The following is a 288,358-nucleotide window of genomic DNA, read 5'->3' as shown; positions in this document are numbered from 1 at the left end:
GTCCTTCAATGGACTTTCAGTAGCTACAGCCACATCATTCTCATGCTACTATATTAAGTCATCAGCAACCGTTCCAGGTCTTTAGAGGCATTTCGTTTGAATCAGGGCTAAATCGTGATTCTGATTATTCAATACTATGAAGATGTGGCAATTATTATAACTGCCTGCACTTTCAGAAATTTCATTTTAACCCATTTGGGGGGTGGTAATCAAAACTTTAAACAAATTTGATTTGCTATGATGTTAAGAATAACAACGACTTTAAGAGCAAGCAAGTTTCTGTCACCTGATTGCATCAACCAAAGGCTGCAACAAATGTGTAAGCGGTAAAATCTAATCCTAATATAGTTTACGTCAACTTACCTGTCTCTCAGCAAAACAGATGGACAAATATTGGCAGCTAATTAATATTCATAAGCCAAACAGATAAGGTTATGATATATCTGCCCACTTTCAGATCATTCCTACTATCCTCGCTATCATGAACCATGTCTGAATATTGGTGGATTAGATCACATTTCAATTTATCTGTTCAGTTAATTAAAAAAGTATTTACAAAGTGTGTTTGAGTGGAAAATTATTAATAACTGTAATTCCACTACTACTTTCTTGAGACCGCTATTGGTGTCACTTTATTTGTAACAAAACTTTTTTTCATTTCGTCTGTCATGTCCTTGACAGAAACAGAGGCCTCTTTTCTCACATCCAGTGATTACTTTTCTGTTTAGCTTTTTCTCTGAATGGTAAGAGTCACGTGGCTGTCCTTTCATCCTGTGCTGGTGATAAACTCTTATATTTTTACAGACATCATGTCTTTTGTAGCGAGGTATGCCTGGGAAGAAGAACTCAGATGGCTGAATCTGGAGGAACATGGAGAGGGTGCTTCAAAGACTATAGTGTCTAGGCTTTTATTCTTGTTTAAGTTTTTTTTTTTTTTATCAGTGACTTTTGGAGACTGTAATTGATCTCTGAGATGAAATTGGCAAACTGAAGAGGAATAAGCGTAGAGAATACTCACTTCTATTATGGATATCACTCACTCACCGCATACATTTTAAAGCTAATTTGTTTTTCAAGATTGGACTGCGATTTTCATGTTTCCTTTTCCCTCCCGTCCCCTCACCTCATCCTCTTACATTTAGCCTGTAAGCTGAGAACATTTCACCAGCTGTCATGCAAACACTTTTTGAATTACTTTTGATTTATTTTATTTCCTGCAGTATGGCATCTTAATTGTGGGGCCAAATGTCCTTCCAAGACATGTATGTCCGTGTATGTCTTTGCAATATCACTTAGATGTTCCATCTTTTTGCTTCTGAGAAATTCTTCAAAAGAAAATCAGGTTTGAGCATTAAACCATACAGGCAGAAGGCATTTTGAAGCACGTTCTATTCAGGCAGTTAACTGAAGTGCATTATAATGTGTAAAGACTTTGTACAGTGCATTCTTTCTCTCGCAAGGATCATGAATTTCTATATGCATTTGAAGTACCTTCCACTTTTCCTGTTTTCTCATTATTCTCTTTGGCTCAGGCAGACCATGGTATTTTTTTAGTCTGGCAATCACATTTTAATGCCATGCCATTAATCCACTCCCAATTCTCACCTATTTCAGTGCTATGTGTCTTCAGTACGAAATAAAATGGCCCAAAAATTATCCTAGTCTGCAATTACCATAATGGCATCAACGGTCTACTACAGCCAGTGGTGCGGGCTTTGAAAGAGCTGTGTTTGTCCTGATTGCAGACTCTTTGGAGAGCGACGGCCTTTGTTTCTGCAGCAGCACAGCAGGTCAAGGGGCTGACAGGTCTCTGAAGCTCAGGTGATTGCTGAATCTTACAGCGCTTTGCTTTGCTGCTGACTCAGAATACTGGTGAGTCTGATTGATACGTAGTTGATGGAAAGATTATAAACGTAGCTTTTACTCTTAGACTCACAAATATAGTCCTATGCATTCAAAACACACTCCTCTGCTTTTTAAGTGGACTGGCTGGCTGGGATTTCATCCGTCAGTCTGTCAGTGTAATTGTGGCAACAGCCTTCAGTCCTCGTCTCAGAAATGACACAGTTTGTGCGGTCATAATTAAGGTGGTACTGATTTCCATGAATAATGTCTAATTCCGATTGCAGTTATGGGGCTCATCTTAACCGTGTGGTTGCAAATAGCTTCATGTTAATTAGAGCATGTGAGCCTAGCATAGGCAGAGGAGGAATGTGTTTCTGCACTTTGATTGTCGGTTGGCTTGATTGTTGATGCTTTTGCTAAATTTAGTGGCGCTTTTTTTCTTTAAACAGCGACATGCAAAATTAGCCTCACCACCTACACTTCACAGTGAAGATTGTTCCAAGTGCAGAAGTTTCTCTCAGTAATGTTGGCAGGTATTAGTGTCTGTGTCATAGGCACTCCGAGACTAATTCTTGGGCTGAACTTAACTGATAACATTAAACTTAAGTGTAGACTCAGAGAGACCTTGTGTAGTGGACACAGAACTGAGCCAAATCAAAGTAAAATCACACCTCGTGCATGCTGGATGTTTATTTGGACAAAATGACATTAAGAAACAGCCCTGTGAAGTGTATAGTGTTAAGTGCAGAGAGTAAGAATAAGTTACAGTCAACATTTCAGTTGCTGCTAAGTTAAGCGTCTCTTAGTTACTGTTGCTAACTCTGACAAGATTTACAGAACATCCTATTGATGGGTCTTTGGTGAACATTTGTTCATTGCATCTGTTATGTGAAAAAGGAATGAAAGTAAACTTCTCATAATTGATCTTTTGCTACGTTACATTGATTTCCCAATTCAGAATATTATTAAAGATTGCATCAGTATAGATGTGTTCAGGGAACTGGGCTATTTTGTTAACACTTTACAATGGGGTCTCATTTGTCAAAATTAGTTTGTGCATTAACTAACATGAACTAACGCAAAACAATACATCAACCTTTGTTAATGTTAGTTAATCAAAATGTCCATGTTCATTTCAATTTATGGTGAATCAACTCATATTAACAGCTACAATTTTTGAAGTGCCAAGATTAACATTAAATGAGATCAATACCTGCTGTATAAATATAAGACATTCATTTAAATGCTTTTCAAACTGGTTTGATAATTTTGCTGAAAACAAAACCGAACGAGTCCGATAGAAATAAGTTAGAAATTTTCTTTCTGAAATTTGCTCATAAAGTGTTAAAAATTCGTAAGAGAGCTGGAATGACACTTGGTAGAGCAAAGCAGTTTAATTTGCTGTATTTCTGTAATGTAATGGTTAAAATATGCAGTAATGTGATTTAGAAACTGTGAAGACACTGTGAAGAATCAAGACAAAAACTGTGAAACAAATTTAAGACAAACACATAGTCAGTTAACGACTTAGAAAAGCTTAATTTGAAACAGATTCCAAATGGAAATGTTTCTACAACAATTGCACAATGGTACTTTAATGGTAATTACTTATTTAATTAACTTTGTAAGATATTGTTTACTATTGACTCAACAATGACCTGAATCATTAGGTAAATGAAGTGAAATTACCCTTCATGCAGTTCCAAAGCAAACTCATAAAGTATTTCATTTTATTATTTAAAGAGTATTGCATGTGACAAAAATCACAAACTGTGTTGCATTACCTCATTTTAATTAAATAAATTGAGCAGGGATCAAGTTTTGAAAGCATGCTCATAGAGTATTTTCATCTATTTGCAGTAGTTCCAGGTTGGATTGTCCCGCGGTCCTCTGTGCAGCAAGCGATTTGTCTATTACCGTAAGGGTCATCCGGTCAGACACCCAGAGGTCACTGGTGACAACCAGGTTCCCTGGCAGTGATTGAGTCAGTACTGGGGCACTCCAGCTCCCTAACCGCTCTCAGACACGTCTGGCCATGGGCTCCACTCGTTTATGATGGATGAATGTTTATGGGCTAGTTTGGCTCTGATATCTTAATGGATGTGCTCCTCTTGGGGTAGCTGGAGTGCTTTCTGTTGGACAAGTGGATGGATTCATCATCCGTCACGCTGGAGAGGCTGCAGCCTGCTGCGTACCGTGCTCACGCTGCCCTGCTGTAACACACTATGATAGAAGATAGAAAGCCAAATACTATTAGATCTGTCAGAGACATTTATGTAAGAGCAGCAGTGTAATGCCATTACAAATGTCAAGAAATTCAAAGGAGACAGCCAGAACAGCTGCTCTGATTTCTTAAATGAAAGTTTAATGGGTGGTCGGACAGGGAGGGGCATGTTTGACTCATGTCCCGATGGCAGACCACCTTCAGGAGTACATTCTGCCACACGTCAAGTTTTTGTGTCCTCAGATGCTTGCGTGCAGGGACATCTGTTCCACCGATGCTTCAAGGTGCCTCCGACATTCCCCAAAGGCCTGAAATGGAGAACCCAGCACTCTGGAAACAAATGAGTTCTTGGATCCATGTTGTCCCCGCTGACCTTCCTGTCGCTGTAACTGACGTTTGCCTGGGAAAAGATAGGACCGCTAGCACAAGACGCAGTCAAATCACAACAGGATGAAAATAGGACAAACTGTTTGAAATGTGGTTACTGTGTAACACAAGCTCTGATGGTTTTGACATGTTTTGTTGTTTACAATGGTTTTGTCATCTATTAAATGGTCTTGGGTGAAATGCCATACATTATGGCGAGAAATATGAAAATCTGATATTGTTTACTCACCCTCATGCCATTCCAAACCTTTATGACTTACACTGCTTTCTTCCGTGGAACATAAAATATTTTGAAAATTGCTGGTCTTTAAAACTTTCTACTTTCAAAGAAAATTTAAAAGAATAGAAAAAGAAAGTGTCACTGTTTCCACAGAAATATTAAGCAGCACAACTGTTTAAACAATGATAATATTACGAAAAGTTTCTTAGGCACCAAATCATAAGCATATTAGAATAATTTCTGAAGAATCATGTGACACTGAAGACCGGAGAAATGATGCTGAAAATTCAGCTCTTGCATCACGGGAATACATTACATTTTGAATATAATAAAATAGAAAGCAGATATTTTAAATTGTTTTTAATTGTAATATTTCACAATATTACTGTTTTGACTATATTTTTTAATCAAATAAATGCAGCCTTGTTGAGTATAACAGACTTTTTTTCAAAATCATAAAGTACCCAAATATTTGAACCATAGTGATCAATGACTTTCATCATATAACAAAAATAGGTTTATCGTAGTTTACTAAAACTGAAACTAAAACCATAAAAAAAGTTTTTTTACTTGAAGAAAAACCTGCAACTAAAATAAAATACAATAACTTAAAATGTAATTTTTTAAAATATTCCAGCTATTTCCCAAGTCAACATATCTCATTTTGATTTAGCTTAACCTGATGCAGTAAAATAACCAAAACAAAAACTGAAATGAAGTTAATAAAAAAAAAAATATATATATAAATAATATCCCCCCACCCCACAAAAAAACTATGACTATATCTTTAACCAAATTTAAAATGAAAACAAAGTATAAAAATAACAATTTTCAAATTAGTTTAAAATATGATCACACCTCAATGATGCCAATAATACTGAAACAAATTTCAAACATTTTCCACAATATTTTCTAAAAAAAGTCATTTGTAACAATATGAGGATGTGTAAACAATGACGGAATTTTAATTTTTGGCTGAACTATCTCTTTTAAGTGTCCACCGATGCTTATCTAGCCACAGTGAGGCTGTTGATGTGCTGAGTTATGGATTTCTCTTTTATTTTACACTCTCTCAGGCAGTATATGAGTGCTGTGTCGACACGGTCCCACTGCATCAATTAAAAATGTGTTGCTTGAGGTTAGGCTAGATATGAGCAAGCAAGCACTTATTAATACTAGCCGCATAAAGCTTGCACTCTTTGTAATTAAAGATGACCCTGGCTGCCTTATATATACCGTTCTCAAGAAGTGGCTGTTTTTTTGCAAAGACTCTGTGGTAAAGTTTCACCTTATGCTTATATGTTCAGAGATAAACTGATTTAAACGTAATGAAGTGGGGGAAAACACAGGGAGGAAACGGGAGCTGTTGCTGCTCTGCGTGAAGGTCATGAATGACAGTGGCATCATTGAGCTATACATATGCATTTTAACATGTGAATGATCATTTCAGGAGAGAAGAGCGCCGGTGCAGTGCTTTGTGAAGAATGACATTAAGGGCTTGATTTATTGTACGTGAAGGAGCCTCTCAGCAGCTGTTAGTCAATGGAGAATTCATAATGATGCCCTGCACTTCATCACTACTTTAACTGAGTGAGAGGAAGGCTGGAACTAAAAAGATATGCTCTTGTTTCATCTAGAGAGCTGTACAATGGCCTGTTGTGCATGCTTTACATGATGGAGAACTTCTTTAGACATTCATTTAATTATTAATGATGTGTGATTTATTTTTAATCAACATGAAATAAAAAATGTACCCTGTTTATCTGTACTCATTAATGCATGTGGCTTTTTACATGATTTATTGTTCCAAGTGAAAAAAGAAATGTGGGGATATTTTCTGGCATGTAGTGTATGTTATTTTAAGGGGAGACACTACAGGCAAAACCACTGTTTTTTCATTCACCTGTCAATTTTTAGATCTTATGGCTTTTCATAGTGGCAGGTATTTTTTCAGACTGATGGAAAAGTGTTTCTTTTATAGCACTTTATCTATTTGTGTCAATAGATTTCAATTTCAAATATTTTTAAAGGCCGTTTTCTCAAAATGAGCTTTTTCTCCGACACTGAGCCATTAATCTCCACTTCAGTACCACTTACGCACACCAAACTTTACATTTTTATTCCGGCCTATATTCTGAAGGTTTTTAAAGAGGGATTTTTTCATACATGTGTCCCTGTACCTCAAGTGGTAGAGCATTGTTTTCTGGTTGTTCAATGCATTTTCTGAACTATAGAGTGACAAAAGAGATACCTAGAATTTCCTCTGTAAAAAACAAACAAAAAATGTTTTCATCCAGTGTTCAGATTTTTACAGGGAATTTATACAAATTAGCACATATTTAATAAAATAATGCCTTATTCGTATATTTAAACATAACATTTTAGAAAACTTGCAATGCAAATTTTTTTTTGCAATTATCAATGTAATCAATCCCTATTCACCTGCACTGTCTTGCCTTAAAACTGTTCACAGTAGTACTGTTTTTACTGTATTTCTGCTCAAATAAATGCAGCCTTGAAACGCATGAGAAATTTATTTGAAAAACATTAAAAGATCTTGAACAATAGTAGTTGATTCGTTGTCAATGATGTAATTTTTTTAATTGCTTTATAAATAATGCTGACTTAAATTTTATTTTTACTTGTGCATTTAAAATGCATTTTTCTAAATATTGTTTTATAAATTAGAATTATTTAGATTGAGTGTGTTTAGATATAGGCGCAGTGGATAAGACACATGCCTTTGGTGTGAGAGACCCGGGTTTGAATCCACTGTGAGACACAAATGTGTCCCTGAGCAAGACACTTAACCCCCTAGTTTCTCCAGAGGTGTGTGACATATGTAGCAATTGTAAGTCGCTTTGGATCAGCGTCAGCTAAATTAATAAATGTAAATGTGTATCTGGACATTTAAAGTGAATGGAGGGAAAGAAGAATGAGGTAAGCAAAATCTTTCCTCATTTTGTGTGTTCCTTGAGAACATCATCCTCACAGCTGCTCTTTCACCTCAGACTCATGCTGTCCCTCTGCACTCGCTCTTCTTCAGGACCAGACAGATGATCATGGAGGCTTCAGTGTTCTGTCCTGGGATCAGCCCAGTGGTGTGTGTTATTGATACCAGGGGCAGAGTCCCTACACCTACACACTCCTTCACACTGAGATATCTACTTGCACATACACAAAGAACTGTGTGAAAATGCATTGATAAAACATCTTGACGTCTGTGTACATATGTACATACGCCCATAAGCTCTTATAGGGACATAACTGCACAGCGAGCAATATTTACTCATACATTCTTGTTACTTTAAGTGTCAGATTGCAGAAGACAGGAAGATCAGGAGAGGTAAATAAGCATGCAGACTGGATATTAATTCAGTTTGTGGGAGATGTTTGAGTGAACAAGTGGAGAGAAAGACGGTGCTTAACAAGATTTACCCAAGTAAGATATTCGTGTTGGTCCTGGAACAACGTTTGCATCAACCAATCCAATTTTCAAGATAAGATTAGAGTTATGGGTATGATTAAACTCACATCTTGTCTACTACATTCTTATCAACCACATACAGTTTATCTGATTTTGGGGGTGGTTTAGGCTTAAAGACATAGTTTACACACAAATTAAAATGTTATCATTTACTCACCCTCAAGTTGTTCCAATCCTGTATGAGTTTTTTTTCTTTTTTTCTTCTGTTGAACATAAATAAGATATTTTGAAGAATGTTTATAGCCAAACACTTGAGCCGTTGACTTCCATGGTATTTCATAAATGATGACAGATTTTTCATTTTTGGGTGAAGTATCCATTTAAAGTGCAATCACAGCTTTCTGTTCAAAGTGAATAATGTGATGTGTAGCCAACTATGGTGTCCCATTAAATTACCATCCAAGTGCAAACACACACAGCAGTGAGTAGTGAAAACACACACACACGGAGCAATTTGGGGGTTCAAGTGCCTTGCTCAACATTCTGTGCTGTACATTCACTCCCCCCACCTACAATCCCTGTCGATACCGAGACTCGAACCTGTAACCATTGGGTTACAAGTACGACTTAAGACTGCCCCATCTTACTATTGCATGACCAACTTGAATTTTTTTCGTCCACATGCAAAACACCAGATCACACAGATTGAAAATTTTGTAATTTTGTAGTGTTATGTGATCACACCTTTAGGGATAGTTAACCTCAAAATAACAATTTTTCTGAAAAATACAAAAGATATTATGAAGAATTTTTTTCATATATATATTTTATCATATTTCATATTTAGTTTTTTTTTTTTATCATATTACATTTTTAAGCTCTTAAAAGAATATAAACTAAAGTAGCGTGACCCTGATCTAATATGGTTTGACTGCTGTAGCTACTGTAAGCCAGACAGTCACTTTGTGTGATAAACAAGTAGAAATGTAAGCATTCAGACACTCCTAAATCATTTTTATTCACAACAACCAAGTTTGGTGTTGGTATTAGAAGAGATATAACCTCTTCTAATGCCTCTTCTAAAACCAAGTCTGCAATTTGTTGATCAAAAATACAGTAAAAACAGTTTTCAATTTGAATATATTTTAAGATGTAATTAATTACTGTGATGCCAAAGCTGAATTTTCAGCATCAATACTGATCCTTCAGAAATCATTCTAATATGACACCAAATTGTTCAATGGTAGTGTATATACAGTCCATCTTTGGGCTTATGGGTAGAATTAGGTATATGATTATTTCAGGACAAACAAAGGATATCGATACAGGATCATTTTCTAATTTAAAACACATAATGAGGGAAAGAGTTTGGGAGAAGGAAAAGCAATATGTGACAGTGAGGATGTAGAGAATAGGATACTGCAGCAGCAGAGACTTGGGTCAGCATTGTTTCACCTGTACTCTTTGTTTGGCTCTGTGTGATACTCCCTCACATTTCTGTACCTCGAGGGCTCCAGTGGCCCACTAATTAAACTGACATTGGCTTCAGTCTCTTGCCCAAGGGCCGTCATGTTGAAAAGGCCATTATGGAGGAGGGTGTTTGTGATATGTGGTGGCCATGGTCCTCCTCCCAGCATCAGATGTTCAGAGATCAGAGTGTGAGCGTCTGCAGCGCCTGTTCCCAGAACAGAAGGGTTCACCAAGCTCTACTGCCCCAGTAGTACTGAGATAACAGCAGACAGATGCACCCCAATGCGCCTGACACTGTTGATAATGAACACGCACACGCTGGCCTAACACTGTGCAAGCAACAAGCAATTTGTCTGTAGACAGGGAACTTGAAACTGCTGTGCAATGTGACAGTTAAAACTGGGGTTTTGTGTTCCCCCTTGGTGGTTATGGTGTAGGAATCACAGTCTAGAGAAGGGATACCCCCTTTTTTAATAAAAAAATATATCCGATGAGGTGGGGGATGGCGGGGGATTATAAATCACATCAAGGGGAGGGGGTCCACCTCAGTAGAAATCGCAGTCCCCTCTACACAGTCCCCTTTCTATTTATTTCGAGTTTTAAAAAAAAATAGCTAATGCTAATGGCACTGTTACATTTAGTTGACTACATCTTTGAATTTTTTACTTGATTTTTTTCCTGAGACAGTTCAGCTATGTAAAAATACAAGAAGTGTCTATGCCTTAATTTTAGGACACTTAGACATGTCATACATGCAGGCAGCATACTTTAAATATTACATATCTGATTGCATCAAATAAATCACAGAATTATTGATAACTTGGGCTGTTTTTTATACCCTAATTATGACAATTTATCCTGAGAGTTACAACTCATAAAATCCAAAATATAACAAATATTCATTTGAATATGTTTTATGTAAATCGAGATTAAATAAAAAATGCCAATCTTTTTTCCCTCTTGCCTTTTTAGGGTTAAATTATTCTATTCCAGCTAGTTGCGGCACCATTTCTCATTTTATTTTAGTTTAACTTGAAGAACAAAAATGACTAAAACTGATAAAAGTGATGTCCTAAGTGATGTCAGCAGAAAAGGAAAGTCATTTCAGAGGAAGAGCAAGTTCAAACAGTATTGAATGAATCAATCACTATAAGACTATAGGAACAAGTATTAAGGAAAGTAAATATGGTTAGTTGTGATTTTATGTTGATTTATATACTGCAGATTATAGACCAGTGAAGTTTTACTGTGGGCAGGGGTCCCAAGCAATACTAAAAATGTCATGGCTGGTTAGGACACTGTTAGAACTCGGATTTAACTGGAAGCAAATCACTTGTTTTATCATGCCATGTCTGGTGTGAGAAGAACAGCTCCTGTAACAGTTATGCTTACAATTCACTCATAGTGAGATCAAAACAACGTTAAGGTTTTCAAAAGAGCATTTTTCGGGTAGGTGCGCACACACATACACTCCCACACATGTTCAGACAGCATCAAACCAGCCAGACGAGGCCAGAAGGGAGCGAGTGATGAGAGGACACCCGCTGTCTTCAGCTCTCGTGTGAGAAAGCTGTCAGGTTGTGTTTGTAAGATGTCAATTAAAACAGGCTCCATGAATATCAGCCACCACTGCTGTTGTTCTAGCACTTTGGCCTCCATGGAAAAACACTACAGAGGACCAGCCAAATGTTTTGCCACTGCCAATCAATAGATCCCCCTCCTGAGCAGTAAAGGTCACTTCAGGATGAAGAAGATAAATCCCTGCTCCCCTATTCTGTACAAAAGTGGTGTGTGTTTAGCTTCTGAAATGAGGAGGCAAAGTGTGTAAGTACATTGCCATTAGGGATACACTGATAATTCAGGGACAATTTACCCCAAAAATGAAAATTCTGTCATTATTTGCTCACCATCATGTTGTTACAAACCTGCTTCTTCTGTTGAGCACAAAATAAGATATTTTAAATAATGTTGGTAACCAAATATTTGACACTAGGTAGACATTGACTTCCAAATTAATTTTATCCCCCATATTTTGGAAGCCAATGGCTACCATCAAACAGTCAATTTTCATACTATCCCTTTAAAGTTGAGATATAAGTGAAGTAACAACAGGTCTTTACTTCCATGTTGTCATATATATCTGAGTGAAATGGATTAGCAAAAGGAAAGAAAAAAGTAGGACAGGGGCTTCCCTACAGGCTCTGGCTGTCGGTTGTTGATTGGATGGAGGCTGATCAGAATGTGAACTTGCTGCTAATTGTAAGAAAGGAGAGAGAAAATAGAAAAAAATGGTAACCTATGCATGAATTAATTTTTCACAAGAAGATCAAAAACATGCATTTAGAAAATAGATATAGTGGATTCCACATCAATCAGTCTTTTATTATTTATAAGTTATAATATTTACTATTTTTCATTTAATATTCAGTATTTAAAACAACATGATTGATACCAATAATACATTTTATGGCTGATAACCCAAAAATAGCAGATATAATGTCAGAGTAATTTTATAATTTATTTAGTAGAAACATAATAATTTCAATATTTCATAATTAATACATTATTAACTTACAATCAATTATAAAAATAAGAATAAAACTATAAAAATGTATGCAATAACTATCAACATTTTGAATTTACCAGCTTCAATTCCATAACATTTAAAATTAAATGGTGAAAATTACTATGGTGAATTTTCTTTTTCTTTTTTTGGAATAGAATTGCACATCTTTGTTTGGAATTTTTTACATTTATTACTGAAGATTAGTGAATCAAAACATTATGATTGAGATTTAGAAATTAAATTATATTTTTAATAACTTTTCATTTTGAATGAGCGTGTAATGCCATCATAAGTTGTCATCTAAATGTAAAAATAGGTGAAAATAAATAGAAAAACAAAAATAGGTGGATATTGGATCATTAAATATCAAATATTGGTTAATTTATTCTGTATATAATATGATAATTTAAAAAAAGGCTAATATTGGCCGATGACAAATATCAATCAAAAATGTTGTGCATCTCTAGTTTCTGTTGGCTGTCAGTTCGATGTGAATTTATAACAAAGCATCAATAATTCCCTCTCTGTGCACCTCTGCTCGAACTAGGACGGAAAACTGCAAACACAGGATCCAACATTCCTTCACCTTCTCTCCACTAATACATGATAGATGAGCTGTGGGTTGATCTGCTTATTAGCTTCTACGTGTCTCTGCTAGCCAGTTGGTGGAGGACGTTGGTACACTGGCTTTTGTTGTTTCTTGCCAGGTTCCCAGATGGGAGGCGGTAATTTTACGCCCCATATCCATTAGTGATATGCCACGAGAAAGACAGAATTCAAACTCGGTTAGATGATACCACGTTGTCAACATGAGAGTTTGACTGCAGCCTGAGGCAATCCGATCCCTGACTGACCTCCCCCTGTTTACTCTACAAGGCCAGGAAGAGTGTGTGTGTGTGTGTGTGTGTGTGTGTGTGTGTGTCATGCTTAATGTGAGGTTGAGCATTGAATTCACACAGATACTACAACCCCAACGGCCTCAGATGTGGTCAGACTTGAATGTATAATTCTAAAACCCTCAGGTGTGAATGTTACTAAGGAAGAGATGAGTAGAATTGGTAGTGTGGTAGGATATTGCATCCCATACAAACAAGAAAGCTAAAACATACATATATCTCTGGCTATCTTCGACCAAGATTACTTTAAGTGCATCAAAAGCAGGTGCTAAAGTCCCTAAATTCATTATATTGATAGCCTGAAGCCATCATGAGCTATGTTTTATAATCCACAAAACTCTCACGCCTCAGAAGGTTCCCCTGTGTGAAAGCTCTAGTTCAATAGAGCTAATTCATACATTTAAAATCACTGATAAAATGAAAAGTAATTTCTAGGGAGTTTTTTCATTCCTCATTCGCTCAATTCCAAACTCATTGAGATGCTCTTGAGCTCTCACTGTTTTTCTCGCTGGGTTTGGAAGTATTGAATAGAAGCTGTTAGAGGCAGGAGACGCCATCTCCCACTGCGGGACAATTTGAGTATATATGCTACTGTAATATCTGAAGATAGTGGGGCTCCATGGAAACTGACATGATAGTCTTTGCTTCTGAAGTTGTGGATTTTAATGGCACTTCATGCCAGTCTTTGATGGAAATGCCAGTGGTGGAATTTACATTTTAACGTTTAGGAAAAAAATTATTCTATACTAAGGATAATTTTGCTTGCATTTTATACAGTATATCCTATAAATACGCTATATTAAATAAAAACACCTTCACAGTTTTCAAATTTTAAATATTTCAAATTACTTTATGCAACTGTTTTCTGTTTTGTGATGGTTGTTGGTGAGTCCGATGTTTATTCTGGACAGTTAAACCGAGTACTGTTCTTCAGAAAAAAATCCTCCAGGTACTATAGATTCTTCAGTTTTCCAGCTTCTTCTTCATATTTGAGCCCTTTCCAGCAGTGACTGTATGATTTTGAGATCCGTCTTTTCACATTGAGGACAATTGAGAGACTCAAACACAACTATTTAAAAAGGTTCAAACGTTCACTGGTCCTCCTGAAGGAAATATGATGCATTAAGAGCCGGGGTGAAAACTTTCTGAATATGAAGATAAAGGTAAATTGTACTTAATTTGTGTTCCGGGAAACATGCAGGTATCTTCTGTTTCTTCCAAAGGCTAGTACTAAATAATAGTTTAAAAAACAACAACTTCAAAATAACAAAAATGTGGACATATCTTCTGTTCAAAAGTTTTACGCTCTTAGTCCATCACATTTCCTTCAAGAGGATCAGAATGTTTGAGAATGTTTGAATGTATTTAATAGTTGTTTTTGAGTCTCTCAATTGTCCTCAGTGTGAAAAGATGGATCTCATAATCATAAAGTCACTGCTGGAAAGGATTCAAATATGCAAAAGAGGCTGGAAAACTGAATAATCTGTAGTACCTGGAGGATTTTCTGAAAACAGTGCTCAGTTTAACTGTTCAGAACAAACAAGGGACTCATCAACAACAATCACAAAACAGAAAACCCAAAGTTGAAGAAATATATACTAAGAATTTTTGCAATGGATTAAGTCACTTTTTCAATATCTTCAAATCATATTGCAACATCACATTCACATTTTGCCTTTATTTTTTCTATAGAAAATTATTCTTAATTATGACCAGATTTGTTGATGGCAAAGTTTTCAACTGGTCATTTCATGGAGTATTTTACCAATTCAGCACTTTCGCCTTGTCACACTATTCCAGGATGTAACCAAGGGCTCTTGCTAAATTGGTTTTAATCAGATATTTGAAACAACAGCTGATTGAATTACATCGTAAATTAATTTAAGTTACTGATGGGCTCATAAAATCCATCTTCTTTAATCAAACTGATTTAAAGCAGAGAAAGGACTGGAACGAGGATAGTGCCTTAATTTACGGCTGTATTTCATGCTCTGATAAGTTAACCCAACCATCTCTGGCTGCAATTCTGCATACTAAAATATCCTTTAGGTATACTTTAATGTGGTATATTTGGACTTAATCACAACATTAGCATGACACTTTAATATGATGTAGGTGTCATCAAAGCATTATATCCACACTTTCTCCATGAGGTACAGCTAATAAAGTGATATTTCTCATTTTAATCCCACTTTTAAAGGCCACCAGGCGGGAATTTGTTGTGAGATGGGCTCACACAGCGCGCAAGAAAGGTGTCTGGGCTGAGAATCATTTTTTTGCATTCTTTACAAGCTTCTCCTTCTTTCTGTGTTTGAATGGGGAAAATGAGATTGCTTGCTAGGTTGATGCGACCCCAAATGGCTGTCGTTTCTCCTGGAATCAGATGAAAGCGGCCAGGTTGGCTGCAGAGTAGCCCAGGGTAGCGATCAGAACTCACAATTTTCCTCTTGTCCTCTCTGCTGTTATTGTATGACTCTCTGGAGGGCCTCTCATCTTATCTGCAGCTCCGACCGCAGGGCTGTGCAGGGAGGCAACGCCATCTCCTATAGCTCCTCATCTGGGCTGAGTGATGGAGGTTAGCACAGATGCTGCAGTAGATCATCCACTAGACTTTACAGTTCAGCACTCAGGCCTATACATCAGCATGAGTGTGTGTTTGTGAGTATGTGGGTGGATGATGTATCTGCTTTCATGTGCATGTGCTGTTATTGAAGTCACGCATGTTTATAGTCACATTTTAGAATAACTCTATAATTCTGTTTGTCTCAGTCTCATGCCTTTTATCTCATCCAGAAATTCTCCTCCACACGTTCCTTAATCTTTGCCTGCAGTCTCCTACGAAAATGCAAGATGGTAACCATGGCAATGCTGCACCTGAGCAGGAAATAGCCACACAAACCCACTGAAAGCAAATCTAGCCTTGTATCCATGTGCTGATGTCTGTTAACCTTTCTTAATATAGGGTTGCTGTTTCTCATCTCATTTCAGAAGTCAGAAAACGCTTTATTGACAATTATGTTTACACACACACAAGAAATTTGTCTTGGGGACAGTAGCTTTCAGTGCAGAAGAAAGTACAGACATAATGCAAACATACATGATAGTGCAGACATACATAGGAATTACACCGTAGAGAAGAAATATAGCACTAATATAAGAAAAACTGAAAATTAAATAGTGTAATATAATACAGAAGTAGAAACATATTGAAAAAAAAAACCATATAATTATTTAAATTAATGTACAGATATGTTTATGTAGTTTACAAATGCACAGTTTTGAGATGCTACGAATAAATGTGTCCATTTTGATGGACATTGTATAGTTAAGAAAGCTGTAATTGTTCAGGCTGAATATAGCCTGCAGGGGGAAAACTGTTCTTGTACCTGGCTGTTCTGTGGTTGGTGCTCTCTAGTGCTGACCAGAAAGAAACAGTTGAAAGAGAGAGTGGTCTAGATGTCAGGGGCCCAAAGTGATTTTCTTAGCCCTTTTACTCACACTGGAGGTGTAATGATTGAGGTGTAATGAGGAGCTTGGGCAAGGGACCAAACCAGAGAGTTATGGATGAACACAGGACAGACTCGATGATGGCTGAGCAGGACTGTTTCAGCAGCTCCTGTGGCAGGTTGAATGTCCTCAGTTGGTGAAGCAGGTACAACCTCTGCTGGGCCTTTTTAGCAATGGAGTCTATGTGAGTGTCCCTCAGGTCCAGAGAGATTCTACTGCAGCCACAGTGCTAAGTGTTTAGGTTTAGGTTTGGGGGGATAATAGTGTGTATATTAGAAATTGTGGTTCAGTGTTGTACTGAAAATATTATTAACTTTTCACTAATAAAACCAAAAGATTATGTTTTGCTCATATTTTTTAAGGAAAATTAAGCAGTTTTGAGGCTTGAATTGAGGAACTGCTTGAAATGGAAATTTTTTTTTTAAGATAATTATTTATTTTAAGAGAATTAGCACAATTTTATAGTTTGTATTAGCAATATTAGCGGCGTGTGCCAGCCCAGGCTGGAGCTCCAGCAGTGGCTAAATGGCTTCACAGGGGCCTGCTGGCCTCCCGACGGGCTCGCAGATGGCCTGAAGTTTGTTTTTTCTCTCTGTCTTCCTGATGGGGCTGAGTCAGAGCACCGATGGCAGCTCACACACTGGTGGCGTGCTGCCAGCTGAAGAATCTGTGACGGTGGTGCTCACTGACGCTGCACGAGCAGACACGAGTGCATGCACACCCACACATTCACAAAATGCTTCGCTCATATTCATACATCACGTATCCTCATTTTCCAAACCAGACTGTCTAAGTAGGACTGTAAAAGTCATCCATCTAACTCTGGCACTATTGGAGTATGAAATGTGCAAGCTTTTGTTTTGCTTGTGTTTGCCGTTGTGCAGTTTGCGGGAAGAAAAAAGGGCCATTAGGCCTAGATAAGTCACAAAGACAAACACAGGACAAAATTCCTGGTAGCCCTTCAAGTAGGCATTTCTTCAGATTTTGGTAGCCCAAAATGAATTTAACTAGCCTGAATAAAAAAGACATCGGCTGAACTTAACATGGACAAATCAGCACAATAAAAAGCTGTAGTGATTGTATTTTCTTTCTTCAAATAACAAGAGAGTAGCCTAGGTGTGCAACAAATCACAAAACTCAAGCCTCGGATCACATTACAGATTTTGAGTGACAGATTGTTATTATTTAAATAACATTATTTAAAGAACACCTTACTTCGATACCACAGCAAAAATGTCTCAGTTACATATGGTAACCCTCGTCCAGGAACCAGACATGAAGTTTCCAAAGGTCTGGATGCGGGTGCCAAATGGTACCCCATCTCTGAGTCAGTAAATCCTTCCTCAGAGGAATTGGCCAAGGAGGGGCTGTTGCGAGGAGCACTAGTTCGGGGAACCAGGTCTGAGTGGGCTAATACGGCACCACTAGCAAGACTTGCTCCTCGTCCTCCCGGACTTTTCACAGTGTCTGTGCGAGAAGGCTCACTGGGGGAAATGCATACTTGCGTAGGCCCCACGGCCAGCTGTTTGCCAGTGCATCCGTGCCAATAATTCCTTCAGTAAGGGATTAGGACAAATGGCAGTGAGAGGTCTCTGGAGAAGAAATCAGGTCTACCTGAGCGGCTCTGAATCGTCTCCAAATCAGCTGGACCGCCAGGGGATGGAGTCGCCATTCTCCCGGGAGTATTGCTCGAGACAGCCGACGCTGTATAGTTGAACAGGCCTGGAATATGAAGGCACGAAGTGACCTCAGAACCTTCTGATTCCAAAGGAGGAGGTGGCGGGCGAGTTGACATGCGACGGGAGTGCAGACCACCTTGTCAGCTGATGTACGCAACAGTCGCCGTGTTGTCCGTTCGGACCAGCACATGCTTACCTCGTAAGAGACCTTTGAGACGGTTCAAGGCAAGGTGCTAACAACTCTAGGCAATTGATGTGCCACTGCAGCTGCGGACCCATCCAAACCCCCTGAGACAGCATACCTGTCGTACGTGGCCCCCCAGCCGGTGGTGGAAGCATCCGTGTAAACCACAGCATGCCTTGAGATCTGATCTGGGGCACCCCTGCCCGGAGAAATGCAAAATCTGACCACAGGATGAGGGTTTGGTGACAGGCCGATGTAACTTGGACCTGGTGAGTGCTGCGCTTCCACACCCACCTCGGGACTCATATAACTGAATAAAAAACTCAGCCAGTGCTGGAGCGGTCTCATATGTAACAGACCGAGTAGTGTAAGTGCTGCCATATGGCCCAAAAGCCTCTGAAAAAGTTTCATTGGGACCGCTGTCCTGCCCTTGAACGTATTCAAGCAGGCTAGCACCGACAGTGCATGTTCCTCTGTGAGGCGTGCTGTCTGTTCGACCGAATCCAACTCCATACCGAGAAAAGAGATCCTCTGCCTCGGCAAGAGGACCCGAAGGCCCAAATGGCTCAGGTGCCGGAGCACCAAATCGCTGTGCTCGCATGACTGATCTCTCAGGGGAACAAGAGCTGCCTCTGTCACCTTCGTTACGACAAGGGGAGACAGGGACAGCGCGAAGAGCAGAACCTTGTACTGACATGCCATTCCTTCGAACGCAGACCACAGAAGAGGTGTGTGGCACAGAAGGATGGATACATGAAAGTACGTGTCCTTCAGGTCGATCGCTGCACACCAATCTTGTGGACGGACGCACCCAAAAATGCGTTTCTGTGTCAACATCTTGAACAGTAGCCAGTGAAGGGCCTGATTCAAAACTCACAGATCCAAGATTCGGTCGTAACCCATCGCCTTTCTTGGGTACAATGAAGTAAGGGCTGTTAAACCCCATCCTCATATAGGCTGGAGGGACCGGCTCTGGTGTCCTTTGCCAGTAGGACTGCGATCTTTTCCCGCAAAACAGGGGCGTCGGATGCTTTCACTGTAGTGAAGTGGATACCGCTGAACTTGGGGGACACCGGGCGAACTGAATTGGAGTTCGCTTAAAAACCGTACAAGCGGGACCAGTGGAACCACAGCTGTACCCGCAGTGGGGCAGCGAGGTGGAACACAGGAACCCAAGTCGGGCGGCTTGTGAGCAGGCCGGAGTGTGGTGCGAGTGTGGGGTGCAGGGTTGGCAGAGGGTGCGGGAGCAGGCCCTTTGTTAACGCTCTCGAACCACCTGCTGTTGCCATCTGGCAAAGGAGGAGGATGATTGAGGACCGGTGCTTGGCCGTCCGCAGCTCTCCGTGCCCTCCTGGGACCCAGAAAGGAAGCAAACTGCTCCCTCGTCGAGATTTCCAGATTCTCCATCTGGCCCTCCTCCAAGGGAGGGAGAGGTGCCTTCACCATCACCCAGAAAGCAACTACCTCTCTCTGGGTCACCCGTCCCGGGGGCCTCATTCGCTCACCGCCAGGTGTGATGGGGGCCAGGACGGGAGAGGCAGCCTGCCTGCCCCAGCTCTACGGCACCACTTGGAGGCTGTTGCAGATGCGGCGCGGGGAGCGGGGGCGGATGCAGGAGGCAGCCCTCTGCAACGAGCAGGCTGGGGCACTGTGGTCGGCAGACGTGTGGAGGCAGCAGTTGCCCGCCGGGGCAGGATGTGTCAGATCGCCTCAGTCTGCTTCTGGGCAGCCAAGAACTGCTGGGCAAAGCTCTCAACTGCATCACCGAAGAGGCCGGTCTGGGACACAGGGGCATTGAGGAACTGCACCTTGTCGGTGTCCCTCATGTCTGCCAGACACAGCCAGATTTGGCGCTCCTGGACCACAAGCAAGGACATCGCAAGACCCAGGGAACGTGCATCACCCATCATGCACTTCCGGAAAGAAAGGCAAAAAAATCTCTTTCCTGATTTGACTGATTCATCAAAAAGAACTGATTCAAAAGTCAATAGTTCCAAATTAACATTATGTTTTTTTTTTTCACTCGTATTTGACTGATTCATTGAAAAAGAAAAAAAACTGGTTCAGAAGAGTCTTTTAATACAAATTTTTTCATTTGTTATGTTATAAACAGCAATGGAGAACAATGTAATAATCTTTTATTGCTGAAATACTAAATTAAATAAAATTTCATCAACAACATTTCTAATTTTAAAGAGGCTAATGCCCCTCACTGCATTTAGACTTTAGATGAGCTCATGCTAGCAGAGATAGTGGTGCCTTTTCCAGCAGGGCTCCCTGTGTTCTACCTGTTCTTCTGACATTCCTGGCATGACTAACTGTACAAACAGGCTAATACCAAAGGGAATGTATTGTCAGAGAGCATTAATGTGACCTCTAAACCGAGAGTCCATAGCTGCTGTGACTACAGCTCTGGTCTGGAGCATCCACACCCATCTCACTCTCTATTCTGCTGCGCTCTGGGCGATGACTCCATCCCGTTTATTTGACTTTCCCCTGCAGTTATTTGTGCTGCGTCAGTGCCCTGGCAACTGGTGTGCAACGTGCCACCTTCACCTCTTATTAGGCACATATTTCACATCTCTTCTTCTCTCACTTGTTCAGGCCAGCTCTCTGTGCAGGATTTTGGGTTTCAGCCCCATTATTTTAGAAAGGCATTGGAGGCAATTCCCATAAAGGCATATAAATCTTTCATTTGTTTTTTTTACTGGCAAAGATTTTTGATGATCAGTTTTGATAAGGAAATTTTGATTAATATTTCTTTGGACACAAGGCTTTTCTTTTTAGAAGTGTTAAATATGTTTTAACAGCCTTTAGTCTGTTGGGATATGCCTCTGACTCTACAAACTTGCACATCCAGCCTTAGCCAACTCTTCTTTGCAGAACTGCTCAAGCTCAGGTAAATTTGATGGTGAGAGTTTGTGGACTACAGTCTTTAATTAATTCCACAGATTTTCAGTGGAGTTTAAGGCTGAACTCTGACCAGGCCATGCAAGGACATTCACCTTTTTTCCTTTAACCACTTTTCTCAGTTTTGCTGTGCGCTTTGGGTCTTTGTCTTGTTGGAAGGGAAACCTTTTCCCATTGACAATTTTTTGGCAGAGGGCAACAGATTTTCCTCAAGAATTTGACTGTATTTTGCCCCGTTCATTTTTCCTTCTATCCTGACAAATGCTCCAGTCCCTGCTGCTCATTTGGATGGTGAGCTGTATTGGATTTCTGCCAGACATATTGTTTGATGTTGAGGCCAAATAATTAAATTTTAGTCTCATCTGCCTCAGACTCTTCAAGGTGCTTTTTGGGAAAGCTCAGTCTGACTGCATGTGGCCTTTCTTGAGGAGTGGCTTTTTTTTCTTGCAACCCTCCCATACAAGCCACATGTGCAGAATTTGTGATATTGTTGTCCCTAGTGATGTTCGATTCTTGAACAAATTTTTATTTTGAGCTGGTTCTCAGGAAATAACTGGTCGAGCCAGTTCACAAAGTTGAACTAACCTGATGTGTAAAATTTCTTTATAACAAACAAAACAGGCGACTGGAGATATGCTTATGAATAATTTCATTAGAAATCCTACAATTTTAGGCAGATCATATTTTAAAGTTGCTTAAGCGAAATCAAGGAGTTTATAAAACTGGTTTATTCTTTCTTTATGACATGTAGAACATATCCGCTTTGTGTATCAGTGTCTGTAATGTGTGCTGTAGGTGTGAAACTTGTTAATGATCTAAAGTCTTGTTAATGAATAAAGGATCCACGAATGATGTGTGACCACAAACACCACTAACTTAAGTGAATGAAAGACAATAATCAGCTATATGCATTCATACAAATAACCTTTTATTTAAATGTTTCAATATGTGTTGACATGCACAAATACCTTTATTTAAATGTTTCTTTGATACAACATGGCACTGAGTTGATAGAAAAGAAATGCTTAGTGACATCATTGCTTGATGATGTAAGGAAATGATGAATCAGCTTTTTGAACTGGCTCAAAGAGCCAAACTGTCCAAAAAGTACCAATTCGAAGAAATGAATAGGACTTTGCATCACTAGTAGTCACTTGCACACAATGACCACACTGTCATAAATTCCTGCAACTGAGTTGCTGTAGGCCTCTTGGTCACCTCTCTGACCAGTTTCCTCTTGGTTCTTTAATCCAGTTTAGAGTAACACCATGATCCTGTGTTTTACCAAAAACTTTCCACTTCTTAATAATGGACTTCACTGTGATTCTAAGCATTGATAAATCCTTGGAATTTTTTTTTTTTAATCCATCTCCTGACTTGTGCCTGTCCATGACTTTATCCTGGAGATCTTTTGACAGCGCCTTGTCATCGTTAGTTGATTGTTTGCTTCAGTTGCGGTGACGAGGACTGAAATACTCCAGGAAAGCTCTTTTCCACAGCTGATCACAGTTGAAGTCAAATGGCTTTGTGTGCCATTTAGAAGGTGATTAGCTACAAATGACTGAGTTTACAAGTCTTTTTTTCTAACATGTTGGTGTTATATCTTTCACTTCGATGATATACGAGTAAATGGACAAAACAAAAACTGTGTCCATCTTAATTACAGGCTGCAAAGCAACAAAATGTAATTGGTATTATTTATTTTTTTCTTAACAGATTTTTTGAACAATATATTTATTTATTTTTTCAGTTTGCATATTACAGAAGATTACACAGTGCGTAACAATCATGTAAATACAGCAAACATTCCCAAACAAAGGAATTAAATATAAACTAAATAAAATTTGAAAGATACCTAAATAAAGTAAAGAGTGTTTCCCAAGTCTGTAGAATAAGATCATGATATACTCATTGTAGCTGGCTACCAACATTAACATGTGCCTTAGGAAATTAGTAAAAGGTCTCCAGACAATCTACAAAAACGTTTTGTTTCTTTTTGACAATATACTTGATATTTTCCATTGACATGTCTGACGCCATTTCTTTGATCCACTTTCCAATTCTTGGCTCATTAATATTTTTCCAAATAAGGGCAATTATTAGTTTAGCTTTTAAAATACATATTTCAATGTATCTGACCTCTTTGCTTTGTAAAAGAGGACTGATAGGATATACCCAGAATAAAAAGCTCCAGTGGTAATTTCTTTGCTAGAATGATTTGATTGGTCAATCATATCAATTATACCTTGCCAAAAAGGCTTCACTTTCTCACATTCCCATACCTCTTGCCTGATTACACTTAAGTATCAGGAATATTATCATTAAACTTGTGCAACATGACAGGAGTTATATATGATCACATCAGCCATTTATATTGTATGCGTTTCAAGCTACTGTTGACTGTCTGTATCTTAGCCTTGTTGTATGCCTCATTCCAATCCTATAGAGATATTTAATAATTTACATCTTCTTTCCATAATCTTGTTAAGATTCTGAGGATTCATTAGACCCAGATACAAACAATTCATACAAAGAGGAAATTGAATCTTTATCATAACAGTGACCTATAATTGCTGCCTCTATTGGGGAGATGACAGGGATATCTAATTTATGATTTTGTGAGGAGGATATAAAGCTTCTAAGCTGTAGATATTTGGGAAAAAATGGGCCTTTGGAATGCCATATTTGGTTGATATTTCTGCCAAGGAAAAGTACAAGACTTGCACTTTCCTTAACCCTTTTTCAGTCCATATCTGAAATCCTGCAGCACATTTCCCTAGTTTAATATTAACATCACCCTAAGTAGGACTGAAACATGACCAGGAGAGGTTTATGTTCAAATATTTACGAGAATCAAGCCAAATATTAATCATGTTCAATACAATGGGGTTGTCTGTATTTTTTCTTAGGTATTTGTGATCTGCCAAATACAGGTAATACAATGGAAATCTTGGTGTAATAGAACATGATTCCAAACCCATCCAAGCAGGAGGGCTTTCAGATGAAAAATAAAACATGGCTGCCCAGTAATACCACTGGATGTTTGGACATTTAAGTCCTCCTTTATCAAATGGTAGGTATAATAAAATTCGTGTCATATCCTTGGACGTTTATTTTGTTATTTTAGTAAACAATTTCTAAATTCTAGTAAACAAACATGAGGGAGGGGGTAGGGGAATATTTTGCAACAAATAGTGAAATTGTAGGAGTATATTCATTTTTAGAATATTTATCTTAACAATCATTGAGTTAGGTAAAGATGTCCATCGTTCTACTGATGAGGTAGCATAATTTACCTAAACTATTTTTATACCCAGATATATAAAATTATCTGTTGAATCAAAGATAGAAGCATAATATTGGTTATTTTTCCTCTCTGATTCATTTTGAAATGTAGATGATTTGAAGTGATTACCTGTATATCCAGATTTTTTTCCAAAAGTTTCAATGAGATCCAGGAGTGCGGGGACGGAGCTACTTAGATTTTTCAGGAACAAAATAATGTTGTCTGCAAATAATTCCAATTTATGTTCCAGATGACTCTCTCAGATTCTGTAAATATCATTATGCACCCTCACCCTTATGGTGAATGGTCCTATTGCAAGGATAAATAATAAAAGTGAAAGAGAACTCCTAGAGATACTAAAATATTTAGAAACCATAATATTGGTCAAAACTTCTGCGGTGAGCCCAGTACAAATTAATCTAACCCATTTACAAAATGTATCGCCAAAGCCAAAGTGTGTGAGCACCTCAAATAGTTAGTGCCATTCGATGCGACCAAAGGCCTTCTCTGCATCATGAGAGGGTAAAGCAGTGTCTTTCGCCTCTCTCTGGCTATGTAAAATATTGAGCACTCGTCTGACATTACGAAAGGCTAACTGGGCGAATGTTTTCACATTTCGTATTTGGATTTCCCGGTTTTGGAAGTAAAGCTATTAGGGCACTCCTCATGGATGTAGGGAGAAGACCATTCCTGAAAGACTCCAAAAGGGATAAAATTAATATGGACTATTAATAAATATCTTTAGGTAAGCCATCTGGCCCAGCCATTTTCCAGCTTGAATACAGTTAATTGCTTCTGTGATTTGTATTTTAATTATTTTAAATTCTCAATCTATCACTTTACTTTCATTTTCTGAAATTTTGGGAATATTAAGGTTATTTAGAAATTGTGTCTGCTTTTCAAGTCAGGGAGTACCCTGGATGTGATTATTTGCATGTATGTGTGTATATGTTTTATGTTGCAGAAAAAAAGAATAATAAAATACAAAAGACCTTAGGTGGGTTTTATGGCAGTATAAGCCACTGTGATGGATTGTGGGTAACAGAGGATAAACCTCATTCTAGGCCAGTTCCACTACTACTTAAAATATGTGTAGCTCCGGGTAAAACAGGGCTATGTTCAGTTTTTTCTTCATAAATTTGGGTCTAGAGTTAAATATTTAGCTTTACACCACTTAATGTGACTTATTTAAATATACATGGTTCTCTGTTCACATTACTAATGCATTTCTTCCACTCAGGAAAAATATCAAGAAAAAATGTACGAAGACAACCAAGTTAAATTCAAGAACCCTGGCCCAGCATCAAAGAACAAGGTAACATTACTTCTGATTGGGCAGACTGATGATTATAATAATGTTCTGATGTTTATCCACAAAATTGAAGTAACCTGGGACTAAATGCTTTGCTAAAGTTAATGGATCACCCCTACTGTGATTCAGACCTGCTGTGGGACAATGGATCGTTTCTATCATGGAGGTCAAAAATAGCCATTTGTTAGCATTCCCATTAATCTTAATTGGAGTTGTTTGACTGACACAGAACCTTTGAGATGATGTAGTTACAGCATCTACCAGGGGCTAACGGGGTCATACTAACCTGCCAAACTCACTGGCTTCTGGTGCTAGACATCAGGCATGTTTGGGTGTGATATTGTCATGTTGGCAGGAAAGAAGAACCCAACCCTCGTCTCAGCGATGGCCTCTTATTGGTCCCAGACAGTCTTTTCATAGCCCAATGAGATCACAATGTTTATTTTGGCTTTTATCTGTTATGAAATGCCCTCTTCTCATTCCAGCGCCGTTAAAGGAGGAGGACATTGGCCTTGTTTTCTGTGAACTCAGTGAGGACACTTATCCACGGTTTCTTTCTCTTTCTCTCTCCCTCGCTTTCTGTATGTATGATTTTATAATGCTCTATAAATTCAGCCGCAGAGGCCGTATTGAAAGACAAGGTCGACAATAAACCAGCTGAGGGTGTGTGTAAATTGGAGCCTGTAGAGCCAATACTGCACCAATATGAGATATATACTTTCAAAGCTATACTCACCTTTTCAACTCATCTCTGAGGGCCTGTTTTGAAAAAATATAATGGAAGACCAAAATAATCCTTCCCAGCACATAATCATTTTAAAACATTCTGATTTTGAGATAGTATAGACTTTAATCGACCACTTCAGAGACAACACTCCTTGAAAACTAAGGGATCCATAATATAAACTAGAGTTTCAATTCTTTGGTGAGCCATGTCGAAGCTGAATTAAATACTAATGGAATTTACTTCAAAGAGGTTATTATTTGTACTTGAATATGGGAAAGTGAAGTGATGGTGATGTAAGCATGGGTCCTGAAGTACAATCCAATCAGTGGCTGTATTGCTTTAGACTTGAGAAAGCCATTTTAAATTTCAATTTAATTCTTGGTGTTTAAATTGAGGTAACAAACAGGATGCAGAATTGCAATTCAAATGGTAATAAAAGGAATTTTAAAGAAATTCATAGGCAGACATAGACAGAAAGAAGAATGGATAGATAGATATCTGTAAATGTCACTGATTTCAGCTTTTTTACATTTTCAGATTATTTTAAGGTTCCTCTCTGGTGCCTGTCAAAGCCCAAATTGGTACCATCCTTGTTGATTGATGGTAGGTTTTTTTTTAGAAAACCCTCAAGGGTTTCTACTTTGATCCACCAAGCCGAGGTTCTCATTATGCCTCCCTTATGAACTGAATCTTTCTGGTCAGTATAGTGGATAAAGAGGGAGCAATCGAGAATAAATGATTTTTCACAGTTTATTTTTAGACGTTTTGGCTTCTTATTATATAGAAGCGGTCAGAGATATACGCCCTCATGGCCTTTCAGCAAAGTATATGATGGCAGACTGTCACCTGTGTGAGGCAAAACCAAGGCTGGTGTCACATTAAATGAGTGAATTTGAATGTAATGATTAGAGAGAACGAATAGATGGGGAGTGTCAAAAAAGAGAAGAGATCAAAAGAGACAAAGAGGGTGAGAGAAAAAGTAAGTTCATTTTTACAGAAAGAGCTGTTCAATTTCTCCCCCAACTCACTCTGACCTTCAAGTCTGATAAGACTTTGGAGAAGCAACTAATCTAATCTTTTTTCTCAGCCCATAACTCTTCAAACCCCTTAGTGTATGGATATATATATGTGTGTGTGTGTGTGTGTGTATGCTATTCCCAAACTTAGGTTCTCGCTGCTTCTCATTTAAAGTTGGTAAAGACAAACAGGAAAAAGCAGTGGTCCATAGACTGCACAAATAGACCCCTGGAAAACAGAAGCAACAAGAAAGTTGGAGGTGTGAGGATGGTAAACATTAGTTTGTTTTTCTGCTCTAATGCTCTACCCCGCTGATATGCCTTGGTTATTTTGATCCTCTGGGACATAAACACCCCATTTCATAAATACCCCGTGCCTCTCGCTCACCTTCAGGACCGCAGTCCTAGTAGTGATGTGGAAGCTATACTCAAGCTTATCAAGTTTAAAGCTATTCATATTTTACATTTGTAAGACTAAAACTGATCTATTTTAAGGTTGTTAACTACTCTACAAGCTATTAGCATAACTACACTGATTTTTTAGCAGTTTTTACAATCTGGTCAGTATTTATCACATACCCAGAGAGGATCTAGATCTTTGCATTTTACTGGTCAAAAGTTTGGGATGATTAAGATTTTTTGAATGTTTTTGAAGGAAGTCTCTTATGCTAACCAAAGCTGCATTTATTGGATCAAAATACAGCCAAAACACTAATAATGTGAAATGATATTACAGTTTAAAATAAGTTTTTTACTTTTGTATTATAAACTGTAATTTATTCTTATGATTTTAAAACGTATTTTTTATTAATCCACCCTTTAGTGTCACATGATCCTTCAGAAATTATTCTAATAATAAAATAATGCTAAATAATGCTGATTTTACAGTGAACATTTCCTATTATTATCCATATTGAAAATCATTTTTGCTTCTTATTTCTGTAATGTATACAACCATTCAAAAGAAAAAGTAATCTATGCTTATATTTAGCAAAGATGTATAAAATGACAGTAAATTTACAAAATTGACAATTAATGCATTTATAATGTTATAAAAGATTTTGATTTCAAATAAATGTTTATTAACTTTTTGCAAAACTCTAAACCCAGTCCCCTACATTAGACACATGATTCAAAACTAACAGCTCTTGTGTTTCTTTGGGAAAACAGCTTACTCATTTACTGATTATACCAAGTGCTTACATGTGGAAACACTTATAGCTAATTTGTTCACTTAGAAATCAAAGCCTGAGTACTATAAATAGGCTTCAGGGTGGCTTTCTTGGCCATCGATGGAAACCATTTTTGAGAAAGTAAACCTGCTCTCTATAACAGCGGTTGTCGATTCCAGTCCTCACGCCCCCTGTTATGGTCCCATATTCAGATTTATGGAACTAGTTGCTGCTGCAGAGTGTCATGATTTCTGTTGATGAGGTCAGCTTTAACTTATGCAAAAGATGTAGAAGAAGAAAACTTATAGGGCATTAGGCCATTGTCAATATGCCTGGACACTGACAGCATGGTGGAAACATCACAATGCTTGCATCCAGTAGTCACAATGACTTCCTTCATCATGCCAGTCTTGGTCCTTACAATATTTCCTATATAATTGCTTTTCTTGATACCCTGCAAAATATCCTTGTCCCTAATGACCAGATGAATGGCCCAGAGCAGTCAAAGTTTGTTGTCATCTGGGACAACGTAAGTTTACACCAGAAAGCTCTGGTTTACTTAATCTTCAAATGTATTTGTTTTGTCTGTTGATCCCTTAGACAAATGCAAGGAAAATACAATTTTTTGAGAATAAAATATTTACCCACCCCCTGCATTTCTGTTTAAAGTGAACATATACGTATACTGAATATGCGTACATATTGTGTACACAAATGTACGTGTGAGTGCTATGACAAACTCCTGTGCACTCTACCGCATTTGGAACAAGCAAAAGACCCAGAATTGTTTCACATTTTTTCACATCTGTGTGTAGTTTGGTGTGCATGTGGCTAATTATGTTATGTTTGTGTGTAGATTTACTATGCAAAAACACCAGAGAGTTAAATTTTAAAAGAAGGGTTTGCTATTGCAAGATATGTGTGATGTTTTGCATTCTGTGTGTAGAGATTTGAGAAATGAAGCCACAGTTTCAAAAACAGTATAAGCGTCAAAAACAGTATATGCTACCTATTGTGAAGTGGGGTTACAGGATATTCTGTTTCATTTATACCCAAATACATTTTCCGATCCGAAAGCGAAAGCCAGCAGTGTGGTTAAAATGTGATTCTGTTCTATATTCTCAGTTCTCAGTGAGACACTTGTAGTCTTTGAGGCATCGCTGAGTAACTCACCATCTTTGTGAGCTCAAGGGAGGCTTACATTGATGTGTGTAAATGTCTGCCTCCAGCTGTCTTAATATCACACAAGAACACACAAATGCACACAAGACACAGACACTGTTAGGCCGGGCTTGATTAAACATTCTTGAGGTGTTAGCTGGTAATCTGTCACTGAACTTCTAAGGAGCCATTTAAGTTTGGCCTCCATGTGTCACCCGGCGCAGCAGTGATAGGCCGTTCCTCACAAACACAATTTGTTCTAGTCTTAATGTGACTGCAGAATCTACAGCTCTGTGAAGACCTTTTAGGCAACTTTACTGCCGCGTTCATTAAATCTAAGTGAAAGCTCTATCTTCTGCACACAAAATAAAGGTTAGATATACTGTATAATACAGTGTTGCTTAATACAGTAATCGTGCATTTATTGTATGTATTTTTGTATCCCCCAAAGGAATGTTCAAAGATTGTCTTTCATAGATCAGGAGACATAATGGGGCTCTCAGATATCTTTTCAAATCTTTGATGGAAATGTTTCTTAATAAATATCATCATTATCATCAGTATCATTAAGTTTTTGACAAGATACTCTACAGCAGGTTTTCTTTTTAAATAAATAATTAATAATAGTGAAATAATCAAAAGTGACAAAAACTCTCAATACAATTTAATCGAAAACAAAGTATACAAATAAAAATACATTAGCGTATCACAATGATACAAAAAAAAATCACTGGTCTGTTTTTTAAATATGAAAATAATATAATAATTATAATTTATATATGTCAGAATGTTGTGTATTTAAATTTGAATTGTCTTTGATAAACAACTGATCTCACTGGAGATTTTTCTGTCCTGTGGGCTCACATCTGGACATGTCTGAATTGTATCAAATCATGCATCTCAGTGTGGATCATGTTAGGTGAAAGTGGCAGTGTTGATTGAATACCATCTCAGGGCCATTCTGAATTCAATTAAACATCTGAAAGGCTGGAGACCTCATGTGTGTCAAATGAATTTGAGGTTACTGGTGTGTCTGCCTCTGTATGCTACTGTCAGGAGTCAGTTGCCATGACAGCCAATCGCAAGCCTGCTGCTCCTCAGTGGTAGGGTAGTGAAACCATGCTCGACTTGAGCTAGACCTTTGTTTCTGCACTTAGCCACACTGTTTGCGATCGTGTTAAAAGCCACAGTTTTTGCCTTTGTAATCAGAAGATTTTGTGTGGGCAGAAAGGAGAATGACCACCTGCTTTTCACACCTCTGCATAAATGTGGCAAATGATGTCAATACAAAGGTATAATAAAGAGATTTCAGTGTTCCTTTTGCAATTTATTGTGACCCTGGTACCATAACTTGCTACACTAGAATAGTTTCTTTTTCATGAGAAGTATAAAAGGTTTTTGTGTCAAAATGGGTTTTGATGAGCCTCATTGGTGGTTTCTGTTTCGCTTTCATTCTGTACAGTACCTCCACTGCCTGTGGTCATTTAGACTATTGATCCCAATCTAAGGGGCTCCTAAACCGTTTTAACACCTCCTATAATTGGATTGATTTCAGTTTTATTTCTTAATAAAAACCTATCAAACAAATTAATCCCAAAAAAATTCTGCTCCTTAAGAAAATGTCTGTTTTTTTTAAAGTGTTATAAAAAGTTGTATGAGTTTGGATTTTGATGAGACTGGACAAACTAGAACTAAAAAGCTATCAGCTATGAGCTATGGTAATTTTGCTTTATGAAACCAAATCAAGTGAAAATAAGTCAGACTAACTGAAATAAGCCTGGCTTATTTGGTAAACTTGTTTTATGAAACAGCCCCCTGGTCCAGGGCAGGTTAACTGTGAGGCTAAGCTTAGTTCCTCCAACATTGACCAATAGGAACACATTGATATTACGGCTAGTAATTAGGGCTGTATTAGCCATTTCAAACATTTGATTTACACTTTCTGCTATCATAAAAATACACTTATATGTAGGATTAAAATTCTACATGTGTCACATTTAATGTTCAAAAACAAATAATTCAGCAGAATAAAATACAAACCCGATTCCAAAAAAGTTGGAACACTGTACAAATTGTGAATAAAAACAGAATGCAATGATGTGGAAGTTTCAAATTTCAATATTTTATTCAGAATACAACATAGATGACATATCAAATGCTTAAACTGAGAAAATGTATCATTTTAAGGGAACAAATAAGTTGATTTTAAATTTCATGGCATCAACACGTCTAAAAAAAGTTGGGACAAGGCCATGTTTACCTCTGTGTGGCATCCCCTCTTCTTTTTATAACAGTCTGCAAACGTCTGGGGACTGAGGAGACAAGTTGCTCAAGTTTAGGAATAGGAATGTTGTCCCATTCTTGTCTAATACAGGCTTCTATAGTTGCTCAACTGTCTTAGGTCTTCTTTGTCGCATCTTCCTCTTTATATAGCGCCAAATGTTTTATATGCGTGAAAGATCTGGACTGCAAGCTGTCCATTTCAGTACCCGGATCCTTCTTCTACGCAGCCATGATGTTGTAATTGATGCAGTATGTGGTTAGGCATTGTCATGTTGAAAAATGCAAGGTCTTCCCTGAAAGAGACTACGTCTGTATGGGAGCATATGTTGTTCTAGAACTTGGATATACCTTTCAGCATTGATGGTGCCTTTCCAGATGTGTAAGCTGCCCAAGCCACACGCACTCATGCAACCCCATACCATCAGAGATCCAGGCTTCTGAACTGAGTGCTGATAACAGCTTGGGTTGTCCTTGTCCTTTTTAGTCCGGAAGACATGGCATCACAGTTTTCCAAAAAGAACTTCAAGTTTTGATTCGTCTGACCACAAAACAGTTTTCCACTTTGCCACAGTCCATTTTCAATGAGTCTTGGCCCAGAGAAAACGAAACAGCTTCTGGATCATGTTTAGATATGGTTTCTTTTTTAACCTATAGAGTTTTAGCCGGCAATGGCTAATGGCACGATGGATTGTGTTCACCGACAATGTTTTCTGGAAGTATTCCTGAGCCCATGTTGTGATTTTCATTACAATAGCATTCCTGTATGTGATGCAGTACCGTCTAATAGCCTGAAGATCACAGGCATCCAGTATGGTTTTCTGGCCTTGACCCTTAAATCTTTGGATGATATTATGCACTGCAGATGATAAATTCAAACTCTTTGTATTTTTTCTCTGAGAAACTCCTTTCTGATATTGCTCCACTATTTTTCACTGCAGCTTTGGGGGAATTGGTGATCCTCTGCCCATCTTGACTTCTGAGAGACACTGCCACTCTGAAAGGCTCTTTTTATACCCAATTATGTTGCCAATTGACCTAATAAGTTGCCAATTGTTCCTCCAGCTGTTCCTTATATGTACATTTAACTTTTCTGGCCGTTTCCTGCGTCAATCACCGGTCTCGAGTCCCACGGAGGAGCTCCGGAAGGAGAAAAGGAGGAGAACGACATTCGTCTTCTGTTTATTTATTTGATTATTACAGTTTTGTTTAAATGTTCACCGGTTCCTGCCAGCTCCTTCCCAATCTATTATTTTGGATGAAATAAATTCAGTCTGCTTTCTTCTTACAAAAACCAAAAAAATCTTACCAACCCCAAACTTTTAATTGTAGAGTATCATGTAAATAACATATATTTATTTTTATATTGGTGAAATGTTTGGATGGCATAATTAAATATATAAAAACAAACTTAAGAATCACCACACTGGGAAACGCTGATTTTGAGGACAAACAAAAATTAGCAGTCTTCAAAAAACTTCTTAAAATTGCCCAGCTGGTCCACAACATAAACCCAAATTATTGTATGAGACTTGCCATTATTTATGCATGGGTTGTTTGTGACTGATTTCTTATGCCATTTGTATAATAAAAACCCCTTTGTTTATATGGATTAACAAACAATGGACATATTACATGTCTATTTATGTAAATTGTCCCCAGCTTTCCTGGGTATCCAGTGTGTCCACTCACTAGCGGATTCAAAGTGGTCCAGACAGACCTTCCACTGATCTCCTTCAGTGAAGACAGCACTTGGACAAAAATCATGGCCAGAGGAGGTGATGGAGCTGGAATCATAACTTTCTCTATTAAATGGTAATTTCAAAACAATAGGGAGACATCGCTCTTTAACATGGCCCATGCTAGGCTGCTCTCTCCTTTGCTGGATATAATTCAATGATCTGATCAGTACAATAACAATGATGTGCTCTACTATTGCTGCTGCCTTTGCCAGTCTGTGGGGGCCAGTTTGTGGGACCCCCTCTACTCTCACTTTAATTAACACTCATTCTGTGTCTTTCCTCCATAACAAAAGCTTTAACATCTGTTAAACAGATTGAGTGGATGGGATGGGATGTGAGAACGATCCACGATGCCTGTATATTTATAAACTCCTGCAATGAAACTATTCTGCTTTTCTGTCATACCAGCACCTGAAAACACTTTACTGTATCCTGTTATTATGGTTCCTGTAAAAAAGAAAGTCAGATATGGAACTTTACTGTAAAAAATATGGTAGCAACATTTTATGTTTCACAGATTTAGCCTGTAATACACTGACAACCACCAAAAACAGGTGATGAGAAAGACAAGTGATGAATCAAAGTTCATTAGAAACAGCTTTTCCACAACCTGAGGAGGTAAATACTAATAGATTAAATGTCATTCACACAAATACTGAACACCATGGTGGTAACACACATGACGCTAAAGTAATGCAATAAACATTTAACAACATAAGATGCATAATAAAACCTTTATGTGCATAACTGATAATAAATGAATGTGCAGGTCCTGTTGTGATGTTGGAAGTGCTGGCCTGTCACAGGTCAAAGTTCAATCCATGGAACTGCAGAATTACTGGATTACCTAATTACCATTGGGCCCATGACCTCCAGTTGCTCTAGGAAATTGATCCTGTTTGTAAATTAACTAAGCATTGCTTAGAAATTGGATAAGAAATAATCTGCCAACTGACTAATAACCAAGTTAAGCACAAAGTTAGCCTGTTTGTATTTTTTATTTAGTCTATTTGTGTCTTTTCCCTTGCTACTTCTCCTTTTGTCTTCCTTGTGTCTCTGAGGACACTTGTTTTGCCCAGGTGCCACGGTCTATAATGGAATGCTGCTTTTGTCTTTAACTCAACACACCTCTTAAACTGAAAATATCCAGCCAAGACACATTCTCACTAAAACTGCATCAGGTCTTACTAGGACAATGACGTGATACCTCGGCCCTGAACGGAGGATTAGATTGTAGGAGCGTCTGTGGCAGGAGCTGCCTAGCTGCTTTGAACTCTTCTGCTGAACACGGTGTGTAGTCATGGACTAGCTGGAGGAAATCTGTACAGATAACAATATTAATCTGTTCAGACAGCTGGGCTGGGGGATATCTAGTGGCATTAGACTAAGGACACGGGGACCTTGGTAGACCCAAATATATATCAGGACTGCAATGAATTTTATCTTAGTTGAGCTCACAGGATCTCTGCCACATACCTTGTACTCTAATGGTTGTAGTGACAGTCAAATGAGTTCATAAGCTGTACTGAGTGCATGAACACCTGACCCTGTCACAAAATACAATAAGCAGAGGTATAAATCTGTGTCATTGGGTATCACATGCAAGCATTTACATGGAACACTGTTCCAACAACATTCACTTTTTATAATGGCTATAATTAGGGGCTTATGAGTGACCTTAAAAAGGTTGCTTAGTTGACATCTGTTTGGTTTAAAAACTGAACTTTCCAGATACATCAGTCATGTTAGCATTTTGCAAAGTTAGGAAATGAGGCCTGAAATATTGTTGCAACCACCATCAATATTTCTCAGCAATTTTCCTAAAATATATAACGGTTGCTGCACCCGTAAGAACAAGGCAAAGGGACTCAAATATAATGCCAGTGCCTCCAGGGACGTGTAGAGGAAAGGTTTTATGGAGCATGGAAATAATGCTTCATAAACAGAAACCATATTTAGGTACAGTTTATTTGTGAAATAAAAGAACATTAATAGTTCCTTTCACTAGAAATTCTTCAATCCTACAAATTACATTTAAAGCTCTGACCAGAGCGTAGCTGTTTTGTGCATGTGAAACATAAAAAATCCAGAGAGCTTGTGGTTCGATGATGAGTTGAGAGGATTTGATGGATGTTCTACCTACAGTACATAATCAATTAGGCCTGCATGACGGTCTCCACCACAGCACACTTATGAACCCTTTTCCTTATTTTACACCAATTTTGCCATCTGATAAGCCATAATATATGGCACACCACACACTGACACAACTCAAAAACTGTATCTATGTGATCACAAATTATAAATTGACTTTAAGCCGTTTTTGATAATGCATTTTCCAGTGGAGAAATCAAACTCACATTACTTGTAAATGTTCTGATAGTGTGGGCTCTCTCTCCTTTATTATATTAGGTTGGAGGACATGCCATGTCTTATTGTTTTCTTATGCATGCTGTTGGGCCTGCTGAAGTTGTTGGGATTCTAGGAGCAGTCTGTCATTGTACAGTTTTCTGAGTGCTGAAGCGGATTGGACAGAACAGCTTCCCCGGCTGGAATGAGTGTTGCCCTGAGCGACCTCTCTAGGCTTCCTCTAATTTAAGATTGCTCTTTGAGGAGGTTTATTCACCTCTCTTTCTGCGACATTGCTTTGGACACACTGCATAATAAGCATATTAAACAGTTCTACATGGGGCAAAAAATATAAGTCCTTTGCAAATAAGCACAGACAGTGTCAATGAAAATACTACTTTACAACTTTACATCATTGCAGAGGCAGGAATTGCTATCACTGGTCAAAAACCTTGCTGCTTACATATAGGCTGTTACCCTCTAAACTAATCAGCTTACAAAAATATGTTCTAAGAACTTTTAGCTAAAGCCATTCTTTTTATAGTTTTGTAAACATTAAAGGAAGGTTAGTTTTGAATGCTCTCTGAACTTTCTGAAACAAGTAGTAACATTTAAAGGGGTCTTATGATGTTGCTAAAAAAAAACATTATTTTGTAGTTTAAATAAAAAAAACATTATTTTCCACATACTGTACATTATTGTTTCTCCTCTATGCTCATATGCAAAGCTTCTCGCTCTGAAAAGCGAGTTGTGCTCTGATTGGCCAGCTATCCAGTGTGTTGTGATTGGCTGAATACCTCAAGCGTGTGATGGAAATGTTACGCCCCTTACTACACTGTGATGCCTGTGTCCAGGAGTGCAAAGACAAAAACATTAAACCCATTATAAACAAGACATTTATTGCATACAGTGGGAACATTATTACGGATTATAATGACGTTACCAGCGGTTTTGAGTTCCTCAACTGGAATCATGGCGGAATATCCAGTGATGTCCACTTTGCAGGGCACTTATGTTTGAAATTAGAACAAACATCTGAAGCCATAAGAGAAAATTTGTTTTTGTGCTGATATTTTGAGGACATTAAAGAGCAGGTAAAGATCCTAACCATCATGACACTTCATAAGTGATCAGTTGGGGATGCTCTACTAAATAGCAAATATGAGCACCGCACAAATCGCAAGCTTTATGAGAGATGCAAGCATGGCCAATACTCTAGTAAGCATCCAAACCATATACAATAAGTGTGAAATAACCACTTTTTAATGACTCTAAACTCCAAAATTGCACAATTCACTGCAGTTTTCAAAAGAAATGAACACAACTGGCAGTTAAACACCAACAACTATTTATTTTCACTAGAGTTGGGGTATACACTCAGGTGGACTTGTGGACAGGTGGACACTCGAACTTGACAATGACTTTTTTTTTCACTGAATACACTTCATGTGTAATATGAAAGATATAAAAAAAAATTAACAACATAAAATTAAGATGATTTATAAATGTCTCTCACTCAAACCGGTTAAGAACTGTCTGAAGACTTTTCATGCCGTTCCTTGCACAATACTGTTATCATCACCTCAAATCACTTTTACCTTGTTGCATGATTTGTAAACTAATACACTTTAATGTTCACATAACATAACCAGCTCTACTTTTCTAACATAGTAAAGTTGCCCATGGTACAGTGTTGCACTTGAAAAACAGAGCAATCAGTATGAGTCCAGTGAAACACAAGTCATAATAAAAGAGCTCAAAGAATTGCAGACGTAAGCTAAAATGTAATAGTTGCTTCAGCAATGCATTTTTACCATATGTTTGCTTTTGTTACACCATCAGGTTTAATATATGGATTAGTGTATGTAACGTTATTTTCAAACACGTTAGAGCATTAACCTACTAGAGGCACTTACCAGATGTTTCTCTTCTGAAAGTAATGAAACATCGCCATATTCAAATTTCGAATAAAACTGAAGGCAGCTTTAGAGCCACTCACCAGCATTTCACTTGTGTTGCAAAACCTGCAAAAAGCTACGTGATATCATTCTGCAGATATTGTTTCTAATGAGCCTGGGTTGTCTAAAGAATTTTGTCAGTAAAAATATTGAATGAAATCCAAGTTTGTTGGATCTGTCGTAATTAATTGCCTTCGAGTTAAAATAGTCATGAGAATGCCTTACTTTGCTGACTCTCTAGGCATCTCTCTTGATTTTTGTAACATAACTCATACAGGTTTTGAAGAGGACAGAGAGAGAGAAGAAAAAGAGAAGGAGTCCAAGAGAGCCTCATGGGGGGTCAGACACAGAGAAGGCGAAGGTCATGCACATACAGGACCTGTCACACAACAATTACACAAAGGTGAAGGAGGAATCTTATAGGCTGCAGTTTGCTTCTTCCAATCCAGTTCTCAAACTGCCTGGGGCTTCCGCTGCTGTTTCTCTTTTCAGCTGAAAGACATCCACTTTTACATTATTCAGACTAACCACTTAATGGAACAGGCAATTCCACAAACTCTCTTCTGATGTGTCAGATTTAAAGGGGGGGTGAAAAGCTCGTTTTCACTCAATATCCTGTTAATCTTGAGTACATATAGAGTAGTACTGCATCCTTCATAACTCCAAAAAGTCTTTAGTTTTATTATATTCATAAGAGAAAGATAGTCTGTACCAATTTTTCCTGGAAAAACACGACCGGCTGGAGGCGTGACGTGTGGGCGGAGCTAAAGAATCACGAGCGTGAGTAGGCTTTTGCGTTGAGAGCATGTGGAAGCTGTGACATTACCGTGAGGGAAAACCCATCATCCAAAACAAACCATGGCTTACAGTCAGATTCAGCCGTTTATTTATGATCCAGAATCAGATCCAGAGGCTGAAACTGAACGAAAGCAGCAGCAGCAACGACTCGCTCCGAGCGGGGCTCGAACCCGGGTCTCTGGCATGGGAGCCGGACGCACTAACAAGGAGGCAGAGATATTTGAAGCAGTTTTACTCACCGCCTGCGGTTCCAACACACGATCGTGACCCTTTTTCGTTGGGATTGCATCATCCTTAAGAAATAAACGATACGCAAATCCGTCGTCAAACTGGGCCTTGTTTGTAAAACAAAAATCTTCGAAATGCAGGGAACAAACACAAACACTTGCACAGCTCCGTTGATGCTCTGTAAAAATAAACTCCATCCACTGGTCCCTAAATGCTGTTTTTTTTTGGTAATCTGTGCAGGGTTGTCTTACCCTGGCAACCAAAAACACACTTCTTTTGTGACTTTTCGCGACGCTCTCGCTGTGATCAGTGAATCGCTCTGATCAGTGAATGTCTCTGCTCTCTCTGCGCTGCTATACGGGAGCGCGCTCTTCCGGCAGACGTGCCCTCAGGACCCATATAAGGAAATTCCACTCCATCTAATGTCACACAGAGCCATACTCGAAAAAAACTTTCCGAAACTTGTGACAAACCGGAAGGAGTATTTTGGGAACAAAAATACTCTTTCAAACGTACAACTTAATTTTTTAAACTTTGTCCATGTTTAGCATGGGAATCCAACTCTTTAACAGTGTAAAAAACTCAGTATGCATGAAATAGCATTTCACCCCCCCTTTAATGTGAAATAAAAGATTTAGCATTCTTTTCTTCTCGTATGTTGAACTTCAGGAGATCTGTAATTCCGTTCTGAGTCGTCTGATTGGCACTGAATCATCCCAGTTGAATAAATCTTCCTTTTTAACCTACTTAGTCACTGATAGAGTTTCCGGTACAAAATTTAAATGTTACTGTATTTAATACTAGACTTCATAGGTTACACTCATTTCACCCCCCAAAAATAAAGAAATTAGGAAACACAGTTAGGCTGTTAGGGTTTGCACTTTATTTTACAGTACGTGTACTAACATGTACTTATAGTGTACTTACAGTGTATATATCTAAGAAAGTTCTGGTAATACAAGGTAACTACATGGGGTAGGGTTAGGTTTAGGGGTAGGTTCAGGGTTAGTACCTAGTTATTACATAGTTATTGTAATTACTATAATAAGTACATAGTATGTACATGAGGAACAGGACTGTAAATTAAAGTGCTCCCCTGCTAGGATTGTTTATTTGTATTGTGATCAAATATTGCCTATTATAGTTATTGTTAAAATTATTGTTACATTATTTTCAAAGATTATTCCCAGTATTATTTTATACTTTATTTTTTTAATCAACATACATTAAAGACAAGTACTGCCTGATGTATACATTCTTTAACATTGAAATAATGTGCTTTATTTACAATATGACAAAATTGAGCTAAATCCAATTATCTGTCAACAAATTTTTTTCACGATTTTTTCCCCTTTCATATTTATTTATTTTAATTCCCACAATTCTCACTGGTGATTCTTATCATGACAATGCCGTCTTCTCTCATACTTTATTGATATTAATATATAGTTTTCAATACATTGTTCATGTTTTTTTTTTTTGTTTTTTTTTTTTATCACAATGCGTTACATGTTTTAAAATTATTTAAATATGTCTTAATAAATTAAATCTGCCTTTACCATCATGAGAATTTGGGGCAACTTTACTTATTTCCTGATGAAAATAATGTCAATACAAAACATCTTACCATTGTCTTGTCTTGTTATATATATATATATATAGAGAGAGAGAGAGAGAGAGAGAGAGAGAGAGAGAGAGAGAGAGAGAGAGAGAGAGAGAGAGAGAGAAAGAGAGAGAGAGAGAGAGAGAGTTTGATTCTATAACGCAATAAATCCATTTTGATGCTTTTGAGTGAGATTTCTTTACCAAGAAAGTGGCTAGATGAAAACCACTATTTTGTGTTTCAAACTTTCACATAATCTACGACCATGATGCCATCTTTCTGCCAGGTTGTGTGAGATTCTGTCCTTTACAGAAGACATTGAGAGCAACCCATACAAACACCATCCTTTTTTCCTCCTGTGAACTGCAAATGCTCCCTGAGTGACAAAGGCAAGCCATTGGAGACATTGATCTCCTTCCACAATCACCTCTGTCGAGCATGTCCTGTAAATCTGGCCGCCTAAATCCTGCACATGCCGCAATTGACTAGTCTCGAAATGGACCCAACACACAGTCTCAACTGGCATTTACCAAACCCATCGATCTGTGTAGCCCAAATACTCTCGCTTAGATAGGAAATGTAATGACCTCCGCCTGGGGAGAATTAGACGGCCAAGTGCTGTGAAGAGCAACAGAGCTGTGATGACGACGGTGGAAAAACAAAAGCAAACTCTTATCAGTATGTGAAGCATCGTCTTCCTGTCAGAGGTGTAATCCCACAGATGAATGTGTGCAGGGACGTCCAACCCTGATTAAACTTTGTCCAACAAGCCATAACATCGCCACATAATACTCATTCTCTTACCCACCATCTATCCCTGGCTGCTTTGCTTAACTGGCTCAATAAATTAGCTTATGTTTGAGCCTAAGAAGCAGCTCCATATGAAACATGTTCCATTTAAAAATCATCTTTTTCTCTTTCTCTCTCTCTCTTCCGCACAGTGTGAGGTGTGACTGCTAATCAGCAAAAGCAGCTGACGCTTGTTAAATTGGTCTAACCTGTTTGCTGAACTGTGGCTGGCCTATGAGAGTATCTTGGCTGGCATGCTAGGTTTTTGTCCTTATCCTATTCAACATCCATTCTGTTCCATGCTACTATTTTTATTGCTCTATCAGGGTTCCGGGCAGGGTGTGCAGGAGAGCTGCAGGTGCCTCGTGGGAAATGGATGGCCTCGTCATGGCTAGAGTGCCCTTTGGAGCGTGAGGGGTGTCGCCCCAAGGACTAGTGGCAGCTGTGGAAGGTCACAGAAGTGTGAGGAGACACCGGTGGCTCACAGTGGAAAGAGACTGAGTGACACATCTGACAGACCTGACCTCCACTGCCGCAAACTCAGTATGCTGTTTCTAGTTTTTGGAAACTGCATCTCTCTGCATCTTTGCATTCCTTTGGCTCAATCCTCGTTTGAGAATTAAAAAATCTTCTCAACACAAATAATTCTCTGAACATCTAGTTTCTTGTTCACAATAGATTTCAAATTCTGACTCGTTTACAGTTTTTGTTTAGTCTCCAAGACCCATTTCTCTATACCTAGGTCATATTTTCAAAACTCTTCACACATTAAGCATAGTTTATGTTGGCTAAAAATATATATATCTAACGACTACATCTGTCAAATTATAAGAATTGTTTTCTTGCACCTATACAGGCCAATTTGCATGTTACGTTTTCAAAACTGTTGAAACTGTTATAAACAATTGTTAGGACCCATTTTCAATCCTTAGGACACCAACAGAATACAACAACAGTCTATGTGGTCTATCCTCAACTTTCAAATGCTGAATAAAACAAGCAATTTATCATAAGGTGGCAATAACATGAAAAGTGCTAGCAATATGGATTTTCAAACATTGTTCAGAATAGTACAAAGAGGGAGGAGCTATATGAGAATAATAAAAGTGTAGAAAAAAACGAAGTGCTTTTATAACACCAAACCCAACTATGGGTATCTACATAAAAGCCAATAACTTAATAATTTTGTACTGTAATGCAAACATGGACCATGTTGCATATACAGTCAAATGAATTCTATGAGTTCTAACAGTACAGAAGGATGACTAATTAAAAAATAAAATAAATAAATAAACTGTAAAATGCAACCCGTTTTTAGGTCAATGGTTTTATAAGTGGAATAGAGTGTTTGTTGGGACATAGCCTTTGCTAGTATTATGGAAAAATGTTTGATTTAAGACAAAAATGCATAATGTGTTTTGGTAGTTTTAATGCAGTTTGGATGTGAAAGTTACAACAGTGCCAAGCTAAAAATTGAGAACTGTGGGAAGAGTTTTGAAAAACTGACCCAGGTATTGAAGAATATGTTCTAGAAATTCATAAAAAAACACACATAAGTGTAAGTACAATCGTCTGAAATGTGCACAGAAAATAAATGCTCGTGGCTTACTGATCAAAACTAATGAGTAGATTCTCAGTGTGAACCGTCAAACATTTCAAAATATATAAACTTTCAGTCATCATGAGAGCCATCGTGTAAACTAATCCATCCAATTATACAAATCTGACAGTCTGCTATATTAGCAAATGAAGTGCCATAATAATGAAATAGGAATTATAATTTTTACAATCAACTTTCTTTTCCCAGTAATTCTAAAGAAAAACACAATAGCATTAAGCTAGAAAAAAACTGACATTGTTAGTAGAGTATAGTAAGCAGCCAGTCTGAATTAAAATGTGGAACAAAATGAAATTTGTATATAACAAACATTTTGACCCAGGCATGCAATATATTGGACATGCAATAGAGTTTTGATGACCAGTAAAACAGCTTTGATAGTTGCACTTTAAAATTGAAGGAATGTTAAGACAAAAATTTGCCAAAGCAATTGAGAAAAACTGTAATACAAAAGCATCTCTTCCAGGTGCTGGAAATATTCCCGCCTCATAACCCACAATGTCATAGCAAATGCAAACAAAATCAGAATGAACTCAGGCCTAGCCGTCACAGGAAACATGAGCAAGAGAAGAAACAATTTGTCAATTAACAATGATAAATTATTCAGTGAATCAATGATTCGGGATAAAAAAGATCCCTGTCTATAAGCACAGCAGCCTGGATACTGACAGATGTGAGCGCTGTGACAGATGAGAGCCCGGCGGTGTCTGAGGTCAAAGTCAGTGGTGGGGCTGTGATGGGAAGTGCTCTGTGACTTCAATCTCACACTTTCATTGAGCAATACCATAAATCAAAGCCTGCATTAGAGGAAAGTGCAAAAACAAAAGGCAGACCGCACTGCAACAGAGCTTTTCCAATGAGAAATTAATTTACTCTTAATTTTTGCGTAATACAGTCATTTAAATCCGAGCGAATGTCATTCTTAGAAATGCTTGAGTATTTCATGATTGACTCTGACGAGTGTCACTGTTTCTTTCCCTTGGGGCTGTGCAAGGGGTTCAACCTGATGATGCGTCACTCGCCCCGGCTCGTCCTGATGTGGCTCAGCGGTGGATCTGATGTATGGAATTAAAACTGTGAATGAATCAGCCAAGGATAAACCATAGCAGGAGGATTCAAAGTTACTTGAAATGACGGAGAGGTATAACAAGAAAAGAGTGCGGAACAAAACCCAGTAGTGCATGCTTGGAGATTTCTGTTATCTAAAGGCTGGTTCACACGGCAGGATAATTGGGCCGATTTTAGCCCCGATTCAGCCCTTCCGACAATCTTAGGATGCTCCGATTATCGTAAAATAATCTGATCAAATATTCCTGCCGTGTGTGGTGTGTTAAGACTAATCTCCTCTGCTTGGAAGAATGTCGGGACCGCTCCGATCTCAAATCGGGGATATCCAACATGTTGGATTTATTTTGCCCGATTTCTTCTCATGTGTGGTGTCCCCCGAGGACAAACAATCACGCAGCCTGTGGACTGTGGCGTGTAGCCAATCAGAAAGCGAGGTGACGAGGCAGTGATAGTACCGGGAAACAAAATCAAAACAGCCGGCGTATATAATATAACAAATACAAATAAAGTCGATGGGCATAACTACATCCACAACTGCAGTCCACCAGAGTACATGGAAACTAATATATGAACGTTTATTTCAACGGTTATTAATCTGTGTAGTACGTAACAACATTTCTATGAGATAAAACGACAACTTATCTCCATATCATGATATAGCAAGTATAGTCCATGCTCGCGTCGTCTCCACCTCTTTGACCATCGCCTTTTCTTATTTTTCTTATGTTTTTTTCCCCGTTAAAAATAAAGCACAAACTATGGCCACTTCATCCTCTTTGTCCGCCATGATTGTTTACTCTAAAGTCACGTTTGATCTCGAGGGATTTTGCGAGATTTCCCGTCTGACCTGGGAATGCTCGGGAGTCAAATCGGTTCGTGTGTGATGTGTTGATATTGCCGTGTGGCTGCACACCACACACGGAGCGACCAAAACTGTTAGACCCGTGATTTTTTATCGCCGTGTGTGGGGTCTCTCAGGTTTGGAAAATCTGCCGACAATTTTCAAATCGTCCCGTGTGAACCAGGCCTAACTCTACTTGAATCTTAGATCTTTTGCTCTTTATGTTTTTTTTTTGTTTTTTTTTTTTTGTTTAGTTTTTTTCTGATGATGGTGGTGAAAATTAAATGTGATTGATTTAGCATGCATGACGACCTTTTCAGCGAGGGATTCACTGATCCATGGATTTATTGCAGCGGAGTTCTTATCACCGTGACCAATTCAAATGCCCTCCGCGGTCTTAAGAGAGTGAATGAAGTGGCAGTGTGAGGCTAACTATGAGCTCAGACAATTTAGGAGATGCTTCAGTAACTGCTGGTGAAGCTGAAACAGATGTGTTTTACAACCCAGCAGGCCCAGATGATCCGCCTGTCAATACAAGGAGGACTTGTTTGTCACCATTGACAGAAAGGTGGACAAATTTTTTTTATCGTATTTCTTTAAAAAGTATTTTTAGATCAAGCAAATAAAGCAAAAATAGCGGACCCCCACCCATTTACTCCCATTCATTCATCCCATTTGTCACTTTGACAGCGAATAACTTTACATCTGAGGCATTTAAAGAGTCCATTTGACCATTCATTATTTCTAAAGAAACACGAAAATGTATAAAAGGCCCCATTACTTTGTATCTTGCGTTGTGGCCCCATAGAAGCAGTTTTTGTAAAAAAAAATAGGCTAACGATTGTGTCATAACCTGTGACTCTCAGTCGCACAGTAGAGAAATTACTGTACTATCTATGAGGCAATCGGGTGGACGTGGAGGCATGAAGCCAAGGGAGAAGCCCATAGAGAGTCTGTAAAAGCAACTAGAGCTGTAATCGGGCCTTAAAAGTTTGGCCCGACAGGACCCGAGCCCGACAGGTTTCGGCCCGTGCCTGACAATAACATTTGGATAGACAGCTTTTTAAAAGACCGAACCCGTTTACAGCCCGACATTATTCAAATGAGCGTGCACACACAGCTCTTTTTCCTTGTGTCAAGAATGAGTCATTTATACATATTTTAACATAATTTATTCATAACTAATGTAGACTAGGCCACTTGGAAGTTGGAATAAAGAAATAAAATAAATCCTGTAACATTGTAACATCTCAGCACTCTAAATAGACATAGGCTCATTTAGCCTATAAATAGACCAACGCACCAATAAAAATGAGTTTTTTAAACAAATTAAATTAATATAAACTTTAAATTAAGATTTGTATTTGGCAATATCAGAATTAAGATAAAGGCTCTGCCGGATTTGCTTCGCCACTAGCAACTGACATTTAATAAAAGAATAATGCCAACATTAGCGTATATACTCTGTCCACATTATGCATTTAAGACTCAATGAATATTTAGTTATCATTTGAAAAACCTTTACTCACAGAGACCCATCGGGTCCCATCGGGTTCGGGCAAAGATCTTCAGCTCTAAAAAAAAGCAACGGGACATTATTCAACAACGTCTGCAAGACTCGGTGGGTGATTCAAATTTCTCTTGGCACAGCGATTAGAAGACTTACAATTGTCAGACAGGTTGCTCACGTGACATCTATGTCATCAAACTCAGTTTGAGTCTGCGCAGTACACTCGACCCCCAGGAAGTGCGTGCTTCTAATTGACTTCATTTGTCTCTGTTGAATCCAATGGGGTCGCTGTGTCCATTTCTTTTAGTGTCTATGGATAGACCCGAACTAAGAACTAATCAATTCTCTTTACGGCTCAAGACGGCATTGACTGACACAGGTGAATTACTACTAGCAGAAAATAACCTATAGAATATTGCGCATGCGCGACTGAACGAATCACTCCCCAAGACGACTCGTTCTTCTCGAGTCAAATTAAAGATTCGTTCAAAATGAATGAATCTTTCAAGAACGACACATCACTAAAGTTTCATATCACTTCGCATAGTTAACTGTAATAACGGTCACTCAATTTGCTCAAAAAAGGTATTGTCAGTGCTGCCCTGACGATTTTATCAGTTAGCCTATATAGTGTAGCAATTTAAAGGCTATCTATGACATTTTTCACTAGCGAGGTAATAACAGCGCTGTTAAGAGAAGCTGTTGCAAAACACTGTTGAGGGACACAGAGGTGTTACAAGCTCTCTCTTTCCCTCTCTCTCTCTCGTTCTCTTTCAAATAACTTAATTAATAACTGCATTAGAATGCTATCAACGGCTCAAGCCTCCATTACCAGCTTTAAAATTACATTTTGTAACTAGCAAAATAGGCGTTGTATGAGATGCAGAAGAAATAATCCTACTCACAATAGCAATTTAAGTGCAAAAACTGGACGAATCCCTTTAAATATATCATCTGATCGATTTATTGAGGTGTGGCAACAGTATACGAGGAATAATTGACTCTGGGCTTTGTATTATTAGAAAAATAATGCACACCGCTTCACGATCACCACCTCAGGTGTGCATTATTTTCTAATAATTCAACGGCCTGGAGTCAGTTATTCCAGTTATTCACAGCAGTTCAGTCAGTGTACTGTTTGAGTAAATGAATTACTCTGGGATATTGGTTTGTTTGAACTCAGAGGGAGGGTCAGCCACATTAAAAAAGTTAACAGCTTATGTCATTTGTGAATTAATGCATATTGGAGACTCAAACCGTTTTAAACGATTCAGTTCGATTTGGTGAACTGGTTCAGAAAGATCCGGTTACATCAAATGATTCGTTCGCGAACCGGATATCACAAACTGCTTTGTTTTGAATTCTCTCACAACAGACACGGAAGAGAAGACAATGCTGAATAAAGTCATAGTTTTTGCTATTTTCGGACCAAAATCTATTTTCGATGCTTCAAATCTAAAATATCTTAAATTGTGTTCCGAAGATGAATGGAGGTCTCACTGGTTTGGAACGACAAGAGGGCTAATAATGACATAATGACATAATTTTGATTTTTCAATGAACTAACCCTTTAATATTCAAAAATCATATAATTTCATATAATTTAATCCTTCAAAACGTATCATGGTTTCCACAAAAATATTAAACATCATGACTGTTTTCATTATTGATAATAAATGTTTCTTAGGCATCAAATCAATATATCAGAATGATTTCTGAAGGATCATGTGACACTGATGTTGTAAAATAAATAGTTTTTGCATAAATGTTGCTGATAATTCAGCTTTGACATCACAGGAATAAATTAAAATATATTTTCAAGTAGAAAACAGTTATTTTAAATTGTAATTATGTTTCAAAATAGTTATTATTACTGTTTTTTTAATGAAATAAATGCAACCTTGGTGAGCATAAGAGACTTCTTTCAAAAACAAAAAAAATAATTGTAATCTAAATAGGTAAATGTTACAATGATGACAAATTTTAGCTATTGATATTTTATGTTCATTCAAGATATTTAATGTAAACAGTTTCCATCAAGCAAAGAAGATTGGTGTAGAGACCAGGGGCATCGGACTGGGGGTAAAACCAGTACTGATTACCAAGGCCCCAAAGGAAGAGAGGGCCATTGAAAAGCCTGGAATATATATTATATTACGGGCACACAGACTGCCGAACATCTTAACCCTGAATATATAGCCCATTAGGACTGCCTATAGGCCCGGGATCTTGTGCAGCGCCCCTGGTAGAGACTACTGTATGAGAAGTTCTGTCAGAGAAGGCATATGGAGAGAATATCTGCCCAAGGGCACCTTTCTGACTTCTTACTCCAGCTCCCCTTCTGCTAGATCTAACGACCCATACGTGCTTATACTGACAGCGAATGTCGACATGCGTAGCCCCTTCATAACTGCACACCTCAGTGTCTTCTGCCCGAGGGAGTTTCTGCCATTTCTGCGAGAGGAATGAAGTGTGACTTTGCCCCGTGCTTTCTTTCAAATTCATCGAAGCCTTGTGATCTCCATCTCAATGAGAGAGTGGTGAATTATAGAGCAGCAGCGTCGGGGGAGCAGATTCAACTTTAATGATGTCAAGAATGCTGTGAACAAACAGCAGTGCTCGGTTAGCTCTGAGATGTCTAAGCAGAATCGCACTCTCACATATCTCTCTCTTTATTTCTCCTTCTCCTGAAGAGGGACACAGAGGGTATTCCCATGGAAACCGTGTCTCCTTGCCGTGCGAATCTGTGCAGTGCTATGAGGGATGAAAGATGGTCTCAGTCTTGATTAAAAAACTGTAGGCAATGCTTTACCTGGGTCCATTGTATCGGGAAGTTATCTTGATGGCTCCCCGGGGTTATCTCTCTTTTTCTAAATCTGACAGGTTAACACTATCAATTAGCAGCCATTGATCGGGTGAACAATAATAAAGGCTGGTTGAAAGATGATGTAGCCATTCACCTTCACCCTGAGGCTATACTCACTCATACAGCTGCACACACATCAATGTGAAACCACTCAGCAGAAAGGGGAACCTCACAGTCTTGAAACTTGCTAAAGTTTCACACAGACATTACAGTATTTTGTGGGGGGTTATATATATATATATTTTTGCCAAGATTTATTCTTAAGCAATCATGTTTTTTCTGGTCCCTTCTGAAAACTTCACATGGGTATTTCCACTAAAAGGTTGGGTTTTGTGCCCCTCCCTATGAGTAAAAACAGACTTTTAATGAATATGTGAAAAAAAAAAAAATAATAATAATATATATATATATATATATATATATATATATATATATATATATATATATATATATATATATATATATATATATATATATATATATATATATGATGCCATTCTTTTATTGTATTAAGCATTTTTCTAAACACTTATACAAAAATCCAGTAACTTTATTTTTATTTGTATATGATTTAATATCTTCATTTTTTGTGAAAAGCTTTCTTTCTCCATGCTGTATTACAAATTGAAATTTTATTTTAAACAAAAAATGGAAATAAGAATGTAGTATTTTTATTTTCTCCATATGTTTCAATATACATTGGTAAACACATTTTAATAAAAACACAAAATGTACATGTATTTAATGTCAACACTGTTATCATCATAACTTTCTCTCTTTTAAAAATAATGAACAACACCACTCAAAAAAGAAAAACATATTTTCTTAGGGTTGTCTACAGACAAAGATATATCAGTGTTGAAAACAGCAAACCAAAACAGCATATGTGTATATATATATATATATATATATATATATATATATATATATATATATATATATATATATATATATATATATATATATATATATATATAGTAGGCTATATATAAAGGAATAAATACATAAATTATCTGTATAATAAGTACCTTGTAGTATGGTGACCTTGCCTTGAGCATGCCTGGTAATTAACTATATTTGTCACCCTGTTGCTTTTTTAAAGGCACAGCTATATCTCAACATATCAAACCACCTTAATGTGAGACAATGCAGGTGAATAGGGTAAAAATAAAAATAAAAAAATACTATTATTTATCGCCTTATCCAGCTGATTGATTACATTGATAATTGCAAACATTTTTTTGTATTACAAGTTTTCTAAAATGTTAGGTGTACATGACCAAATGAGTCATTATTTAATGAAATATGCGCTAATTTGCATAGATTTCTAGTACACAACTCTAAACACTGGATAATGTCAGTTTCAAAATTCTTGTTTTAATCATTTTAATTTCAGCATTTTGGGGAAAATACAATGTTGTATATAATCAAGCAAATTAGGTATATATGAACAGCTATAGACAGGAATAAAAATGTAAAGTTTGGTGTGTGTAAGTGGTACTGAGGAGATTTATGGAGAAAAATATGTATTGTAATTGAAATATGTTGACACAAATAGATAAAGTGCTATAAAAGAAACACTTAAACGTGTCTTTTGGATGTTTTCCTTCCAGTAGTCTGAAAATAAAATAAACACTTTATAAAAATATATGTTTTTGCCTACAGTGTCTCCCTTAACTAATTAACATAACAGTTCAGGCATTATTTATCTGATAAAATTTGATTTAAAAAAATCCCCTTTCCAAAATGGAAAAGGCACCCATTTCGTGGAATGACCCTCGTGTAGTTTACATGTGTCACCACGAGGGGGCATATTTCCTCCACTCACTCTCTCTCTCTCGCTCTCCTCCAGCGGAGCTCTACCTAACCGCCCCCTCTCTCCCTCTCCACGCTTCTTTCGCGACGCCGAACCACAAAGCGGACTGTCGGCGCAAGGCAGTGGCCCCTCGCCGCTTCAGGGTGAAGATGTTCGGCAGTCTGTGTGCCCGTAAGCTGGCTCGCCGATCGCGGTCAGCGTTAATCGCCGCGCTGACAGTGCTTCTGGTCCAGACGCTCATCGTGTGGAACTTCAGCAGTCTGGACACAGGAGAAGAGCGAAAAGACAACGGCAGAGAGAAGAGGGACCGAATCAGCATCAACAAAGCCTGGAGCGAGTACCCGAAGAGCGGCTTCCAGAGGAGGCATCAGCATCAGCAGCCGCCGCTGGGGAAAGCGTCTGTTCGACACAAACAGCAACCGGTAAGGCGGAATATCCCCGTTAATCGCGCTCCATTCATTCCTCACGGTGCGCCGTCATAGCGGGCCCGTTCTCGCTCGGAAATGATGCCTGATCCCCAGACCCCGCGTCTCGGGGTGTTTTTGCACCCTCGAACGCAGGCTGGATGTTTTGTTTATGATGTGCTGAAATGTATTCGCTCTTGTTGTCATGACGAAATTCCGCGGCTGAGAAGAATGTGACAGTCGCGCGCGGCGCGCAAGATGCAGTTTTGTTGGATACTTTAGCATCTCGCGTGACGGATCGCTGTCCGTTAAAACTCACATTAAGTTGTAATCGTGTATACCTGCGGAATAGGCAACTCAGGTCTTCCGCGGTGCTTTAAGATCATGTTGATGTCATATTATAAATGATATGCGCTGAGAATGAGCTCTTCATGACCTTTATAAAGAGTGAAAGAATGCATGATCAGTAATCTATGGATATCTTGTAAATGCGTCTGATTTCTTATTGAATGCGCTGCATTTCTTTTCCTCTTATTATTGCATAATAAAAACTATACACGTGTTTCGTCAAGTAAATTAAAATGCGTTTTATGTAGTAACATTAACTTATTTAAGTCAAAATATAGACTGAAGTAACCTGACTGGGCAATTCTGCAGAATCGTCCTCTTGCTATTCAACATGTCTTTAAATGTATTTCATTTTTTAAACTTAGGTTGCAGTATGAATTTACATTTGTAACAGATAATTGTCTCAATATTTAATCTGTCCTTAAAAAATGTAGTTCATAAAATGTTATAAATTAATAGAGTAAATGAAATTAAAAACCTATCTTTATCATATAAGACTCTTGATTTAAAAAGATTTGAGCAGATTTTCCAAACATGGGCACGAAAAGCACCACAGAATTTTGTCCTCACTGACACCTTGGATCAAAAAAAAAAAAAAAAACTTTAGTGGCAGTTTCAACTTAACATATTGTATTATTGATTTTGTGGATTCATATCAACCTCGAGGATGGATGGATGGATCCATTCAGACTGAAATACTGGGCTGTCTGTCTGGACACGATGCTCATGCTCTCAGTCTTTGCCTGTGGCTTCGCTTCGTTGTGGACAATGACCCGACTACATTAGGTAACACAAGTTACAGTAGGGTCAGATCAGTTAAAAATAGCTCTTTATAGTTATTTTGAACAAGTGTCTGCTTCTAAAAATCAGATCTTTTTGCAACAACAGTTTTTCACACCACTTGAGAGCATGTATCCATCATGATTGTGTCTTAAAATCTAGTTGGCTCCAGACGGCATTTTTGGGGTATTGATGTTTATGTTTTATAATATTTATGATGCACATGCCTAGGAATGCCTCCGAGGCATCTCTCTCAGTTTTGATACACAGCCAGAGTGTATAAAACATTAAAGTGTTTCTAATTAATTCACACAGAATTCCTCAAACGCCCCACCTCAGTGAAAGCGCTACACTCCCTCATCAGTCTGCCTCGTTTTTTTTCTTTTTTTTACAGTTAATTGATCCTAATTATCATGTATCATCTCATTAACATAATTCTCTCAAACATAGGTTTGCCTAATCTAATTAGAAATCATTCTGTCATCAGTAGCTGTGTTTGAACAGCTTTTTCCTCATTGAAGAAAAAACCATCCTAATTGTGTTCATGTATCTGGATAATGTAAAAATACAGAGGGCTGGAACAGATTTCCACTGCAGGCTAATACTGACTTCCCCATTTGGCTTCCATGTGCTACGGTTCTTTTTAATTGCAGAGGTGTTCATTTAGCTTTCTAAGCCAGGTGTAATGTAAAGTACAGCGAGCCTGGAGCAACGTTCCGTCTCATTTAGTCTCTCGCTAATAATAATATCCCCACAGACTTGTTGCTCTGTCTGTGTCTAATGTGATCATTCTATTCTTCTGTGGTCGTATTTAAGCCCGCAGTCTAAAGTGCACGGTATAATCCCTCCAGCACTAATCGACGGCTGAATTCTCAGCAGGTTTTTGCTTCTCAAACAGTTTTGCCTTCAAGTTGTCGCAGTTTGGCAGGAGTGTTAATGTCCAGTAAATGTTTGCATGTCAGCAGAATGGCTCGATGCCATCCTGCCTAGGCAGTGTGAAGTGTGTCCGTCTTTCAGTGTCATCTGCTCCAAAATGCGCCCTGTAGAGCCATCATCCTGCTTGAAGCCGGCTCTGCTGCTTGAAGCGCCCTATACCAATCGATTCGTTTGAACATAGCTGGTAGCAATAATAATAGCGTGTGCTTTGACCCAAGCGCCGGTCACCTTTCTGTCCGTGCTGGGTTGATGAGGTGCTCTTGTGTACACTGTCTGCTCTTCCGTATCTGTTCTGCTCTCGGATTTGTTAGTGGCCTCGATGGGCTGTTTATTCTAGCGAACAGGATTGGCAGAGGATTAAAGCGGGCACCAGTTACCGTGTGATTGTATTAGCTGTTTATCTCGAGAAGATGCATCTGAACCCCCTGAAGGCTCTTAAACCTGCCGAGTCCCACAGACAGGAAACAGATGCCTATTGGTTCGATTTTGTCTGAAATGAATCTTCATCCTTAAGTACTGTGTCTTGTTCTGACTTTCGTCAGTGCAGATAATCAGAGTCTAGGGTGTTCATGCCTGTTTAAAAAGCAGCGTGAGTCTTTGTTGTCTGGTTATTTGGCTGTAGTGCTGCACTCTACCTGGGCTGTGTTGACTCAAAGAGAGCAAAATAGATAGGAGAGTGATTATTCCCTTTTTGTACTGCACTTTGCGTAACTGTCGACTGCTCTTTAATACCACAGTTACAACTCTGTCGGCTCAAGTTGTCTGCTTTTCAGCCTTTTTGATTAAAGAGATGTGAGACACAAATAACCTCTCACCTATCGTCTGCTTAAACATGGCATTAACCCAAGCCCACACACAATCTGTGCCCAGCGGAAACTCAGCAGAGTTGAAGAAAAATACAATCTTCTGTTTAGCGTATATTTAGACTCATTTGGCATGATTAACATATATGACAAAATCGGCGCGGAAAAGTCTGAAGACTTCGGCTGGTCCCCAACATTTGCATGTTATTTTGTTATCCAGTTCTGGATTTCTTGTTTGGTTTCTTTTGCATGTTCCTTCCTAAAACTGAAACTGGAAGTTCCATTGCTTGTGGAAATGTTAATGTTGGCTATGCATAATGGGAAGGGGATTAAAAAGTAAAATGTATGATTTTCTGTAAAAGGCGATATTGGCTCAGATTTTATTTATTTAGTTGCAACTTTGTGGGGATTTTTTTACTTTTGTGAATAAATACTTTTGTACCACCTTGAGCAAAGAATTTCCCAACCCAAATGTAAAATCAGCTATTAAAGCCTGGGTTGAAATTAAACTACAAATGGGCAAAAAAAAAAAATTATTTTCAAAATCATCTAGTCGGTGGATTGGTTTAATGACTACTTGACTAACTGGTCTTAAGGAAAGCCTGTATAATTAGATTGCATTTATATAAAAAAAATGTTTATAAAACATCAAACACACACACACATGTATATATTTATTTATCTATTTATAATACAGTGCAGTCTTGTATATCATTTATAAGAAGAAAATATATATAAATTATATATATTTTTAATATTTGTATTATTATTTTATTATGAATAATTGTTATAATATATATAACAAAATATAAAATGTATATATAATAGGTAACTGTAAGAAAATTTATTTGTAAGAATTTATAAGAAAAAAAAAAAAATATATATATATATATATATATATACACACACACACACACACACACACATATTTTTACGTTTTAATTTGTTTTTACTTTTTTTCTCTCTTCCTCTTTCTCTACTAAAAGAAAAAATCTAGATAAATTAGTCAACCTCACTAATTGAAAGATTTGTGTGGACAGATGTACGGTTGATAAACATGGCAGTGAAGGGCTGTGATGTTGGTGATTAAGTTAGTTCCACATATCCTTGGCGTGTTTTGAGTCCTGTGTTAATGCAGCAGTAAACGGCACTTCCTTCATTTGCTTCAACACGCTCTCATTAGCCAGATGCCGCTGCGCACCAGGTGAGCAGAACACCACATTTGTCCTGTTACTGCATGTTGTGATTCTCTTCAGGTCAGCCGGTCCCACATGCTCAAACACCGCTCAGGTCCTGATGAGGGGAGTCAGGTTTGATGGTGATCAATCTCATAGGTTGTGCTCAGCGTGTGTGCTGAATGTGAATGTGTTCGTTATCTACCGACCGGTCGCCACCTGAATGAGCAGTGGGCTCCCAGAGGGAGGGGCTCTGGTGACCAACAGTGACATAAGTGTCCACATAACACATGCACACACACACAAGTTGACTTAAGAATAAAAAAAAGCATATTCTTCACTAGCACCCTTATCACACAGCCAAGCTTTTAGGTATATAAGAGGGTTTATGTGAGTGTGTGAGTGTGTGTGTGTGTGTGTGTGTGTGTGTGTTTAAAAAAGGTTTAAAAATTCCCAATGACACAATCTCCGGGTTAACACAAAATAGTCAAATAATTTTTTTGTTTTATTCAAGTTAATTTCCTAGTGTGGATGTCAGAGTAGTTACATTAATAGTAAAAATAGTACAAATTACATGATATACACAGTAATGAGTATACTAATGGCCATTACTTTTATCAGTAACACAATAATAAAGCAATTTTCGTAATAATCATTAATAATAAAAAATAATAACTAGAACTGACCAGTTGCACCAGACTAATGCTTAATCAGTAATAATAATGTCATAATATGACATATTTTAATTAGATAAATGAATGCAGAGGCCCCCTTTATTCAAGACGATATTTAGAGGCCCCCTCATTTACAGTAGGTGCCCCCTGCATGTTTCCTCTGGTTGTTCTCCTGTAATGATGACAAAATGTTGTTTTCAAACATTTATTATTCACAGAAACTAGGATTATAAAGCATTACTCGAGTGCCATAGAAACAATGAACAGAGAATTTTTTTTTTTTTGAATTACAGTACATTCATTTCAAGAACTGTTTTCCACTTCAAAAAAAAAAAAAAAATACATTATTATAAATATACATTCAATACTGGCCATAACAAGACGCACAAATGTGTACATGCACAAATCAAGATAACAAGCCAAAATAGTCCATGACAGAAATGTTACAACTCAGTAAGTATGTTACAAGTCAGTCAGTAAAGTAGATAATAATTATTTGTTTGTACAACCTCTACTGTACACAGTCCATCATGCTACCGTGTTAAAATAAACACAAACATTTTTCCCTTTTTTGTCCGGCCATCTGTGTCATTCCTAGTCACACATCAGAAACTCTGTAGTGGATACATTGTCTTTCTCTCAGTCTGTTCCTGTTATTGAGTTGTTCCATCCTCTCCTCCCCGTGCAGTGCTGACTCACACTCCATCAGTATGTCTGAGTGCTTACAGGCCTCTCTCTCTCTCTCTCTCTCTCTCTCTCTCTCTCAACACTTAATCCAGGCTGGTCATTGTTTTGCTTGATCATCAGAAGTTGCCCCAGGGTGCTCATTTGCCCCAGCTTCACTTGGACAGCTGCCCTGTTAGGATTTCCTCCTCTCCATTAGCTCTTAAACAAAGAGGGGAGCATATCTCAGACCTTGTAAAGATTGATGACGGTGAATCGGGAAAGTTGAGCCAGGTTGTTTTTGCATGGCGAAGTCAAATGGTTTTTCATAAGGGTACCTTCGTTCCAGAAGAGCAGAGAAGACCAAACAGAGCACTTTCATCTCTCTCTGACTGTTACGTAATGAACCGAGCCAACACCTATTGATTTGTTTCTCTGTGTTAAGCTGATGGTTATCAGAAACAATTCCATGATGTGCTCTCTTAATGAGCGGGCTTGGTCCTGTTGCCTCGCCAATGACTTCATCAAGTAAATAGAAAGTAAGCGCTCAGGATGATTTTATAGTTTACACAGAGCGCGGTGATAATGACTTTCTTTTCCTGGCGCAGCCACCGCCGAGAAAATGCTTTCAAGCGGCTGAATGTCTATTGTGTTAGAGTAGAATATTTTGCTAACAGTGCTTTATGTCCTTTGTAAACATGTCCATAAAAAGTGAGCTAATTGTTATGTAAGGTTGACAGCACAATAGTGGCCTGTCACAGATACTTGAGAAACAGCAAATTGGTGCACCGTAATGCTACCATTAACATAACTATGGTCGGTCGCTATTTATACTTGGCTAAGTATGTTTCTTCAGGCCCTTAATTCCGTCTCACCCCTGTCATTGTTGACATCTATTTGTTTTCACTCATTGTGTGGAAATGGAAGAGGGCGGGGCTTAAGGATGCTCTGTGAGTAGTGGGCGGGGTGATGGAGTGACATTTATGTATTGACTCTTTTCTTATTTTTATTTGTTTATGTGTGCGGTCATGCGTCGATGAATTCTATGCAGAATATTAGGGATGAACTGATAATAAAATTATGAATGAAGCTAATACAGGGTTTCCGCGGGTCCATAAAAAGTCATAAAAAGTCATAAATTTAACAATAAGAATTTAAGGCCATAAAAGGTCATAAAAACGTCCGGATTTTCCATACAAGGTCATAAAAAACATTTAGCCATATCTTAAATTGATATGCTAGTCCATTAATTTGTTCTTCCATCAAAATGCTCTCGCAGCGGCAATGGGGTTCTGGGGTTCAGGGCTCACGCAGAGAAAGGCGTCTCAAAACGCTTGTACGCCGAATTTGCTTCTTTTTGCTCTTGTGCCGACAAATACATACAAAATATGTCAAAAACACGCCTTGGATAGTATGCTCGAAAAAACTTTTATTTTTTAAAACCGTTATTTCTTAAGTGAAAGTAAACAGTTGAGGGAAAAGATGCGTTCATCGTCTCTTAAAGTGACCGCGCCTATTTTAGCTAGCTGCTGTAATGTTAATCCAAGAAAATGAAAGAAAAATCACTCACTGCTCTTGACTGCATTACTTTGTAGTTTTAACAAGAATTTATGCACAGTCAAACCAAAAATTATCCAGACTCCAGATATAATTTTTGATATACATATTTTTTCCTAGTAGGTACAGAACACTAATACATTTATGTAAGTGAGTATAAGCAAACTGTGACATATTATACCCAAAGAATCTTCATACAGTGAACTACTAGTGAAATAGATAGATATAAATGTTTTATCTATCTATATAAAATTCGGACCAAAAATTATTCAGCACCTTATAAAGCACCATGCATTGCTTATGTGTTTTTTTTTTTCTGAATTGCTAATGCAACCTTTTCACACCACAGTCTGAACAAAATGAAGCATTGCTTGGTAATTGGTCAACAAAGTATTGATAGTTGTGTAAATATTATCATAATAACAGTTGTCTGTAGTTTTGGTTGATTGTAATCCATTACATACATTTCTATTAAAGTTATGACATTATCCAGATTAATTTGTTCTGACAGAGTTTAACTCTAAATTCTTGTCATATTTTATAACCATTTTAGAAGCAATAGCAAATACACTGTAATAATGTGAAAAATTTTCAATGTGTCTGAATATATTTTGGTTTGATTGTATATTTTATTTTTACATTGAAGACTATCCAGTGCTATTTTACATTTAATTATTCGGTTTCTGTACCTGGACACCTACAAACTTGAAAAAAACTTAAACATTGTGCAAATAAATAAATAAAAATAAACAAACATACAAATTAAACAATTTCAAACAGGGCTCACTGGTACAACCTTCACCGGGTCCCCGCTGACCCCAGCTACGCCCTGTGGGTGTTGAATACTGTGACCAAACACCAATAACACTTGTTATTTTGGAAAGTAATGCCATAAGATAATTGTTAATATTCTATGTTACTTTCCAATGTTACAATTGTTAAGTGTTCCTGTTTTCTTGATACTCAAGAAAAATAAGGTGAAGGCTATAGGGAATAATAAAATAACTCTTATAATAAAACTTGTTACTTTCAATGAAAGTCAATAATAAAAAAGACTTTTGAAAGGAATTATTTAGATTATATTAGAAAGTTATTTATCGTAATCCGTGAAGGTCATAAATTCAAATCCTAATAGTCATAAAAAGGTCTTAAAAAGTCTTAAATTTGACTGATTAAACCCTGCAGAAACCCTGTAATAATTAGTTTCATGCTATGGCTGAGATTCAATTTTATGTATAAATTAATAAAAATAAAAACTGTAATCACTCATTCTTCAAATAAATTTAGGCATCACAACATATATAATATTTATATATTATATTAATTGCGACTACAATTACAGATGCACAATAGCACAATAGTGTAATCGTTCAAAGTGGAAAGTACACTTACGTTATTCCATGTGCTTTAAATGTTTGTTGTTGTTCTTTCTACAGCTTATCTTATGGGTTTTTCCATTGTTTAGTTTTAGTTATAATACCATGAAAATGTTTACTTTATTTATTTAAAGAAGAAACCAATCCAATGTATAGTTGACATTTGAGGCTTAATACTATAGAAAAACAATAAAAGTTTTTCAGTTAGAGGGTTTTCAGCTTCTTTATTTTCATACTAAAAATATGTCATGAAGTTGCTTTAACTGGTATAAACATCATTCACATTCAGTGTAAATTGTGATAATCACAATTACAGTTGCAAGGGAATAATTATGATTTTTCTCTTAATCGTGCAGCCCTAGTATAAAATATGGATATTCATGTGGAGATGTACTAAATTATTATAAATAATTATTGTGTACTTCTAAAAATACAAAGGATGAACAGCATGCATATACAAAATCAAATGACACTAATAGATTTTTCTTTTTCAAAATCAATATGTAATATAGGCCAAAAACCAAAATGGTACTGATACAGTATATTACATATTTCTGTAATACATACACACAGAAATACTGCTTAACTGGTTAAATATACTGCAATACAAAGACATCAGTAAAGGCACTAATGCTGTACGTGTTACAGTTCAATATTTTAGTGTTAAATTGATGATTGAAGAAGACGGCGGTTGCGCAGGAGTCATCAGGGCGCTGCAGATGAAGAGAGGGGTTCTGTATTCATGTGAATGTCTTCAGTGTGAGCGGTGGAAAGCGCTGGTCAAGGTGTGTGACTGTCAGTGTGACTGTGTGTCTGTGTGCTGCTCATATGAATGAGGCTAGTGTAAAATGTGTTACAGCTCTGTCAGTTACGGCCGAAAGAAAATAAACTCTGGCATTCACCGACTACTTTACAACCACCATCCAGACATGTACACCCCCCAACACTGCCCCCCCCCCCCCCTCGCCCTGTCTATGTGCTTTATTAGCAGGACATATAATTGTACATCAGTATGGCCAAAACATTTGCAGCTTTGCAGCATATTGGAAAAAATATCACAGAAATAAATATACAAATATCTTCATTGTGGATCATTCTTAATTCATATTACTTTACTGATTTATTATAATCTATTTTTTGTTATTTTTATTGTTCACATTTTGTTTACTTTGAAGTACTATGAATTGCACTGAATAGTTTGAAAGGTTCTCTATTAGGGGTGCTCCGATCACGATCGGCCGATCATTAATGTGCATCTCGTCAGTAAAGCCGGTTCTCTAATCAAGATGCGCCAAAAAACGCTGAAAATGAAGTGGATTTGCGCATCTTCTCTATTAACAACGGCTCTGTGTAGTAACAGCTGCTCTATGTGAAATCACGCACCTGATGGAATTAACTGCTGATTAGAAAACCGGCTTTACTGACGAGATGCGCATTAACGATCGGCCGATCGTGATCGGAGCATCCCTATTCTCTATGAATAAAGATTGATTTATTAATTATAAACAATATTTTCCCACAATTTATAATGAAAAACTGTTATTAAATAACCCACTGTAATATATAAAATCTCAGTGCTCTTTATTATGTAAATTATAATGCCATGATGCCTAAATTCACTTTTTGATAGATTTTTTTAGTTTTTCGTTTTTTATGGTTTATTTATTTACACAAAATATTATAGAAATATTGTCCGTTTATCAGTATCACCTATAACATTAATATAATTATTGCCTGTTCTGTGTTCTCTTTTCTTTTTTTACAATTCTATTCAGCTTTATTTTCAGCAGTGTATACTGTAGGTTTGTTGTGGATCGTGATCATGTTTTAGACTTTTGTCAATTTCTTTGAGAGTGGTTTTAGCAGTTTAACCAGAGTAAATATCTGAATTTCATCAATGTATTTAAATCAGACAATATTCAGTGAAGTTTCTCAGTCTGAATATCTCTCTCTCTGTCTCTCTGTATTCAGCCTCTTTTAGTCTGTCTCTATTTCCCCCACACCACCGCACCCCCCCCAGTAGCACTCACACACATCCAACTTTTCACACATGGCATTCAAAGATATGCCACACACACACACACACACACACACACACACTCAACTAGAGTAGATCAGCTGTAGTCTAACAGGTTGAAGGGTCTCAGTACACAGGGTCTCAGAGTTTGTTATGTCTGTCCGTCTCTCTCTCTCTCTTCCTGTCTCCTCTCTGAATAGGTCTCACAGTCTGTTTCTATCTGCTGTGTATATTGGGTCCTGGGTATATTGCATTCCTGCGCTAAACATGGGCCAAACCACCATAATCCCCCCAGCATCAGATAATCACGCTACTCCACAACAACCTCATTACACATGGCCTAATATCAGCCACGGATTTTAGCAGATGCAGTAACAAATACTTCAAATCCATAATCCCAAGAGTAGACTAAAATCCCATTGGTAAGCATCTTAAACTAGTTTTTGTGTTTGTTTGTTTTTGTCTTATGCAGATAGCGAGAGGCATCCTGGGAATAAGGCCTGGTGTTGTTTTGTGCTTGAGTGTGAAATTCAGAGAATTTAAATCACTCCGTGAATTTCCAAGGCCTCGTTTGCGGCCGTCTTCTGTTTTGAGAGACCTCTCATATTTCATTTTTGTTTTGTAAACTCCTTCGACACCAAAGCTGATGATCTTCTTGTCATTTCTGCATGTGATGGAGAATCATTTGCGGATGTCTGTGAATGTCGGCGATGAATTTAAGGTGGTAAATCTGGAGAATATTGTCTTATTATATCATAATCACAAAAAGCTTTGTCTACAACCCAAAGGGTGCTCCCAAAACGCCTTTTTCCGAGACACAAATGCAATTTCACCCATTCCATTGTACAATATGCATCCCACAACGGAGACCTAATTAAAGTGTGCTGGAAGGGCATAATTCTAGGCAATGCCTGCTGGGGCTTGTGAATCATGTCGGCTGCATGTGACCAAGACGCAGACTCTTTCACAGCCCTGATCACGTGACTCTTCCACTCTCTTTTTTAGCGGCAAGCGAGCGAATGCGAGTGTATCACACGCTGGTGTGAATTCCCACAGAGCCTCTGAATGTCCTTTAGTCTGCAGGCTAGGTTATGCTAATAAACTCCCTCTGCCACCCATGGTTAAATTCCCCCGACTCATCCCGGCATGACAGAGGGTCCCGTTCGCACTCTTTTAGACAAACCCCCAATGAATCCCTCTAAACAGTTGGTCTGTGAGTTTCTAATCGCTGTTTGCACAAGCAGTGGGTGCAAATGCAAAGGTTGCAATTGATTTCTGACAGGGATCTGGAGACCCCCAAGCCCACTGTTGAAGATACAGTCACAGACCAACCAGAGAAGAGTCTCAAGCTTCCAAGCCCAGTCTCTAGCAGTGATTAAGTGCATGCTCCATGTTCAAGGAGAAAACCACAATTTATCTGTATTTTCTCCTTTAAAAAAAAAGATCTCTTAATCCAGTGTCTACTCAAATCCCTGTAATCCTCAGCAATCCCACAGGGTTTGAGAATACTTTGTGTGTTGCTAGAGTGTCTTTATTAACTCTTTGTCAGCCCAGAGCACTATACTAGAGCTTCTAATATGAGTGGTATATTATTTGTTTGTTTGCAGATCGTCCGATGCATATTTCATACAAACCTAGAAAGCAACTTTCTCAGTCTGGCAAACTATAAACTGACTGAAGTTAGTGATGCACAGTATATACATAATATAATGTATCAAGTTTGTTTTTATCTGAATTTAAGAGTTTTGGCCAATATTAGATATTTAATTCAGCTCATTTCCTCTTTTTTTTTTATTTCAATTTCCTTTAATGTCATCTAGCTCTCAATACCGAGTTAATTTCAACACTGATAAATAATAATAATAATACTAATAATAATAATAATGTCTGGGGTAAGTAATATTTTTACTATACTTTTAATCAGCAAGGATGCATTAAATTAATCAAAAGTGACAGTAAATACATTTGGGTATCACTTTAGAATAGGTATAACCTATTAGTTGCTTATTAGTATGCATATCACTAGATTATTAGCCATGTATTAGTGCTAATTAAGAACATATTAATTCCTTATTCTACTTGACCTTATTCTACATCCTTACCCAATACCTGAACCTAACAACTACCTTACTAACTATTAATAAGCAGCAAATTAAGAATTTGTTGAGAAAAATGTTGTAGTTCATAGTTAACAAATGTTACCTGTTCTTAAGTGTTACCGACATTTGTAATGCTATGTTACAAAAGATTTCTAATCCAAGTCAATGTTGTTATTGTTATACTTTCTATTCATTTATGGATTTGAAAATACAGCTTCGCCATCACAGGAACACATTACATTTTAGAATATATTCATATAGTAAACAGTTACTTTAAACTGTAATAATATTTTACAATATTACAGTTTTTACTGTATTTTTGTTATAATAAATGATGCCTTGTTGAGCATAAGACTTCTTTCAAAAAAACAAACATTTATAATGACCCAAAACTTTTAAGTTAATTGATGACAAATTGCAGAATGAATATCTATCTTTTTATGCTGTACATTACAATGTGGTGATGCCTGAATTCACTTGTGCTATTTAAAGTGACTGATTTTAGAGTTTAATTTTATTTAATTTAAGCACCTTATCCTTTAGGCAAGGCAAGTTTATTTATATAGCACATTTCGTACACAATGGTAATTCAAAGTGCTTTACATAAAAGAAAGTAAAATAATCATGAAGAAAAATAATACAAAAATAAAAACGAGCCATTTTAAAACTTTGGAAATTATTAAAAAATTTACTTATTTCAAATAAATTTTAAACAGTTAAAAGTAGAAAATTATTTTACATGAAATACAGTGAATACGTAAAATACAGTGCAATCGGTTCGGACATCGCACAGTGCTCATTCAATAAATGCACAGCTAAACAGATGAGTTTTAAGTCTAGATTTAAATGTGACTAGTGTTTTAGCATCTGATCTCTTCAGGAAGCTGATTCCAACTGCGGGCAGCATAGTAACTAAAGGAGGACTCCCCTTGTTTTGTGTGAACCCTTGGTATTTCTAACTGACTCGATCCTAGTGATCTGAGTGCTCTGTTAGGTTTATATTCAGTGAGCATATCTGCAATATATTTCAGTCCTAGGTCACTGAGTGATTTATAAACGAGTAAAAGTACTTTAAAATCAATCCTAAATGTAACTGGAAGCCAGTGTAAGGACCTGAGGACTGGTGTGCTCAGATGTCCTGGTTTTAGTCAGAATCCTGGCAGCAGGTTTTGGATGAGCTGCAGCTGTCTAATGGTCTTTTTGGGAAGGCCGGTGAGGAGCCCATTACAATAGTCCATCCTGCTGGTGATAAAGGCATGAACAAGTTTCTCCAAGTCTTGACTGGAAACAAAACATCTAATTCTTGCAATGTTTTTTAAATGATAGTATGCTTTACACACCTAATCCTTTCTAAGTGTGCTTGTCTTACAGAAAATGTGGACCAGACCTTTAGCCATTTCGTTGAACATGACTATAACATGGTTGGTAGCTTTAGTCTTTTGATTTGAGTATTATTCGGTGGACAGGTGAATCATCTGATTACGATCTGTGCTTCTTTGCTTTAAGCTGTGGAAAAAGAATTGCTTAATGTCAAGTGTCTGGTGTTCAGGGATGGACCAGTCACTGGAGCACAGCTCTCAGTTCGACTTTTTCACTTTGGGGTGCCCTTTTAGAAACTCCAGAGAAGAGAAATGGGGTATCCATTTAAGGCCAGAATGAAAAGAATACTAATGAAGAGGGAATTGGCTTATTCTGACTTTGCTTGTGCCCTCTATTTCTCCATAGATGATAATGGATGAATGAGGCCACTGAACTGAGAGGTGTCAGTTTATGGTCAATTACAATTTTAAGCTATCTTTAGTTTTGTTCGCCCATTAGTCTATTAGACTACTAGGTAAAAAGTCTAAATTGAGATCTGTCTCTGGTCCCTTTATCAGAGACAAGTATATAGGACTTTGATTTTGTTAGCATTATGTTTAAGCACCTGAATCAAGGTAATAAAATGTGTTAGCTTGGAGAATATGCTATAGTTTTGTCCATGGTGTTTTGGAAATTTCATGCAGTATAAGTGCTTCATACCATCCAGGCCTTGTAATATCACAAGCACCACCAAGAACACCATGCACATGCTGATCCGCCTGAACACTGATGCCTTTGAGTGAGTGGAAGAGCCTCCCAGATGATCTTGAGCTCGCTGAAAAGATCCAATTGAGACACACCACTGAGTAATGGTGACTGAAAGCCTGCCAAAGCACTGGCTCTAAGAGTCGATCTTTGCTTCTGTAATCCACTCTTGAGCCAATAGGAGGGGGCAAATAAAGGACCGTAATTATCCTGAGAGCTGTTATTTGCATATCTTTGCATCCTTTTTCTCTGACATCAGTTTTCAATCATTTTGCCATTTAAGTTTCTGTTTAAGTTGATTTAGTGTAAGTGTTAGTTACAGCCTCCATGACTTTAAGGTAGCACTGTTCATAAAAGATGTCACCAAGTGTGTAAGTATTGCTGCTAATCTACCTCAGCCCGCTGTTATTACTCTTCAACACCGAGGCGACCTGGAAGCATTGTGCCAGCCTGCCACTGTGCCCGCAGTCTGCTGCCTGACTGTGTCAGAACGGCATGTGAAACATTTTAGGGCAGTTTATGGAGCACTTCCATGAACTTCCATAGTACTTCCCTTCCATAGTTAGTGTAATTAAAGTCTATGGCTGCCTCAAAGTTCCCTAATCATAATTTTCCCCCTGGAGTGCTCTCTCTCTCTCTTTCTCTCTCTATCTGTCTCTGCCTATATCGCTCATCCTTTTTCTCTCTCTTTCTCTGTAATGGGAAGGATTTAGTCATCTGATGAATAGCACTGCACTGGCTAACTGATCCCATAGGGTCTGAAGGGATGCTGATTCTGGCCAAGAGAAAAGGCCACTGCCCTAGAGATCGTCTGATGACGGCAGTCACACACTCCTCCAGCTGCATCACTTCAGGGCTCTTCTGCTCAAGAGAGAGAGGCTACTTCTCTTTTACAGGTCCTCTGTTTTGCCCTTTGGGCTCCACTGTGATCAAGTAATGCTGAAAGCCTCATTGCACACTTTTTGCCACTTGGCTTAAAGCCATTAGGTTGAATTCTGTGGAATTTAAGCAATTTTGTCTCAAGGTACAGGGTTGTTCATTTATTGCAAGTTCATACGATGATCCCGTGTAAGTGGGGTTGTAACAAAACAGCATTTTTTTTTTGTTGAAAATATTACAGTTATTTGCAGATCTACATGTAATTATGAATAACTTTATATATTTTAGGAATTATGTTATTAACATTTAAACATCATTTAAACTCCCGATAGAGTGGATAAGTATGTGATTACAAAGTCCTATTTCTGCCACATTTCTGTATTATCATTTCCCCAGTAGATTGACCTGATGGTACTAAAACATTAACATATCTTTTTTTATATATGTCATCCAAACATGCCATGGCACATGCCCACCTTACTGCTTTTTAATACTTTGCTCGCAGGGACAAATCCCTCACACCAGCAGGAAAGTGCATTGTGGGATTGCATCTGTAGTCACAGTGTCAGTCTCATCCATAAACCCCAGTGTTCTTTTTTCCTTTCTCTCACAAGCACAGTGATGTACAATGCAACCACATTCAGCACATAGCCCTGACCACAGCCACATACAGTAAAGGAAATCAATATTTCATAACAGCTCCCAGGCAGGCAGGGAATCCTGTATCTGTGTCTACAACTTGTAGGGAGAGACAGAAAGACAGAGAAGTTCAGGTGTAACAGGATCAATGGTAGGAACTACTGTATCACACACACACACTCTCACATACAGATAAGTCTCCAGATATGATGCTGGACTGTGTAGAATGGCAGCATGTAGAATGGCAGCATGTGGAGGAGCTGTCAGAAAAGCTCAGGAAAAGCCTGGTATGAGGGCCAAAGGTTTAGGCTCAGCCCCGATCTGAGTATCCATTTTCTGCTTGAATTCTTCACAGTCATTCCTCACCTTTGCATTCAGAGCTCTCTCTCTCTCTCACACTTAATGTGAGAAATAAATGTGGCTTTTTTTCTCTCATACCCTGGCAGTCCTTCTGATTGTGTCATGTGAAGAGTTGTTCTAATCTATTCTTCCAAATTTTGTGAGGCCTTTTCCTCTTTTTATGAGATTCTTTTCAAGTTTTAATAGCCACATGGGCGGTTTGAGTCTTTGAAGTGGGGTTCTCCACTCCATGTCCCATCATTGTTTCAAATTAAGGGCTTAAAGATAGCACAGTTCCCTACATCTCAGCATTTTTGCACAGCCTCTCCTCTCCTCTCATTTTTTTTTTTACTGCACAGTCAAATTGAAGACCTCTGTGTAAACAGTTCTTAAGATAAGTGTGTCTGAAGAGTGTAATGGTGGGACTACGGATGCCCGTGATAATTCTTTTTATTTTATAGCTAATAACTGATTAATGGAGATAATTCGATTTTTAAATAAATGCACTTATATAAAATTAATGAAAATTATGCATTACAAATTTATTTAATAGATTAAACACTTTAAGTAAACAGTAAATAAATCACTTTTTTATATGATGTAAGTGAATTTGCAATAATATTCACTTTTAAGCATTCGACAAAGGCGTTTCTTGATTAAGCTGGTTGACCAATAAAGTCCTGCTAGTTAAGATGCCAGGTGGGGATACTAGCATGCATCAGGATTAGTTGTGGTTGAATATTGGAAAGATGGGTGTGCGTGTGCAAGTGGTGGGCAGGTTCATATAGGAGCTTCCAGCTACCTTCTACATGTACACAGCTCTGGCTGGGCAGAACAGACATGTGGGGAACAATGAACAGAACTTGGGTTGGGCTTTTTTGGTGAAAGTGAATGTGTAAATTACAGGGTATTGGTCTGGTACTGGTAGTCCTGGTCAATTACATCATAAACTTTGAATTGTGTTAACTTCCTATGCATGACACCCATTCACAAAGTATGCATGCTTTGATATAACCAAAATTACACTACTGAAGTTTTTTTTTATAAATCAAGGATGCATTCAGTTGATCAAAAGTAACAGTAACAACATAAATTTATTAGTGATTTATATATATAGAGAGAGAGATAATTTTTTATTTTTATTTTTTATAATTATATTATTTTTAACCTTACATTTATCCTGGAAAAAAAGTGTATCATGGTTTCTGCAAAAATATTAAGCACCATTAAGTCAACATAATAATTCAAATGTTTATTGAGCAGCAAGTCAGCATATTAGAATGATTTCTGAAGACTAGAGGAAGGATGCTTTCACAGGAATACATTTTTTAACCAGGTATATCACTTATTCTTCATTACAAGGACGCCCTGCCAAGAGGTATTTGGCTTCTTGAGGGAATACTGAGAATTAAACTGCTGAGACCTGAAAAAGATAAATTAAGCAAATGCCAGACAGAGCTTGGATTCACTGCAGAACTGGGATGTCAGATGTGGATAATATTGTTATTTGGTTTCCAATCTGAGGGCACATTAATGCATGGACAACAGCCATGGGTTAATATCAGAAATGAATATCAGCTGATGGAATTGCGAATTTGCGGGTGTGATGGATGGATATAATTGAGATCTGTTAAGGGAGATGGAGAAGAGAGGTTATTGGTACTTATTCAGGACGTATATGCAGATTTATTGAGCTCTGAAGTAAAAAAGACTAACCAAAAAAGAAAAAATGGTTTTGTTTCAGACAAACAACAGACCTCAGAACTCTTAATCGGATTTAAAGGTGTGTAAATATTCATACAGCTTGTTTTCTTTTGCAGTTGCAGCAGAGCAGAGCGAACAACAAAAGTACTGAGTCATGAACAGAAGGGAAGTGTCTTGAGCATCTGCTGGCGTTGAGTGCAGATGCATTGGTCGGCTGCCCGTAAAAGGGTACCCCGATACCGAGTCAGGACTGTTGCATCACTATTCTTGCCATTGATTTTCTCATATCGACATCCACTCTGCGTCACACTCAGATAAATGATGTAGAGTGCATGCTGCCAATGTTTGTCTAAATTGGTTCCCTCCTCGCACATCTAGTCTATAATTGTAATTAAATATTTTTAGATATAGGCCTACAGTGACTTGTCGCGGAGGAGCAAAGAAATTTGGATGTACCTTCTGCTCTCTTTTTCATCTAATTATAATTTGGCATTCAGTTTGCTTCTTTTTACTGTTTGTTTACTTGTTTTGTATCAATGCACAGTTTTATAAAGTAGCTCTTAATGGGGAATAATTAGGAAATGTTTTTATTTATATGATTGTATGTAATCAACACAATGACTGCCATTGTTGTATAATTAGATTACTATAGTTTCCCAGATGCTGGTTTTCTCCTGATTAGTTGCTATTAAAGCAAAGCTGCCATATATTTTATTCCATTGCTAGCTATGTAAATGAATGCAGTTTGATCATTGTATTCAGACAAAAGTGTGTTTCCCCCAGCAGAGGGTTGGCAGAGTTTACCTCACCCTGTGCCCCAGGGGTGCAGGGGTCACCTTCCTATTGTGGGTCAGCATACTAATATGTTAACAGAAAATCTAATTGAGACCTGCTGAGTTGTGCCATTGGTCAAAGAGGCCATCCGTCAACTCCCATGTGTCAAGCCAAACTCCACATCTGCGAAGTAGGGGTGTTAGCATGGTACCAGGATGTGTTATAAAAGCAAAGCTGGGGGAGACTGACCATAGACGGGCTCTGTCACTCAGCTTCTGGGAGTTTGTTTGATGTTTTTATTCCTCCACATGGTTCCACAGACAACCGCCTGGATGTTTGAGTTCACTTTTGGTTGATACCTTCCAAATAACAGGCCTCCAAAACCACCTTTTGGCTGACCTTGCTGCTGTCATTATGTCCAAATCTGGGTTGTTCCATGCATGTGCCTTACTATTAGCAATCAGCGAAGAGATTAGCTCAAAATAGACCCCGTTCCAGTGTGCCGCTGGTGGTGATGTGGCTGAGAGAACCCAAGGAACCGAGCCAGGGTGGGGCTGTTTTTGGTCCTGGTTCATGGAAGAGTATTTCTGAGCATGGTGGGTTTCAGCATATTTACACCAGCGGAATGAACAAGCGATCGTTCTTCCTACACAGACCTGCTTTTTAAACTTACGCCCGCGGTCCCGTCGCCCACACAAAGCTGTATCCTAATTCTCCCACACTTCCTGACTAAAAGGGGCGGTTATGTAAAGGTATTGGGTCCTGAGTCCCAGACCACTTCGTATGCGAGGAGGCTACATGTCGAGCAATCTGTCTCACAAGCAGCACCTCAAGCATTCATTAAGAAATCCTTAGCTGAAAGTGGCTGCATCCATTGTGGATTCTCTAATTACTGCGCTGCCTCTTTTGTATGCCTCTTTAAACATTCTGCCTACAAGGCTTTACCCCCCTTATTAACAACGGTTTCCTGTCGACAGAAAGGTGGTAGTTTCTTTTTTTTAACTAAAGAGTGTGCATGGAACATGACGTTGTTCTCTGATAACAATAAGGGACTGGGTTCATAAAAATCCTCTTAAGAAAGGTCAGTTCATTTCTTAAGAGAAAGTCTTGAAAAGTTTACAAAGATTTTCTTAAAAGCATACAGGTTTTCAATGACAAGAATTTTGAGTGAACTATCCCTTTAATAAATTTACTTTTTTCGACCAAGGTTGAAGTACATTTTATTCCTCATAATGCATTGCTTATGTTGAATTTCTTTGAATTACAGTTCAGTAAACCTCTTCCTGTTATTCCAGTTCAACTTCCTGTGAAATTTGTCCAATTTTATTCAAATTTCAGCTCATTAACGTAAAGGGAGCCATTTCTTCAGTACAGAATTTTGCCCAAGCCTGCTGCGGAAGAACAGAATGTGTAAGACTGATGAGATGTGGGTTTGGCTACTGGAAACCTCTTAAAACGGGTCAGCTTTCACTAGTTGAGCTGCGTGACTCCGTATCCCTCAGACTTAGGAAAGCATTTTCTGAGACAGTGCCAGAAATCCCTACCATAATGGATTACTGTTGACCACTTGATACAAAAGCTGAGGCCTTAAACCTTAAAGCAGAGGGCTAAGCCTGGTTTAATGTTTGCTCATTTGCACTGGTGAGAGCTGTGGGCCTTGTGCTTCAGAGAGAAGAGGATGATGCCAATCAGGCCGTGCGCCAACAGGTGCTCAGCGAGCTAGGGGCTGCGTTCAATAGGAAAAATGCCACAAAGCGCCTCAAGCGGAGGCTTAAAGGGAATCTCAGGGCTCTTCACAGAGAACTCAAAACTGATGATTCTGAGCTTAGTCCACCAGCTGTGAGAGGCAGCTTAGTGCAATAAATCACAGACCAGATAGAAGTTCAAATGTAAATCTTCATGCTTGAGGCACTGTTGTTAATAACCAAACAATTAGAGCTCATGCATTTGTATTAGTTATGTTAATTTATTAATGGTGAAGTCTGTACGGATGTATCATAGCTAAATACAAACATTTAAATAGAATTACTGTATTTTTTCTTAAACTAAACATATTATTGTCAGTAATGAAGCACAAAACAGCATTTCTCTATCTCAAAATAAGCCTGTTCTGTAGCTATCATAATAAATCCTAAAACAAGGTTAATTTTTTTTTTCAGTTTGTGGAGTTAATAAAGCAAGCATAGCAAGGAAGTAGGTCAGGGTGCTTTGCAGTGACTATTCGGTACTTTGTGCTACATCTGTGTACAAATGATCAGTCATGTTGTGGCAGGCCATGATCAAGCCAAGGACTGAAGATCGCCTCTATCTTTACGTGCTTGAAAAAAAAGCTCTATGTGCTTTCAAGTTCAGAAGCTCGATAAACATTGAAGATGTCGTTCGAAATCCCGTGATCATGTTCCGTAGCTAGTTATCAAAAGGCTGTTTGAACTAGTTACATTCCCCATCCATCATGACTGTTTGTCAGGAGTATAAATGGGTTTATCTGAGTGGTTTTGTGTGCATAGTGGAAAATAGCTAAGTGACTTAAAATTACAGACCATACGGAAAGTGGAAATACGATGGAAGCTGAGCTAAGTGCTTGTTCTTGGTTATTGTGAATGTTTGATTGTGCATGTTTTTCAAAAATAGCAACATTTTGTCTTGAATCTTTAATCCATCTGTAATAACTTGCTCTCCCTTTTAAAATTTGGGTAATTGGATAATGTTAACAGATATAGAGATGGGAATTAATTTACCAAACTCTCATTTGGTCTGGCTTCATTCTGTTATGTAACTTTCCATAATTCAGACAATCGCAATAAATTGTTCTATATCAAAATTTTTCACACCGTTTCACTCTGAAATGTCAGATTATTGAAGTAAATGTGTTTCAAAAACATGTGCAGGCTTGTTTCCATTTGTCATCTTTGCTTTTTTAATTTTTCTTCTCCTCTTGCCTTTTCTCTCTCTTTTTCTCCTCTTGTAAAGCCTCATCTGCTTTTTCTCTCCTCTTATGCAATATCCTTGTTCTTGCTTTTTCAGCATGGTCTCTCTGACTCATGTTGGTCGTGTAAAACTTTTCCATTCCACGACCCACCTAGAAAAGTGTAATCAATTTCACGACCCACCAAAATATTTGAAAAAAAAAAACGGTTGACTACTTTAAGCCTAATCTTACTTAAAAGTTTGATGACAGAAATTAAGTAGTACAACAGAAAATTTTCACTACTAATATTTAACTTTAAATTTTTGTTTACAGACGTTAAAATATGTAGTGTCCATAAAAACGTGAAACAGGCTCACTCCAGTGAACTGTAATCTGCGCTGCTGTGTTTTGTTGCTGAAAATGCATTCATGATCCTTCCGTGTGTGTCTGCGAGAACGCAGCACAATCCAACACTTCTTTAGAAAAGCATAAGAAGCGAGGCAGAACTATCTAAAACAGTTTGGAGATTAATATCATTGTGAAATAGGTAAAAATAATAATAATAATAAACAGATGTGTCTCATTTTAAATAAACAAGCCAAAAAAACTGGATGACATTTAGTTCAGGCAGAAATTTATTTTTACAGTCGTTAAATAAATGTTCAGCGATATCTTCAAAAGATAAAATTTACCACGGCTGTCGGCCCGCCCCACTCGTCACATTCGTAAACTAAATTGTGTGAGTGTGTGTCATTGAAACGCAAATTTAGCTGCCGCCAAGTGACTTTGTGCGACCCACCTTGTTCCATTCAGTGACCCACAAGTGGGTCGCGAGCCACAGTTTGAAAACCCCTGGTGTAGAAGAAAGTGTTGTAGCTCTGACAGTCAGCTTGGCTGAGCTGGGCTTATTTGTCATCCCTAGTGCAAGGTGCTTTTCTCTGTTATTCCCAGTAGCCCACTCAGAGCTGTGAGCTCTAATGGCTATGGTACCAGACAAGAACATTGTTCAGATTAAAACCATGTAACAGATGGAAAGAGGAGGACAATTTCTCAAGGTATGCAAATACTGTACTGCTAGATCATGTATTCTTAAGTGTGGTTGCATGCAGGCTTGTTGGACTGCACGTCTGGCTTGACAAACAATGAACGACTTCTCTTGAAAGAAAGGCTAGGTTAACCATCAAGTTCTTTCTTTCTGTCTGTCCTTGGTGTCTGCCTCCTTTTTAGGAACAACTGTTCTGTTTGGAAAGGTGATGAAAACCCAGAGGCAATTTTCACTCAATCTACCTATTATCTGAATCAGTTTTAATTCAGTTCGGTTTAGCTTGGCTACCACCACCAACAAGAAAGCACAAGATGATAGCAGATAAGATGAAGATGTGAACACTTTGAGAGTATTGTAGAAATTTTGGGTTACACCACTGACGAACATCTAGTGCTTGGCTTTGCTTAGCCAATATCGTACTACTTTTTATAATTTTGGTAGTAAATAGTTTGAATACTGTGCACAATTTGCAGATTTGCTGAATGTGTAATGACTGATATTGGCCAAATTCAGAACAGAGTAATTGGCTTCCTTTCATGAGTATGAATTTGAATAATATAGGCCACACCCCACAGGAAGCGGAGTTGGGAGTTTGAAGTGAAATTAAGGAATTTATCAAATTACATAAAAAAAAGTGTTGTTCCAATATGATCCATACATTTCTTAAATTTAAAAATACAAATATATATACATTATTTTTACATTTATAAAAAATTAGGTTTGTATCATGCACATTCAAGTCTATCTTCAAAAACGTGAGTGACAGTTAACAGGTTAATACGGAAAATACATGTATTTACATGAATGTTCCTTCCTTTTCAAATGAATTTCTGTTCATCTGAATTTTTAGAATTGTTTCATTCATTTTTATTCTGTCTCCATAAATTGCAATTGCTGTTCTGCATCCAATATGCTGCCTAATAAAAAAAAAAAAAATTACATTCCTTCCTATTCAGTAATAAATGGCACATTACCTTTGATAACCTTATGTATCTCACATCGCAGTCTACCTTAACTGACCCCCTACTGTATTTCCATGTGAGTAATATCAGCCCTAATTCACTTTCATGGCTCATTATTTCAAAAGTCTTGAGTGTTAATGTTTGAAATGTTTATTGTGGCATGTACCGTGCTACTGTTCAGAACAAAGCCCTAGTGTTCCTTTGTATTTGTCCAGAGTTTGACCTTTACAAGCAGGTCAGCTGTGGCTGTTTTTATTAAGATTCAGACACACACTCTGTGAATGAGGATTTGACGTGGATCGCTGGCATCGGTTCAGTTTGATTGAGTAACTTGTAGTCAGTCACAGTGATTGATGGTGTAGGAAAGGTCAGAGTTGGGTTTCAGTGCCTGTCCCGCATACAATAACTAGCTCACAAGCTCACCTTCTGTGTCTAGTCTGCACATGTGCCCCTCACCCCCCCCAGCTCTCTCTGGCTCATCCAGAGCCACTTAGGCTGAGAGGTCAGCGAGAGGGCACCCTTTAGGAAGGTGACCCCTGGGGCACAGGGTGAGGTAAACTCTGCCGACCTTCTACTGGGGGAAACAAACTGTGACGTGTTGCATATGGTCATAAATAGCATGAATGGTGATTGGAAGTGACTTGGATTTGCAGCAAGCATTTCCTAGTGCATACTTATTGCATTATTAATTTTTGGTAAAGCAAACTGTGGGGTATTCGATTTAGTCAGAGGCTGTGAGATCATTCATGGGAAGTGACATTTTAGTCCTAGCCAATTATCTTGGGTCATAGTCACATAGTTTCTTTGCATGAACTCTTTTCATGTCTATATCCATATGTGCACCAACTCACACATCCATTCCCCATCCATATTTTTTTGCACAGTTGCACAGTCAGAGCTCATATCTTGTAGCCTTATGCTGAGTCATGTAATGTTTCCTGATGTCTTTTTGCGTCAGCTTCACAGAGGACTGAAGAATTTATGACTGTCCTAATAGTGTTTCCATTCAGTCCCAGTGCTGTTAGTACAACAAGCTTCTGCTGAGATGCGATTCACCCTTTTGTATCCAGACGACTCATAAATATATTAAATAAATAAATGTATGCGTTTAGCAGACGCTTTTATCCAAAGCGACTTACAGTGCATTCAGGCTTTCAATTTTTACCTATCATGTGTTCCCGGGGAATCGAACCTCCAACCTTGCGCTTGATATCGCAATGCTCTACCAATTGAGCTACAGAACTCATGGCCTGCGTTTTGAAGTTTGGTACATGACTTGTGGGAATTGTGGATGGCGTTTTTTTTTTTTTTTTGCATATTGAATTTTAGTGGATATTTAATTATTATCATTAGTAATGGTGCATTCTAAAGGAAAAGCATCCATATTATAGTTCATACTGAATAGATGTTAGAGTAGTGGTTTTCAGCCTTTTTGACTCCAGGGCTCCTCTTTGTTCAGAATTTACTGGATAAGAATCAAGGATTTGAAAAAATATTTTTCACTCACAATTTCTAGCTTATAAAATATTCTAGAGCTTAACTAAAAAATATTTAATTATGATTAATTAAAAAAAATATATAAAATACAATTTATAAATGTGACATTACCTGGACTTCCTGGTATGTTTTGCAGGACTTTACATGTAAAGGTAATAAATTCTCATGAAAATATTGTTTTTCTTTAATAGTTTTTTTTTTTGCCCAATATCAGTCATTTTCTTTATTTCATTATTGGTTTCTTTAAGTTTTGAAGTGAAATTATGCTCTTAGGTTTCTTGACCCTCCACAGGGCTCAGATCGAGAGTTGCAGTTGGCCTGGATCAGAACAGATCAAATACATAAGTAGTATTTTATTATTCCAACAATATCCACGTATCACTTGCTAGACTGTGAAGTCGGAAGAAAATCAGGACAAATTAAGGGAGTGTTGTTTGGTGTTATGTTTCATGTGTGCACTCTCCTTCAAACCTTATTCATTCATTTAAACCGTTAAGGTGTACAGTTACATATGACTATAGTTGTCAAACAGTCTCTGACGTGAGGCTTTGAGAGAACAGGCAAGGCGGCATTCCAGTGTCGGACCGTTCCTCGCCGCCGTGCCAATGACTGCAGAGAAATCTTCTCTCAAATATTTTGTCATTCATATCAGCGGTCATAACTACCCAGAAACACTGCACTGGAAATCTCTACTAAATGGACTAAATAGTTCCTATTGTAAGCAGTGAAGCTGTGACACTAGAAGCGGCTGTCTGCGGCACAGTAGACTGTACTTTTCTGTTTCCTTTCAGATTGTTGAAATCAGAATCTCTGCCAGCTGACCGCCCAGCTTTAGTGTTCGTGTGTGTGTGGCCTGTGATGTTCTTCGCCATCAGAGAGGGAAAAAAAAAATTCCGATAAAAGTGTGCTTGATAAACGAGTGTGCAACTCCCACCATTCCTGTGATGGATGATGCAAGAGAGAGGGGAGCCTCCTCCCCTTGAGAGAGAATACAGAAGGCCTGCGACTGCCAGGGTGCTCAGCGGTGCAGAGCAGGGCTCCCAGAGAACCTTGGGAAATGACAGATTTTTGCAAGCCATCGATAGTCTTCTCTCCAGCAGCCTAACTTACCTCCTGTGGCTGCTCAGGCTATTAATCCCAGGCACTGTAATTTCCTCCTGAAAGCTCCTGAAGAAGGAGAAGGAGGAGGAGCAGACGGGAGTGGAGTCTGCTCTAAACGGTAGCCTTTAGAGGGCCAAAGTGCAGGTGACGCGACAGGGATTTGTCTTCGAAAGTTTTCCCTCACAAATAATGCACTCTGCTGGTTCACAAACAAGCTTTAATAAATGCTTTGTAGACAAATTGCACTGTAACGGTAAGGAAATGAGAGTTGCAGCAGAGCCTCGTCTTAACTTCCTGTCCTCATTTCCTTTGCTTTGATTTTCTCTGTTAATCTGTCTCCATTTCCTCCTATTAATGTCTCTTTTGCTGTCTTCTGCTATGCACAGCGTCCTTTAAGCCCAGCCCAGTAAACGGTGGACAGAATGAGTTTTATAAGGCAGCGATCATCATGTCTGGCTCGCAAGATCCTGCAGAGTTTAGCTCCTCTAACCCTAATCAAACACACCTGAGTTTTGCTAATCAGCGTCTTCAGGATCGTTAGAAAATCACAGGTAGGTCTGTTTGATTAGGTTTGGGGAAAAACTCTGCAGGAAAGTGGATCTCGCGAGCCAGATTTGAGGATCACTGCTCCAGAGTGTGCATGGTCATGTCAGAATATATTTGGGGTGGTTTAAGCTGGGTTTTTATGAAATGTAATGTATGCAAACAGTTATGTTCGGCCTTTATTTATTCAAGTAAATAGGAGTTGTATTTGCATGGCTGAAAATCACTGTTAGCATAAGTGGCAACAAACTGAACTGACTTGCAACTTGTAATGGGAATGGATGCAACAGCTGTGAATTTTCAACAGAATTTTCAGCATAATTTGTCCAGTCTGCAGTGTCACATGATCCTTCTGAAATCATTCTAATATGCTGATTTTATGCATAAGAAACATTTATTATCATTGTTGAAAACAGTCATGCTACTGCAGTTGTAACATTTGATATTTAATGAATGCTTGCAGAATTTTTTTTTTTTTTTACTTTCAAATAAAAAATAGTTTACACTTAAAAAAAAATGTCTGTACTTTAAAAAAAAGTTTTAAATCATTTGACAGTAACCAACATCTTGAGTTTCAGAATGAGACTGAGTTGGTGTTTGACTTCGAGCTGAAATGGGCGAATAACTTGCTAATGGAATCAACAAAAGATATAAAGAGATTTAAAAAAAATAATAATAATAGCACAGTTATTTGCAAAACACCATATAGATAGCCGTCCTGTCATGTCAGAGATCATACCCTCTCCTAATGCTTTCACAGGTACAGAGACATCTCCTGTAATCGTAGCAGCGCTCAGGGCATGGCTGCGGTCTCCTTCCTGTTGCACACACTGTTACCAGTTGGATATTTCATCAACAGTGACACTTGCAGGAAACTGCAAAATATCAGAAATGACCTGAGGTCATGCTCCCTGTGAATTACTGTGTGGTTAAAGGCTGATAAGGTTATAAACTCTTCTGAATTGTTTCACTGTCGTTTTACTCAAATACCAGCAGACACCTGTCTGAATATGCCATCCTTTCAGAGCACATAAGGAACTAGATGTTTTCTGAATTGTAAAACTGTGAGAAGTGCTGTGGGTGGTTGCCAAGTCATTGGTGTGTGTTTGCTAAGGTGTTTTGTGAGACTGTTGATATGCAGTTCCTAGGGTGTTCTATGTGGTTGATAGGAGGTTGCTTATTGACCCAGGTCAGAAGAGCCCATCTCTTATTCTCTGTTCATCCTTCAGTGTAAAAATATTAGATTTGTATTTACCGTTATATTGTTCAACCAAAAAAAATCTGATTGCTTGTAAAAGAAATTGAGGTATCTTACTTGATGGTGTTGTGTTTTATGTGGTAGCAGCTACTGATTTTGCCCGTTTTGTCTTTATGTTTCAGGACGGCTACTACTCACACCGGCCCAAGGAGAAAGTCCGTGTGGACAGCAACAACGAGAACTCCGTTCCCAAAGACTTCGAGAATATAGACAACAGTAATTTTGGGCCGCGTACGCAGACTCAGAGACACGCACCCAGCAAGCACAAACAAGGCCTTCTGGAGAAGGCGCATGCGCAGCAGAGCCTGAGCAAGAACTCCAATGAGGTCATTCAGTATGCACAGAATAAAGGTGGCTTCAATCAGACACACACCAAGCTTCAGCGAAGGGCCGATCCAACCCTCCGTCCACAGCAGTCCCAGCAGCACCGGCACCACCTTCAACAGGCCAAGCGATCGGCTACGCCCACCGCCGGCATCAAGTACGATCAGCCGCCCAAATGCGAGATCAGTGGCAAAGAGGCGATCTCCGCCCTTTCTCGTGCCAAGACCAAGGAGTGCCGGCAGCAGATAGCAGAGGTTTACTGCCGCCACAAAGAACGGCAGCTCATGCCCGAGAAGGTCACCCGTTACTGCCCCGCAGAGGGTGAGTAGACTCTTGATGGGAATTTTGTGACTTATTGTCCATTTATAAGCTTTGAAACCTTTCATGAAGAGTTCACATGAAATAAAACTTACAGCTGTCTGTTTTAGAAATGCATGTTATTGATCTTAATGTGAATTATTGTTTCATGTGTTTAATTTCAAATTAGGTCTTGATATATAATGTTAATAAAAATGATAAAACTTGTTATTCCAGTCAAAAAGACAGACTTATCTCTGGTGATGGATGCCAGACATCATTATTTCAGTCCGCAGAAACCTCACCCCTTCACAATAGACTGCAACATTTATTAATTTTTGAGTGCAATGTCTACATTTTTCCAAATCCAAATGGCAACCAATTTATGAAACCGCCTTTTCTTTTTTTTTCTTTTTTTCTATAATCCATTACACTCGAATGTACATCAAGTGGAAAATGGGCCAAAAATTACTGATAACTCATACTGCATGACTCTATAGAATTAAAATGACCCGCCCCCTCCAGCTAACTAGCAATAGCAAATGGGTTACGGCTTTGACGTAACTAAAGCTTTTGGAAAAAAAAAATGGGCGAGCCATTTGATATTCACTGGCCAAACTTCCTTTTTAAATAGTAAGTACATCACCACAGGAGAGAAAAACTGTACTTGTCAGGTCTTTAACTCAATGTCCTGATGTTTTCTTTTGGGATAAGCACTGATTATAATCATCAACCTGCACTGGCATGAAAGGAGACATTAGCTGGAGTTTATGGGAATTTAAGATAAATAATGCTCAAAATAATGATGGTTTTCCTAAAATTAATTGCCATCCTGTCTTTGGAGGTTTATCGAAGTAGCACATTAAGAGTCACAGGGCTGGTAACAGACATTCACAACACTTGTAATTACAATCAGAGACAGGCTGGAAATGAGATTGTGGATTTCCGCACAAGGTTAGACGGATGTAATTGCACCCCCCACCCCGTCTCCATCTCCCATAGATGACTGCAGAAACCGTATTCATGCAATTATGCACTGCTCAGTCATCTGCACACAAATCAGGGCTGTGGATGCGTTCAAATAGAACAGTGACAGATCTTCTCAGGCCTCAGAGCCTCTGCCCGGAGAAACTTCTGGAAGCCAGAATGTGTTTTGACAGATATGACAGGGACATCACCACAGAGACATAAGTCTGGGACATGCAGAGGTTGTAAGGGGTTGGGGTGGGGCATGAACGCATCTATTTCCAGCAAGTACAGTAGACCGAACAAGCCACAAGGATGGTGTTTGTATTTATTTATAAACTGTAATTGCATTATGCAGTAACAGACGAAGTCTTTGATGGCAAACACGTGAGTGGTTTGCCACAGTTATGACAATTAGTACAGATTTTTCACGAACCGCTGTGACTTCCATAAAAAGTTGACATCAGAATTACAGTCACCTCCTTCAGTCACCACCCGCACTGTCCCATTTTCCATCTGTCAAACCCCCAGACAACTTTAACTTTAATCACGAAACCATATCGGCCGACCTGTAACGTTACATTCTCACTCAAAGGATAGACAATCCGACAGGATTGTTACTATGAGGTGGATCACATCTAACATGTTCAGTAAAGACAAACTCATCGTGTCTATCTAGTCATGATGAATATGTATACACATTTCAATTTCAGCAGGCAACTCATTTTACAGCTACATTATTGTTCCAGCCACAATTAATCACAACAATGTATATAAAATTACAAATGATAATATTTAAATCGTCAGTTTGTTGTTTTACAGACTAGAGCCTGACCGATATGGATTTTTGGGGGCGATGCCGATATTAACTGGAAAAGAGCCGATTTATAAGCCGATATTTTGATTTTGAAAATAAACTGGATATTAGACTCATTTTCTATAAACTGCACTTACACAGCATTCAATAGCAAAATATCTGCCTGTTCTATGTATGTGGGCTGTATAAACCATTTTCCAGAAGGGATTATGTTAAAAAAAAAAAAAAAGCCTTAGATTACAATCTCAATGACTAAACAATTGCACATCAAAAGTATATATATTTTTAATGATCAAAAAACAGTCTGGTTTTAAACATTTAACACTTTTACTTTCTTCCAGTTGAAGCTGGTTTTAACAGTCTGTGTGTGTACTGTAAATAAATTATAATACTAAAGTTAAAGTATTTGCAGAAGTAGTCCCACACTTTGCTGCTACAGCATTCACTTTTTTCAGCCATCTGTAGGGCAGAAAGAGACAGAGAAATAATAAGCATGTGTATTAATAATATCACCATGTATCATTACTCATGTCATCATTAGAATTATAATAATAATAAACAGGGATCTCCTACATAGGCAAAAATGAGAAATATATATATATATATTTTTTTTTTTTATTTGTCAAGCAATAGGTATTACCTACTTATATTTAACAATATTATTACAATCTCTGAAAAAAAAAAAAAAAAAAAGCACTTGTTCAGCTCACATTTATTTACATGTCCCCTCTGGTTAATTATTTCTGACGCACCTACTCGAAGTTGAATGGTTAACGTTAGTGTCATGAACACAGCGCTGTCAATTTTGAGAAGAACCACCCTCAAACAAGTTAATAGCAAGCATTTAAGGGACCTGCTAAAAAGGAAGCTATATTAGCGTTAGAATAACATAGGGCTGTAGCTATCGAATATTTTAGTAATCGAGTATTCTACCAAAAATTCCATCGTTTAATCGAGTAATCGCATAAAATGTGTTTTTACTTTAAATTAAAGTGCAATATTAATTATTCAAGAGAAAATAAGACTCCTGGGTCTCTTAAAATGAACAACTAAGTTTCCTTTTTTAGAATTTATTATTATTTTTTTTTAAATGCATAGAATGCAATGCATACATGAAAAATAAACATTTAATTATTACCCATTGTTTCTTTGTCTGTACTTGTAGTGTGAACAATGACAATAAAGTTGACAGATGAATTAAGTGCATTTAAGTGCCATTTAATTTATCTTTTAATTATTGAAAATTGACTTAACTTTTTGGTAAACAGGGGATTTACTATTAAAAAAATAAAACATGGAAGAAATGTTGTGTGATTAAAACTTAAAAAAAAAAGTTTTAGTGATAGCTATGTACATTCTGCTGAAAAACAGGTCTTTAACTGGACTTTTATTTTGACGGGTTGATATACCTTTACAGTTCTGTGTGTGTGATGTGACGCTAGTTTTACTCAAATCAAACAGTCAAATGCTCATGAAGTGACTGTCAGAGCAGTTCTGGTGATGTTGTTCATGTGTTCACGTCTTATTTGGTGAGACAGCAGACGCTGAATTCACCGCGAGCTTAATGCGCGCTTACTCTGCGCCATTCATTAACAGAGACACATAGAACATGCAGGATTCATATTTAAACAGACTATTCCGGCTTAATATTTACAGATATTCGTCCATATCGTGATTTGATGTAAGTGCAATGACATATTTTTAATGAAATCATTCAAAATTTGGCAAATTCCTTACCATTCCACGTTAAACTGTAAATTCCGTTTTCATGACTGGATTCCACGATTCCCTCCGCGTTTTCTGCATCGCGGAAATCATAGGGCCCTAGTTGTGGTATGCCAGCTCTATCTTGCAATGGACACACGCCACGACGTTCTCTTTACGTTTACCCCCAAATCAAAACATTGCTGACTCCTTGCAGTATGCCATTTCGGACGCAGTGCTTGTGTCTCCTTCCGCTTTGTGGTTGACGTAAACGCGTTGTCACATAAAAAAAAATCATTGCCAAAGAACCTGATGTGAGATTTAAAATAAATTAGAAGAGGCTTCGAGGCAGAGGAATTTGCCTCGATCATTTTTTTTGTAATCGAGTTACTCGAGGAATCGTTTCAGCCCTAGAATAAAATAACAGTTGTTGTTTTTTCGAGGCACGCTGTACATAACTTCTAGTCATTGACTACACGCGCCCCCCTGCCACAGTTACGCGGTCATTGTGTGGGAAACACTGCAGATATATTTAGAATAAGTTAAACGCTAATGTTATAGTTTGACCTCTTATTAACGTTTGCGCTCTTCCACTGATAAACATGGTATTAGATTTGTGGCTAACCTAATATAGCAATGCATTAGCGGCTGTAAGTGATGTTACAGAATATTTAGAAGTGATAATGAAAGGACCGTTAGCTAGAACTACCACACCGTTTTTATATAGAGTGTATAAACTAAATCATTTCACATGACGAACAACAGACTCACCGTCAAAACAGTACATCTCCGTGGCTTGGCTGATTGCTTTCTCCTGTAGTGGATTTCTGGCGCTGTTGTCAACTGGGGAGTTGCAGAGCTCCCTCTAGTGGGCAAACTATGCAACACTCATAACATGAGTGAAGCATGAGACTCTGTTTCTCATGTTTCGTCAGCCGTTATAAACGCCGATGCCGATTTAAATGCAATAAGATATATCGGTCGGGTTCTATTACAGACATGCACAGACATTTTTTCATGCACAACATCGTGAGATGCAATAAACATATGGCAAGAAATCTCGTCCATAACAACAAAAGACAATACTTCATTTAACCTTTTTAATAAGTGTGCGCTGCAAACACAAGCATTTTTGCCAAACGTTTTTGTCCAGTCCACTCATTTTATTGCATTTAACCATGGCTGTCATCAGTTTGTTTGTCTGGCAGTGGAAACAGATACGCGATCAAATTTCTAATTTGAGGCTGTATTACATCGATTCCGGCACCCAACATCACAACAATATGATATTTTAAGTTCCTTAAGTAGCCAAATCTGCACTGGTTTGAGTGGGCCGCCTCCAGTTTCCCCTTTGTTTTGCTGCCCACCAGCTAGCGCTGTGACATTGGCTGACCCTAGTTACCTGTGGTTGGCCTGGCCATGCGTCACTCAGAAAACAACTGGCCAATCAGAAGAGAGCCTCATGAATATTAATTAGACAGGCTAAAATTGACCTGTTCTTAGCAGACCTCCTGAGAAAGGAGCTGTAAAAATATATATTCTTAAGGACATCAAAACCTTAAATTAAACTCCAGAAAAGTGTACAATATGGAATCTTTAAAACAAGCGATGTTTTTAAACAGAAGTTGAGCTTTTTTTAACTGAACGTTAGGATGTTCATTCCTACAGCTACTATATTGAAAGTTCATTCATTTTTCTTTTTTCTACTCTTCAAACTGTTTGTATATTTGCTCTGCTCCACTCTTCTCTGTAAGATTTCTATCATTACCTCGTTATGTAATTACGCTTAATGTAATTACACTCATTATGTAATTTTCCTCTAAATACACTACTGTTCAAAAGTTCAGGGTTTAAAATATCAAATCTTCCATGAAAATATTAAGCAGCAAAGTTGTTTCCATCCCAGTTGTTACATATAACAGTGTTGACTGAATTTTGATCAAATAAATGAAGCCTTGGTAAGCATAAGGGACTTTTATATATTTAAATACCAATCAACCCTAAACTTTTAAACAGTAGTAGATTTTAGATCAAAGTCTTTTAAGGCTGTTTAACTGGCAGCGAATTCTTGCATTGTGGGTTATTGCCTTGTCATGCTTGTGATAGAGTGGTATTGGAAAGATCTTGGCGCAAGAGGCAATACAGATGCTCCAACCTTGAAAATGCTCAATGCTTCGGGCGAAATCTCCATTTCTGTTCCTAAACGTTAGTATAGTTTTATAGCAGGAGCAGTGTTTCACTGAGAACACACAGGAAATGCAGTGAAACACAGGGACAGGTGATGGTCAGGCCTTGAAGACAAAGGACACAGAGGGGTTAAGATGGTGTAATTGCTTTTAATAAAACACCTTCATGCCTTTCCCAGCCTCCACCCATCCAGTAATGGCCATATTCTCCCTGAGGGCCAGGAGTGGTGCCTTCTCCTGCCCCCGTTCAGGCTCACAAGGTCTGGGAGGCCGGTGCACTTTGAGACAGTAACGACAGTCTCAGATCGTCAGATTATAGTCATTACCCCTCATGGCCCATGTCTTCAGTCAGCATGGCCTTGCGCCAAAACATAGTGCCTTCTGTGTAATTTTATATGAGCATTTAAAATTAACCTCATGGCCTGTAATGAGTAATTCAGCTTGCCCTTCTTTAGAAGTGGCAGGCTATACCATTACATGGAGAGAGAGGCAGTCCGCCACGTATTTATTCTGTGGGCATTTTTAGAAAGCCACAAATGACCAAGGCTCAGCCCTTGTGGTCTGCGCCAAGCTATTTGTGAGTGCTGAATGCATGTCCGAAGGAAGGCGGGGATGGTGTCTTATATCAGCCGTTGTGGAGATGGTATCAGTGAATCACTTATAGGCCAATAAGTGATCATGTGGTGGATCCCTGCGGTTCTTGATTCTGGCGTTACAGCAGTGTCTCGGATGGACTGAGGTACCCTCAACTCGGTTTAAGTGTTACAAAGGTTTTTCTGTTTCATCTGGACCATTGAGGGACACTCTCCATCTCTCTGACTGTGTCACAGTCAGTTTTTGAGATTGATGACTGTATTTATTGATAGGAGTCTGTCCTGAAATCTCCTGTTCTTACACTAAACAAAGACCCTTTTATATTCCTGTAGTTAGAGATGTGAATAATGACTATAACCATATTTGCAAAAGTTGGTGACCTAAAAAATACACTCTAAATACATGTAAAGTATTTAAATATTTTAACAATATAGACCAAAACCTGTAAAAATGAATATTCAGGACTACTCTAACTCTTCAAATCAAAAATGGAGACTACCGTTTAAAAGTTTGGGTTAGGTAAGATTTTTTGAAAGCTGTCTCTAGTGTTCACTAAGACTAAACTTTATTACAGTTATTTATTTATTTGTTTATTTATGCTATTTTATTATATTTTAAAATATCATGTATTCCTGTGACGCAAAGCTGAATCTTCAGCATCATTACTCCAGTCTTCAGTGTCACATGATCCTTCAGAAATCATTCTATCATGCTGATTTGTGTATTATTAGAAAACAACATGCCCCTAATAAACTTAAAACCAGAAACAGGGTGCAAATATTAATATAATTTCTGGCAACTGACAATATGTTTTAAGTTCAGATGTGGCTTAAAATTCTAATAAAAAATGTAGTCTTGAGTCCATTGTGGCTCATGTATGTGTGTATGTGTGTTTGTGCAGGCAAAGTGAATATGAATGTGCAGTGGGAGGACGACTCTATGGAGACGGTTCCTGCTGTACCGGTGCGGATAGCCTTCATGTTGGTGGTCCACGGACGGGCCTCACGCCAGGTGCTGCGTCTCTTCAAGGCCATATACCACACGTCTCATTTCTACTACATTCATGTGGACCAGGTATTTCTTCAGCACCCATCCAGTTTTATAAATATTTACTATCTATAATGATAAGAAATGACCGAACAGCAGGAGAGGAGTTGTGGGGTTGTTAGTATGTTAACACTATAAAATACAAAATGTAAAACATGTTAAAAAATGTTTATATAAAATGAATGTATAAAAACTATTTGCACTATTTGTATATGTATAAAAACTATTTGAACTCACTCATTAACTAATCAGTTGTTGGGTGAATAGTTAACCATCTCTAAAAGCAATAGTGGGGGATGGGAAGAGAGGGTAAACAGTGGCCTCCAGCCCCTCTATTCATTCAGTTCAAAAACCTATTGGAGGTTTATTAAAGTGCCATACTTCAGTCTCTTTCACACCATTTACTCTCTCAGCTTGGCAAGTGATAGAGTGTGAACATGAAAGGCTGTTTGTTCACACACACACACACACAAATATGATGCTGCAATCCCCCTCCCTTAATTACACACATACAAAAATACACTTAATGAGCTACTAGGATTTATGGCAGGAATGCGTAGGGTAAGTGCGCTGTCTTGTAATTTCAAAAGAGCAGGATAAAGAGCTGCGTTTCAATCAGTCCATCATTGTGGAGACAAGCTTTATTACTCAATAAAACGAGAAGAGGAAAAGAGAGGAGTTAAAGGTTGGGTGGTATAACACACAAAACACAGGAAATCAAATCTGTGATGTGTATATCTCAATAAGGACATAGTGCTTCACACAATTCTTTACTTTTTTTACCCATTTTTTTATTTTATTTTATTTGTTTGTGCATTTTTTTTTTTGTCTTATCCTGTTTAAAAATATTTAAACATCCCAAAAACAATACATGAAAACTTGAGAAAAATAAGATTGCGTTAGATCAGTAGCTCTCAACCTTTTTCTATTCACAAAAACCTTTGTATTCTAGTGTTGTTACTTTTCAAATTCCATGTTATAATTTTTAAACAAAACAAATTCAAGATAGATTTAAACATTCAGTGTTCAAAATATTTTTGCAAAAATGTCACTGAAGATATTCTGTACAACCTGCCATGTCAAACAAGACCACAGGGAGATGTCGAATGACTGCAGATAAACTACTATACAGATCCATTCAGAATCACTAAACACACCAAAATACAAGTGAAAACATTCTGAGTGTGGAAGCTCAGCGATCTGAAGGCGGCTCGACATCATCAGTGAATAGTTCCTCTGTCAGAACAACGTGATCGTGTCTGTGTTTGGAGCGTTTAATGTCCATATGTACATAAACACCACTGATCCTCACAAACTTTTCCAAAACACGCATATTGGATATGTATCAGTCGATTTTGGTTATTTAATTGTGCATTAATTGTGTTTAGATGGCAAAGGTAATAAAAAAAAAATCATTTAATAGTTTTGTGTAATCTCTAGCAAAATTTTCAAATTAATATTTTCTTATTGTACATTACAGTCTTGTTTTGCTTAAATTCACTTGTAGCATTTCAAATTATTGATTTAAATTGTTAGTGTTTTATTTTTTATTTAGACAAAATAATATTGGATAATAATATTACATATTTAATGACCAAACTTCAAAGTAATTGTTGGCTATTGGATTGAATTTTAATACATGTGCATGCATACAAAATTATCTTATGTTTGTTTAAAATGTTTTACCAATGGGCTAAGAGAAGTCCATTTAATTTGATTTAATTTCTTTGAAAACAAGTCCTATAATATATTGGGCAATTTAGCTTTTCAAGTAAATGCCTGGAAAACCAGACAAATTCACTGACTAAGAAAATGTTGCAGTGTACACCCATTACAGGAAACTCTGTGCCACTTTGAAAAAGCCTTATCCATTTCATTCAATCAGTTTTTCACCCCACAAGGTGCCCTTAGTGGATGTCAGACTTTGTTTATCTCATAATAACACTGGTCACATTTGACCGACTGATCCCAGATAAAGTTCGCAGGCTCTAAATTATCTTATTTCACTCCACAGCGATCCAACTACCTGCACAGGCAGATGGTGGCTCTAGCTCACCAGTATCCTAACGTCCGGGTCACACCGTGGCGCATGTCTACGATATGGGGTGGTGCCAGTCTGCTTACCATGTATCTGCAGAGCATGAAGGACCTGCTGGCCATGCGTGATTGGTCCTGGGATTTCTTCATCAACCTGAGTGCTGCTGATTACCCAATCAGGTGAGTCAGCGTTATCTCGCATTACTCCACTTTTGACTGATTATTCTGTTGATATGATTTGCATTGCTTGGATTGTCATTGTTTTCTCTCAGGAATGATTCAAGATTATTGGTTGCCACAGAGAACAACTGAGTTAACACCTGACTATAGCATTTAGCTGTGGGCTGCTGGGAGATTAGTTCCAAGCAATGTCACAATTTAGTTTAGCAGGGGGATTATGGGTAATTGCGATCACCATTGGCTGTTTGATCTGGTGTAAACAAGCTTGATGGTTCATAGAACTGTTAAGGAATTACATTTACACATCTCATGAAGATTGTACTTGTTTATTCTGAATTAGCTCAATTTAAAATTGACAAAGCCCCACAACACAATAAAAAAAAATACAAGGAACTTGAAGATAGTGAACTTAAAGGGGCTCTAACATTAAATGAGAGCTTGTGGACTTTTAGTGATTTAAAATAGAGAGATTAAATAAAGAAATACTTAATATTAGAAAGGAGCTGCGCCAGAAACTGATGCGTAGTTAAAATATATGTAAGTAATGTATATATGTATGTATATATATTTATATATATTAGGGTTTGGCGAGTTAACTTGTTATTATTTCATTAAACGCATTAATTGATTAACGCAACAATTATTTTATTGGGCATTAACACTGTTTTTTATTTTTATGAAAGTCCGTTGCTCACTGGCTCTGAATACACACAGAGAAACCATGGGTCACACTGGAGGGGTTGGATGTTGATCAGTACTGGCTTGGGATGGGCGTCATCATGTGTCTCAACCAAAGAGAGCATTGTGGGTGGGCCTAAGACTTCAGCAGCGCTCACTTGAATGCTCCCTATCAAATTATTTAGGCTAACAATCAACACTCACAAACCAATGCCCACTGTTATTTTTAACAGAAAAGAATGCAAAGTGCTCGTAATCATGACTTCATAAATGGGAAATAGGATGTTTCCGAAATGCACGTGAAGACCGCAGAGAAGCGCTCACGCTCAGCAAAGTGGAGTGCATTGTTTTGTTAATTTTGTGGTTTATTATTTTGAGTTGTTTGGGATGCGGTAACACACAGACGCACATAAACGTTAATGTCCTGGCAGTGGCAAATAGCTTGTTTTATATTTAATTTGATTACATTAATGTTATAAGTTGAGATTTACAAGAAATATTTTAACTGCCACTGACTATGTAAAAGGAATACTGCTGTAAAAAGCACCTTATTTGTTTAAAGTGTTTGCGAGCCAAATGTTATTGCTTTTTTGTTCATATAGCATTACTTTCAAAGAAAAAAATGCACAATACACTACTTTTGAATGCATTATTGAATTTTGTGCATAATCCGATTAATCGCAATTTAACATTTTAATCGTTGCCCAGCACTAATATATATATTATTTGGAATAATATTGTTATTAATGTTTGTGTTATATTAACAGATTCCTTATTTGCAGCCATCTTAAAATTCTAAATAAGCAACTAACTAATAAATACTTACAACTAGTAATACAAATAATTACTACTGGTATTATTATTATTGTTATTATGTGGTTTAAATTGCATATTGAACATAAAATAAAAACATGTGATCATAATTAGGATTTTTTTTTAAAGTCCACTATTTTTCTTTCCCAAATTTTCTTCACATAAAAAAATAAAAATGAAAAAATTATAATAAAATGCCCCAGTATTCCAGTATCTCATCACATCACCTGTAAGTCAACGTGGCGGTTCTGTAAGCCGAACTGTGTCTTGAGATTTAAATTATCACCGTGATAAATGCCATTAGCGTGCATAACTCTTCAGTCCGTAATGAGAGCTGGATGAGAGGTAGAGACTCCCCCGGCTATAATCAATATTACAGCCATGTCATTTTCTGCAGCCCTCAGAAATCAGGGTGTTAGAGATCGATACAGCCGTGTGATAAATTCTGGCCCATCCTGCGCAGCCGTTCAAGGTTAATCCTGCCTCTCTATCCCTCTGTCGCATGCCACACCTCCAGACCGGAGAGGAAAGTTAGCTATGAGCCAAAGCCCCTTTAAAGCGGAACATCAGGATAAAAATAAAATGATTCTTTTCATCTCAAGCTCGGAGCAGGTTCAGGTGCAAGCTCTAAGTAGCCTGTCAGGGTGTGTGTGTGTGTAGTGCAGTGATATAGTTGCTATCATTTGTATTATACTGTGCAGAAACACCATTTCTCTAAAACATGAGTACAAATCGGTCATTAAGGAGGCCAATCCAGCTCTTCTGGTTGTGGTAATGGAGAGTTATTTCTCAGTCCACTATCACAACAGAAACATGGGTCAGCAGAGATTAAGCTGTGAGGAAAATAAATTCATCAAACGATTTGTTGAAGTCCACAACATGCAAAAGTATGTTTATATAAGCATGCTTATGCACTCTCTTAATTAAGGGTTGCTACCACAAAGCATCATTTTGTTTCTGTGTATCTGAAGTGTATTGAAGACTATAGAGTGCAGCAGTGCCTGCCCACTTGGTTAGCAGCCGTGGTTTTGTAACAATTTTTCCCATTCAAGTCTTTATATGAACCAAACCAACTAGATATAAGGTGAACTTTGAGTTGAAGCAAAGAAACATCTGAATTTTAATATCTGGGCATCCTCTAAATTCTTAAATCTATGCTTGACACTTTTTACCAATGGGGCAAGAGAAGTACAGGTTAATATCTTCTGATATCTTTGGCAGTTTTGCTTTTCATGCAAAGTGATTTTATTTTCCAGGGGGGGTTTCCTGAAAAAAAGTTATTTGACATACCTGGGTGTGTTTAAGGGTAAGTAGATAAACTCAGCATTAGGCTCAAATAACGCAAGGTTTGGGTAAATCAATTGAGAGTTCAGGGTATATGTGACTGTAAGTTAACCTTGCTTTCTGGAGTTACACCCCTGATGTTTGGATATTTATATACAGCAATATTTAATATTTATTGTAAAATATGCATATTAAGCATGCAAATATTTAAGTAGTTTGAGAGCATAGGGAAACTGACTTTACATAATTTAGTGCATGTGGGAGTGGGCTGGCACTAAAATGCTCCTTTGGCGTAATTTCTAAAGAGTAATTTAGGCATAGTTATATATTCTTTGATTGGTGGAGATTTCTCTGCATAATCCTGGGTCATGTCGATTTTACCTGGGTTTTCTGCTGTTGAACTATATTTATTCAAAAAAGAAGTTGAAATAATGCAGGCTGATGGCTTCAACGAAAGCATGTACCATCAATTACCAACCTTGTAGCTCACCCTACATCTGTCTTTAAAGGTTTGTAAGTTATCCTTGTTTCCCCTTTGGAGAACCCAACTTTTTTACTTCCAGAACCAGACTGTTGCTCTCCAGTGCTGTAGGTGTAAGATCTCCTCTGATTGGACAAAAGTGAGCACAGACTGATAGATCAAGAGCGGGAGAGGCCTGTTGGGACTCCAAGAGACCAAATCACAATTTGGCTAGAAACATTTGAAGGGTTATCGTCCTGATATTGAATGTTTTCTCACTCTTGCAACCAACAGCCTTTGACAGAGTAAGCTCGTGTGAGAAAGTAAGTGAGGTGCGAGACAGTCAGACGGCGATAGAAACAAAGCCATAGACATTGTTCAACTGCATGCCTGACTTCAATGTGTTTGCAGAAGGTTGACACTTGCGGAAGGCTTTGTCCGCATGTCATGACTGTGGTGTTGAGGAGTGTGCAGTACCTGTCTCTGCTGACTTAGCTGCTTATTTCCCCCTCTAATTCCCTCCTGATGTCCGTCCTTCTGCATGGATGTCTGTGAAAGGGGCTGACAAAAAGCTCTCTGCTCTATGTGCGAGCCTGGACGCCAGGGGTGGAGGGCTCTGTTACACAGTGGCTTTGTTGCGAGCGCCTGGCTCTTTTCTTCCATTTATCCGCACCATCTTGCTCTTTTTCTCTGGCCCTGTTTTTAAGTCAACGCAGCTGTATTTATGGCCTTTTCATGAAGAGAGAAAAAAGAGAAAACAAAGAGTCTGGACTCTGTTGTTCTCCTCTTCCCATGTGGTGACATGGGCTCAATGACGCCCTCTTCTGGAACGGAGCAGCTCTACAGACCGTTTCAGAATGAAATACTGTGAAGTACTGTGCCGTATATACTGTATTTAATATATAGCAGTGCTTCCCACACATGGACTTTACTTGCCCAGGTGTATTTACACACGTTAGGTTTAATTTAATTTTTTTTTTTTTTTGTCTTAATTTCTGAGCATTATTGATAGTTTGGTTACACAATTAATTGTATTTAATTTAATTCCCATTTAAATCATTGTAAACTATTGTATTTTCTGTCTGGGATGCTTCCTCACAGGAAGAAAAGATTAAGAATATTATTTGCATATATTATTCAATATATATAGATTTTACTAGTAAAATCTGTGTCCCATTCACTGAGAGAGAGACTTATGACAAAGTAAGGAGAGCTCTACCATTTAAATGCTGTAATTTTTTTACAAACCATATAATGTACATGTAGTAGACCATTTTTGTGCCATGGGTAAAAGGAGGATTTTACCATCTGGCTACCACTGCAAGTATATTTCAGACCTATGGGAAGCAATCCTCCGGGTGTGTGTTCACGGTATGTGTGTGTGTGTGTGTGTTCACTGCTGTGTGTGTGCACTTAGGATGGGTTAAATGCAGAGCACGAATTCTGAGTATGGGTCACCATACTTGGCTGTATGTCACTTCACTTCACTTTATATACTATAAATAGTGTATTCAGATTCCTAAATGAAAATAAATAGTGTGCATACTTGAGAATGTTCTATCCTAACTGTAATTTGCATATTGTGTTATGATTGGTCTTCTTGCATTTATTTGCATACTTTTGTTTGATTATTCATTTTATTTATTTTATTCAACATAAATTTTTCGCTTTTTTCAGAGTCTGATTTAAAAGTGTTCAAAAAAGATATAATTTGCTTCCAGTAGGGCACATTGCATTATGGTATAAAGCATTCCTCTTGATGTGCTCTGTTTGCAGTCTGTGCAATTGTAGCAGGTCATTCAAGTATTTGGTGCCTAGAGAAAATTTGAATACCATGAAGAGACATCAAAAATTAAGCGTAAACATCCACTCTGTCTCTCTCTTTCTCCTGCTCCCTCCCACTTGGACTGATGCTCATTATTTTTGAACTGCAGTAAGATTTCAAATCTCACTGGTAGCTCGGTTACAGAATACAGCACTCTAATAGCCTGAGGTGTGAGTTTAGCCAGTGCGTGGGGTGAATGGCAGCTGTACATGCACTGAGCGCTGGAGCAGGGTTTCATTTCAAATGCCACCCTGGGTTCTGACACTGGAGGTCAGAGTGCATTTGTGTGTTGTGATCTTTTTATCACAGCAGTTAAACATTTAATGTGGCTGTATAACATTGGAATCTTAACAGGGTCAAATGATGCGATTTAATTTTTTTCTTTCTCTTTGTAGTGCTACAAGCTCTTGATGTATAAAGAAGATCAGTAAAGTTTAAAATACTAAAGTCTCAAATCCAAAGATATTTTCTTTATAAAAGTTAAGACTCGTCCACACTAGTGTTGTCACGATACCAAAATTATTGTTTCTATACCGATACCTTGTCAAGAATTGCGATTTCGATACTTTTTCGATACTTTTCCTGAAAAGGGAAAATACACTCTCAAATATAATTGCTGTGCTTTATTTTAAAACCGGGACAACATTCTAATCATATAACACACTAATAAATGAACATATGAAAAGCAGATAAATTAAACATTAGAACAAAATATGAAATATCAAAATATATCATCAAAATAAATTAGAGCAATGACATTCAAGGTAAAGAAAGAATAAATTTAGCAGCATTATCTCAGTTATCATAAGAAACATAAGAGTAATAAATGTATCTTGTCTCTGAACTTTGAATAAAAATATGAACAGCGATTACATTAAACAATGTTTCTGAACTCAGAAGATTAAAATGTCAAAGTATCACTTGTGCTCGCTCATGCAGCCTAGTGATGCGCGGGTCGGGTTTTTTTCCAACCCGTGGGTCCCGACTCCAACTTTAATGAAATTATTTGGCCCGCCCCAGCCCGCAAATAAAGTAAAATTTATTTTCTCATTTCTCGTTCACTGACATTCCTCCCTCCTATACTTGCTGGAGCTCGGCGCTATTAGCAGCGCATGCGCAGCTCGTGAACAGCTCTGTGAATTGTTTCATCCTGTACTCAAGCATGTGATTTGTTGAATGTAGTGAACGAATCCGCCCTTCAATGAACGAGATTCGAGAAATCTTGTCATTCATGAAGAGTTGAATGAACTGATACATCTCGTTTATGAACGAAATTAATGAGTATACAGGGTCAGAGAGCCAAGCATGTAAATCTCGATCAGCAATCAGCAGATACAAAGCGCAGTTATAGGAGCTGTGCAGTTATGCTCGTTTTCATATTTAGCATACAGAACATAACTCCACGTTTAATCCCTGATTTATGTGAATATTATATATGAACTGTCTGACCAAACAATTTAAATGTTAATTATGCAAGAAAACCTCGTGCTTTGTTCATCTGAACAATTTATTTAAACTATTTAATGCGTTTATACACACATTTTAGTAAAGCCAAATCAGTTTAGTAAAGCCACTAATGCAGCATCTCGCTGTAGTGCTTTTTTTTTGTAGGAGATTGTTGTAGACTTCAGGAGAGCACACACTCAGCATGTTCCTCTGACCATCAACGGTGCGACTGTGGAGAGAGTGAGCAGCACCAAGTTCCTGGGTGTGCACATCACAGAGGACCTCTCCTGGACTGAAAACACCGCAGCACTGGCCAAGAAATCACAACAGAGTCTCTACTTCCTCCGCAAACTGAGGAGAGCCAGAGCCCCGCCCCCCATCATGTACACCTTCTACAGAGGCACCATCGAGAGCATCCTGTCAAGCTGCATCACTGTGTGGTATGGCGCCTGCAACGCGTCCTGCCGAAAGACTCTGCAACGCATCGTGAGAGCAGCTGAGAAGATCATTGGTGTCTCTCTCCCCTCCCTCCAGGACATTTATGGAACACGTCTCACCCCCAAAGCCCTCTGCATTACAGATTATCCCACCCACCCATAACACAGCTTCTTCAGCCTGCTACCATCAGGGAGTAGACTGCGGAGTCACCAGGCCAGGACCAGCAGACTGAAGGACAGCTTCATCCACCAGGCTGCCTCCCAAACCTGCCCCCCCCCCCCCCTCTTCTTACCCAGGCACCACTGAACTTTGAACCCCCCCCCCCACTAATTATATGATGGCATGCACTAGTCACTTGTGCAGCATTGGTCTGCTCACTCACCGCTCACTACCTCATTCGGCATGGAACTGACGTCATTCCACTACCTCATCAGTCAGTTAAATAGCTGCTTTTGGTCACTTGTCACTTGTCACTTTAATCAGATTTAATAAGATATTCTAAATAAGTGATTTTTTGCAATAAAAAATCTTTTAACTGCACTGTTGTTCACTTCATTGATTTGCACTATATCTGTCATTTACCTTGCGCTGCTTTATTTAACTTTATTTTTAACTTTATTTTTGATTTTATTATATGTCTTTTTTTATCATTCCCTTATTGTATAGTTGTATCTACATTTTATATTTGATCTAGTTATTTTTTTAGGCTTTAATGTTAATGTTATCTGTATGCACCGGGGTCTGAGAGTAACACAATTTCGATTCTCTGTATGTATGTACTGTACATGTGGAAATTGACAATAAAGCAGACTTGAACTTGAACTTGAACTTTTTTCTGCTTGCGTGAGGAGAACAAACAGACGTCCATAGGGAGGCACTGGAAGCATGCGTTCCACACACCAACATGAAATATGTCTATTACAAATCTGGAACGCAGTCATTCTTTGAAGTATCGATACTAATAAATTTAGGAATCGTGACGTTTTTAATTTCCGAGAATCGCGATTCTTTTGAAGTATCGGTGCACGGTGAAGTAGGACACGACTGGACATCATGTTTATATTATGTTTCTAATGGGGTTTAATGTTAATGTCTTGTCGCTCTGGCCAGACAGGGCATCACAGTATGTTGAGGTATTCGGCCAATCACAACGAACGGATAGCTGGCCAATCACAGCACACATCACTTTTCAGACCAATGAGTTTTGTAGAAAGAAAATAGAGGAGAAACAATAATGTACAGAATGTGGAAAATAATGAGTTTTTTTTTTTTTTTACCTTAAACCACATAAACATAGTGTTCCTGTAGCTCAACTGGTAGAGCGTTGCGTTAGCAAGCAAGCTAGCACAAGGTTGGGGGTTCGATTCCCCGGGAACACATGATAGGTAAAAATTGATGGCCTGAATGCACTGTAAGGCGCTTTGGATAAAAGCGTCTGCTAAATGCATAAATTTAATTTAATTTTAATTTTAATTTAAACACATTTCATTACACCAGATAGACCAAATAATGTTCTTTTTAGCAACTTCATATGAGTCCTTTAAGCTGAGACGTGTGAGATAAAGTAGGTGTGTGATTGACGTGTGCGGCTGTAGGCATGTAGATGGCATTTTGCAAGTGATGACAGGATGACAGAGCGTTTACTATGGAGCTAAAAATCACATCAACAAATTCACCTCAGCTATTTATAACTGTTTGGTTGCAAACAAACATTTGTTGCCTTCTTTTGGACACAAACTAGGAGACAGTTTTTTTCACTTTTTTTATTTTTTTTTATTTATTTTTTTTTAATTCAGAACCAACCAAACCTAGTTAATTTTAGTGAATAAGACTAAAACTTACTGTCTTTGCGCATACAATGTATAACAATTTTCATTTATTTTTATTTTTTCTTGTTGGGGTTTTTATTCCTGAGCTTGTTATACATGTAGTGTTCCTGGTCAAAAATGACTGGCCTACAAAAAATTGCTTATAAATTTCTTATTTTGCTATATTATAGTTTTGTATTTGTTTTTTGCTTCTTTTTTTTTTTAACTGATGGCCTTATGATCCGAGCTTATGCACCACATTTTTCGCAGTTCAGTTCCAAAAATAAAAAAAAACCTGTGCTAATTGAAAGAAAAGTTGACAAAAAGATTAAATCCCAGATTTTGTGATCATAAAGCATAATGAGAGACTTGCAAGACATTTTTAAAGGCTGGTCATTTTTAACTGGGAACACCAAATTAGATAAAGGATTTTCACCACAGTACAAGGGTTAAAATTTGTAAGCTTTATAGAAGCGAATTATTAAGGTTATAATAAAAATATAAGTAAAATATAATGGTACGGCACCTTTAATATTGAAGTCTCTCATTGACCTTCATTTTAAGAATGATCGCAATTACTATCTACAGTACTTTGAAAACTTTATTGCGATTCTTGTTCATAGCCGAGGCTAGCAACCAAAACGTTACTGGTTTAACCCCCGAAAATGTGAGCTATGACTGCTGTTCCTTTGAGCAAGCCATTTTTCAAATTCCACTTTCCCTGGTATAGCGATAAATAAAGATTTCTTCAGTGTGATGTTCTTTCCTCTGTACCAGAAGCCTGCAGTGAAAAAAACTAATGTGAGAGAGGAGTGTGTATGGGGAAAAATGACTACAGATGTTCAGGCAATGCATTGCGACAGGCGTTGAAACAGGGCAGCTGGCATCAGGGGCTGAATCTGGCTCTGTTTGTGAGCTTGGACTCACCCAGAATCCCTCATGCTCCGCGTTCATTTACACTGTGGCTCATTAGCCTGATTAGCAAACTCTCTGTTGCTCTTTCTCTCCAGCACTTGTTTTCTGGTTTCTCTTTCAACATTTTTTCAATGTCTCCTCAGGACCAATGATCAGCTGGTGGCCTTCCTGTCCAAATACAGAGATATGAATTTCATCAAGTCCCACGGGAGAGATAACGCTCGGTGAGTGTTGACGTGTGATCACGCTGATGGCTTATGGTGCCCAAGACACTTAACACGTGCCAGTCGCACAGAAGGGTGCCTTTTTATAAGGGATAAAAATACATTTGTAATTTGCATTGTTGATAATCGCCAACAGATTCATCAGAAAACAAGGTTTGGACCGGCTTTTCTTCGAGTGTGACACCCATATGTGGCGGCTTGGAGACAGGAAAATTCCAGAAGGCATATCAGTTGATGGAGGCTCTGACTGGTTTCTGTTGAACCGAATCTTTGTGGAGTATGTCATCAACTCTCAAGATGACCTTGTGACCAACATGAAACGTTTCTATGCATACACACTTTTACCTGCGGAGGTGAGACACCAGAATAATGCACAATTCATGTCAAAGATGAAAAATGTGTTGTTTTCCAGCAAAAATATCTAAATATTCTTAAAAGGATGAAAATGTACTTGCCTGAATACGATTATTTAGAGAATGTATATCACATTACATTTATTATTGGATTTTCTTATTTTTAACAAATCTAAATAAATTCATGACTGGGGTTTAAGTTTAAAATAAGTGAAGAAAATATTTTCTCATATCTGCGATGATATTTTATATTCAAGATATATTTTAATATTTTTTTTTATCTGAGAAAATTTTCATTGAAAATCAGATTTATCTTGTTTTAAGTATGTTTAGATATTTTTTCCTATTAAAACATGATAATAATAATGATCAAGAAAATGACTTTGCACAATATTCCAAGGATTCTGCTACATTAATTCACTAGATTAATGTTTCATTAATATTTCTCACTTATTCACGAGTTTGAAGTTTACAATGATAAATTGAGTACATTTCCAAAAAAGCGAGATGAATTTGCATAGTTCTGTTTGCTCATTTGCATTGTGTGTTTGCTCATTTGAAATTACTGTGTCAATGTGTTAGTTTTAATGAAGGGCTTTTTGACGTGCTGCGGCAAAATTGGATTCTTCGCTCCATCTAGGTCTAGTTATTCACTGCTGAGATATTGGATATTGTGGCTTGAGAAGGCAATTGGCTCTTTTTTACTGATGTAGACATTTAACACACTAGACCTCCTGACAGGGCCATTCTGTTAGACATCCATCTTCGTTTTATCAGATGTCATTATTCTGCTTCAACCTCTTAGTCATCTGTTTTCTTCTCTTTCTCTTCACCTCTCACCGTCCCTTCCCATTTATCATCCTCCTCCCCGATCCTCTCTCTGTCTTCACAGTCGTTCTTCCACACGGTTCTGGAGAACAGCCCACACTGCCAGAGCATGGTGGACAACAACCTTCGTATCACTAACTGGAATCGAAAGCTGGGCTGCAAGTGTCAATACAAGCACATCGTGGACTGGTGCGGCTGCTCGCCGAACGACTTCAAGCCCTCGGACCTGCCCCGTTTCCAGGTGAGCGTCTCGTACCCTTCCCGCGATACTCTCTCGCTCTCAGGCGCCCTCTTGGTGTCTGACTGTATCAGTGCAGCCGGCGCTAACAGGAACGGTTCAATGAACCTGATCAGTAAACACTTTTAAAGCCGTTTGCGTGACAGCGCTGACCTCATGCTCGAAGGAGACCTAGGCTACGTCCTGTTTAGTCTGAATAAGCACAATAGGCCTTTAATTTACCTAAAACAAACACCTAATAGTGTGAGACCAGCTCTTCAGTCAGTAGCGATTTCAATCATGATTAGAAATCCAATGAGACTCAACTAAAGGAAAGCCTTGTTAACTCGTGCCTACACAGGGGATCTGTAATTAACTCTGGCCGGCAGAAAAGGACGATGAAGGATCAATGGCAAGGCGGTCTCTCATCAAAAGGATTCTGGCAGTGAGTCTAGTGTAGTGGAATGAGGCTGTGGAGCTTGACCACAGAAGCCAGTTCCCTACCTTTGGTCTGGAAGTCTCTCATTAGTCTTAAAATGGGCATGCCCGACTCCAGTGACTCACTCTCTCTACTGTAAATGGAGCTACAGACCCAGTCTGAATGAGTTTTAAAGTTGTCGTTCCCAGTCTGGTGATTTTCACATTGTGAATCACACGTTTTCCATTCTGCTGCAACTGAACTGCAACTTTGCATTTTCTCTCTAGGCCTGTTTTTCTCCATGTCGTGTTGCTTGTGGTATGGTTTCACATTCGGCAGGCCGTTTCCTCATAAACTCCTTACTGTGCGCTTGTGTGCCAAACCTTGACATCATCACCGTCTGCCACATCAGGCAGCTTTTGCCACTTGCTCGCTTTTTTCAAAACCAACCAGCTGATGAAGCCACTTTTTTTTTTTACCCATTTAACCACAGTGGTGGATCCTGATGTTCATATGTTCGAATTAACGTACAATTTCTGTCATTTATAAGTTATTTTGGCCCTGTTTTATTTATAGCTAGTGTTTCCTGTTCTGAAATAAGGGCTGAAAACCCAGCACAATCATCTGCGTATTTCGAGCATCGCTAAATGTTTACAGCCACAACTGCTCTACATAATGGAGTCCTTTCACAGAGCCTGCTGTTAACTCATTCAGGCCTGTGCTGGGGGAAGGGTCTGGGAGTGTTTAGCAGGTCATTATCACTGAAGGCATGCCCATAGTGAGTATTGAGTAATTACTGCGTGACAATACCTCCTTTCTCACAGACAGCTCTGAAGAAAAAGGACAATGGGAGAGGAAGGGAGGCTTGAAATGTGTCATGGCAGTTCAGTTTTTATCCAGGCATTTCTCACCCCTCACCCTGTAGAGGTCCATATTGTACAAAGAGCTTCCTCGACATGCCTCTCCAAATCACTTTATTATATTTCTTATGCTTTCTCTCTTTCTCACATGTTCTTTACCTTCTATTAACGGTTATAGCTGAATTCTGTTTAAAGGGATAGTTCACCCAACAACAAAACTTTTATCATTTACTCACCCTTGTGTCACTCCATATGACTTTTTTTGTGGAGCACTAAAGGGAAATGTTTTAGAGATTTGTACTGTTCGCTCTTTTCTATGCAATAATAAAAATTAAAAGAATCATGAGTTGCGACGTCCTATTCATAAACAGTTTCCAAATAAACACATCAGTCCAGTTTAATATTCTGAATGATTTATGAATCAGTCTTTTGAATCAGATCTTTCCAATATATCACTTGATTTAGTTCATAGTAGACCTTAGTCAGGTTCACTGCTGAACGGAATTTAAGAACAGTTTTTACAGTGGCACACCCTGTATAAATGTTCTAGATCATATCATTTTCACAAATCGCAACTTTTAGCATTATTTTATGGAGATTCTGATTACTTTAAGTACACCGTGTCTATACTGGATAACAAATCCCCAACAGTAAACTGATGCCTTGTTCTCTTTATGACGTTCTGCCACAGACTTGCTGTTTCAGCGCGTTGCGACACGACAACTGTCGCATCCCGTGTAGACATAGTGTAAGATTTTTATTTTCTCAGAAAGACGTTTTGTCAGCTGAACAATCAATACGTTGTTAAATAACAGTGCAATCTCTTGAATGCACTGCATTTCTGTCCCTCACAGCCACTGTTGGGAACGTTACTTTAAAAAAGTAATTAGTTATAGTTACTCACTTCTTGTTCCAAAAAGTAACTGAGTTAGTAACTGAATTACTCTATAATAAAAGTAACTCGTTACCAGGGAAAGTAACTATTTGCGTTACTGTAAAAAAAAGTTGCTATATGTCAAATATATTTTCACAAGTCAGCTAAAATGAGTAGAACAGACAGGTGTTCATATATAACTTACGATATTTATTGCATGTCAACAGACAGCAAGAATTTAATCCTGCACTTCAAGTATTATCTTTGTAAGAAAAGTGTTTTGGCCACTAGCTTTGTAGATGTGTGTCACACATTATATGTACACATTACATGCACGTTCTTGAATTGACGACAATGAATTTGAAGTAGTGCTTATATCTCCACCTTGAAAATGCCAACTTTTCATCGCTCGCCTGACTCGACATCTCGGCTGCTGCGAATCTCTGTTTAGCTGTTACGTTCGTGCATGTGTGTGTGTGTGTGTGTTTGGCGCCGCTAGCGCACTGGCTCTGATTGGCTACCATGAAACACATGACTCTGCCTTAGCCAATCATAATCGCTTATCTCGTTATTAACCCACCTGCTCACTCGCTGTGTGAGCCAGGGGTACGTTCGGATTACATAGTTTATTAAATCAATGCATAGTAACGCACCGCATTTAACGTTCAGTAACGACGGGAAAAGTAATTAGTTAGATTACCCCGTTACTGAAAAAATAACGTCGTTACCTAACGCCGTTCTTTTAAACGGCGTTATTCCAAACACTGCTCACAGCCTTGTTTTCATTCCTGTCAGAAATGATGGCACTACCTTGGCTGCGGTCTATTACTGGTTTAAATTGTTTGTTTATAAGTCGCACTGATTATGTTCTTCTGAACTTTCTCTTTAGTGTTGCATGGAAGAAAGAAAGTCATGCGAGGTTGGAAAGCTATGAAGATGAGCAAATGATGACAGAATCTTAATTTTGGGAATTTCCATTCCTTTCATGATTGTGTTTTGATTTTTCCATCTTCTAGGGAGGTCTCCTGAAATCTGTCTGTCAGGGGTCTGATGTTGCCTGAAAACTATTTCAAGCATGAATATTTTTGGTTCTTCACAGATGTTGTCCCTCTTCTTATCTGTTTTACTTTACATATGTTAGTCTGCGGGGAGGCGAGGTGGATGTGAATAAAAAGCAACACCACGATTTCATACCAGAGATATGCCACTTTGATTTGTATTTCTTGCTGTCAATTATCTCTGGAGAATTTCCGTTTTTGATTCTTTTAGCTCCCCCCCCCCCCCCCTTTCTAGCACATTATACTGGATGTTGTGCCACGCTTTTCAGTTTTCAGTAGCTTTGCCCTGTCACTATCTCTCTTTCTCTTCCTGCTTCTCCCAGTCTCAGCAGGTTGTCTTGTCTGTCAGTGTCTCTCTGTCTACACACTCACACTCTCTATTTCTTTCTCTCTCTGTCTTTGTCTCCATCAGCAAACCACCAGGCCCACGTTCTTCGCCAGGAAGTTTGAAGCCAGTGTAAATCAAGAGATAGTGAATCAGCTGGACGCCTTCCTGTTCGGGAGTATGCCCCAGGGCACGCCGGGTCTCAAGGCCTACTGGGAGAATGTTTTTGATGAAGCGGATGGTATTCACAGCCTGTCCGACGCGCATCTCACTCACTATCATGCCTTCGCCCGATTGGGTCTGGCACGGACTGCCACCTCTTTACAGGGTGACACCAGTGACAACAGCTGCAGGTCAGTACACAGTTTATTTTAATTTTCCTTGAAGTGCAAAATGAGGTGTCAGGATTTGCTCTTTTGGTTTAGATGATCTAAATCTGTTGTTTTGACTTGTTTGGGATTTGCCATTGGCTTTTGTTGAATGGAAAAGAGCTGCTTGTGCCTTTCTGAAAATCAGTGGGTTTACATCAGGACCCAGATTTTACACTGGAAATCATGAGACGACTTAAATTTATTGATGGTAGTTTAATGATGATGGATTCATACTCAATTGATTCATAATCAATAAGTCATAATTGCACATAATAGTTGACACAAACCGTTTTTAATTCTCATTGCAAGAGAACTTGTTTTTAATGTAGTTTACATTATTTTACCTTCAGTTGGGGCTGTTTATAGTTTCTAACAAGTCACAGATAGATTTGCAAAAAAATTTACAAAGAATCTGATTGGATGCACAGATCGAAATATTGAAATATTGTAATAAAGTCCATTTTCAGTCATTTATAAAAGTGATTTTAAAATTATAGATCATTAATAAATAATATTAATACTACACCCTCATTTTGAGTATATATATTTAAGTAAATATAGTAATTAATGTTATGTAATGTAATGTAATTAATGTTAATGTTAATGTATTTAGTTGATTTTATTACTGTTGTACTCCATTAAAACCCATTCATATTTCTCCATTAAAACCTCCATAAATATGTTTGGACTGTGATACGTTTTAGATAGCTTTTGACTTTGAATTTCAGTTGAGGAATGATCCTGCAACTCTAGACCATCCTTTCTGATTGGCATCCCACCAATCGCTGCTCGTAATAAATCATTGTTTATTAAACAGCACATTAAAACATAATTTCATTTCCAGTGAGTTGTTCCTCTGGGTTTTTCTTGTTTTTTTGTTTGTGTGGGTTTTTCATAGTAATTATTATGGTTTGTTTAGAACCGTATGTATATTGGCATTCGGGCTATTCTGAAAGCTGAAGAAGTACACACTCATTTGTGCTGTCTGCCGAGGGAAGCGCAGCTTTGTTTGATCTCACTTGCAGCAGATCTGAAGTTCCTCAGCTGTCCAAACATCTGTCATTACTGAGATAGAGAAGAGAGAGAGACGGACGGACAGAGTCTGGCTGCTGTGTTTATGTGTTTATCAGTGCAGTAATGCCTGGCGTCGCTGCTGTTTCTGTGCGAGGAGAGCCCGGCGCATTCAGACAAGTGAGCCACAGTATTTGGACCCTGCAGTATTTGGACTCATCAACACAAGGAGGTGGTTGTTGGTGGCCGGTGGGGGTTGGGTGGTTTTGCTCAGGGTCCACGAGTGAAGCAGCGCTCTGTTTTCGCAGCCCTCTGTGACATCAGCGGTGAGAGGCAGAGGTGGGCCGCTTGAATAGCTGCTCTGTTAGTCCCAGCTTGCTGCCCACCTCCTGCAGTGACAGAGGACGGGGGAGGAGGGGGTGCCGCACCGGTGTAAATATTTGCTGTTCTGCTTGTCAGGCGAGCGGTGCTGGAATGGAGCACCTCCAGCCTGTGCTGGAATACTGATGAGAGGTGGAGACCGCTCCGCTTGGCCGCCTGTGTCTCTATCAGCTCCTGCTGCTCCTCCTTCTGTCTGTCTGTCTCAGCGTCTCACAGCACAGCGCTTCACTCACCGCTCTACAAGCCCACATCTAGAGAAAATAAACTTCACTCAGAATACACAATTATTGGTTTGGTTTCTAAGAAGTTTTGTCAGGGGTTTTTTTTTGCGGTGAAAAGCTTGTTAACAAGGCCAGAGGAAATTATGAAATACTGAAGACAATTACTAGTCGAATAACTGGTGTTGGTTTTTACAGTGCAAACTCTCTTAACCGTTTATTAAAAAAAAAAAAGATAGAGATATATATATATATATATATATATATATATATATATATATACACACACACACACACACACACACACACACACACACACACACTACCGGTCAAATCTTTGGGGTCAGTAATAATTTTTTTTTATAAGCTGAACTGAACTGCCTCTTATGCTCACCAAGGTATTTATTTGATAAAAAAAATACAGTTAAAAAAAGTAATATTGTAATGTATTATTAGCGTCTTTAAAAAAACATTACTTCAGTCTTAAGTGTAAGACTGTATTTCCAGTAAGAAATATTATTAACATAATTCCCCAATGAAGATGGCATTGATAAATGTGGCAGAAGTTAATTTTACATCCTAAATGCAAGGCTTGTGAATGATTAAATGAGGGTTATATGACTTCTTTTGTGCCTTTAGGTATTTTGCCATGGGACATCCTGTGTCTGTCCACATCTACTTCCTGTCTGATGAGTTCCAGGGATACCTGGTCAGGCATCATGCCACCAACCTGGCAACCAGCAAACTGGAAACCCTGGAGACCTGGGTTGTGCCCAAACAGTTCTTCAAGTTCACCAATCCACCCAATACCTTCAACAGATTGCAGTTTGCAGAGGTTAGTAAACTCACTGTATTACAGTACACACACACACACACACACACACACTGGAGAGGAAAGGTTTTTGTATATTCGAATAGTTAAGGGATGATGGGTAGCACATTTATGTATTTTCTGTTTGTCGTTTTTATTCCTCAACAAACTGTCATCGTGCAGTTTTCATAAATAAATATTTTAAGACATTGCTTATTTTCTTCTGGCTCAGAGCAGTAGAAATGTCTTGGCAGTCTATAGGTGCAGAATCGCCCCCACAGTACCCTCAGAAACTATGCATTGCGAAGAAAATTGACCTCCGAATATTATTGGCAATCTTACACTGCTGCACATTGTGCTTGACATACTCTGTTAAACAACCAATAATTCAGCCGTTCTTCATTGATTTAGCTGTCAGGCAGCGCCATACCTGTCATCTTGCCCTTTGGCGTAATCAGTGATTTGTCTGCCACGAGTATGGGGATAAAATAATGACTTCACGCTGAACTGCCCTCAGTTTATCTGTTGGAAGCTGAGGGTACATGTTCAGTTTCAGACACAAGAGTTAGATGCAGATGGATGACTTGAAGCTGGATGTGCACATCTCGAACTAGCGAATGTGTTTTAGAAATATCCGGTACAAATGAACAATTGCTCTACTCTATTTTTAATTAAAATATTTCATTTTTATATCTGTTAAATAATAATAATAATGTGAGTAATAAAAATAAATAATCTTTGTTTTGTGGTGCATGCAATTTTCCGGATGTATGTTTTTCAATTGAAGGATGAAGTAATGGCTGCTGATAAAGTATTTTTGCCATCACAGTAATTAAATAATAAAATAGCAAATAGTAATTATACAATGTATACATTTATACATTGTCAAGTAAATTTGAGTTTTATGAGAATAAGAGACTTTATATAGAGTAAAAAATCTTACAGACACCAAACATTTGAGTTTTAATGTTAATTATATATTGTATATAGATGTATAGCTAGTAAGTGTACTTAATTCATCTGTGTGGCAAATATTTTGGAGCCTGTCTGGACTTATTTCCCAGCATCCATCATCGGTGGGACACCTTTAGACAAGACAGCAGAGCTGTAAAGTGCTTAAAACAGATCCAGCTGGGTCTCAGGCATCTTCCCAACAGAATGATCAAACTGATTTGCCATGTTTTACTGAGGTGTGAGCACGGCCAAGGAGGAATACGGGACAGGACAGGTCAACCATCAGAGACTCCAGCTGTCGGTCACGTCCTTATGTAGAAAGCTCTGTTGTTTTGTGGCCAGGGTTAGGTAAAGTTAGACGCTCCTAGCCACCGGCACCCAGCATCCCTCAAGTCAAATTACCTCACAGTGGGAGAAACATTACACTGGGCACTGCTGATCGTTGGATTCAATTATGCTCATCTCAGCTGGTACTGGCTGTCCCAATTGATGCCATCTGTTTACTTACGATGGGATCTTGTGCAATTTATTTGGCTGTATGTGCTTCTCGTAGAGAGCTCAGAAATCCCGGTACTCTGGTTTCTTATGGCACTGAATTTCAAGGATACAGAAAGCTTGCACTGCTTCCATAGCAATGAGGGCCTGGAGAAAGAAAATAGAAAGAAAACATGTTTTTGAAAGAGATTTATTTTGCAAGGATTCATTAAATTGCTCAATTATGTGAGAGTAAATTATAATGTACAAGGTTGCAAAAGATTTCTATTTTAAGTAAATTCTGTTCTTTTAAACTTTGTCAAAGAATCCTGAAAAAATGCAAATCAGTATATCAGGATGATTTCTGAAGGATCATGTGACACTGAAGAATGGAGCAATGATGCTGAAAATTCAGCTTTACCATCACAGGAATACGTTACATTTTAAAATATATTCAAATAAAAACTATTATTTTACATTATAATAATATTTCATAATATTAAGATTTGTACTGTATTTTCATCAAATTAATGCAGCCTTGGTAAGCTTAAGAGTAAAAATAAAAGATTTAGTGAAAATTAACATGTGTATGTGATCTGTCTGTACTTGATCTGTTATTCACCCACAGCATTGATTGTTTAATCATTTATTTAAAAGTGACTTTAATATCATTCATTTTCATGTTAAATGATCTCCAGAGTGAATGAGAACATTGGTCTGTGTCAGTACTTGAGCTGTACTCACAGAGCTGTGAATGTACATTAGGCTAAAAGATTGGGGGGGAACTGCTCTTGACTTTCTTATTAATTATCTGTTCTTTGTTGTTTTTTTCTGAATCATCAGATTGGAACAGACTGGGATGCTAAGGAAAGGATATTCCGGAACTTTGGGAATCTGATGGGACCCATGGACGAGCCTGTGGGAATGCAGAAATGGGGGAAAGGGTCAAATGTGACCATGACTGTGGTGTGGATTGACCCCACCAATGTCATCGCTGCCACCTACGACATCCTGATCGACGCCAGTGCTGAGTTCACTCACTACAGGCCTCCGCTGAACCTGCCCCTGCGGCCCGGCATGTGGACCGTACGTGTGCTGCACCACTGGAGCCCTGTGGCAGAGACACGCTTTCTCATCACTCCCCTGACCCACCACAAACACCTGCCCATACGCCAAGGTGAGCGCTCCACTGTAGACTGAAGATGACATGATTCACCAAACGGTTCTTTTTGATGATTCAGTGGAACTGATTCCAAAGTGGGAGAATCTTCAGTGTAAGAAATTAGTTTGGGAGTAAAAATGTGAGTTGGCGACACGATAGAATTTACGTTGCCTTATTAAAAAGTTAGTGATAAACCATGTATTTAACAACATTTTTCATACAAAAAAAGAAGACAAAAATACACTGCATGATGATTCAAATAATTCAGTCAATCATTAATTAAATAAGTTTTTTTTTTTTTACAAACCATTTGAACAAAACAGTTCCCTAAAATGAACTAAACTTTTTAACGCTACTCTTTACAACAGTGTTCTTATTGTTATAAAATTTTCTAAAATTAACGATTTAATACACTACCGTTAATTATATTAATATAAATTAAATTACATTTATGCATTTAGCAGACGCTTTTATCCAAATGCTCTACCACTTGAGCTACAGGAACACATATAACTATATAATATCTGTTTTATTTCATTTAATATCAACTAATAAACTATTTAAGATATAATAAAAATATTTTTTGTCTAATTAGATAAAGCTAAAATATAATAACATAAATCTTAGATGAAAATATGGAAATTAGAAAGTTTTCCTTGGCAAGAGCTGAAATACATTTACATTTACATTTACATTTAATCATTTAGCAGACGCTTTTATCCGTCTGTATATATATTATTATATATAGCGACTTACAAATGAGAACAATAGAAGCAGTCAGGTCAACAAGAGAACAACAACAGAATACAAGTGCCATGACAAGTCTCAGTTAGTCTAGTATAGAACGCATAGCCAGGTATATATAATTTTTTTTTTTTTTTTTTTTTTTTTTTATTAAATGAAAAAAGAGAGAAGAAAAGGAAAAGTACTGGTGTTAGTAGGTTAAGTGCAGGCGAAAAAGATGAGTTTTTAGATGTTTCTTGAAAATGAGTAAAGACTCAGCTGTACGAATTGAGATTGGGAGGTCATTCCACCAGCTGGGCACAGTCCAGGAAAAGGTCCGTGAGAGTGATTTTTCAATTTCTTTGGGATGGCACCACAAGGCGTTGTTCACTTGCAGAACGCAAACTTCTTGAGGGCACATAGGATTTAACCAGTGAGTTTAGGTAAGTTGGTGCCGTGCCAGTGGTCATCTTGTAGGCAAGCATCAGTACCTTGAATTTGATGCGAGCAGCTACTGGTAGCCAGTGTAACCTGATGAGGAGAGGAGTAACATGAGCTTTTTTTGGCTCATTGAAGACAACCCTCGCTGCTGCATTCTGGATCATTTGCAGGGGCTTGACAGTACATGCAGGAAGGCCCGCCAAGAGAGCATTACAATAGTCCAGTCTAGAGAGAACAAGAGCTTGGACAAGAAGTTGGGTTGCTTGCTCTGACAGGAAGGGTCTAATCTTCCTAATGTTGTATAAGGCAAACCTGCAGGACCGGGTCGTTGTAGCAATGTGGTCAGTAAGGCTTAATTGATGATCCATCACAACTCCTAGGTTTCTGGCTGTCCTCGAAGGAGTTATGGTTGACGAGCCTAGCTGTATAGAGAAGTTGTGATGAATCAATTGGTTAGCTGGAATCACCAGTAGTTCAGTCTTTGTAAGGTTAAGCTGAAGTTGATGGTCATTCATCCAGCTAGATATGTCACTCAGACAGGCTGAAATGCGAGCAGCTACCGTCGGGTCATCAGGCTGGAATGAGAAGTAGAGTTGGGTGTCATCAGCATAGCAGTGATAAGAAAAGCCATGCTTCTGAATGACAGATCCTAAAGATGTCATGTAGATGGAGAAGAGAAGTGGTCCAAGTACTGAGCCTTGAGGAACCCCAGTAGCAAGGTGGTGTGACTTTGAAACATCACCCCTCCAAGACACACTGAATGATCTGTCAGAGAGGTAGGACTTAACCCACAGGAGAGCAGTTCCAGAGATTCCCATCTTTCTGAGGGTGGACAGGAGAATCTTGTGATTAACAGTGTCAAAAGCAGCAGACAGGTCCAGTAAGATGAGTACCGAGGATTTTGAAGCTGCTCTTGCTAGTCGCAGGGCTTCAGTAACCGAGAGCAGAGCAGTCTCAGTTGAGTGGCCACTTTTGAAGCCAGATTGGTTGCTGTCCAGGAGGTTGTTCTGTCCAAGGAACATAGAAAGCTGGTTGAACACAGCCCACTCAAGTGTCTTTGCAATGAATGGAAGCAGGGATACCGGTCTGTAGTTTTCAAGAAGCGCTGGATTTAGAGATGGTTTCTTGAGCAGTGGGCTTACCCGAGCCTGCTTGAATGCTAAGGGAAATGTTCCAGATTGAAGAGAAGAGTTGATAATGTGAGTAAGTGAAGGTATGACTGAAGAAGAGATCGCTTGAAGGAGGTGAGTGGGGATAGGATCAAGTGGACAAGTAGTAGGATGATTGGACATGAGAATTTTGGAGATGTCCATCTCTGAGAGTGGGGAGAAGGAGGATAAAGAGTGTGCATCAGTCATTGTGAAGTTTTCCTCAGTCTGCGGTGTGGAGAATTGGTCACTGATGGATCTTGTCTTATTTGTGAAGAAAGCTGCAAAGTCGTCCGCTGTAAGAGTCGATGGAGGAGGTGGAGGCGGCGGATTAAGAAGAGAAGAGAAAGTCTTGAAGAGTGTCCGAGCATCACAGCAGCTGTTAATTTTGTTGTGGTAGTAGGATGTTTTAGCTGTGAAGACATTTGCAGAGAAGGAAGAGAGGAGAGATTGATACACACTGAGGTCCATAGAGTTTTTTGATTTCTGCCATTTCCTCTCTGCAGCCCTGAGTTTAGAGCGATGTTCTCGGAGAACCTCGGACAGCCAGGGGGCAGATGGGGCAGTGCGTGCTGGTCTAGACAACAGTGGGCAAAAGTTGTCCAAGCAAGATGTTAAAGTGGAGCAAAGAGTGTCCGTAGCACTGTTAATGTCCAGAGCAGAAAACTGAGAGAATGGTGGAAGAGAGGATGAAACCACAGCAGATAGGTGAGATGGAGAGAGTGAGCGTAGGTTCCGTCGAAAGGTGACCTGCGTTGGAGTGTGTGCCACTTCAGGAGTAAGTGCTAGGTTAGCAGTAATGAGGAAGTGATCAGATGTGTGCAGTGGAGTAACTGAAGTGGTGTCCACAGAGCAACAGCGCGTGTAGATGAGGTCAAGTTGGTTGCCCGATTTGTGAGTCGCTGTAGTGGACACTAGCTTGAGATCAAATGAGGTGAGCAGAGTTTTGAAGTCAGCAGCCTGGGGTTTATCTAAGTGGATGTTGAAGTCACCAAGCAGTACCAGAGGAGTACCATCTTCAGGAAAGTTTGATAGCAGCACATCCAACTCCTCCAAGAAGTTTCCCAGTGGACCTGGAGGACGATAAATGACCACAAAGTGAATTTTAACAGGGTGGGTTACAGTAATGGCATGTGATTCAAATGAACCAGTACCTGTAGATGATGGCTGAAGTTCAAATTTCCATTCTTTGGATATAAGGAGACCCGTACCTCCACCCCTCCCAGTGGTACGAGGAGTGTGGGAACAAGTGAAATTAGTAGAGAGTGCTGCAGGGGTGGCAGTATCTTCAGGTTTGATCCAAGTCTCTGTCAGTGCCATGAGGTTGAAACCGGAATGGGTAGCAATAGAGGAAATGAAGTCTGCTTTGTTAACTGCAGACTGGCAGTTCCAGAGACCAACTGGAATAGAGAGCATAGTAGTAGAGGTCAGAGGGACATGGCGTAGGTTTGTCAGACAGGCCTTCCTGCGACGTACATAGCGTGCTCTCCGAGTGTTAGTAGTGATAGTAGAGATCTGAAAGCACATAAAATAAGTATTACTAAGAACTAATATTATTTGGGAAGTCGTGGCCTAATGGTTAGAGGGTTGGACTCCCAATCGAAGGGTTGTAGGTTCTAGTCTCGGGCCGGACGGAATTGTGGGTGGGGGGAGTGCATGAACAGCTCTCTCTCCACCTTCAATACCACGACTTAGGTGCCCTTGAGCAAGGCACCCCGGGCGCCGCAGCATAAATGGCTGCCCACTGCTCCGGGTGTGTGCTCACAGTGTGTGTGTGTGTGTGTTCACTGCTCTGTGTGTGTGCATTTCGGATGGGTTAAATGCAGAGCACAAATTCTGAGTATGGGTCACCATACTTGGCTGAATGTCACTTCACTTTCACTTTCACTATTTACTAATACTAAAATAAAATTGTAATTAAATCTAAACAGAACGAAAACTCATATAAATTACATACTGTAACAAAATAAGATATAAAATTCAACACAATATATAATAAATACTATAATAGTATATAATTAAAATACACTGGATTAAACACAGAATTTTACCCAAACAAAAACAGTAGATAACCTCCCGTCCTCCAGCGTAAGCACGACACATACTCAGTACCAACTAAACTTAAAGCTAATGTGGATGTTAAAGTGCGTTCTCCAATCCAAGTTAACAAACATCAGCTTTAAAGTTAATGGGGGAAATATGAATGGCGACACAACAAACAAAATGTTTTTTTTCCAGTCAACTCTCATTGTGAAGGACATATGAAATCAATGTGGTCTAAACTTACCATCGTAGTATAGAATATCACTGGAGAAAATGCTCTGTGTTATAAGCTTTGATTTATGCCATATTGCAAGCTCATATATTTAAAGCGGAATGAGACATGCTCCTTCCTCCTAATATAATGACTCATCCTCCTGTACTTTGGAAGTTTTTGTATTTATTTATAATTTTTTTTTTTTGAAGCCCATAGTCTGACGCTTTATATGAAACTGCCCCCCCCTACCCTACACCTCCACCACTTTCAAAGGCACTATCTGCCTTCACGTGTAGCTCTGTGCCTGGGCAGCTTGGTTGCCTATATATATCCCCAGCTCACAGTCACGAATGAGTAATACACCACACCGGGTCACCTTTCATTGGAATAAACTCAAAAACATTACTGTGCAGGGGCCGCGAAAGGTATCTTTAGCCCATTAGGAGCATTTCAAAATAAGTGTGGTGTGCGGTCATCAGCAGATCTGTCCTCAAAATGCTCCTAATGAGGGAGAGCTTGTGATTGTGTTTCGGTGTGCCCCTGTCGAGGGAATGGGCGGGTGAGAAACACATGTGATTTACCAGACTGTCGTATGATTAATGTCTACAGCAGGCACAGAGTCCTTTTGTGCGCCGTGCCTTTGCACCCACAGCTAATAAAAGTTTATGGAGTGTGTTTATGCGGACGGCCCAGGCCTATCCATGCACTTCCTATGAGCGTGAAATGGCATGTTCTGGAAAGAAGGTGGACGAACCTGGAGAGAGGGGTCAGGAAGAGACACAGAGGGTGATCTGTGAAGTGTGAGGAGCCCCAGGAATTCACAGCTTTACCTCCAGGGCCGACGTGTCTATCCTTACAGCTAAATGAGCTGTTTTTAGCCGTCTGATGTAAGATCATGTGATGGAGGCTGGTGGTCTAGTTTATATGTGAAGATGTGTTTAATATTGAAATATTAATAGATGTTTTATGACATTTTGATAGAGAGATTTTGTAAAATCCCAGCTGTACATTTCTTTTCATGTCCTCGAAAAGAGACTGAATGAATTCAAACTAAAACCGCTCAGTAAATGTTACGTTAAAGCTTCTCGTCATCTTTTTTCATCATATTTCTTAGAAATCTTCTGTAACGTTATAAAATGTCTTTACTATCACTTTTGATCAATTAAACGTGCAAATAAAAGAATTAAAAGCAAATAAAAGAATTACTAATATATAGACTAAATTTTAAAAATGAAAAAAAGTAATTTAAAATAATTATAAAGAATTCTAAAATAAAATTGATAGATAGATAGATAGATAGATAGATAGATAGATAGATAGATAGATAGATAGATAGATAGATAGATAGATAGATAGATAGATAGATAGATAGATAGACTTTTTTCTTCAAAGTTCACTGCGCAAATATAAATCAGCAAGCAACAGCTCCCATAGATGAAGAAAATGTCCTTGAGTAGTTTTTTTTTTTCTCCCAAAAAAAAATAAAATCAGGAACTGTTCTTTATTTTTCATGTTTAATCATTTCAAATTTTCCAGCAAATTCAGTCATAATCCTGGTTTTGCTTTGCTTCATTAAGTCCTTGTGTGTTTTTTTTTCTTCTCCCTCACAGAGGATGCTTTAAGAACGCACAACGGTCCGGCCAAGAACAGCTACATGGAGCAGAGTTTCCATGGCTTGAACCCCATCCTCAACATTCCGGTGCACCTGGGTCAGGTCGAAGCAGCCGAACACAACGCAGAGCTCACGGGGCCCGAGCTGGAGCGCTGGGTGGACGGTCTAGTGGGCGAGGTGTGGTCAGCTGTGGACGTGTGTTCAACAGGCCCCAGTGGCTGTCCGGTCATGCAGACTTGCAGGGAAACGATTTGGAGCTCTCTCAGCCCGGACCCAAAGTCCCAGCTGGGCTCACCCAAAACCAACGGACGAATCAGGTAGCAGCATTCACTGCCCTGAAGAACCCGCCTTTTTTCATTCCTTAGGCCATTTTGTTTTTATTATTTATTTTCCAGCATCGCTCATGTGAATATGAGCAAAACGGCCCTCTTTCAAACGCAAGACACAGGGCCTCAAAAGTGTACGCTGGGACGTTTTTGATGATTCTTTTTTATTTTTAAATGTGTGCCCTCTCTAGTGATGTGAGTGCTGTCAGGCTTCTTTATATTTAATTTATTTTGATTACTGTGATTGAATCTTTGTCAACCAGAGGCAGCAGGTGATGCCTAAACGTAGGTGTTACAGTTGAATGCTGGGATTGGGATATTAAGCACAGAATGGACCTTAACTCTGGTTGGAAGACCAAAAGGGATGTTTGTATACGAAACCTCTTTATTTAAAAACAAACACACTTGCACCTAACATTAATGATTGTTTTTCGACCTATAACTCATTAAAACTAGTTTTTCAAATTGTATGTAACTGTCCATAGTTTCTTTCACTGGATCAAATGCAGTCAAACAGACATTTACATTCCCAAATAAAGTCTCCTATTTAGTTTTAATCAGTTATTGGTTGAAAAACATCTGTTTTTAATAAAACCTGAGCTTCTGACAAGTAAAAGAGATCCAGTGTCGTGCAAGATGCCAACCTCCACAGAATCATATGACCTTCGGACGCAAAGAGGTAACAGTTTGACAGTTAGTTAAAAATGGTTCACTCTTCTATATAATCAAAATGGCCTTTTTGGTTATACTTTTGTAGCTACAATTAATAAAAAGTACAAATAATTAATGGTTACGTGTGTGTCAAAATAGCAGGCTGATCAAGTATCAGTATGCTAAGCTGGCAGTATAAATATTTAGTGGTAGGCTAAATGCTAACAGGCTTATAGGCTAGAGATATGCAGAGCTAGCGGGTCGGATAGCTTATAAGCTAACAGAAAACAGAACAGGAAATGTTTTAATTGAGCATTTTTTACTTTCGTTATATAATGTTGTAGGGGAATTTACAGTTAAAACCCAAGGACCAGATATGTCGCAATGAAGACCAGGACTCAGAGATGAGTTCAATTAATAATAATAATTTTACTTGAAGAAAATAGTTTGCAATTTCATCAGCAGAAGTCAGCTTCAACACTCTCGAAGGAGTTCGCAGGCCGCCCCCAGTACAATACAAAATCAACCACAGTTATACCCTGACAGAGGATACTAATTGCGTCAATACATGAGTCAACAAAATTCTGATTGGTTCCAAAACCTAGATAAAACTCTCCAAAGACGTATATCTGATATGCTGGACACTGGCAGTTGATTGTTTGTCCTGGGACTGTCTGAGCTTCTCCCTGTACAGACAGATACTAACACACGTACACAGAGAACTTATCTAAAATTCAAGGCTTTCTAGCACTGGCGAGTGTCTTATCATTACGGTTTGATACACACACATAGTATGTGGACATTAATCTTGAGGAAAAGAAATACAGCACACATAAGGTTACACATTTCACTCTTGCTATAACTTGATTAATAGTCAAACAAGAAATCATGTAATAAAATAATTAATATCAGTATGAAGGATATGGCAAATCGGCATCCACTCCTTCAGTCCCCCGTTTTAGATCAATGTGGGGTCTAATACCCCACATCTGGTCTAATAAATGAGGTCAGGTGTAGTTGTGATGCATGCTAAGAATGCAGGCTGTTGGTCAACTTAAACATGTGCATATACTTAAGATCTCTGGTACTGGCTGACATTTCTAGTAATAAACACATTATTTTGTACAAAATACTTCCCATAATCATTCTTACTTCCCTAATACATTCATCTACTTACTTAATCCCACAATATCGCCACTTGCACTAGTCTTTCTTCACATAATGTCTTTTCCAGTGAATTATTCTGTGTGTCCCTCTACCTGGAAAAGTGTCCTCCATCCATATATACTTTCATCAACATATCTTTGTAAATACCTCTCTTCCTACTACAGCTACTTCACACTTACCCTCTAAAACAAAACATTTATCCAACAGCCTTAAGACTAAATTTGCATATTCATTAACCAGATTTAACAAATCATTAAAGTAAACCGCATACACTATAACCAATTAATTTTTTTTAACCCTTAAGAAGGATATTTGCCTTATTTGTTTTCTTTTAGCATGTTTTATACAACTATGATGAATTTTAGTTAATTTGGTCATATCTTAAAATAAACTCATTACAATAAACGTATATATATTATTCTCTGGAAGCTGGGCTAAATGAATAACCACTGTTATTGCATTCCTGACATATGTCAGACCCTCAGTCACCTCACAGATACCAAATATAGACATTGCTTATAACCTAAATCCCAGTAAAGATACCCTTATTTTATGAAAATCTATAATTTTCCCCATCAATGGTACAATTATAGAGTTTGATTATCTATTTTACCCTTTCATTCCAAACTTGGTGTTAAAAACACAAAAATAAACAAACCAAAAATAAGTAAGATCAATATTTAGCCATCTTAAAAAAATAAAAATAATCATAATCATTATTTCCTCGAAAACCTAGAGCAGTTCCTAGTTTATTACTTAATAGCCCTTTTATTAAGTTTTACTTTCACCACGAATCCATTTGCAGTCATCATAGTTCACATGCTGCTTACACATGCATTAACCATTAACCCAAACTTGTCATTGTTAACAACATTTGATCAAAATTACATTTTAAGTATCGAAGTGTCTAACTTCAAAAATACAACTAACCTGTCCACTTATTGTCATGCATGTATTTTATACCAGGACATTACTGTTAACCATACTCATTGCCTTATTATTACCCTTTTTTTATGTAAATCTTGTCAATTATCATACCATATTACTGTACTCAGACTATATTAATGACACATTCAGAAGCAAATCCTCAATACTTAGTATAAAGTCAATTTAGTTCTCACTGTTTTGTCAGTTAGAAATGCTTACAGATCAGCTACGTGATCAATGTCTTTAAAACCCTCGTTCATGTTTGTCATTTGGCAGTGATATTTATTTACTCAAAATTATTATAAACTAAAAAAGAGCAGACAGATTTCCCAATACTATTACTAAATGAACAATACTATTACTTAGTTCTAAACAGCCAAATATTTATTAAAGAGACATCCTCAGTTTCTGGAAATTTGTATTGAAACAGTATACATTATCAAAAAGCCCTGTCAGTGTTCACAATATTAATTTGATTTGACCTGACAGGTGTTCATAAGCAGCTCAATAGAGCCTATTACAATTGTTTTGTTCAAACAAAATTTATTATTATTATTTTTTTGCTGTGCTATTTCAATTAATTCAAACCTCTTGTTATGGATTTGCTCCATTAAGGGGCTATCCACACGTTTTTGTTCAACTTATCTCTGTTCTACATAAACCACTACATAAAGCTTTTGCACTATATTACACAAGCAGGATTCACTCCTTTGTTTTACCACCAGGCTTCATGTGAGGGTGCTCTCTGGATAATTTGGTTAGTGACGTAGCCAATCTGTCACTGTTTTTCTGCCGTCAAGTCTAAAATATTTACCTTCACCATTCAAACAACAAAGTGTTAACTTGTTCAAATTTAGACCCTCATTTAAATTTAGGCATGGATTTTAAACCCATTTTGGACGGCAAACTTAAATTTCACAAATCCAATCATATAAACACTCTTTAACATATTAATCCAGAGAGTGATTTAAATCAGTATTATAAAAGACAAAACAAGTCATTATTACCAGTAGCAGACAGAGCTGGATAACCAATCCACTTAAAGCTCGTCCCATGTTTGGCATTGTCTTTTCATTAGTTTCACTCAGAATCATCGACTTCTGTAAAGTAATTTCACTTAACACATCTGTAATGATAAAACACTCATTCCAGAGGTTAGTGACTCAATTGAAACAAAACAGGAACAGAATTGTCCCCCAATAATATATATATAGCCATCCTCATGCATGCACATACTTAACACATTTATATTTTAACAGCTCATATTTAAGGTTTTCCTTTTGGTATTAAATCGGAAGGATTTAAACTCAAACATTGTCTGTGCATTTTACCAAGTTTGTACCTAATCTCTTATCTAATCTCAAAGTTTGCCTGTTCATTAATGATTTTTATTTTGAGAAAAATCAGCTGGGTTGTTTTGGTCTTAAAATCATTGCTCTGTTTTGGTTACTCTTTCTTAGCAGGCCAATAATAGAAGAAGAGCACTATCCCTGCCTCCACTCAAGCACTCTCTCTCTCTCTCTCTTACTGTGCAAAATATTATTTATTTATTTATTTTGACAATTTTTGCCAAACTTTAACTTAGACTATAATATAAAATTCATTACAACATATAACCCTAAATTATTCAAATAAGTTAAAAATGTCAAAGTTTCTAGATCTAAAATCTCAGTTTAAACTGTTTAAAATACATAATGCTAGGAACATTTCTTTAAAATTATTTTTACCTTACATGCTTAATTCCCTTAACCTTTGTTATCTAAACCATCTCTTGATTAAGCAGAAGCAGTCTTCATTTTTAGCCACCACCATATCTTGTTATCATCTTGTGTCATGCCTAATGACCTGCATGAGTAAAGACTATGATATAGACATATTAGTTCAATATCATTTTAGCCTCATAAGAAATTTTTGTCTCAAAATAATGGCTGTCATCACATGGTCTCAGATGGTTCTTGAAAGCCCATTGCCATTAACTTTTTATAAATAAGCTCCTTGTCCTCAGGGTGTGATCCCCTGGCATAGTTGCATCAAGTTGTGGACGCTTGTCACAACAATCAGTCAAGGAATGCGGTTGCTGGTGATCAGGTCTGGAGGAGCTCACATTTTGAGGCAGATTGCTGTACTTCCTACAGTTCCCCTCTTAATGATGCTCTAGGCCTATCAAGCATCCGCTCAACTCCACTACCATCTCACATATAACACCTCCCTTCAGGGCAGGTGCCCAGTGGCGGTGACCCCCTGCCTTAGGTTGTCCCCTATTGGCCAGAAGAGGATCTTACCCGTCATTGAGAAATCACCTCATGCACACTGGTAACCACTCTTTCCCGTTGCAACATCCTCGACAGTCTTCTTCCAGAATCCAGTATTTCCTGCAGCTTAGGAAAGGTGCACTCAAGAACCATGAGAGCCATTGACAGCACCTACTAGTGTTAAAACATTGAAAAAGGTTAATCAAACTAATATTTAATCGCTAAACTCAATTGGATACCTCCAAACTATCATGCTGAGATTACTCAGTGAATTTATTTTTCACACCCGTCCATTCATTGTAATTTTCTGTTGCTTCTGTAGCTGCAGCCATCAGGCCCTGTATGATGGTGGAGACTAAAAATAAGACAGATAAGTTACTGGTCATAGAAGAAATAGCAATACAACTGTTTAACTATTCAAAATTATTACATCTATAGCTCAGGGTCTGTATTATGATTTTAAAGACCTCATGTCTCTTCAACAATTGCTCCTAAATTGTTATTCATTATTTTTATAATCTCTTATTTCTTACATGCATTGGGCAGTTGAACATTTAACTACCAATTGCCCTCTTAATGCATTAAATCTGAACTCTTTTTAGCATGTCCTTTAGCATCTCTGCCTATGATTTGACTGAAACACTGTGCTGTACTATAAATATCTTATCACTTAAACACAAGCTCAGATAACGGCATTTTAGCTTACTTTGAATGAGAGAGAGAGAACTCTGAGGGATTCAGGACTCGTAACAATGCATTTTCATTCATTTTTAACATAATTTCATCGTACTATCATTTTACTCTAGCCCAGTTTAAAACTTGTCAGAAATTATATGCATTTTAAAAATAAACATCTTTATATTAAAATAAACATCTTTTGTATTTTTACTTTATTTTCGCAACTCAAATGTTTCTCAAAGTTCTTTGCAGTCATTGTCATTACTTTTACATCAACTTGTATTTATCCATTCACTTAATTCTGGCCATGGCTTCTGAATTTCAACATTGGTTTTAAATCTGTCAGAGGTTATCTGACCCAGGTATATTACTTTGGGTCTTGCTAGCATGCTGTCTTCAAAGTTACTTTGAAACCCCCGTTTATGTTACTTGTTTACAACTTTATCATCTCATAAACAAAAAATAATTTTCTTTTCTCTTCTTTTTTATTTTTTTATGATGCTGCGTGACTACAATTTTGCAATCCAACAATAAAATTACTCTTTTGGCCAAACATTAGTAAATATAGGAATTACATTTTTTTTTTTTTACTCAGAACATGTCTCTGGTACTTTCAAAGCTTAAGCCAGAGTTAACATTACAATCAGAATTAAAGCTCAGACTGATCATTCTTTAAATGAATTCAGAGAATATATATATTTTTTTAAAGTCAGAGCTTCAGAGCCAAACTGTTTACAGCATTTGCTCTCTTCTGTTTCATTATTTCTATCAGGGCTGACCAGGTTACCTAATTTGTCAGTCATATTTCTATCATAAACCAAAAACATATTGAGGCGGCGATCTTACCAACAGCACTTGACTTCTGCGTGATGAAATTGCAAAGTATATTCCAGAATTTCCATATACTGGTCCGATCCAATCAGGGTCATGAAAACTACATTTTAGCTCTTTTGGGGTTGTTCCTGAGGCATCCCAGATCAATCAATACTTTCCCTTTGCATACATCCCTATATTTTTATAGGTGCACATATGAATTATAACACTAATTTTGGATACTCTTTTCCCTAACCACTGACCTGGCCTATTTCTAAGCTCGGGGCGCCCCTGTCTGTAATGGTGGGTGATCGAGAGTTGGAAGAGCGAGATACGACTAGAACCCCCGTCTAGCGTCTTACATTCTTCTCGGGATTTCCCATACCCCTACTTTGGCCTACCTGGCAGTAAATGCACTGCCCTTTATGGCCTCTCGTGCTTTTCGGCTCTCTGTGCTTTGACCCAGCACTGCCTATTTACGGCCCTACGTGTCCCTTGTCCCTTAGTGCTTGACCCAGCACTGCCCTTTACGGGTTCACATGCCTGTTAAGAATGCGTTTTTGTCCCCCCCTGGACTGTGCACACCTAGAAACAAATTTTTACGTCTCTCTCTAAGACCTATAGGTGTGCACCTGTTCCCTCTGTAACTGTACACATCTCTAAATATCTTATATCAAGACCTACCGATGTGTACTTGTACCCCTTATACTCACAAAGTTACTTATTTACAGGTATATTGTGACACCAATTTACCTTACTCCACCCTGGAGCTGGTGTCTACCCCCTCACGTCTGAGTGAGTCTATCGTTCCTCCTTCTCTCGACCCCCTCCACTTACAGACAGTCCCTAACCAATAATAGTAAATCTAAAATCTTTCCTACCTTGGTTTGATGATTGATCAGGGATGTCACCAAAGAACTATTGCCCGCCGATCCTCCACCATTAACTGTAGGGGAATTTACAGTTAAAACCCAAGGACCAGATATGTCGCAATGAAGACCAGGACTCAGAGATGAGTTCAATTAATAATAATAATTTTACTTGAAGAAAATAGTTTGCAATTTCATCAGCAGAAGTCAGCTTCAACACTCTCGAAGGAGTTCGCAGGCCGCCCCCAGTACAATACAAAATCAACCACAGTTATACCCTGACAGAGGATACTAATTGCGTCAATACATGAGTCAACAAAATTCTGATTGGTTCCAAAACCTAGATAAAACTCTCCAAAGACGTATATCTGATATGCTGGACACTGGCAGTTGATTGTTTGTCCTGGGACTGTCTGAGCTTCTCCCTGTACAGACAGATACTAACACACGTACACAGAGAACTTATCTAAAATTCAAGGCTTTCTAGCACTGGCGAGTGTCTTATCATTACGGTTTGATACACACACATAGTATGTGGACATTAATCTTGAGGAAAAGAAATACAGCACACATAAGGTTACACATTTCACTCTTGCTATAACTTGATTAATAGTCAAACAAGAAATCATGTAATAAAATAATTAATATCAGTATGAAGGATATGGCAAATCGGCATCCACTCCTTCAATGTGATATGTACTACCATTGAAAAGTTTGAGGTCAATAATATTTTTTAAAGAAGTCTCTTATTCTCACCAAGGCTACATTTATTTGATCAAAAATACAGTAAAACATTAATATTGTGAAATACAGCAAGAAAATAAATAAAAATACTATCATATTTAAAATGTAATGTATTCCTGTGATGGCCAAGCTGAATATTCAGCATCATTAATTCAGTCTTCAGTGTCACATGATCCTTTAGAAATTATTTTCAAATAGAGTACTCAATGTTATTTTAGTCAGTTAGTTAGCTTTAGGGTCCAAGGGGGATAGGATTCTGTGGAGAGGTCAAAACTTGCATGACTTTGAGCCACAATTGTTTAAGCGAGAGAGTCTGGAGTATCTTGTGCTCTGGAGTAAGAGACTGACTGAAGTGTTGTTCTGTCTGAATGCTGTTCTCCTTCAGGCTGTCGAAACTTGAAATGGAAGGTGCCAGCTGTGCTGGCACAGCACAAAAAAATATGTAATTTCTTTGCCTTTTTAAAGTTTTCTCTTTTTTCCTTTCCCCTGAACAGAGGTACTGGGTAGCTAAGTTGGGTTGTAAGTTGGCTATTTATTCACGTGTTTATATAAATGAAATAGATATTTTTTAGTCAATGACTAATGTCTATATGCTGTTTTTACAGCTCATTCAATACCTTTTGTAAACAAGCTGCCTTTATTTACAAAGGCTATCATCCTAACCATATTAAAACTATAAACACAAGATGCGGTTCTAGTACGGGCGTTAATAAAGACCTTTCCGCCCCTCCACCTGAGGTCCATCTGTTCATTTCTTAGACATCGAGCTCACCTGAAAACTAGCTGGACGAATGATCTTAAATGACCTCAAGAACTGAGATTCCAGTCATGCTGCTTGTCATTTTCTTTAGTCTACTGTTTTTATACGAGCCAGTGTTCGGTACTTTCGCCATATATTGCTCAAACGAACAAAAACAGACATCACTGGACTGGTTGGTAGCATCCATGCAATTTTAACATGGTTCCTGAAGTTCCTGGGCTCAGTCTCCTCAGCCGTTTTTTTCTGCACGTACGACGTTTGGACGTCACATTTTCCAGATTGGGCCATCCGGATTACTCACATCCATAATAATGATAGGGTGGCCTCTCAGATCTGACTGAGATGTATTTTTAGTGAGGAAGATTGCAAGCTTGCTGGACTCTACAGTTTGTGTTTTGGACCAACATTTTCTCCATTTATAAAAACCTTTTATGTTTCTACATTGCATATGTACAGCTCCATATTTAAACTGGGCTAGTGTGGCTTGTTGCACTCTCTCATTTGAGGAGCACCTCTCCACTGGGACTCTGTGACTGTGGCCTAGACATCACTTTGTATGCAATCTGATTTTTATCTGGTCCTCAGAGATGTGGCGTCCTGCCCGGGGTGTGCAAACAATGAAATGTCATTGCTGTCATGTGATCCAAAGGAGGATGCAACCTTAAATTTTCAATAAAGCCCTCTTGTCATTCATATGTTCCCAGCTGGGTGCGAAATGGGAATGCATTGTTATTTAAATTTTTTAATAAAGCGTCTAATGCTTGTCTAAGTGGTGTTAAATCTGTACTGTACGTGTGAAAGTGCAAATTATTTGATATTCTTAAAAGAGAAAATATATGAAATGATCTATTCACACACATCTCATTGAGTTACTTCTGAGTTACAGTCTTGGCTGTAAGTGAGGATTTACCACTGGATAGTTAAATATTAATGTCAAGAACCATTTCAAGGTGAAGTGTGTCATGTTCAAATAATCTCCTATCTCAGATTTGTGTGCAAATTCCTCCCAATGAATGCAAACATTTTTCTGAGCATTCCGGCTCAACCAGTGGCGTGAGTTTAGGGGCGGAGCTACTTGTTTATGAATGGTGAGAAATGGGTGTGGTTTAAGACCGTATGTGTTTGCCGCTTATAGTCACTGAATGAGTTAAAGCAAAGACATCAAGTCAGTCACTTTTTTTTGATGAACATGACACAATATAGCATTAAGATAACAGGAAAGTTTTTACTGTTACAAAAACAGATTTATGAGCATTTGCCCAACTGAAAGTGTCAGAATAAACACAGCCCATTATGAAACCACTGTGTCATCAACAGAGCTCGAGTAGCCACTCTGAAAAAGCTGCACAGACTAAGACTGCTCTCAAATCTTCTAACTGGCCCGCTCTACTTCAAGACAGAAGACAATCATTGTGTGCATGAGGTCAAACACAGCTTATAATATTTGCAGTTCCATTTGTTGAAACACAAATTTGTCATGATTCTGCCCTCGTGTCCTTGATTTTTCCTAGTCTTGAGGCAGGATCATGACAGACCCATGTTTTGTGTACAAGCGCATGGCCTTGTCTTTGGGCCATGTGCTTGTGTTGTCTTGTTCCCTTGCCCCGCCCCCTTGTTAACCTAGTCGTGTCGTGATTGTCCTATCTGTAACACCTGTCGTGTCTTGATTAGTACCCCTATTTAGATCTCCTAGTGTGCTCTGTCTTGCGTCGGTTCATTGTGTACTACTTATGTGTTCTACACTTGTGATTGTACCTCTGAAGTCCCTGTATAACCGTGAGTGTTATTTGTAGTTAGTGTTCTCCTGTCTTGAGTCTTTGTTTGCCTTGTTTATTGAGTTTTGTAGAATTATTTAGTGTCTACCCTAGCCCTTGTTTTCCCCCTCGTGGGTTTTTGTTTTCCCTTTTTTGTATTTAATAAACTCTTTGTTTTGTACTTCCTGTCTGCACTTGAGTTCCTCCCTTGCCTAACCCTGACAAAATTACACACTTCACCTTTAAATGGATAGTTGTCAATGCAAATGAAGTCAGTGGGCTTCAAAACAACCCACTCACTTTTATTGTATGGGCAAAAAAAATAAAATCAATTGAATTACTTCAAATGATGACAGAAGTTTCATATTTTTAAGATGTCCACAGTGGGTGAATCTAACCTCACAAATACAGCAACATACCTCTTTCTTTCACATTACCTTCACAGAAATATCTAATCTAACATTTACATTAAAATCGTATTTAATACCACATCCCTCAGACATCTCTTCTGTACTATAGCTATTTTGGTAGGAATGACAATGTAAAGTATTTTATATTGGACTGACGTTCAAAAAGTGTTGTAAATAACCTTGTTTTTAAAAAAGAAGTGGGTCAGGTTTTAATGTGTTGAGTGGCAATGTGGACTGTCAAAGCTTCTCATGTGAAGGGCTGTTCAAGTCTGAGTTTGTGGTTCAGGCTCTTGATGAACATTTTTGCCTTTCAGAGAATCATATGCCAGATTGCCGTTCTCTGTGCTGGAATGTTTTGTTGAGCAACTGTTGCACAATTTCTTTAAACTCTTCAGTCGGAGGTGACCTCTGTGCCTTAGCTGTTCCCAACCTTTGTGTCTGTAAGCATCAAACATGTCGTCTCTGTATCTTTCGTTTCTTCACGAAACCAAAAACCTGCTGTTGTAAATGCCTTCTGTATCAATGTTCTTTTGGTTTTGCTGTTCTTTTCTTCATACTGAAGTTCGGAATAAATAAAAAAAAAACACCTTTGTCATCTAATTTCTCCTTATCAGACACAATTCTTCTATTTCACACCAGTAACAAGACAGGAGAACCACTTCTGCAAGGTTTTTACTTCTAATGACTGTCGCCTTTGCAGTAGATAAAGCAGCTGACATGTGGAGCGCTGCTCTTTAACGCTGTTACAAGACACGAGGGTGGAGATGAGAATCTGCTGCTGATGGGAACCCTAAAGCTGTGTGTGGTCCCCTGCCTCCCCGCATCCCTGTATCCAGGATCAAAGAGCCACTTATAGACCATCGATCTTGTGCTGCTTCCACCGACTTACTGAATAGGAAAAGGTGGTGTAATTAGCAGCTACACGGCACACACCTGTCTCACCTGCAGCATGGAAACACAGCTGTCCCCTTTTTAGTATGTCTGTCACCGCTTTGACAGTGTGTACTGATGTAATCCTGCAGGGCTAAACAGATAGCGATATGGGTAGTTAACCTCACCCTGCATCTGCAGCCTGCCAGATATACATACACTTTCTTAACCAATCTGTGTGATTTTAACTCTAGACTGAGATAATACAGGGATGTAGGACTACAGCACTCGCAAATGCAACACTAAAAGAAAGTAGACCGTGCTGCATGCAAGGGATGATGTACAACCAGCTCAAATCATCCCAAAATAACCCCCGGCAGGGTTATCAGGACCTTGACATGAGGAGGAAAGGGGTGAAGGGGTTCATTTTGCAATAATATTATTTAAGATAATAATATAAAAATACCAATTAATACTAGTAACATTATTATGTAATACACATTTATAATAATATAAATAAGACAGATGTAATATGTAATACACTGCCATTCAAATGCTTGGGGTCAGTGCAATTTTAGTTTTTTTAAAAAGCAATCAAAAATATATAATTAGCAAGGACACATTTTAAGTGACAATAAAGACATGTATGTTACAAAAGATTTATATTTCATATAAATGCTATTCTTTTGAACTTTTTTTTTTAAATCAAAGAATCCTGAAAAAAAAAAATAATAATAATCATGGTTCCCACAAAAATATTTAGCAGCACAACCTTCAACATTGATCACCAAATCAACTTATTAAAATTATTTCTAAACTTCTAACCCTAACTATGCATAAAATTCAGCTCTTACATCACAGGAATAAATAGCTTTTTGAATACATATTAAACAGATTATCCTCTACTTCGCTGAATGTGCCTCTTACAGGTTCCTGGAGATATGAAAGGAAAACTGGTAGTGGTAAAATATAGAGTCTAGCAGTCATTAGATTAAAAATTGCTCAATGCCATGACTTACCAGGAGAAAAGTCCTTTTATACAGATATGTAGTAATACTTAATCCATCTCCCTGATAAATACCTCCACACATTTATTATATGTTCAAAAGTTCAAGGCTAAAGTGAGCTCACTGAATTGACTTTTCCCAGAAAGCGTTCAAGCATCTGTACTACTTCCTAGAATCAGAGATGATGTTACTCTCTCTTGTACACAGTGGAAACAGAGGACACAGGCACTTAGCACAACAGATTGTGTCCCTCACAAGCCCCCTTTCTAAGCTCTTCTCTCTGGCTGCGCTGATGTGTGCTAAGCTGGACATGTCTCTAGACACCCTGTCGTAGCGTGTGCCGCCGTGGTCCCAGACCTCCATTAGGTCTTGGTCATCTGAGTGCAGCACCAAAACAGCACACTAATGCATGTCCTCTCAGGAGTCTGCTCCGGCAGAGAGCCCATTGCTTTCAGCCTGCTGCGTAAAAACCTCAAACAAGGAAGCAGACACCACTTTACACTGCACACGTCTCTGTGTACAAGGGCCACTTGCTAAATTTACTTGACCTAAAGCGCATTGTGCAACTGGAGCAGCACTGTTTGTCAAGCCAGGAAAGGTCTTAATAGTAGCATCTCTGTTGTGCTGTGTTTCAAATTTGGGAAAAGATGTTTTAATTAAGACGACGTTATTACATAGACGTTCTGGAGCTTTGAAGTCCTGACATCTCTGATCACCTAGCAGTCTGTTGACTTTGAAGTGAAGTTCAGAGGCTCTACAAAAGCAAAATCCACAATCAAGGTGCAGGGCTGCTTCTAAATGAGAGACTGTAAAGGGGAACAGGCTTTAGTTTTAATCTCTTTTAGAACGAGTTTGAGCGTGTTGGGTGTCTGTATCCAGTGGAGGTCTAAAAGTTGTTGCAGCTCTGGAATCCTGGTTAGTGAAAAAAAAAAAAAAATGAAAACATTGCTGTCTAGGGCAAGTAGTTAAGCAAGGGTTTCTGCTTGCAGCCTAAAATATGTCCCTGCATAATGTGAATCATGTGGGAGTCCTAACAAGGTGTACACGTGCCCAGAGAGAGGTCACACACACGTTCCAGTTGATTTCGCTCATTTCTTTCTTGTGGCATTTCAACTACAAAGTGTAGTTGGACTCTGGCTAACAGTGGCTTCATTTACATTAACATGCGATAACCATGATCCAATCAAGCAGATGGGATCTTCAGTCAATCAGGACACAGCGCGTTTACACTTGGCAACATCAAGTGACTTCTCTATCTGGATAACACATATCTGGATAAATTCACATGCAATATTTCTTTGCAATAAGTCTTTTGACAGTTTGGGAGAGTGGGCGGGGTTTGCATGATGTCAACCTTCGAATGCAGACACAGTGGCTGGATAGTGTTTACATTACATTGAGATCCTTGAGGTCCTCAACTCTGGACAAGGACACACTGATTGGATAACATTCCAATCAGAAGCGCCATTTCAATGTGTATGTGGACAACATCCGGATACAGGTCACATGTTAAAGGGATACTCCACCGTAAAATGAAAATTTAGTCATTAATCACTTACCCCCATGTCGTTCCAAACCCGTAAAAGCTTTGTTCGTCTTCAGAACACAATTAAAGATATTTTGGATGAAAACCGGGAGGCTTGAGACTGTCCCATTAACTGCCAAATAAATAACAGTGTCAAGGTCCAGAAAAGATATGAAAACCATCGTAAGAATAGTCCATCTGCCATCAGTGATTCAAGCGTAATGTTATGAAGCGACGAGAACACTGTTTGTACACGAAGAAAATTAAAAAAACAGACTTTATTCAACAATTCCTCTCTGTGTCTCTCCGAATCAGTGTAGCACCATTTTGGCAAATCTGAGTTGTACACAGACGGGGTATGCTCTTCTGTATCAGCCGCGTTGTGCCAATACACTGTTTTCTTTCAAACTAAAACATAAATTCACTTAAAAAAACGTATCCTTGTGGCACGGTTGATACAGAAGAGTGTACGGCATCTGCGTACAGCTCAGATTTGCCTAAATGGAGTATCCCTTTAATGCCAAGTGTAAACGCAGCCAGTGATGGCTTCAACGCTAGTTCAGTTTTATAGTTGCAGTGGTTGGTAAATCAGATTAACAAAATATTTTTCATATTCACTTAAAATGTGAGAATTTTTGTTTTTACCAAATGTAGTTTTAAAATCATAAAACAAAAACTGCTTTGTAGCCATTTTTACTGGGAAAAGCAAAATTTGCACAGCAAGAATATATTATATAAAATATTTGAATAATAATCTGAATATAAAATATTGTAAGGCAAAAAAATATATAATATCACATTTAATATAATTGTATGTAATAACATCAGGATATAAATAATAATGTGTGTGGTGAATACAGATGCCAATATAAATCATGGATTTTCACACTGGGGACCATGGAAAATTTGAGAGAAAAAATAAAGACTGTCAAAGTGAAACTGCTTTGGATACTGTAGAATTAAAATCTAAAATCGAATTATTTAGTTTTAGGGGGAAATAATTTTGTTGTCTTTATAACATCATACTTGCCATAATAATCGTAATAATTAGTTTAAATATTAATTAGTATATAAATAATATAAATTAATTTCTGTGTAGTTATAGTGGTGGAGAAAAATGATTAAGATGCTCATATTTATGTGAACAAATGGTTTTCAGGCTGGAGCATGTTGTTTTTTTTTCTTTTTGTTTTTTTTAGCAAATGTGCTTTTCAGGCTGTAAAACTTAACTCTAAAACTATTTAGGAACCTTTTAATTAAATTATTTTCAGGTTTGTGTATCTAACATTGCTCCAATTGTGGTTTGAAATATATATACACAAATTCAGTATTTTCCAGATAATATTTGAACTCTTTGCCTTTAGTAAGCTATGAATATAAAAGCCAATTAATTTATATCATTACACTATTTCTCACAGATGATAAACAAGTCTTTATGCATAAAAATATTTAGCAACCTTTATATTTTAGGAAGGCCTAAAGAGGCCCATCTTTTGCATGTAAAAGTCTGAAAATCTCTGATATGTGACCAAATATAAACCATTTAGGATAAATCCAAAAGAGAAAGTCACAAAACTGAGGCCCTTCTATCCTTAATCATGTGACTAACCCACAGTACCGTCCCAACAATGTACACACACACTGAGAGAGCTGGAAACGAAATCGTCTCACTTCATTCAGGGGCCAACAGGAAGTCAGGAAAACCCATAATCCCCTTCACCGAGCCAACAATTAAGCAAAGCACAATGAGACACTTTCCACTTCAACCAAAAATCCAAGTGCAATGCGACCGCATCCACCCCGACGGAGACGGAGTACTCCATGTTCAGTGTCTCCTCCACGCTCCTTTCTCAGGGTTTGGATGAAAGTCACAGCTCTAGGATGCGATTCCACAGTCCCTAACAATATCATCACAGAGCCAACAGACAGTGGATCGCAGCTCTGTGGAAGTGTGCGAATAGAGAGATAAAACAGAGAGAGGAGATAGAGGCCCCACAGAGCCTTAGAACAACAGTGTCTTCATGACAAACAATACAAATAAGGTTGACCAGCCATGCACAGACTCAAATCCCCCAACAGAACGCCTGTCAGAGCCGAGCGCTCACTTGGCACACAAACAAAGCCCAAGATGAGGAGGGTGGGACGGCAGCGGAGGGCCCTGCTTATTTAACAATTTATCAACAGAGCAAATGTGGCATCACACGGCAGCATCAATTAGAGAGATATCAGGGCACACACTGGCACACTGGCATATTAAACAAGGTATTAAGCACTCCGCTAGCACGGAGAAGCAACATTGAGAACAGCTCCATTCATCACATGGCACCTAAAGTTAAGAGTTAATGCAGCAAACTTTGCCCATATAATCTAAAAAAGCAGCTTGTTCGACAAGACTCCCCTCCTGTCACACAGTGGCACTAGTTTGGAAATGACGTAGTGGTATTATTAGGTGCCCGACTGTTGAAGCCAACCTGCTACTTTAAAAGTGAAAGTGCAGAAATGGTCATTACTGTAGGAAAACAGGAAAAGCTCTGCTGTTTCTCACCTCCCTATGGAGTTGCAAAGCTTGCAGCCATGTCTCGGTGTTGCATAATGGCTGGATAATGCATATTCCACATATACATTTCTGATTTAAATCCTTGTAAAATGATAAGTGCTCCAGTTTATGGCATGAGATGTAAATGTGTCTTGTATCACCAGGGCCTGTGATGGAAGGGCCACTAATATCCTCTAACCCAGGAGGGGCTGCCAAACTAGGGTGTCTGTTAGAAAATGTAAAAGAAAAATATGATTTGATAATGTAATTCTGGGACTGTCAAGGTGGCAGCACGGACAGTTTTTAAAAGTAATGAGGGGGGGGGGGGGACTATATACAGTTAAATATTTTCCTGATAACATTTTAACAGTTTGTGCTTGGAGTGTCATATTTTTATGCAATGATCAATTAAATTGATCAAATGTGAAAGTAACATTTTATATAAATTTTTTCTATTCTTCAGAGTATCCTGAAAAAAAGTCACAATTTCAAAAAAAAAAAAAAAAAAAAAAAAGTACAATATATTTGAGCAAAGAAATCATCAAACACTTGTTTTTTTAAACTTTTTTTTTGTAAGATTTAATATATTTGATATTAAATATAATTTTAAAATATAGCTGCATTTATAATTCAAGATTCATGTCCTACAGCTTTTTTAATGTATAACACATATAACACATATCACACAGTAGTTAACACTGCGTGTGGCCCCTTGTCAAAACCAGTGTCAGCACAACAGTGCCCTTTTTTAGCAAACAGCAGTCCAGATGTGAGCAGTACCTGATCCTCCAGCGGTCTGGACTGTGATGACACAAGCTTTGTACTGACATGCTGCAGAGCTCATCTGTTACACACAGATCCATCAGCTGGGTCAGAATGATGCATTCATGAGTTACAGCCCTTAATTCAGCTGCTGAAGGATTTACTGGACAACGGCTGATTTATTGATTCATGCTGATGCAAGTTTTGATCTGCTGCTTAAATCCACAGTTTATTATATTGCAAGCTGCAGCTGATTGACAGAAAATGTCCTTGAAGTTGGTCATGCTGTCACAATTATTTCAAACTCATAAAGCCACTATATGGTCTCTCACATTCAAAGCATTGAGTCGAGTCTCTTTTAAATGGCAAGAGATGAATGAGGGGTGGGATTGGTCCCTTGCTCCTTCCATTACATTGCTGGATTAATGAGCTTTTATCTATGTGCTTGTAATTAACCTTCCTTGTAGTGGTGTGCAGCCCCAGTACTATGTAACTAGTTCTGGCAAATGTTCCAATTCCTCTCAGTCCACCCTGTGTGCCCGCAGTCATTATTCAGAGGGACTCACAGAATTATTCTGGTGTCCCTGGGGCTCGTACAGAACCTGGATCCACTCCATCATCGGCCTCTGAGACTGAGGGGACATCGTGAACACGTACAGACATCTGCCTAAACGACTCCAAACAGAACAGAGATGCAGCCAAGGACATCCACAGCCACAATTACTGAGGCACTAAATCAATATTGATAGAAGTCTCATTGATAGTCTGTGAAGCCTGTATCCTGACCACCTAAACAGGGAGCCTAGTGAATTTATTTCTTACTGGAAAAGTGCCCAAAACCAAGAAAACGTGGTGTGGTCCGTATGGGTATGACACGGTGATCTGATTAAATTAGCATAGTTAAATCACGCACTGAACATTTCCAAACCTGTTAAATGAAGTAAAATAGGCTTGGACACTGTACAAATATGCAGGTTGATTCTTAGAACTGTAGATAGATTTGATAGTTTTAAAATATAAAATAATACATGTATCATCATGACATCATTACTCTAGGGTATTTTAATCAACTCGTTTAATTTTAAAAAATTTAACATTTTTGGAAGATGTCTCTTGTGCTCACCAAGGTTGAATTTATTTGATCTAAAATACAGTAAAGACACTAATATTGCGGAATATTAATACAATTTTAAAGAACTGTTTTATTTTAAAATATTTTAAAATGCAATTTATTCCTGTGAAGGCAAAGCTGAATTTTCATCAATCTTCTGTGTCGCATGATCCTTCAGAAATCATTCTAATAGCTGATTTATTATTAATATGGATGTTGAAAATAGTTGTGCTGCTTAATATTTTGGTTAAAAACATTGGGGGGGGGGGGGTCAATGAATAGAAAGTTCAAAAGAACAGCATTTATTTGAAATAAAAATATTTTGTCACATTATACAAGACTTCACCGTAATTACATGAATGCATCCTTGCTGGATAAATTAACCCAGTGTGCAACTGATGCTGAATAGTCATAAAATCGACGCCAAAAAAAAAGGTCCAATATGCACATCTAACTGATGTCAAAACCTTGACATGATGTTGATTTGATGTAAACAATGTCAAACCAATTTCAGCGTTGGATCAACTGCGAGAAATTGCCATCCAAAATGAAATTAAAATGATGTTACAGCTTCTTGATCAGCTCTTGACTAATATTTGACGTCAAATTGATACTAAGTATATATCAGATTTATGCTTTTTAAATAGCTAATATGCTGGTAAAACTAATTATGCAGATACTCACCAAAGGCCTTTACATTACATATTTGAAACATGAGGAATATTAACCACAAAAAACAACATAAAGAGGTGTTAAAATACAGCCATTGCATATTAAATCAATTGTTACTGCAATTAAAACTGGTGCAGTGCACATAAAAAGCAGATAAAATATCCAAGGTTTAGCTCCACTGCCCCTGAGGAGTCAAGCCCCTGATTTATCTTGACTGATGGTAGAAGAGGAGGGTCTGTTGTGGCACCACACCGGAGGGCAGATGTGACAGTCTTCTAAATTAATCAAGTATTAATCACTAAAAGACAGGACAAGATGTCAATTCACAGGGCCCCAGGGAGCGATCCCAGGCCTTTTCTTTAAAATCCATGAGTTCACCTTTAGTCTATGAGCAGGAATATGCATATTAAACAGTCTGCAATCTTGGCGGCCCATCAGAAAATTTAATAGGCTCCTCAGAGAAAAGACAGTCACCTTGACAGTTGCTATTATTCAAATGTAAACAATAATGAGAAAAAGATAGCTCGGGACACCTTCCCCCATTCTTAAACTCGTCCTTGATGGTTAATAATATTAGAGTTCAGGCAACTGAATGTACAGTGCTTTTCAAATGCAGTGCAATAGATCCTCAGTATAGCCAGTTTTCCAACCACACGACCAGCACACGGTTATGTGACTCTCCTCTTCTCCAAACCAGACAGCAGGATCAAGCAGTGCAGGCTAACCACAGATCCCAACGACTCAGCAGTCTAACACACACACAAAAACACATTGACTCGCTTAATAAGAACAAGGGCAGTCTATCTTGCACAGCACACAGGGAGTTTTGAAGGGAGCATGTTGGGACACGGCTGGTGTGGTTAGAGAGGGACGTCAGCGGGCCCAGATCCAGCAGAAATAGCACCGTACTGCGGCTTCCTTCACCCTGGACCTCCATCATCACCCTGCAGATGGAGAAGCATTAAAGCCATGGTCAATACTCAACACAGACTGCAGCAGCTGAGCCCATGCCTGGAATCTATCCTGGCCTCCGCTTGCCTTTAGTCCCATAGTGACAGACAACAGGAGTCCTGAGACATTTAGGACCAACTTCCATCTGTCTCTGCTTGTAGACATTGTCTTTCAGAAGGCAAAACTGATCCGGGAACAGCACTTCTCCAAAGTGAATCATCCTGAATATGCTTAAAGGGATTTCATATTCATGTTCCACTGGCTCTTAGGTCTGTTTTACATCACACACATAAGCTAAACAGTAGCACAATGCAACAGCAAACTACAACAGAACTTCAGTTCATACAGAATAACTATTTCTGTAGTATTATACTTTTAATAATTGTTTTATAAAATGCTTATTTTGATTAATTATAATTTTTTTATTTCAATACTTTTTTACTTTTTTATTCATATTTCTTGTAATAATTATTTTATTCAATGTTATTTTATTATTACATTTATTAATGATCTGACTATTTGTTTTAATAATTCACATTTAAATTCTTATGCTTTAATTTAATGTTTATTTAATTATTAATTTGAATTATTTTAATTTTTTACATGTAATTGTTCATTTTAATAATTATTTTTAATATCCAATATTTTAATAATCATTACTTTTAATATCTTTCAGTAATTATGTATTTTGGTTGGTAATTATGTTTAATGCTTATTCTTATAAAAAATTACTATTATTTTATTTTTTATTTTAAAACAATTATTTGTTTGAATAATTATAATAATTTAATTTAACTTGTTTTAATGCTTGTTTTTATTTATTTTCAATAACTATTTTAATATTTATTCCATCATTTCATTTAATAATTATTTATATTACTATTCAATTATTAGTTTTTATAATTTATATTTGCATGTTTTAATGTAATGCTCATTTAATACTTTATTTTAATAGTTATTAAGTAAGATTGCTTATAATATAATTATTATTTTTTTCATTGTTGTTTTTATTTGTATATATTATATTTAATTAATTATGCTTTTTTGTTGTTGTTTTTTTGTTGTTGTTTTGTTTAATGCTTATTTATTTTTTATTTTTTTAACAGTTCATCTTGGGTAGAATAAAATCACCTTCTCTAAACCACTAAAAACTAATCTCATATTTATCAAAAGTTGGGGGGGGGGGGAAACTAAACTCTCTGAAAGGTTGTATTAATCCGACATGTTATCTAACTGTGACATATTGTATTGGTATTATGTTAAAATAGTTATACAGGGAGAGATATGCTATAAAAAATGGTGCCTTCGTCCCATTATTTCAGATTTGTGTCTATAAGGAAAATGCTTGCTTAGCACAGCCCAGATCCACTGTAACACCTGCCCCACAGAGTGTACAGATTTGCACATGCATGCACATCACTGCTGCAGTCTGCTACAAGTCACCTGTAATGGCAGCATAATTACTTGCTGCTGTGCCAGGGCCTCATATGAGGCTCCCCTCGGTGTCGTTATGAGACAGGTGGCTGAGATAACCGACTCCTCTGCCACTCTGACTGACTCAATCTCAGACCTGCATTAAATGCGGGAACAGCAGTCGAGGGAAGCCACCGCATCAGCATAACACAACAGGAAAAGCTTCCCTGCTGAATGAGATCACACTGCTGGGGTCAAGGGAAGTCTACTTAAAAGACAGCCTGCTGTTTCTTTCTATGATTGAGCCAAACCACTCAAATATTGACCAGGAGGGCGGCATCATAATGGATAACTTATTACTTACCCTGGTATGACCTGCAAAAAAAGTGATTAGTAGCATGGAGGTCATGGCTCTTTACTTCAAATTAGGAAGTAACATATTTGGATAATATTTATTTTGATAAATGAGACATTAATAATAAAAAATAGTTTCAGATTCTTATTGCAAAATGACAGCTTGAAAACAGTTAAAGCCAGAGCCAGTGTTGAAAAAGGATCGATATATAAATATACTATCACTACAAAGTTTCAGGTCTGTATGATTTTTTAAATGTATACTTTTATTCATCCAGGATGAATATATATATAGACTGGAGTAGTGATGTTGAAAATTTTACATGTACATTAATACATATAAAAAACAGACAGTTATTTTAAACTGGAACGATTCACAATATTAATGTTTTAATATATTTTTAATAGCATCGACTCTAAACTTTGGAACAGTAGTGTATATATTTTCAGATTGTAACAGAAATGACTCGAACCAGACAAATTAGTCGATCAGGGCTGTGTTTGAAACATGAGCCGAATTCCTCAGGATGTCATAAAACATTCTGTGCCACAAGTCCCAAGAAAGATAACCAACCAACCAACGCTTTCACAGAACAGCTTTCAACATTAACACCGCTAGAACAATTATTGACAATTTTAATTCGCAGAGGAGATTGTCAAATTTGTTGTTTGTAATTGAAATGCAATGCTGGACATCACATGAAAACCCATGAGAGTACTGCACAAGTTCCATTGACTTCCCCCTCGCAGCAGAACCAGACTGAAATTCCTAAGGGGGAAGGGCTTTGAACCTCTGGTCTCCACAGAAGTCTTTGTCAAGAGAAGGGCAAAGAAACTGTCTTTTGTACATACTGTATATATGGAACAGAATAAACTCAAAAAGACTTATAAATGAATCAGTCCATCGCTTCACTCCATATTCATTTATGTGTAACCCACACATTCGACTATCATGTCAAAATCACTTATTGTGTATGTCTTTTAATAACTATGGGATAGCTTAAGGATACATAGTCATGCCTAGTATCTATGTAATTGAATCTGCTTGCTTGAAATTGTCCTGACAATCCATTATTGGTCAAATGTATCATATTCGTGTTATAGGAATCATGTCCAAAATTAGACCCTGCAAGAGCAGGAAAATTCGGACCACATGCTTGATAAGATAACATATTATTTATGATACCCCTGAGCCAAGACAATATCCGATTGGTCAAGACAACATTTGAGGTGTGGCCAACAGGCCAGTTTAAATACTCAGGACACCATAAAATCTTGCTTTTAGTCTCTAGCTATGCTTCAGCTACTAGTCATGTCTGCTTTTAGTTTTAGCTTGTAGCTTTGCTACCTAGCTTTAGCTTTTAGCCATGCTTTTAGTCATCACTGTTAGCTGTTCTTTGAGCGCGGTTCCAGCGTGCTTCGGCCTGCCTGCTGCTACTTAGCCATGATGAGAAGGAACACAACCTAGTCACGTCAAACTTTATTTCTTTTCTTTTCCGTTTGAGAGTTTCGTGTTCTGAGTTAAGTTTTGTAACGTTGAGTCTCAACTTCAACCAGCGCACACGACTCTGCACTTTCAGCCAACGCCCAACAACCACGGGCTTCTCAAGACGTCACTTCAACGACTACTTACTTCCAGACAATCAGCGACATCGGGATACCCCTTTCAACAGGGCTCCCTTTTCACAGGAGAAGCAAGTAACCTCCAGACTGTTACCTTTACTGGTGTATCTAATATAATTTTAACCTCACTGAGGAACTCAATGCGAGGGCTAATTACGTGATTGATGGTTGTTCATGTCATTTAACGTATTGCTGTAAACTTGGCTTTCCCTAACTTTTGACCTTCCTGCAACTTGTGTGAATGTGTGAGTGCATGCGTTTATGTGTTAGATTAGTTTATATGTCTTAGATTTATCTAATAAAGCCTTATTCATATTGAAAAGAGAAGTATCTTGTGTTTTGTGCTTACAAGTTAATGTCTTAAACTGCTGATCTTGTTACTGTGCTAATTGATAGTGTTTTCCCTATAGTTTGGATATTAGTATCCAGCGCAGATTTGATGTTAAACGGCTCGTTCAGTGAATAGCAGGGCGTCTCAGTGATCAGCCGTGAAACAGTGATTCTGTTCGAATTCCCTTTAAAATCTTAAATGATTCCCTTTAAGCTAAATTGACCTGTTTCCCTTTCAAGATATTAGTAAGGCTTATACACAAACAATTTTGCTTATCTGTATATTGAAAAACCATTCATCATCAAAACATAAAATAAATCAAAGAATAAAATAAACTGCTATACTTCATCTATATACCTTGATATCATTCTGAAAGCTTTTGAAATTTAGCATGGAAAAGTTCATTTAATTTAATTATCCAAAAATCCTAAAATAAAAGAATGACTGCCTTCCTGCTAATGTGATCATATACAACCCCCCCAAGGTGTTTGAATAGTGCGCCCCATTGTTTGCTTATGGATTGTTTCTTCATCAGGTTAAATGAAATTCAATATGGAAGTCAAATATGGGAGGATGCTCATCCAAGCATAAAAGGCACTTCTACATGTTTGTTGAGGGAGGTTTATATTTGCCTCAAGTATGTACACACACACACACACACGGTTTAAAATCATTGGCTCCAGCTGCAAACTCAGTTGGTAGAGTAGATAGAAACGGGCTGGAAGGGAGTGTGCTGGGCGCTGCACGTCTGGCTTTGCCCTCAGCAGCTGCTCTTATACCTCCTCATGTGAAACAGTTCCACAACAATAGTCTCGCTTTCCCAACTCAAGCTAATGATAAACACACTGGCATCTGGGAGGTTTGATAGCAATTCCCGGCAGTGTCATCTGCAGAGATGAGGAGATGCCATAGGCGGCACTGAGGGAGACAGCAGCACAGAGATAACAGAACCAGCTGCTGAAGCACAGATCCTTCTTTGGGCTCGTCTCTCTCTCTCAGAAAGGCCCGATCTGCGCAGTCAAGCAGGCTTATAGTTCTGCAGAAAGATGTTCACAGAACGACACCCAGTGAATACAATATGCCGTGAAGGCACTGGGACCTTGGAAAAGCAATGTATCTTTAGTAAGAGCGCTAAAAGTACCGGAAATTTTAAAAAGCCACCCACAATTGCTCTACAGAGACATATTATTGTGCATATTTTTTTTAAATGAAGTATTTCTAAACATCACTTTGACTTTTGCTGAACTAACCCTAATCCCAAAGTATCAAACTTCACCGCATAACCCATAAATCTGTGATACAGACTTGAACAAATCTCAGATTATGGGGTTTGTTAAGTAAAATTTTTTGGTGACGCAAACAGAAGTTCACAATACATTAGTATACACAAATACACAATACATAAAATTAAGCCAACGACAAACAAAACAAAATATAACCCAAATGATTCAACTTCACAGCACGACTTTTCTCCCAAATTTGTGCTACAGGTATGAACAATATTCAAATTATGGGATTTGTTGAGTAAACGTGTAAAGTGAAAGTCTGTAATAGAGTTAATGAATGGAGTATCTGTATTGACAGTAAACTGATGGTGGCACTACTGTTGGTGAAATTAATTTAATTAATTTTTCATACTTTCAAGTCGGGCATTCTTTATTACAACATGTCGTGAATTCAAGTTCATAAACAAAGCAAAAGAATTAGATTTCAAACAGTAAACCCGGCGCCCGGGGAGCAGTTGGGGGTTCGATGCCTTGCTCAAGGGCACCTAAGTCGTGGTATTGAAGGTGTACAGTTCTCTCTCCACCTTCAATACCACGACTTAGCTGCCCTTGAGCAAGGCATCGAACCCCCAACTGCTCCCCGGGCGCCGCAGCATAAATGGCTGCCCACTGCTCCGGGTGTGTGTTCACAGTGTGTGTGTGTGTGTGTTCACTGCTCTGTGTGTGTGCATTTCGGATGGGTTAAATGCAGAGCACAAATTCTGAGTATGGGTCACCATACTTGGCTGAATGTCACTTCACTTTCACTTTCCTTTTTTCACTTTCAAATAACCTGACCTGTGTTCAACATTAAATTTACATTTCTATTACTGATCTATTTATGGTATCCCACCTTTAAGTTTCTGTTATATATTATATAATCAATATAGATCAGTGTTTCTGCCATATTTAGACCGGCACGTCCATTTCTACATCAAAACTAGACATACATTTTTCCCAGTTAGCTTGGTCATCGATGTGCTCAGAACTCATAAGCAGAGCAACTGTCCCAAGTGGTCAGGGGCATATTCGTTTTAGTTAGTTTTAATTTTTTGTGGCTTGGTACATTGGTACATTTCTTTATTTTGTGAATCTATGTGGCACCGAAGAGGCATGCTGATAATATTTTTAATGATCTAATTACACTATTCACCTGGGGCTTGTTCTTCGTACGTCGCTCATTACATCCGAGATCAAATGACACATCCAAGATGATATCATCGTGCTAATCCTGATCCGGCTAATTGGGTTCTTCGAACACACCTGTTGTGTATGATTAGTATCGCTGGATTGAGTTATCTGAGATAATTGCGCGTTCATGTGTTGTCTTAAAAGGGGATATGTATCGATACTCGAAACCATGATCAGCAGTGCAGCGATTGGCTGGTGGCAAGACGGCAATGTAATGACGTCATATAATTTAAAACGACACCTGACGAAAAACTTGACAAATTTCTGGACTTTTATAAGGAAACAGCTAGCAAACAAAACTACATAAATGTTATAATAGATACATGAAACAGATAATAGATACATGTTTTTATTTTATTAGAATTTTTCTCATGATTCCCAATTATTTAGATTCGCAATTTATAATAGTTGTGCAGTCTTTACATTTTTATTTCAATGTAGAAATTATCTATTCATTTCATTTTATATTTGGATAGATTTGTTACGTAACAGCATTAATGAAAGTTTCTTAAGGGTCAATATCATGTTATCTGCATCTCCTGCGCTCCATCAAGCTACTCTTATAATAGCAGTTATCTCTAATACAATTATGAAGTAATAATTTTATGACAAATAAATATTTCAGTGAGTAAAACTGGCTGTCTATAGTAGGCTGTTATGGACATCACAGCATTTTTATATTATTTTTAAATAATATTTTTAATGATTAGTATTTTAAATTATTGTCCCTGGATCAGTACGATACTCTTGTAATAAAGTAGCGATGGTATCAGACATATTTTGAGTATCAGTTCTGATTGAAAAGAAGCGATCTAATCCTGTTTACATGAAATAAGCTGCAGATTTAAGTTTACGGACCTGTTGCTATGACAGCAGCTCCGGGATGAGCTTCGAAGAACCAAATTATCCAAGATCACGCCAAATCGTCAACAATCAAATCCAGCTAACTGAGTTAGCGACGTACGAAGAACGGGCCCCTGGTATATAACAGAAAACGTAAAAAACAAACAACCATCTAGATTAAGAAGTGGGCTCTTTTGACTTGGGCTAGTAAGAAAACACCTAGTAGCCATTCAGATCATTCGACCATCTTTAGCATATCGACTGCTAAAAACGGCTCCGAACGCGCTAGCTTTGTGATGGCAACCGTTGAAGGCGTAAAATCCAACATCCATCCATCCACTTTCCAAACTTCATGTCCTAGGTAGGGTCATGGGGAAGAACCAACACGTTCCTGAGTCGAAAAAAATAAAAATACAATACTAGTAGCTTATAAATTGGTAAAGCATATCAATCATCCCTTGACTGATAATTTAGGCTGATCTTTCTTTGTGACCTTAGCTGATCCATCTCTCTCCTGTTTGCCTGCTGCCAAGGAGATGTGTGAATGAACAGGGAAAATTACGCTCTCCGAGACCCTGCTAATGAAGTCATGTCCCTCGGCCCAGCCAGCCAGTCAGCTTTTTAATTAGTAACTAATCATGTCAATACGGTACTCACCAACGAGAAGCGAGCTGGGCCTACACACACAAACCTGCCTAAGTCCCTGCGTCCTTCTTTCCCAGCGATAATATTTACTGACTCCTCTCCTTTGGCAGTTTGGGTTTAGATTACGTTAATTACTTGGGCCTTAGATGGCATTAGTGAAACGTGATCTCCTGTGTATCGGCTGTTCAGAAGTGTTAGATTGTAAATATAAAACCATAGCACGCTAAAAAGAGTTTAGAGTCCTTCTACTGTCTGAATGCAGAAGTCGAGGAAATGAAGTCAGAGCAGCTGCCTAAGAGAATAAACACAAATACACAAACAGCCCCCAGGAGATACATCTGACACTGTGTGAACACATTCTTCCCTTCAGTCGTTCAGCTTTCACCCATGCGATGTACAGTGAATATGACTATTTTTGGAGAGGACCTTCAAATGAGACAGATTTGAAATTGAAAAGAATAAATGGCATGACTTCTGACTAGTCAGTGACATTCTGTGGTCAAATATTTTTGTATAATTACCTCTAAACTGTACAATTAAGGTAATTAAGGTGTACAGATCCAAGAATACACTGTTTTAAGCAAGAATACAATATATCTATGGAGTACAATATACTATATATCTCAACTTTTCATTTCAAGCACATATTCAAGCAAAGATTTTAAATAAACTCATACTGTACTCTGTGGTCTCCGGGCTCACGGTGTCCCAGACACCAATATTTTATTGATTCAGAGAAGATGAATCACTGTCTGGCCAACTGAGATATCAGTATAACGAGAAAGGTTATGATCGTGATTTTTTAGTATATTATAGCACACTATGTTTTTGTTGTTTGCTTTTAGGATTTTTGGGACACAGAAAGGTGATGATTGCCATTAGACTGAACAATCAGATAGTTGTGATAGATTCATGTCGCACTGAACTGTCTGTTTCTTCTCACATAATAAAATATTTTGGGCATGAATAGCAAGAATCCTGTTCTTGCTGTGATACTCATTCCTCTTAAAGATTCTGGCTCACGTGTTGTGATCTGTGCTTCATGAATTGATACACAACTGATGTTTGAAACTGGATCTTTGGATTCACCTGAAAAGAACCAGATCACATGAGGAGTGATTTGTGCAGGAATCAGACTTCACTGGTGCTGTGTTTCGTGCAATCCCAATCCACTGAATAGTTAACTACCGAGAGCAGAAAAATGCACCAATATCCATATAATTTAGTTCTATTTTTTTTATAGAGCTGTTTCTCTATCACTATAACAATAATAAGAGGGATCGTGTCAACCAGTCATTTCCCAAAATAAGCTCCTACAGGCTGATACAAGAACTCTTCTCGGTGTAATTTAGCGATAAAGACCAGCTAACTGTACGCTATTCCTAACATATACATTTTCTTACAATTATTTCACAGTTCTCCCTTTCTGCCACATTATTGTTCAGAAAGTTTATAATTACACACTTGCACAGCTATTAGATCCAGTTCACGCTCAGCCACTAATTATGCCAAAACAGCGCATGATGCCGTGTACTAGCGTTTAATACAGATAGCTTACCTGAGGTCACCTGATTGACATTTCATTTATCAACATTTATTTATTCACCCGAATCTAAGACCAGCAGATGGTTTGATAATAAAAGCATTTAATGAACACTTCCAAGCCTCATTTTGGCCCACTTCGATATTACAAAGCTAATTCTGTTATCAGCTGTACCAATCTTAATTGGGGTTTTAAGTCTTTCAAACACGGCTAGAGAGCAGTGCTACATGAGCTGCTAATATTAGGAAAGCCGCTACTGCCCCCAAGCTGCACGCTGTAGAACTGCATCCTTCGGTGAAAAGTGCCACACTCTTTTCATGAATAAAATCATGGATAGTGTTATCATGATCCAGTTATCCCCTGCAGGTAAATGTAGTAACAACACTCTTTTTCATTTACGGACAATAAACAAAAAACAAAAAGAAAGAAAAAAGGTTAGCTGTGACTGTGATTAAGCATTCCACAGTTTAATAACAATGCAAATCTAGGTTTTTTATATTTTCATTGTTTAACAAAGGTAATATACATTTATAACACTGCTCTGTGAGTGTTTCTAACACAAAGGCTCAGGGAGGCTTGACATCAGTTTGACATCTTTCTCTCGTCTGACCACCATAATCAGTTAATCAAAATTTTTGGAGTCGTAGAAATACTATAATGATTTCTTATCTGCTATTACAGCAAGTGGGAATGCAAAAATTTGATTAAGTTAGGTTTAACCAGCTATAATGAGAACCCTGAAAATGTGAATAGGGTCCATCCATTGCATTGCTCTAGTACCACTGCCAAGTTTTATTGTGGAGGGTTCTTAAAGGGACAGTTCACTCAACAATTATGATTTCACATTTAGCATCATACAGATCTGGGATGACATGAGAGTGAGTAAATGATGAACGAATGTTCATTTTGCAGTGTACAATTCATTTAAAAGAACAATTCAGCAGCCATGTTATCTGTAGTGGAGGGTGAATTTGATTTAGGGAGACTATGATCAGTGTCTAAAAGAGATTTGTAATGCTGGGAAATGCTCATAAAACAGCATCTTCTTGTTCTCTGTTTCTTTGAAGCCTGTTGCATTTAGACGTTTTTCACACCTATGGACCACAAATGCCTTCTTCAAGGTAAAAATCCATCAAAGTCTTTGAGTGTTCGATGGCGAGAGGCTGTTTACTCACACACCTCTCCCAGAAAAACAACTCCTTACAAGCGTTTTCTGAAGTCCACAGAGTCACTCTGTTCAGCCATTGCAGTCAGCCCACGTCCTGAACATCACCTTGGGTCCAGACGGGCCCTCTGCCTCTGTAAACAGCTCTCCTCACAGCTCAGCCCAGCTCGCGCTCATTCATTCTCACCTCCAGTATCATACCAAATGTCACCTCACATGGCTTCATTCATAAATAATGATAATTAGCTCCTGGTTTGGTTTCAACCTCTCTTAGATGAACAGGAGGGCCGGCTGCCCTTCGACTGCTATAGCGCTAATTGACTCATCAGCTCCGTGCTTGGCCTGGCCAAACCGGCCATTTCAGCTAATGCCTACAATATGGTTCTCTGACAGGCAGGAGGGCCAGCCTTCTGTCCTCTGCTTGGTCTCTACAGGACGCCTGCTCTCTTATCACACTCTGAGAGAGGCTGGGACTGCTATTCTAAATGGGATAAAGAGAAAACAGTGATTGACTGAGTTATGTCTGACCTTTACAGGAAAAGTTCACCGACAATGAAAGTTCATGATTTATAAACCTCTATGACTTTCTTCTTCTTCTGGGGAACACTATGAAATTCTGAATTATGTAATGTTCCATTTACAGCTTCAAAAATGACATAAAATCACTGTATAAGTATTGTAAAATAGTCTTCTGGAATCATACAGTAGCTCTGTGTCATCAACAGTCTAAAATGTAAGTTATTACTCACTGATAATATGATTACTGACTAAATATTTTAGATTACACTACTGCAAACAGACTGAATCGTTGAGTAGAACTTAAACCTGTCATAAAGTTGAATAAATAATGATGTAACTTTAATTCTGGTGGAATTAAGTACTTTTAAAGTCAGCATGAAATTAAAATCCACTCTTATCTATTTTCGAAATGCATGTTATTGATCTTATTGTGAATGATTCATCCATGCATGTTTACGTTTTTTAAACGTTTTTTGAGCTTGTACATTTGAATCCAAATGTCTTTCTGTGAAACGACAAATTATTAGAAAGTTATAAATTGTGGAAAGGAAAAGCTGCGTTTACCATGATTCGGTCTGTGGCCTTCTTAAACCTCTTCTTCCATTGGCACTCAGCAGTGAATAGAGGAATCATGGTCAGGTTCTACAATGAAGGTGTCAAGCAAGACAACAAAGCTCCAAATTAGTGTTTTGCCGACAGCCTAGTTTTTTTCATGCCAGTTTCTTGTTTCCTTGATTCTGAGTTTTGATAACTTTTCTTGATCAGTTCTACGCTGCTGCTGAAAAGCACCTATTAGGACGTCTGAGATGGAGTGAGTGCTACAGCGCAGCCATCTATTTCCAGTGCCTGTTTGTGCTCAAGCCCCAGGCTGCCCAACACTTTCTGTTTCTCGCTCTCTGTTGCATCGCTTTAATTACTAGTTGTGTTGTCACTGTCAGCAGGCTCTGTCTGTCTGCTACAATCTTCTCCTTTGTCTGGGGTTTCCTTGAAAATCCACCACGAGTCCTCCTATAATTTCTGTTCTATAGGGATCAAAGCAACAAGATATACCGCAATGCACCTAAACAGTATAGCATGCATAAGATTACATGTTACTAATATACAGTCATTTTAAAGATAGATGAGAAATTATACTCCGCAAATGAGTCATTTTACCATACATCCAGTAGTTATTTGTATATGACGTTTGGCCAGTAATTATAGGCTGGAAACAGAAGGCACATGATGAGGCACCACTAATAGAATTATAATGAGTATAATAATACACTCTTTTTAAAAACTATATGGTACTATTGAACCATGGCATATCATTGCATTTAAATGTCTAGTATAGTATATGTTAACTGTATGAAAATAGTTTAAAAAGTATAATTTTTTATGCTTTTTATATCAAATTTTTTAATGATTTATTTTAAGAGAATAGAATGGTGAAAAACAATTATATTGTTCTATAACCTGTTGTTTATTGTATACATGTAATATGACTTTTTTAAATAACTATACAAATAAGTTTAATAATTAAATAAAGAACTTTACATACTCTTTGGCAGTTGATGTGAAAAGACTATTCATAAGCGATTAGTTTCACTGTTTTTGTAAGTTAAAGAGCCTTGAGATGAATGTTTAAGCAAACTGACCAATATTTTGGGATTTATTTTCAGGCAAAATGAAGAGTACTATGGATATCTTTAAGAGATCTCATGAAGGAGTGGCAACTAAACTTCCTTGAAACATATGAAGGCTTCATTCTCGGTTAATAGCATGAGCAAACTTTTAAATTCATGTAAACATTAGCTTACGACTCTCACGCTACATTTCCTTTGGTTCAGAATTGAACTACACTAGCTATGGTTTTGTTAGCATCACATAGCTAATGTATGCACAGAGGATATGAATCAGGGAAATGTCACTTTAATCAAAGAGCATTAAGTTTGATTAATGACACAATTATGAACGTTAAATGGTGACTGATGTAATTTTAGCGCACCGTTCACCTTTACATCAGCAGGGCATTGTGAAAAACCATTAAAGCATCACAGAGGAGCCCAGTCAAAGGGACAACCACATAAACTGCTGCTTAATACAGCATCTGTGAGATTCAAAGCAATACCCATCAGCCCACAGAAAAGGTCCTGTCACATAGACACAAACGGCCAAATGGGGCTGAACAGCCAACATCTAGTCATCAAATAAGCCCTTAGCCAGCAGGAGCAATGGCCTGGACCTGATTACTGTCTTCAGCAGAGAACACACGTCTGATATTACAGCTTCCATACTTGAAAGAAAAGTTATTATACGTGCCCAGGAGGAAGAAAGGGTGGCTGGCTTTAATACAAACTGGGTTGTTGCATATTACAAAGTCAGCGGCTTTGAAACGGTATGATTTCAGCCATGCTGAACCTTTTTCTTTAAAATAAGTTCTTCTGGAGAAGAACAGACCTCCGGGATAGATATCGTGTCAAGAAACAAAGCTGACAGCACCCCCTTCTGGTAAATATGAGCAAGTGTACAACACAATTCTCCGCAAAAAAATACTTAATCAGAATTAAGATAACGCCAATGAAGATCAAGCAAAAAACAATGGTGATCTTTTACGAAGTCTGCTTACTCATTATTCATTAATGTTTGATCTTCATTAATCATAAAGTCAATGACGACATGAGCTTGATAAGCACGAAAATCCTAGATTTCTCTCTAACACAATGGAAAAAGACCGTAATTCCCTGAGCTCTGAAAATCTACTGTCAAGATTAATATTTATAAATCAGAACCTCACACATTCAGATATTTAAAAACTCCAAACAGTCTGACACTGAAGCAAGGGGCATTCGGTTCACATTTGGACTTTTTCCACTCTCAGACACACTCCGTTTTGACAGTCTCTCTCCAAACCACAGTCCAGTCAAGATGAGCCATGAATACTTCAATAAAGAATGTGCATTTCAATGTGAAGCCCATTAACACACTCCTTTCATTCCTCTTGCAGTTGCCAGACATGAAATATTGCAACTTGAGTAAAAACGGAGCAAGTGATTGAAGTCACTGCATCTCTTCTGTCACAACCTCAGTTTCACATAAACATGCTTTTCCCAGCAAACAGACGTAAAACACTCAAACCTAAAATTCTAGCAGTAACTGTAAATTGAACTGTAAACTGAAGCTTTTCATCTAGATCTGCATCATTTCACTGTTTGCTGTGTAATTTGTGTTACGACCGCATCAATAGACAATTAAATATTACACTTTCAGCCAAACTCAAGATGTGTCAATCACATCAAAACTGACAGAACAATAGTTCCCCATATAGAAATGCATCATGTTTCCTATGGTTTACATCTGCTCCTTTAGCTAGTCTGAATGAAAACATAGCATGTTAAGGATTAAGAAAGCAAAGCACACATACAACTTTTCTTCCACTCTGTTTATTTGATTTTACATGTTTTAGAAAAAGAACCCAAGGATTTTGCCTCCTGTGTGTTTTCGTCTGGCCTCCTCATGGTCCATGATGCCAGCTGAGGTTGTCAAAACAATGAATCTGCGGAGAATAAAGAGACAAAGCATGACCAGGCTGTCCAAAATGCTGCTGCCCTTTGAAAGCATCTCACCTTAGGAGCTTCTGTTCTACATAGCTGTTATTTTCAAGATATTTAAAAAAAAACAAAAAAAACAAAGCAATAAAAAGGGATCAATTGTCACAAATATAGCAGCAATTTATGCTTGGTCAAATTAACAACCTCCATTAAAAACATGGATTTTGATGCAAATGAGAAACAAAAGATTTCCTAAAATGAACATTTTGTACACTAACTGCTCACCATAAAAGGGAAAAACTTTTAATCTATAGACTAGGGTTGTGCTGATAGACGACAGTATCGTGTATCGACGATAGAGATAGACATAAGCAGATTTCTCTGTTGATAAGACGATATTAGGCTCATTTTCCTAATGTATTAGATTATAATAATTATAATAACTATTATTTTTATTAGGCGGCTTATTATAATTTGGCTATCAAACTGCCCAGCTATTTCAGTTCAACACCACATTTCACTCACTCTCACAAACACCACAAGCGCAGGAGGAGCCTGTAGTCGCTAAAGTTGTCCGCTTTGATTCGGATAACATTAAATCCATGAAATGAAAGAGAAAACGAGGAGTTGGGGTCCCACACATTTAATGGCTGGTACGCGCTCTTCTCATTCATGAGAGATTAACTCTTTCTTGGTGTTACAAATAAAGTAAAGACATAATAATAACAAGGCGACAGAGGGAACTTATCCATAGTGGTTCTCACGTAGTCCTTCTCTTGAAGACTGATCACTTAACTTATAACACTCACTGTGTGGTGATGACGTAGAAGGACTACGTTAGAAGTTCACCTTATTTTCATGCACAACGCACTATAATGTGATGCATGCAAAATACAGAGTTTTGGCCGTTACAAAGTCTCCATCCACAAACAGACATGCATCATCTGCTGAAATAAGGTTTTTCATTGCACTTGAACAAGTAATCTGAATGGCCTATATTATATATGTGCAATATAAAACAGTTTAATGCCACAGTTATGTTAGAATGCATCTCATTCCTGTTTCTGCGGCGGTGCGCCGGTCTCGTCATGAGGCGCGCAGTCCGGAGCGCTGTATGACTGATGCATCCATTCAATTCAACTTTACTCCAAATATATGAACTTACCCGTTTTGAATACTTTTATATTTAGCATGTTCGATTATGTCTAATATTAGTGTTAAACTGTTGGACTTTAAATGAAAGCTACTATTGATTTTCACCGTTGACTGATTTTGCAGGATTTAGACTGACAGCTTCCGTGCACAGATGTGGCAAATGTGACAGGACACGCGATATGACAGTTGCATCCGACTTTATATGAACTAGCTGTTTTAAATACAGCATTTTTATATTTAACGTTAGTTTATCAGTATGTTTTAAAGTATACTTTTTCGATTATTTGTGATTCCATATGCTCTCTCTCTCGCGCACATGCGTGGTTTAAAACACCATATAGTTATGCTATGACAAGAACAAAGAGTCTCTCTCTTGCTCAACCAATGCATGAGAATATCGTGTATCATCGAGATCACGGGCTGATGATATGACGATTTGAAAAATGATCATTTCGCCCAACACTACTATAGACATAACGTTTACTACAATAAGGTGACACACAGAGGAACCACCATGTTGGTTAAAAAACACTGAAAGGACACCAGCATAAAGCATGCAGGAGCTTTTAGATGAGATCAATCTCAAGATCACTGCAAGAGATTACAAAACATGGGCCAAATGACAAAGCTTAAATCTCAATAAATAGTACAATAACATGTAAGAGCCACTGACACTAGATTACAGAGTTCCATATACAATTTCTAGGCCAAGTTTTCTTTGTGGAAAAATTATACCACCTACAATAATTGGGGGGGGTTACACAATCATGGCAGAAGAACTGAGCAGCTACTGCCTTCTCCCACAAAGTGGGATATCGTTGACTTGATTGCAAATGATTGCACGGATACTATTTAAACTGAGAAGACATCACTGAATTCAATGATGAACTGCCTTTTACTGTCAAAGCGCTATATAAATAAAGGTGACTTGACAAAACAATGCACATGCTGTTGATCTCTTTAATTTGGGAACACTAAACTTAATATTTTTATTCATCTAGCCTTTTGCGGTCATGTTAAGTAACCTAAAGCTATAAGGATTTGGGTTTAGCATTTCTACAGAAACCACAGTAGGCTGTAGCTGTCAGATATCTATATTCAATCATTACTGAGCATGCAGCTGATGTTAAAAAAAATCTCTGAAAATTAAGTACGCACGACAAACCTAAACCCATCAGTATCTAGTGTGAATGCAGAATGTGAATGCAGAATGTAAAAAAAAAAAAAAAAAAACCTCAAATGTTGATAAAACAGCGTTTAAAAATTTTTTTGGTAGACACTGGCTATTACTCACCCGAACTGTCTGGATGGAAGGAGGTTGTTCTGCCACTTCTCCAGATCCTTCAACTGCACATCGAACCGTGGGCTGATGACACCACACTGCATCACATAAAATGTTTAGATAACCGTTGAGTGATTGATGCACATAAAATATCTGTAGTCAAAGACAGTGCACCTGCATCCCACCATTTTCTAGCTATTATGGACAATGTTTGCTAGCACTTCATGTTATTGTCCCCGTCAGATGAACTGCTTGTTGTAATTACTCATTTTTAAGTTGCTTTGGATAAAAGCACCTGCTAAATGAATGAATGTATTGTAAATGTAAAAAGATTCCTTTAAAACCAGCTGTGCCTTTCGCTTTTCAGTCTGTCAGCTGAGACTACAAATCACAAAAGATTCTTCAATGCATTGCGATTTTCTCTTTAATTCTGAGCTTATTTTTTTCCTCATATTGCAGTATTTTCCCAAATCAGGTATCATTTATGCCATTTGGAATGCCGTACATCCTGGACACACAAAGCTCAATGCTTTCAAATGCTCACGTTTTTTTTGTGTGCGTTCGTTTCAAAGAGCATGCAGCAGCTGTGTGTAACAAAGGTGTGCAATATTTTGTCTTTTGTTATTTGATCAGCATTAAAGTGCAGACAGCAGCGCTAGGATTAGTCAACAGACATTATACAGGTACATTTCAAATTAGAATGTTGTGGAAAAGTTAATTTCAGTAATTCAACTGAAACTGTGAAAGTTTACTAACTAAATTCCATGCACACAGACTGAAGTCGTCTTTGGTTCTTTTGTGATGATTTTGGCTCACCTTTAACAAAAACACATCAAATCTCAACAAATTAGAATAAGGTGACATGCCAATCAGCTAATCAACTCAAAACACCTGCAAATGTTTCCTGAGCCTTCAGAATGGTCTTTCAGTTTGGTTCACTAGGCTACACAATCATGGGGAAGACTGCTGATCTGACAGTTGTCCAGAAGACAATCATTAGCCGCGTTTCCACAGCAGTAACTTTACCCAGGAACTAGGGACTTTGGGCCAGTACTCGGTGGATTTCCACCGCAGGAACCAGGAACTAAAAGTTCCGGGTAAAAAAAATGCCCCTCAGAAAGTCCCTGCTGGCCAGGTAGTACTTTTTCAAAGTTCCGGAACTTTCGGGGCCGGGACTTGGGCACTAAACATTCTGATTGGTTGGGTTCACGCAGCACTGTGATTGACCACCATTTATTCAGATCATTTTCAAAATATTTCTGTTATTGTGTCATGAAATGTAATTTTAAATTATTTCAAATGAAAATAAAGGCAAATTGATATTTCATTTCATTGTAATTGCTCTGTATCCCTGAACTAAGTACATTTCTGCAGCTGTTAATTTCGGTGGAAACACGGCAATTGACACTCTTCACAAGGAGGGTAAGCCACAAACATTAATTACCAAAGAAGCTGGCTGTTCACAGAGTGCTGTATCCAAGTATGTTAACAGAAAGTTGAGTGGAATGAAAAGGTGTGGAAGTAAAGATGCACAACCAACCGAGAGCCGCAGCCTTATGAGGACTGTCAAGCAAAATCGATTTAAGAATTTTAGTGAACTTCACAAGGAATGGACTGAGGCTGGGGTCAAGGCATACAGACGGGTCAAGGAATTTGGCTACAATTGTTGTATTCCTCTTGTTAAGCCACTCCTGAACCACAGACAACTTCAGAGGCATCTTACCTGGGGTAAGAGAAGAACTGGACTGTTGCCCAGTGGTCCAAAGTCCTCTTTTCAGATGAGAGAGAGTTTTGTATTTCATTTGGAAACCAAGGTCCTAGAGTCTGGAGTAAGGGTGGAGAAGCTCATAGCCCAAGTTACTTGAAGTCCAGTGTTAAGTTTCCACAGTCTGTGATCATTTGGGGTGCAATGTCATCTGCTGGTGTCGGTCCATTGTGTTTTTTGAAAACCAAAGTCACTGCACCCGTTTACCAAGAAATATTGGAGCACTTCATGCTTCCTTCTGCTGACCAGCTTTTTGAAGATGCCGATTTCATTTTCCAGCAGGATTTGGCACCTGCCCACACTGCCAAAAGCACCAAAAGTTGGTTAAATGACAATGGTGTTGGTGTGCTTGACTGGCCAGCAAACCTGAACCCCGTATAGAATCTATTAGCCATTTTCAAGAGGAAAATGAGAAACAAGAGACCAAAAAATCGAGATGAGCTGAAGGCCGACGTCAAAGAAACCTGGGCTTCCAGACCACCTCAGCAGTGCCACAAACTGATCACCTCCATGCCACGCCGAATTGAGGCAGTAATTCATGCAAAAGGAGCCCCTACCAAGTATTGAGTACATGTACAGTAAATGAACATACTTTCCAGAAGGCCAATAATTCACTAAAAATTATTTTTTATTGGTCTAATGTAGTATTCTAATTTGTTAAAATAGTGAATTGGTGGGTTTTTGATAAATGTGAGCCAAAATCATCAAAATTAAAAGAACCAAAGACTTAAACTACTTCACAGTCTGTGTGCATTGAATTTAATATACAAGTTTAACAATTTTAGTTGAATTACTAAAATAAATGAATTTTTCCTAATTTATTTAGATGCACCTGTATAGCTCAGTGCCTTTGCGCAGTTTAACCGTTTGTTATAGCTGCATTTTTCCTTACACAGCTGATATGCCAATGGTTGTAGATTGAGGAGAAAAAAAACAAATTGAGGGAAAAAAAACAGACGATAAATATCAGTGGCCGATACATCGGTGCGTCTCTAGTAAACAGTCAGTTTTAAGTACAGGACAAAACATCTGATTTGTTAAAACAGATCTGTGCATTAGTGTGAATGCAGCCTTATTTAGCCCGTGTTAGACTTGCCACTGTCAAAAATACAATTAGTAATTTTACATGCAATTGTTTAGATAAGTTATTCATAGTGGAGTTTGTGGTCACCAGGATCAATGGCACGGATAAACTAATTATTATTAGATTAATCCTGGCCTGTCCCTGTTCTCTTGGCTCTATAGCAGGCTCATAATTGTATGGCTTTGGTCTGTTATACGAGTATGAATAAACATTTACAATTCTCTCAGTGTCCGAACTGTCATTGCAATCCAAAGTTTTCCTGTTGCTAAAATTGACAGCACTCCCTCCCTTTACATCACTTATGGTTTTCAATTTAATGTGGAGGTAAAATTTTCTCAAAAACGACTCCAGAAACCTAAAGTATTTATAAGTATAATTTTTTTAAAAATCTAGTTCCTACATAATTTTTCTATACATACCTACTCTCATTGGGTCTCTAACCTGCAACATGCACTTAAAAGATGAAATATACTAGTAATACAACTTAAGTTTATAATGTACTTAATATTTTCATCCCGCAGTAGCTATTTAATAAAAGCAATAAGGCACTCCAGGTTGTTCTTCATTGCAAAAATACGTAGTAGATTATGATCTATCCAGCTAAGAAAGCTCTAAAGCGGTCACTAATTGCACAAAACTGTACAAGTCTCTTAGACTTTCTGGTGTCATTTTAGACATGTATTGTTAACATCCAAGTTGATTAAACCACTAACCTTGTTCAGCCTCCCTGTGAGATTGACTACAATTTTCCCGGCTCTGTGATCATCAATGATCTCAAATTCGCCAATGTAACCTGCAAAAGACCACATGAGATTGAAAATGTTGTCAGTCATTCATTCACTCTCAACTGGCATTCTGGGTAACATCACTCAGGTTCAACAGAAGTCAACGGTGTAGGTTTGCAACAACATCGGATGAAATATACATGTAAGACAGACCAATTCATGCTTTTCATAACACACAAGAGCAGAAAGCAGGGATTCTTGTGTCAAACTCACACTCTGAAATGCTCAGGAACTCACTCACCGTGCTTCATCATCACAGTAAGAAAGCGCACTATGACTTTAGAGCAGGGCCTGAGGAGAACCTGGCGTTTTCCACGTTTCTCTGCATTGTTGATGCTTTTCAACGCATCGGCGAGAACGTTCATGCGCACCATGATGCCTGCGGAGGAAGAAAAACACGTGGTTTATCTCATATATATATATATATAGTTCATATACCAGTTAGATAGCCCAAACGTATCACTGCCAAGCGATACTTTAAAGCCAGGTACATATCGAAAAACAGGATGTATAAAAAAAATTTAATTACGTTTTCTTGAAAACTGAAACAATTGTTTAGAAGGCAAAACTGTAACGTTATTCAATTGCTCCAGAACTGTGCGCTATGATTCACGTTCTGGCGGTGCATTTAAGTTAGCCAGTTAAGCTATCGGGGTTTGTTTTAACCATAAACCTTCCTTTCATAATAACGTATATTTGTGATTAAAAAGAGGCACCGGACTGCTTGAGTACTTTGGTTTGACTCGGGTTATTCCCGTCCGTCCCTCAGAAACACGGACAGACGCTGCTGAACGCTGGAGAGGTTTGGACATCAGGGCAATATATACGTTCATACGAGCATGAGTGACCAAATGAGTCACAAACCTGGCGCTTAGGCTGCTCATACACATATATTTCGGTCTAAATGTGGATGATACACAACGATGTCCGTGATTTAAAACAGATTATACAAGCATTGTAGCGATCCTGGATCTTACCAGTTCTGCAATATGGCGGAAAGAGGAAGGAAGAGGGGCGCGCGGCGCGATTAGAGAAAAATGTAGTCTCGCGAGAACACAGACGGACGCTGCAGTCATCTGTTTGACTGCCACCTTCTTGTTTGGAGCGTCTCATGACAACAGAAACATCTCTACATGTTCATTCACTCGAACTAGAGAATATTTACATTCATCAGTGCTTTCTTGTTGCCTTTCTCTATTTCTAATCCTTTTGTAAACCAGTAGACAGTCTCTAACTGTACTGTTCATTGCAACGCATTGTTTCCAGTAGTGATGGGATTTATGGCTCTTTGAGGGGATCCGGATCTTCGCGATCCATTCCTTTCAAAGAGCCGTTCAAAAGAATGGCTCTTTTGGCTCTTTTTAAATATTTAGTCAGTTTTAAGAAGCCAGCTTGGGAGCATCTCAGTTTATCCTGGAAATAATCACTGGGAGGTATTATGAGGTGAGATTTGTAGTCAAATAATTAAAGCTCAGATATCACACACCAATATCTGAGTTTGAATTATTCTGAAATATTGATTATTACCTCATTTCTCATGTGTCGACTATATTCCATAGGGTTGCACAAATCCCTCTGCTTAGACAGTGACATCATTATTTTGATTTACCTTTAGTACAAAGTGTGTGTGTGTGTGTAAAACTACGTTGACTTATGTTATTCATACAATACCTACTCACAAATAAACATAAAAAACAAAGCCGGCTGCAATGAATTTCTGTGCAAAACAGCTTTTACTACAAACACTTCCACACAAGAACATTGTTATCACACAAGAACATTTTGATAGAAAACTATTTTTTTTTTAAGTAGATAAAATTAGAATAAATAAAATGGAAATGTCTACATACTACATACTATTACTACTGTAAACTTTGCAAATAGGACATCAGCCCCTTCAAGTCAATGAACAATAACAAAGTGGGCTGCAATGAATGTCTGTGGAAAACAGCTTTTAGTGAAACATTTCTATACAAGTACAGTATCACAAAAGAACATTTTTAATGATTTTAAAATAAGTTTAAATGAACACAAAATGCAATGTAAATGCATGCACAACTAATAACTAATATCATCACGCTATAAAGGGTTGGCCTGCGCTGGGTGCGCCCCTCCCCCTATGACTGTTCTGTCTCCTGGCGGAGCTCATTTGTATGAACAGGCATAGGAAAAAAGAACGATAGAAAGAACGGCTCCTCTCCAGTCGCGACTCGGCTCCCATCGTTCATGTTTATGAGCCGTTCAAAAGAATCGGTTCGTTCGCGAACGTCACAACTCTAGTTTCCAGTCTCACTACATCCGACCTGACCCCTAACTTTTCACTTCTGTTTATAAAATTATTATATTCATTAATATTCACCATTCATTTTTAGTTAATTTTGTATTTCCATACTCTTTGAATCCTTAAAATTTTCTTTAAAGGCCGGATTTAACTTTTGGTAAAAAAATAAAAATTATTATTCCATTCTAATGAATTTTATTATATTCTGCAAATTTTATTTTATTTTTATTCAATCTATGTATATACTGCATATATATATATATATATATATATATATATAGGGAACACGTTAGGAGAAAATTATAAGCCGGAATGCAATGTAAGTCGCCATGGATAAAAGCGTCTGCTAAATGCATAAATGTATTAATTTTTATAAATATTTATTTTAATTTATTTATATATTTAATTTTGCTTATCTATTTTTTTTTGTCCCGTCTATTAAAATTTTTGCTTATGGTCCCATTTAGGATAGAATGCCTCTTTAAATTAAACACAGAGAGACAAAAAGTTACAACACATGCATACTATCTGTCTATCTATCATAAAAATCGACCAAACTTGACCAATGCACATTGTTTATTATTTCAGATCATGCTTTTAATCTCAACAGACTATTCTGTGTAGCAGTACAAAAAGAGAAAGTAAGCTTAAGGTAAAAAAAAAAATCAATAAAATGTATGTCTTTATATCAGAGTAAGCAGTGTTAGGGTTAATAAGTCTATCATTGACAGATTGCTATGTAGATGTGCAGTACAGTAGACACATCTGGTCAGGGTGCATGTCCATTTAGCTGGTTCTTCAGCAGGAGATCCATGTAGGCTCCCTCTATCAGGTCCTCCTCCTTCACTCCCAGGTCCAGCATGAGCTGATTGGCGATGGACACTCCTTCTTCTCTGCTCTGCTGCTCTTTCATCACCACCTCCAGCTCCATGAAGTCCCCCAGGCCCTCCACACAATCAACATGCACCCTGGTTTGTCCCACCATGTACAGCCTCCTCTCTTTCTTCACCTGCCCCACTTGACCAAGTGCATCCGTCAAAACCTTGACAAGCCCATGTGGGTCGTTGGTAGGGGTTATCGAGTAGTTTGACAGCTTTGGTCCTTCTGTATCTGGTCTCTCATAGAAGATCAACTGTCCAGTACCATCCTGGAAGTCCCTGAGTTTCAGGCGTCCTGTGGGAACTTTGAAAAACGTGTCCTGCTGACGGATGACAGTCCCGTCCGAACCGCTCAGCTCCTTTGCACGCTGCGTGAGATAAGACAAGTCACGTAAAACTGCTTTTATTTCTACATTTGACGGCATGTTTAAAATGTATGCCGATTACAGTAGAGTACTATAATGTAATCTGGTGTAGAGCAGCAGTGCACGCAGATACTGTGCTCGTGATGTTTGGCGCGCTTGACGCAAACCTCTTCAGCGCATGCGCAGTAGTGAATCCGCTTTGATTCATCCAAGTGACTCGGATCTTTTGAAACGAAAAAGAACCATTCACATCGTGTGACATCATTACGTTGTTGCAATAATAGTCTTTGTGTGCTATTTTAAAACATACTGTCATCTTTTTTAATGTACTTAAGTGTTCGAAACCTAAATGTTATTGGAGTTATCTGTATTATCTATTTTGTTTACATAACATTAATAAAAAAAAATGTATTTTGGGGGTTATTTCATTTAACTGATTCGTTACAAACACTTATGTCGACCAAAACGCCTTTTTTACTTTATTACAATTTTCGTGTCTACATATTTATTAAAGACAATGTATTATTAATTATTATTTATTATTAAAAGAGTGTTTAAATATCAAAAACGTTTTCCACACAAATTACAACAAAACATTTCCCCTCCAGTTGACTGGGAATAACTGTAAAAAGTGGCCTAATAATAATAAATTGGTTTCAGACTTCTTAAATTATTAACATACATCAAATAAGTTGATATGCCACTAAAAGCCAATTCACTTTCATTGTACCCAAGCCTAAAAACCCACCCTGGACTGGTGGTGTGATGAAAATATGAGTCAGTGCATTAGAGCGAACACAAATGACTCCTTAACTTAAAAGATTCATTCAGAACATCGATCGTTCCGTTCACAATCACAGCGCATGCGTACCAGTATCGCTGTCACTACTATGACTTTAGTTAAATGTCACGTAGCATTCAAATAGATTTTTTAACAAAATAGTGACACGGCTTCAGTGCGTTAACAACTTTGTGACTGACATTTATTAATTATCGGAACTGCACGTAATCCGTAGCAGATATCAGTGTCGCTCGTCTTTTTTTGGCTCTGTAGAGACATGTTTACATCCCAGACCTCTTCCTTCCAGGAGTCCATAGACGTGGATGAAAGGGATGCAGACTTCGACAACGAAGAGATCGCAGGATACAGCCCAAAAATACAGCAGATTAACAGCTACTATGCCATATACTACTACCAGAACACAAGGTGCAGTGGTTTCCACATGTAACTATGCCATGCATTAGGTAACGTTATGCTAAGGAGGCTTTCCAAATGCTGGATCCTTTACAAAATTCTAGTTGTTTTTAGGAATAATTTGCACTTTTATCCCGGATATTAAGGAGTACATGAGATGTAAGCTTGCATAGTTAGCTCTAGCTAGTCTTTTGCATTTTTCTAGGTTATATTAACAATTCATTTGAATTAAACATACACTTGCATGACTCAAAGCCATGCTCAAAACCAGGAATTTCTTTAATTTGAAGCATAGTTCATAATAGTGGTTTAGCCCAATGAAGTCATGTGACTGTGTTTTGGATGAGTACATGGTATATAGACATTGTAAAACACCATGCATGGCCATGTAGGCCATTGAGAATCTTGGGAGATCTTAACATATTAATAATGCTTCTGAAGTATTAAACCCATTATCAAACTACCCAGATCTGAGGCTTCTGGAGAGAGTGTGGCCTGGAGCCAGAGGAGGTCAGACTCAACCACAAGTCAGGAAGACTTTAGGTAAAAAGGGTCCATCCGTCATTTTTCAGTCATTTCAGTCCCGTGGCTTTCAGTGTTCAGCTTCAATCAAAAACAAACAAAAAACGCTCAGGATTCTGCGTCTGGCTTTTCATCATGTTGGTTTGCACACATCATTCATAACCATTGAACTAATCTGTCTAACGTCAGACTGTGTACCATATTTCTGTTGGATTGTATCTGTTAGGTGCCGCTGGTTAACATCATTGCTTCATTGACTGCTTATCTGTCCAATTGTTCACTCTGTCCTTCATTGTTGATATTCTAGTTTAACACATGTTTTCCGCTCTTAAAGTCTGACGCTGCTGGACGCCAGCTTGCCCCCCGAGGCCGAGCCGGAGCTACGAAGCTACATCTCCCGCAGGCTGAGCAAGGGCGCTTTGCTCGGGGGCATGGGGAACATTGCCACGGTGGAGCTAAGGTACATCATATCAGTGTTGTTATTATTTAAGTCCCCCTGTGGTGGAAATCGAGTGTGTAACATTATTTACATGTCTGTCTGGGGTTTTTAGTATGCTTAAAGACAAACCATGCACAAATTCATCAGTCAACACATTGTTGAGCATTTTCTCCTAAAACCCGCTGAGTACCAAAGTATCAGAAATGTGGTTTGAAACAGCCTATTTCTTACCATCACAAACATGTAATCAGTCTCATCGGCTGTTTGGATGGGACTTTATGTATCATTAGCAAAGCGTTTCTACCTAAGGATTTAGATTTTTAGACGGTCGCTTCCTGAGATGATGAAGATTTGTGTAACAGCAACACATGATTAGCTGTTTGATAACATATTCAAGTCAAAAGCTAATGATATCCGAAGTTGCAGAGAGCAGTACATACGATTCTGATACACTGACGTAGCGGACCATGGATAACGCGCTCTTCATCTTCTTTTCCTGAATCAGTTTTTTCATTCAAACATATATGGCTGAATTATTCCAGGATCCTAGTGGGAGTGAGATACTGGAATAATTAGTTAATAATTAGTTTAGACTGGGACTAATTTGCATAATCGTGGTTCCTCGTACACTAAATGTGGTAGTTTCACAAATTATTGACTTCAGGGGGACTTTAAAACTAAAACTCTTGAAAAATAAGAGTAATAAAATAGAAAATGTTCGATGAAAAATATAAAATGATAGCAAAGAGTATAGAAGTAACAAGAGGCGAAACTCCGTTGCAGTTTTGACAACAATCGCTAGATGGCGCTGCTATCGCGCTGCCGCCATTTTGGACTGAACCAACGGCTTTACCGTTGGCAGAACTACCGTATACACTGCAGCGTCTGTAAGGCAAGGCAAGTTTATTTATAGCACATTTCGTACACAATGGTAATTCAAAGTGCTTTATATAAAAGAAAGTAAAATAACGATGAAGAAAAACAATAAAAATAAAACAAGCAATTTTAAAACTTTTAAAATGATTAAAACATTTAAAAACAGTTAGAAAATGATTTTACATAAAAAAATAACATAAAATAAAATAAAAACAGTGAAAATATAGTGCAATCAATTTGGACATTGTACAGTGCTCATTCAACAAATGCACAGCTAAAAAGATGAGTTTTAAGTCTAGATTTAAATGTGACTAGTGTTTTAGCACCTCTGATCTCTTCTGGAAGCTGATTCCACCTGCGGGCAGCATAGTAACTAAAGGAGGACTCCCCTTGTTTTGTGTGAACCCTTGGTATTTCTTACTGACTCGATCCTAATGATCTGAGTCCTCTGTTAGGTTTGTATTCAGTGAACATATCTGCAATATATTTCGGTCCTAGGTCATTTAGTGACTTATATACGAGTAAAAGTACTTTAAAATCAATCCTAAATTTTCTGGTTCTAGTCAGAATCCTGGCAGCAGGTTCTGGATGAGCTGCAGCTGTCTAACGGTCTTTTTGGGAAGGCCGGTGAGGTGCCCATTACAATAGTCCACCCTGTAAATTGGAAACAAAGAAAACAGTGTTCTGCCATTAACTGTAACAACTATCAGTGTACAACCAAGCAACTACCATTTCATAGATTCCCTAAAGATTCAGAGAGGTAAAATACAAAAGTGTTTTATTAACATTAAAGTGAGCTAACGTCAACGATTACAGGTGCTGTAACGTTAATGTAAGCTATCACATGACCGCAGTAACAGTTTGCTAATGTTGTATTTTTGGTCAAAATTGGGTCAAGACTCGAAATGGGCTTTTTAAGTTTGGATAGTGATTTTCATGTTTATGCGAAAAAAGGGTGACAGTTAAAGGGTTAATTTAGTGATAACAATGGATTAATAAAGCGGTCATTTGCCAGGTCAGGTGTTCATCTCTGAAAATATGCGATTTAAATGGTTGTAATTCAAGAATGCTTTGGAATATAGACTTACTGTATGGTTGGTCTTGTTTTAAAGAAGACATTTGCTAGGTTATTGTTGAAGTGAAATAAATTATGAAAGTGAAACTGAAAATAAAAAAATATAATTATTTATATTCTATATAATATATATATAGAATATAAATAATTATATTTTTTTATATATATTTTACACTTTCATAATTTATTTCACTTCAACAATGACCTAGCAAATGTCTTCTTTAAAACAAGATTTTTCTATATATATATATATATATATATATATATATATATATATATATATATATATATATATATATATATATATATATATATATATATATATATATATATAGATATATATAGATATATATATATATATAGATATATCTATCTTGTTTTAAAAGCAAAAGAATCTGAACTTTGTGTTTCACATTTTAGAGACATGGGATGTCTGCTATAGAGATATTAAAAACTAGAAACGAACCGGTATCATTCAATTCTATGACATCTGTGTTGCGTTCAGTCCAAGATGGCGGAGCTGCAGCTCTGTGCATGGGTGCGTTTGTTGCTATGAAACGTTCTATTGAGTTTCGCCTCTTGTTACTTCTATACTCTTTGATGATAGTTGGAAATGTTGCTTTGGCAACTAACTGAAATAAGTCATTTTAGTTTGACTACTAAATCTAAAAAATAAAAATACATTTGAGCTTAATAGAAATACACAAAAATGAAACAAACATGGCAAAATCGCTAAAAATCTAAAACGTAAAATATCAAAATGAAAGCTAATTCACAATATCAAAATAAATAATAGTGTATAAATAGTGCTAAAAAAAGAGTATAATATACTTATAACAAGCTAAAGAGTATAATATAATTAATACATTTGCATGACTTATTGTTAAGTATCCTTCAGTGCAGAACTAAATATCCAGATCATATCTCATTGCCATTGTATAATCTGAAGTGATTGAGTGTTTGTGTGTGTTGAAGCGTCCCTGAGCAAGCGCTGGGCTGTTACTGCTGTCTGCTGGAGCAGGAGAAATCTCCAGAACAGCCTGAGGCCGACGGCAACGGCTGGGTGGTGTGTCTCCTTGGAGGATCAGAGAAGGGCCTAAATATATATCCTTATACCACAAACGACTGACAATTAAACTGTAGGAAAAACAGCATTGTGCACTAAAGAATGAAGTGACATGAAATCTTAATAGGATATGTGAAACATTTTCTTTAACCCTGCAAACGTTTAGAATTGAACTAGACAAGTACGTCCAGGGTCTCCAGGGCTGTTTGACTCTAGAGGTGAGGACCGTTTTTGCCACTGACAGTGGAAATAATCATGTTGAAAACCTGCCAGTGTTTTGAAGTCCTGTCTGCTAGCACACAGCTTTTTATATGCATTTGCTGTAAATCTTTTTGGCAACCTCTGGCTACAGATGCAGAATTTGGAGACCGAAGTCAGGCCCTACCTGAACCGCTGGTATGAAGAGTCAGTTATGCACATTCACAGAGTGGTTCAGCTGCTGCAGACGAACCTCGGCTACCTTCTGCATGCTGTAAGAAACCACTGCTGTCTAGATCAGATACGTTTCATAAAATCATAATTGAAAGCAATAATTTACTGTATTATATGAAATGGAACTACTTCTCTGCTGCAGGCTTTGAGTCACAAGCTTTTCGAGGTCACAGGGGCAGATGAGAAGACAAAAGCAGATATAGCAAGGTAAGTGCAACAACATTATATTCAAAGCTGCTACATTTTTACAGTTGTAAATTACAACTTCGATTGATTGTCTCGTTAGATTTATCAAAGCAGCAAGCCTGCAGGGTCTAGTTCAGGAAGACAGCACTGCAGCCTCCCTCTGTAAGGCCATCTCAGAGGACTCTCACAGCAGCCTGATCATCGACTGCTCCACCAGCCCACCTACACTCACCAACAGAGGTCAGCAGCAGCACCATCACCTCTACTAAATGCACAGACTTTCAGAAATGTCTTCTTTTGATAATGTTGTGTCTCTGCAGTCAGTAACCGATTCTGCGATGACTGGATCCAGGCCTTCCTCAATGCTGCTGAGCGCTTTAACCCTTTCCTTCTCCGCCAAATCCTGGAGAACTTTAAACTTAAGGTTCATTTGCTTCTGATTAAGTTTTACTAGGTTAATACTAAAAATAGTAACCTAGTATCCAGACAATATATTTAACAGTTGTATGGCATTCACTGATCTGTGATGCTTACTTATTTTACTTATATTAAATATACTTATATTTACTTGTATATATTATTATTATTTTTATTATTATTATTATTTACAATTATTTTTTGCCTTTAACATAACATTTCTCAAAAAATTATGTTAACCTTGTTACATGAAAATTTGAAATTCTTTCATCATTTACATTTAACCCCATATTTTTCCAAACCTGTATGAATTTCTTTCTTTTGCTGAACACAAAGATAATATAACCAAGATAAGATAACCAAACAGGTTTCATTCCCATTGACTTCTATAGTTTTTTTGCTCCATGCAATGGAAGTCAATGGGAACAGATTAAAAATGGTGACATTCGGAAATGGCAAATCATAATTTTGACTGTCTTTAACGTGCACAATGATTCTCCATGCAGGCCATTCAGGACATGAACCACCTGAAGCGCTTCATCCGTCAGGCTGAAATGAGCCACTACGCTCTGTTCCACTGCTGTCTGTTCCTGCAGAGCTGTGGGAACGGGGACGTGCTGCTGCAGAACGCACGGGCCGAGCACAGCAGCCTTCCTGAGGCCTGTGGAGTCATAACTGTGCTGGAGGAGTTCCTCGGGGAACATGCACAGGGATCACTGTACTGACACCACAGGGATTCATAAACTCACCTATCTGAGAGCACCTAGAGAGCAGATGACCAGAACTCCAGTTTAACACCCATAATCATAGCAGTGTGGTTTGAAAAACTTGAATTAATAACACTAAGTATAGCAGGGGGTATATCTTTGTGTGTAGTAGAGGTTGAAGATTATGCTGTGCTTAAAAATTCTAAACTAAATAGATCCTATGAAATAGACCAATGAAAAAAAAACCTGTGTGATCAAACTTTATTTTAATAATTTTTCTCAGTAATGTGTATATATTAATACAATACTATTTATATGTGATTCTAGAATGAAGTCTCTATTGTGTAGCAGTCATTGTTTTGAAGATGTGATTTTTAAAACAGACAGTCCTTTACATTTATTGAAATTAATTAGGAAACTAGTCACATAATCATGAAGCTCTGCACAACCCAATAGCCTGTTAACAGTCTACTATAATCTACTGTACCATGACCTGCATGACATATTTCTTTATATTTTAAATTCTTAATCATATCCTATTCTTTTAGTCTTAATTCCTATAATAATAATTTATTTGATTTATGTTCTTGTTTGCTATTTCATAATGTTTCTTACCAAAGATAAAATATCTGATAATGATAAAACTGGGTGTAGCGGTTGAAAATCACAGAATTGGGAGAAAAATATCCCTTAAACGTATTTGATCCAGTTGTAAATGGTGATAATGTGTATTAGTATCATGATTTATGGTTTGACATGACTGTATTGTCAATAATTTGTTCCAGGAACATTTTATTTGTGTGAATTTGTAAGAATTAAAGAAATGTTCAACACTGTGCATAGATTCGCTGTTAATACACCTAACCTTGATTCTTGAATTCATGTAAATAACATATTGTAAATTAACACAGGAAAAGTTGTGGGGCAGGTGTTATTTTAACAGGATTTCAGCAGATTTAGCATTAGACTTGGATAGAGGGCACAATAATTTATTACCAAGTTCAGTGTATCACAGGAGGACAACAGAATTGCAAACTGTAACATCTTCACCATAAACCTATTCCTTATATTTTGTTATACAATAGTCTGCACACGTCTACAATTATTGAATTTTACTGAAAGTCACCAGCCAAATAATGAAATATATATATATATATATATATATATATATATATATATATATATATACAGGCAAATATCACTAAAGGAAATAACACTAAATAACAATATATTTTGTACTTCTATTAAATTGGTTATATGTACCTACAGTGTTAAAATATGTAAAGTAAAAAGTCTTGAAAAAATATGATTTAACATACCAAGGTTAAATAAAACAACATTATAATCCATTTGCTGTATACACAACCACACAAAGGTTTTTAACATCATACATACTGTTTTATGAGGCACTAATGGAACAACATTAATATACAAATTCAAAACAAATCCAGATGGATCTTATTCTATACACATTTATATAATGCAGCTCTCTTTTAATGATACTTTATTTTAATTTATTTGGTATGGTTGAATATATTTGATAAACTCATCTTTTGGGAAACTTAATTGTGTTTTAAAGTATGGCAAGTATCACTCTGCAACCAATGTCAAAAGCTACCATTCCATGTAGAGAAAATCCTAGGTAGAAAGTCACATTTCTCATTTGAATTGGGAAGAATGCAGAAAAAATTGGAATGATTCTGATGTTGCTTTGATCAGACACCCGAACAAACAGATTTTCCATTTTTAGTGTATCCAGTATCTCATTTAAGCTCTTTTACAACGTCTGGGTTTCTCCACACTTATCCACCTTGCCACTTGAGGCGTCTCTCACTGAGGGTTCCTTTGCAGAGAGCAGGTAAAGGACTATTGTAACGTTACCACCTCCAAGTTGGAAAATGTTCATCTGTCTCATTAATGGTGAAGCCTCCTCCTCTTGAACGATGTGAAAAAAAGATCCTTTAAGAGCAGTAATATCAGTGATGTCCTCTGGTTGAATTTCAATGTTTTTCTCAACATATGTCATCATGTTTGCTGCAGAACAACTTTTTGTATTGTCCCACAGTCCCAGTGTGTCAAGTATGTATGTGTGCTGCTGTGGAACACGAGACTTAGCTCTTTGGCCCAAATCTTGGCTTCCTTAAAAAGTTTTGTTTTCATAAAGCAGTCGTGCAAGCTGTTGAGCAACAAATACATCCTCATTGAAACGGGTGTAAGCTACTTTCAAAAGGTCAATTTCAAAAGGTCAATTTCCTTCAGCAGGTTTTCAACAAAGCCTGTGATGTATGACTGTTCAAACTCTTCACTCATGAACACAAAAGTGAGTATCAACTCTGGTTTCTGCTGGCGATAGTTTGTGCATAACTCTGACTGTGCATAACGGCAAAGTTTTGCACATCCTTTCTGGATCAAGAGACCTTTTACAACAGAGAATGATGAAACACAGTACACCTACTCCGTTGTTTGACACAGGTAGACACCCATCCAGATGACTATTGAGCTAATGGACTTGAACTGTAGCATCTACATGACTCATTGGCATACCAACACCACTGATTTGTTCAAGAACGTGAGCAAGTGATGGTGAGCAAGACACTTGGGCAAGGCTTGACCATTTCTTATTATTTAAGAATTAAATTAAAACAAGCTTTATGGACACCTCACTGCCTCAATCTTGCCTGAAGGGCCAATGCAGTGCAGAGTTTTCCTCCAACCCTGACCAAAGTCACCTGCCTGTGATTTTCTAATGATCCCAAAAACATTGATTAATTGGTTTGATTAAAATTTATTTTGAATTGTGACAAGACAAAAGACATGTTATTGACACTTCACTGTTTAGCTTAGATGATCGAGGACAGTTTGAAATTCCGCAATAATCAGTCATTGTTCTACAGTGATGACCGTTTGAATGGAAAACGGATGTATGACAAACAAAATTAAGGATTACGGCAACAACAAACATTTATCATCATCCCAGTCTTGCTCAAATTGACCCATCACGGAGGAGCAGGTTTGACCCAGGCAGCAGATTCACTGTCCAAACAGGCTATCATGTCATTTAGAAGACCACCACTCTCAGGCCTCTCACTACTGCTGTGAGATTCTGCAAAAAATAAAACATGACCACTGGTTTGGTAAATACATTTCATTTTCAGGTACAAAATATAGCAAGTGCGTTAAGATGACCTAGTTATTCCCCTGACACATAGAAATCCCATATTCTTTATGCCATGCTCACAGGAGTCAACACCAATATTTTAGGAATGACCAGTCATCCTGTAATTTTCAAGATCTTACCAATTGTGTGTTCAGTCAATTTTCTAATCACAGGGTTTGGGAAATCATAGATGCAATCAGCCACTTCTGTAAATGGAGAACAATTTCAGCACACTGGGCTAAATATATGAACTTTTACCGTGTAAATCTATAATGAGAGTCGGCAGAGACTTAGGCCCACCATGTTCTCCCACATTGGTTGACCATTGGGGAGTGTCATAAAGGGCTTCTTCAGCAACTGCAATTAATCATTAGAAATCTTCATCAGTCATTTTTGGAACAGATTAAAGCAATATACAATAATTTTACCAATGACTCAGTATTATACAGTGGGCAAGGCAAACATACATGAAGACATTTGAACTCAAAAATAAAGTCATTATACACACATTTTCGAGATGGTAAAACATCGTAGTCACAGTCCGTCAGTAAAAACTCCTCGGTGCTTTGCTCCATTTCATTGCCTGTGTGCAAACTGTCTTGTGTCTTATCAGCAACTGAGGACAAAAATTGTAAGAATGATTCTTGTAGGAATATACATCGATATCCATAAATGTATTTCAAATGTTCTTTTGCCTGGGAAGTTTCCCAAACACACGATTGACGAGGATGTTTATCTCCTAAAAGGATTAACTGGTTCCCCCCAAAATGAAGAATCTGTCCTATTTAAGTCCTTCCAAACCCATAAGACTTTCATTCATCTTCAAAACACAAATGATATTTTACTGAAACCTTAAGAGATTTCAGTACCTCCATTTAAAGTCCATTAGACCAAAACTTTTGAGAAACAAAGAGATTGTTATTGAACACTTATCAATATGACTGAGTTGACTCGACACCACTGGATGAGAACAAAACATGAACTGAACTAAACAGGATGGTGGCACTATTGTTTTATTGTTTTCTGTAGAACTGCTTTACAGCTGAATCACTTCCTGCAACATCGACACTATACTGAACTGAATCAATACTGAACTAACAACATTGCTGCCTATTCTATTGATCTGAACTGACTTGAGATAAATAATGACACTATTGTCTTTTAGAGCTGCTTTTAGCAGAAGCTGAACTGTCCCCATGGCTTAGTTGGAAATGACTATTTCCTGTTAATCTCTGTAAAGCTGTTTTGACGCAATCTGTAGGCTATTGTATAAAAAATGGCGACTTGACCTGACAGTAAAGGTATTACAGAAAACAATCAAAAGTCAATGGGAGGAAGAAGTGGAGAAAGTCGCATCCCAAATGTGGGACATACCAGTGAAGGACTCTTGATGGGTGCTGTTCACTGAAGTGCTGCTGGTCTCATTATTTGACTCTTCACTCCGGCTAGAAGGAATTTCAGGGTTGTTATCTGGCACCAGCTCCCTAATCTCAATAACACACAAAACACATTCAGAGCATTATAAATCTCATACAAAAACAACCACTGATGAGAAGTGTCATAAAGAGCAGTGGTACCCATCGATGATAGATCCAGATCTGTCTGGGCCATTGAGCAGCATGGCTTTCCACAGCTGGTCCATCCACTCCTGCCTGACATCAGCTGTGTCTGCAGCCTGACAGTACAAAGTTCACAGATGTTTATGGACATAAAGAGAGTATTCATAATTCTGTCTGTCACAACAAGCACAATCCATGTTCCTTTTTTAAAACTACTACGTCCTACGCCCTGCCTTAGTCTCAACAAAGTAACATTGTTCACATGTGGTTACTGGTAGACCACATCCTCAAACACAGATTACAGACACTCTCTTGACCAACATGAAAACTCGCCAGCATTTTCTTCTTCCCATTTTTCATTGTGATCTCAAATAGATAGCGATTGTTCTCCGATCTGCTGACCTCCCGCACAGACTGAACCTGTTTGGCCATGTGAAGAGAACATGTCATTAACACGAGAAGCACTTATTTGGCCTTCTAATGACCAGTTTAGCAGCATCCACACAATGAAACATTACAAACCGACTTTACCTCATATATGTAATACTGGCCCCTGAGGTCTAACTGTTGGAGTTCAAGAGAAACAGTGGATTAATCATAGCAACAACAGCTTTTGGCCGAATAACATTCAATTTTATTTTTAATCTAAAGCAAGGGTCCTCAACAGATGGGCCACCATTTTTTAAATCTTAAACATTGCAGAAAAATACAGTAATATCTTCATGCAAACTATGGCATCAGAAGTCCACAATGCACCATACTAATTTAAATATTAAATCAAACACTTGAATACTTACAGCACTCCCGTGTTTTTTAGTGTAGAAAAAAAGAGTTGTATTGTAAAGCCTGAACCAGTAAGTCACCCACCGAAGCCTCTGAGGAAAATACATTAAACCACTGAGCAAAGAGATCTCCTCAGGTGGACATATTATGTAGTAATCAGTGTTGGGGGTAACTTGAGTTACGTAATCAGATTACTTTTCTTCAAGTAACTTGTAAAGTAACGCATTACTTTTTAATTTATAATAAAATATCTTTATAATAGAGTTACTTTTCAAAAAATTAATGCCAGTTATTTTGTTTTACCATTTATTGACTGACACGTCTCCTGTCCCCATATTGGGCGAAATCGCAAGTACAGAGGCATTGTGTGTGTGCTGTGTGAGCATGATGTAGTTCTAGACTAAACGTGAATGTGCATTAATTCATCAAAAAAACTGATTTAGTATTCATCAAAATGAATTAAAACAGAATATGACAAAAACTTGCAATAATTAACACACATGTATCTAAACTCATTTTATTTATTAAAGTCTTTACTGCTGACCTTTGATGAACCAGTTCAACCATACTAATAAGCAAAAATGACTTCAGATAAACTAACAATTGTGCTTCATTGTTTTTTTTATTGCTGAAAAGTGTTGAACCTTCTTCTCCTGTGTTCTACTGTACAGACATGAATTTACTTTTCCTTCAGCCTGAGGTTTATTCATTACATTTTTTTGGGTGTGAAAGGGCTGTACATTTGCTGTAAATAAAACTTCATATATTAAAAACAATGCTCACATTTAAAAAGTAACGCAAAATTAATATAACCCACTACCTTCCATTAAAAAGTAACGTAATTATTTACTATTTTAGAGAGTAATGCAATATTACAACGCAATACTTTTAAAAGTAACTTTCCCCAACACTGATAATAATTGCATAAATTCCGCAGTAAAAATGAGAAAAAGTATTCAGCAACAACTACTTTTAAAATCAAGTATTTGAAGCTTTCAGCAACAACTGTTTTGACACTGTCTAAAACTGAAACGAAAATAAGACATGAAACACTAGCAATATGTACATTATGTACATACCATTTTGTCTTTCCGTTTCTTCAGAAAGCCCTGGCAGAGCGGAGCTGGCACTACTCCTCTAGTCGACATGCTCATGCTCGGTGTATGCTGAAAGTGTTCATACTTTACAATAAACATAAATCAACATCATAACTTCCCCCTGAAACTGTCACATCCTCCCTTCTGATCTTTGTATAATAAAGAGATGCTGTTCTTTGTCAAATGCCAAAATATGGGGGAGGTTCTTTTTAATTTTCTTAGCAGTTCTCAGTTTAATTTATTTATAACTAAATGATTTCCTCTTATTGCAAAGACTCAAAAAATGGACACACACACACACAGAAAAACCCCTATGAAGAATAATTGAAGTAGGCACAGTCTCTCAGAAACAAACACAAGACAGATTTATTCACACCATTATTTATTGTAAATGTCTGAAAACCAACAGGTGCAACAATCCCATGGTTTTGAACAAGGAAACTGCATTGAAAGTTACATATGCATGAGATCTGAAACATCAGAACAAACATGACGTTGTCTCTACATGATTGTTAGTTGGGAAGAATTCATAGTCTTCTTTATAATGTAGCAAGCAGGTCCTTATAAGTCTGGTTTGGGAAAAAAAAACCTCACTCATAAACATTTTTTTTGTCCTGTGCATAATCTTTATAAAGGCCATGGGTAGAAAAGAAAAGAAAGACAAACATAACTTACTAAAATAAAAACCAAATATTGCATAAAAGAATCCATAGTTATATGCATGTTTCAAGCAATGGCAAAAAAGACAGAGATAAGGCTAATAAATTAACATAGCTGAGACGTACAAAGGGTTAAATGACCTTTACTTGTGAGAAATGGCTTTGTTTCAGTGCTTCTCTAACAAGCACAAGTGTATCTCTGTGTGATACAGTTCAAATATGGTTTGTTCAACTATCTAGAGACGATCTTCGAGAGTCCAGTAAGATATATACATAGTGTTCAGTCACCTATCAGTAAAGCTCCACTGTCTCTTTTCAATATAGGTCACACCAATTAATACTGACCTGAGGAAAACAGTGTGCATAAACAAAACCCGATTACTGTAGATGTCCTGATTCACCACATGGCTGATGAGGCGAGTTCCTATAACACTTGGTTCGGGAAAGGCAGTTTTGAATATACAAAATGTAACCATTACTAGGAATCTTCTCTCCTAAATGAAACAAGGATGGAATGAGGGAATCAGGGGTTTTGTAGTTCCTCAGAGATGCACTGATCACCGCTGCTTGAGGAGAGCTTTGTACACGGCGAAGCCAAGAACAGCAAACACTGTGGCACCGACACTCGCCCTCAGCCAAAACGTAGAGCTTTTCAGGTCAGCTTGGGTCATGTGTCTGTAAAAGAGCAAAAGTGAGAGAAAAAAAAAAAAAAAAAAAGAGGACGTTTGTTAATAAAACATATGAGAGTGCTCATAAGGTTTGTGAGATGACCAACGACAAATGTCTAAATGCAACTAGTGCTAGAAAAAAATATTTTCAATTAACATCCTTAAATCAATTATATACCATTATATGCAAATACATTATTATTTGAAAGCACAATTCCACTCAAATTCTCATTTTCATGATACAAGAATTACAATAGTCAAATTCATTAATGATGTAAATCAATAATGATACATTACAAATATGCAACTGTCAATAATGATGCATTGTTAAAACTAAAGTATGTTTCATTGCTTTCAAAACCACAAAAATGATGTAATATTGAATTAATTTTGTTTCACATGCAAAATCTTTACACTAATAGACAATTATGAGCATATAATAGTGTTAATACTTAATAAAAATGTGTGTTGTTATGCCTAATGGACATCCCTTGATATACACAGACAAAGAAGCTGCTGGAATGAGGAAAGAGGCAGAATGGGAAAGCAAGAGAGAGACAGTTAATGTTTTCAAAGGCTGGACATATTTAAAAGCACAGCGTTCAGATGATAAAGAGGAGGTCTCTGGTGAGATTAAACCCACCCAACACAAATCCAGAGGGTGTATAAAAATATGTTTCAAAAAGATCTACACCGCACATCCTAAATCAAGGCTGAGACACAAAACTTCAGTTTAAAGCTGCAGTCGGTAACTTTTGACGCTCTAGCGGTTAATAAACAGAACTGCTTGCGTCTTGCGGAAGAACATAGTAGCCGGAGCTACTTCTCTCTGTTTATGTCTAAGAAGAATCACAAAGGTACTGGGTTACTCCGCCGCGGTGCCCCCGAAGCAATCTAAAATAGTCTGAATATAAACACTTAGTACAGGTGTACCCTAGTGATTCAGTATTGATGGATGCATGGTGTACTCGCTTATTATATACATTTTTCTACATTTTGAACACAAACAAAGTTATGGACCGCAGCTCATATTGGTTGTTTTTTACCGGGAGCGATGTATTCCTGCAAATGGCAATAGGACCACTGGGAGGAGCCAGAGGAGCTTGATTTTTTCACAGATTATCTGTCTCATATTCTACTGTCAGGACATAATGACAGGTTTAATAAATATGTAAAAAAAATATATTTTTACAAAAGTTACCTACTGCAGCTTTAACAGAGCAAAGTTGTTTGTGTGTTTGAAACCTATGAAAATACGTAGCTGAAAAAAAGCCTGTCATCAAAGCAATGAAGATGACATTCTACAAATTCAACAAATAAGTTCATATTGAGCAATCACCACAGATCAGATCAGGCAATGGCAGACATTTTAAAGGAACACTCCACCGTTTTTTGAAATAGGGCTTATTCACATTATTTCCTACATTTAGATAGGTGGGCAAATGCATTTTTGTGTCAGTGCATGCATTGTTTTAGTTTGACTGGGTCGGCGTTAGCTTAGCTTAGCACAATGAATGGAATCCTTTGTTGCCAGCTAGCATGGCCTGAGTAAAAGTGATCAAAAAAATAAAAAAAAACCCCACCTAATTACTTCTTGTGGCCTGCGTATTCACAACGAGTACAAATAGCGATCCAGATTAACACTAGGCGATTTCCTAGGCAGATATTGACTTGGGACTATATTATGGGGAAGCACAGGCGAAGCACTGCTGCTTAGGCGAAGCACTGCCACTTCAGCGCAGAGAATCACGCAACGCATTAAATCCCACGACTTCCGTCAACATACCGGCGTGAATAGTAGCTGCCTGGCTATTTTCCTTACAGTACACGAATGGCGATGAACATGGCTGATTTTGAGAGAGACGAAGAGGGTGACTTCTCAGACAGTCAAGAACCAGAACCATACCTATTTGAACCAGAGTTTACAGAAGACGAGCTGCGTGCTTTGGAAATAGAACGACAGGAGGAGGAGGTTGAGATCGCTCAACTGCCTGAGGACGTGAGGATGAGAGCCAACATGAACTGGTGGTGTGAATGTGGGGGAATATGCCAATCTATAACCGACGGAAATAGAGTGTCTGTGCTGTAGAGAGTGGGACATGTTTTTGCCATTGATGACCAGGCTCAACACGTCAGATCAAGATGAGCGTGCCCGAAGTTGTGTCACATCTACAGAGGATTTCACGGCGCTGATCCATTCTGCAGTAACGTTACTCGATTTTTTTTTCCGGTGTGACAAAGTGAACTGGAAAAAACGCCCCACGCCGAATGGACCAAATGGACAGCTGTCCACAGAGTAAGTGATTATTTTAATAATGACGCATATATAGATCGACCCATATTATACCTGTATTCACATGGAGTTGATGTTTTCATGTGTTTCGTGATTCTCTGCGCCGAAGTAGCAGTGATTCGCCTGTGCTTCCCCATAATATAGTCCCAAGTCAATATCTGCCTAGGAAATCGCCTAGTGTTAATCTGGATCGCTATTTGTACTCGTTGTGAATACGCAGGCCACAAGAAGTAATTAGGTGGGTTTTTTTTTTTGATCACTTTTACTCCGGCCATGCTAGCTGGCAACAAAGGATTCAATTCATTGTGCTAAGCTAAGCTAACGCCGACCCAGTCAAACTAAAACAATGCATGCACTGACACAAAAATGCATTTGCCCACCTATCTAAATGTAGGAAATAATGTGAATAAGCCCTATTTCAAAAAACGGTGGAGTGTTCCTTTAAGGATGTGGTGAGAAAAAATAAACGTAAAAGAAGAAATTAATTTCATTTAACCACCTCAATGAAAACCAGTCAAGGAGAATCCTTATTTGATCGTAAAGTCTCCATTTAAATTGGCACCTTGCACCCCAGTAAGCTGGGCCTTTACCGGTTACACACAGACACAAAAGTCCTCTGCAAAGCTGATTGCATGAGCCAATAGAAACGTGCCCACATCTTGTATAAAAGGTCTCAACTTTATGCACACGGCATGGCAGTTCAACAACCGCCCCCCTTGACAGGATCATCCCAGTGTACCCCACTGCTCACCACATGCTGTAAACATACACACTCCAGCTTATTAATGACAAATGGCACCTTTGATTACTGGTTATTTGGTGGTTTTAAAGTATGAAATACTATCCATCAAAGCACCAAACAATAATGGGAAGAGAAGCTTTTGTTTTAGATGAAACACTATATTAGCAGCAACAGGTTGGACATGTTAGTCATTCAAATACAGGCACAATCTGAAACAAACCAGGAAGTTTAGAGGTCAGATCACTGCATATGACCAGTTAGTCCTAAAAAAAAAAGCTTTCTAAACGATTGCTGAGAAACACGAGATGGTTAGAGAGGGAGGAACAGACAGGGAGACTGCTAACAAGATGTAAAGAGATGCAAAGCAAAGACGAAAAGGGCGAACCAAACAAATGAAAAGATCAGAAGATCTAACAAATCTAAGAGATCAACTGCTCAGAAAGACTCTGGAAGATATGCCACCAAAAAGGAAGTGCTCATATGAACCAAGTGGCCACATTTGTGCCTAAAGCAAGGATGAGTCAAATCAGTTACCATTTAAACTTAAGTTCTCATACACCGCCTTAGGAAAGAACTGGTACCAAGCTTACCACCAGCCTCTGCAGAACAAATGAAACCAGAAATTGTTATGCACTATATTAAAAGACCTCAGATTAAATGACACTTGAATGTCTCTGAAGCCGAACCAATGCAAGATCAGCTTTTCAAGATACTGCATTAAAAACATACTGTAACTAGCTGCTACTATAATACATAACAGCTTTAGAAACACAAAAGGAGACAAGGACAAGCCAAAGAGGGAGAGTCCAAGGAGCCAGTCATGACCTAACAGGAGTAGCAGAGAGTGGAGGAGGTGACTCGGGTTAAATAAGGAGCTGTGTACTCACGGATACATGGCCATAGTGGTGAGTTTGGTATAGATGTCTTTGCTGGGTGCTTCGTCTGTGTTGCAGGTGAACAGCTGTGGAGGGTGAAGCTTGTGTTTCCGACAGAAATCCAGCGGGGACAGACTGTAGTACTGAGGGGCTTCATGCAGGTCCGACTTGGCAGCAATAATCACACAGGGAGTCTTGCTGTCCAAGAAGTGTTTCTGTAAAAAAAAAAACATGACAGTGTTAAACCCATAACCAGTGTAATAGCACGAGGGGTTACTTTTTGTTTTTATTGAGCTTAAAAAGATCCCAAACAAATCATATATTTTTTTCAGTTCATTAGTGACTGTTGAGCCATTGAGCTTTAACTGATTCACAATAAACTGACAAACAAGCAAACAAAGCTTTTGCGATAACATCTAAGAGAACCAAGGTTATTACTGGACAATCAATAGTTTTTGCTGCTTTTTTTGGACGATAAGGGGGGGGGGGGTATTCAGCAACAATGCATTATATTGATAATAGACAGTAAAGAATGACAAAAATGACAAAAAAAAAAAATATATTTCAAATAAATGCTGTTCTTTTGAACATTCTATTAAAGAAAAAATATATTTATCAGAGTTTCCACAAACATGGCAGCACAACTGTTTTCAACATTCATATGAGTGTTTCACATTTAATCTTTCTTGTGCAGCAAATCAGATTTATTAGAATTATTTCTGAAGGATCATGTGACACTGAAGACAGGAGAAATTATGCTGAAATTCAGCAAAAACATTTAACAATATTACTATTTTTCTGTACATTTTATCAAAGAAATGCAGCTTTGGTGAGCATAAGAGACTCAAAACAATTAAAAAAATCGCTTTAGAATTATTATAATTACTTTTTCTTATCAAAGTGATATTAAATAAAGAACAAATAATTGCATAACCAAACTAGAGCTCCAAGATAGTATGAAACTGACTTATATTTATATGCTGACCTTGTAGACTTTAGCGCAGTACTCAAAAGAGCGTGGGTTACTGATGTCATACACCAAGCAAACAACATCACAAGCCAGATCAGCCTCAGAGAGGAACTCAAAGTCCGGCAGCACCTCGTGCAGCTGAGAAAGAGAGAGAAAACCAATCAGCACTGGCCAGACATGAAGAGGACTATACGTTCATGGACAACGCAACAGAACTTCAGCTTACAAGCAGATATTTCTCTTGTCCATAAACATAAGTGGTGCTGATGGCATAGTAAGACTTGCGGTCTTCTCTTATCCTCTTCTGACGCTGCAATATGAAAAAGGAGAGTCAAATTCAGTCAAATTCAAAACTCTAGATGCTCCTGTGAGGCATTTGGACTCACCGCAAGGTTCCTGCCTAGGAAAGCCTGCAGAAAGCCACTTTTACCGCTGTCTCGCGCCCCTAGGACATTACAGCGGAAAACACCGCGCTGGGTCTGTTTCTTCTGCAGGTCGATGCGCTTATTCCTTGTGACTGCACAGGAAAGGACACATTAATGAATCATAAATCAGCCTTAATTATGAATGAACAACTTAAGCTATATGCTAAAACACTCTTACCTGTGATAGCGGCTGCCTGTGACTCCTGTTCTTGAATAATAGAGTAACCAAGATAACCCAGGTACTCTAAACATCGCTGCACATCCAGGTACGTTGTTAGCCTGAAATTGAAATAAATCATGTTCAAGTCATTCATTCAAACGAACACAACTATCAAAAAGTCCATCTTTATCCATTTTCAAGTATTCAAGTACTCACGTCCACTGGGAAAGGTAGCCTTGGTAAGTGATCCAGCCCTGCTCATTGGTGCAGACTGTGTTGTTGACATCAGGACCCCAGGGCATGTAGGGAAAGACCTTGAACAAATCCTTCAGCTCATCTGGAGACAGTGCACAGTCTCGATCCTAATACACAGACAATTCGGGGAGGAAAAAAGAAGAAGCATAGATTAATTCAATAAGGCATTCTTACAGGTAAATTCTTGTGTTCATCAACATTGTTTTTTTTTTTAGCTTTTTATACATGGCTCTCTTTCATTTTTGCATCATGTCCCACTATTTTTTCTTAAGGCAACTTTTAAAAATGCCTGTAAATGGCCCCTGACAAGTCCTCCTACAAGAAGGTGTCATAAAACACACCCTTGCATTATGAAAATAAACAAAAAGCCAGTTGGTTATAAATAGAACGGGTTCAATCGTCTTCACGCATGCTCTGTCTGAAGTTAGATAGCCATTCTTATGAACTGCAGCTGTTTGGGAAACTCAATTGCACTTGGCTGAGCTCACTTTGTCATACTTGTCAAAGACGCTCTGGAGGAAGAGGTAGGCGTTGTGGTTGAGCTCTGTAGTGCAGTCTGGAGGTATTTTGAACCTAGAAAAACAAACAGGTTAGAATTCCGAACTAATTAGAAAACCACAATTTGAACGGGTGTGTTTCTTTGCCAAACAGATCTACAAAAAAATGTGATCCAACCAGAGATGAGCTATTGATGTCACATGACCCATGTAAAGTTGTAGTGCTGGCTCTGGAGTGGGACTCACAGTGGAAACAGGTATTCCTGGGTCAGCTCCAGGTCGTCATCATAACCAAACCTCCTGAGCACAGTCCATGTGGTCTCATGCCTCCCTCTCTGAATAAAAAGTGTATGAAGGAACAGGAAACCTAGAGAACAGAGAACATCAGACACAACAGAACCTGATAAATCAAGGAATATGAGGAATTCACATTTTGCATATATATATATATATATATATATATATATATATATATATATATATATATATATATATATATATATATATATATATATATATATATATACACACACACACACACACACACACACATTTGTCTTCCTACGCCGCTCACCCTTCAGTGTGAGGCCACTGTCTTTTACCCCATCCAACATATTTTTCCGCACAACATTCTTCACGTCCTCCAGGGCTTGAGGTGCCAGGGGTATGTTAAAACAAGTTCTCTGCAAGGCAAATTCAACTATCATCAACAGAAAATATGACGCTCTCATTCAGGTGCAGTTTGTGCAGCTGTGTGTGTAAACAAGCTCTCCTGTCACTTGTTTAAGGAAGTATTAAACTACCACAGCGATTTGAGCACAAAGCGCTGAAGAAAACTGATCTCACCTGGAAGAAATTGAGCTCATTATCGTTTAGAATGCCGTCGTTGTCCAGGTCTGATACTGTAAAAATGCGAGTAAGTGCTTTGATGCAAGAAGGCTTCATCTGGAGAACAAACAGAAACTCATTACTACAAAATACATCACAGATCAATTTGGATGTTCTTCTTTGTAATATAAAGTGGTCAGATTAACAGGCCCAGCAGTCCCACTGAAGTTATATTTGACCTCTTTCTCTTCTGGAGAGTACAGCGGTCCTGTCGGGTGTAGAACAGCCTTCTGGGCGTAGTAGAACAACTCGGAGATATTCTTCAGGCTTTTGGCTGAACACTGAGAATGAAAAAAGTCATTATATCAGAAAAGAACATCATGGTTTACTGTATGTCTTCCATATATATAAAATCTGAGAAAAAATATTATTTATTATTTCTATTTCTTTTCCTCTACTTATAAACACTTTTGATTTAAAAAGATTTAATCATTTTAATGAATTTAGAAATAAATTGTAAACACTAAATCATTGTTTTGGTGTCAGACAGGGTTTTTTTTAAAAGGAGAAAGGATCATGTAAATTTTTATATAAAACTGAATTTATATAAAACTCGCATTTGAAGCCTGATATATAAGAACATGCCTAAAATATTACAATAAATTATTTACATACTTTTCGTTTGCAAAGCCATTCAGGTTAATTTTGTTTGACATGTACTTTCTTTTTTCCCCCCACCAAAAAAAAAAAAAAGATAATCTGAAATCAAACAAATACAGGCAGACCTGCACCTTCTAAGAGATACCTTACAAAAAAATAAACTTGATACATAGTCATACAAATCAAGTAAAGCTTAATGTGCTCAGGAATAAATGACTGATTTAATTTGCATTCACTGGACTCTCAAGTGTAAGAGCTCTGTCTTTCCTTTTAGACTGAAACCAATGCCTCTAGTAAAGCAGGAACGAGCGACGGTCACATGACCCAACGGGTGATGTCACTCTCCACCATAACACTAGTGTGCCTCTGCACACACTCAGTCTCGCTGAGGCATGTACAGCACGCCGTCACCTACATTTAGATGAGAAGCACACTGTGAGTGAGTGTGTCCGTCCCTCACCTCCACACAAGTCTCAATCTCAGAGTACTGGTTCATGATGGGCAGGATGGTCTCCATGCTGCTGTGCTCCACCAGGTCAGATTTATTCCCCACCAGGATCAATGGCACTCTGTCACAAGACAGGATTAAAACATTTAATAGCTTCGGACACAATACTTGAATCATGTGTGTAATTTCCCTGTGCCTTTGCGCAATCAAAACAACAACAACAAAAACAAGAGAAATGTCATCAGTGTTGCTCAGGAAACCAGCCTAAGAATGACTTCCTTATAGAAGCCTCTAAATATTAAATCAGATAATAGAAAGCATTTTACCAGTATTACATTATAAGTAATTGTTTTTATATAATTATCCAAATATAAATAATTGTATGTTTTTTTATAGTCTATATTTTTCAAAGTAGAAGGGCTGTCTTCATGGCAAGAACAAAGCAAATAAAAGTAAAGAAATAAATGAAAAACTGAAGTTTATGTACACTATGCAGTGAGTACATGGAAACATTGTTAGAGATTATAGATATTTGCTGAACTGACACTAACAAACAGTTATTGACATTTATTTATTTAGCAGACGTTTAACCAATATTACATAGTTATATTATCAGACCTCGACAATAAGAATAGCTCAGCTGGCACAGGGCCAGTGTGAAAGACATTCATCACAAAACTGATGATTCTGTTGTATTTAATTGTGCTATTGATGGTAATTTATTCTTTATACTATTATTATTATTTTAATATTCTTTCATTACTGACTTGTCTTAAATAATGTTTGTCTTATATATATTAGGTTTTTTTTTTTACGCCATTGTCAGCAGATAAATTCATAATGAAAACAGAATACCTAAAAGTCACACACTTAACATAAGGCTATGTAAGACATTTAAGTTTAATCAAATAATGTTTGAAATGTATATTAGTTAGACTAGCATTTTTTGCTGCAGCATCAAAAGTTTAATTTGAACCACTGGGCCAGTAGAAGAAATCCTTAGCCCTGAGCCCTGTTTATGCAAATATAATTAAGCAAAAATACAGTGCATCTTATTTTTGTTGTACATGACATCTCAACACTACTTCAAGAGACCCGAGGTCTCCAAGAACCCGGCAGGACGCCACACACCTGCTGTCCTTATCTGTTCTTTCACTGATGAGGGGAATCCAATGACTCGTCACCTACAGAAAACCAATAAGAGGAGAGATAAAAAACAAAAGAAAACTCAGAAGTTATATAGCAAGGCATGTATTTTGATCGGTGGCTACAGAAGGGAGGTTGCATTTTTGTATGTTTTTTTGCCATGCAATAAAACAAGACTTACCTTTTCAATTGATTTCTTGTTGTTTACTGAATATACAATGCATATAACATTGGCCTGTGTGGAGAGAGAAAACATTAGGGAGGAGAATAAGACCATAAAATCAAACTAAATTGTGTAAACAGAGACTAAATCCAGCCCCACCTTTGATATTTCTTGGTAAAGCTGCTCATCTGACTGTTCTGCTTCTTTGGGATCAACAATATGAAAGGAGAGATTAAAACACAGAGGAATAACTACTTTAGGAAAAGGTTGTGGCTAGGGCTGTGGGATTAATCGAAATCGAATCGAAATCGCGATTTGAGACTTTGCGATTTGCTAATTGCAAAAGCCTGCGATGTGGACGCGATATTACTCTGTTCCAGAGCATATGCATGACTGCAGCCTTGAGTGACAGTCTTAAAAACCAATAGTTTGAGAGCACCTCCGTTCTCCCCAATCAGGTCTGCTCTAGCCAACTGTGTAAACGCCCACCATTAAAAAAAAAAAGAGAAAAAAAAACAGAAAGCAGGAGAGAAGCAGAGTGGGATTATGGCATCTACAGTGTCAGATCAATAGTTAGGCAAATTAAAACTAAAGAAAACCGTTATGTAACTTTAGCTTTGAAAAGACAGACAACAAACAAAAAAGATAATTTGCAAGAGCACAATGCATATCAAGAGCATCCCTTATTGCATGTTCGCTATTCCCAATTCAGAAGATCGCACACACAGCCTGTGTCTCTGAATGCTTCTCATACTGACCCCTCTCTTCCCCACGCGGCGCGAATCCCGCGTCACAGACGAGCCGTTCACACTAGTCGCACTCACACAGTCCGTTTCGTAACGCTCGGTTATATTCGCCTAACCTTAACCCTAAATTGACTAAAGAAATACAGTTCTTTATATATATATATATATATATATATATATATATATATATATATATATATATATATATATATATATATATATATATATATATATAAATCTATCTTTCCAGAGAAATTCAGTAATTAAGTTAATTCTGTAAAAGTAGTTACACTATTATAATCTTGTCTGCAGAGAGAAAAAAAAAATTGGGGGTTCAGTGCCTTGCTCAAGGGCTCCTCAGTTGTGGTTTGCTGGCCCAAGACTCGAACCCACAACCCTAGGGTTAGGAGTCAAACTCTCTAACCACTAGGCCACAACTTCCTCTATACTCCCTCTCTCTCTCTCTCTCTCTCTCTCTCTCTATATATATATAAAAGAAAAACGTTATGTAACTTTAGCATTGAAAAGACAGACAATGAACAAAAAATATAATTTGCAAGAGCTGAGTCACAATGCATATCCAGAGTATCCCTTATTGCATGTTCGCTTTTCACATGCATACATATATATATATATATACACACACATTACATCGCAAATCAAATCACGATCTCTGTTAAAAAAGAAAAAGAACAACCATTCGCAATTCGATCTTTTCCCCATAATGCACAGCCCTAGTTGTGGCAATGACACAAGAACAGCAATGCAGGCTATATAAGTCTCCTCATACAGAGATACATGTATCTGTACCTGAATAGTCCACTATATGAGTGGGCACTCTCTCAGGTGTGACATCAGCTGGAATAGTGATCTCTTCAGCTCTGAGAGGAACCTTTTCATGAGAAACACAATACTAATGCAATGCATCTGCCATTTGGACAAGTATTAAATTGACTAGAATTGTTTCTTTTGAACTGGAGTCATTTCAGTGCATGACTGTACCTCATCAGGGAACTCCTCACTGACGAGTGACATGATCAGGGATGTCTTCCCCACTTTGGCTGTGAAGAAGAAGAATTCCACAATGACCACTGTGTTCTAGATCTATTAATAGCACCAAATGATTAACAGGTTTGGGTGTCTTTATAAAAGGGTGGTTCACACATTTTAAGTTGTTTCATTTCAATACCAACCATGCAGCTTTTATGACCTCATATTAAAAGACTACTTAAAAAAAAAAAAAAAAATATATATATATATATATATATATATAAATCTTTGTTGAACACAAACACAAACCTATGAACGGGTTCCGATCAGTGTTATTATCATATCAATGAGAGAAGCAATTGAAGCTTTTATTAATATTTTTCTCCATTTTCATTTTAAAGTAATTCTGTTCTGCGTTTATTTTTCTTTTTTTAAATGTTTCTACAATTTTTATTAGTTTTAATTAGTTTAGGACTTTAAATAAGAACGAGAAACACAGCCTTGTCAACTTCCTAAAAAAATTGTTTTATTTTATTATTACTTTTTTTTTTTTTTTTTTTACATTTATTTAATCTTGAGTTTCAGCTGATAACAATCCTGGTTCTGATATTTTCAAATATAAAAGTGATCAGTATGTTATACTCTGAATGTTCCCATCTAAATCTAAACACTTGCACGATGTTAAAATAAAAATAATAATAATAAATAAATATATATAAAAAAAAGGTTAAGAGCAATATTAAATGACCAGACTGAGCAGGTGTCTGAAGTTGATTGGCATTGGTGAGCAGTACGTTTACATGGACACGTACTATTCTGGCTGACCTTTCTGGAGAAAACTCTTATAAATAACCCTGATAAACATGGGTGAAGGTAACTAAACTAACAACAAATAGATTAAAGGATGACGCTCCCGTGTGTAACATCAGCCTGCAGATCGGTCAAATATGTTCAAAAACTGCAGTTCTGTCAGTAGATTGACAAACAATACACGTGCATGTATATAAAAGGATGTTTTTAATTACTGAAGTCAATGTGGACAACATTTAAAACTTAACGTTACACCAGTGCTTAATACCTTATTTCTAGCTTTAATATCTCATACGGCTGAATAAAAATGTTTGTTAAAATATGTGTTCAACAGTGAACAGCAGCGCACACTGACTAGAGATATGCAAATCAGTTCAGTAACAGAAGCCAGTAAGTTAATTGACACTCTAATAATTGAACTGAATTAATTCGCTTACGTTCTCCGACAAGTAATATCCTCACGTCCTTTCTCATTGTTGCAACTCTAATGTGATCAAAATAAAAACCGAGCCAGTACTTTGCGGTGGATCATTGATCCCGCGGTTATGTGTAACAGCGCAGGCCTCTGTAGGGCAAACCGGACGGATCAACTTCTGTCTGAACAAAACCTCTGCTCACACTGAGGTGATTCATGCCATCGAGACCAAGCGATTCAGCAGATATGAACGCTGCTTGCTTTCTTCAGATTCACTTCATGACATTTCTGGATTCACATTTCAAGCTCACGCCAGAAACGACTGACCTACAATAACCGGTAACGACGGAACGCGGTTACGGACAATCTCGGCTCTACTGGAGCTGCCATGTTCTGTTTACAGTTGTGATGTTATACCGCCTCCTGCAGGACTGGAGCGGAAACACGTGTTATGTTAACCCTGAAAAACCCGGCTGCAAAAGTAGTACCTAAAGCCGCGTTTCCACCGCAGGAACTTTACCCAGGAACTAGGGACTTGGTCCGGTACTTGGTGTGTTTCCACCGCAGGAACCAGGAACTAAATAAAAGTTCCGGGTAAAAAAATGCCCCCCAGAAAGTCCCTGCTGGCGAGGTGGTACTTTTTTAAAGTTCAGGAACTTTCGGGGGCGGGACTTTGGCGCTAAACATCCTGATTGGTTGAGTTGACGCAGCATTGGTTGAGTTCAACCACCATTTATTCGGATCAACATTTTCAAAATATTACTGTTATTGTGTCATGAAATGTAATTTTAAAAGTATTTCAGGCGAGAATGTAGTTGTTTAAAACTCAAATCTGTTGTTTATTTATAAAGACAGCGCCTATTTAAAAATGTGTTTCGCCGATCTCTGAGACGGTGAGCTCCACACGATCAGGGAGAGCTCAGTGATCATCTATCCGCCCAGAGGCAGCCTCACCTTGGATAGACCTTCTGATATGTGCCGCTGGCTCTGATGTGTCTTTAGTGGTTAAACATAACATATAATTCAGCTGCGGGGTAAATCTAACAGGTTTTCTTTGGTCTGTATTCAATTTATCTATATGTTAAAATGAAAATAAAAAAGGCAAGTCTATATAATATTTCGTTTCATTGTAATGGCTGTATATAACGTTACACATATCCCTGAACTAAGTACATTTCTGCAGCTGTTATTATGTTTAAATGAAAACGAAAGGAGGCAGTGGTATTTTATATCCTATTTCGTTTTATTGTAAATGTACTGAGGGGAAAATTGCAGTAGCCAAAGCGATCTGAGTTCACGCAGCATTGGTTGAGTTCAACCACCATTTATTTGGATCATTTTCAAATATTACTGTTATTGTGTCATGAAATGTAATTTTAAAAGTATTTCAGGCGAGAATGTAGTTGTTTAAAACGCAAATCTATGGTTTATTTATAAAGACCGTGCCTATTTAAAAAATGTGTTTCGCCGATCTCTGCGATGGTGAGCTCCACTCGATCAGCGAGAGCTCAGTCCTCATGTATCCGCCGAGATGCAGCCTCAAATCGGCTAGACCTTCTGATATGTGCCGCTGGCTCTGATGTGTCTTTAGTGGTTAAACATAACATATAATCATACCTGTCAAGTATCCCGTTTTGGCCGGGAAAGTCACGTATTTTACCCTTCTTTCCCGCCGTCCTCCCGTATTAGTATTTTCCCGTAAATCTCCCGTATTTTAATTCTTTAATTTTAACCTGCGTTATTAATAAAATAATAATAAAAAAAAAACATTCCCAATCTGAGCTCTGTTATAGTCTCGCGATAACTGCCACCTGCAGTAGCCTGTCGCGAGGGGTGTGTGAGGTCAGATGACATGAGTTATAACTCGGGAAAAACAACAACAAAAGAAAAAACAGAGACGGATGATGGATGCTACGATAGAGAGTGAAGGCACACCTTCCAAAAAACCAAAACCCATGTGTAAATACCGTGATAAATGCGACAGCGAATTTACTTTTTTAAAGAATGCAAAGTCTGCAACAAATTTGTACAACAACTCACTAAAAGAGTAAAAGAAAAGTTATGTGAAATGAAAAGAAAAACTGTAAAAAAAAAAAAAAAGCAATATGAAATTAAAAGAATGTGTGGAATGAAAATAAAATGTAAATGTAAAGACAAGCAATGTAAAATTAACAGAAAATATGCAAATAAGCCTTTAAATAAATGCTCTTCATATATAACGTTTTGTGTTTTCATTTGGGCTATAACACCTGTCTTAAAATGTAAGGGATACTGGAGCTTTGTTGGGGTGGTGGGACTGCTCGCGGTGGGCGCCGGAAAATTTCCCTTATTTTCAAATCCAAAACTTGACAGGTATGCATATAATTCAGCTGCGGGGTAAATCTAACAGGTTTTCTTTGGTCTGTATTCAATTTATCTATATGTTAAAATGAAAATAAAAAAGGCAAATTTATATAATATTTCGTTTCATTGTAATGGCTGCATATACACATATCCCTGAACTAAGTACATTTCTGCAGCTGTTATTATGCTTAAATGAAAACCAAAGGAGGCAGTGGTATTTTATATCCCATTTCGTTTTATTGTAAATAGGAAAATTGCAGTAGCCAAGACGAGCTGACTGAAGTTATCAAGTACGCTGCTGTTTATAGATTTACCGGACTTGCGTCGTCGCGGACATCACACTCCCGAGTCGAATGCACAAAGTCTGAACTAACTACCGAGGATGCACGTCCAAAATCAGCGTACTTTAAAAAAACAAAAACAAATCAGCAGTACTTTGTATTGAGAAACGCGCACAGACCTACGTCACCAGTCATTTGCCTAATCTACCCGGTACTTTACACCGCGGTGGAAACGCAGAAAGCAACAGGTCTGGGGGGAAAAAAGTTCCTGGGAAAAAAAGTTCCTGGTAAAAATGTTCCGGGTAATTTCGGTGGAAACGCGGCATAATTCAGAGATATTAACTAAAGGATTACCCACAGTGGCGGGTAAGGGGTCACTTGTGCTTTTAGGGGGCACACTTTAAAAAAAAAAAAAAAAAAAAAAAAAATATATATATATATATATATATATATATATATATATATATTATCTTAACCAACTTTCAGTAGCCTATTATTCATTCAGTCATTTTGCACAATGTAGCAGACTCCACTGGAATCACTGCAATCTCTAGATGTAAGATATAATAATTTCAACTTGAATGTAACATGTTTCATTTATCTGAGAAATAATTATATAATGTAGTGTCAGGGGTGACACACAGCAGCCACGATAGCACTGTATAATCTGTGTGTAATCTCATACGACTTGGCACTTTAATATATATTACAGAATTATGCAATAAGAAATAAAACCATTTTATAACAATGTTAGTTTTTTAATAAAGTATATTTGACAAAACATTCAGGCAAACTAATGGAAACAAGACAAATATTAAACACATGAAGAAATTTAAATTATTAAAGCCTACAAATTATCTCTGCAATGTAAATACATACTTGACAGAAACAGAAATGTGTCATCAATGAAAATTATTATTATTTTTTTCAATATTCCCAAACGTGTTAAGTATATCATGAAATACTGTATCTTGATTCTAAAATATGTGTAAGTTAATGCATTTTGCAACTTAAAAGACTCTGTTAGTTGATCTAGGCTAATGGGCAAATTAAGTTACAAAATCTGTCTTTTTACTAAGAACCAGATATGGATGTCATTCCATAAAATATTTTTAATACGACTGATTTTGTATTTAATTACAAACTTCAAAGAGATAATCTTTATAAAAGTTAAGAGTCAACCATGGCCTCCTAAAACAGCTTGTTCTAACACACCCCCACATATCTATGTCACAATGTGGGAAGATTTGCATAACACCGCCCAAATATTCATGCAATGAAAGAAGGCGTAACTTTTATTCTCACTGTTGCCGCCACCACCATGTCCCCACTGGATGCAACAAATGCCTCATTTGCTTTGTCTTGTGGTGTTGGGACACAGGCATCACAGTATGTTAAGGGGCATAACATTTCTGTCACACGCTTGAGATATTCAGCCAATCACAACACACTGGATAACTGGCCAATCAGAGCACACATCGCTTTTCAGAGCGATGAGCTTTGTAAAAATCAACGTGTTTCAGAAGGCAGTGCATAGAGAAGAAACAATAATGTACAGTATGTGGAAAATAATGTGTTTCTTAACCTTGAACTGCATAAACACATTGCATTACTCCAAATACACAAAATAATGTTATTTTTAGCCACATCATACGACCCCTTTAAGATGGTCTCCCAGCCTGCAAAACTTTATTATTGTCTAATAGTATAATATAGCAATATGAACATAATGCTAAAGTTATCAGTCAGTGAAGAAAATGACGTGCACCATGCTAGCAACAAAAAGAACCAAAGAAAATATGGGTATCACAAACTATTAATGGATTATGTGGTTTGAAAATAGATTTTAATATAAACTAATTTGAAGAATTGTGAACATCAAAATAAGTCAGCTTTGTTCAGTCGTCTATTATGATTATTATTCAGAAGACACAAAAACTGGCCAAATGTCAGTTTATGAAACCTCGGTGTTCTATGATTAGCATTTTCATCGCACATTTCATGAAATGTCATTTGCATCTCTCCATTTCTGTACAACCATAATTCCTTATTTTTAGTTTCGATTTGGTCCTCGAGCTCCTGCATGTGGATTCACAATTACAGGTGAATCTAATTCCGTTCTCACTAAGACGAGATTCTTGTCTTGCTCAACCAGTCAGTCTATCCTCGTCTGACCTCCTGTAGTCTTCTCAGATTGGTTTCACATCCCAAAATGCACCAAGTGAGAATTTTTTTAAACTGCTTGCTAGAAACAATGCCCCCAAAAAATCACATTCTTCCACAGTTGCCTTTGAGTGAATCAGGTCTGGGACTCAAATGTTTTAACCCTTGATTTACCTCAAATGTCAGGGTTCATTTGAAATAGATTTAGTGACAGAGTCTGAGCTTATTGTCCCATCCAGTCTATGTCTTCACCTCCGTCTACGAATATTGGCTTCGGCTGAAAAGGAGACAAGAGTGTTATAACACCTCATATATGTTTTGTAATATTTTATTCACACATCTGATTAAAAGTGTTATAATCTTACTGGTGTAATCTTGCGGTATCATGGGTTTGGAGATGACAGTTTTCAGGGCCTCCACCCACTCTCTCCGATCGCGCTCCTGCTCACACATGAAGACGAACTGCCGATCTGGCGTCTCCACAATTACCCCACACTTCCATTTGTTGCCTCTCGTCCCTTTAGGGACACACTCGCTCACTGAATATCCGTGATTCTCTGGGCCAATGAAAACTACCCCAAGCTCAATGGCATCCTTTAGGACAAAAAGAAAAGAAAAGAAAATTCACACTACTTCCTCGATAATTTCATGTAGCAGAAATGCTTTAAAATTCATTAGACACTGATGTGTTTCAAGTCTTGCTGACACACTAAGAAAGTGAAAAAGGCGTTCATACCAGCTGTGTTTTAAAATAGAGTAGTTTCCTGTCCAGGGAATCCAAAATAAACCATCTTTTCTTGAATGGCTCTCGCTGCTGTTCAACATACACAAACTTGTGTTTGTTTTTATATCAAATCACTTTTAAATTCATTTCAAAATTTTAACATCATTCACATAAATGGTAGTACAATTTATTTTTTATAAATTATAGTTACAGTAGAATAGCATATGCAGAACTATAGATATATGTTGGAAATATATATATTTTTTAAATGGTCACAGTGGTGTGACTTGAAATGGTGTACAGGTGTAAAGAGATTTGTAAGGGGTGTTTTACACGAATAACCTGATATATTCTTAAATGCTTGTGCAGTTTAAGAGCAAACACAAACACCTTGCTACACTGGAAAATCTAGATTTGAAAATATGCTAAGAATCAACACAGAGAGAAGCATCTGGATAAAAAAACTCTTACCAGTGGTCCAGTCTTCTCCATGTAACCCTCTTTTAAATAGTTTCTGGTTATCCACGGTATCAGCTTAAGACAAAATTGGTAAAAGAGTTGATAATCAAGATAATGAATGCATTGTTAATCAAAGAAAAAAGAGCTTTGGTTATTTTTAGATTAAATTTCAATCATATTTCTAGCAGTAATCTTCTGTGTTTACGTATTTATAATTATTCTTATTTTTATATTATCATTATTTTACACCTTTTTAATTGTGACACACAATAAACCACAAAGTGAGACTCTTGTGTAATGCTAGTACTATACAGAGCTGATCCAGATGAACATATGTTCTGTGAGATAATCTAGTGAATTACAAGACACATAGGGCGTTCTGTTAGCTAACCAAATAAAATACACACATTTCTTTTTTAGGGATGAAGCAAATCACAAAAAAACAAAACCACATCGCCGTGTCTGGTTAACATTGTGGTGTAAGGGTGTTTGTTTGACAATCATTCATGTTGTGAAATGAAAGAAAAGACAGGCCTTATGCTGTTGGTTGGTTTTAGGAAGTAAAATCACATGGAAAAGGGGAAACTTGCAGGCAGTATTTCTCTTTTATGTGGCAATGTTAACGCAATTACGTCAGGAGAAAGCTCTACACATTTATAAGATATTCATAAGATATGTAAAGCAAATGGAAAGCACTGAGGTGGCACATTGTACTCTAGGGAGTCAAAAATCTAGTTTACAAAATGTACTTACATCTTCATCGCTAGCTGTAGGAAAGGCTGTTTTCAGGTAGGCATGGCGAATAGCTCTAATGGCATTAAACCAATTGACAATCTCCTAAAATGGAGAAAATACAGAGCAAATACTATTTAGTGGTCAAGCTGCCTTTGAAACGGGTTCAACCTGAGGGGGAAAAACAAAAAGGACATAAAAAAATAAAATAAAATAAAAACAAGTTGAAATCTGCACTATAGTTGCCTATATATTCCATTCCTTGGGAATAAAGTAGGAAAAAGACAACATTCCAGAGGTTTACCTGTCCATTTTTGTGGTAAACAAAAAGGTTTCTGGTGTGATTATCCACACAGTAGGTGATCTGAAGGCCATGAGCGTGTCCGATCTTCTCAGGCTGGAAGGTTGCATTCAGGTCCCTCACAGAAATAGTAGCCTTCGGTCCCTTAGATTCCTTAAAAGCACAGATATTGTTTAAAGAATAGCTCATTTGTGCACCTAATACATCATCAGATTCTATTATTTTTCAATCAAAGTTAAAATATTTAAAAACACTGCTAGAATCGTGTTGATTAATGCATTCTATTAACACTGATGGACTTAAATGTCATGTTGTTATTTGCAGTCTGAACTGCATTTTACAACAAATGCCTTCGGTAAAATATAATATTTATTTCTTGATGATGTGCAAACGTCATTGCTCAACAAAAAGTTCTCACATCCTCCTTGTAGTATTTGAGGGTAAAATCATGCACTGAAAGAACAAACTTCCTCTCGAGAAACTGTCCGTTATCCTTTCCTTTCTTCCACAGCATGCCCTCATAGACACCTAGAGCAAGGCAAACTGTTTCGTTGAAAGATTCATGTTTTCATTGTTAATATTAGCAAAGATGAAACAGAATAAACCTTTAGAGTACAAAGGTTAAAAGAAAACCTCTGGGAACTGAAATGGATTACCTGCTGTGTAAGGTCTTTCTGAAGTTTTCTCTGTAAACTCCCTTCTTTCGTATTTGGCTCGAATCCATTGTTCTCTGAGGACCCTGTACAATGTACACGGGATGCATTTTGTTGAATTACATGCTGGGAATAACTGATGTGTAAATTACATACAGTACATGGGGGGAAGTCGTGGCCTAATGGTTAGAGGGTTGGACTCCCAATCGTAGGGTTGTGAGTTCTAGTCTCGGGCTGGACGGAATTGTGGGTGGGGGGAGTGCATGAACAGCTCTCTCTCCACCTTCAGTACCACGACTGCTCTGGGTGTGTGTGTGTGTGTGTGTGTGCATTTCGGATGGGTTAAATGCAGAGCACAAATTCTGAGTATGGGTCACCATACTTGGCTGAATCTCACTTCACTATCTATCTACACATTATAGTCTGAATGTACACTTAATGTTTTATAATAATAAAGCAGATTGTACTAGTTTAGCTGAATATGACCATATATTAAACTAATGCAAGTACAATGCAGTATATTTAGAATCAAAAGTACAGTTGACAGAATCAAAAGGCTGGACTCCATTACCAGAAACCCCTTTTAGATGAATCAGTAGTTCCTCTTACTGTGACCAACAATAGTACAAGTTTAGCCGTTAAGATGTTCGCTTGATCAGCTATATATATACATACATACACACACACACACACACACACACACACACACACACATACATTTATATACATATATTTAAACATCCCAAAACAGAGATCTGTTTCATGATGATAAATTATTAAGTATGAGATTCAGTTTTAAATTAATGTATACTTTTTGCTTGTCTCTTCAGTCAGCAGAAGAGGCTGAACTACTTACTCGCAATCGTCTGGTTGGGGCTGATAATAAAAGACTGGGACAAATTTCTCATAGAAGTTTTTGGCAGCATGGTTTCCATTGGACTTCATGAACTTCTCATCCAAAAATGAATTGAAAGGAAACGCAACAGTGTTAGGGTTCACATTCGTGTCTTACTGTAACCACTAGATTCTGAAAATTAAAACAGTGACCATACACAAACTAACATGCAATAACAAATATCTTATCATTTGAGTTTTCAGTTCACAAACCTGCACAAGCTCATCATCCCAGAAGTCTAAGCGTATAGACTTGATACGACTTACTGAAGGAAGATTGCGATGAGTTCCAGAACAGTTTAGACACACAAATATTCCCAGTGTGTATGAAGCCCAGTCTGGATCTTCACATAACAAGAGTCAAACAAACACACAAACATTTAAATTACCCAGTTCCCTCAACCAGGGAAAAACAAGACATGTCAAGTCATTTTAGGTAAAATCACGAAAATAAGTGTTTTTTTACAAATACATCTTTTTTTTATTCTATCATCAGCTAGAAAATGAATCTTTTGATATTAATCCCCATACAATGTTAGACAAGTTAAATGTTATAAACCTCTAGCCACAATTATAGCTCTATAAAATTATAGAAGTCAGAAATGCATGGAAAAAATATGGTTTAAAATGCGTGCAAGCTCTGCTAAACCTTCTTTGACAAACATTTCAAAATACATTTCAGCGATTTTCTAAACAAATGCCAGATTTACTGAGACCATAGTAACAGTGATCGAACCATGACAATATTGGAGCGGTTTACTCATGGCTACTAGGAATACCTACAGAACTGTAACTTTAAACTGTGATAAACAGGGTGTCAGGATATTAATTAATAGAATTGGAAAGCTGTGAGATCAGCAGTTTAATAAAGTGGCTGTAACATTACTCTGTTCTTACCTGCAGCTCCACAGTCAGCACAGCAGCAATTTTGTGACAGCTTCGCCAACTCTAGAAGTATCTTTTTGTTCTTTTCCCTATTTGCCATAGGCGAAACGCTTTTAAAAACATATAGGCAGTAGTTTCAGCTCTGTTGTATCATTTTACGCGTGGTTCGTCGAGTCGGGCGCGGTTTCAGGGTTTCCCTTGACGCTCATTAAGTGACCGACTGCGTAGCGCTGCGCTCGTGACAGATTCGAAACTCGATGCGCTCGTGCGCGGTGAAAAGTTGCGGCTGGACAACAAGCGAAGTCTTCCGCAATCATTTAATTATTTAAAAAACCTTTGCGTTCACTTCCTGGAGAAAACAAACCTAAAATGTAAATGGTCACTTTAACGTCAGTTACTCCATGAGTAGGAACATCACCAACTCATTGTGGACAGTTCTTGTGCTTAATACGAGTAACATCACATGTGATATTATACTTGTAACCAACAAACCATGAGATTATCAAGACTGACATCCCGTAGGTGCAAACAGCCACATATTTTTGCAAGCTAATTAATATACTCCTCCATTCCCACACCGAAACTGCAGACAGAACAAAATGTTGCATTTACTGGTTTAACATGTAGATTTAAGTGGACTTAAACCAGACTATTTAGGAGATGTGGAAATGAAAAGTGCGCTTCATGACATGAGGTTTCACGTACAAACAAGGTCTTGTTCAATGTACCTTACCACATGCAAAGGTGATTCATTTGAAGAATTAGGTGAAAAAATTAAACACAAACGGCAAAGATTCAAATGGCACCATCATGATCACAGAGTTCTTGCAATTTACATATTCTGAGGAAAACATGTTTGCTGGCAAATAACAAATCCAAATTTATTACTTCATAAAATATTTCGGAAGATGCATGACAAAGTACAAAACAAATGATCGTCATAAAAACAGCTAACGTAAAACATCAGTACAAATATGTGCTGTCCCACACAACATAAAACCACACTCCATCTGAGTATATATTACTGTACAAATGCATATCACCAGCAGTCCTTACGAGACTGCTTAAAAAATCTGTGTAATTTAAGGAAACTCTGCCGCCAGCAACTCCACTGTGCTTTTAGGAAGACTGAAGTGTATACCGTCCAAATAGTGCAAGAACCTGTACAAGGGAAAAAACAAAAAACACAACAGTATGATTATTTAAAGTCAAACATAGAGCTTTAAATTAGTTTTGGCACTACAAGGCAAGTGAATGTGTGCATTTCAAACAAACTAGATGGTGGGTGACAAAATGCAAAAGACTCATACTGACATGAATAAGAATAAAACATAGTGTAATTTTTGACCACATCATATTTCAGCTTTGCAAAACCACATCCTGTCCCTCCACTGCATTTTGCTTTTAATAGACCCATGAATTGTGACTAAGTTGCATTTGCATTTTCACTTGACAACAGCACAGTGGAAAAACATGCATCAGGTACTGAACACATTTATTTATTTATATTTATGAAATTACTAACAGTTGTTTTTGTTGTGACTTGTTTGTCTAATTTAATAGTGAATTGTGCCAACAGTGGAAAGGGAATTTCCTTGATCACTGTTCAAACTCTGTGTGGCATCTGAATAACTGGAAGTGATCTCATTTTGGGTGCATAACAAAATATAGAGACTCTGTTCACCAACAAGGGTGTGCTTAACTTAGCAGTTATTAGGAGAACAATACAGAAAATTTTTATTTGTTTTTAATACATCTATGAGCATTTCAGGCTCATAAGGTGGTTAAGAGTGTACGCCAGACTATCTCAAAGTCAAATTATTCAATTAATTTTGCTTGCCACACCTCTTAACTGATCAAGCCCTACAGGCCATTTCAGATGCAGGAACAGCTTTATCATATTAATACATTAATATAGGATGGTCGTCTGGACTCTCACCTGCGTTTGATCTTTCCCTGCTCCTTCAGTCTCTCTGACCTACAGATGGTGCGTAGAGAGGGCAGGTAGTCCAAAGCAGCTGCTGCCTGGTTTCCAAGCATCCCAGCTGATCTGGAGGAGAGCACCGACTTCATCACCTCACTTCTCCTCTCCATCACCCTGTACCAAACAAAATGAGCACAAGAATACGTTTTATTTTACATTATTTTGTGTATAAACCACCACCACACAGGACGAAGAGACAGTATAATCTAAAACAATGAGACTATGCATGGGTAATGGATATAATTGAACATTTGTTTTATATTTGCAAGGATTTTGCTAGTGACATAAAAAAAGCACTTTTTAGTTTTTCAAATATTACACTAGTTTTGTGTTCCTTGTCTTGAAACTTGCAGGTTTAAAATGTTTTAACAGGTTTGATTTGACCCTTTGTAAATGTCTGATTCAAAGATCGTTTGTATCATGCTAAATATGTACGCATACATACAGTGTGTGTATAATAATGCAAGTTGATAATGTTTCCACATTTTGCCATTCAAAACCACACCAATCTCAATAACTACAATATATTTGTATTTAATCATTTATAAGTGATATATAATTGTTAATGAGCATTTCGCTGTCGAGTGGTCATGTTTTAACTTTGCAATTACATTAGTTTTGAATATTTCTCGTGGACATTTAATAATTTTTACTTTTCAGTGTGAAATAAATCTCTTTTTTTTTGGCACATTTTACCCACAAAAGAAAACCTGCTTAAAGGGATACTCCATCTAGAGCTGTAATCGGGCCTTAAAAGTTAGGCCCGACAGGACCTGAGCCCGACAAGTACATTTTGATTGACAGCTTTTTTAAAGCCCGAACCCGTTTACAGCCCGACATTATTCAAATGTGCGCACACACACGCTCTTTTTCCTTGCGTCAAGAATGAGTCATTCATACATGTAATAAGTCATCTGTATATATATCTGTATATAAATAAGTCTTCTGTAATATTGTAACATCTCAGCATTCTAGACATAGGCTCATTTAACCTATAAATAGACCAACGCACCAATAAAAACGAGTCATTTTTTACAAATTAAATGAAGATAAATTTTAGATTAAGATAGTTATTTGGCAATAACGAAATTAAGAAAAAAGTCTCCGCACGATTAGCTTCGCACTAGCACATGATATTTAATAAAAGAATAAAGCCAACATTAGCGTAAATACTCTGTCCACATTAGGGCTGCACGAGGTGTCGTTTAAGCATCGATATCGCGATGTACGAATCCATGATAGTCACATAGCAGGATGTGCGATGTAGGCTGTCGTAGTTGATCCGTTATTCCTTAACTGTACGGACCAGCTGCTCCCCGGCCCTTGACGAATTTGATTCGCGGATTAATTGCACTGCTTAACCATCATAGAGTGAAAGTTTATCATTGACAGGACTGAAAAACACATGCAAGTTTAACAGGGCAGAGAGAGAGGGAGCGCGAGAGAGACAGAGAAAGGGAGCGCGCGAGAAAGACAGAGAGAGAGAGAGTGCGTGCGCGAGAGAGACAGAGAGAGAGAGAGAGAGAGAGAGCGCGTGAGACAGACAGAGAGAAAGAGTGTGCGCGAGAGAGACAGAGGCCGGTGACACACTGTCTGAAGCGTCCCAGAAGCGTGGTGGCTGCCTCGCGTTTTCAGTGTCTTTACACACCAGAACCGTGCGCTGGGCTGGCGCGCTGCTGCTAGAGAGAGAGCGCGCGAGAGAGAGAGTACATTAGAAGTACCATCAATGTTTATAGAAATGTATATGGATTTATTTTGCATGTAATTTTTTTTCTTTTTTTTCTCTTATGAATATATGTATTTTTGTTTTTGTTCTATTTTGTTTCTATTCTGATATGTACAATGCTTTGGCAATATGTACCTTTGTATGTCATGCCAATAAAGCAATATGAATTGAATTGAGAGAGAGAGAGAGGGAGAGAGAGAGAGAGGGAGACCGAAAGAGAGCGAGCCATTTTCAAACAACACGAGCTCTGTCTTGCTCTCTCTCCCTCGCGCATATTAATCAATTGACACGATGGTGTCGATGTTTAAATCATTTAAAATGAGAATGTAAGTGTGCTCACCCCATTTGTTTGTAAGAAAAAATATCGCAATATATATCGCAGAAAAATAAAATATCGCAATGTCATTTTTTCCCAATATAGTGCAGCCCTAGTCCACATTATGCATTTAAGACTTAATGAATATTTAGTTATCATTTGATAAACCTTTACTCACAGAGATTAGGCTAAGCCTGCATGTTTTAGTGGAGGAAAATGATTGTATCCACTGTAGATGTCTTCAGCGTGTTCCTGCGCTCACTGCTGGTGTGTCATTATTCACTCATTATTCTCATTATAAACACGGTCAAAACTTTTCCACACTTCAGACTTTGCTTTAGTTGCTGGTGCAACCAAAAAGTAATCACCAGAGGCAAGTCTCCGTTAAACCTACTCAGCATTCATTTTCGCATCTTTCTCGCGCTAATTGAAACACATCACATGACCGGTCGTTTACCTCGCAAACCGGAGCACAAGACCGAGCCCGACCCGAGCCTGCGTAAGGTGATATAAATTAAGCCCAAAGATCTTCAGATCTAACTCCATCCCAAAATTATCATTTTGTCATTAATCAAAAATGTCCCCATGTTGCTCCAAACCTGTAAAAGCTTTGTTCGGCTTGGATGAAAACAGGGAGGCTTGAGACTGTCCAATAGACTGCCAAGTAAATAACAGTGTCAAGGTCCAGGAAAATATGAAAGATGTGGTCAGAACAGTGGTTCAACTGTAACGTTATGAAGCTATGAGAATACGGTTTGTAAGTGAAAAAAACAGTTCCAAATGGCACTCTAAACCCTTGCGGTCTTCCTCTGAATCTGCACTTTCATGACGTAATCGAGGGCCCATAACGGCCTAATAGCGGGGCGCTCACGAGCACCGCTTTGAACGCTAAAATGAGGAATGGGACACCCTACGGTCTTCGTGGACTTAACAGACACTCGCACGTGGTGGCCATTATACGTCCGCAAGACTTAAAGTGCACATGAAGTGTTCCATTTGGGACAGGGCCTACATGTCTCCCCACATCACTCAAACTGCCTATGCTCGTCTGTGTCCTCCGCACCACAAGGATGCGCTGTTTCTGTGTGTATTCATGCTTTGATTTGAAAGAAAACAGCACACCCTTGTGGCGCAGCTGACACAGAAGCGCATATGGTGATATGGAGAGACACAGGAGACTGTTGACAAAAGAATTGTTGAATAAAGTCATTACTTTTGTTTTCTTCACTTACAAAAAGTAATCTCGTCACTTTATAACGTTATGGTTGAACCACTGATGGCAGATGGACTATTCTGATGATGCTTTTTATACTTTTTGACACTGTAACTTACTTGGCAGTTTATGGGACAGTCACAAGCCTCCCAGTTTTCATCTTTTGCACTAATACTAGTGGCCTAAGATTTTTACACAGTACTGTGTGTGTGTATATATATAAAAGTACTGTGTGTGTATATATATATTTTATATATAAAAAAGGTAGGTCTATTTCTTATTACACCGTATAATTATATAGGTGCATAAATATGAAAAGGTTGGATTATAGGGGGTATAAAAAAAAAAAAAAAAAATAGATCAGCTGAATTCTCACCTTGGGTCACAAGGTGTAGTTTGAGTGAGGCTGAAGCCATCTTTGTGTGGAGCCACAGGGAGGGTGAGCTCCACCTCTGCCTCTACTCTGATCTCCTCCTCCAGGTGCTGTGCCCCATCCCAGGCTTCGGAGACAACAGCCTTGCACTTCTTAAAACTCAAATGGCCAAAGGCAGCATGGATTTCATTGACATTCACACTGTTTACTTGGCTGACACACTCTAACCGAATGTCATCGGTCATCCCACTCTTGACCTCTGCACCAGTCCAGACAAAGTCCTGTGGTCTGCAGGAACCCTCCGTCTGCAGCCGCTGGTGGCGCAGTGAGGAGTCCATGAAGGACATGTGGTCCATGTACTCTGCTAAACTGCTTAGGCACTGCATCAATGGCTTGCTCTTCTTCCTTTCAGCTTCAGATAACACAATAGGCCTTGGTTTCATCAGCACAGCTCCAGACACATTCACAGACACATTAGCTGGATCCGAATTACTGCTTTGAGCAGGGTTTCGGCTGGTTTTTGGCAGTGAGAGGAAGTCATCCTCTGACTCTGAATCAGACTGGAACACGTCTTTATTGCTCATGCCCAACTTTTTCCGCCCCCTCATTCTGCAGGACACTTTAAGGGGACTACCGTCATCAGAGGGCTCTTCCAAATCTTCCAACCTCACTGTCTGAGGTAATGGCTCAGGATGGGACTGTGGGTTTGGTGTTGGTAGTGATTTGAGTGTGGACTGTGGTAAAAGACGAGTTGGCAGAGGAAGAAGACTCTCCATATTCGAGTAGAGAAGATTCACTCCCCTTCTATGGACCTCTGAGAGAAGATCCCAGCACTTAATGCTGTCTGGTACTGAAGACTCATGCTGTAAGATATGAATAGATCGATCAGGAACAAAGGAATAATAATAAAAAAAGAATATCAGTTGATTTTAAAATTCAAATTTGCATTCAAATGCAAAAACTGCATATTGTTTATATGAGAAAGGAGCTATTTGTTTCAATTTTATTTTGTTTTTGATTGTTAAAACTAAAATAAGTTGTTGTTTTCCTTATGCATACAATGATTCAATTGAAATCTTTTTCTACTGCTCTTTGTTTAAGAAAGGTTATATTAAACAATTCAGTAATTGTCTACCGAATTATATGAATTTTAGCTATATCACCCAGCCCTAGTGTCTGTATTGCAAGTTAGTTTGAGGCTGGCTATTAATTTTCTCTGAATTCAATAAAACCTATCAACTGAACTTCAGATTTGTCTCCTGGGCTTCACTGAGTATAGTAGTCTCTCTATGGGCTTTAACTGTAATTCCCATACAGTAGATTCATAAATCTCAAATGGTTAAATTAATTTCTTTCACCACACAATTCCTAATGCCCCGTTTCAATGCAGGAACAGCTTGTTCACACATTTTTTTATGTTTTGGAAAGAAGTCTTTTATATTAACCAAGGATGCATTTATTTGATCAAAAACACAGTAAAAATATTACTATTAAGGAACACTATTACAACATAAAATTATATTTTAATATATTAAAAAATGTAATTTACTTCTGTTATGGCCATTACTTCATTCTTCAGTGTCACATACTTCAAAAAATCATTCTTATGCTGATTTGGTGCTCGAGAAGCATTTTATAATACTATTAGTTTTGAAAACCATTTAATACTTTTGTGGAAACTGATTTTTTTTCTTTTCAGAATTCTTTAAAAAGCAAAGTTAAAAAATGAATTTATTTAAAATAGAAATCCTTAGTAACATTACAAATATTTTTACGGTCGTGTTTGATTTCATGAATTCCAACTAAATATTTTATATAAATAACATTAGTGGCTTTTATATTATAGGTGAGAATCACTCACCTTTAGCAGTAAATCTGCTATATTTTCTGTCTGCATATTTGGGATCCCCAGCAAACACTCTGTGCATGCAGTGTGGCAGGGTGGTACTTCATGCTCATTTACATTCTCAGCTTTGACAGACTGATGCTGAATGTCACTCTTGGTGTCCCCTTTGAGCTCTACAGTGTGAAACAAGTTGTTTTTGATAAGTATATTCCCATATTATGATATACAACCAGGAGTTCTCAGTGAGCTTTTTCCAGTCAATTATATCTTTACCCGAGGAAGGCAAAGGCCGATGCACCTGCTGTCCACCTCCACTGCAGGCCCAGAACTGCAGGTGCATGAGGCTTTGACGAACATCACACCTGTTCCAGTCCAGCAGACAGGACAGGTCCTTGGTGTCTGTTCGCATGTTTTCTGCCAGACACAGCAGCTGGAGATAATTGGACACATCCGCCTGAAAAAAGTTCAAAGTGTTGACGGTCACAAACCAGACACAGCACAAGAGAAACTATTTTTTTGGCAGAGGAGAAAATAATCTAAGTGTGCTTACTGCTGGAGGAGATTTGAAATTGATTTCCTCAAAGCACCCATCAAATGTAGCAACAAAGTTTGAATCTGAACAAAAAAACTCCCATGATGACTCATTCAGTTATCACACACTATAACTTTCTGTTCACTGCCAACTCACCACTGGTTGTTAGAATAACTGGTCTCTTAGTTGTAGACATGAAGTTTTTAATTGCAGCCAAAAATCCAGAGTCATCATCAAATATGACGTCCACCTCCTCGAATAAGATGAGGGATGTGGCAGTCCTCTTGTCCTGCTCTTCAGAGGAGATCTTGGTGCCCGCTGAAGTTCCACTGGGGCACTCTTTGCTGTCAGCCTCTTTTACTTCAGCTGACTTTTTCCGACCTGCTTTTAAGACTAAAAGAAACCGAGAAATGCCATATGTAGGTCTCAAGCATGAAACTTGAAAATTTCCTACATAAAATAAGTAAATACATGTTCATCAATACTGTTCATTTTAAATTATATTCATCATAGAATACAGTGGGGACAAAAGACAAAAACTTTAAGCAGAACAACATTTTTCAACATTGATAAAATAGGAAATCTTACTTGAGTACTATATTAACATGAAATGCAATAGAAAGGTCTCAAACGTGAAGCATGAAAACTATTTTGTACCAGGTTGTGTTTTCTTGTCTTGACTGTTTGCTTCTTTCCCAGTGGGCCTTCCACCTGCTCTGAAGAAACTGGCTAGAGATGTCGGAGCCAAGCCTCCTCTTCTGGGTGGAGCAATTCGAGGGGACAGAGGAGGCTTCCTGGGTGATGATACAACCCTTCTGGGGGAGTTCAACTTCCCTGTGATTGGAAGAGATACTGAGAACTCAAACAAATCCTAACCTGAAGGAAGACAAAAAAATCATACTGGGAGAGGTGCCGGCTTTGATGGTGGTGCTGTTGCTGCTATAACTGCTGAAGTATGATGGTTTTTGAGCGTTGACACCCTGGATGTCCACCTGGTGGGACTGAGTGGCTTCCTTCAGCTGGGATAAGATCTGACGACCACTCCTTTGGGACGAGGAGTTCACCTCAAACACCTTGAGAAAGAACACCAACAGTGTTGGTAGAAATACTTTCCTTTTTAAAAGGACACTAGTAGAGAATCCCAAAATAGTTAAGTGAATTGAAAAAATAACAACACCTTGAATCCAAGTTCTTGTGCACAGGCATAGACTGCAGCAGTCTTGCCCACTCCAGTGGGTCCAGTAATAAGAAGAGTGTTACCCAAATGATCTTCTGTGTCATCCAGGCCTTCTCCTATGAGCCAGGAGTCTGAATAGAAATAAAGTTGAGACAACGATTTTTGAATATAGCAAGCAAAACAGCTAGTAATAGGGCTGGGCGGTATGATGGTATATATCATTACTGTGGAATAAAGGGTCTATCGTTAGAGTTTTTGCTAAACTGTGTATTCAGTGCAAATATATCTGCGTAACATAGTACTACTTAAAAGTTATATACACCTTGGACTGACAAGGAAACATGCATGAATGAGAAAAAGAGTGGGACAAACTTCAGAGTTAAGTGCAATAAGCACAGAAAAAGAAGTGAACGCAGTGCTCACGCTGACTGACAGACACACTGAGAAAGTGCCTCTCTCAGACAGCATGAGATAAAAAATTTGGGAATTCCATATAGAAGTTATTAAGCGCAATAAGCATTGAAAAATAACTCAATCCCATACTCAGGTGATACCATACACAAATTCTGACCCATACTCAGAATTCATGCTCTGCATTTAACCCATCCAAAGTGCACACACACAGCAGTGAACACACACCCGGAGCAGTGGACATCTATTTATGCTGCGACGCCCGGGGAGCAGCTGGGAGCTCGGTTCCTTGCACAATGCCACCTAAGTCGTGGTATTGCCGGCCCGAGACTCGAACCCACAACCCTAAGGGCAGGAGTCAAACTCTCTAACCATTTTAGATTTTTATCTACTTACACCCAGGGCATCGAAGATGTAGGTGACTTTGTTTCTTCAGTAGAACACAAACCAAGATTTTTAGCTCAGACTGATGCAGTCTGTAAGTCATATAATGTACCTGGATGAGAATCATGGCTAAAACATACAATAAAAACTAAGAAAAAAAAAACATACAAACAAAACCAAATTAAACAATCGGTCTGTGCAAGAAACTGAACAGTATTTATAGTTTTTTACCTCTGATGCCCTGCAATGCCTGAACTGTCTGAGCCCTTCCTCAAAACACAGCCTGCTCATGCATCTTCATCTTGCTTTACTGCGGATCGGAGGCTTATGAGTGCATTAGCGCCACCTATCTCTCAAACTGCCCATTGACACGCCATCTACAATCTCAATTAGTTGTGTTAATGGTCCACTTACATTAGAAGACTGATAGACTGCAAAGGTTTGACTTAAAAATCATTACTTTTGTTCTACTGAAGAAATAAAGTCACCTACATCCTAGATGCCCTGGAGGTAAGCAGATACATTTTCATTTTTGGGTGAACGATCCCTTTAAAGTTAATCAGTCACTGGACTTGACTGAATCATCTTTGGATCTTTAGTTTGAATGATATAGTGAAAACTATGCAGTGTTTTATTTACACACTTCATTCAATTTCTTACTTATTCGACAATTTCTTATCGCCCACCCCTAGCTAGTGTTGTGCTATTTAGTGTATTTATATACCATTACTGTCCTCCTCTTGCTTCTTTTCCTGCTGTTTCCTCTTCTCTTCCTGGTCAGCTCTCAATTTCCACTCTTTCAGCCAGCTAACAGTAAGGAACAAAATGAAATGTGAAGAAATTAAAAAAAGAAGAAAAGAATATTCCTTAACTGATATGTTTATTAGTGAATGGGATCGTTCACCATCTTTGTTTAAACTAGACAGCATAATAACCTGTGTAGCCTCCGGACAGACTGCATATTCCCAATTACTTCACTGGAGTGCTGCGGCTGATATTTCTCTGTCCAAAGGACATCCTCTTTCACTCGATCTAGAAACGAAAACGAACAATTACATTACAACAAACAAACAAATAACATGTAGTGCAAACAAGTTAAAGAAACATTATTTCATAGCACCTTAGGTTCAACTCATGAGGTATAATGGACTACCAACCATCTGATAAATACTTTACCGTTCAAAGGTTTGGGATCAGCAAGATTTTATTTTCAATAAATCAATTGTTTTATTCAGCAAGGATGCATTCATTTGATCAACAGTGAAAACAGTGGAATTTTATTCTGGAATTGGAATGTTCTATTCATCAAATAATCCTAAAAAACACATCAAGGTCTCCACGGAAATATTAAACGGCACATTAGTTTTCAATATTGGTAATAATATGCAACATTTCTTGAGCTGCAAATAATCATATTAGAGTGATTTCTGAAGGATCAGGTGACTGAAGACTGGAGTAATGATGCTGAAAATACAGCTTGGCCAGAGGAATACATAACATTTCAGAAAATATTCCATCAGAAAAAAAATTAAATTGTAATATCTATGTAATATTAGATTTGACTGTATTGTCAATCAAATAAATGCACCCTTGATGAGAAACATTAAAAAAATAATAATAATTTTACTCGCTCACTGTAAAATCATGTTTGTTGTACAACTAACGCTAATCAATTACTGTAAAGTAAAAAAAAAAATCAAACAGGCTTGAGAGGAAGAAAACTTTTCAGAGTGTGAAACTATGGCCTTAAAAGGTATTTAATTTTCACCTCCTGTGCTTGAACTCTCTGGGACAGGGGGATCCATTATAATGAGAGCATCACTCTGGTTTCCCACAGGTGAGATCAACACTGCCGCCTTGTCCTCTTCTTTCTGCTTTAGTCTCAGTGATCGACCTCTTCGACTTCTGCCAGACGGCACAGTGTCAGAGACATTCTGTGCTGCCTGAACTCCTGAAGGTGGACTTTCTTCAATCACTATGACATCTCCTTCTGTGTGATTGGACTTTGGTTTTTTACCCACTTTGCCTGTTGTCCTTCCTTCATCAACACGCTTCCTTTTCCTTCCGACACAATCAGATGCTCCAGCAGGGCAGGACACCTTAGACTCATCTTCAGGTTCTACAGATAATCATATAAATCAAAGAAATATACAAATAATCTCTCAATCATTCTGGAATGATTATGAATGCATTTATGCCTGAGAATAATATCTTACTGCAAGCAAAATAAAACAAAATGAGTTTAATTGTATTTTTCAGTCACCTGAAGCAGATGCCTGGATGATGTAGTCCTCACGTTTCTTAACAAACCGTGTAAAAAAGCGTTGATGAGGGAAGGAGGGATTGGAGATTCTCATCTCCTCCAAAAGATGCTGCCTGACTGGCTCAGAAAACTCAGAGCTTCGACAACAGGACACCTATATGACAAAATAAAAAAAGTTTCTTACTGAATAAAAGCATTAATTCCATTCAGAAAAAATAATATTTTACTGACCCCAAACTTTTGAATGGTAATCTATTGGTAAAAAAAAAAAAAATGCAAAACACACAAATCTAAACATTTTCACTAAAAGATTACCAACCTGGCAAAAGGCTCTTTTAGCAGGAACTGTAGTATAATCTAAAGACCTCTCCAAAGACATCAGTGGTACAGATGGTGAATTATATGACTCCTTCAAACACCTCAGGAAGGGATTCGTAGGCCACTGCAGGCTCCAAACACAACAATCTGACATAAACAGAAATGAGCCCATTAGTTTCAAATACACACAAATAGAGAACACAATCTAGAGAACAGCTGTCAGCTCACCTGCAGCCCTCTGCTGGACATGAACCACTGCCTGGAAGGAAGCGCAGGCCTGACTGTAAGCCTCTCGGGTGGCTGCTGTCTTTGCCATCTGCTTTTTGAAGGACTCCGGAAGGCCGCTCTTCAGAAACTCTCTCCTTGATCTGAACTGTTCATCATCTTGTGAATTCTCTGATGCCTCTCGACTAACAAGGTTGAGTTTGTGGGGAAAGGTATTTATCAGATGAGGAAGGGAAAGAAATAACAAGCATTTCTCCAATTCAATTACTGTCTGTAATTATTAGCACAATACCTGCTGTCATCAAAAATGGAGATGACAACCGACGGTCTCTGAGCTTTTTTTTCCACTTTAGAAGCTGAAAAAGTGAATTTTTTAATGACTTGAATCCAATTTCCATGTTGGCACAAAAATAATTAATTAATTCACTCTTAAAAATAATATTAAAGAAGGAGTTGACTCAATTTTTACCATTTGTGTCAGTGTAACATACCTGCAGGAGTCTTGGAAGTTTTATTTTTACCCAATACTTCATTCAAACTCCGAAGCTTTTTCTGGCTTTGGTCACTTTCCTGTGACGTGACTGGAGTGCTTTTGCTGTCCTCCAAAAACACTACAGAATCCTAATCAAATGACATATAAATTATATAAATGAAAGAATAACCTGCGCAATTTTAGCAGCAGTTCCTGTAAGTATTAAACATTTATACCAGTTCACTTCTAACACATCCACTATCTTACCTCATCTTCACAGTAATTTATGACAGACTCTTTGCTTCTTGTAGACCGTCGTACAGCATCTTTCTCCTTACTAGTGTCTTTTTTACTTTGCTGAAGAGCTTTGCTTTTCTGCACCAGCTTCCTAGCTTTTCTTTTTTTAACTGCATTTAATTCCTAACAAATAAGAATTTTTGTGAGTAATCTTCCATTTCAAAACAACTGCTAATGACAATTAAAAATATATATATTAATAAAATAATTTAATTTAGATCTGTTATAAGATAATTACATACACAACACTTATATAAACACTTACACAATGTTAGTATTTAAAAAAAAAAAAAAAAAAGTATAACACATAAATGTTAGTTACCTGTGTTGAGAGAGGACTTGATATTTCAAAATCACCAGATTTTGTTGCAGAGGACAGGAATACTTTGGTGATTCTTATCCTATTGAATACAATTGATGATTTATTGTCTCATGTACTTTACAAGAAACAATTAAAGTAGGAAATGAGAAAGTAAAGCTCACCTGATAGGGCTGCCTTTCATGTCTGGTGGGCAGAGCATTTCAGCTCTATAAATGCCTTTTTTGGGCCTTTGAGCTTTTGGGGTAGAGGCCAGAGAGGGTGTATTCTGGGTCTCATCATCTTTTACTCTGTCCTCTTTCCTCCCTTTCTTCTGTGGTGTGGTATTTAGCACAGCGGCTGACTGTCTGCGTGAAAGCTCTCTGGTCGACCTCCTCAGCTCTCTGACAGCCTTTTCACTTTTGTCATTATCAGCTGGGCTACTCTCATTGCCGACCTCTTTGGGAGTTTCTTCAGGTTTTGGAGATTCTGCTGGTGCATCTTCAGCTTTCTTAGCTTGCCCCTTCTTCCCAGATTTCCGAACTCGCTTCTTTTTGCCACCAGGACAGCTCGTCTGTTCTTCATGCTGCTCCGAGCTGGTCACGAGAGATTTTTCATCTTCTTTGTCTGCCTCCTCCGGGACTTTCTCATGAACATGGATCTGCTTGCTCTGACCCTTGTTGGTTTTGCTTTTGAAACCATCAAGACTAGGCTGCTTAAAGGCATTCATAAACTGCTTTCTCTCTGCCTCAGTGCTTTTAGGACTGGGGCTGGACTCCACCACATCGAGTTCCAGATCTTCCTCAAGAAGAACAACGTTAGACTTCCTTTTGAGGTCAGGCAATACGTCCGGTTTAACCTCCGGGGTAGGATCAGATAAACTCTTGTCCTCTTTTAAGTGACTTTTTTTATTTCTACTAAAAATAGATGCGACTTTTAACTCTTTGACAGACTCATGTTGATCAGGGGAAACGGGATGCACCTCAGCTTGAATGGTGAGAGTTCGTGGGGACGCCTGTAGAGGACCGACTGCAGAATCACTCTGATCATTGCAAAGGTTGCCTTCACTTGATGTGTCAGTGGTGTCAGTCTTGGGAATCGCATTGCTCTCTTCCTGACTTTGATTTTGATCCTGCAGGAAATCTTTAAATGAGATCGTGACGGTGCTGCTTTTCTTATCTGCACTTACAGACTCTTGGGCATCAGCATCACCTTCCTTAGTTCCTTCACAGCCAACATTTGCCTCTCGGTTTCTCCTCACCGCAGATTTTATGTTTGCACAGTCTTTCCTCCTGCTTTGTTTTAACGAGGATTTTTGTTCAGAACTTTCTGCAGAATTCGTAATCATCCCGACATCTGGATCAGCCTCAGTGGCATCGGATTCTTTATCAGAGTTTTGAGCTTGAACGACAGTAGTATTGCTTTCCTTTACAGCTGATTCACTGGGACTTTCTATCAAGACAACATCGTCTGTGACCACCTGTGCATCCTCCTCTTTGGACTTCTTGCTGTCTTTGGCCTTCCTGGTTCGCTTCTGCCCCTGTCCTCTTATAGGTTTAACAGCGATTTCATGACTAACTTGCTCTAAAGGTTGCAGGGAGCTTTCTTTAACTTCGAAAGGGCAGCTTTTTATTTCTTGTGCAGGCGAGGTCTTCTTAAAGTAGTCCATAATGTTGTTAGATCGTGGTGGTGAGAACAGTTTCTCCACTGGCTTGGGCATAAAGTAGTTAGTAATAGTTTTGACAGATGGTGCATTACCATCCTTCCTCACTTTCTTACACGGCTGGAGAAACAGAACAATAATGTCAACTGCTGAAAACCATACAATGTTCTCTGAATAGAAAATCAATACTTTGCCAAATCAGCATACCAGCTTTATGTCAAACATACCTGACCCTCAAAATCTTTAATGACAGACGCCATAGCCACGGCTCCAGCCATCGTTTCACCCCCAAAACTAATAATAAAGATCTGTAGAGAGTTGACAGACAAAACCAAGGACTTTAAACGAGTTTACACGCAGGCACACACAACAAAGCCGCATTCTGAAAGATGAAAATCTGCATAGAACAGTTAACGTTACAGTTGAAGTCTGAATGAATGACGTCTCCATAATCGCACATATTAAATGTTTACCTGTCAATTATGTGTTTATAAAAGATGCATAAACATTTAAGACACTCACCGGTTGTTTTCCTTCCTCGATGGATACGTAGATACATAATCTAAATATGCAGTGTACACTGCATAAAATATGAGAACACCGAGTTTACGTAAACAGTAAACCTACTTACACATTTCCCAAACAACGATACACACTCCAAAAACGGCGAAAAAACAAATAAACATAACTTAACATGTGGAAATAATCGATCCCCAATCCCACCTTAAGTGGGAATGTAAATAGAAGTGCGTTTGAATCTAATGCTGGCAGCGAATATAATGTAGTTTTTAGTGTAATGAATTGTTTTCGACAAATGGCGCCAAATATCAAGGAGGTCTTTCGCCGCGCCGAATCGGCCAATCACAGCCCGTGTCGTCATTACACTCCGATACAGGAAAAAGCGCTTTTCAAACTAGTGATGGGAATTCCGGATCTTTTTAGGGATCCGGATCATTTGGCTCATCTCAGCAAAAAGAACCGGTTCTTTCAGCTCCCAAACGGCTCTTTTGTTATAACCACTTCTGGCTTTTATGATTCAAACACATTTGTCATTGTTTTGACCTATGACTGTCTGGTATGTGTGCACAATTATAATTGAACTAAACCATTAAAAAATTAAAAACATTCAACACTATAAAATGCCACGTAATAAAACATCTTAAAGACATCTGATAGATGTGCAGACACTCTAAAAAACTACATCTTGCCTATGTAAAATGCAGACATTAAATAGATGTTTCAGGATATGTGCTGTCAGGGTAGTGCGCTATACAAAACACATGTATTACAACTATTATAAACAAATGATACTCAGATTAAAATTAAATAAATGTATGCATCTAGCAGACGCTTTTATCCAAAGAGACGTACCGTGCATTCAGGCTAAAAGTTTTATCTAACATTTAACTAAAATGTAACATGGTGTGCAAAATATAACAGATAAAAATTAAGTTACAGCTTGCAAAACAGAAGCTTTCAACACAGTTAACCCTGTCACACTTTGCACGTGTGTTGACTCTGTCTGTGCAAAGCAACACAAGTCAGTACATGATGTACTATTATTTTGTCTCGTATTAAGAAAGTTAAACAAACAACCAAAAGACAGACAACGCTGACAGCCGTCTTAAAACGGCTCTCAGTCTGGAGCAGAATCATATCGTTCATTCAAAGGAGTCGACTCTCAGAGCCGACTCACTATTTCAGACGACATTCAGTTTCAAAATAGCAACAGTCACAGTCAGTCATCTGGAAGAGTCCACGAGAACAAACAGATCTTTCTTAGTTTCTTGGTTACATTAGCGTGGTTACATTGGCTTTTTATATGAAATTAACAAAGGGATATATTACGACTAATAGCCTCATGTATCCCACATTAAAGGTTTAAACTGTTTTAAAAAAAATACGTCATGACAGGCAGTATAACTATCTTAACATCTTCTGTCAAATCAAGATTTTTCCACTAACCCCTCTTTTTTACGAATAAAACGTATGTGATTATTAAGAGCAATTAATAATCTGCTTTCATGAAGAAGGCCTTTATTTTGAAAGCTGTAACGTTACAGTTGTTGATGTGACGCTCACACTTGCATATACGCCGCTTTCCCAATTTACCAGCTACGAAAGATACAACGGATGCCTAAACGAATTTAATCCAAAGCCCAGGGTATGTAATGTGTATTTATAAATACATTTCAGCGTGTAAAATGTAATGCTTATGTTAGACGTAAAAGCGGAAAACTCAAGCATGGTACAACATGACTAGCATTCGTGCTAACCGCTTTTTCCCAATGTATTATTATTATTATATATTTTTGTAAACCAGGCTTTGCACATGTATAAAAAAATCATTTTTTTGCAATACAATTGTAATATACTCTATTGAAAACTCAATTGCAAGGGGGTCGTCAAAACTGGTTGGATAAGCTACGTCCAGGAAAGTGAATAAATAAAACAGTTCAATTTGTTGTATTATTTTTAGTAATGATATTTAAAATGACACCAAAATTATATTTTAAAATTAATGCAACATCTTACCACCTAATAAAAAAAGAATAACGATTATATTATATATATATATAATGATATTATTTAATATAAATATTTACATTTGAAACAACATTAATAGCAATTATTACTGTAAAAGAGATTATTATTATTATTATTATTATTATTATTATTAAACTCACTGATACACTAAAAGACTCACTGGCAGATTTCTCTCGAGTGATTCTCAAGCATGTATCTGATTGAGGTTTTTGTTTCTGATGATTCTTTGATTGTGTGTGTCTCTGTTTTACAGTTATTTTCTCATCTTGGCATCTTTCGGGATCATCTGGGTGTGTGTAATTATGTGCACCATCTCATAGCCTCTTCATTTCTCGGGAGGCTGAGTGTGTTTGTGGTCTCTGTGAGACTAACAGAGGACTGGAGAGCCCGTGAGAGTCAGGGTTTTCATCATCCTCACACTGAGGAGTATTTCTATGCATGTCATGATGGGCGACGTCACTGACTTGGACAGACAGATCGAGCAACTCAGACGCTGTGAACTTATCAAGGAGAATGAAGTCAAGGCTCTGTGTGCCAAAGCGAGGTAATGCTTCGGTGTTCAAGAGACCAGAGATCTCATTACGCATTTGTTTTACTTATTAGTTTTACTCCGCTATGCACGACCCATTTGCCTCTAAATGACTGGTGCTGCTTGTTCTCAGGTTTTATATCATTATACAGTTTCTTGTTGTGAAGTAATGTTCAAAAGCTACTTTACTAATGCTGTGTCATTGTTTTGCTTTATAGGGAGATTCTGGTGGAAGAGAGTAATGTTCAGAGAGTAGATTCTCCCGTCACAGTGAGTATTTCTGAATGAATTACCTTTTATAACCTTTTATAGGCTTATAAAACCAGCTCTTTTTTTTCAGGTATGTGGAGATATACACGGGCAGTTTTATGATTTGAAGGAGCTATTTAGGGTAAGCTATTGAGAATGCAATGTGGCATTTGTTAAATTTACAATACTTTTATTTTCAAACTTGTATGGACTGGTAGATCAAGTTTGTTAAAAAAAAAAAAACAATGCATTGTGCTGTGCTGTTTGACTCTATAATTGTCCTCTTGGTTTTTAGGTGGGGGGTGAAGTCCCAGAGACCAACTACCTCTTCATGGGAGACTTTGTGGACAGAGGGTTCTACAGTGTGGAGTCTTTTCTGCTGCTGCTAGCATTAAAGGTGTAGTATCTGTCCTGGAGTTAATCTTGTTTGGTTCCTAATGCGTGTGTGTGTGTGTGTTAAATCTGTTCTACAGTCCGTAGTCTGCCCTTATTCATAGTCCTTTATATTTATGTCTTCAGGTACGATACCCCGACCGAATTACGCTGATCAGAGGGAATCACGAGTCGAGGCAGATCACGCAAGTGTATGGCTTTTATGATGAGTGTCTCAGAAAATACGGCTCTGTTACAGTCTGGAGGTACTGCACAGAGATCTTTGACTATTTGTCCCTCTCTGCTGTTGTTGATGACAAGGTAGGTCCTCTTATAATTCTGCATCTTTCCATTTTCTGTTAATATATCTATATATATCCATCTATATCTATATCCATCTATCTATCTATCTATCTATCTATCTATATATATATATATATATATATATATATATATATATATATATATATATATATATATATAGCATTACTCCAGTCTTCAGTGTCACGTGATTCGTCTGAAATCATTCTAACAGGCTGATTTGGTTCACAAGAAATGTTTCTTGTCAATGAAAACAGCTGCATAATATTTTTGTGAAAACTATTTTTCCTGTTGTTTGACCTGGAAGTTCAAAGGAACAACAGCTCTGTTGTATGAATGTACGTTTAATGCACCCTTGCTGAATAAAAGTATCACGGTTTTTGCTCCTCAGATTTTTTGTGTGCATGGTGGCCTTTCTCCATCTATTCAAACTTTGGATCAGATCAGGACTATTGACCGAAAACAGGAAGTTCCTCACGATGGACCCATGTGTGACCTGCTGTGGTCCGACCCAGAAGGTGCGAGAGACTAATGTGACAAACGACATAAAGGAAAGGCCTTCAATAATATGTTGTTAATGCCTAAGATTGGTTGCTCTCTTTTCTTATCTCTAGACACCATGGGGTGGGGTGTAAGTCCCAGAGGAGCTGGATATCTGTTTGGAAGTGATGTGGTGGCACAGTTTAATGCTGCCAATGATATCAGCATGATCTGCAGAGCTCATCAGCTGGTGATGGAGGGCTACAAGTGGCATTTCAATGAGACCGTGTTAACGGTGTGGTCCGCTCCAAACTATTGTTATAGGTGTGTTTCTTCTCATCTTACGGTGGTCCAGTACCTATTGTGTATAACAGTGACTATTAAGATGTAAATAAACTGGTTTGAATGACTTAGTTTACTCTTTTGAATTATGTCTTAGGTGTGGTAATGTGGCAGCCATTTTGGAGCTTGATGAGCATCTCCAGAAGGAGTTTATCATATTTGAAGCTGCACCTCAGGACACCAGAGGCATCCCCGCTAAGAGACCTGTGGCTGACTACTTCCTTTGAGAAAAAATTGGAAGCATCAGAATCAACATCTGTATAAACTGATTTGTTGTTTTTTTGTTTTTTTGCGCTGGCCAACTTTTATCTGCACAACATTCTGTACTTCTGTGAATGGACCAGTTACTGCATTTGTCGCCTATTTCTCATTAGCGTTCACATTCCTTCCTCATTACAAATGTTCTTTCATCTTGTAAAATGCATTTTGAATCTGTTTTGGCTGTTTCCAATTATGTGGTAGATTTGTATTTTCAAACTGGTGATATTTTTTCTGAAAAAAAAAAAAGAATAAAATAAGTGGGTTTATATATTTGAATATATAAATCTACAAAAAACTAGCACATCCACAAACTTTCGGCTAGTTTATAATATGCAACTGCTTGTATTTATATATCCACTGTTCCTTATCAGTAATCATTTAGCATTGATAAAGATGTTTGTAATCAAACTGATGAAAATTTTGCAAGATCTTAAATCATAGGCTGTAAAGATGTAAGTGTTCAATGATGGCAATATACACAAAAGATAACACTTTCAGGTCCTCAGTTAATGGTATAGAAAACTTGCTATACTAAAGTTACTATATATTTTTGTTGTGTTCAGTGGTGACTGATTTAAAAATGGAATCTAGTGGATGTACACACACAAAAATTGTAAGCTGATTTGGTTCTGACCTGTTATTTTACCAAAAATATTAGACCAGGTGAGCTGTTTGCTATGAAGTATTATTTTTTTCTGTAACCGGTAACCTGAAAGTTTTTCACCTTATCACTTATGTTACAGAGTGGCCAACTAAATCATGGATCAAAGATGTGTGAGGAGAAATTACACTATGTTTTATAATGTACTAGAATTGTTTAAAATTGCACTTAATGTTTTTGTCCATCACAACATACATTTCTGCTCTAAATATCATTCAGCAGGTAATATATTCATTGCAGCCATAAAAAGAATTCCTCGTCCTACATCGCAGTTTTACCGTTTATATTATTTTTTTGTGAAGGGTGTTTAATCTTCTTTGCATGTTCACTTTGTGAACACTGGTCGGTACTTCTGCAGCGATGTAGGACGATTTTGAGATTGGAGGAGGAGATGAGACTGGAGTTTTTGACATACCCTAACTGTCATGAATTGAAAAAAAAAAAAACGATTTCACGCAAAGTTAGACAAGACCAGCGTTTGAAGCTAAAAAAAAAAAGTATATAAATTGTAATTTATTTGTTTTAGAAAATAACCAATCATTTTGCTAGTTAAGAGCCTTCTTCTTCGGCTGTGATGGTTTAGAGTCCTTTTAAACTGCGTTTTGTTAGTTCAAACTTGGTGGCATCATAGAAGTCCATTATTTGGAGAGAAATCCTGAAAGGTTTTCTTCAAAAAACAATTTCTATTACGAATGAAGAAGGAATGACATGAACATCTTGGATGACAAGGAGGTGAGTACATTATCAGTACATTTTTCTTTACTCTTAATTAGATCAACTGTCTTAATTAGATCTCTTAAATGGGAGCTTACAACTAACAATCGTTTAACTGATCCCATCATGTGTACAACAGTTCACCAGATGTCAAGAAATCATGATCATAGACATGATTTTGTCACCACAGAATCATTAAAATGGAAGTCCTGATGAAAATCAATATGACTGATGTTTCTTCCTCATCAACAAAACTGTTCCCTAATGTTAGAGCACATACTTGGCCATTTTTGCAAGGTCAAGAATTTTCTTGCCCCATGTCACTCTTGAGCTTTAATGTTGACATGATCAAATCTGTTGCAAACACCAATGCAAGTACTTATTCCACTCATGCCTCACTGTAACCTCCATTTAGGGCCAATTGACTTCCTTGAACAAGTATAAAAGAAACATGATTTTAGAGAATCGTAGTGTCCATGATGTTCAGACTGAGCAGACTAAACACATTGACACTTTCTCATATTTCTGGCTCTGGTTGCTTTTTGAGGATCAAAATAAAATAACTCGAATCACTTTGGTATCAAATACTTTCCGCCAAATCATCTTCCTCAAAATACTGAAATGTAGCACAACAGACTAAAAAGTGAAACAACACACAGAATATAAGTGTATAGGATGCTTTTATTATTATTATTATTACAGAAAGAGTCGTACATGAGTTCTTAAGTAGTAGTGTTCACTTCAGTGTAATAGGAACATCTAACAATAAACAATCTGTATGGTTCATTTCTAGGAACCATGCTTTACTGGATATTAAGAAAGGATATAGATAATTGAGGATAATCTTTGGTTAATTGGAATACAATTTTGGCAGTGTTGTGGCTAAAAGTACACACTTCATATTAATATTGCCAACATTTTCTAAGCTACAAATCTTTTTATGCATAATTCAGATTAGACTCATAAAAAGATTTCCTTCATTTATGTTTCAGCAGAGAGCACTTTTTACTATTGTCTGTTACCAGTGGGCATTTCTTTCCTTAGCAACTGTCTCAAGGAAATGCAAGTGATTCGCATAAAGGTCCAGGGAGGAGTCAACATCAATCCAGCTCACTTGACCTGCGTCGTCACCTGCTTGCAGTGGAAGCTCACTCACACTATTGCCTAGATGCAAATAATTGATTTAAATACATGGGATAGAACAATCTACTCAGCTAATAACATATCATCCCAAATATTATCGTGTGTTTCATCAATACACTGTTTTTACCTGATTCATCATGGAAATTGACTGCAACTGTCTCCATCCAAGCATTATCTGTATTTCTTGGATCATCTACATAACCTTTATACACCTAAAGGAAGAAAAGAGGCTGTGTTATATAATGCTGCAATGCTTAAGGTGCGGTCACACCTACAGTTGTTTGGTGAAATCCAGTGCCACAGGAATCTGCGTGATCTTTTTTGCGTGAGGGTGAAAACGTTTCACTTTGTGTTAAATTTGGTCAAACAAGTTCACCATGTTGACCAACAGAACATGTTGACATTTATATGCATTATTATATGCGTTATAAAATATATTCCGGTAGATAACAATTCTTTTAAATTATAAGAATAATCTCACAATACTTAATCAAAAAATGCAGCCGTGGTGAGCATTTGAGACTTCTTTCAGAAGCATTTAAATATCGTAATTATTCCCAACTTTTGAAGTGTAAGTGCATGGTCTCACCTGAAGACCTGCTGAGTCGAAAAGCTCAGTGATGCGCTTTTGGGTCTCTTCCCTCTCACTTGGAGATGCTTGCAGAGAGTTCAAAGCCTCTTCTGAGAATTCGCGCTGCAATGTCTGAGAAATGCGCTCTCCGGGGTCCACCATTCCCTGAACACACAACAAAAATTTTATAACCATCTTTTTGCATATCAGCAGAATGAATTTTAGACGTGCTCGCCCCATACATAATACACAGCTCACTCAAAATAACCACTTTGGAAATGTAAAACAAGCACCGAGGATCATCCTCACCCCTGGGATGGCCCATTCGCCACAGTCCAACCTCTTAATGGACACAAACTGCAGCACAGGTAGTTGAGAGTTAGTGTGGAGGACAAGCTGTCCTGTAGAGTCCCTTTTCCACCTGTATGAGACCACAGGAAACTTAAATGTGTTTTCAAGAGGGTTTCAAGAATGTGAACCCTGCCTCATTATACACAAAATACCTTGCATGCATGAACTTGTTGAACCGGTCAAATGGGAAAGAGACTACATTTAAAAGGTCCGTTTCCATTTATTACGACACATTTTAGTACCTGGTAACTATTGGATCAGCAGCGTGGTTTGGACCCCACCTTCCCAGTAATCCTCGGCCCTCCAGCCCAGTTCTTCCATGTGGATTACTGAGGATGATTTACAGCGATTGAAGACAGTGATAAGCAGCAATTCAAGCACTGTAAATATAGCAATTATTGAAATATTTTGGATGATCTGGTGTTTTAAAAGTTCGACTTACAGTGGTTTGCCATTCTGGATATGATACGGGCCCTCGTGACTTCTCCTGTCCACAGATCCATCCAAAGAATTGAATTGTGGGGAAAATGCACTAAAGAAAGCATAAATCGATTTTTATACATACGTTTCCCAACATTATCAGGTCAATCATGATCACTGTGTATGTTTAGGATTGTAGTTAAAATTTACACACATAAAATACACACATTATATGATTTGTTTGTTTCTTTAATACTCACCCAATCTCTGGGTCAGCCCAAACAGGCTTTTTCAGCACAGTGGGTGCGGTGTAGTTAACAGGGCTATACTGGGGCCAGTCTGTGTCCCAGTCTACTTTGTCATCTGAAACAAGGAAGCGGTGTGTGTCTGAGCCGGGATATACCGGACAACGAGCCTTAACGGGTGCGGCAGGAGACATGTAGACAGATGCTGATGAACAGAGACTGGAAATACGACCTAAGGCGTTCTTCCTGCTGAAAATTGGTTGAAAGAAACTACTATTGATTGAAGCCTGAGGTTTCTATTGCACAAGTCACTGATGTACTATTACGGAGCGTTTCTTTAATTTTAAGACTCACAAGTCAACAATGAGTACCACCAGAGAAAGTACATTATTAAGAGAAGGAGAAGCTGCCGATTCAACCTTGTGTCACAACTACAGAATTGTAATAAATGTAAATTATTACTTTCAATTATTACATACATTATTACATTCATTTACATACCAAAATCCACTTGTGCCAGCAACGTACGGAAGCCCAAAAAGACTAAGCGCTAGATGCACCGATGCAACCCAGTTAATGTTAGGGGAAATTGTTTTCATTCCAAAACTACCGTTTGTATGAAAGCCGGAGCTGCAGTAACCAGGAAGTGAGAGAGCAGCCCAGCCTTGTCGGTGACGCAATCCTCACGACCAGGAGCACTGGCTGCACTGCGTACCTTATTGTGAACAAATCTGCTGTGAGGTTGACATGCTGTGTGCTTTGTGTGGTCAACAAACTGAAACGTTTTACATTTGTTTTGGAGTTGTCCTTATTCAATCAGTTCTTGGTTAAATCTCTGCTCGTTAGAACATATATCATGCCCAGCTTTCAGCTGTTTAGAAAACATTTTATTTTTATTAATTTTTTTCACACTTACGATATGTCATTCCGTGAGGAATATTATTTGATAAATGTGTTACTTTTGTTGGCAAAGTCTAGCATATATCGATGCAAGTATGGTGAATTAAAAACTATTATTTTTAAACAATGCCTAAAATCGAAGTTAAACAATACCTAAAATATATTTATAATCTGATAAACAAGAAAGCTGTTTAGTGTATTTAAGCATTTTCATGTTTTTTTAATCATTTTTTATCATTTATTTTACGTTCTTTCTTTTTTTTTTTATAATTTCAGTGTTATTGTATGTCCTTTCATTGTCTTCAGGCCCTGGTGTACATGTGTTTGTTTAAATCCATCAAATAATAAATAATATACAAATGTGTATAAAGAATGCTTAAATGGTTATATTTACCTCTATCAAAACGGGAAATTAATATAAAATATCACAATCCACCACCTTTAAGTAATAATAATAATTATTATTATTATTATGCATACCTTATATGTATGAGTATATTTTATGTAAAACAAATATTATTATTATTATGAATTTATTATTATGTCGCCCGTTTTTGTTCCAGTGGTAAATGTTCAGATGGTGGAAAATATGACGAGTTCGTTGTTTATCTCACACTTTAACATACTCTCCTTTCCCTTTATGTTTTCCAACCACAAGCTGTAAATCACGCCGGAGGGCCTAGTAGCCAAACCCGTGGGTGGCGTCATTCTGCACACCCACTCGAGCACAAATGCGGCTGCTTGCTCTAGCTTTTCACGCGCAGCGCGCGCCCCCGAATGTTTTACAGGGGAAGTGCGCGTTCGCGCTCACGATTCTTTTAGATGCACGCTCGTTCCGCACTCGCATCCACAGGGGGCCTTGACCGACTCCTCTTCGACTGTCAAGAAAGCGCACCGTATAAAGGCAGCCTTTGTATCCGATATACCCGTCTTTGATCAGAAGGCAAACAGGAGGCCCTCTTCCTCCCGAAGACTGCGCGAAGGCGACTGATTTTTGGACAGAAGCGATGGCGGAATCGGGCAGTAGCGCGGCTGCGGTGGGAGCCGCGGTCTCGAGTAGCAGCGCCGCCGGTGCTGGAGGAGTCGTCGCGCCCGGGGGAGCCAATGGAGCGGCGGGACCCAAGCCTGGCCTGGAGTCGGTTAAGGGACAATATTTTGATGTTGGCCCCCGATACACCGATCTCCAGTACATCGGGGAGGGGGCCTATGGGATGGTCTGGTAAGCGGAAACGCTTTTTTGTGTATTGGATCGGGGCGAGAATTAATGTTCTGGTAACGTTAAAGTTACTGACCAGCTCTTCGTAGTAAAGAAAAAATATTTTTGATTCTCTGAAAGTCTATGCCATATCACATTCACTCTTTGGAGAGAGGAGATAAGATATACAAGTTTCAAAAGCAACTGAATAATTTTCTCCGTCCCAACAGATTTCCTTCCATATCCTTCCCAGAAACTTAGAGCTAACAATAGATTACGAGTAATGCATTGGATTAAATCCCATTTCTACAGCACTGGCTGTGTTTGAAAGCATGGCGCTCTGCCGACATGAAGAGGTATATATTTTTTTTGGCATCAGATTCTTGCTCGGAGCGTTCAGAAGTGCCGTCAGACCGCCAGCGTTCAAACACAGCCAGGGTCTCTCTGCACGCGAAAACGTGATGGAGAACATGAGTTTGGATGTTGAATGTCACTTGTCATTCTTGATGTTAGGACTGTGCTTGTTTTGTTGTTTGTTTGTTTGTTTGTTTGTGTGGTGTGTAAGTGCATGTCAGCGCTGTTGGCTCCGCAGCTGACAATCTGACGTCTCGCTCTGAGCTCGTGAAACAGGCGTGGCTACGGTGCGGCCGAATGTGCATGAAGGGGGTTAGCCAACATTTCGCTTTTTTCTAGAAATAAGATCCCATCGTTTTTGAGATGTCAGCTGCTGGTAAGATGTGGTTAAATGATGGTAAAATAGTTAAGTTGCATAATTCAGAGCTGTGCGCGTTGGTCTGTCTTCCATTCTCAAAATTACTGTCAAGTTTTGCTAGAGGATGTAAACAAACCCCCTGTAATAAAACACAATGGCCTTCTATGGATATCTTTGGGTTGGGCAGACATAGACATTTTCTGCATAGTAAGAAGTAATATAAAGAAACCAATATTAGACTTTTTCCACAAATATAGTGCACTTACAGTACCAAACAATTTAAACACATTAGATACATGTAAAATTGCCCTTTCCCATCTGAGATTTATAGGAATTCATATTTAACAATTAAAATAAAAAACAACTTAAATTATTATATATTTTTTTGTTTGTTTTTGGTGTTTTGAATTTGTTAATGTGTTAATTTTGGTAAACATTTGTACATTTACATTTAGTCATTTAGCAGATGCTTTTATCCAAAACAATGGAAGCAATCAAAATCAACAAGAGAGCAAAGATGTGCAAGTGCTATAACAAGTCTCAGTTTACTTTAATACTGAATTTATTCAAAAATTTAATACTGAATTTATTTAAAGTATTACTTGACATAATACTTTAAGGGGGGAAAAAAATAAAAATTACAAGAATAAAGTTGTAGCGATACAAAAATCAAGTCAAAATGTTTTGCGAATAATGTAATTTCAAAAATAATCGTTTTTGTATTTCACTATTAAACTGAATTTATAAAACAGAATTTGAAAGCTGAGACTTTTTTTATATTAAAAATACCAAAACCACAGAGCTTTTTGCCATTTTTGGCTGACTGGTGCACTACAAATAATGAATGCATTCTAAGACGTGAAATATTGTTTCCAACCATACTGTCACTGAGAGTATATGACACATGGTATGATTTCTGCTAATAATCCCACATATATTCAAATCAGTTGAAAATCTCCAGGTGCTTAATGTTTCAACTTTATTCTTGTCATTTTAACTTAATTCTAAAAATGTTTTGACTTTATTCTCGTGTTGCTATGACTTTATTCTTGTAATTTTGACATTTTTGACAGACATTTGACTAATCTTGTAATGTAATTTTTTTTTTAAGTGGAACTAAAACGCTGTTGTACCCTTTTAAAAAAACATTGCTGTCTTTATTTAAAGAAAAAATCCAACTATTGTTAATATATGCAAAATAATTTTTTAACATTAAAAGTTCATTTAAAGGTTATAGCTAAAACACACACAGCACAGCAGGGATTTCAACAATTGCTAAACATCTCAATAAATATAATACTCATAATAGCCTAAGGTTCACATTCAGAATGTGTCTAAAGTTTAAGCACCTCTGTTCACTTGTTTTAACATTGTTCCCAAAGCTACATGAGTTTAAAATGTGCACAAGCTTGTATGAGTGGATTATTATTATTATTATTTTTAATACTCCCTCCTGTCACCATCTCTTTCCCTGCCACTTGCAGTTCAGCTAATGATCATGTGAATAAGGTCAAAGTGGCCATTAAGAAGATCAGTCCATTTGAACACCAGACCTACTGCCAGCGCACCCTGAGGGAGATCAAAATCCTCCTGCGGTTCCGTCATGAGAACATCATTGGCATCAATGACATCCTGAGAGCACGTCGCATCGATTGTATGAGGGATGTGTATCCTTAATCATGCACTTCAACAGGCTCACAATGCAGTAGGCTGAGCTGTTGCACATACCATTGTATTTTGAAGATATTGTGTTTATCATCACCGTGTTATGCTTTAGTTCTTTAACTGCATTTCAGCTATATTGTACAGGACCTGATGGAGACCGACCTTTACAAATTGCTGAAGACACAGCGTCTCAGCAATGACCATATCTGCTACTTTCTGTACCAGATCCTGCGAGGGCTGAAATACATTCACTCTGCCAATGTGCTGCACAGAGACTTGAAGCCCTCAAATCTTCTCATCAACACCACCTGTGACCTCAAGGTCAGAAAAGCCTCACAAATTTTCCTGAAGAAAAAAAACCTCAAAATTAGTGTTAAGTGCATTGACAGTAACGCAATACAATAACACCGCAGCTTCAAACAGATAAGCTGACTTTAAAGAGTAGATCTAAAACGAAACCTAATGTGAAATGGAAATCATTTTGTAAGCAATCCATTTCAGTGCAGATATTTTGAGGAACGCATGATTAAATTTAGTAGTGTAGTTCTTGTGCTTTCTTTAATCTTAAAGCAATGATCCTAGTGAAGCTAAATATAGAAATGAGGGACTTTAAAAACTTGCTTGTTGGAAGGTTTGTGGAGATTGGAGAATAATTATCCTTCCTCACCCATAGATCTGTGACTTTGGGCTGGCACGGATAGCCGACCCAGAACATGACCACACCGGTTTCCTCACAGAGTATGTGGCTACTCGCTGGTACCGTGCTCCTGAGATCATGCTCAACTCCAAGGTATGTCTATGTCTTTAGCATTTAACCTATTAACTGGATGCATGTTTTGACATTCTCTGTTTTAATCTTTCAGGGTTACACCAAGTCCATTGATATTTGGTCTGTGGGTTGCATCCTGGCTGAGATGGTGTCCAGCAAACCCATCTTCCCTGGGAAGCATTATCTGGACCAGCTCAACCACATATTGGGTAAGAACTAGGGCTGAAACGATAAGTCGACATTATCGACAATGTCGACAATACAAAATCGTCGATTAGTCGTTTGATTTAATTTGGCCTAATTTAGAGCCTGCAATAATGCGGTTTGACCAGTGTGGTGCTGTAGCACAATATTGTAATTCAGCCGTCCTTGATGCAATTCAAGAGAAGAAGAGAAACAGTGCTAAGCACCTGCATCCGAGCCGAACTGAATGGCGTTTGAATATGAAAATATAAAATGCGCGCTTTCCTCTCAATAACGAAATCAACAACAACAAACAACAAAAATATCTCAGCAATGTGAAAGCAGCAGTTAAAAATGCATCTTATTACACCGATGTGGATGTTTGCACGAGCTCAGTAAAGCATTCACCTCACATCTATAGTATTTTATGCAATACCTTAAATCAAGTAGCTTTACGGTATCTTACAGTTAATCTAGCTCAGGACTGTTTTTATTCTCATATCCCAGTAAAGTATTTTAAGAGAGATTACCAGTCAAAAGTTTTTGAATGATAACGTTAAGATTTTTTATGTTTTTTTTTAAAGAAGTCTCTTCTGCTCACCAAGCCTGCATTTATTTGATCCAAAATGCAGCAAAGGCAGTAATTTTGTGCAACATTTAAAATAACTGTTTTCTATTTGAATATATTTTAAAATGTAATTTTTTCTTCTGATCAAAGCTGAATTTTCTCCAGTCTTCAGTAGGGATGGGTAGTGAAACTAGAGCTGAAGATCTTTGCCCGAACCCGACGGGACGGTCTTAATTTATATCATCTTATGCGGGCTCGGTCCGGGCTCGGGCTTGCGCTCCGGTTTGCGAGTTAAACGAGCGGTCATGTGATGTGTTTCGATTAGCGCGAGAAAGATGCAAAAATGAATGCTGAGCAGGTGTAATGGAGGCTTGCCTCTGGTGATTACGTTTTGGTTGCACCAGCAGGAACCAGCAACTAAAGCAAACTCTGAGCGAGGTGTGGAAAAGTTTTGACCATGTCTATAATGAGAATAGCCTAATGAGTGAATAATGACGCACCATCAGTGAGCGCAGGAACGCGCTGAAGACATCTACAGTGGATTAAATCATTTTCCTCCACAAAAACATGTAGACCTAGCCTAATCTCTGTGAGTAAAGGTTTTTCAAATGATAACTAAATATTAATTGAGTCTTAAATGCATAATGTTGACAGAGTGTTTACGCTAATGTTGGCATTATTCTTTTATAAAATAAAGCAAATCCAGCGGAGCCTTTATCTTAATTTCATTATTGCCAAATACCCATCTTAATTTAAAATTTATCTTAATTTAATTTTTTTTAATGACTCGTTTTTATTGTTGCCTTGGTCTATTTATAGGTTAAATGAGCCTATGTCTAGAATGCTGAGATGTTACGATGTTACAGAGGACTTATTTTATTTCTTTATTCCAACTTCCAAGTGGTCTAGTCTACGTTAGTTATGAGTAAATTATGTTAAAACATGAATAAATTACTCATTGTTGACAAAAGGCAAAAGAGCTGTGTGCGTGCGCACATTTGAATAATGTCGGGCAGTAAACGGGTTCGGGCTTTAAAAAAGCTGTCAATCAAAATGTACTTGTCGGGCTCGGGCCGAAACCTGTCGGGCTCGGGTCCTGTCGGGCCTAACTTTTAAGGCCCGATTACAGCTCTAAGTGAAACCCGGTATTAAAATGGCCCCGGGGTAAATTATGATAGACCGTAGTATCAGTAAGATCTGACGGTATGGGTTCTGCTTTCGTTACTGGAGGGGAAAAAATGTATGTGCTATGTATTTTTGCTTAAAGGGGGGGTGAAATGCTCGTTTTCACTCAATATCATGTTAATCTTGAGTACCTATAGAGTAGTACTGCATCCTTCATAACTCCAAAAAGTATTTAGTTTGATTATATTCATAAGAGAAAGATAGTCTGTACTGATTTTTCCCGGAAAAACACGAGTGCCTGGAGGCGTGACGTGTGGGCGGAGCTAAAGAATCACGAGCGCCAGTTGCGTTGAGAGCGTTTGCAAGCTGTGACAGCTGTGAAGGCTGAAACTGAACGAGAGCAGAAGCAGCAAGGACTCGCTCCGAGCGGGGCTCGAACCCGGGTCTCCGATGGGAGGCGGACGCACTAACAAGGAGGCAGAGATATTTTAAGCAGTTTTACTCACCGTCTGTGGTTCCAACACACAGTCGTGACCCTTTTTCGTTGGGATTGCATCATCCTTAAGAAATAAACGATACGCAAATCCGTCGTCAAACTGGACTTTGTTTGTAAAACAAGCATTTTAGAAATGCAGGGAACAAACACAAAAAATAAACTCCATCCACTGGTCCCTTAATGCTGTTTTTTCTTTGGTAATCTGTGCAGGGTTGTCTTGCCCTGGCAACCAAAAACACACTCCTTTTGTGACATTTCGCCACGCTCTCGCTCTGATCAGTGAAGTCTGTTGTGCTCTCTCTGCTCTGCTATACGGGAGCGCACGCTCTTCCGGCAAACGTGCCCTCAGGACCCATATAAGGAAATTCCGCTCCATCTAACGTCACACAGAGCCATACTCGAAAAAACTTTCCGAAACTTGTGCCAAACCGGAAGCAGTATTTTTGGAACAGAAATACTCCTTCAAACATACAACTTAATTTTTGAAACTTTGTCCATGTTTAGCATGGGAATCCAACTCTTTAACAGTGTAAAAAACTCAGTATGCATGAAATAGCATTTCACCCCCCCTTTAATGTTATCTTGCACATTTTATCTCCCCAAACATTTCTAATGTGCGATCATATTAAGACGTTTGTTTGTGAGATCTGCGAGATCGCTAATGCGCGCAGCGGAGGCTGTCTGTCAGTCACACCCCCACAACAAGAACGAGTAAGGGGGCCGTTCACATATCACTTTTTTTTTCGCTTTCAACATTGTTATTTTAAATGCAGGTGTGGGTGCGAAGTGACGCATTTTTTCCAGGCGCGTCCGCACCGCATCGAGTTAAAAACATCTAAACTTTTCAGAATGCCGCAAGCGCACCGCAGGTCGTGTAACTTCCTCACCTTTTCCGTAACAACGTTGAAAGCTCAGCCAAGATGAAGGAACAGCTGATCGCTGTATGTGGATTTTTAAATTAATTTAGCAGCAGTGCTACTGCAAGCAGTCTTTAGTGCTGCAAATCCTATTGATAAAATTTCCGCGTCTTCATGGAGAGAGCAGGTCATAGTTGCTTGGCAACGGCAAACTCCTCAGGAGCACAAGTGCCGGAAGGCTTTGGGGGGAAAAAATCAGAAAGCGCCGTGCCTAGCGTTTTCCACGCGTCTTTAGACGTGATATGTGAACGGCCCCTTACAGTACGAAAACTCCTGCTTAATACAAAGAGTGACGATGGCGGAGACAGCAAAACTTTCCAAAGTGTGGTTATACTTCACTAGAGTTGATGCAGACAACGCTGGTTGTCATAAGTATAACAAAATGTTTCATGTAAGGGAGGAAACACAAGCAATCTGTCAAAGCATCTTTCAAATGTGCATTATGTGCAGACAGAGAAATGCTAAGTTTTCAACTGCCTAACACAACACAAAGTAACACAACACAAAATAACGCAACACAAGGTACTGATAAGAATACCATTAAAGTACCGGACCATTAAGCAGTATCGGTAAGAGTAGTTATACTGTTAAAACCTTAACGATACCCATCCCTAGTCTTCAGTGTAACATGATCCTTCAGAAATCATTCTAATATACTGATTTGCTGCTCAAATTTTTTTATTATTATCAATATTTAAAACAGTTGAGTACTTTTTTTTTCCTCCTTTTTTTTTCTTTTTTTTTTTAAGATGAATATAAAGATCCAGAGATCAGAATTTATCTGAAATAAAAAGCTTTTGTAACATTATACGCAATACCATTCAAAAGTTAATATTATTATTTATTTATTTTATTATTTACTTCTATTTAGCAAGGATGCTAAAGCAAGGATACTTTAGACATTTATAATGTTACAAAAGATTTCTATTTCAGATAAATGCTGATCTTCTGAACTTTCTATTCATCAAAGAAACCTGAAAAAATTATATTCCGCTGTTTTCAACATAATAATAATAATAATAATAATATTAATAATAATATTAATAATAGTAAAATGTTTTTGGAGCAGCAAATCGGTATATTAGAATGATTTCTGAAGGATCATGTGACTGGAGTAATGATGCTAAAAATTCAGCCTTGAAATCACAGGAATAAATTACATTTTAAAATATATTCAAATATAAAAAGTTATTTTAAATAGTAACAAATCTTTCAACATTTTACTGTTTTTGCTATACTTTGGATCAAATATATGCAGATGAGCAGAAGAAACGTCTTTAAAAACAATGTTACTGTTCAAAAATGTTTGACTGGTAGTGTATATTGTGAATAAAATTGTGTATCCAAAAATAAAACATAACATCACTTTTATTTTGTTTCTTATCCATATTATATACTTACGAAAGGAGATGTTAGGCAGAATGAGGTGTCATTCAGTTAATTTTCATATAGTAATTAAATGGTAGATAAGAAGGTTTCTGTCATCTCATTTTGTGTGTCAAATATATTTGTGTATAAATGAATTGTATAATAATTGTAATTACGTAATATTATTTCCCAAAGCTGAAGTGATAAGTCTCTTTTATTTATTTGTTATGTATAACAGTATTTTAACTAATTGCAAGAGCTGAATAATCAATCAAATTCTATTGATTAATCAGTGAAATAATCGACCATTAATCGTTCTAATAATCATTTGATTTATAGATTATCAAAATAATAGTTTGTTGCAGCCCTAGTAAGAACCAATGCTTAAAGGGGTCATATGATGCAATTTCAAGTTTTCCTTTTCTTTGGAGTGTTACAAGCTGTTCATGCATAGATGAGATCCCTAAAGTTGCAAAGACTAAAATCTCGAACCCAAAGAGATATTCATTATCAAAGTTAAGACTTTTCCACGCCCTCCTTAAACGGCTCGTTTAAACACGCCCCCACATCTCTGTGTCACTGTGTGAGAAGATTTGCATAACACCGGCCAAATTTTCACGCAAAGATAGAAGTTAGTTGCATTTTATTATATTCTATAGCATTTTATTCCTTGCTGTCCATGACCTATATAGGGCTTCTTTCCCAAAAGCCCAAATAGATCATAGAAACAATGGTTTTCAGTTGAGGACCACTGTGTTGTTGTTATTTGACCCATTTGGTAATGCAAGCACTGTGCTAATTTTGTGATCATTTTCCTGCCCCTCAATCAGGTGTTTTGGGCTCCCCCTCTCAAGATGATCTGAACTGCATCATCAACATGAAGGCCAGGAACTACCTCCAGTCTTTACCCCAGAAACCTAAAGTCCCATGGGGCACTCTGTTAGAAAAGGCAGACAACAAAGGTAAGCACGCACATTAGGATGTTTAGTGAAATGATATGGATGTAAGAGGGGTCTGGCTGTAAGCTGTTTCAAGTACTGAACAAATATGTGTGTCAACAAATGGTATTTTGATGGTCTGGCTGCATTGTCAAAGTATGTTAAATAAAACATTGCCAGGGAAGAGATCCTTGTATGCTTTTTCTCTGTGACTTATGGCTGTAGTTGTGCAAAGTTTGTAGGTTGTATGTTGGTACTAGGGTTAAATTTATCAATTTAACATAGAAGTGGAACTTCTTTATGTATGTCTACCATTGCATTTCAGCTCTGGATTTATTGGACCGCATGTTGACCTTTAACCCCAACAAACGTATAACCGTGGAGGAAGCACTGGCCCACCCCTACCTGGAGCAGTACTATGACCCCTCTGATGAGGTATCTTTCTTTCCCCTCTCCATCTCCATCATTTCTGTCTCACGCCCCTTAAGTCTGTCATCTGTACAATCCCTTATCAGTTAGTTAAGCCTAACAGTATTTTGGCATTGTTTGCAAATTCAGCCGGTGGCTGAGGAGCCTTTCACTTTCAACATGGAGCTGGACGACCTTCCTAAAGAGAAGCTGAAAGAGCTGATCTATGAGGAGACGGCACGCTTCCAGGCCACATACCAGGGCTCCTGAGAGGGACAGGTACAGAAGCACATGTCAAATGTCCAAATCTACAAGTGTGAGATTTTACTGATGTTAATATATGCTTCTTAGGGGTTTAGTGATATTTCAACCGAATCACCGCAGTTAAAGATATATTTCGCCCCAAAATTAATTGATGTTCAGTTTATCTTGTATGAATGACTTGCTTTCACAAAATAAGATATTTATAAAAAAATATTTAAGTTGTCCTTAAATATGTAAATGTTTTAATTTTATTTATGCATGTGCATATTCATATTTAAGTCTTCTGACTTAACTCTATCATTCTATCTATATATCTTTTTATCTATACCTTGTATAATACATTTTAATGTACAAGTACAGATGAGATTTGAAAGCTACTGCTTTCTGTTCTTGGTTGAACTATTTCTTCAACTTATTTTACATATTATGAAAACTTTTGTGTGAAAAAATGAATATTTATCTTTATAGTAGTCAGCTTTCTTTGTCTGTTCATTATATTAACATGTAAATAATTATTTGAGCGATTATATATAGTTTCAATATGATTTTTTTTTTTTTTTTTTTTTTTTATGAAAGCAATTCTTTATATTATCCCTAAATTGAGTAAAGCCTTACACTGGTTTTGAAGAATTTCCATGTTTAAACCTTTTGTTGTCCACTAATGGTCATTGATCCTTTTCTTTTATTTTGTTGCAGCCATCACAGAAAACAACCAAGCAGTGTGGAGTCTCCAATAAAGATAACTCCAGACAACCTGCAAAAACATATACATGCATATATACATAAAAAAAAAACAAGATAAAAAGTGGGAAAATGTACATGTAAAAACTTCAGCTTTATTTGATCTGTCCATCTCTCTTTCCTGCTGGGAAGCTGTGCGCTAGTTTGGGCTTATATCATCTTATCATAACGTCATTAACTGGGACCGCCAGACTCACTATTCTCATCGCATACCACACACAGCTCCTGCTCTCTGAAACAATTGCATCTTTCACCCTTTCTATCAATACCCTGCTTCTATCTCCGTTTTTATCCGTCTCTTTCTCTTTATGTCTCTCTCGAGGGTGTCTTTTGACTGGTATTTTTTCCCCATTCCACAGAGATGGAGAGAGAGGAGGAGGATCTCTATGATGTGTGTGTGTGTGTGTGTATATAAGTGGTTTGGAGTTTCATTGGCGTATTGTAAGTTGCAGATCTGTTTGTACACTGTAATTTGAACGTTATGATCAGTTACAAATCGTGTTTTGTAGTGTTTTGGGATTTATATTTGAATAGCTTTTAAAATATAAAGTCATTGCTTGTGTTTCTTTTTTTTTTTTAATCATTCAAAGACAAATGATGTTTCATTTATTTTGTTTTCTATTCTGAGGAAAAATAGGGTTCGCTTTGATTCCTGAGAAATATCTTGAGAAACGGCGAAAGGCAGGAGGAAAGCGTGTGATGGAATAGTATCGTCTGCTGTAAAATATCATGTTCTACTGAACTGAGACTCTTGCCAATGTTCTTGGGGAAATTAAGCCATCAGTATCATCTTTGTTTTGTTTAATCCTGGCTTCTTTTCCCTGTTTCTCCTCCTCTTGCTCGTCTGTTAATTCGATGGAGGCTCTGTGGTGTGCGGACCTCCGTTGTGCATTCTTTTGCATTTTTTGTGACCATCTTTGTGAATAACAATAGTTGTCATTGGTGACTATGTCCATGGCTACTGTTGCCATGATTCCTTTCTGATAAGTCACACACATTTCCCCACATTCTGGCTTTGTTACTTGCAGATGTTGGTCCCTTTCTCTTTTTCTTTCGCGTCATTCTTTTTCTTCACTTGTCTGTGAGTGATTGAGGAATCATAGCCAAGCTTAACACTTTCAGAGCCATAGCACATTTTGTCTCATTCCCTCCCTGTGATGTCAGAACTTTTCAAAGGGCTTTTCCACAGGGCTTGCTGACCTCACTCCTCTCCTGCCTGTGATTGGCTCACCTTGTGTTTTTCTAATTTCGAAAATGGACGACTTCTGCATGCATTACATCTTAGACGTAACAACCTGCCTTTATTGTATAATGTCGCCATCTTTCAATGGTGTTTCTAAAGAAACCATTGTTGCTTTTGGCCAATCATGGATGAGGAAAGCATGTTCAGGTGGGAAGAGTTAAAATGGCACAGTGTGTAGCTGTTTTGCATAAATACAGGGTGTGATTTGCATGAATTAATAAATCCCCTGTGTACAACTCCATTGAGATGAGTCTCAACTGCAGAGGAATTTCACTCCGCATGTCAATCACATGACATTTCTCAATCAGTGCACCTGCACTTTGCGTCTCATGACCAAATATATATATTTTTGCTTTCAGTTTGATCTATTCCTGTGACATAAGTTCCCTTGTTTTCATTATAAGCTTAAGTCTTTTTTTCTTAATCCTCTACGTGTTAGTGTGAGGTGTAGCAGGCAGTGATGGTTGGTTGGTTGGTCACTCACGTCCCATGTCTGTGTCTGTACATCTGTCCTTTCCAACCAGAAGCTGCTCTTCTCTGCTTCCTCATGAGGAGGGGAGATCATCCCGCTCTGTGATCTGAGGGAAACCACTCATTATCAAGGAAAGATTATCTATATTAATGTATTGTCAATGGCAATGACATGCTTATTGTGAATGGGACCATGGCGACTGTCAACAGTCTTACAAACACACACACATATATTTAAGGATGTATTTCTCACGTATAAATCTGCCCGCATACAGTATATGATTTCTGAAGCCTGCAAAGGAGGCAGATAACATAATGTTTTTTTTTAATGGCTGTTATTATGATTATTGCTGGTGTTATATTGGTGAGGTCTATTTTTTATTTTAAAAACTGAAAAGGGATTTAAAAATTGTTGTCCTTTTTGTTTTTAAAGTATATTTTGCGTTTCTTTCATTTTGTTCGCTTTGGGTGTGAAAAATAATTGGCTGTTCACTGTTTCTGAAGTCTATTTTTTCCCTAAATCTTATAAGGAATTATTTTAAAAGATGATTAAACCGTATGGGTCGATTGTCAAGAAAAATGAGCTATGGACGGTTATAGTCTATGTATATGCTTATGGGTATAATAAATAAAACAATTAACAAAAACAGAATTATATACATATATTAAATAAAATTCCTGATATTGTAAGTCTTTGACTTGTGTGTGGGCTTTTTATCTTTTTTTTTTTTTTTAAATAAAGAAATGTTTTATTCTATTTGACTGGTTTTTTACAAAAAAAGGGAAATAAGAAATAAACTCTTATTTTTCAGCAAACAAATTAAATACATGTACACCAATAATTAATTTTAAATAATCATATAACCATGCCATTTACCATCAACAATCTTAAGCCATATATATTGACAGTGAGACTAATTGACATATTGCAAGTTTTTCATTTTCAAATGATCTTTTTTTTATATTCTTATTATCTTTGAATAAAATGCATTAGAAGTATTTTAGATTTTGTTTTGTTTAAAACCTAATTGAGCACATGATGCATTTAAATAAACTGTGCTTGTGCACATATGATAAAAGTATAATTAGATTTTTATATGGCGCTTTGTTTAATTGCTACTCAAAGACAAATCATTATCTTGTCTCTTAATTAAAAGTAAAGCATTATTAATTATTTTATGGCTAATGAATGGACAAATATATTCCTCCTAATTCCACTCCTTGCTTTCTGAGAACTCCATTACCTTTTTTTTCCTCTTCTCTTAAATCAGCCAAGTTGCCTGTCCAGTTGGACGCCTCGTTTGCTTCGCCAACATGTTTCAGCATGGGTTGAGAATTCCGCTGTGAGGCATTCTGCTCTGGAAGACAGATCGAGCTCTTTAGGTTGTGGGTGTGGGTGCAGACTTGTTTAAACACAAAACTGAAGTGACTGAAATGAGATCTAATACACTGATTCACTACGATTCATGTTAGATGAAACTGAGGTCTATCAATGCTTTTGATGGAAATAGTTGGCCGAGACTGCACAAATTAAGTAGGGATTATTAGCCTCGCTTCCCATCTCTCTCTGCTACCCTTTGTTTGTTCATTAATGGTCTCTCGGCAATTCTATACAAAACCAGAACAATAGAAAACAAAAATGTTCTGCTGACAGGCAAGAACTATCTGTGTGTACATTTGTTGTGTGCGCATTACTGTGGGTTTGCATTTATTCCACCGTAAGCCTTTGTTAAGCACTGAAATGTGTGAAAACATGAATACTGGCCAAACATCAACTCGTGTCCTCTGCTACTACCAACTGTTGCAATGATGCAATCAACAAAAGCCCCTTGTGCTGTCTGCCTGATCCTGTTTGTTCTGCCTGAACCTAATTTGCACTAGTGAGAATATGAATTGTATATTCACTATTAGTCATTTAAGTAATGAAGTACAAGTAAAGTGAAGCAGAATGATACGTGCTGGAAGGCCTCAGAACAGAAAACTCACAGACAGCGCAAACCTGTGTTTGTAACCTTTATTCAAAAAGTTGAGCAAACTGCATTCCAAAACATTCATACCCCACTGACAGTCAAAAAAACAAAAACCAAAAGGAGGGGGGAATTTGGAGTTACGAAGAGTGCAACTACCAGCGAGTGACTGATAACTGAGAATGCACACCTAGAGAGAAAGGTTTCATTGTTTAGGTCTTTCTCTTGTGTGGCTACATTGATATTAGAAGGAATCGAGCAAAAGGCAGAAGCTTTGCATTGCTGTCTTGTTATGCTTTGCTCATTAGGCAACATTTCTTAGTAAGTAATGTGCCAAAGTGAGGGGGGACAGGGAGTGGCTGAGAGAACCTGTAGTAATCTGAAGCAGTGAGAGACGAGACAGGAAAATCATATTGACATCAGCACTGAAGACAGGTGCTTGGCGAAGTTGCTTTTACTTGGATCTAAATCTGGATCAGATACGCAGGATATCTCAAAGAAGTTGTTGAAGAAACAAATAGAAGTACTGGTAAGTAAGGTATGTTTTTGGTGTTTGTTATTATGAGATGGGGATTTCTCATGTATACCCAAAAATACAAATCAAGGAACACGCTGCATTAAACAATTTTGTAAAACATTCTCCAGTATTTTAATCTTAATTTATATTTTATTTTTATGGATAGATTATATATATATTTTTTTTTACAATTAATTTAATGTAATTATTGGACAATATTGAAATTTGAATGTTAACAGAAATATTACATAATATTAAAAATCAAAATGCTTATTTTTGATATTACACTTTTCCTTTGATATCCCTCAAACAAGCCAGCACTGGCCCTTTAAGGGCCCCCAGCGGGCTGTCAGCGCAGGACCTCTCAGATTTTGCTCACAGGCAAAACGTTGGCCCCTTAGTGCGGGCCCTGCATGGGCAGACCTCGTTATAACTCTACAACAGGGGTGCCCCGACTCTGGTCCTGATCAAACACAACTGAACCAACTAATTAGGATCTGAAAGAGCACTTAATAATTACAGACAGGTTTGTTTAATCAGGGTTGGAACTGAAATCTGAAGATAGATCTCCAGGAACAGGAATACATCACTTTATATACTTTTCAGCTACTATTACTTGAGTCTTTGGGAAAAGCAGTTAAAACAAAACATCTGTAATGGATGCAGTTACCACATAATAACTAATGTCTATATTGTCAAAAATGGACAGTAGTCAAAGGGATTTCAAATCAGTGGATTTATTAAATACAAAATAGAAAACATTCAATTTAGGTTAAAACAGCAACATATAGCCAAACTTTTAAAGACACATAAGTAAAAAAAAAACAAGCAAAGCAATGTAAGATTGTAGGATTTTGTCGTGCATGTGAAAGTCTCATCTGTACATCAATATCCAAACACTGTCCATAGCTGAAGTTGGCTGATAGCAAATTAATAACCCAGCTCACAAAAAGCCAGGACATGTTTGCAGGGATGTATTTATTATACGTTTCACAATTCATTTAATGTTAGTATTGTATAATGTTACAATTTCTGTGTTAAATTAAAAGAAAGTATTACATAATATTAAAATCCAATCTTTTCTTCAAAGACCGGGTTTCTATTGTTGCCTTCACCTGCTGCTCTCAAAGCCCTTTATATTGGGAATCATGGCAAGCTACATGTACTACCTGCTCCCAGCTGTGGGGGGCTACGCTCTCACTTCACTGTACTTCCTGAAGAACCCTCAGATTCTGCACAAGAAGAAGCAGACGGCCTTCTACTGCACCCACATCTCTCACAGGGGAGGTACAGTACCTGATTCGGAGTCAATAACCAGCTCATGCCAGTCATATTAAACCTAATCAATAGTAATGATGCTGAAGAATAATACTAAATCCTAATTAAATCATCAAAGCAAACGTCTTTTTGAATTTAAAAGGACCTATCACAATGCATTTAAAGTTACATAATCCTTCTGATTTACAGTTAGATTATTTTAAATGCATATTCCTGTAATCTGTTAATAAATATTGGGAAATCTTGTGACTACTCCATAAAACTGTCAGCGAACAGCATTAGATAATTGAGTGTTGTGACAGCATGTGTGAATGTTTTCCTCATGGGGTTTGTATGTAAAGCTAGTTAATATGTGCCTGAGTGAATGATTAACTCTTTGAGGATTTTTTGAGTCCTGACCTCCTGCTTTCTGTCCTCAGGCAGTGGTGAAAGGATTGAGAACACTATGGGGGCCTTTACACAGTGAGTCTCCGATCACTTCTGCTGATGACTTTCAGACATTATCAGCTCCTTTTAAAGTTCCTAAAATAAAATCCACATTTATTCACTGGAAACATTAACCCTAATTGTTCTTGCAGCATTCATGAAAGTAGCGATGTCCAAAATGCCTTTTTTTTCTCTTTTCAGTGCTGCTGAAGTGGGGACAGAGATGCTGGAGTTGGACTGTCACTTAACTAAAGATCGTCATGTGGTTGTGTCACATGATGAGAACCTCCTGCGGCAGACTGGGCATGATGTCAACATTTCCTCCTTAAACCTGGAGGTCAGGGGTCAAAGTTAACTTTTTCTCCTGATACACTGTGCAGTTCTACCTGCTCTATTACCAACAATTCGCACTTTCCATGTCTACCTACACAAAACAGATTTATTTATTTTTGAAATAATACTTCTATTCGGCATGAATGCATTACAGACTGTGAAAACAATGAATCATGGTTTCACATAAATAAAAAAAAGCTCATATCAGAGTGATTTCTGAAGGATCATGTGACACTGATGACTGCGGTAATGAAAAATTCAAATTGGTCAAATGAATGCAGCCTTGGTGAACAAAAGAGACTTCTTTCAAAAACATTTAAAAGTCTTTTGAATGCCAATCTTTCTAAACCACAGGTTTTGGCTAATGATTATAATTTTTTTTTTAGGAGTTGCCACCTTATAAAGAAACACTCGAGGTGACCTTTAAGGCAGGTGTGTGGTTTTACCAGTAAAATTGCAAACACATATTAACATATTTATTAATGCATAATCATTATACATGTTTTACTTCCCTTTGAACAGGCCACTTCAGCACTGGGTCAGATAGAAACATTGCATTATTAGAGGATGTTTTCCGCAAATTTCCACACATAGCTGTAAACATTGAAGTCAAAGAGAATAACAGCGTGCTGATTGAGAAGGCAAGAGAGTAATCATCATCCCCAATATATAATTTAAATCCTCAAAATGACCCCATAATATTTCTCCTAATTGTTTAACCATATTTACCTACATCAGTTTACTAAGCCTCCCTCTCTGGTTCTTATCTACAATAATGTTATATTTTATGAACTACCTTTTTCAGATTTCTGAACTTGTGAAGAAATACAACAGAGAAGCCACCTCAGTTTGGGCCTCTACTGAATCCACCATCATGGAAAATTGTCGCAAAACAGTGCGTGTGCATTTATGTCCCACTCTACCTGTTTTGTTCCAGTAATAAATCCCCTGCATACTTCCCTTTTTCTTACATCTTTAGTTCTGTCTCTTTTTTTTTTTTTTTTGTCAATGGCAGAACTCCTCCATGCCCTACATGTTCACTGTAAAGCGGGCTTTAAAGATGCTCCTGCTCTACTACACTGGTCTCCTGCCATTTGTTCCCCTCGGAGAGAGTTTCTTGCAGTTCTACTTGCCACAAATCATAAACAGGTCTGTATACACCAAATATTTCCATACCATGTTGTGTGCATGTTTCTCACTCGGATGCATTTTCACAATCTCTTTCCTACAGAGGATATATTCCTGAAACGTGGATTCTGAGAAGCAGACTGGTCATCTTCTTAATAGAGAGGTAACTTATTTTAGTAGAAGTATTAGACTATCCTTTTAATTAAGGTTTCATGTTTTTTGTGTTTTATTTTTCAGACTAACACTGAGAAAAGGGATGTTCAAGCACCTCAGGGATAGGGGTATTCAGGTGTGTGGCCATGCTATATCATGTGTTTGTGTTATTAAAGGAGAAGTTCACCCCAAAATTACATTTGCTGGCAATTTACTCACCCTCAGGTCATCCAAAATGTAGATTAGTTTGTTTTTCCATCAAAACAAATTTGGAGTAATTTAGCAGTACATCACTTTCTCACCAATGAAACCTCTGCAGTGAATAAGTGCTGTCAAAATGTTCAAACAGCTCATAAAAATAACAATAATCCACAAGCAATCCACACAACTCGAGTTTATCAATTAACATGTTGTGAAACAAAAATCTGTTAAACAAATCCAGCATTTAGGCATTTTTAACTTAGTACAAGCTGTTGCTTCAAATCTGAGTCTTCCACATCCATAATCTAGTCATAATATTGCTTTCTCCGGTGAAAAAATCTAAATCAGGAGATAAATAAGCAGACCGTTAACACGTGAAAACAGTTCTAAAAAAATATATGTCCATGGATTTTGATGTGAGAGGACAACAGGCAATGGATATTTTCACTGGAGAAGGCATTATTATGAATTATGGACTAAGTAAAACACTTTATTGACTGATTTGTTTCTTACAAACAGGCAACTTTTCAATTCATAAACCGTTAAATGGTGGACTGGAATTGTGTGGATTATTGTGATGTTTTTATTGCGTCTGATTTTGTATGAACTTCCTTTATGAAACAGCAAAGCGTAGTGAGTGACTTGAATTTTTGGTGAGAAACTATAGTCTCAGGTTGTGTGTATACCTACCTTCAAAATGATGAAAAAGAAATGTTCTTCCTCTCTCTTCCTCTCTTTAGATTCATCTCTTTGTGTGTAATGAGGAACAGGATATTAAGGCTGCGTTTGCTGCGGGAGCAACAGGAGTCATGACTGATTACCCCACCCTGTTATCCAACTATATTAGAAGGCACAAACAAGACACGTGATCAAACACAAATACACAATGTACTTCACTCATCTAGTCAAACCAAAGACTATAGAATACCTTTATTATACATACTAACTTATATACTATGCCTTAAAGGGACTTACTTTAGTCAAACATGCACAGACTCTACAAATGCTGTTTGCCTTTAAACATACAGCAAAGTTTTTATCAATGCCATTATTAGCTCATCAGGACTGGCATATTGTTTACATGAAACTTGGTTTATGGCATTCTTCATGGGGCATTTCATGAGTATTAATACAAATAAAAAAATAAATGAAACTCATGTATTCTGCAAGTGGACTGCTTTCTTCGCTTCCTACATTATACTCCCACCATGTTCAGTGCATGTTTTGTTGTGGTTTTCAGTCAGTCAGTGTCAGTTTAGCGCCTCACTACCTATGTTTGCAATTAAACACTATCCAGCTTCTTTAAGAGGCCATGCAAAGTCCATCTGCTGTATTTAACAGGGGAGATCAGTAGACATCAAAGCCTGAATTTCCCTCTCCTTTTGAAAATCTTTGTTAGATACAAAAACACATACTACGGCGGCTTTCATTATATACTTAATTATTTTTAAATCATCTGCCTGATTTCATTTTAATATAGAGAACCAGAAGACGCGTCAAGCGCACGGGAAGAGCGCCTCTGATTGGCTGACCTATATTCCAGACGTCTCTGTCTGTATTCTGATTGGTCAGCTACTGTTTGTTGTGCGCCACATGACGTATAAGACACTTCCTCAGAAGATACAGTAAACAAATCCACGGACTATATTCGGTCGCGTCTTATTGAGCACAGCGACTTGCGTGAATTTAGGCATTCACGAGGCTTTTTGGTTGACATCACACGGTTTTGCGCATTAAAGAAGGTTGACGGGAGGGACACAAAGGAGGGAGCCGCAGGAAAAGCGCAGCGTGCCGCACGTTGGTTTGGTTGAGTGCACTCGATTGGTGAATGCTCAGGCTTCATGCCGTTGTATTGAGCAGGCTTCTCTTCTGGCGACAATACTGCGAGCAGCGTTTTGTCTCTAAGAAATCGTTCATATTAAGGTGAGTCCAGTTTCATTATAAGCATGTCAAATGGAGCGAGGATGCTAGAAGCAGTTCTAATGATAAACCGATGTAACGTTACTTATTGTTTAGAGCCCGTGCACTATGGTGAAATTGTTACTTTTATATGTCGAAACGTTTATTTAGGCGACTGGCATATACGCGCAACTAGTCGCGTTCGTTAGTTCTGTTATTCTAGCAGTGAAGAAGGAAATGAAAAATTCCGCGAATCGGTTCTTTCGAACAGTTCATTTCAAAAACGATTCGGCTGTTATTTTAAGCTGTGATGATAGCTTATAACCCTGGTCCCTAACATGCTGACATTTCGTTTGTAATTCATTCATTTGGCCTACATATAAATAATAAAAAAAATTATATATATATATATATATATATATATATAAGTAAATTAGTAATTAAAAAAACCTAAGTATAATTTAATTTTACATTTTTAAATAATACTAAAAGTAATTTGCATGTCTTGGCCCGGGAAAGTTTGCCTGAGAGTTCTCTGTAGATAAAATGTAACATACAGTAAAGTAAACTACTTTCCAGTCAATTTTACTTACTATTCTGCTAATTACGTTCTCGGTTCTTTACGAATCAGTTTTACGTTGGTTCAAATGAATCGATGTAAGCACCCGACTCATATGAACTATTCGTATACGATTTTCCTACCTTTTATTGTTGTCCGTGCTGAAACGTTGTAGTTCATATGAACAGAAACTAAAATCGCGAGCGTGTCTGCGGAAATTAAGTAACTTTTCAAATATTTTATAACCCAGGATTATATCTAAAACTGTATTTATTACATCATGCCATAGTTATTCATTACCTCTCACCACTATTTACTCTCGTGCCTGGCATGCCATATATGGGGCAACTACAGTGTGGGCAGTAAAGCAAAGTAGGTCATGGGGAAAGTGTCCTTTTTTTCTGAAATATATATTTGAAACAGGATGCAAGATTTGCAGCAATATTAAAATGCTTTCCAAAGGCCCAGATTAAAAAATTGCAGTAAATGTTACGTCAAGCATGCATCAAATCTTAAAGCATTTAGTCTGCTTTGAAAATCACAGTGTTGTTGGCTGATGATGTCAATGCCACAATTTCTAACTAGCTAGGAGCTAATTGGCTGTCAAAGCTGCTTTGTAGCCTTTCCTTTAAGTTTTCATGGTCCTATTTAGACATGAGAAGGGACAGCACAATTTCTTATCCTTGCAGATATGATCTGACACTGCTTTTGTGTGTCTTCAAAGACATGGTGAAACAGACCAAGGCCAAAACGTTCCAGGCCTATCTGGACTCCTGTCACCGCCGCTACAGCTGCGTCCACTGCCGTGCACACCTGGCCAACCATGATGACCTAATTTCTAAGGTGAGTTAAATATTTGTGAATTGTGATGCTGTTTGCATTAAAGACTGACTTGTCTGTCTATTTTCAGTCGTTTCAAGGCAGTCAGGGCCGTGCCTACCTGTTCAACTCTGTGTGAGTATCACTTCTGGAAAAAATCTCTGAGCTTGAATCACATTGTGATGGAAGAAATAGTTGGTTTAACTGTCGTTTTGTGATTTCAGAGTCAATGTGGGTTGTGGTCCAGCAGAAGAAAGGCTGCTGCTGACTGGTCTTCATGCTGTGGCTGATATTTACTGTGAGAGTTGCCACACCACGCTGGGCTGGAAATATGTAAGCATGCTTTGTTTTAATAAAAAATGTAGCAGGACACACTTTTTTTTTTTTTACCAAAAAACCTGCAGTCTGATAACAATTTCTTCATTTTTTCCCTTCCTCTACAGGAGCAGGCATTTGAGTTAAGTCAAAAGTATAAGGAGGGGAAATTTATTATTGAATTATCTCACATGATTAAGGATAATGGCTGGAACTGAAGCCTTCAGCCTTTGCTTTAACTTTCTGTCACCGCTTGCAGCTTCTCCAAGAACATCATGCGATATGCTTTCTTTTATATTTATCCTTCTATGATCTACATTTACCATTGTGAGCACCTTTTCCCACACTTGTATCCCAATGCACCAGTTTTTCAGAGGGGTGGGGTGAATCTCGGGTGATAGGTTTGTGTCTTTATATGTATTTGGAGGTATGCTTGAAAGAAATTTCAAACTGCTGAAATTATCAACCACTTAAATCCAGTTTCAAAGAATTCTTGATTTTTGTTGAGATTTTGACAGAAGCCCTCAAATTCTCCAAATTAAGTGCAATTGATGAGGTTTGGACAAAGTATGATCAATATGCCAAGATCCAATGCCTTTTTATTCAATTTATTTTTTACTTTTAAAGAACGAGGTATTTGTGAATGAGGTAGTGCATGTGAAGTTACTTCACTCTGTGTGTGTGTGTGTGTGTGTATGTGTGTGTGTGGGGCTTAGAGTGGATCATGTGCAATATGTGTGTATGTGAGAAAGTTTGTTTAAAGGATGATTTATGCCTCCAAATTCAGTCATTTTGGTTGAATTCATCTTTTACTTTACCAAGTCACTGAGGTATCCCAACATATGAACATCTGCTCGTAAGTGTGAGCTAACGTTAGGCTTGTTGCTGTAGAGATGTCCACAGTTGACTGACATTCTTAAGAAACTTCAGTTGCAACTTATAAGGTGTAATTGGGTTATAAATTTTTTTTATGTTTTTGTTGTTTCTTGCATTATGTCTATGAAAAATGTTCTAAGTATAGTCTAACATTGAGCAGCATGTACAGACGCATCGATCTGATCATGTTAGAGCAGACATGCCATTTAAATGTGTTTGATTGTGTGGCAAAATACTTCTTTGAATGCTAAATCATTAATGTGTATTGCATTAACCTGAATTCTTTACATTAAAGTATGGGGTAAATGAAAACTACTGTTAAGGTTTTTGTGTGTGTGTGTGTGTGTGTGTGTGTGCGCTCTTGTTTTTGTGACCTATCAGGCCACAACTCTGTATAATGATATGGGTATGACACGGGTATTACAAGGAGAGGGTGACTTATGAGGACATAACCCATTTCCTCATTTTTTAAAACGCTTATAAATCATACAGAATGAGTTTTTTTGAGAAAGTAAAAATGCACAAAGTTTCCTGAGAGGGTTAGAGTTAGGTGTAGGGTCATAGAATATACAGTTTGTACAGTATAAAAACCATTACACCTATGGGATGCCCCACTTTTCACAAAAACAAGCGCGTGTATGTGTATATATATATATATATATATATATATATATATATAGAGAGAGAAATTTGGTTAGGAATTTTTGTACTAACTTTGTGTATTCTAATTTTCTTTAATGTTAATTATACCTAGTATACTGGACAAGTATAGTCAAAGAAAATTTACATATCTCATTCTCTCTCTCTCTCTCTCTCTCTCTCTCTCTTTCTCTCTCTCTCTCTATATATATGCATTATATATATATATATTAATAATATTTTTTTTTAGATATAATGGAATCGTTAAAGATTCAAATAAATGAACGGTGCATTTTACGAGTGCAAAAGGTGTAACTCCGAAATGATTAATCATTAATGGTTATATAATGACGACGTTGTTTATAAATAAACTAGGCGGAAACGATAAGCAGCTTTTATGCCATGATCATCAGAACCACCTCGAGTGAAACGCGATAATAAAGACTACAACTCCCACAACTCTTTACGCACATCGGTGACGTGGCCAGCGTTACCCAAGTAGACCGGGGCGATTTGAACTTCATTTCGGATGTATCTTATTTTCTATTTCATTTCAAACTATTTTACCAGTGGATTTTACTTTGTATGTAATAAAACCTAAACTACTTTATTACAGACCGTAATTTCACATAACGATGTCCGGGAAAATCAAAAGCAGGAGTGCAGCTAATGCCGACTCGGTCTCGGGCAGCGTGTCCTGCGGCGAGCGCATCTTACGGGACTGCCACCAGATGTACATCGACCCGGAGAGCGGTAAGAAACCGTTCATTTTAGAAACGACTAAGTCACATTTTCATTGATTTAACGTTACTTGGTGTATTATGGCATCAGATCGGATCTCTAGGTGTGGATAGGAGGTGCTAACAGTAGCCGTTGAGCTAAAACGCCGGTTGGAATGTGAAGTATGCGCTTCAGAAGGCGAAAGGCATTTCACCTGTTTGCTTCCAAAACTTTGCGAGCATTACTTTAGTTTAATTCTTTACAGTGTACACCAAGCAACACGAAATACAAGTTAAGTAAAATAAGTTATTTTAATGCATCGAGTTTAAATTGTATAACGATTTCTTCAGCCGTGACCTTAAAGGATAGGACACACAAAAATTATGTTCTGTCACTGAACCTGAAACTACTCACACCATGACACTCTCTTTCCATTTTTTTTTTTTTTGTCTAACTGTCCCGTAGGACTAATAACAATCGCTCAGACTGTTGGGGTGACCCTGCTGCCTCCCCGAAAGAAGATCACTGTGATGTTGATGGGGAACCACTCAGCTGGAAAGAGCAGCTTTATCAATTGGTAGGCTAATGTACAGACATGAAAACGGGCATTTCAAGCGAGCACAGATTGCTTAGACTGAGAATGTGAGAACAATTAGAGCTCAAGCAGTTTATTTCTTTTGCAGGTATGTGGAGGAGCATATCCAAAGAACAGGGGTGGCTATAGAGACACAGGGCTTCAGCTTTGTTACAAGTGGACGAAAGAGGGAATCGCTCACGGTAATTATGACCCCATACATGTCACATTAAAGTTTTGTGTCACATGGTTTGCATATGAAATTTGCATTATTGGTATAATCGTCTTCCACTTCTTATTTTATGACAACTGTTGACTTGGTTTTAGGGAAATGCAACGCTCCATCTCTACCCCCATTTCAAACCACTGCAGGACTTTAAAGGTTTGTTGATGAATTGCACTAAAAAATAGCTACAAGCTTATTGAAGCGGTGTCTAAAGTCTAACATCTGTCGTTTTCAGGGCTGTCAGAATACCTCGGCACTGAGATTTGTACTTCACGACAGAAACGGTTCAGCTTGGTGACCTTTGTTGACACTCCTGGTCTGGTGGATGGGGATATGAAGTACCCCTTTGACGTGGACCAAGCTATTCTGTGGCTCGGTGTGTTTGTCTAGAAGTTATTTGTATGTTCCGGAGTTTGCATTGTTGTAATGTTGATTTTTATTTTAAATGTACTATTATAAATGTCTGTTTGTGATCCTAATAAGTGTTTCTGTATTCTGATTCTGCCCGTCTACATCAGGTGAGCTGTGTGATCTGATCCTGGTCTTCTTTGACCCGATGGGACAGGCTTTATGCAAGCGCACACTCAACATTGTAGAGAAACTGAATGAGAAGCAAGGGGACCGTCTCCGTTTTTATCTCAGTAAAGCTGATGAGGCTGGTGGAGAGTCTGATCGACAAGTAAGATCCACTTATACACACTTGTGTCCACAGTTATACATCTTATTTTGATGTTTGAAAAACTAAAAAAAAAAAAAAGTTAAATATTACTTTTCTATTTAAAAATGTTACAATATTAAATATCAGTCTCTTTAAAAATCAATGTATTCCTGTGAATTTGATCTGTATTATTGTGGAATAAATATATATCATTTTTATTTTTTTAAGAAATATTAGTTTTTTTATATTTGTAACACTCTACACTCCCAGTTTTGATCAATTTGTGTCATTGCCTAAGTATTAATTTAAGCAATAAAGTATTCAACTGACTGACAAGCATTTTAACAGTAGGGTGGGTGGGTGGATGGATGTTTCAAGGGACTGTAAAGAACAAGATTGTCTTTGTTTGACTGCTTAATAACAACATGTCAAATTGCTTTGTTTTTGGTGATTTCAGAGAGTTATGATGCAGATTGTGCAGGAGCTTTGCAAGCGTCCAGGACTCAACAAGTGTGGCTTCGACATGCCCACCATCTATGTTCCCAACCCTAATAAGGTGCAACCACAATTTTTCAGTTCCTTATTGTAAATGTGACAACAGCTCACTTCATAAGTGAAGAATACTGAAGTATCTTTCCTCACTGTCTCCACCATCAGTCCAGTCGATGTGTCAATCAGATTGAAGAGGTGTGTCGAACTATAGAGAAGACCATTAACCAGACTGTGCAGAACACACTGAACTCGCTGGAGAAGGACTGTAACCTCATCACTGAGGCGATCACCGAGACACTTGATAATGACAGGTAACTACATCCTTATACTCTATTCATACATGCTGTAAAGGCAAACACCATTGTTTATTAGATTGTAATGTCTAATATTACAGTTGCCACTGTGTGTTAAACTCTCTATAGGCAGTGCAATATAGAGAACCGTCGATCACGTTTCAAGGGCTGTTTGTTGGGCATGCTGGGTTTCACTGTGCCCCTGCTGCTCCTCGTCACCCTGGTGCTCGGCAGCCTCTCCAAAGATTTGCTGGTGCTATTGCTCGGTGATAGTGGCATAGAGGCACTCACACTATATGTGGTATGTATGTATATGCATTTGTGTGTGTGTGTGGGAATCACTGTAGATACTGATGCACGTGTTGGTCTGTGTGTTCAGGTTCCTGTTGTGAAGGCGTTTGAATCCTTGTCAGGGGAGGTGCAGCTGTATAGTTGTGCTGGACTGGTGCTGTTGTCCTTCGTCTTTATCCTCCTCGCTCGCTTTTCTTTCAGGTGAAAAAACGGATTATAAACTTTACGTGTTTATTAGTTGTTTCTTTATTAGTCCAGAAATTAACATTTGAATTTACTCCGCGTCATTCTAAAGCTTGCCTTTTTTCTGCTGAGAACTAAGAGATATTTATTATAATGTTTACACTCATGGTCCAAAAATGACAAAAACACTGTTTATTATTTTAGACTTGCAGTAGAGGGAAAGATTAGTTAGTAATCATGCGGGGGGTATTAAGCTATATTTATTTGATGGATTTACTTATTTCCTGCAGCAGAGGGGAAGAATTTATTTTTTAATTTCCCCATAAATATTTAATTAATTACCTACAGCAGAAAGGAAGGTTAGTGAATATTTTTTGCACAAGTTTAATGAACCTTTTTATTTGTTTGTTTGTAGGGGAAGATTAGTGATAAATTTATGTCTCTTTATGCCATATACTTTCATTGTGCGGGAAAGACCTCATCTCTTTTTTTTATTTTCCTCTCCATATTTCCACTTTTAGGACCAAACCAACACTCTCTGGGAAACAAAAGAGACAGCTTCAACAAAAACTGGAGTATGTCCAGGAGGTAGTGAAGACCAAAAAGGTATAGTGTGCATTTGTGTTGTTGACGAATCTAAAGACCGCTACAGTGAGGATGGACTCCTCTAATGACTCTCTTGTATGTTTGTGCAGAAAAACCTCTATGAGGAGTACCTGCGTCAGAGTGTGGGTGATCAGGACATGAACTGAGAGGGAATATAGACTTCAAATATCTGGATAGGATGAATACAGCACCCAGAAGGACCAGTAAACTCTATCTCATCATTCCTGTAATGTAAAGGACACAGAGAAACTATTTAATTGTCATTTAGTTACACAAAACTGCTTCTGTAAGCTGTATTTCAGCACTAAATAATGATGGAGCTGTGGCCCAATACTGTGTTTGTTTGTTTTATTATTTTTTTTATTTTTAGTCTCAGTGCAGTATAACAATTGTATTGTAAATGTCAATTGAAGGGACACATGATGAGATTTGATTAATGCTCTGAAATATCCTATTGTTGGGCAATAGCAGATATTAAACCATCCACCTTTTCCCTGCTGTGTACCCCGAAATACTCTGTATTGTATGGTAAATTACCAGAATCACTGAGGAATAAGTAACCCTTCATTTGACATTAGATTCTAATGACTTCTGGTGTCTATTTACATAATGGGTCAGTTTTAATAGAAATATTGAAGCTGGCTTTTGTATACCACTGTTACATTTTTATGTCAAGTTATTGCTGTTATGATAATAAACGTATGTGTGTATAGCTTCATTGCTATTCAGAAACTGGCAAAGCAATGACTCGAAAGATTGCTTACTAGGCTGAAGTTATCCAAATCCTCTTTAGATCTGTTACATTGCATGTGTGTTCTGAATGTAAAAATCATAGTTAGAGTCTTCGTTGTTCTTTAGGTTGTATCAATTTAGACTTTAAATCAGATTAATTTTTTATCTTTGTTGAAAACAAAACCATGTGTCCATGATTGTCCTAGGCCCAGATTTGAGTAAAATTCTGCAGTTAGACCTTTACTTCTAAATAGACCACTTGATGATATGCTGCTCCGATTCTTTTGCTCTGAATCAAACCTATTACAACAAATCCTTGTTCATTTATCAGAACTGACCACAAAGGTTACTAAGAATTGCATGCAAATTCACTGGTCAAAAACAGTGGGAACCATTTTTCCTGCATCAGACAAGTTTCTAGTTTTTTATATTGACATCAATATCATTGTCAAACATAATTTCTACAGAGATCGTAAAATATTCTATATGAAAAATACACTTGAAAAAGCGATTTGAACACTATTACATTGTTTTTAAAGTAAAGGGAAATGGATGTCATGGCAATTATATATCCTGCATTTTGCAACCTACAGTCCGTAATCGACAACCTGCGGTGTCTATACAAGTGTTTTATTTAGCTTTTTATTTTATTTGACATTCAAATGCACAATTAACCAAACGTTTAGGAAAATATTCAAACCCATCTCCAAATGTTTTGCATACATTTTCCAACGAAGACCGCATGGGATCGGCTATGTTTCAAATCCTAGTAAGCTGGCTAGCTGGACAGCATCACGGGCGTGTTCTCAGTCAGCTGATGGCGCGCTCTCTGTATTCAGTTCACTAGGTTTGGAAACGATCAGCGCGCGTGTGCGACTCTAGGGAGGATGGTGAGGTAATATCCGCAAGACTGAACCGGGGAAAGTTGTTTCCTGAACTCTTGGTGCAGTTTTGATGAAGGCCGGACCTGCTGCACTTCACACAGGAAAAGGAAGACGGATGCGGGCAAAGAGAATAATAACGAAACGAAAGGAAAATATCGAGATAAATGCCGTGAAACCATGGAAGTGTCGGACACGACAGCATCGCGCATTGAGGAGCACAATGGTATGAACAACCATTAACGTTACATCTAGTCTAAGAGTAGAGGTTTGTGTCGATTTTGGGCAATTATTCAGAGATTGTTGCGATTAAATGAGTAAGTCATTTCAGCTTGACGTGCAAATATATCTGATCGTGTAAACGTTAGCTGCCGAAGCTCTTAAATTAGACCACGTTTGTGCATTAAACAAAATGTGAGCATGCTTTGATGACAGTCGTGTTTTAGCGCCCTAAAGTTTTAGGTTCGATGTTGACTTTCCCGCCACTGTTCTCTAGAGTCGACATTCTTACAAAGTTTTAACGTTAACTAGTTTTAACAATATGCAACCATTGTATATCTAAAAAAAAATTAATTTAAAACTCTACGTCTGTTTTAGCTGCAGTTCATACCCGAGAAAGCTTTGACGCAGTGTCACGGTACACAAAGCTGAAGGGATCATCTGAAAATTCCTTCAACTGGTTTAAACGACAAAATTATTGTAATAACAATAACTTTTAACATTTAATAGTACACATTGTTAAACTTGTAGTACTCAAGAGTGACTTAATAGAGGTTAGAATACCTCATTTTATGCAAGTACAGAAATAAAATATATTTATTGGAATTTTACAGTAGCCTACATACAGTAAATAAAAAATACAAATAAAAAAAACTGAAAAATTCTGAAATTAACCAAAAGCTCTTTTTCCTCTTTTTTTTTTTTCTTCTTCTTCATATTCCAAATATTGTAGTAGGTTTCTGCTGTCCAGACTGACTTACTACAGCTGAAATCTTGCCAATGCCTCCCTTACTGTATGTACAGTGCACAAATATTTTGTGTGAAAATAATTACAGTAATTCCTGTACTGGAATTACAGGAATTCCACTCCTTCACCTCAGTGGTTGAATGACGTGCCAATTCCTCATACGGTGCCTGTCAGCCCACCGCGGGACCCTCTGATCCAGGCAGATTTTCTTATTTAAATTGACCATTCTTTTGCTCTTTTGGGCCCTAGTTCTCCACCTAACTGGCCCTCCTTGGGCACCTCTGTGATTTCACTGGTACCGTTCATGCAGAATCTGGAGCCCTGGTTAGCACTCCCCTGTTCTGAATCCGGCCCTGCACGAGCTCCCGTTTCAAGATGTTGATGCAGAAAAGCATTCTTTAATGCGTTTGCCATCAGGACTGGTTTGCAGCAGTCGACCTGAAGGACCTGATCGACCTGTTCCTCTGGTTTGCTTTTAAGGGTCGGGCACACCAGTACAAGGTCCTGCCCTTTGACTAGTCCCTGTCACCCGGTGTCTTCACGAAAGTCCCACCGCTCCCTTTCAAGATCAGGTAGTGAAGCTGCAAGCTCCCCTGGAGGAGGCAGACCCTGGCCTCTCACTGCTGTGTCCTGTTCTTGCCCTACACATTTATGGGGACCATTTATGGGGAAATTAAACAAACCATGTTTGTCTTTAAATTTAAATGGAATGAGCACAGACAAAGATTGTTTATATGAAGAGATTTATTTTGTTGGTGTTATTTCTTTATTTGATTTTGGGTTTGTTTTAACATTTCAGTTTAGTTTTGTTATTTGACATATTTCAATGTCACAAATTATTGTGCAGCATTTTGTCCAAGCAATAATTAAAGGACACCTTTTCATTTATAATTTGTCTTAAATATCATTAAAAAAAAAAGTGACACAAATTACATCATGGAATCAGTATAGTGATTCCTATTGCACCGTGAGTTGAGTGAATCGTTACATCCCTACTTCTTCACTGAAGGTTATTGGGCCTTTCAAGAGTGACCCCATATGTCAGTATCGATGTAACGTCTCTGTTCCCTCATTCAGAGAACAAGGGTTACAGCAGTAAATGAGACGATCCATAAGTGGCCAGCTCACACTTCACAAAGTCCAGAAACATTCCCCGAGGACCATTGGTGGTCAGGTGTGTCCTCATCTGCTCATTAAGCCTGGCGTGGTAAAATACACTTAACGAGTGGTCAGTGGTTCACACTGGCTATTTGGAACCTACTAAAACCTTTGGAATAGGCAAAAATCTGTTCAATAAATTATTTAAAAAAAAAAATTGTATGCTGTACACACAGTAAAGGAGGTAGATTTCAGTTGTACTGTGGAAACATTTCAGTTGTAGCAATTCAGACTGGCTACTAGGAACCTACTACTTTTTTTGTGAATTACTGTAATTATTTTCATATGCTTATGTTTTAAGTAGGTACAGTAATACAGTAAGGGAGGTATTCACAAATTAAGTCTGTGTGCTGAGTAGGCATGTACTATTGCCAAAATTCATCTTGTTACAGCTCTGTTATGTGTGTCACTTATCTGTCACACACCAACAGGTGCTGGACATATAATTAGAGTATCATCAAAAAGTTGGTTTATTTCACTAATTCCATTCAAAAAGTGAAACTTGTATACTATATTCATTCATTACACACAGACTGATATATTTCAAATGTTTATTTCTTTTAATTTTGATGATTATAACTGACAACTAAGGAAAATCCCAAATTCAGTATCTGAGAAAATGTGAATTGTGAAAAGGTTCAATATTGAAGACACCTGGTGCCACACTCTAATGCTAATTACCTCAAAACACCTGCAAAGGCCTTTAAATGGTCTCAGTCTAGTTCTGTAGGCTACACAATCATGGGGAAGACTGCTCACTTGACCGTTGTCAAAAACACGAACATTGACACCTTACACAAAGAGGGCAAGACACAAAAGCTCATTGCAAAAGAGGCTGGCTGTTTACAGAGCTTTGTGTCCAAGCACATTCATAGAGAGGCGAAGGGCAGTAAAAGATGTGGTAGAAAAGGTTTAAAAGCAATAGGGATAACCGCACACCGGAGAGGATTGTGAAACAAAACCCATTCAAAAATGTGGGGGAGATTCACAAAGAGTGGACTGCAGCTGGCGTCAGTGCTTCAAGAACCACTAGGCACAGACGTATGCAAGACATGGGTTTCAGCTGTCGCATTCCTTGTGTCAAGCCACTCTTGAACAACAGACAGCGTCAGAAGCGTCTCGCTTCAAAAAGGAGTGGATGGCTGCTGAGTGGTCCAAAGTTATGTTCTCTGATGAAAGTACATTTAGCATTTCCTCTGGAAATCAGGGTCCCAGAGTATGGAGGAGAGGCACACAATCCACATTGCTTGGGGTCCAGTGTTAAGTTTCCACAGTCAGTGATGGTTTGGGGTGCCATGTCATCTGCTGGTGTTGGTCCACTGTGTTTTCTGAGGTCCAAGGTCAATGCAGCCGTATATCAGGAAGTTTAAGAGCACTTCATGCTTCCTGCTGCTGACCAACTCTATGGAGTCGCAGATTTCATTTTCCAACAGGACTTGGCACCTGCACACAGTGCCAAAGCTACCAGTACCTGGTTTTTTGGCCAGCAAACTTGCCTGACCTTAACCTCATAGAAAATCTATGGGGTATTGGGAAGAGGAAGATGCGATATGCCAGACCCAACAATGCAGCTGAAGGCCACTATCAGAGCAACCTGGCCTCTCATTACACCTCATTACAAGTTTCATTTTTTTGAATGGAATTAGTGTAATAAATCTACTTTTTGATGATATTCTTATTATATGACCAGCACCTATATTTTTGTATTATGCATCTGTGTTAAACAATTCTTTAAAAATAAGTCAGTAGAGTAGAAACGGAACAAGTCTATTCAGAAGTTTCTGAAGTCCTTCTGTGTTTTCCTTCAGTAGAAGCTGAAGAAGACCTGCAGACGCAGCTAATAGAGTGTCGAGCTCAGCTGGAGCACTGGCAGGGTGTGGCGAAGATCTGCGAGCTTGGCAAACAGGAGGAGCTGCAGGAACTGCAAAATCAATGCGACCAGGAGATTCAGTCCTTGCAAGAGGCTCTGAGAGGTGAGGAGTGAGAGGGAGGGATCGAAGCAGTGTGGGAGGTAAAGCACAAGTCTGTCATTGTTGATAAATCATGGAACGTCTATGGAGAAAAGCCACAGTTTGTCTTTAGAGGAGTAGCTCATCTAAAAATGTATGTCTCGAGAGCTTGAGAACCTGATTTTCTCAAGCTTTATACAAGTAAACACATCTGTAGTTCACTAATACAAGGTGGGGGTGAAATGTGTTTCCAATTTAAAGTAAGGAGACTTCTAGCTAAAAGAGTTGTAAGGCCAGAGCTTTTTGTAGTGACATCGGAAAGACCTTGTTATCTTTAATCAAAATGAGATGCAACTCGCTTCATCCCTGCTGACATTTTTAAGTCTGCACCACGCCAATCACATTCCTGTATGCAACATTCACTTTTTCGCAATCCAATTAACAACCAAATTCCCGTTGCCTAAATAGAACCGCATAGGGCTAGCAATGCCATGGTTGTGAGTTCGATTCCCAGGGAATGAATGAACTGTTAAAATGTGTGCCTTGTGTGCAGTGTAAGGCGCTTTGGATAAAAAAGTCTGCTAAATGTGTAAATGCAATTGATAAAATTGCCTTTACACTTTTTTTTTTTTCTTTTTCTTTTTCTTTTTTACACTTTTTTTTTTTTTTGTTCAGTAAGCTGTTGCATTTAGAAGTATGTTAGAATCCAGAAGTTCTGTTAATTGCAATTTTATTTCATTTGCCAATTTGAATGTCATGAAATGGAATTTAACCCAAAGAACAGGAAGCGACAAGGAATGTGTTTAAGTGATTCTTTGTGACTGATCCCACATTTTTCACATCCTGTTTTGTCCCTCATCTTAGAAACGGTTGCTCAGTATGACGCTAGAATATCTGTTCTGCAGTCAGAACGAGCACAGTGGAGGAGAGCCGCTTCGCCCAAGGAGACGAAGGTTTGTGTGTTTCTGAGTCCTGCCTTCTGTGTGTAGGCCAAGACGTATGTACTGATGTATATTTATTTTATATATTTGTTTCAATTTATGAAAGACCTTTTGTTTTCTGTCTTATAATGCACCTAAGTCACTACATTTTACAGATTTCTTTGTGCATGCAGGTGGTCTCTAAAAAGGGCAAGGTGGAGAGTACCTGTCCTCCACAGGGTGGTTCCCCTTCCCTGCGAGCTGCTGATCACGAGGGCTCAGGCTCAGACTCTGATCCACTGGAGCTGTCAGGAGAGAATTCAGACCCAGAGACAACAGGCCTTATGATGGACTACTTTCCCCAGCACTGTGACTCTGCCTCCCTGTCTTCTTTCTCTCTGGACACACCCTCTTTGCCCCGACATCCGCCCCCTCAAGAAGACACCGCCTCCCTGGTGTCCACAGGAACATTGGTGCCTGAAGCAATCTACCTGCCACCGCCGGGACACAGACTGGTCACACATGCAGACTGGGACAAATTGCAAGCACAAGTCAGTATGCTTCTAGTTTTTATAGCAGGATTCTCACGACCATGGAAAACTGTATCAGGATTTATTTTAAAATGTGATTGTCAGGTGTGGAAAGGTCATGAAAATTATCAAAATCTCAAATAATGGAAAGATTTTCTAGTTACAATTGACTCTACGGTTGCCTCTAACGGCTAGAAATTACTCCTCATGAGTGCAGTCCTTATCTAGTTATAGCAAACGATTTGAAACGTCATGGAAATGTATTCATCGAAAGGTGTAGGACATTTCTAGCCTGTTGTTTGTAAATCAGTGCATTAGAGATCACCCAGGTTGGAGCATGATGTCTTTCAGCTAACTTGTTGAATCTGATATGGCATTTTTAGCTTGTAGAGCTTCAAGAGGAGGTGACCGATCTTCAAGAGCAGAAAGCTGAGCTGGAGAAAGAACTGGATGTGCAAAGCACAGAGACACAGAAACAGGTACAGAAACTCAGATCCTGTCTTTTGCTACACAGACCAAATAAAACACATTCAGAAAGCAATCACATTGCTTAATATTTTTGTTAAAACAATCATACAGTGATAATGTAATAACGTTTGGGTGGAAGTATAATATAATGTTTTTTTTCAATGGGGTTTAATTGCTTTGAGCATAAACCCTGATATAGCAAATTTACAGTTGATTACTGTCAAAGCAAAGATATCAAATATATTGATATATTTATGTTTTGTCTATTGCAGTTATCAGTGCTTCAGTCTCAGGTGCAAACATCTGAGACCCTCCTTGAAGACCTACAGAAATCTTTTAGCCAGTCACAAAATGCCGTTCAGAGCAGATTGGTGAGTAGCAGCGGGTGAATGGTCCAATCAAAGGGCAGCAGGAATCCATAATCCAAAATCTTGAAAAGATCACAAATTGTTTCCACGCAGGCAGAGCTGTCTTTCTCTCAGAAGAGAGTTTGTAATGAGCTCTCCAAGCTGAAAGGTGAAGACACTGATGTGGATGAAAATAGCCTTCCACCCCACAGTCCAACACTAGAGGTGTGTGTGTGTGTGTGTGTTTACAAGCGGGTTTGATGAAAGGAGGCCAGAGCTGAATGTTGTGTGTGTGTCTTAAGTCATTTAGTCAGTGTGTGTATCTATACATAGGCAGCTCACTGTGAGGAGAGGCTTCGTATTGAAATAGTCAACCTACAGGAACAGCTGGAGACACGCACAGAGGAGAGCGGTCTGTCTATATCATTAGAGTACATTACATTTATGCCTTTGACATGCACGTTTTCACAAAGAGACTTTGCTTTCCCTCACTGTTCGTAAAACTTTTAAATAATGTTTCACAATGAATAATTTCAGTCATGTCTGCCGATTGCGTTTTCTCCTCAATGACATGTTCTGCTTTTTGTCTTTTCTCCTCATCTTTCTTGTCCCATCTACTTCTCCAGAAGTTTTAGAAGGTAAGTCATATATACTTTAACTTGTTTGTCAATAGTGTAGACCCTATTTGTGTGAGGGTAGGTGTTGATATTTGAGTGCATTGCCATGAAACTGTGTCCAGTGTCAGTTTGTGATTGAATTCCCTCTCCCTCAGTGAAGCTTGCCAGCCTGACAGTAGAGACAGACCGCATACAGATCCAAAGGGAAAAGGTATGGCAGCTTTTAATTCTCAGGTGTTATTTCTTATGAGTCTAGGACGCATTCAAAAATGTTCAATACATCCCTTTGCTTGTTTCTTTTCATGTGAGTTCACTGTGTATTGCTGAAACACTCAGTCAAATCAGTCTATTAAGACATTTTTTGAATGTCATGTGGCATTTGCTTGTTTGTACTTCAGTGGCACTGTAACCTTTAGGATTTCCCTGTAAGCTTAGGTCCTTTACTTTTAGTCTTAACTTGGCCTGCCGATTTCATCATGACAAATGAACTGGAAGGAAAAACATCTGTATATTATTGTTGTTAAATATTTGTACTTTCTAAATATGATGTGTGTGTATATAATCTGTGTATTTATGTATCTGTGCTTGACTCCTTTAATCCAACTACTAATAGTTAAGACATTTTTTACACCATATTACAAAGTGGAGAAATTTTTTCTCCCTTTATAATTGGATGCTTTCACGAAGTTAAACTTGCACATAATGAGGTCATGTGACAACAGTGTAGTGTAGTGTTGTTTGACATTGTTTAGAGTGTACAATGCAGTTAATAAGAAGGTGTCATTGTTTCATCTGTGTGTGCAGTTGGAGGCTGAGCTGCAGGAGTGTCGTGTGGAGGTGCAGGGTCTGCGAGTGGCCCTTTCTCACCTTCAGAAGGAGAACAAATCTCACATCCAGGAGAAGGTAGGCCTGCATTTTGGGGTGAATAGGTGACTATCATTGCATTTGATTATACACTAGTTCACATCTCTCTATGTCTGTCTTTCAGGCAGCATTACAGCAGCAGTGTTTAGAGTGTCGCAGTCAGGTGATCAGTCTGCGCTCTCAACTAGACACTAGTCAAGGCGTGCAGAAGGATTTCGTGCATCTGTCGCAGTCCCTGCAGGTACTTCACTGATTTAGGATCAGCATTGAGTTTATACTCCTCTTAATCTATCCTGCATAAATTCTGCTGTTCAGTTGTTGATGGCACACATACGGCTATGTCCTCACTACATGATTTCTACTCTGTCTGTGGCAAAAGATTTAAGCATAAGTATTTTGAAACATTGTTTTCATTTCATCTCAGGTGAAATTGGAACAGATTCGCCAGGCAGAATCTTTGAACCAAGTGAAGCACATTCTAGGGGAGGAGATCGAAGACACTGATTTACCTGCTGATGCCACATGAACCTGTATAAGAATAGGTGGCATTTTGGCCAAACAAAGGGAAGAGATTCTGGTGGGCAAGGAGGTGGTCCTAAGAAAGGGCCAAGCTGAGGTGGGCTGCCTACATAAAAAATAAAATAAAAAAGCCTACAGTGACATGAACGAAACGGCCATTCCTGCACTCATGGGTTCACACTTCTTCTAATGAACTCAAGCTATATGGGGAAACATGATAACTTTTAAATCTGGACAAACTGGAATTGCTAATACTTGAATTTTGTGAAATACTAATACACTGACTACTAGCTGTACTAGACTTATTGCTACTGCAGTGTAAGTTTTATCTCCCCAACCTAATCCTTTTTTCCTAATAGACACCGATGGATATATATTACTTATTTTCAGCATCTGTCACCAGCAAAATAAAAATATACTGGGGGCAGTTGTAACTTTATAATATATATTTTTCCCTATATAACCCAGACTACTACAGATTTACCTTCTATCGCTATAAGAAAAAAGTATATGTGCCAAAGTAACAATATCATTAATTAACATATTATGAGAAGGACTGTCATAATATTTAATATTCCATATAATGTATTTTTCACCTTTATATGGCACTAATTACTTTAACTGTCTTAATGTTTTAAAGTGAAAAATTTAATGGTAAATGCATTATAATTGTTTGAAATGAGATGCAACCTTTTTACACTGTATTAATAAGTAAAGTGTAATTAGTTGTTGACTAGATGCTAGTCTTACAATATATTAGTGTTTTAAAGATTAAATCTTCAAATTCATACCATTTTTGTTCAGAAGTAGTTACAATTGCCCCCAGCTTCACAGCCATGATGAAATCATTTATGATATCCACCAGCGATAGTGTTAGCATATTCCTTTAAGAGATTACATAAATATTACTTGAAATTAATTGCATTAAAGCCTTAGACAACCTAAGAAAATATTAAAATAGTTTTTGTACCTCTAATGTTTTTTTTTTTTTTTTGTTGAAACTTTTTCAAAGTGAACCATTCATATTTACTGTTCTCAGACAGATAGAGAAGTTATACTGAAAAGATACCATCACTTTAACCTGAATAAAGTTTGTGTGTATTAGTTGCCCCCTGCTATAATACTACCTACCCTAGTATAATTATTTGTGCATTCAATTTAAGGCCTAAGTCACTTTAATGGAAATAGACAACATTTCATTATGAAGTATCTGGTGCCTGAGCCAATGAACAGAGGAGTGATGAGATGATAAAACACTAAATCTAAGTTTGAATAGAGCGAATAAATGTTAATTCATATAAATGTAACATGTTAGTAACAAATCTGGGTGCATTACATGTGTATAAAAGAAATAAAGAGTCAACTAAAAGACAGTAACAGATGATACTTGCTTTTTATACATATCTTTATTTTAAGAATAGCATTTTCATTAGAACATACTGTTCACAACTATATATATATATATATATATATAGTCTTAATACATATACATAACACATTTTACTTAAATATTTTTTTTCCTTTCTATAAGGTTTTACATTTCATGGTTGACTTTCACTGGTTCACAGTGGCTTTCTTTTCCACTCCTGACGAACTTAATTTTTCTGCTGTTTTGCTCGTTTCTTCGTTTTTCAGTCCCACCTTTTGGACACTAGATTGTCATCTTTCACTGTTCGAGAAAATAAATTATGTGGTACAGGATGGCTTAAAGATGGTCCACAAAAATGTTTAAATAATATAGGCACACATTGCTTTTAATCACATAATCCTAAATATATAGTCTTAAAATTGATCTTTAAATATGGAAATGTTCTTTAACCTAATTGTTTTTAATGAACAGAATCTGTCTGAATTAATCATACCAAAGCATATGTGTGAGTATGAATGTAGCATTAAGACTGCATTTTCTCTGCTGATAATGGTATTAAGATTATACAGTGGCATCTGTTGCTATATGGAGCATTACTGTACTCTCTGAGGAGCAATCAGCAAGTGTTGATGTCAATCAACAAACCAAAGAATGTAGTTTGTCCATACACAAACAGACACAGGGATGCAGGCAGGCATGGACAGAGAGGATTGTGGGATACCTTGCTTTGTTACAGGAACATGGAAGGGAACAGGATTAGGCTGGGATAAAATAAAGAAGGGTTGACCAGGGGATTGAGTGAGGAGGAAAAGGGTAAAAAAGAGGAGTATTTACACCACCAGAAGAAATGGAGCGCAGAGAGGAGGGTTCAAAAACAGGACAAGAGATAAGTAAAGGAGAATACAAATTTAAAAGGGAAATGAATAAGTCATGATAGGAAATTTTTATTTGCTTGTTAAACAGTTAGTCAGGTCTTCAAGACATACAATACAGTAAGTTGTTTAAGTCATTTTAACCAGTATTTAGTTCTGTATTTGTATGTTACTTTAAATATGCTTAGAATTTATTTTAAATATCAACGTCCAGGATATATTTTTTAATTTTTTCATAATTGATTAATCATTTGCAAAAAAAAAAAATATATATATATATATATATATATATATATATTTTTTTTTATCGAAATTTGTCAAGATTTACCATTTGCTTTAAATGGTTACTTACGCTCCAAGTAGTTGCGGGCAACAAACTTGAGCAGCTCGTCAATGAGGATGACGGGGAAGGAGAGCTTCAGTACAACGATCCACTGGGCCACACTGAGATGGGTTAGCTTGAAGATCAACTGTTCGAGGGCAAGACGGAGATTAGCAAATAACCGCAGATAACAAAAACCAGCTGGATTGAAACAATGATGTGATGAATTAATTAAAGAATAAGAATATCGCCGCTTTATTTTATAATGGATTTGCAATTTAATCAGTGTTGGGGACGTGACTTGGACATGATAGAAATGTCTCTTGGCTGGACTTGAATATGGTTTCATAAGGCACCTGGGCACACGTCTTACATCGCCCCCTAGTGGCGGCCCCTTTGCCAGCATAGTGATATTGCTAAACACATGAACCAAATTCAGCATGCTGGATGGACACAGACAGTACTTACAGGCAGAGGGTCCACATAGATGATCATGAAGTGCAGAGACATGGAGAGACTCATGGCTGCCACCAGCCACAAATTGCTCCATGGAGGCATACGCACCAGAGACTGATTCTCAGATAAGCTGCGAAACCATGCATCATTGTATGTTACAATCAGCATAAAAACATTTATGATCAACTGCTTTATGATGTTTGGATTTGTTAAGTACTGACCTGTTCAGAGCGTTGCACATCTCAATAGTGACCAGGACAGACAGAGACATTGTCATGGGAGGAGCAGCCTCGAACACCTCACATTCAATGCCAGCAAACTCCTCGTTCTCCGTAGTGCACTGCATGAAGTGGGACTGGGGACAGAGAATAGGTATAGCATTATTATTTTATTCTGAAATGTACACATTTTTACTGTCTTTCATATTTATCGATTGTTTAATTCTCCGCTAGATAATGCTAGATTCTCACCAGCTGGTAAAAGGAGACCATGGGGCCATCTTCGCAGTAAATGAACCACCAGCCAGCAGCAGCGACAGTTGCAGCACCAACATAACCTGAGCGAGAGATTGAACAGAATCCTTAATTGAGATAATCAGGGAAGGCTCAGTATCACTGAATACATTGTGAACCTAGAATGGATCAGGGATGAAGCAGAAAAATGAAATTAAGCACACCTCCAATGGCCAGGTATCTGAAGAAGAGCCAGCCAGAGATGAGGGGCTCTTTGGGGGAGCGGGGAGCCTTGCTCATGATGTCCAAATCCGGGGGGTTGAATCCCAGAGCGGTGGCAGGAAGACCGTCAGTCACCAGGTTCACCCACAGAAGCTGAACTGGGATCAGAGCCTCAGGAAGACCAAGAGCAGCAGTCAGGAAGATACTGAAGAAGATGGAGAAAATAAATCAGGTTCCGAGTCAAACCTATTCCAGAGGGTAAACGTATGAGAGAGAGATTGTCACTCACCACACAACCTCTCCGACGTTGGAGGAGATGAGGTAGCGGATGAACTGCTTCATGTTGTTGTAAATGGCTCTGCCCTCCTCAACGGCAGACACGATGCTGGAGAAGTTGTCGTCGGCCAGGACCATCTCCGAGGCTGACTTGGCAACAGCAGTGCCAGAGCCCATGGCAATGCCAATCTCTGCCTTCTTCAGGGCAGGAGCATCATTCACACCATCACCAGTCTGAGGAGTGTGTAGAGGAGGTATGGAATAAAAAAAAAAAACGCAAGCATGTTAAATATATTTCTGATCAAGTGACCAAGATACTATTTATGCTTTTGTGACATTCGCTCCCTTACCATGGCAGTGATCTCATCAAAACCCTGAAGGAACTCAACGATCTTGCTCTTGTGGGAGGGCTCAACACGAGCGTAACAGCAGGCCTTACGCACTGCCTCTCTCTGCTGGGCCAGTGGCAGGTCATCAAACTCACGGCCAGTGAAAGCACGGCCTGTCACATCCTCATCATCACCGAAGATGCCAATACGGCGGCAGATAGCCACAGCGGTACCTTTGTTATCACCTGGGAAGGAGATATTATTTTTTCAGGTTTATTGCAATATATTATTGCAATATATTTAAGTCCATATTTATAATACATTATAAGAGTATTCTTAAAGGGTTTCTCCATCCAAAAAAAGAAAATTTTGTAATTAATCACTTACCCCCATGTCGTTCCAAACCATATAAAAGCTTAGTTCATCTTTTGAACACCGTTTAAGAAATTTTGGATGAAAACTGGGAGGCTTGTGACTGTCCCATAGACTGCCAAGTAAATAACCATGTAAAAGTCCAGAAAATATGAAAGACAAGCCAAAAGTATTCTCGCCGCTTCATAAAGTTACAGTTGAACCACTGACAATGTCTTTCATATTTTTCTGGACCTTGACACTGTTATTTACTAGGCACTCTATGGGACAGTTTTGGTGCTGTTTCAACAAATATGGGCACTGATTTAAGGATTGAACATGATTCACCTGTGATCATGATCACACGGATACCAGCAGCCCTGCACAGCTCAATGGATCCAATAACTTCTTTACGAGGAGGATCCAGCATACCAACACAACCTACGAAGGTGAGATCAGTCTGTGAGGAAAGCAAAATTCAGTTATCATGTTAGTTGAAATACCAATGATGTCCTTGTTTCTCTTTCACACAAATACCTCATATTGAGCAAACTTGGTGGCGTCCTCCAAGTTCATTTCCTCCTTTCTCAGAGGGTTGTCACAGGTTGCCAGTGCCAGGCAGCGCAGGGTATCACGGCCAGTTCCCCATTCCTTGATCACAGCCATGATCTTATCCTTAACTGGAGCAGTCAGGGGCACACGGGAGGTTCCAACACGCACATAGGCACATCTGTCAATAACACCCTCAGGTGCACCCTGTGACAATAACGATTTTGTGATTTAGATTCTCCTTACGGCAATCAATTTTAATAGGTTACTTTTTAAGGATTGGTCTTACCTTGACAAACATCTTGTTTCCAACAGAGGCCTTGGAGGCCTTTGTAGGGGAGCAATAGACAGACATGGACTTCCTGTCACGGGAGAACTCAAGAGTAAATTCCTTCTTCATAAGCTGCTTGATCACCTAGGTAACCAAGAGAAGAAAACTACATTGATATTACGTTTGAATTGGAATTAAATTAAAATTCAATCTTGGAACATGAATTTGACCGTTAACTATTACAACACATCCAACCATGAACTAAGTGTATAGAAACACCACTATCATAGATATCCTTTTGATATTTGAATCATAAATTAGGGCTAAAGATTTAAACTTAGAATTGCAATCAATTCCAAAGGACACAATACAGCTGACCAACATGAGCTTAGAGAGCCCTGAAGAGGTTGAAGTACTTACAGAACAGCATGTGTTGGCTCTCTCCACCTTGGACAGACCACGGACATCAGTGCCGAACACGTTCATCTTTTCAACCAGGCAGCACAAGGCAGTCTCTGTAGCTTCACCCACTTTCTCATAGATTCCTTTAGACTTTAAAACAAGAGAGTGAGCGTTAAAGGGTTAGTTCATCCAAAAATGAAAATGATGTCATTAATGACTCACCCTCATGTCATTCCAAACCCGTAAGACCTCCGTTCATCTTCGGAACACAGTTTAGGATATTTTAGATTTAGTCCGAGAGCTTTCTGTCCCTCCATTGAAAGTGTGTGTACGGTATACTGTCCTTTAGTGTTGTCAAAAGACCCGGTACTTCGGTACCAAGTCGGTACTAAAAAAAATGAAAATGTGACTGTACCAGGTTTCTTTAAGTACCGGTGGTACGGAGTACCCCCTCAACCTGCTTCTTGACGCATAAAGCGCTTTGATTTCAGCAAAGCAGAAAACGTGGACGGAATCTCAAAATCCAGTCATGAAAATTAAACTTGCATTTTAATATGGACAGTATGGAATTTGTCAAAGTTAGCATAAATTAATCAAATCAAACCTCCATATGGACCAGTATCTGTAAATGTTAAGCTGCAAAAGTTGGTTGAAAAGTTGGAGACGCTGCATCTTCTGCACGTCTCTGTGTGAATGAATGAATGGTTGAGACGTAAGGGTTTGTTTACTACATAAACTGAAGCGTGTGAGGCTTGAGGGTGAATCATTAATGACATAATTTTCATTTTTGGGTAAATTATCCCTTTAAGCTCAGTTGTGGCTTCACAAATGGAAGAATGAATATATTGTTTGTTTACCTCATTGTAGTCCAGAGATGAGTCATTGCACAAGGAACAGATGGTTGCCAGCTCCACAAGGCCGTCATGCTGGCCACACTTGACAGGAAGTCCACCCTTAGTTCTGTACGTTAAAGTAAGGAGAATGGTGAGCCTTTCTGTGTGTATCTGTTTGCATGCGAGTCACTTAATAAATATGAAATGACTTACACTTCTCCCTCTGGTGTGTACTTGGATCCAGAAATGTCATACTGGTCAAGAGTCACAGAATCACCATCCACCTTCTCAATGATGAACATCTAAATACCAAGAGAACAAAGCTTAAACGGTGTGCAAAACATAAAGGTTTTGTGGTTGTATCGAGAGGATTGGTATATTGGTGCTTGCTTGAGATTGCTTGAAGCAAGACAATGTCTCTTACAAACCTTTGTAACACACATCTGGTTGGTGGTGAGGGTGCCGGTCTTGTCTGAACAAATGACAGATGTGCAGCCCAAAGTCTCTACAGAGGGAAGAGAACGGACGATGGCGTTCTTCTTAGCCATACGGCGGGTTCCCAAAGCCAAGCATGTGGTGATGACAGCAGGCAGACCTATTTGGAAAGAAACCGATGTGTTGGATTACTCCATTTACAAAGTCTGCATTGAAAAGTTGAATCCTGAATCTTGTATGAATTTTACTCCTGATTTTCCCTGCTGTACCCTGATTTGTATCATGACTCCTATTTTCTCACCTTCGGGGATGGCAGCTACAGCGAGAGCAACAGCGATCTTGAAGTAGTAGACTGCACCGCGGATCCAGGAGCCACCGTGAACAGGGTCATTGAAGTGGCCAATGTTGATGAGCCAGACAGCCACACAGATGAGGGAGATGACTTTGGAGAGCTGCTCACTGAACTCATCCAACTTCTGCTGCAAGGGGGTCTTCTCCTGCTCAGTGGCAGCCATCTGGTCACGGATTTTACCGATCTCAGTGGAGACGCCGGTGGCAACCACAACTCCGACAGCCCTGCCAGCAGCGATGTTAGTGCCCTGGGAAAACGGGTGGGAGAGAGCGTGTAGATGCTAGTGCTGTAGAAAGAAGAGAGGTACAGCAAAAAGCTGAAGAAAGAGAAACTCACAGAGAAAAGCATGTTCTTCTTGTCCTGGTTGACAGCCCTGAGGTCAGGGACAGACTCTGTGTGTTTAATCACACTGACGGACTCACCTGAGGATAAAGTGAGAACAAAGGTGAGAGAAGGATAAAGATATATGCAATGTTTTGTGAATATTGAGAGGTAACTGGACAGATATTGTAAATCGGAGACTAACCAGTGAGGATAGACTGATCAACACGCAGAGTTGTAGAGCGGATGCCGGTGATTCTGATATCAGCAGGGACTTTGTCACCAACTATACAGGAAAAAGTTGAGAATTAAGAACACACATGTGAAGAACAATTCATACTCAAATCTCATAGTACTCATAGTAAGAAGTATACAGAAATACAGTGACGCTTGGGGTTAGGGCAGTGGTTACCAACCTTAATTAACCATAACATCCCTGACCTCCGCCTTTATTTCAGACCAGAAATAATTTGTCCTCCTAATTTGAGGCCTTTTATTCAGTATTTATTTAGTGATGCACCGATCATGATGTTTTGTGACCCCCACCTCCTTTTCTTTTTTTACAAGCAAATGTAATTTTTTTTTAAACATTTATTATTTATTTGCTCTTTAACAAGCAAACTGACCTTAAACAAAAATATCTGTAGCCATTGGAAATTAGAGGCAACTACTGCATTTTAATCACAATCTACACAAAGATGCTACACACGTTGCATGAGAAGTTTTTTTTTTTTTAACTAAATAATTTCAAGATTTAAAGTGAAAACAGAACAGTCTGACTTTATCCTGTAAAATTATGTTTCATAAAACATATCTGCATGAAACAAAAACATCACTGGGGCTGAATGACATGCAAATTCACTCTCTGACAGCAGGTGGCGCTTATGGAACAGCAGCAATACAGCATTTCCTTGGTTATAGATGTAAACAAACCAGCGCTGCTCTGATAAACACTACTTTATACGGAGGTAAGCGAAGAAGAAAATACCATTGAAACTTAATACCTATTGTAAAAAAAATTATTTTATTCCAAAATTGTCTTAAACTTTATATTTAAAGCTTCTCTGTTGTATATTATTATTATTATTATTATTATTATTATTATTATTATTATTATATTCTTCAATTCCAAGGCTGTCCATTACTACGAGTTTAGCCTCGTCCCTACTTAAACCAACATGAACCAGCCAACCAGGGTCTTCAGAACTATAAAAAAACATCCAAGCAGTTATGTTGAAGCTTCTCTGGGGGAAAATGGCTCACCAGATTAGTCTAGTCTAAAGATTATGCCGCTGTCAATAATGTTTGCTGATCTATTGGTGAAAGATTAGAGACTCAAAAGGGGGACCTGTTCAAGGGGCAAATGCATAAAAGAGAAGAATGAAAAGGACCAGCTGACCTTCAACACGGTGTAAACAAGTGGCCTAGAGACAAAAAATGAGTGATGAGGAAGGAACAGGTGGAAGAGGGAAAGAGAAGGGGCAAGGGATTGAAAGAACGCAAGTAGAGGAACAGGTGCTGGGATGTATTTATATACCGGCCTTTTCTTTGCCCATGCTCTCGCCAGTTTTTTTGGCCTTTTCTGATCCCATTACTCTATATTCTTCCTTCCACTGTCACACAATGCCCCCCCCCCCCCCGCCCCGTAACTGCCTTAAAAAGATGCTCACACTTTCTCAAGGGCATTAGTCTTATATAGTCCTGTCCCCTCTGCACATGTGCCTCGTACCTTGACACCACTGTGTAACTGTTGGCTTGAGGGTGTTGCTTACTCTGCATTTCCATTTTCAGACCATTGCACTCTTCTTGCGTGTTAGAGAACTATGAGATTGTTTTGTGTTAATGATGCTCTGCTCCACTGGTATACCTGACACTTCCACAATGTCTCCAGGAACAATCTCTCTGGCTTTGATCATCTGTACGCTCTTTCTGTCTGCGCGGTAGACTTTGCCCATCTCTGGCTCATACTCCTTCAGAGCCTCGATGGCGCTCTCCGCATTGCGCTCCTGTGAAAACAAAGTCCTTGATCAGTTCCTGCTCCCCTTTATATTTTACACCTTGACGACTCTCATCTTCCAAGGGTGTGCATACTTTCCAAATGACTGTTGTGCCAGTTGTATGTGCACTTGATGAAACCTGATCAGCCTCTAATATTTTTTCCTACTGGATCTTTGTGAATACTGCTGTGTCTAACCTTTAACCTCTGATGTCATTTACACCACTCTGGGTTCTAATGCTTGCATTCACTGTTTATTTCGATAGTGGTCCCAAAAATAGTTTTGTAGTTTTACGTTACTCTTGAAATGTTTCTATTATTATTTTTATTGTATTCGATAAATGCAAGATAACTACAATTGGTGTCTACAAAAAAATATGCTGGAGCTTTTCTTAGTGATATCTTCAATTTAGTCATTTTCCCAAAAAAATTTGAACCAACTGGGCAAGCGTATTTTACCAATAGTAGATTTATGAGGTCTGCTTCTCTCAATATACATACAGTGTTACTGTAAGTGTAGTTCATCACATTACCAGAACATTTTTGTCTTCATTTTTAACAAAATATCTACTGTATTACGATTTTAAAACCTTAAAAACATGTTTTGTCTGAAAAGTGTTTTCTTTAATTTTTATTTCATTTAAGAATGTATTTAAAATTTTACATTTCTCTTTTTATTTTAACAATAATTGGCTCTAAGTTTAACATTTTGTCATACAATTTATTTATTTATTATTTTATTTTGGAGGTTGCCTCTAGTATCCAGATTCTTTTTGGGGCCACTGTTTTAAAATAGATGTGCAGATTCACCTGCCATACTCCAACGACAGCATTAGCAATAAGGATGAGAAGGATGACAAATGGCTCGACGAAGGCAGTGACTGTTTCCTCACCTTCCTCAAACCAAGCCAGTACCTGATGAACAGAGAGAGCCAGAGAGATTGTGAGAGACACATCCAAGATCCATATGGGAGATATAAAAAAAACAAATTGAATAAATCTATCTTATTAGAGTCTTATTAAAGAGACCGTAGATGTATGTAAAATTGTGCACCAGTTTGGGTGGTTTATGAGGACACATTTGTATAATGACATGGGTATTACAATGTAAAGGTGGTTTATGGTTTATGAAGACACTTCCTGTGTCCCTGTAATTTAAAAGGCTTAAAAATATACTAAAATCTAGACTTGAAAATCTAAAAATGCTCAGTGTCCTGCAAGGGGCAGGTTTAGGTGTAGTATTGGTGTAGGGTGATAGAAAATACAGTTTACACAGTATAAAAATAATATGCATATGTAGAGTCCCTGTAAACCACCCATAACCAATGTGTGTGCGTGTACCCTCTGAAAGTTTTGCGCAAGTAAGTGCCCCCCCCCACACACACACACACCTCATCTGTACATGAAGTTATTGTGGAGTGTGGTGTACAGTTGATCCAGTAATTCTCACGTGTGCACACACATTGCTTGTTTTATGGCAGGAGGACACCTGCTGTCTGTCTTTCTCTCCTTCACCTTTACAGTCTCTCCACCAATCTGTCTTTCATTCCTTCCATCACTGACCTTTGTTGGTGGATTCAGTTTCTTGTACTGGCTTAAGACCACCTTAAAATAACACTCTCTTCTCTTTCTCTCTCTGTCTTAATCACTCACTCACTCTCGCTCTCTTTTCTTTTTCTCTGTCTATTCTTTCTCTGTCCTTGCTTCTCCTCAAAGCTTCTATCTTGGCCTTCTAAGGCCATAATGGCAGCTGTGATAAGGCTCGACGAAGGCCTGAACAAAACAGCAGAACTAATGCCTTCTGCTTCATTTATTCCAAAACAGATTTGGAAGAAAGAAAGAACGGCAGTTTTATATGCCGTCACTCATTCATTATCAGAGCGGCAAGTACTCCGATTTCAAAAGTGAGGGCATGTATATATCTGGGACTAACTAAAGATGCCTAGCACCTCATGCTAGCAGTGTTGTTTCACGTAACTATAAGAGTCCCATAATACCCGGCACATATAAACAGCTGGATTACTGTCTACCCATTATATACTCTAGGCTGAAGGGTTACCATTTGGCTTGATTGACAGGAACGGATGGGAATGTGTCCCTGTCCTTCACATTCACATTATTAATCATTGTCTGCACCTCTAAATGAAACCCAGTCTGTTCATTAAAATGTTACAGCTCAGTGTCTGTAAATCAAATGTTATGTGGTTTCTATTTACTTACAAAAGAGATGCAGGCAGCCAACAGCAGGATCCTGACCAAAAGATCTTCAAACTGCTCAACCACCAGCTCCCAGATGCTCTTACCTGAGAGAGAAAGGTTTTTTATATAGTTGAATCAGAAAGTCAATATGACCAAATGGTGAGCACACCAAGCATGGTCTTTGTTTGATTGAAAGGAGAAGTGCATAAATCAAATTGCATGTTTTAAAGCAACTGATCTGCATAAAAAAACAGACATGATGTCAATTCTGAATCTAGGTCTTTGTCTTATAAATCTATGATAACAGTAAACTGAGAACTTACCTTCTTCAGCGGGCAGCTCTGTGATTGGTCAGTTTGGTCCAGTAGACAGTTTAATGGCAGAGGTGGGTAGAAACAGAACCATTAGAATTAGCCATTAATATCTTTCCCATCAACAACCACCATAACATAGCATATTAAATGACAGTACAAATCTCCATTCTGACTGACCATTTGTCCTTCTGTTTGACCTTCTACTGAAGTCCATGTAGGCTTAAAATGGCCCCTGTTTCAGCTGTGTTTCTTCTTTTTTTCCCCTATTCTTAATCTTGCAAATGTATGTTATTATACTGCATGGATAAGTGCATCTGTTCAAGTTCTTGAAAATACTTCTGGAGATGTATGGTGTATTATCAAAATTTTAATGCATTTGAATTGGATTTTTTTTTTTTTAAGTCTTGAGACACTAGAACTCAAACATTTTCCTCCACTTTGTCTGTCTATTCTCAACTAATCACAACTAAGCATGTTCTTATTACAAAGTTGGGAATTCTTGCTACCTCCCTTCAAAATGACCTGTTCTGTTAATTCGTCCCCAAAGTTTTTTTTCTATTTTTTTTTTTTATTGTAATCAAACATATATAACATTTTTTGAGATGCCTCCATCATTTGACCATGCTTTCCTCACCGTTGAATCCGTACTTGGCTTGGCTTTTCTTGACCTGATCTGGAGTGAGGCCTGTGGTCTCGCTCACGTCAAAGTAGGCCAGGCATTCTGCTGTATCCTTGGTGTGTGCGTTCTCCATCCTGTCTGCTCAAAGGGGAGACTTCAAAAAACAAACAAAAAAAAAACACGAGATGTAGATGTCTTGGATTCCTACTCCGATGCAGACAATCCAGTTTTAAGGTTTTTTTCACAGGTCACTGAGAAACGAATGAATCCCCTAGTTATTTAAATTAAACAAGCAAACAAACAATAAATCTGAGCAAAAGAGAGTACGCACCAACACTTTTTAAAAGTGTGGGATAGGGACAAAACGGATGGCCCCTTGATTCTTTCTCCCCTCTCTCTTTCTCTCTCCTTATCCTCCCTCTGGATTGCAGGGCTGACAGAAAGTGCAAACTTTCACCCATCTCTGTAGAGTTTTATAAAGACACCAGACAAACCATCTCCCAGGTCACACCCAGTAGAGGCCCCCTATTGGCTGAGATCAGACAAATATGGTGAGAAAGGGGCATGGCCTTTGGAAGAGATGGAGGGGTGTGATTGGAGCATTTGGGTGACAACTGCAGCAGGGGTGAGCAGCCTTAAAATAAGGGTTGAAATTGTGGTCTGTTGAGTGATTGCTCAAATGGTTTTTGGATGTTGATATACAGTAAGGGATGACCATGGGCTTGGCTTTTTGTGGGGATTAAAAATTTACAGGGCCTTGTTATTATGTGGTAAAGGATTAAAATGTCTGTCTATTCAGTAAGAACTGTAATGTGAAGGTATGTTTGAAAATCAGTGTTGGGGGTAATGCATCACAAGTACAATGAGCCTTTTACAGTTAAAAAAATTAAATCTTTGGTTATAAGCATGCTCAGCCTAGGTGACAAAAAATAACGCAAAAGTAATTTAATCAGAATCAGAATCAGATCTTTCCATAAAAAGTTATGAAGTAATTCGATTAGTTACTTTTTATGGAGTTACACAATATTGTAATGCATTTCTTTTAAAAATAACTTTTCCCAACACTGTTGAAAATATATGAAGATTGTCAGATCTCCATTGTCAGAGAGGATTAGCACCCAGGATGAACAGCTATGGAAAAGCTAGTGAGCCTAAAACAATTCTTCAGACATGGCAATGTGTTGTAAAAGAGGCTGAGGAGGGATTAACTGAGGGATTAGCAAGAGTGTGTAAAGAGGAAAAGAAAGAGGTGAACAAAGGAGGACTGTTAAGGTAGAAACTAAGACATCATTAGATTCTGAGTGTCTTTGTTTGTAGATCGTTTGTCTTGTTGAAAGATGGTTTAAAAGAATAGATGGTGATAGATGACTGGTTAAATCATTTTCGTCGAACCATATAAAGGACAGGAAGAAAGCACTGTATGATTTTAGCCCATTTAATGGCCATTATTTCTTTTCTAAATTTTTTAAGCGTGCTTAATATTGAATGCAACTCGATGCTTACAGTTAATTACTGTAATGGATATAGGTAAAGTAAAACAATGGATGAAGTAGGGTTTTGCATGTAATATTTATTCTTTTTTACTCTGTATTGTGTAGTCAAGATATTTATTTGTTTAAAATGATATTGTATGAGTGGGTTAAAACAACAATCATATTTGTCGACGTTGAATGTGACAAATGGTCAGTTGGTCAGTTAAATCAAGTTGCAGACTCTTTCCCCCATTATCATTCTTACATCACTTGAAACTAAATCCATACCATTAGACTAACAACGTGACAATACATTTGAATAATTCTTAGTGTGTAATTTATTTATTCTATTTTATTGGGTACATTTAATTAATGATGCAAAAAGTTTTATCCTTTTGGCACTTGATCATGCAGCCCTACATGCATTACACACACAGGCACACCAGAGCATTATTAGACATGATGGGATATCATATGGGTGAGTAATTGTCTCAAAACATCCTTCAGCCCCTCCTTTTATTCACACCTCAGATTCATGCCTACATGAAGTGCTTACAGTTTGTGCTTCTCTTCAGCTGCTCTTCACTCTGCCCTTTGAACTTTGGATCATATTGTAGTTTCCAAGAGTAGGAACATTTAATTCCCCCATCAGATAATGTTTTCATCCATCAACACTTCACTTGCACAAGATCAAACTATTTTTTTAACATGCCACAATTCGTATTGTTATTGTTAACTAAAACTAAAACAATAAAGAGGTGTACACTGAAATAAAATATGAATAATAGATGAAAAACAGATTAAAAACAATTAGATGAAAAAAAAAACCTTAGAATTGAATTAGAAATCAGAACAAATGAGAAATTAGAATTAGCAACTACCTGAAATAAATACTATAATTACCAATAAGTGAAATGAATATGAGGTCAAATGAAAACTGAAATAAAAATAAAATCAAGTAAAAATATTAAATTACTTTAATAGTATATAAATAATACCCAAATAACACTGTTTACAATAAATATTATTGAAAAAGATTTTCTCTATATATCAATTTAATATCACTTTAACTCTATTTCACAGTTCTTTTCTTCTGGTCTACAAACAATGTTCAGTAAATTCTCTGAAATCCATTCTCTGCATCTCCTCACTTAAATATATGTGTGAAGACTTGTTCTCCTACCCTGACTATTGTTACAGTGAAACTAGACCCTGTTGTCTGTGGGTGTGGGGTGGGGTGGGGGGGGCTGGTGGTCCTTTTTGTTCTTGTGTAATTGTAGATTGAACAGCAGTTGTGTGTGTCTTGTATAAATAGATCTGAGTGACATGGATCAGCAGCAGCAGCTCAATCCAATTGTTTGATTTTTATGTTCATGTCAAGGATGGAGGAAGGGAGGTGACCCTCACAGCTCTCGTGTGGCCGAAGAAATGAAGAGCGTGAGGGGTACAGCAGATATTTAGTCATTCAGGTTCTTAGTAAGTGTTGAGGTTACAGTTCAAACAAAGACCACAGTTGTCCTGTGCTTAGGTTAATTTGTCTTTATCTGCTGTTCTTTTTCTTTTCACAGTACGTGAAATTTTTCACCACTAACTCTCTGTGACTTTTTAAGTCTGGCTCCTTGCCCCCTTTCTGACCTGGGCCCCATCAGGTGTGCTTATGTGTCATTATTCTGACAACCCTGTCATGGCACAGAATGTGTCCCGGTGCTGCTGGCATGTCTCTGCTCATGTTGCAGAGCGGGTCGCATTGCTGCAAAAGCATGGTAGATGAGTTCTTACCATTCACAGTGAATCTCTTATATTCAAAATTACCGTATTTTCCAGACTTATAGTCAGGCGCGACTTATATATAAAAATTAATTTGACATGAACCAGGAAAAATTTACCAAGAGAAAACATTACTGTCTACAGCCGCGAGAGGGCGCTCTATGCTGCCAAAGATGCTGCTCAGTGTTCCTGTAGCCCACACTGAACAGCATATAGCGCCCTCTCGCGGCTGTAGACGGTAATGTTTTCTCTTGGTTCAAAAAATATATGCAACTTATAGTCCAGTGCGACTTATATACGTTTTTTTTCCTCGTCATGACGTATTTTTGGACTGATGCGACTTATACTCAGGTGCGACTTATAGTCCGAAAAATACGGTAACCGAAAATTAACCAGGAAGGAATCTAACCCCCGGAATATAAATACTTTTGTTTGTTTTTTTGGCATTGTTCCCCCTTCTGAAGTTTTTTTTATTGCTTATCTCTTAATTGTACTTTTTTTTTTTTTGAGAATGTTTTTTTGAGGTGCTTCGGCACCTATTTTATCTGTATTCATGATTTTTTTTTTCTCGCCGCAAGTCTATGGTAGCCCATTGAACCACTTGCAGGAAAGTTGTGAAAATTTTGCACACTTAAGCCCCTTTCACACTGCCAGTCCGGCAAATACACCGGTAAAGTGTTCTGGCAATTGTTCCCGGGTCGCTAGATTTTGTACTTTCACACTGCCAGTGATATGTGTGTGCTTCCACACACAACCAGTAAAGATCCCGTAACGACACGTGACATAAGGGCGTGACGTGTAATGTACGAGTCGAAAACGTTAGGCACGTTATACTTTCACTGAAGCAAGCTAGCAATCTTGGCGTCAGAGCGGAAAGTGAGGAACTAACTTATCTCTGCTTCATTAAAGTTTGCACATATTTTTTCGTCGTGAATGTTGAACTTCCTTCAAAACAGCCGGTAAAAGAGTCGCGTGATAACGCGCGTCATCACTTCGACACGGCATTAGATCTGGCTTTTGTTCACACAGCGTTCGTCCCGGGTTGAACCCGGCAATGTTACTAGGTCCCCGACTCGGGTTCAATGCTGGAATCAATCCTGGGACGTGGTGGCTTTCACACAGAAGGCGACCCGGCAATGTTCCGGCAATATGCCGGGTCTGACATGCAGTGTGAAAGGGGCTTTATAGAGGACAGTGAGAAAAGTTACCACAGCAAATTTGGAGTCTCTAACGCAAACTCTGTAGTCCAACTACTTGTATAAACTTTCAAAAATGTTATGCTAAGAACTTTTGAACCGTAAGCCACAAAATTAAAATTCTTTTTCCTCTGATTCCTTGGCTCATGCTGAGTCGAAAGGACATCAAAATTCTAAAAGGTTTTGTTTTTTACTAGTTTCAATTGTTCGTAAAAACTACTTTTTTAACTTTTTTCTTAACTAATCCTAGGCCGGTTGAACTAATTGTCATGAAAACTGAACCAAATCATATTCAGAACACGCTGGCAAAAAGTTGATTATCAGTACTGTTTTCGAAAAGCATGTGAACGAATTTTACGAAAAGCATGCAAGTGGACGTGAGGCTATATCTCTGCAACGGTTTGGCCTATTGAGACCAAACTTGATGTGTGTTATAACAAGCATCACCTGAGACTATCTGCGGTGTTTTGGTGCTGTGCCCCCTAGTGGTCAGGAGATATGAAAAATGCATATTTTTGCTCATAACTTCTGAATGCTTTGGCCAAAAATCACAAAACTGGTCTCTTTAGATTCAGTGCATCATACCCAGTTTTCCCATGTCAGCCATTTCGGGTGGTGGCCATTTTGAATTATGTTCTAAAATGCTGTATTTTACGAAAGCATTAGCGTATCATTACGAAACTAATTACAGAAATCTTCAGCTCCATTCCCTCATGGTACTCAAAATGTTTGGGGGCAGCGCCACCTTGTGGTCAAAGTTATAATGACATTTAGAAATATGCTAATAACTTTTGGTTACATTAACCTATTGTAATCAGATTTCTGATACATTCCTTGGATCATGATCAGAACACAGAGACCGATTTTATCATTATTGGCTGAACTTCCTTTCCACTATTTTGATTTATGTTGACAACCTACTTTTTCGAACTCCTCCTAGATCGTTGGTTAAGTTTTCACAAAATTCTCTCAGATCATCTTCAAACCAAGCTGGCAAAAAGTTATGGATTTTGTGTCGATACACAAAACGATTTTCAATTAGTGCACAAATTTGCTTGAATTTGCTTAAAAAGATGCCATACTGCATCTGAGGGCTGTATCTCTGCAAAGGTTTGACCTTTTTATACCAAACTTTGTATGTGCCATTGTCACCTCACACTGACCATGGCACATCAATTTGGTAACAGCACCACCTATTGGCCAAGAGTAATAAACCAATCATTAACCTTTTATTATGAAATTTCCAAAAATGCTAATAACTTTTGATTGCATTAGGCTATTGTAATGAAACTGGTATGAAAATATCAATTTGGTCACGCTGACAACATATATATAAATTTTGCCATAGTCAGCCAAACTTTGTCCACCAATTTGATTTGTTGAAAACCTACTTTTTTGAACTTCTCATCAATTGTTGGTTAGATTTTCGCCAAAATCGAGTCAGATGATCTTCAGACTTTGCTCACAAAAAGTTATGGATTTTGTGTTAAAAAAAATTAAACTGTTTTTGTAAAGTGCCACTACAAATGCTAAAAGCTATATATCTGTGCAAATATTTGACATATTGACACCAAACTTTGTATGTGCCATTGTCACCTCACACTGACCATACCACATTAATTTGTTAACAGCAATAACAATTATTGCCTTGGTCATGGTCACTGGAAAAAAGATTGCCCGATACTTAAGGCAAAAGATCGCAATCGTTATAGCTTGTCCAATCCGACGGCATTGGCGGCCGCTGTTTCCATGAAAGGTGGTTTAGAGCTCGCAGGTGTGCCCCATGTTGAAAAGACTATCAGTGCAAATTCCAGTTTTTCACATTTTGTTTCTGAGGGCTACGTATCACTTCCGGAGAGGGTGGTATGACCTTATCAAAGGTTGATGCGCTGGTCACTGTTCTTGCAACCTTATTATCTGGAGATCCGTCATATAAAGGGAATGGAAAATGTGTTTGCGGACGCATTGTCCCATGCACCGGTGTCTTAAGAATTAATGTGATAATATATTGTTGTGTTTGTCATTCGTGTTGTTCTTCCTAGGTCCCCGTTGTGGTGGTGTTGCAGTTTAGGAGATGTTTTCGGATATGGCGTTGCATTGACATTCATGCTTCATCACGCAGGGTGATTATGAGGGTAAACTTTGAACTTAATTCTTAAAGTTTATTTTATGGGGGAGGGTGTGACGCCCTGTGGTGTAATTGGAGGCACCGGTTTCTGGGTGTTTGCTCCCTATAAAGACTGCTTCCTGTTGGTGGCAGGGAGAGGACTGGATTTGGTGGCAGCCTGGCAGTTCTAACACTTTGTCTTAATGTTGGTTAATGGCATGATGGTAAAATAAATGGAGAGGTTTTGGCAATGAATGTATTTCGTCGTCTCCTTATTTGTTGTGATCCTTTGTGTTCGCAACAAAGGATCACACTAGGGTGCTGTGCCCCCTAGTGGTCAGGAGATATGAAAAATGCATATTTGTTTATGCATGTATGCGGATCCCTCCCTCTGTATGTACTTGGGTTTTGTGTGTTGATTTGTACTTTAATATATTTTATTGTTACATCTTCTTATATAAATTAAAAAAGCAAAGAACAAGTGTCTTTTCATTTATTATACTACACAGCATTATATATCAGTAGATGTTTGTGACAAACAGTGTTGATCTGCCATGATACAACATCCTTGTGGAGACTGAAAGAATGCCATCTTCTCCTGTTCTGTTCTAGCGGTTTGCATGTGTACTGCACATCGACGCGGACTATGGACGCAGAAGTATAAATGAAAACTGACACAGTTAGTATACGGCCTTTAGTATAGTAGAAGTATAAATCAGCCTTTAAGCCGCTACTCTGTTGATTGATTGTAACCTTTTGGAAGCTGTAGGGAGGTGTCTGCCTTTTCCTTTGTACTATACATGTTTTCTACTGGTTTGAGGATTAGATAGGAAGTGAGTGTATAATTTTGTTGTTGATTTTATTTAACATGATTTTATTTGTTGATTATTTGACAGGTTTACAAAGAATCTAACCCCCAGAATAGAAATACTTTTGTTTGTTATTTTGGAATTGATCCCCCTCCTGAAGTTGAATTTGAATTTCTCCTTGAAGTTTACATTCTTTTGTTTGAGAATTATTTCTGCTCGCAGAGCTGTTAATAAAAACTGTTAAAGGGATCTTGACAGGCATAAATTAATTTTTAAATGTTTTTTAAACAAATTTATTTTATATTGTAATACAATTTCACAATATTACAGTTATATGGCATAACATTTTATTCCCACTAAAGTAAGAGTTGCTAGCCGTGAAAGATAACTATGTACAAAAGCACAAAGCACTTCAATTTTATAAACCGGAAGTTTGGAAGAAATTGATTCAGTGATGATGATCTTCTTCTGGTGAAGTGATTGTTGCGGTGGCAGGATGTCTGATGCTCTACTGGAGAGAAATAAGACACGTGCAACTGACCGGTTAGTGCCGGAAGATTTAAGAAATAACATTCCCTCATTCTCTGAGTATATTTATCCTTTTGTAACTCTGTCATTGTGTATGTGTCTTTCTTTTTAGGTATGCACTTGGCCTGGGGAACATACAGAGACACTGCTGATGACAGGAAGACAGATCAAGGGAAAGAGAAGAGGGACTCAGGAAAGGCAAGAATCTTGGATGAACTGAAGGTTAAATATATATTGTGGTGAATGAGAATGGAGTTAGGGAAACAAATATGAAGAAAAAAGATCATAAGTGAAAGAATAAAAATGTGCATTTGAGGAATTAGAGAACGTAATGAAGGGGAAAATAAGGGGGAACAACATCTTGGGAATATTTGACAGTGGTTGAGCTGTCAGTTCTAGTTAACTGGTACTTATATATTCATTATTGTCAAACACATAGGTGATTACTGTGGTCTTTCCTGCTTAACATTTTTATTAATAAATAAACAATGTATTCGCAAATGCAGAAGCCAGTGTGATTTTACACATCTTTCACACATGTACAGTATGTTGTGAACATGTGTGTGCCTCAAACAAGTGTGTGGCAGGTGTTGGAGAGGAATGGTGTTAAATTCTCAGCACTGTCCCTATTCTTGGTTATTTGAATTTGTGGCTCCAGTGAATGGTGCCATAATCCAGTCCTTAATGACTAACACCTCTATATGCGCACATATATGACACGTGGATATGTTCAAGATCATCCAGACAAACCCATTAATATCCTTTTTAATGTGTTTTTTTTTTTGTTATGTTTTGTACAATCACGTTATTAAAGTATATTGCATGATTTGAAAAAAGGTTTGGCACAAAAGCATCAAATTTTTTGTCAAGTCACTTAAATTTACCAAATGTGACAATATCTAAATTAAAATGGGAAAAATATAATTGAATTATTTCTACATTAGGTTGCACAAGTTAAATATTTTATATTTCTACAGTGTTATACTGTAAATTATATTCCCATTTTATCTTAGCAGCAAACGCAATAAAACATTTTGCTTCATTATTTACGTAAATTATTAGAATATTAGTATATTATTACAAAGGGGGATGAAAGGTTTTTATTTCACACTTTGTTTCTTGCAATTCTGAGAAAATTTCAAAATTGTGAGATATAAACAGAATTATGAGATGTAAACTTATAATTCAAAGGACAAAAAGTATAACTTGCAATTCTGAATTTACGTCTCACCATTCAGATTTTTTTCCCACAACAAAATTAAATGTAATAAAGTTAAATGTAACTTTTTTTTATATCTCATGAATCTTACTTTCCCCCCTTGTGATTGTGAGTTTATATCTCACCATTCTGAGTTTATCAAAATATCAAAATTGTGGGTTACAATTACCTTTTTAGTATAGTTATTATAAAAAGAAATTCTTCTGTGAGAAAAAAAGAAAATAAAAAAACTGGCTTCCATACATTTTAAACCATTGATGATTTAAGGTGTTTTGACACGTCTCACTCTGTGAAATAATAGATGCACTGACCATCATAAAGGCAAGGACAAACATTATTTATGTGGATGGCTGGGAGCAGTCAGATGAAAGAGAATGTTTATGAGCGTGTATCTTTGATGTCACAGCTGTGAAAAAAAACTGTTATCAGCTTTTACAGTGAAGGAACATTTCTAGGGGAACAGCTTCTTATCACTATTAATAATAGCTGGTTGTCCTTGAGTATTCTTAAAAGAACAGAGGGCAGAGTACATCCTAAAGAAAGCACAACACCCTCATTAATAACCTCTCTCTCCCTCTCTCTCTCTCTCTCTCACACACTTTCTCTGTCTCTTGAGATTATATATAGTTCAGTGGTGCTGACCTCTTGTTCTGCTGCAGACTCTGGCCTTTCAAGGCCCAACCACAAGTATGTTTGCTTAGCAACCCTTGATGTTTTCACCTAAGTGAACAGAGTTCACCAGTTCGCTACAGTAGCAGCTAATCATAATAATAATATAAGCATCACTATCAGCAGCAGCAGACTGAGCATGTGCACCTCTGGTGATGCTCCTGTTGCTAGGTGTGCTATTATATAGACATTAATAATTTTATGTTTTGAACTATTATTTAAATTATTAATTTAATTATTTTAATTATTAATTTTAATTATTAATAGTTTCTTAAAATTTTGTGTGTGTTTCTCTTCCTACTAATAGTAAAGTCATGTGCGTGTGATGTATGAGCTTCTGTCTGTGTAGCAGCGCATTAGATTACCACCGTGATTAACTTGTATAATGAGCTGTTTAAAACATAACGGATTGTTCCGGTCCTTGATTCTGATTGGTTGAGCCGTGTTGTAAATCACTACAAACATGCACCTTTGTTTACTTCTGTGTGTTGCTCGGTAACCATTTTGTTGCAACCACAACTGTTTCTTAGGAACTACATTGTTTGGTGAAAGAATTCTATTTTTATTTATATCATTACGCTTTGTTTGCTCTGTTTTATTCTGTGAAACCTTACTACGTATACGGAATAACCATTTTTTATGAAAACGTATTTTTTATATTTTAATGCTGCCAAAGTTAATGCACTACTTTAATAATTTAAAGATATTAAATTGCTAAATTTAAATAATAGTCTAGATTTATTGCCAGTTGCACATTCATGTAGCTTATAGCCTGTAGAATTCTAAAGCTAAAATTAATTTGTCAAAAAAAAAAAAAAAAAAAAAAATTTACACACCTTATGTTTTATGACTTTCTCCAGTGACTCGGTGGGCAAAGACAGACAGGTTAATCTAAATAAAACATTTATGACAAATGTGAAAATGCTTGTTTACATTAACTTTGTTGATAAGTTGTAAGTCTAGAACTCACACACTCACACTTGTCACTTACTGACATAACACATCCAAATCCAAACACGTGTATCTTCTAGAACTTTTGCACTTTATCTTTATCAGTTGCCATTTTTCTCTGCTAAAAAGGAAAAAAAAACACTTAAACCTTATCGTCGATTACAAGCATTTAATGCCGTTTACTACCATTTATTTTATAAATATTCTACCATATTAAGTTGTATTATGAGTGTATATGTGGTTGTAGAATGTGTAAACAGCACTGGGCTGGATCAGTTTAGAGGTAAACAGTATGCATCCTGCATGGGTGTGCATAGAACTACACTCAGGCATCTATTTGTCTAATAATATTTTAGAAGGTGCAGTTGTCCACTATAGAGTTACAATATTTGTTCCCATACAATTAGGATGACATTTAATGTGAAACAAACAGCTAAATGTACTGCATATGTATGGGGATCATGGAGATTTACCAGGATGTTTTTAAAAGCATGTCATGTGACCATGTTATATGTTTATGCAGATCCTTTTATTATGCTCATGTTTTGATGAGGGTTTTTTATTGTTCTTCCATTCTTGAGGTTATATTATCTGTGGTAGGGCATGTTTTGATTGGCATGCTTTAGCCTAAAAGGGCTGTCCTTGTCATGCCAGGGACACTGTGAAACTTAATATGGAAAGGGCCTGACATGTTGTTCTTCACACGTGGTGGCCTCACACTCTTCCTGATATGCTCTCATTGATGCACATGTGGCTTATTGTCTCCAGTCACAGCAGAGACACACATGCCTGATGCCAACATAATTGTGCTGATCAGCATCTTAAATCAGTGCTCATTATGTTACAATGACGGCTGAATGTATAAATGAAGACTAAACTAGTCGTTACATTAAGTTTGATTAAAGGAATGTTCTGGGTTTAGTACAAGTTAAGCTCAATCAAAAACGTTAATGTTGATTGCCACAATATTTCCACGTCTATCATTTTGTCTAAAAACAAAAACAAATGCTGTTAACTGAACTTGTGTTGAACCCAGAATATTCATTGAATTGGCATTTATCAATCGTTAGTCAAAGAACTGTTTATTTTTAAAAAAGAGATCAAAGTATTTTCTTAGAATATTAATTTCATCCACATAACTTTCGTTTCATTTATCTATTTAGCAGACACTTTTATCCAAAGTAACTTACAGTGCATTCATGCTACACACTTTTTTTTTACCAGTGTGTTCCTTGGGAATTGACCCCACAACCTTTTGTGCTGCTAACACAATGCTCTACCACTGAGCCACAGGAACACTGTGTGCATAAACACTTGTGTATGTTTGCAGTCAATTGGTCATACTGGACAGTGTTGCCTGTGTTCCTTGTCTTGTATTAATCTTGGAGATGTACTGAGCATCAGACTTCTTGTAAGAGTGGAATCAGATTTGAGCAGTAAAGTAAGGGTCATCTCATGAACTTTTGTGTATCTTGTTCTACAGTTTGACTTTCAATATCTCTTTAGTAACTCCAGATGGTGTTGTGCTCTTAGATGAATTGAATAATTCCATTATTAATAATTAAACATAGTTTTAATGTGTGAGGATCTGCGTGCTGCATATGAAGAAGTCAGATCATTAGTGTTGGGAGTGTTTCTGGATGAAGTATTGTTTTCTAAAGTCAAGGACTATTATGTCATAGTCTCTTTTTTTGCTGCACTCATGCCAGGTTTCAACAAAGAAGCCTTCCAGGAGACATGAGGTCCAGGGATCTGAGGTTGTCTGTTTTTAGTCAGGACATGCTGACCCCTGCTGCTTATGTCATGAACTACAGCATACACGTGAAGAAGGATTTTAGTCTAAAGTAGAGAAACTGCACCTTAAACTCAAAACTGGTGTCTGTGTGTGTGTGTGTGTGTATACTTAATCCATAATGTGACAAAGCCTGTAATATATGAATACTGCGTTAGTAGTACTTTTACTGTTATTTTATTTAAAGAAATATTATGTAACTGTGCTTATATTTAGTTTTAGAACAGATAAAGAGTACAACTACACAATTTAAAATATTAACAATTTTATTCAGTTTGACCACAACATTCAACATGTAACAGTTAAAACATGAATAAATAATTTTAAATATCATCTTAGAAAATGTATAGCTTATTTTTAAGTCAAAACAAATTGACTAAGCAATATCAAGTTGAACACTTTTTTTGTAGAAAATGGAGTAAACTAATGTGCAATGATAGAACATATGGTACATACTGTATAAGGTGTGAGCATTAGAGGAAAAGGAATCATAATGGAACGAGGCCTCAATTTTTTTTTTTAAATAAATAAATGGAAGAGTCAATGAGAAAAGAGGTTTATCAGTCCCTTCACCATTCAGTTCATGAGGTGTTTTAATCCACCTCTTCAATAGTTGGCCCCTGAGCACCGGCCCCTGATCCTCCACGTGCCTGAGCTCCACATCCTCCAGCTGGCATCCCTCCCTGATACAGTTTAGTGATGATTGGATTGCAGACTTTCTCCAGCTCCTTCAGATGATGTTCATACTCCTCTTTGTCAGCCAGCTGGTTGTTTTCTAGCCAGCTGACGGCCTCGTTACATTTCTCAATAACTTTCTTCTTGTCGTCCTCGCTGATCTTTCCCTTCAGGTTCTCATCTTCCACACTGTTCTTCATGTTGAAGGCGTAGGACTCCAGAGAGTTTTTGGCAGCAATCTTCTCTCTTTGCAGATCGTCTTCAGCTTTGTACTTGTCTGCTTCCTGCACCATCCTCTCGATGTCCTCTTTACTCAGTCTGCCCTTGTCATTGGTGATGGTGATCTTGTTCTCTTTTCCAGTGCTTTTGTCCACCGCCGACACATTTAGGATCCCGTTGGCGTCGATGTCAAAGGTCACTTCGA

The 288,358-nt window shown here is 37.9% G+C and overlaps 17 protein-coding genes across 21 annotated transcripts in view; 8 read left to right on the top strand and 9 right to left on the bottom strand.

Moving 5' to 3' along the window:
- The first annotated feature begins 51,517 nt into the window (after positions 1-51,517).
- xylt1 (xylosyltransferase I) lies at positions 51,518-117,853 on the top strand. Its single transcript, XM_052545007.1, has 11 exons — positions 51,518-51,877; positions 80,123-80,645; positions 87,790-87,962; positions 89,950-90,152; positions 99,963-100,043; positions 100,180-100,396; positions 101,289-101,465; positions 105,064-105,329; positions 107,597-107,792; positions 110,040-110,373; positions 116,538-117,853. The coding sequence occupies exons 1-11, from the start codon at positions 51,605-51,607 to the stop codon at positions 116,858-116,860; spliced, it is 2,766 nt and encodes a 921-aa protein (XP_052400967.1). The 5' UTR covers positions 51,518-51,604; the 3' UTR covers positions 116,861-117,853.
- Positions 117,854-151,622: 33,769 nt separating this feature from the next.
- On the bottom strand, positions 151,623-158,945 carry LOC127948518 (40S ribosomal protein S15a). Its single transcript, XM_052544999.1, has 5 exons — positions 158,795-158,945; positions 158,059-158,196; positions 157,746-157,825; positions 154,196-154,281; positions 151,623-151,751 (listed from the first exon to the last, which is right to left on the bottom strand). The coding sequence occupies exons 1-5, from the start codon at positions 158,928-158,930 to the stop codon at positions 151,658-151,660; spliced, it is 534 nt and encodes a 177-aa protein (XP_052400959.1). The 5' UTR covers positions 158,931-158,945; the 3' UTR covers positions 151,623-151,657.
- A 1,711-nt stretch (positions 158,946-160,656) lies between these two features.
- LOC127957085 (uncharacterized) lies at positions 160,657-162,401 on the bottom strand. The gene is made up of 3 exons (XM_052555461.1): positions 162,347-162,401; positions 161,434-161,564; positions 160,657-161,344 (listed from the first exon to the last, which is right to left on the bottom strand). Exons 1-3 carry the CDS (start codon positions 162,399-162,401, stop codon positions 160,868-160,870), a joined length of 663 nt encoding a protein of 220 aa, XP_052411421.1. The 3' UTR covers positions 160,657-160,867.
- On the top strand, positions 162,186-169,094 carry LOC127948506 (protein Njmu-R1). Of its 2 annotated transcripts, XM_052544984.1 has the most exons (10): positions 162,186-162,548; positions 163,005-163,079; positions 163,393-163,518; positions 166,424-166,552; positions 166,675-166,732; positions 166,867-166,986; positions 167,089-167,153; positions 167,233-167,372; positions 167,453-167,556; positions 168,056-169,094. In XM_052544984.1, exons 1-10 carry the CDS (start codon positions 162,400-162,402, stop codon positions 168,272-168,274), a joined length of 1,185 nt encoding a protein of 394 aa, XP_052400944.1. In that variant the 5' UTR covers positions 162,186-162,399; the 3' UTR covers positions 168,275-169,094. The 2 variants fall into 2 exon arrangements, with proteins under 2 accessions (XP_052400944.1, XP_052400950.1); XM_052544990.1 differs by lacking the exon at positions 163,005-163,079 and having other exon boundaries at positions 162,187-162,548.
- Positions 169,095-171,021: 1,927 nt separating this feature from the next.
- LOC127942892 (uncharacterized) lies at positions 171,022-174,984 on the bottom strand. Its single transcript, XM_052538908.1, has 10 exons — positions 174,835-174,984; positions 173,770-173,847; positions 173,504-173,536; positions 173,306-173,392; positions 172,991-173,088; positions 172,788-172,897; positions 171,922-172,029; positions 171,714-171,770; positions 171,554-171,619; positions 171,022-171,359 (listed from the first exon to the last, which is right to left on the bottom strand). Exons 1-10 carry the CDS (start codon positions 174,949-174,951, stop codon positions 171,253-171,255), a joined length of 861 nt encoding a protein of 286 aa, XP_052394868.1. The 5' UTR covers positions 174,952-174,984; the 3' UTR covers positions 171,022-171,252.
- A 233-nt stretch (positions 174,985-175,217) lies between these two features.
- LOC127948496 (mitochondrial Rho GTPase 1-A-like) lies at positions 175,218-188,990 on the bottom strand. 2 transcript variants are annotated; one of them, XM_052544961.1, is made up of 19 exons: positions 188,625-188,990; positions 187,390-187,448; positions 187,198-187,279; positions 185,801-185,844; positions 185,660-185,713; positions 185,464-185,516; positions 184,345-184,453; positions 183,464-183,565; positions 183,243-183,341; positions 182,971-183,079; positions 182,643-182,763; positions 182,388-182,472; positions 181,861-182,006; positions 181,663-181,763; positions 181,446-181,576; positions 181,286-181,369; positions 181,075-181,197; positions 180,102-180,304; positions 175,218-176,186 (listed from the first exon to the last, which is right to left on the bottom strand). In XM_052544961.1, exons 1-19 carry the CDS (start codon positions 188,659-188,661, stop codon positions 176,069-176,071), a joined length of 1,860 nt encoding a protein of 619 aa, XP_052400921.1. In that variant the 5' UTR covers positions 188,662-188,990; the 3' UTR covers positions 175,218-176,068. The 2 variants fall into 2 exon arrangements, with proteins under 2 accessions (XP_052400921.1, XP_052400932.1); XM_052544972.1 differs by having other exon boundaries at positions 185,801-185,841.
- A 2,973-nt stretch (positions 188,991-191,963) lies between these two features.
- Positions 191,964-198,746, bottom strand: LOC127948483 (arf-GAP with dual PH domain-containing protein 1). Of its 2 annotated transcripts, none has more exons than XM_052544942.1 (11): positions 198,050-198,746; positions 197,366-197,496; positions 197,115-197,206; positions 196,262-196,344; positions 196,024-196,133; positions 195,609-195,758; positions 195,326-195,409; positions 194,585-194,647; positions 194,126-194,203; positions 193,755-193,983; positions 191,964-193,666 (listed from the first exon to the last, which is right to left on the bottom strand). In XM_052544942.1, exons 1-11 carry the CDS (start codon positions 198,135-198,137, stop codon positions 193,638-193,640), a joined length of 1,137 nt encoding a protein of 378 aa, XP_052400902.1. In that variant the 5' UTR covers positions 198,138-198,746; the 3' UTR covers positions 191,964-193,637. The 2 variants fall into 2 exon arrangements, with proteins under 2 accessions (XP_052400902.1, XP_052400909.1); XM_052544949.1 differs by having other exon boundaries at positions 197,420-197,496.
- Positions 198,747-198,892: 146 nt separating this feature from the next.
- On the bottom strand, positions 198,893-214,393 carry LOC127948475 (ATPase family AAA domain-containing protein 5). The gene is made up of 23 exons (XM_052544932.1): positions 214,058-214,393; positions 213,763-213,843; positions 212,058-213,655; positions 211,897-211,975; positions 211,545-211,697; positions 211,297-211,426; positions 211,098-211,161; positions 210,809-210,990; positions 210,582-210,727; positions 210,263-210,416; positions 209,768-210,118; positions 208,935-209,031; positions 208,724-208,806; positions 207,205-207,335; positions 206,929-207,100; positions 206,685-206,861; positions 206,184-206,420; positions 206,046-206,110; positions 205,769-205,949; positions 205,511-205,668; positions 203,653-204,512; positions 199,977-200,135; positions 198,893-199,198 (listed from the first exon to the last, which is right to left on the bottom strand). Exons 2-23 carry the CDS (start codon positions 213,811-213,813, stop codon positions 199,120-199,122), a joined length of 5,307 nt encoding a protein of 1,768 aa, XP_052400892.1. The 5' UTR covers positions 213,814-213,843; positions 214,058-214,393; the 3' UTR covers positions 198,893-199,119.
- Positions 214,394-215,278: 885 nt separating this feature from the next.
- Positions 215,279-218,947, top strand: LOC127948471 (serine/threonine-protein phosphatase 4 catalytic subunit B-like). The gene is made up of 9 exons (XM_052544919.1): positions 215,279-215,699; positions 216,336-216,626; positions 216,830-216,881; positions 216,952-217,002; positions 217,156-217,257; positions 217,380-217,553; positions 217,945-218,071; positions 218,168-218,357; positions 218,473-218,947. Exons 2-9 carry the CDS (start codon positions 216,517-216,519, stop codon positions 218,600-218,602), a joined length of 936 nt encoding a protein of 311 aa, XP_052400879.1. The 5' UTR covers positions 215,279-215,699; positions 216,336-216,516; the 3' UTR covers positions 218,603-218,947.
- A 1,727-nt stretch (positions 218,948-220,674) lies between these two features.
- nudt9 (nudix (nucleoside diphosphate linked moiety X)-type motif 9) lies at positions 220,675-223,439 on the bottom strand. Its single transcript, XM_052544906.1, has 8 exons — positions 223,243-223,439; positions 222,757-222,990; positions 222,519-222,608; positions 222,319-222,405; positions 222,035-222,146; positions 221,744-221,890; positions 221,282-221,366; positions 220,675-221,175 (listed from the first exon to the last, which is right to left on the bottom strand). Exons 1-8 carry the CDS (start codon positions 223,338-223,340, stop codon positions 221,030-221,032), a joined length of 999 nt encoding a protein of 332 aa, XP_052400866.1. The 5' UTR covers positions 223,341-223,439; the 3' UTR covers positions 220,675-221,029.
- A 963-nt stretch (positions 223,440-224,402) lies between these two features.
- LOC127948455 (mitogen-activated protein kinase 1-like) lies at positions 224,403-237,394 on the top strand. The gene is made up of 9 exons (XM_052544895.1): positions 224,403-224,860; positions 227,033-227,215; positions 227,345-227,534; positions 227,887-228,003; positions 228,077-228,191; positions 233,470-233,601; positions 233,903-234,012; positions 234,136-234,264; positions 234,946-237,394. The coding sequence occupies exons 1-8, from the start codon at positions 224,649-224,651 to the stop codon at positions 234,253-234,255; spliced, it is 1,179 nt and encodes a 392-aa protein (XP_052400855.1). The 5' UTR covers positions 224,403-224,648; the 3' UTR covers positions 234,256-234,264; positions 234,946-237,394.
- Positions 237,395-238,854: 1,460 nt separating this feature from the next.
- On the top strand, positions 238,855-243,876 carry gdpd3a (glycerophosphodiester phosphodiesterase domain containing 3a). Its single transcript, XM_052538907.1, has 11 exons — positions 238,855-239,200; positions 240,279-240,475; positions 240,886-240,928; positions 241,094-241,229; positions 241,612-241,657; positions 241,748-241,866; positions 242,031-242,120; positions 242,241-242,374; positions 242,457-242,516; positions 242,591-242,642; positions 243,448-243,876. Exons 2-11 carry the CDS (start codon positions 240,337-240,339, stop codon positions 243,574-243,576), a joined length of 948 nt encoding a protein of 315 aa, XP_052394867.1. The 5' UTR covers positions 238,855-239,200; positions 240,279-240,336; the 3' UTR covers positions 243,577-243,876.
- A 419-nt stretch (positions 243,877-244,295) lies between these two features.
- Positions 244,296-247,487, top strand: LOC127948441 (protein yippee-like 3). 2 transcript variants are annotated; one of them, XM_052544880.1, is made up of 5 exons: positions 244,296-244,630; positions 245,855-246,008; positions 246,076-246,119; positions 246,209-246,317; positions 246,428-247,487. In XM_052544880.1, the coding sequence occupies exons 1-5, from the start codon at positions 244,536-244,538 to the stop codon at positions 246,515-246,517; spliced, it is 492 nt and encodes a 163-aa protein (XP_052400840.1). In that variant the 5' UTR covers positions 244,296-244,535; the 3' UTR covers positions 246,518-247,487. The 2 variants fall into 2 exon arrangements, with proteins under 2 accessions (XP_052400840.1, XP_052400847.1); XM_052544887.1 differs by having other exon boundaries at positions 244,302-244,630; positions 245,890-246,008.
- A 712-nt stretch (positions 247,488-248,199) lies between these two features.
- Positions 248,200-252,597, top strand: si:ch211-11k18.4 (uncharacterized). The gene is made up of 13 exons (XM_052544871.1): positions 248,200-248,345; positions 248,431-248,567; positions 249,000-249,111; positions 249,218-249,311; positions 249,436-249,490; positions 249,570-249,710; positions 249,853-250,013; positions 250,450-250,548; positions 250,650-250,795; positions 250,907-251,078; positions 251,157-251,269; positions 251,773-251,857; positions 251,947-252,597. The coding sequence occupies exons 2-13, from the start codon at positions 248,450-248,452 to the stop codon at positions 252,001-252,003; spliced, it is 1,353 nt and encodes a 450-aa protein (XP_052400831.1). The 5' UTR covers positions 248,200-248,345; positions 248,431-248,449; the 3' UTR covers positions 252,004-252,597.
- Positions 252,598-253,461: 864 nt separating this feature from the next.
- On the top strand, positions 253,462-263,195 carry rabep2 (rabaptin, RAB GTPase binding effector protein 2). The gene is made up of 13 exons (XM_052544861.1): positions 253,462-253,696; positions 257,407-257,568; positions 258,409-258,497; positions 258,659-259,015; positions 259,378-259,473; positions 259,735-259,833; positions 259,924-260,034; positions 260,143-260,221; positions 260,436-260,447; positions 260,582-260,637; positions 261,231-261,329; positions 261,415-261,531; positions 261,715-263,195. Exons 1-13 carry the CDS (start codon positions 253,651-253,653, stop codon positions 261,814-261,816), a joined length of 1,425 nt encoding a protein of 474 aa, XP_052400821.1. The 5' UTR covers positions 253,462-253,650; the 3' UTR covers positions 261,817-263,195.
- Positions 263,196-263,306: 111 nt separating this feature from the next.
- LOC127948414 (sarcoplasmic/endoplasmic reticulum calcium ATPase 1-like) lies at positions 263,307-275,230 on the bottom strand. The gene is made up of 24 exons (XM_052544851.1): positions 275,081-275,230; positions 274,765-274,903; positions 274,140-274,157; positions 273,838-273,920; positions 272,428-272,532; positions 271,489-271,627; positions 269,827-269,907; positions 269,637-269,722; positions 269,250-269,547; positions 268,942-269,108; positions 268,727-268,815; positions 268,538-268,640; positions 267,699-267,830; positions 267,297-267,422; positions 266,996-267,214; positions 266,807-266,918; positions 266,129-266,352; positions 265,792-266,012; positions 265,505-265,707; positions 265,299-265,384; positions 265,050-265,183; positions 264,841-264,958; positions 264,403-264,520; positions 263,307-263,478 (listed from the first exon to the last, which is right to left on the bottom strand). Exons 2-24 carry the CDS (start codon positions 274,880-274,882, stop codon positions 263,441-263,443), a joined length of 3,018 nt encoding a protein of 1,005 aa, XP_052400811.1. The 5' UTR covers positions 274,883-274,903; positions 275,081-275,230; the 3' UTR covers positions 263,307-263,440.
- Positions 275,231-287,507: 12,277 nt separating this feature from the next.
- The window catches only part of LOC127948379 (heat shock 70 kDa protein-like), a 2,867-nt gene continuing 2,016 nt past the window's right edge, over positions 287,508-288,358 (bottom strand). The window contains exon 2 of the mRNA XM_052544810.1: positions 287,508-288,358. This exon is cut by the window's right edge and continues 1,450 nt beyond it. Coding sequence (XP_052400770.1) covers positions 287,853-288,358 — 506 coding nt within the window. The 3' untranslated portion in view covers positions 287,508-287,852.

The sequence above is a fragment of the Carassius gibelio genome, chromosome A3 (genome assembly GCF_023724105.1).
Source record: "Carassius gibelio isolate Cgi1373 ecotype wild population from Czech Republic chromosome A3, carGib1.2-hapl.c, whole genome shotgun sequence".
NCBI classification, from domain to species: Eukaryota; Metazoa; Chordata; class Actinopteri; order Cypriniformes; family Cyprinidae; genus Carassius; species Carassius gibelio.
The sequence above is the reverse complement of the archived record's forward strand: the minus strand, read 5'-3'. Positions and strand labels throughout refer to the sequence as shown.

Excerpts from the sequence above, each read along its gene's own strand:
- xylt1 (XM_052545007.1), top strand. The coding sequence starts at position 51,605 with ATGTTCGGCAGTCTGTGTGCCCGTAAGCTGGCTCGCCGATCGCGGTCA. Across the intron at positions 51,878-80,122 it reads TTCGACACAAACAGCAACCG|GACGGCTACTACTCACACCG; the intron begins GTAAGGCGGAAT and ends TTTATGTTTCAG. Across the intron at positions 107,793-110,039 it reads ACAGATTGCAGTTTGCAGAG|ATTGGAACAGACTGGGATGC; the intron begins GTTAGTAAACTC and ends CTGAATCATCAG.
- LOC127948518 (XM_052544999.1), bottom strand. The coding sequence starts at position 158,930 with ATGAGACGCTCCAAACAAGAAGGTGGCAGTCAAACAGATGACTGCAGC. Across the intron at positions 158,197-158,794 it reads TCCGCCATATTGCAGAACTG|GCATCATGGTGCGCATGAAC; the intron begins GTAAGATCCAGG and ends CTTCCTCCGCAG. Across the intron at positions 157,826-158,058 it reads TACTGTGATGATGAAGCACG|GTTACATTGGCGAATTTGAG; the intron begins GTGAGTGAGTTC and ends GGTCTTTTGCAG.
- LOC127948506 (XM_052544984.1), top strand. The coding sequence starts at position 162,400 with ATGTTTACATCCCAGACCTCTTCCTTCCAGGAGTCCATAGACGTGGAT. Across the intron at positions 166,733-166,866 it reads AGGGCTGTTTGACTCTAGAG|ATGCAGAATTTGGAGACCGA; the intron begins GTGAGGACCGTT and ends CTCTGGCTACAG. Across the intron at positions 167,373-167,452 it reads ACCTACACTCACCAACAGAG|TCAGTAACCGATTCTGCGAT; the intron begins GTCAGCAGCAGC and ends GTGTCTCTGCAG.
- LOC127957085 (XM_052555461.1), bottom strand. The coding sequence starts at position 162,401 with ATGTCTCTACAGAGCCAAAAAAAGACGAGCGACACTGATATCTGCTAC. Across the intron at positions 161,565-162,346 it reads TGATATCTGCTACGGATTAC|ATCCGAGTCACTTGGATGAA; the intron begins GTGCAGTTCCGA and ends TCGTTTCAAAAG. Across the intron at positions 161,345-161,433 it reads CTACACCAGATTACATTATA|CGTGCAAAGGAGCTGAGCGG; the intron begins GTACTCTACTGT and ends TATCTCACGCAG.
- LOC127942892 (XM_052538908.1), bottom strand. The coding sequence starts at position 174,951 with ATGTTTATTGTAAAGTATGAACACTTTCAGCATACACCGAGCATGAGC. Across the intron at positions 173,089-173,305 it reads ATGGGAAGAAGAAAATGCTG|GCTGCAGACACAGCTGATGT; the intron begins GCGAGTTTTCAT and ends TTGTACTGTCAG. Across the intron at positions 172,898-172,990 it reads TCTGGATCTATCATCGATGG|GGAGCTGGTGCCAGATAACA; the intron begins GTACCACTGCTC and ends TATTGAGATTAG.
- LOC127948496 (XM_052544961.1), bottom strand. The coding sequence starts at position 188,661 with ATGAGAAAGGACGTGAGGATATTACTTGTCGGAGAAC. Across the intron at positions 187,449-188,624 it reads GATATTACTTGTCGGAGAAC|CCAAAGTGGGGAAGACATCC; the intron begins GTAAGCGAATTA and ends TCTTCTTCACAG. Across the intron at positions 181,198-181,285 it reads GACAAGAGAAATATCTGCTT|CTGCACGAGGTGCTGCCGGA; the intron begins GTAAGCTGAAGT and ends TCTCTTTCTCAG.
- LOC127948483 (XM_052544942.1), bottom strand. The coding sequence starts at position 198,137 with ATGGCAAATAGGGAAAAGAACAAAAAGATACTTCTAGAGTTGGCGAAG. Across the intron at positions 194,204-194,584 it reads TGGAGAAGACTGGACCACTG|CAGCGAGAGCCATTCAAGAA; the intron begins GTAAGAGTTTTT and ends TATGTTGAACAG. Across the intron at positions 193,984-194,125 it reads TCTATTTTAAAACACAGCTG|GATGCCATTGAGCTTGGGGT; the intron begins GTATGAACGCCT and ends TTTGTCCTAAAG.
- LOC127948475 (XM_052544932.1), bottom strand. The coding sequence starts at position 213,813 with ATGGCTGGAGCCGTGGCTATGGCGTCTGTCATTAAAGATTTTGAGGGT. Across the intron at positions 211,427-211,544 it reads TAAATTACTGTGAAGATGAG|GATTCTGTAGTGTTTTTGGA; the intron begins GTAAGATAGTGG and ends TCATTTGATTAG. Across the intron at positions 206,421-206,684 it reads AGACAAGAAAACACAACCTG|TCTTAAAAGCAGGTCGGAAA; the intron begins GTACAAAATAGT and ends GGTTTCTTTTAG.
- LOC127948471 (XM_052544919.1), top strand. The coding sequence starts at position 216,517 with ATGCATGTCATGATGGGCGACGTCACTGACTTGGACAGACAGATCGAG. Across the intron at positions 217,258-217,379 it reads TGCTGCTGCTAGCATTAAAG|GTACGATACCCCGACCGAAT; the intron begins GTGTAGTATCTG and ends TTATGTCTTCAG. Across the intron at positions 217,554-217,944 it reads CTGCTGTTGTTGATGACAAG|ATTTTTTGTGTGCATGGTGG; the intron begins GTAGGTCCTCTT and ends TTTGCTCCTCAG.
- nudt9 (XM_052544906.1), bottom strand. The coding sequence starts at position 223,340 with ATGAAAACAATTTCCCCTAACATTAACTGGGTTGCATCGGTGCATCTA. Across the intron at positions 222,609-222,756 it reads TGGGCTGACCCAGAGATTGG|TGCATTTTCCCCACAATTCA; the intron begins GTGAGTATTAAA and ends TGCTTTCTTTAG. Across the intron at positions 222,406-222,518 it reads ATCCAGAATGGCAAACCACT|TAATCCACATGGAAGAACTG; the intron begins GTAAGTCGAACT and ends AATCATCCTCAG.
- LOC127948455 (XM_052544895.1), top strand. The coding sequence starts at position 224,649 with ATGGCGGAATCGGGCAGTAGCGCGGCTGCGGTGGGAGCCGCGGTCTCG. Across the intron at positions 224,861-227,032 it reads GGGGCCTATGGGATGGTCTG|TTCAGCTAATGATCATGTGA; the intron begins GTAAGCGGAAAC and ends TGCCACTTGCAG. Across the intron at positions 227,216-227,344 it reads ATCGATTGTATGAGGGATGT|CTATATTGTACAGGACCTGA; the intron begins GTATCCTTAATC and ends ACTGCATTTCAG.
- gdpd3a (XM_052538907.1), top strand. The coding sequence starts at position 240,337 with ATGGCAAGCTACATGTACTACCTGCTCCCAGCTGTGGGGGGCTACGCT. Across the intron at positions 241,867-242,030 it reads ACAGCGTGCTGATTGAGAAG|ATTTCTGAACTTGTGAAGAA; the intron begins GCAAGAGAGTAA and ends TACCTTTTTCAG. Across the intron at positions 242,375-242,456 it reads TTGCCACAAATCATAAACAG|AGGATATATTCCTGAAACGT; the intron begins GTCTGTATACAC and ends TCTTTCCTACAG.
- LOC127948441 (XM_052544880.1), top strand. The coding sequence starts at position 244,536 with ATGCTCAGGCTTCATGCCGTTGTATTGAGCAGGCTTCTCTTCTGGCGA. Across the intron at positions 244,631-245,854 it reads AAGAAATCGTTCATATTAAG|ATATGATCTGACACTGCTTT; the intron begins GTGAGTCCAGTT and ends TTATCCTTGCAG. Across the intron at positions 246,120-246,208 it reads GCCTACCTGTTCAACTCTGT|AGTCAATGTGGGTTGTGGTC; the intron begins GTGAGTATCACT and ends TTGTGATTTCAG.
- si:ch211-11k18.4 (XM_052544871.1), top strand. The coding sequence starts at position 248,450 with ATGTCCGGGAAAATCAAAAGCAGGAGTGCAGCTAATGCCGACTCGGTC. Across the intron at positions 249,112-249,217 it reads AAGAGCAGCTTTATCAATTG|GTATGTGGAGGAGCATATCC; the intron begins GTAGGCTAATGT and ends TTTCTTTTGCAG. Across the intron at positions 250,014-250,449 it reads GTGGAGAGTCTGATCGACAA|AGAGTTATGATGCAGATTGT; the intron begins GTAAGATCCACT and ends TGGTGATTTCAG.
- rabep2 (XM_052544861.1), top strand. The coding sequence starts at position 253,651 with ATGGAAGTGTCGGACACGACAGCATCGCGCATTGAGGAGCACAATG. Across the intron at positions 253,697-257,406 it reads GCGCATTGAGGAGCACAATG|AAGCTGAAGAAGACCTGCAG; the intron begins GTATGAACAACC and ends TTCCTTCAGTAG. Across the intron at positions 259,834-259,923 it reads ATGCCGTTCAGAGCAGATTG|GCAGAGCTGTCTTTCTCTCA; the intron begins GTGAGTAGCAGC and ends GTTTCCACGCAG.
- LOC127948414 (XM_052544851.1), bottom strand. The coding sequence starts at position 274,882 with ATGGAGAACGCACACACCAAGGATACAGCAGAATGCCTGGCCTACTTT. Across the intron at positions 266,919-266,995 it reads CCAAGTTTGCTCAATATGAG|ACTGATCTCACCTTCGTAGG; the intron begins GTATTTGTGTGA and ends CTTTCCTCACAG. Across the intron at positions 265,708-265,791 it reads AACGTCGGAGAGGTTGTGTG|TATCTTCCTGACTGCTGCTC; the intron begins GTGAGTGACAAT and ends CATCTTCTTCAG.